This window comes from Pinus tabuliformis, chromosome 3_1 (genome assembly GCF_031772625.1).
Source record: "Pinus tabuliformis cultivar Carrire ecotype Pingquan chromosome 3_1, CPIR1, whole genome shotgun sequence".
Lineage (NCBI taxonomy): Eukaryota > Viridiplantae > Streptophyta > Pinopsida > Pinales > Pinaceae > Pinus > Pinus tabuliformis.
This window is the reverse complement of record NC_142301.1, coordinates 856,963,855-857,252,212: the sequence shown is the minus strand read 5'-3', so window position 1 is coordinate 857,252,212 and position 288,358 is coordinate 856,963,855. Positions and strand designations below refer to the sequence as shown.

General features: G+C 38.1%; 1 protein-coding gene and 1 pseudogene across 5 annotated transcripts; both read right to left on the bottom strand.

Moving 5' to 3' along the window:
* Positions 1 to 56,415: 56,415 nt before the first annotated feature.
* Positions 56,416 to 196,610, bottom strand: LOC149190273 (uncharacterized). 5 transcript variants are annotated; one of them, XM_089412087.1, is made up of 5 exons: positions 196,322 to 196,609; positions 195,054 to 195,946; positions 99,946 to 100,111; positions 99,340 to 99,549; positions 56,416 to 56,890 (listed from the first exon to the last, which is right to left on the bottom strand). In XM_089412087.1, the coding sequence occupies exons 2-5, from the start codon at positions 195,508 to 195,510 to the stop codon at positions 56,725 to 56,727; spliced, it is 999 nt and encodes a 332-aa protein (XP_089268213.1). In that variant the 5' UTR covers positions 195,511 to 195,946; positions 196,322 to 196,609; the 3' UTR covers positions 56,416 to 56,724. The 5 variants fall into 5 exon arrangements, with proteins under 5 accessions (XP_089268213.1, XP_089268214.1, XP_089268215.1 ...); XM_089412088.1 differs by having other exon boundaries at positions 195,054 to 195,928; XM_089412090.1 differs by adding an exon at positions 78,672 to 78,790 and having other exon boundaries at positions 56,697 to 56,890; positions 195,054 to 196,610.
* Positions 196,611 to 234,714: 38,104 nt separating this feature from the next.
* Positions 234,715 to 235,474, bottom strand: LOC149190272 (3'-5' exonuclease-like; annotated as a pseudogene).
* Between the last annotated feature and the right edge of the window lie 52,884 nt (positions 235,475 to 288,358).

Here is a 288,358-nt window from a genome sequence, read left to right as displayed (position 1 = left end):
TTACTCTATTCTTAATGTGTGCATAAAAGAACCTTTAATTGTTAGTAGACCTATTCTCATGAGAGGGCTCGCTATCGAGTTGTGAGGTTATTTTATTTTATTTTACATTTCCAGCTTGCTTATAGTGTAGTAGTTTCTCTTAAAATTTTCTTAATCAATTTTATCACAGAGATATTTTGATCAATTGTTGTTTTGATTTCAAAGTACTCGTAAAGGTAAAATACCAAAAAGATTCGATTTTATACGCATTCTCTTTCCAGATTCCATAACTCAAGTTAATTTCTTAGATGATAATAGAAGTGTTCTTTAAAGTTAACTACGCACACAAGTAATCATTTTAGAGTTACAAGTTTTTCTATCTAATCTTTCTTCTGCGATTAGAAATTAGGTCTTTTTGATACAATTTACTTTTATGTAATTCCTTATTGCAATTTAGTGTAAAAGTTCCTTTCTACAAAATAGTGATTCTAGTGTTTTCAATTTTGCAAGTATCACTATATTCTTTTTCTTGCAATTTAGCATTTCCTTTTATGCAAGAAGTAGATTTTGAATTTTGCAATTAGGATAGATTTTCAATTCTGCAAAAGTAATGTAAGTTTTAATGTAACTTTAATTTGAAAGAACATGTGCGTAATTATTCTCTAAATCTCATCAAAAAAATATTTGTCCATACTTAGGTTAATTTAATATTTAGAATCAATCAATCCATATAAAGAATCCTAGCATATATAGTACAGATTCATCTCACAAGTACATGAACCTTGGTTGACAATTAATGAAGTAATTTAAAAACAATTAAATTACCCAATATTTTGGCATCATTGTCGGGGCGATGCATATAAGATTATATTTTTGGTTTGCATATCATTTTAGGTACATTCAACTTTGTAGATGCATAATTAAATCATGCAAAAATCATTTATGCATAGAGAAAGGGATTCTAGGGGTAGATTTGTAAGTAGAGGTATAAGTTCAATTCCAACATCACCACTCACCCCCGCTAAACCTCATAGTGCCACACCATCCACTTATACTCGCATTCCATCATTAGCAGGTAGACATAGACTTCTTGAGGTGCATAGATGTAAAATCCAACCAAAAGATTCAGTAACTTCCTCTACTGAAGTTATAGTTGAAGAACTTACATCCCCAACAAGAGTAATTTTCCTCTCTTCAATAAGAGAGCAACTTCTAGGACAAGAACTAGAGGTTACTAGTGAATAATAAGAAGAAGAAACTTATTATAATATACCATTGGTATAGGAACCATAAGAAGAGCTAGAAAATCCTATTATATAACCCTATATTAGCTCTGAAAAATCTACAATGGCAGAGGAAGGGGAAGGGGAAGTACATAATGTAAATGGTGAACCTAGGATTGGAGTTGGAAGAGGTAGAGGTGGAAATAGAGGAGGAGGTGGAGTACGAGGTTGTAGGGGAGAGCCTGATCATTATTGATTTCTTATATTTGATGAAGATACCACAACCAGAATGAAAAACATCTCACCCTCCATCCTTCCTAATTTCCGTGGTTTGAGAAATGAGGACCTTGAAACATTTCTTTTTGAGTTTGAAGTTTTATGTAGAACTTATGACTACTTATTTGATCCTCAAAAATTGAAATTATTCCCAACAACTCTTAAAGATGGAGCACTTATATGGTTCATAGGATTGGGAACACATATTATTAGAACATGGGAAGAAATGAAAATGTGTTATTAGAAAAATACAAGTATTATTACATGCCCCATTAACCATAAGGATGAGTCTTTAAGATGATGTGGAAAAAGGATGAAATCCTTGAAGACCTATTTGAAATATTTTCTTACAACATCAAAAGTGCTAAGATGTATAATTTGGGTGATGAAACACTAAAAGCTCTTTTGTTAAAATCCATCAGAGATGAATGGATTGATATTCTTAATTTAATGGGCAAGGAAGATGTTTCACAACTTTCATTTGGAGAAATTTGTGATTTGTGTAAACATATTTCAAGGGGTAAGGATAGAACTGGAAAAAATCCAAGAGATCCTGTAATGTCCAGAATTAATAAATCTGCAACTGGAATAGTAAGTTGAGCTGAAATATGCAATTGTCTTGATAGTTTCAAAACAGATATCCCAGGGAGTCTTAACGAACAACTAGATACCCTCAAGATACAAAAAAGGTAAAAAGATGAGAATGCTGCATTACCTATTTTATGTCCCAAGTGTGGGAAGAAACATGTCTTAAGAGAATGTCCCCTTAATAGTATAAAAATTTGTGTCATATGTGCTAAAAATCATAATACAAAGGAATGCCCTTCGATACTTGGTCGTAAAGTTGCTTTTGAAGATGAAATTGGAACAAGCCAGGTTGAATCTCTTTGTTTTATTGCTAAAAGACCACGGCAAAATCAAAAATTAAATATGACTCGAGGTTTCAATACTCAATCATATGCACAACCACAAAACAATTGGACTGCACCCATTCAATGGCAACCTTGGCCCCACAATCTCAAAATCCATCTCGGGCACAAGATTGGCAAAATCCTTATGGAAAATGTCCTCAATATCCTTAATTCCAACAACCTTATCCTTCTTTTCCACCACAATATTATCCTACTTAACCAACTCAACCTTTTCAGTTTCAAAATCCAAATCAACAACTGTCATTACCATTTCCTCCAAAACCCAATCAACTACCTTCCCAACCACTTCCAAATCCAAACAATAAAAATCAACAAGTTGTTTATAATATTGAAGGACAAAATTTTCAAGCTTGTATGATTACCCCATTAGGTCTAAATGATGTTCAACTTAGATCTAGTAGGGTTTTACAAAAGAAGTCACCAACAATCACCATCCAAAAATATAAAGAGGATGAAGTTCATGAAAAAGATGCAAATCTTGATCAAGAAAATATTCCCCTAAAGGAAGATGTTGTTGAAAAGTGTAACTAGGTTCGGTCTTCATAATGACGTGTAATTGTAATGTTATGTAATTGATGAAACAAAAAAAAAAAAAAATTAAAAAAAAATAAATAAATAAATTATTATTATTCTAATGCTTGTATCATGGGTTTCATGAGCAAGGAATTTTATTTTTAGTGACGGATCCCATTGTGAGCCTTTAGGATTTCTCATCTAGTCATAAAAGTCAATTTGAGTGTATTTCATGCATGAAGGACCCTTCTTATGCATGTTACATTTTGTATGAGTCATTAGATAAGTATAAATAGCCCTCCAAGATAAGCACAAGCATCTCCCTTCAAATCAGCTTCAAAAGGAATAATAAGATCTCTTCAAAGGTCACGTCGGCTCATCTTCCTGTCAAGTCAGCTTATTATCATGGAAAACAGCTATAAATAGGCCACTCAACCTCATTTCATAACATAGATTTTCGATCAAGGTCTAAAGTGTAAGGAAGTGTGAAAATATCAAAGTAAGCAGCCTCATAGCCAGTCTGAAGACAGAAGGAAGAACGAAGTTTTTCTTAGGTCTATTTTGGGCTAAAATGCAATCCACACGTGCAAGGATCTATTGTCACCTATTGCAGACAAGAATGAAGTATTTAAGTTATCATAAGAAGGCAGATTTGGAAAGGATCAAGTGTATCCTCAAGCCAAATTCAGTAACGGAAGTCTCCACCCCAAGCGAAGAAGATTGAAGATCAAATCTGTGTTGGGAATTTTGAAATAGGGCTGAAATAAAGTGCAGGTTTGAAGTAGAAGGACGCTGAAGTTGAAGGGTAGTTGAGAAGGAGGAAGGAGCATAAGTTTGACTAGTGTTGACTTGGGCACGAAAGAAAAGTAGTGGAAGGGAACTTGTGTCTTGGTCTTGGAGAGGCAAATAGGTCAAGGGTATTGGTCTTGGTATTCATCAATTGGAGTCTCTATAAGAAGATGAATTTTTTCGGGTTTTCCTCTCAAGTGGGAGAGGTTTTGGCTCTAGCTGATAGCCTATATTCTGTGTCTCTTGTCGCTTTATGATTTATGCATTGGTAGTTGTTTGATAAAGAATAACACTATAATAATATAAGAAAAAGAAGATCCTAATCTAAATTAAAAAGCATTCACAAACAGTTACTAATAGAAGAGAAATCACCTAATATCGATGCCCTAGATTTCCAAAGGATGTTCCTATAAAATTGAAGGATGGGAAAATAAAGCAAGCTCCTTCAACTCCTCTAGTAAAACAACCTTCTATTTCTTTGCAAGATCCACCTTTTCCTGAAAGGCTTACAATTGATAAAGAAATAGAAAGGAGAATTGGTTTACCAAACTATGATATGCTAGATGAACTTCAAAATATTTGCATCAAAATTCCTTGACTCCAATCTATAAACGAAATAAAAATATTTGGAAAAACTATTAAGGATCTATGCATTAGAAAACTAGGAAGAAAGAGAAAAGATGTTAAAAAAAATCCAATTGGTAGGAAAAATTGTTGATATCGTAATGGGAAAACCTATTGTTCAAAAACATCTAGACCTTGGTAGTCCCATTGTGAAAATTCATATCAATGGTGTTGAGATTCCAAACATTTTAATTTATCTAGGAGCAGCCATCAATATCATGAGTAAACAAACAATGGAGCAACTTAAGCTTCCTAATATTCAATATACTCCTACATTATTACCATTAGCATATACATCTGTTATCAAACCAGATGGAGTATTAGAAGATGTGCATGTTTCTCTATATTCTTGGGAAAATCCTATAGACTTCATGATTTTAACTCCCAAGAATAATTTAGGAGCTCATCCATTAATACTTGGTAGACCTTGGCTAGCTATAGTTAATGCATTCATAGGTTGTAGATCTGGTGATATGTATATCTCTAATGAAAGTTCCACTAAGAAATTTACATTGTATCCTCCTGCAAAAACAATAACTGAAGTAGAAAGTGAAATTTGGATAGATAATGATAATGAAGGCGTTGATGATATGCCACCAGTTTATACTCTTTCACAATTATATGAAGAAGATCAATTCATCAATTTAATGAATATTATGATCAAAGTTTTCAAGGACAATGCAATATTGAATATTTATCATCTCACCAAATGGCTTTACATTCTATGTTTGATAATCCTCAAGTATAAATATAAAACATTAAATACTAACAATAATTTGGAAGAATTTCAAAAGAGGAAATTGATACAGATGCTACAAAAACACTCTTTTGCTTATGCATAGGAGTACACTGATATGAAATGGATAAATCATAAAACTTGTATGCATCATATTTATATTTAGGAAAATGCCAAACTAGTTAGACAACTTGAGAGAAGGATGAGTCCTAATTTGAGAAATTTGTTAAGGAGGAATTACAAAAGTTACTTAACATAAATTTCATCTATCCAATATTAGATAGTCAATGGGTGTCACCTTTAATGATTGTTCCTAAGAAAAATTAAAAATGGAGAGTGTGTATTTACTATAGGGAATTAAGCAAAGCTAATTTGAAAGATCATTTTCCACTACCTTTTATTGATCAAGTATTAGATACCTTGGTAGGAAAGAAGTATTTTTCATTTTTATATGGTTTTAGTGGATATAACCAAATCCAACTGGCACCAGAAGATCAAGATAAAACTAATTTTACATGTCCGTGGGGAACATATGCCTATAGGGTTCTTCCCTATGGATTATGTAATGTGCCTGCAACATTTCAAAGAGCAGTCTTAGGCATTTTTTCTGGTCTAATTCATGATTGTGTGGAAGTATACATGGATGACATTACTATGTATGGTGATACTTTTGAAAAAGCTATTGAAATTTTGTAAAAAATTATTATTAGATGTAAAGAGGAAGACATTTCATTAAGCCAAAGAAATGTTTTATGATGTTCAATGAAGGTATTGTTTTAGGCCACCATATTTGAAGTCATGGAATTAAAGTGGATACATCTAAAGTAGAAATAATTTATGAAATTTCAATTCCTGCTTGTCAAAGAGATTTTATAAGTTTTCTTGGATTTACTAGATATTATAGAAGAATCATAGAAAATTTCACAAAAATAGCATCTCCACCTTTCAAACTCCTTACAAAATATTGTGAATTTGTTTGGAATTCTGACTGTCAGAAAGCATTTGAGACATTGAAACAAAAGATTACTAAAGCACCAATTTTAAGAGGACCAAATTGGGCTCTTCATTTTCACATTTCTATTTATGTTTTAGATACAACTCTAAGAGTTATGTTGGGACAAAAAGATTTAACTCCTTATGTCATCTAATATACAAGCAAAAATTTGACTCTAGAAAAGTTAAATTACACTGTAACAGAAAAAGAGTTTTTAGTTGTTGTGCATGCCATTAATACATTTTGTCATTGTATTAGTGGTTATAAAACTTTCATTCATATAGATCATTATGTCATTAGATATCTAATTAACAAGCCAATTAATAATGGTAGAATTACAAGATAGTTGTTATTGTTACAAGAATTCAACATTACTATTCTTGATAGACCAGGAAAAGAAAATACAGTTGTAGATTTTCTTTCTAGAATGCAAAATAATAATGAAGATGTTCCTGTAAACGATAACTTTCCTGATGAATATATTTTTGCCCTATCTACTAAAACACCTTGGTTTGCATATATTACTAATTATTTGGCTACAGGAAAGTTACATCCACAACCATCAGTGAGAGAAAAGAAAAAAGTGATCAAAACCAGTGCACCTTATTCTTAGATAGATGAAGAACTATACAAAACTGGACCTGATCTTATTATCCAAAGATGTGTTCGAGAAGATGAAATACCTGAAATCTTAAAAGCTTTCCATGATGAGCCATGTGGAGGACATTTTTCCCACAAAATAACTGCGTACAAAAACATTCTTTTTGGATATTATTGGCCATCCATTTTCAAGGATGTCAAAAAATATGTCAAAAGATGTGATAGTTGTCAAAGAATGGGGAAGCCCATTCCATCAGATGAAATGCATCTACAACCATAGGTACTTGTAGAACCTTTTGAGAAGTGGGCTCTAGATTTTGTTGGACCAATAAATCCTCCATCTAAACAGAAAAGGTACATACTTGTTTGCACGGATTATGTTACAAAATAGGTAGAAGTTAAACCTCTTTTATTTGCAACTGAAAATGTTGTAGTTACATTTCTTTTTGAGGATATTTTTACTTGTTTTGGTGTTCCAAGAGAAATTGTAATAGATCAAGGTACTCAATTTACATCCAAGTTGGTGCAAAAGATCATGGAGCAATATAAGATCAAGCATCAGAAGTCTACTCCATATCATCCACAAGCCAATGGACAAGTGGAATCCACCAACAAAGTACTTGAAGCAATTCTTACCAAGATTGTGCATTTTCATAGGAAGGATTAGGTAGAAAAGCTTCCAGAAGCACTATGGGCATACCGAACTACATGGAGGAACACAACTGGACATACTCCTTATGAGCTTGTCTATGGAAAGCAAAACTCTGATTGAGTTCTAAGTGGAGACCTTCAAAACAATAGCTAAATTGGGCCTTGATCTATTAGAAGCTCAAAAATAGAGATTAGCACAATTAAATGAGCTATATGATATTCGACAATATGTTATTCAAAGAACCAGCATAGCTGAGCAACAAAGATCAAAGTGGCATGACAAATTCATCAAAGCTAAAAAGTTCAAGCAATGTGACTGGGCTCTTCTTTTTTATTCCAAGTTTAAAGATTTTAAAGGGAAATTTCAAACTCATTGGCTTGGGCCTTTTGAGATTGATACTATTTTTTATAATGGAGTGGTCTAAATCAAAATTATTAATGATGAACAAATTAATTTTCTTGTTAATGGTCATAGATTAAGGTTATATCATAAACCACTAACAAAGGAAGAAGTTGTCAAATATTTACAAGAGAATTTTGAATTCAAGTTGGTCAAGAAACGGGATTCTTCTCCTCACTCTCCAACTTCATTGTAATTTTTCTAATATATATTTTTATAAAGAAAATCTTAACTGAAAGCCAAAATCTCTTGGTGGTTTAGATTTTCATGATCCCCTCTTTCTTTTCCCTATTTCTTTATACCCTTCTTTTGCTAATAAATTTCAAGTGACATGCAATATTTTTGAGGATCAATATCTTCACTGACCACCAAAAGCAACAGTAGTAATAAAGAATTCTTCTCTCGATCAAACAAAGAAAATTCAAGAAATGATAAGCAGCAAACAGAATTTATATCATTATGTGGTCGATCTTGAATTCCGTAGCCAAGCCTAGATTCTACATCAATCTAAAGCAAAAGAATGTCAAGGAATTCAGAAAAGTGAAGGTATGTAGAATATTGAAATTATTTTTCATATAAGAACTTAGGTTTTAATTCATGGATGATTTTACTAAAGAAAAAGTTTGAAGGTTACACTCATGATCGCTATACCTTACTCCCTCGTCATTACTATGTTCGTCACATCAGTTCGATCCTCTGATCCTATGAAATTAGATCTGAGAATTGTTGGAAGCTATAGTTCAATCATAACACAACTCCTTCCATCAAGTGCCTTATTTCGCTATCATAATAACTCCATTTCATATTCATTCTGCTCACTTCTGAAACCCCTATCATTCACACTTCTCTCATTCCCTTTCTCAAACTTCCATTATCCCTGTCAAAAGGAAACAATCAAAGACTGAAACTTCTTCTCACCATGGGAACGATTGTTCGCTCTGAACCAAATGGAGTGAAATTTCTTCAGGCATACTCGAGGGTTAGAGACCAATTACAGCAAGTAGGATGGCTTTAGTTCTTTGAAAATTTTTACAAGCATGAGAGAGAGGTTACCAAAGCTTTTGCTCGAGCTTTTGATGAGATTTTGATGCGAGGCCAATTACAACAAGTAGGATGCTTTCAGTTCTTTGGAAATTTTGACAGGCATGAGACAGAGGTTACCAAATATTTTTCTCGAGCTTTTGATGGGATCGAAGCATAAATTGGAGACATCAAGCTTATCCTAACAGAGTATATTGTGGCAGAAGTTGTGGGATTACCCAGAAATGGAGAAAGTTGGTTCAAGAATAGAAAAATCAAAGAGAATAACTGAATACATTTCCTTAGAGAACCAGGTATGGATATATCCATTTTTAAAAAGGGAATTCCAGTCACTACATTAAAAGGGAAATGGAGAAATATATTATTGGTTATTCAAAAGTTTGTAACTTGTGAAGGTAGATTTGGAACTATGTTTTTCTACCATGCACGACTCTTGATGCATTTTATTGACGGAAATGAAATCATTTTTCCTTACTTCTTGCTCCAAAGTCTTAGAAAAATGGCATCTAGTATATAGAGAGAGTCTAGGTACATTGATAATTCCCTTTACCACCATGGACTCATCAAAATTATTATAAAGGCACATCTGAAAGCTAAGGGAGATAATTGGCAAGATTTCATAGTTAGAAATCATTTTGTAGAAGTCCAGGAGGAAGAAACAAGCAGTAGGGATAAGCAGAGTCAACAAAAGTCAATACCAAACCCTAATCCTAAAAGAAAGGAAAAAATGAGATAGAGGTACTAGAAGAACCATTTGAGGATGATACTCCACTTTCCCAGTATTTTGAGAAATGTAAACAGAAAAATGAAAAACCAAGTTTTGGAAGAAAGAAAGCTAACTCAAGCTCTAAGTTACCTAAAGAAAGTGAGAAAGTAAAGAAAACAAAAAATACATTATTAAAACAAAAAGACAAGACACTGAAGGATAAAGAGTAAAATTGAGAAGAAGCAAAACAAATTCAAAACTTTCTAGTACAGAGTCTCCAGAAATGATATATCTTGAAGAGGAAGGACACAAAACACCACCTCAAACAGTCAACCCGACAAGAAAAACTCCAGACATTGACCCAGTTCAACAGGAAATTTATGATTATTTAGAATCTCCGGAACAAAGAGAACAACAGAAGGAACTCTCTCAATATCAAAAGAATGAAATTAGTGAAACTTCCTTGACAAAACAGAGTCCATAACAAAAACGCAGAGTTGAAGATGTTTTGAAACAGGACATATATATGAGCTAGAGGTTCTAAATAAATACCTCATACAGGAAAGGGAAGCAGCAAAAGTTCAGAATGAGATACTTAGAACCCAGAATGATAACATACTTCTACATCTCTACCATTGGTATAAGAAAAATAAGAAACTTAAGGCTAATAACAAGTTTCTTAAGAATAGAATCAAGGGTTTGCAGAGTAAAATTCTGATGAAGAAACCAAGGGCCGCCTTCAACATTAAGAAGAAAAAGGAAAGCACTAGTATGGATGTGCTTGCACAGGCTTCAAAGATCATAGTATTATTATTATCCACTTTTAAGGTCACGACCAAGCCAGACACCAAATTGGTGTATGATACCCCCTTGTTTGTGGGACAAGGGGCCCACTTTCGCATTGTGAATTGACTACTAAGTCTAAAAAGGCATACATACTCTACCCCCCTTTGGTTTTGAACATGTTACCTCTTAGAAGGAAACACACGCTCTTAACCATTAGGCTCACTCAAATTTTATTTTCACATATAATGAAGGAGAAAAGAATACCAAAATTTGAATTTTTTATGCATGAGGACATGCAAGACCTTTGGTGTGGGGAATGTTGAAGTCTGAAATTGTTTTCTTTTTTACTACCCTTTTCCATCTCCCTTCACCTTTTTTGTCACCATTTTTGTAATAATCTTAGCATACTCAAGGTCAAATTCAACTTACAAAAAGGTATTTATCATCCATGTTTAGAATCTATGTCTCTTTATGAATTATAACGAAAAAATTCTTACAATAGCATAATCATCAACATTCCGCAACTAATGTTGAATTCTACAGCAATATCCATCGTTAGACAAGTTGCAGTGCTTCAACAAAAGGATGAAGAGTGTCCGGAGATGACAAATGTTTACCATATGGATGACCACCAATTGGCATGACTCAGCAGGCTATGACAATTAAGAGATCTAAGAGTCAAACTCTAAGAATGACGATGCAGTGGTTAAGTAAAGGCAACAGGAGAATAAAACGACATCAAAACGAGCATGTTGAAGATCTATTCAATTGTTATGATATGGATCGAGAAGAATCTCTTATGACTAGCTCTTTCGGTAGCAAGTCATAAGGAGATAGAGTTTTAAACTAAATCCATTTCGTCGATGTCGAATTAGCTCATTTCGTATCGCCATAGAACTCTTAAAAGTTGAATAATAAAAGTTGTATAAAAGTTGTAAGGCAAGACCCATAACATAGTTCGATTATTAAGTTTAAGGTGGTTTATTTTCAAGATGGTGATACTTTGTTCCAGATTAATACAATTACTCTATTCTCAATGCGTGCATAAAAGAAATTTTGGTTGTTAGCATACATGTGCTCACGCGAAGGCCTCATGTCAAGTTGTGAGGTTACCTTGTTTTGTTTCACATTTCTAGCTTACTTATAGTGGAGTAGTTGGCCCCATAATTTGCTTAATCAATTTTATCACAGAGATATTTTAATCAATTGTTGTTTTGATTTCAGAGTACTTGTAAAGGGAAAATACCAAAAACTATTTATTTTTATATGCGTTCTCTTTCCAGATTTCATAACTCAAGTCAATTTCTTAGATGATAACAGAAGAATTCTTTAGATTTAACTACGCACACAAGCAATCATTTTAGAGTTACAAGTTTTTCTATCTAATCTTTCTTCTGCAATTAGAAATTAGGTCATTTTTATGCAATTCACCTTTATGTAATTCCTTATTGAAATTTAGTGTAGAAGTTTCTTTCTATAAAATAGTGATTTTAGCGTTTTCAATTTTGGAAGTAGCAGTAGATTCTTTTTCTTGCAATTTAGCATTTCCTTTTATGCAAAAATTAGGTTTTGAATTTTTCAATTAAGATAGATTTTCGATTTTGCAAAAGTAATGTAGATTTTAATGTAACTTTAATTTGAAAGAACATGTGTGCAATTATTCTCTAAATCTCATCAAAAAAAAAAATCCATACTTAGTTTAATTTCATCTTTAGAATCAATCAATCAATAGCTAGCATATATAGTACACATTCATCTCACAAGTACAAGAACCTTGGTTGAAAATTAATGAATTAATTTAAGAACAATTAAATTACCCAACGCTGAATGATCATGTGTGATTTAATTTATATTTAAGGTGGAACCACAAAGCGATGGAAACGATTAGGGTTTGCTCCTGCAGAGTTATGATTGTTGCCGCTTCGGTCCTAAAGCCCGCCGCAGGGGCCAAAGGCGATTCAGGGCCTGGGATAACAGAGAACGCTGCTGGTAGACTGTTTCTAGCGCGATTGCCTACAGTGGAATGGCCTGTCATCCGCAGTCAAACGCCTCAAATCTTTCCAGATCTGCACGGCTACGTATCTGTGGAGGCTGCAGTCAAAAGGAATCAAGCGATTCCGGATCGGGGACGAGAAAAAAGCGTTCAGCGAGAATGTGAGGCGAGGAAAACAACGGAAGCCCTTTTCTCTGCGTGGATATTTGAGGAGGGTCTTCTCTCGCGAAAGAACGAGATCCTGAAATGCGCATTCGAACAAAGAAGATCTTGTGGCGTATGGTGCTTAGAGGAAAGGCCCTGTCAAAGCAAGAATACTCAGAGAAACGGCAGAGGGGGACTGCTCGATGCAGATCCGCTCTCTCTTTCATCGCATGGACCCAGCTACTGCAGTATTGGCTTAGATCTACTCGATCAAGCCTTTACCCGAGTACAGTTTGTCCCCAGGCCTCAGATGGAGGGCAAAAACCATAGATCGTGCAGAGTTTCTGCAGATCCGGGCATGCACAAGGAGGAACGAACAAAATCAGGGCCAGATCTGGGGTATAGCACGCCACCAGAGCAGGTAAAAACAAATAGTTTCCAGATTCTGATAAAACCCCCTCAGGGGAAATCTCGTCTAGTGTGGGTTCATGCAGGAACTACCGTTATGCAGCTGAAATATCAAATATGGGCAGAAATGGGATACCCTGTTCAGATCCAACATCTGGTCAGTGGTAGGCGGTCTCTCCAGGACTGCAGATCGATGGAAAGCTATGAGATCGGCCCAGGATCGATCATTATCTTAAATCTTAGACTAAGAGGAGGGGCTCTGCCTCAGGGACAGACAAGCTCCTCAGGGGGAGACAAAGGGAAAAAAGTAGCAGCCCAGCACCTACCAAAGGGATCATACAAAAACATCTTACAGGGCAGCAGGAATTCAGGTTTCTCTCCAGATCAAGGCGGACACATGCCCAGGCCATACATAGTAGATCAGTCAGAGAAAACCCCAGCATTAAACCTAGATTCTTCAGGGCTTGATGATTACGTCAAGTCCTATGAAACGAAAGCCCTAATCTGCCATTTCAACAGCTTTTGGCCAAAACCTATGGATCTGTTCCACTGGATCTTCAACAACTGGAACATGGAATGCGACATTCATTTATGTGCAAAGGGTTTCTTCATAGTAAGATTCACATCCAAGGAGGTCAGAGATACAGTCATCAGTGCCGGACCATGGTTCTGGGGAACATCGGGGCTGTTTGTGACCCCATGGTTCCCGGATTTCGACCCAAATAAAATGACTGTAACCAAAATGCCAGTATGGGTTAGACTACATAATCTTCCTTTGCACTTTTGGGATGAACGAGTGCTGGAAGGCATTGGGAACAGCATAGGGAAATACATCAAAACAGACCTGGAAAGGATCGATGAAAGGATCTACACCTTCGCACGGATCTGTGTGGAAGTAGATTTAAGTAAGGGGTTGCCTGAAAGTATAAGGTTGATCTACAAACAGCAGAACTGGATGCAGGTACTAGATTATGAAAACACGGCTTTCAGATGTAGGATCTGTAGGCAGACAGGACACTTACAAAGTTCATGCCCAGAAGCCAAGAATAAAAAGAAGCAGCAAGGGAAGCCGAGGAAAGGATGGCACTTTTCTCCTCCAGATTCAGATGACGAAGAATCAGAAGCAGCAGAGGAAGAACTCCCAGCAGAGAAAACTGAGGTAGCCCAAGAAATGGAGAATCAGAAAGAAATCTCATCAGACAACAAGGCAGTGGAGACAAGCATGCAACCTAGTACGGGTGGCATAAAACGGCACCACCTCTCAGATACTTCAGATTCAGACAAAGAACCTGGCCCACAGAATACAGAAACACAGCTAGTCATTGCTTCGATCGAGCCCTCACAAGGAGTGTGGCGTAAGGTCGAAAAGAAAAAGGGGGCGAAAAACTTGATGTGTGAGTTCTACTCACTGCCGGATTCCAGTTTTTCCCTCACATTCTCTCTCCTCTTCTCTCGTTTCTTATTCTTTGTGCACGTTAGTTTTCTAACGTTGCATGGGGTGCGAAAGCACTCGGGCCCTTGCGGCAGCGTACAGATTGCTTCAATGCTTCTGGGCACAAGCAATCTCAGCGGAATGTTTACTCATTCCTTTTGTAGCTTTTTTATTTTTTGATTAATAGAAAAGCGCGGTTTTTTTTCCTCGGAAAAAATTACCCAACGCTTGGTCTGCAAATTCATATATATATTTGATCTACAATTTCGTATGAGCCTTGGCTTGCAATTTCGTATAGGTATTTGATCTACAATTTTGTATAAGCATTGGCCTGCAATTTCATATAGTACTTCATCTGAAATTTTGTATAACACTTGGTCTACAATTTAGTATAGAATTTGGTCTACAATTTCATACGGCATATGGTCTACTATTTCATATCTTCATTGATCTGCAATTTCATATGATAAATGGTCTGCAACTTTGTAATAGTTATGGTTTGCAACTTTTGTATACCAGTACAAGATCATATGTCTCTATATAAACAAGTTGGTATACTCATGTAAGGTTCGTATGGCCTAGACAAGATTTTGATCTCTTGCCTTTGTGATCTGGACACACACTATATAACTCTTACCTACTGTGATTTGGACAAATCGATGTGGCAATCTATCACTATGGTTTGGACAAATTTATATGGCCAACAATCATTGTGGTATGAACAAGTTTTATGGTACTATGTTTTGTGGCCCTCGTACACATATATATATATATACTCGATCTCTGTGATTTACAGAAGCTTTCACTTGTATATGTTAGTGGTTTGATTTCAGTATAACCATGATGGTTGTAAGCCTCACTCTTATAATGACGAGAAATTTGTGAAAGTGGTTCCCTTTGTCACATATAGCAGTGCTCTAGTTCATATATTTCATATGACAGTGTTTCAAATTCATATCAATGACATTCAATTATTGATGTTAGTGAGACATGAGGCATAACTCTTGATGTAGAATGACAGTAATAGAGATGAGTAACATGAGATTGCAACATATATATGGGATGCATGATGGTAGTGTCTTGTCCTTACTCAGTGAACTTGCTTATATTATGCGATGACCATGATTCATAAGATTCAGTGACCTTGCTCATAAAGACAGTACCTTTTAATGATGACAAAGACATGACTCCTATGATACAGTGACTTAATGATAACAAAAATATGGCTCTTTTCATATAGTGAATTTGTTCCATGATGATAATAAACTTGCACTTGTGATATCTGACAGTATCAATGACACTTGATAGATATTATGTTCCTTGATAGTGACGACACCTATTATGACAAGAATATTGCTTCTTGGAACAACATTAAGGCAACAACTCTCTATGTCGTTTAGTTCACAAACAAAGTTGTGAACTTACTTAGATTGACCCTTAGAGGCTTGATGTAATAACGTATCTCTCTATGGATGTACTTTGTATCTCAATTGAACAATTGATGAATATCTAATAGAAGAATAATTTGGATGGGTTTTCCCCCTTGTGAGGTTTTTCCCTGGTCTCTGACCTAAATACCGTTGTCTCTGTTGTGTCTACTTTTCGTCTGTTGTTCCTTTTATGTTATGTTCTAATGTTGATGTTATTATTATTTCTACATAATTGCTAATGATGTTAAGATTTTATAGGGTGTATGGAATATAAATGATGAAAAAATTTAAAATGTAATTATCTAAAGCAAAGAACAATCTAGCTCTAAGAAAATTAACATGGTATCAAAGTTGGGCTGAAGAAAAGTCATTGAAAACCCCCCCTTGAAGACACCAACAATGGAAGCAAATAAAGATGGCAGACCTAAAAGAATTCTAGGGTTTGAAGGAAACCCTAAGAAGCTTTGTTCCCACAAGAATGGGTTAGGGTTTGGGAGAAACCCTTGAAGTGGCCTTGGATATGCCCTAGGTTCTATAGTTGAAACCCCAGTATGATTCAAAATTATTCTTGATATGATATGCCCTATAATGAATTTTCCTAATATGACATGATCGGTTCAGACAAACCCTAGAAGAAGGGTATGTTGCAATTTTAGTGGTCATCGTATATATTTATGGTTGGTCTTGGCTCCTGATGAAAGAAGATAAAGGATGCAGGTGATGCTCAAGAAGATGCATTTCTTCTACATATGGCATATGGTTGATGGGTAGTGGTCACTCACAGAGGCCAAATTAAGAGGGAGCTTACAACTTCCTACAAACCTCATTAAAGATAAGTATTTTTCAAAACTTATGTTATGACGTTGCTCTTGTTTAGGCTATCATTTATTTATTCTACACGAATATTTGAATACTTCTTTCACCAATGTCTTGGATAAGGAAAGATGATCCTTATTAAAGTTCATCATGATGTGAACAACTGTAGGAAGGGTTGGCACTCAGAGGGAGATGAGAGCTTCCTACAATCTATATTAAAGTCAAGTGCTTTCTAGACTTATGACTTGTTAATTTATTCTCTTCGATAATTAGTGATTCTTCCATCATGAGTATTTTACTTGTTTCACTAACTTCTTGGATGAGGATGTGATCCATCTTTAGGATTATCAAGTTGAAGAATAATGCGGGTAGGGTCAGCACCAAGAGGGATCTAGTACATGAAAATGAAGGAGCTACTCTCATATCTAGAAGAAAGATAAACCTACCTCACCATCATGTACACCTTCATTATGATTATTTAATTTACTATTATTCGTCATGTTTTGGTTTTGGGTTCTGCAGGTACATCTGATGCATAAGAAGATCAAGATCTCTATATTGAGGTTGTGAAGCATGTAGAGCCATGGACAAGAGCCCGGTTTTCGGAGAAAGGATTGTAGTCTCCCATGTTAACAACTATAATTGAAGAAACCTCTTATTCAGAGGGAGCACACTGTCATATAACAATGATAAATTTTGAGAGAAGGAGATGTTGAGAGCTGTATATCCCTTTTTCAAGGACAATTATTAATGACAAAGTTGCAGCGTTTGATGCTTTTGCAATACTAAACCAAAATAAGCAATATGCTCTCCACAGAAGAGGGTTATGATAAAATCTTGTCTCTCATTGCCTGATGCACTATTTGGCTTCTGTTGAAATATGTAATTAGGTTCAGTCTTCACAATCACATATGTGATCATGATTTTATGTATCTAATGTAACGAGAAAAATAAATTTATTTTTGTTGATCTTGAGGCATGGGTTTCATTCTCAAGGAAATTTATTTTTAGGTCAAGCTCCCATTGAGAGCTTCTAGGTCATTCGCGTGTATGAAAGACTCATTTAGCCATGTTACATATTGTAAAGAAAAATATGAGTCAATGTTAGAGTCTAAAGACCCTCCAAGACCTCGTCACAAATGCTAACACCAATCACCCTTCACCAAGGATCATTCGACCTATCAAAAGGACATGTCAGCCCAAAGATGATGTCAAGTCGGCCTAATTACATGGGTGAAAATCCTATATAAAGGAGGAATCAGCCTCACTTAAGGAGGCATTCATAAAGCATCATCAAGTTCAATCTAAGCAAGAAGAAGTGACCTAAATGTTGGAAATAATACTGAGGGGGGCGAATCAATGTTAACAACTTAACAATATTTCATTTCCATAAACAGATTTATATACGCACCTTCTGTTAATGCAACTTGCGTATATACGCAATTGTGTTTAGAGCAACTAGTGTATACCTTGTAAACTTATTATTAAGTCAGTTGATATTTAATCTGTGAATCAAAACCATATAAGCAGTAATAGGTATAGTAAAACAGAGCAGACAATCACACACAAGAGCACAAGATATAAGGTGGAAACCCAATGTGGGTGAAAACCACCTGCTGCAATTCGTCTCTATTTTCTTTTAATAAGAAACTTCTTTTTACAGTATTTCTATATTGGTGCAGTCTTATACCAGTACGCAGGGTTCTACCTGCAGAAGGCTACAACCTTCTCTCGTTCTCCAGCTTCTCCTAGAATGGAGCTACAACCCCCTTAGCTCTTGTACTAGCTGATGTACTAGTACGTAGGTGTTGACCTACAGAAGGCTACAACCTTCTCTTCTCTTCCAGGGACCACGTTTCATAAATTTTCAGACTGGATCCATCAATAGCATCAATCAAACATCAAAATATATCTACATCAATCAATCTCCCTTGCACTAACCAAACTGAATCAAACAATCACTTCTCTGAATGTTGTAACTAGAATACAGTAACAGTACCAGAACCCAACCAGAACCCAGAACACTGCAATAGTAAACAGAAGTAGCTAAAACATATTTTATGAGATGTACGCTACTTCAATGTGTCGAACCTGCATGCATACGTTGTTATATGAAGGCAAACCTGCGTATATGCCATTTTTAATTGTCGAACCAGCGTGTATACACACCTTTGCTATACTAAACCTGCGTACAGATTTCTAAAGATGATTTACCCTTTTCAACTATTCAGACATCAGTTTACACCCGGATCATCAGATTTACAGATCAAGACATGCGCCAATCATAAAAGATGAAAAACCACACAAAGATACTTATCTTCAAGCCTTAAGATCTTGACCCTTCAATAGAGCTTATCCTTCTTCAAGCGCTCAGGTTCCTCCTTGATTCAGATCCAACTATGTACTATAACCCAATCCCTAGTATTCTAGATCTTGCTCTTCATTAGATATGCAATATTTGAGTACCTTTGCCTAATGATCTCCTCCTCCTTTTATAGTCTTAGGCCTTACTTAATACCATGGTCCAAAACCACTTAGAAGCAATACCTTGGACCAAATACCTCGAGTCAATACTTTGGTCAAGATACCTTGGATCAATACCACGGTCAAAATACCAGGGACCAAATACCATGGACCAAAACCAAGTTTTCAATATGTACGCGCCTTTCCTTGCATGAAAGTGTGTGTATACACTTACGTGCCTTTTGGTCAGCAAACCCGCGTATATATGTGACTTGGTCAAGGGGAACCTGCATATATCTCTTTTTCCTTCATTCTGAGAGTCTGAACTGTGATATGTCATCTGAGTGAGTTGCCATCAAGGACAACACCTGTGTCATAACGCCAAACCTATGTCATAATACCAACAATCTCCCACTTTAGACTTGATGGCAACCCCAATTCACTCTCCCCCTTTGTCATCAAGGGCAAAGAGTTATGCTCCCCCTGAGTACATGCTAAATTCTCTAATATGCTAAAGTGTGTTGTTCATGATCCCCCTAACAGTAAGCAAGGTCTACAAAAAGAGTTTCTACAATAAGAACATGACTTTATACATCATAGATGACCTTCCTATCACCAAAGACTCATACATACATCCATCTCCCAACCAAGTGGGGATATACCAAGATTGACTCATCAGCCCAACCAAGTGGGGATACATGATAAGACAAGAACATTACATCATCCATCCCAGGCATAGTGGGGAAACAAAATAGGTCGTTACATGACCTTGATAATAAAAGATATTCATGACATAGAGACAAAATATCTAAAACAAGATAATTATCAGGAACTATCATCAGCAGCATCTGTCAATCACCATTAGCAACCATGATCTCCCTCTGCACCTGTTCCACCTGAAACAAAAACAGCTATGAAATTGTACCAAGATCTTCTAAGATAATGCCAACAATGCATTATTAGAAGTATATGCTCCCCCTGAACCTGTGCCAGATGATCACTATCAGACCCATATCAGACTCTTTTCATCCTGAGTCTATCCCACTGATATTCTTCAAACCAACATATACGCGACTGTATCCACAGCAACTGACATATGTACGCAGATACGCTTCATGAAACTCACGTACAACCACTTTTCTCTGAAAAAAATAAGTATCAACAGCAAGAAGATGCATCAACTACTCCCAGCTTCTTTCTGAGGTATTCAAATGTCTCTCTGGGCAGTGATTTGGTGAATATATCAGCACCCTATTCCTTGGAGGGAACATACTCCAATTTTACCTTGTGTTCAAGCACTTGTTCCCGAAGAAAGTGATATTTGATAGGTATGTGCTTGGTCTTGGGATGCATGACAGGATTCTTTGAAATACTAATTGCATTTGTATTATCACATAGAATGGAGATGGGTGGAATACATGTGATTTGAATGTCTTGCCATGTTTGCATCATCCAAAGAAGTTGTGTGCAACAGGATGCAGCAGCCACATATTTTGCTTCAGCTGTAGATAATGCACTTGAACTTTGTTTCTTGTTAAACCAATACACTAATCTGGAACCCATGAAAAATGCACCACCACTAGTGTTTTTTCTGTCATCCACGCTTCCTGCCCAATCTGCATCTGTATATGCATGAAGTGTAAGATTTGTATCTCTAAGATACCATAAACCAAAGTTTTGTGTCCCTTGAAGATATTTAAAGATCCTTTTCACTGCTTGAAGGTGTGCTTCCTTTGGATTTGCTTGGAATCTTCCAACTATTCCCACTTCATGCATGATGTCTGCGCGAGTACCTATTAGATAGAGCAGACTACCAATCATGGATCTGTAGGTTGGTTGATGTACTGTTGCTGATTCATCATTTGCGCTGAGGCTGCATCCTCTTACCATAGGAGTACACACTCGTTTAGAATCTTCCATTCCATATTTCTTCAAGGTCTGCTTGAGGTACTTGGTTTGTGATAGAAAAATACCATCTTTATTTTGTTGAACTTGTAAACCAAGAAAATATGTGAGCTCACCAAAAAGGGACATTTCAAATTCTTTTTGCATTATCAAAGCAAAGTTTTGACTCATGGCTTCTTCATTACTCCCAAAAATGATATCATCAACATACACAACAAATATAAGCAATTTATCATTGTCAATTTTTATATATAGATTGCTATTAGCTGATCCTTTTGAAAAACCTTGTTGATGAAGGTATTTGTCAAGACGATAATACCAAGCCCTTGGAGTTTGTTTTAGATCATAGAGCGCCTTTCTGAGTCTGCATACAAGTTTTGGATCATTTCCAAGGATGAATCCATCTGGTTGCTCAATATATACCTCCTCTTCTAGATCTCCATTAAGAAAGGCAGATTTCACATCCATTTGATATACTTTGAACTTCTGAAAGCTAGAAAGAGCAAGGAACATTCTTATGGCTTCAAGTCTAGCAACAAGTGCAAAATTTTCTTCAAAGTCTATACCTTCTTGTTGAGCATATCCTTTACAAACAAGTCTAGCCTTGTTTCTAACAACTTCCCCATTTTCATTCAACTTGTTTTTGAATATCCATTTGGTTCCAATGATATTCTTATCATGAGGTCTAGGAACTAATTCCCAAGTATTATTCTTTTCAATTTGCTCAAGCTCTTCATTCATGGCCTTGACCCAGCATTCATCTTTGCATGCTTCATGTACATTTTGCGGTTTGATGGAGGAAAGCAATGCTAGATAGCTTGAAGCTTCTGTAATAGTTCGTCTTGTCTGTACACTTGCCTCTTTCTGTCCAAAACTTTGAGTCTCTAGATGATTTTTCTGAATATATCTGGATGGAGTCTTTTCTTCTACCATTATCTGCTCTTCTGGTGCTTCATTGGTTTCTTCTTCTTTAGCATTAGTCTGATTTGATGTGGAAGGATAATCCTCATCTTCTTCCCACTCTTCAGTTTTTACCTGTTTTGAATTTTTGCCTTTCAACAACCACAACATCAATACTTTCAGCAATTTTCCCTAGTCTTTTATTATAACACTTGTATCCTTTACTTCGGGAAGAGTAACCAAGGAGAATGCCTTCATCTGCTCTAGGTTCAAACTTGCCAAGTTTTTCGTCAGTCCTTTTGATGTAACATTTACTTCCAAAAACTTTGAATTATTTTACAATAGGAGTCTTACCATACCAAAGTTCATGAGGAGTTTGAGTGTTGTTTACCCGAACATTTGTTTTGTTGAGAATAGTGACGGCAACAAATGCAGCTTCACCCCAAAAGGTTGCAGGAGTTCCAGACTCAACTAGCATAGCACGAGCCATTTGTTGAACAGTTCTGTTCATCCTTTCTATCACTCCATTTTGCTAAGGAGTCCTTGCGGTAGAGAATTCCCTTCTTATTCCATGTTCTTCACAGAAGTTGAAGAATTCATCCGCGGTAAATTCCCCTCCTCGATCAGATCTCAGGCATTTGATTTTGCGATTTGATTCGTTTTCAACCAAAGCTTTGAAGGCTTTGAATTTTTCAAACGCTTCGTCTTTATGCTTTAGAAGTCCTATCCAACACATTCTGGAAAAGTCATCAATGAACAATATAAAGTATTCTTCTCCACGAGGTGACTTTTTCCTTGATGGACCACATAAATCAGTATGGACAAGTTCAAGTGGCTTACTAGCTAATCCTTCTTTCTCAGGGAAATGTGTTTTGGTTTGCTTACCAAATTGACATGATTTGCATATTGTATTTTCTGGAATTCTGATGTTAGGAAGATCGCGAATAGCCTGGAATTTTCATGCTTTCCTTATCTGAGGGAAGCTTAGATGCCCCAATCTTCTGTGCCATAGCCAGTGTTCATCATTTTTGCTTAGATAGCATTGTTGTTGTCCTCCCTTGAGTATGTATAAATTATTTGGAGTTCTTATGCCTTTGATCATTGTTTCTCTTGTATCAAGCTCACGAACAACACATCCATTTGATCGAAATACTACCTCATTTCCTTGATCACACATTTGACTAACACTCAATAGATTATGCTTTAAACCATCAACATACATAACATTCCCAGCTTTGACTTTTTCTTTTAAGAGAACAGAGCCTTTACCTTTTATGACTACAGGGATGTCATTTCCAAATGAGTCCTTCCTTTCCTTTTCTAAGGCACTATATGACTAAAGTTTTTCTTTATCACCTGTCATGTGTTTCAAGCATCCACTGTCGATGTACCATTGATTTTCTTATCCTTCTGCATATAAGGCTATACCACATCTTTCGGTTTGCGGTTCTTTCTTTTTCCATGTTTTGGGAACCAGTGAGGCTTGCTCCTTCTGAGGTGTTTGCTAAAATTTACTCCTGCATTCGGAGTCTTCATGACCAAAGTTGTTATAGATAAAGCATTCTATTTCATTTTCAAGAGCAGAAAAGTTATTGTAGGTCCTTTTCATGATCCTAGTCACACTCCTTTGATTTCATGCTTCTCTAGTCATGATGGTCTTGTAAGAAACACATTGAGCAACTTTGTGTCCAAAGTTACGACATGAAGAACATTGGCCATTAAAGAAATTCCTGCGATTATCGAATCTACTGACCTAATGATTGTAGTTTCCATTGACATTCATTCTTGAAGAAAATTGAGAATGATTTACCTGAGGTTGGTTATAGCTTCTGTTCATCCTTGAAGTAGATTGAACTCGATTTACCTAGTGATCTGCTTTAAGCCTCTGTTGACGATTGTCAACCTGATCACTTCTCCTTGTTGCATCAAGATAGCTTTTGGAGGTTGATGGCTTCTGTGCTTGAGATGGTTCTTCAGTATATCCATGACCTGTCTTTATCAGAGGAGAACATTGCACTTTGATAATTTCGTCTAAAGTTTATGATCCTTTAACAAACCTAAGATTGAGAGATTTTGTTTTCTCAATTTATTTTCTTAGACCCACAATTTCACATTCTAACTTTTCATACTCTTTTCTTCTAGACAGATTTTAAGTTTAGAAATTTCTTCATAGAGACCATCTTCATCTAAAGCATCCAAGAAATCATCATCTTCAAAAGCCATCAGAAGTCTGTAATCATTATTACTTTCATCTTCATAACTATTTGATAAACCATCACTATCTTCATGTGTATAGTAGCTCTTCTTATTTATACCTTGTTTTCTATTCCATTTTGTTGATTCCTTACCTTTATCAAGCTTATCTTTGTGAGGACATTTGGCAGCATAATGACCTACTCTTCCACAAGAAAAACATTTGAAAGGTAGTTTACCTCTGAATCTTGCAGAGCCTCATTGAAGGTTCTTGACAAAGTTTGATTCTTCCTCTCCTTCTTACGTATGTCCTTACTCATTTAGTTCTCCTTTTCTTGAAGCTTTGAATGCGGCTTCTCTCATATCTGTTGGACCCCCTTTTCTCATTTCGAAAGCAATTAGGATTTCGTGTAGCTGTGACATAGTAATACTCTGAAGACCCTGCTTTTATTCTATGGCAGAAACTTTTGATTCAAACTTAGAAGGAAAGGATCATAGAACCTTTTCAACTAAAGTAACTTCTTTTATCTCTTCACCCAAGTTTTTCATGCAATTAACAATCTCATCTATACGTAAGAAATAATTAGCTACACTTTCATCATTGTGCATTCTGAGAGTTTCATATTGAATTCTAAGAGATTGTAGTTTTGCACGTTTTACCTGATCGTCTCCTTCATAGCTCAGAATGATCTTGTCCCATATTTCTTTGGCAGTTTTGAGCTGCATAACCTTGACGAATTCTGATTGTGACAGACTCCCCAATAGAGTATTAACAACCTTTGCATTTGTTTCACACTGCTTTTTACCTGCCGTATCTGTAGGAGTTGTTGATGGAAATGTGTATCCTCCTTCCATGATATCCCAAACTTTTGTTCCAAGAGATTGGACATACGTTGTGGTTCTTACCCTCCAATAGACGAAGTTGCTCCCATCAATATTGGTGGCCTAATGGATGCCTCTCTTTCGTAGTTGCTCATGATGATAAATCTTCCTTCAAGCGATCAAGCTTCTTCTAGAAGGACCTGTTGTGATACCAATTGTTGGAAATAATACTGAGGGGGGGATGAATCAGTGTTAGCAACTTAACAATATTTCATTTCCATAAACAGATTTATATACACTACTTCTGTTAATGCAACTTGCATATATACGCAACTGTGTTTAGAGCAACCAGTGTATACCTTGTAGACTTATTATTTAATCAGTTGATCTTTAATCTGTGAATCATAACCATATAAGCAGTAACAGGTACAGTAAAACAAAGCAAACAATCACACATAAGAACACAAGATATAAGGTGGAAACCCAATGTGGGTGAAAACCACCTGATGCAATTCGTCTCTATCTTCATTTAATAAGAAACTTCTTTTTACAATATTTCTGTACTAGTGTAGTCTTATACCAGTACGCAGGCTTCTACCTGCAAAAGGCTACAACCTTATCTCATTCTCCAGCTTCTCCTGGAAGGGACCTACAACCCCCTTAGCTCTTGTACTGGCTGATGTACTAGTACGTAGGTGCTGACCTACAGAAGGCTACAACCTTCTCTTTTCTTCCAGGGACCACATTTCATAAATTTTCAGCTGGATCCATCAATAGCATCAATCAAACATCAAAATATATCTGCATCAATCAATCTCCCTTGCACTAACCAAAATTGAATCAAACAATCACTTCTTTGAATGTTGTAACCAGAATACAATAACAGTACCAGAACCCAAAACACTGCAACAATAAACAAAAGTAGCTAAAACCTATTTTATGAGACGTACGCTACTTCAATGTGTCGAACCTACGTGCATACGTTGTTATATGAAGGAAAACCTGTGTATATGTTGTTTTGAATTTCCGAACCAGCACGTATACATGCCTTTGCTATACTAAACCTGCGTACAAATCTGTAAAATATGATTTACCCTTTCAACTATTCAGACATCAGTTTATACCCAGATCATCAGATTTACAGATCAAGACATGCACCAATTATAAAAGATCAAAAACCACACAAAGATACTTCTCTTCAAGCCTTAAGATCTTGACCCTTCAATAGAGCTTATCTTTCTTCAAGCACTCAGGTTCCTCCTTGATTCAGATCCAGCTATGTACCATAAACCAATCACCAGTATTCTTGATCTTGCTCTTCATTAGATATTCAATACTTGAGTACCTTTGCCTAATGATCTCCTCCTCCTTTTATAGTCTTAGGCCTTACTCAATACCATGGTCCAAAACCACTTAGAAGCAATACCTTGGACCAAATACCTAGGGTCAATACTTCGGTCAAGATACCTTGGATCAATACCACGGGTCAAAATTCCAGGGACCAAATACCACGGAGCAAAACAAATTTTTCAATATGTACGCGCCTTTCCTTGTGTGAAAGTGCGTGTATATGCCTTTTGGTCGACGAACCCTTGTATATACGCAGCTTGGTCAAGGAGAACCTGCATATATCTCTTTTTCCTTCATTCTAAGAGCCTGAACTGTGATATGTCATCTGAGTGAGTTGCCATCAAGGACAACACCTGTGTCATAGCGCCAAACCTATGTCATAATGCCAACACTAAAAAGCTAATCGAAGGAAGAGATAATCTCCAAAAGAAGAATCTGAAGTTGGAAATATGTTTTAGGGTCAAAGTCTCTCACACATGCAAAAAATACTGGGTATTATTCGTTGTTGTAGTAGCTGAGTTATAGCAGTCATCTAAGAAGATCGAAATCAATAGAAAGTCAAGCCACCTTACAAGTCAAGTTGCAAAAGAAGAAGCCTCTATCCAAGCAAAGAAGAAACAAGGGAAAAATCTTTGTCTTTCTCCCACATATGTTGCAACTAGGGTTTTTGAAGTGACCAAAAATTGTAGGCCTGTAATAAGAGGACGAAAATTGAAGAGAATCTGAAATCAGTGGTGTAGAAATCAGTTTGACTAGCATTGACTTAGAAGGAAGAAGAGATGTTCAAGGAAAAATTATGACTTGGTCTTGGAGAGGTTCTTGGTCAAGGGTCTAGGTCTTGGAATTCGTTAGTTGAAGATTCTATAAGAATAAAAATTATGTGGTTTTTCCTCTCAAGATTGGATAGGTTTTAGCCTTGGTTGATCGCTTATACCTTGTGTCCTTTGTCTCATTGTTCCTTATGTTTTTGGTCGTTGTTTGATGAAGAGAACACAATATTAATCAAGGTAAAGAAGGACCTAATTAAGAAAAGTAAAAATTCTTCACAAGCAATTATCATTATAAAAGAAATCACCTAAATTTGTTGCCCCTAGATTTCTCAACATGGTATCAGAGCTAAGGTAACAAGACAAGGAAAGGAAAGGCAGCTTAGTAAAGGACACTCAAGGATTGAAGCACTAAAAGAAGGATCAAAGAAAGTAAAAGACATAAAGGAGAACATCGAATCCTCAAGAAATAGCGAAGAATAATAAATATCGCAAGTGTTGATTTGAAGACCAGAGAAGTCTACCATCAAGATCTTTTGAAGACCGAATTCATTTCAAGGAAGAGCGAAAGTTTGAATTATTTGCACCATACCATGAATTCAAAACCACAGATCAGAGATTCTGAGGTAAATATAATTGTTTTGAAGTCTCCATTCAAGAGCTGAAGTATCCTAGCAAAACGTTTATAAGGAAAACTCCAAAAGGAAGCTACAACCAAAATTCATTGTGTCAAAAAGGATCCCAATATCTAATCCTCTTCTGGGCATTCGTAGACCTGATATTCATCTCAGTAAAATTCAGATTCGAAGACCATATCACCCTCGGACATATATATAATTTCTATTTGTTAAAAGTTGAAGCTGGTTAAAATTTTGAAGCTCGAACCTCTCTATCTTTCTTCAAGATGTGTCCTTGTGACATTACTACTCTACTCTACTTACAATTTCAAATCTTGTGGTAACCGAGTTCTTGTGGCAACAAAAGATGCAGTCACCAATACTTGTTCTCTGAAAAATATCCATTCACTATAAAGAAGTATGAAAATGACTAAGGAAGTAAACCTGAAGCAATTTAGTCATAAAGCAAATGTCGAAAACTGTATCATCACTAGAGAGAAGCATTGATATGGTTATAGCTATCAATTTTGTGTAAATACCAATGAGGCTATAAGGACATCGATCCAAGGACGGTGAACAAGGTCTCTATGGCAATCATATACTTGAAAGGATGAGCAGATGAGTACAGTGATGAATATCTCACACCTAATCAATGAAGATGGCATCCGGAATTGCAAGTTATCACAACAAAGGTAAGTAACAATAAGGTATGTATGGTGTGTATATTTTAAGGATCGATCATAGGATGTTTATGGTTGAAGATATAATTCTAGGGTTTGTTAGTTCCAGGAAAAAGATGAACTCTAGCATCACATGAAAAGGGAATAGAATCTGATCTAGGGTTTGAACTTTAGAAACCCTAGGATGACCTCATGATTGCATGAAAAACCCTAGAAATAAATCTTGGCATCATGTTTTGGTATCATATACTTTGCTTGGGGTGCTTGTCAATAAATATTGCAAGTACAAGAAGTAAAGATGGATGGGCTAAGCCTTTACTTTTAAGAAACATGATAGAGGAAGGAATTTGTATAACTATGGATGTCTGGATCACAGCAAGATGGAGAGAAGGGTGAAAAAGTCCTTCACCATGACAGTCAAACATTATGACAGGATGCATCATTTAGGAGATGGCATCATTATTGCATACCATTGAAGAAAGAGCCCATAACATCAAAAGAAACTTGAAAGATAGTTGAAGCAAAAGTCTATGAAAGTCATCATTAGATGGAAGTGGCTCTTAGTAAACTCATTAGAAGCATAAGTAGTACTTATGAGTAGAAGGAAGTCATCTAGTGTAGAGTTCATCATACATCATTAGAAAGGAGCATTTGCAGATGAGGATAATCAAGATCCTCCGTTGGAATCTTCATTAGAAGGTTCATCTCTTGCAAAAATAAAGTGGCTCACTAGAATTCCATCTTGAATCGGATTCATTATTCGGAAGAATGATGATATAATGACAAAGGAATGCAGCATGTCAAGATGATTGAGGTACTTTTAATCAAGGGAAAGAAGTTGTTGAAGGAAGTATAGATGATCAAAAGAAAAAGAGTTATGTATGAATATGTTTAATAAATTACGTCATGTCATCATATAGTTGCAGATAACATGGATGGATACTCTACCTCACGAGTATAGGAAAGGATTCTCTTCTAGAGATGCATGAAAGCATGGTTCACATATTGACTAGATGAAATCAACATAATATGTCCTCATATGGAATATGAAGTCATTAATTAAGATGGAGGAACTATGGCTAGAAGTTCCTAGGAAGCAATATGTGAAGAAAGAATGTAGAGATCATGAAAGATGTAAATATGGTCACATAGAAAAGTAAATCAACATCTGATGACCAAAAATACTGATCGTGACATCTCCATGAAAAAGGTATAAAGACTAATGAAATCTAGAAAAGAAGGAGACCCTCAACATTGTATATCTTGGAGATGTGTCTCTATGTATACAAGATGTTAATGTGGCAACAAGCAAATGTCATGATGTAAAACCATCACAAGGGTAATTTTAATTTCATGTTCATTTTTTAACAATATCTGGATGGGCTACTACAGGGCTACCGAAGGAAGAGTTGTATATTTCATCTACAACTAGCACTCATGTGCTACGATGAAAGATCATGATGCTACGATGAAAGATCGTGAAGGAAACATGATGTGGAGAAGGTACCTATATGAAGGAAAGCCATATATGGACTAATGGATCAGTTTCCAATAAAAGAAAGGATGACATCACTAACATGATTCATGAATAAAAGTGATGGATGGTTGATGCCCTACTATAAGTGTCAAAAGTTGAAGGCTCCATAACAAAGAAGATGAAATTCATGACATCGAAAGAGGGATCCCTACAATCAGTTGATTATCCCATTTTCTCCCCCTAGAATAGAGAGTTGCTAGAAGTAAGCCCATGGTTAAGAGGGAGATTTCAAAAGTCCCTGGTTAAGAGTGAGCTTGGGTACATTCCTTTTATAGGAATGGATAGATTCCTTTTATAGGAATGGATACATTCCTTCATAGGAATGTGTACATCCTCCCTGATTAAGAGGGAGTGATAGACACATCATTCTTATCTTCACTTGGGAAGAAAGAATGGAGGATTGGGTAAGCATATAGCATTCGATACTCTTTGAGGATGTGGTAGGGCATCTAAGATAATAGTAGTCATAGAGAACCAATATTCTTTGAGGACTGGGAATCCAAGCTAAGAATAGCCCTGGAAGGACATACCCTGAGAGAACCTGGGTGGGGTATGTTCCTTGAGAGACAATGGTGAAGATGCCTATAAATCATTGGTCTCACTAGCATTATGCTTTGGTCTTGTGGAGAGATAGAATTTTTAATAAAGGCCTTGCTATGTGACAATGATGGATGATATGATGCTAAACAAATGGATTACCAATCTGACTCTTCTTTTGAGAATTCTTCATACTGAGAATGTCCAAATACCTTGTATGGATTATGAATACCTCCCTAGTTAAGAGGGAGTGTTGAAATATGTAACTAGGTTCGGTCTTCATAATGACATATGTAATCATGATTTTATGTATCTAATGTAATGAGAAAAATAAAACTATTTTTGTTGTTGGTAAGGCATGGAATTCATGCTCAGGGAAATTTATTTTTAGGTCAAACTCCCATTGAGAGCTTCTAGGTCATTGTCATGTATGAATGACCCATTTGGGCATGTTACATATTGTAAAGAAAAATATTTGAGTCAATGTTAGAGTCTAAAGACCCTCCAAAACCTCGTCACAAGTGCTACAACCAATCAGCCTTCACAAAGGAGCAGTCGGCCTATCAAAAGGACATGTTGGCCTAGAGATGATGTCAAGTCGGCCTAATTGCATGGGTTAAAATCCTATATAAAGGAGGACTCAGCCTCACTTAAGGAGGAAATCATCAAGCATCATCAAGTTCAATCAAAGCAAGAAGAAGCGACCTAAAAAGCTAAGCGAAGGAAGAGATAATCTCCAAAAGAAGAATCTGAAGTTGGAAATTTGTTTTAGGGTCAAAGTCTCTCACATATGTGAAAAATATTGGGTACTCTCTGTTGTTGTAGTCGTCGAGTTATAACAATCATCTAAGAAGGTCGAAATCAAGAGGAATTCAAGCCACCTTACAAGTCGAGTTGCAAAAGAAGCCTCTATCCAAACAAAGAAGAAACAAGGGAAAAATGTGTGTCTTTCTCCCACACGTGTTGCAAGTAGGTTTTCTGAAGTGACCAAAAATTGCGGGCCTATAATAAGAGGACAAAAATTGAAGAGAAGCTGAAATCAATGGTGTAGCAGTCATTTTGACCAGCATTGACTTAGAGGAGAGAAGAGATGTTCAAGGAAAAATTGTGATTGGTCTTAGAGAGGTTCTTGGTCAAGGGTCTAGGCCTTGGAATTCATCACTTGAAGATCTTTACGAAGAATAATTTTGTGGGTTTTCCTCTCAATATTGGAGAAGTTTTGGCCCTGGTTGATCGCCTATATCTTGTGTCCTTTGTCTCATTGTTATTTATATTTTTTGTAGTTGTTTGATGAAGAGAATACAATATTAATCAAGCTAAAAAAAGAACCTAATTAAGAAAAGCAAAAAGTCTTCACAAGCAGTTATCATTATAAGAGAAATCACCTACACTTGTTGCCTCTAGATTTCTCAATAGCTTCCTCTATGATGTACTTAAGGAAGAAGCATATTTGGAGGATTTTGAGGCACATGAATAGAAGACCTATGATTGTGAAGGCTCCATATGAATTCTAAGCAAGGCCCTTGGGCTTGGCATGTATGAAATGATGGACATTTGATGTGACCTCTGATCTCTCCTCATAACTAAAGGTATGTCTTTGATAATTGTTCTTATAAGCTAACAAATTTCTAACAAGATGATTCCACTTCTTGAGGAAGATGAGCACTTCCTTGTCAAGGGAAGCTTGCTGGAAGAGACTTGGCATAATGAGAGAGCCTCCTCTTCAAAAACAGTTTTGATGGATTCCCACGATGAGCTGGTAGCTAGATGGATTCTTGATTTACAGTATGTTCATTGAGCCATACAGAGCCTGGATATGTATATTGGAATCTTGCACAGATATTATTGGGATACCTAGACAATGTAATCATTCATGAACTGAGACACGCCATTAAATATTTGAGACTTTGCCTTTGATCTTCCCTTGTTCCCTAGATGATTTCCTAACATAGAAATTTGTTACTTTGAGAGGCAGTGTGCATTGCTGCTAGCATGGTTGGCTGCTAAACAGCATGGTTGAGAAAGCTCTTTGTAGAGATCTTTGAGCATATGCTAGGCATGACTATGATATGCTACGACATATTATGGGATCTGACATACAAAGAATCTTGTGTTCCATGACCAGTTCAAGCATCACTATATCCGGGATTTGGTGCAGAAAGGAATAATGGGAGTCCTTCATATTTTGATTGATAAGTGGGTAGACAACTGGATTGTTGTGTAGCAGCATGTAAGCTTGTGGTTGACCCGATATTCTCTAGGTGTCATGCGTTATGGCCAAGACTAACAGTCGTAAGCCTAGTGAAGGCATTGATGAGAGGAAGGGGTCACGGTTGATAGAGGACACTAAGCAATGCTCTTCCCCCTTATTTGAGCTCACTGGAAGAGGAATTGACTCGAAGAGCTCCTGGGGTTGAGGGAACTATGGGCAATAGGATAGTCCTTCTATGGTAAGTCGTATCCTGCCTATTGTCTCTCTTTGGTCTTGACAAAGTATACCCCAATTGGCATCCTACCCACAAGTTAGGCTTGTTGGGATTGTTTCCCACCCATCTGGCCAATAGGTGTTGGCTACTTGAGTTAGGTGTGATCCTTACCATTAATGGAAAGTAATATCCTACTCAAGTTATGGGATGCAGGTGTTCTACCTTGACTCTTAAGGGTCAAGATGGGCAGATCAACGTACAATAGGATAGAGTGTGATCCTTACCATTTGTGGTAAGTTTATCTTGTCTATTGTCACCAGAAATTAGGATAGGCGTGATCCTTACCTTTCATTGTAGGTGGCATCCCTCTTATTGTTTATGGATATAGGGTGGTAGTTGGAGATTCATTACTCATATAATAGATAGTGCCTCGATTTGATACGTATAATAGAATAAATCCCATGGTGCTGAGTAAGGGAAGACCAAACCTATTGGTTCTTTAGGTTCAATAAGATTGGGAAATCGATCAATATATATAGTATGAGAGCACTAAAATGTTTCTGGTGTACCGCTTGTGAGTGCACAGGCAACGCGAGCAGCATTGAGATTTGTATAGACAAACAAGAGACTGAGGTCGATTTGGTCGAGGGATACCTAGAAACAAAGATTGATTGGGTTGGTCTGATTTCCCACCCTCCCCTCAGTAAACGTGATTCTTCTTCGTTAGATTGAGACATCATTGTTCAGTTGATGATCAAATGAGTCAAGTTGAGACTAGACGTGATGAGATGAATGTCTATTGATATAGCTGAGATGAAAGTCATGAGATTTGACCTAGAGACTAGTAGGATTTGGAGGATCAATCTCCCCTACCATTGATTGTGGATTATCCTCCTTCTATGAGACGAGTTAAGATTCTATGATAATGCAGCTGCCTAGCTTCTTATATTGAGACGTCATATGAGATGAGTCTAATGCAAATGGAAATCCCTCCCTAGCTGAGAGGGAGTGTTGAAATTTGGGCAGCTATGGGACAAATTTCCCATAGGATCCCAACTGCCTCAAGAAAATCCCTAAAGAAGAATTATAAATTGGTCAAAATTATTATTATTATTGGTAAATATGGTGCTTGGGTAAGTAATTGTTAAAGCATATGGAAAAATATAATAATGGCAATTCGAATTTAAGTGTATTCCCTCCAAGATTAAATTCAAAAGTTTCATGATTGCCCCAATTAAGGTCATGTCAACTCACCTTTATGGGTGTGGCCTTTAACATGTCGAAACAACTATATATACCCAATCGCGTTAGTCATTTTAGCATCAACAATTCGAATGGTTCTTAAGAGAATCTCATATTCCTTTTTGTCGCTCGTGGATTTATTTTTGGTTTGCAATTTCGCATAAGCCCTAATCTGCAAGTTTGTATGAGCTTTGGTCTGCAATTTCATATAGGTATCTGATCTACAATTTTGTATGATCCTTTGTCTACAATTTCGTATAGGTATTTGATCTAGAATTTCAAATGAGCCTTTGTCTGCAATTTCATATAGTACTTTGTCTTCAATTTCGTAAAACACTTGTCTGCAATTTCGTATAGCATTTGGTCTACAATTTCATATGGCATATGGTCTACAAATTCATATGGACATTGATCTACAATTTCATATGGTAAATTGCTCGCAACTTTGTAATAGTTATGGTCTGCATTTTTTGTATACTACTACAAGATCATGTGTCTTTGTATAAACAAGTGGGTATACTCCTGTAAGGTTTGTATGGATTGGACGAGCTTGTGATCTCTTACCTCTGTGATTTGGACACACACTATATAACTCTTACCTACTACATTTTGGAAAAATATGTGGCAATCTATCACTGTGGTTTGGACAAATTTATATGACCGACAATCATTGTTGTCTGAATAAGTTCTATGGCACTATATTGTATGGCTCTCACACATATATATACTTGATCTCTATGATTTACAGAAGCTTGTGCTTGTATATGTCAGTGGTTTGATTTCAATATAACCATGATGATTGTAAGCCTTGGTCTTATAACGACATACGAAATTTGTGATAGTGGTTCCCTTTGTCACATACAACAGTTCTTTGGTTCCCATATTTTATATGGCAATGTTTCAAATTCATATCAATGACCTTCAGCGCTTTATGGCAATGAGACATGAGGTATAACTCTTGATAGTAATAGAGATAAGTAGCATGAGACTATAACCTATATATCAGATGCATGATGGTAGTGTCGTTTCCTTACTCAGTGGTCTTTCTTATATTATGTGATGACTATAGTTCAAAAGATTCAGTGACCCTGCTCATAATGACAGTACCTTTTAATGATGACAGAGACATGTCTCCTGTGATACAATGGCTTAATGATGACAGAAATATGGCTCTTCTAATATAGTGACTTTGTTCCATGATGACACTAAACTTGCACTTGTGATATCTAATAGTATCAATGACACTTGACAAAGATTATGTTCCTTGATAGTGACGACACTTATTATGACAAGGATATTGCTTCTTGAAACAGCATTATGGAAGCACCACTCTATACCGTTTAGTTCATAAACAAGGTTGTGAATTGACTTAGATTCGTTGTTGGAGGCGTAATGTGATAATGTATCTCTCTCTGGATGTACTTTGTATCTCAGTTGAACAATTGATGAATATCTAATAGAAGAAGAATATGAATGCATTTCCCCCCTTGTGGAGTTTTTCCTTAGTCTTTGACCTAAATATTGGTGTCCCTGTCCTGTATGTTTTTCCTATGTTGTTCCTTTATGTTTTGCTGCAACATTGATGTTATTGTTCTTTCTACACAATTGTTAATGATGTTAAACTATTATAGGGTGTATGTGATATAAATGATGAAAAAGTTTAAAATGTAATTATCTAAAGCAAAGAACAATCTAACCCTAAGAAAATTAACACCTTATATAGATAGCTTATTGGCGCTCTCATGTATATGGTCAACACAAGGCCAACCATTTGCCTTGCGGTCAACACTCTTAGTCAGATCATGATGGAACCAAAGAAGGTGCATTGGATAGCAGCGAAGCATGTGTTGCGATATCTACGAGGTACAGTTGAGTCTAGTTTGAGATATACTCAAGGTGATGATTTCAGGTTGATGCGATATATTGATGTAGAATGGGCAAGTAATGCAGTGGACAAGAAAATCACTTCAGGGTGTTGCTTCAACATTGGATCAGGAGTTTCCTGTTGTTACATCAAGCAGCAGAAATCAATTTCATTAAGCTTTGCAAAAGCAGAGTACATAGCAGCAAGCATGGCTACATGTGAGGTCATATGGCTTCGGAAGTTACTCATGACCCTATTTAGTCAAAGGATGGAGTCAACCATTATACACTATGATAATCAAATTTGCGTCCAACTATCTAAGAATTTGGTATTTCATGATTTGATTGAAACATATAGACATCATATATCATTTCATCGGGGATTGTATACAACATGGATTAGTTCGCCTATAGTATGTGCCTACATATCAAGAGGAGTAAACATTCTGATGAAAGCTTTGGGTAAAGGAAAGTTTGTTTTCCTCAAGAATAAGTTCGATGTTGTGGAGAACACCTTCCTCGCTAAGAGAGAGTGTAAATTATTATAGCTCAGACAAGTGTTCTAGTCTTGAGAGGTATCATTGAGGCTAGGAACACAGAGGAAATAATTATCTCCAAGCTCATGTAATTTTTCCTAAGTTTCACTTAGGGAAAAAATCTTAATTATATCAATTAGTGATTTTTTAAATATTTCCCAAGTCTAAGCGTAGGGAAAGTGGATAATTAATTGACATTAGTTGGGATAAGATAAATTTGCATATAGAACCTTGTGGAAAGTTTCTAAGATGATCCTAACTATTGACTGGATCAAGTGAAATTATAATCGTGGCCATTCATTTGTGAATGAGAGTATAAAACAAATCGATGGGAAACTTTGGAGACATGTTGAATGGGTAATTTTTAGTGAGATGCCAAAAGGGTTTCAGCAGCAGCGGTTGAGGAAAGATTTCCCAGAGGTTTTTGCTATCAGTTATTTTTTGCAGGAGGTCGACTTTTTTTCTAGGAAAGCCATGAGCTTCAGGATAAGATTGAGTTGCTCAATGAATTCGCAAGAGGAGAGGCCAAGATTATTTCCGAGAGGCAGTGTGAGTCTTCCAAAGCTAGTGCGAGTTTGTCACAGGAAGATAGAGTTCTCCAATAAGCAATGCGAGTTATCGGGAGTACAAATCACGATTCCAGAGGGAAATCCAAATTTCTAGGAAGAGCCAATGCGAATTGCCAAAGTGCCAAGGTTAGTTGCTAGAGGCAGTAGTGGGAATTGCAGAAAGGGGAAGTTGTGGGGTTTCTTAAGGTTGATTTGATTAGCAGAAATGAAGATAAAATATCAATAACAGTTTATTACTAAATATAATAATATAAACCCTTAGAGTTGAAAACTAGTTTTCCCCATATTGAGGTTTTTCTAGGGACATTTGTCCAAAAATACTTGTGTCGATTATGTGATTGGTTTCTCATATATTTCACTTCAAATTTTTTTTTATGAATGGTGTTGTTGATGTTATTATTCATTACCTCCATCAAAATAATTAATTTGACGTGAACAAGTAATAGGAAATAATTAACTAGTTTAATAGCACCTTCTAGGTAGCCAAAAATTTCACACTATAATCCTATCTGAATCTATAAGAGTGTTGCATCTCTCTAAGAGCACCATCATCCACTGCCATCTTTGTTATGCATAAAAACCAACAGTTTTAGGTCTCTTGAAATGTGCCATGTTAATCAAGAATTCCTACTAAAGTACATAGGGAGAATTGTAGCATTGTTATCCTTAGAACCTATAACATGTTTTCTCACAATCACGAGTGTGGCATATAGACAAACTTTAGCATGAATGGGCATTAGGTAATTAGTGATAGACATGAAAGTATGCCAAAAGGCATATGCATTAAAAGAGAGCATACAAGATAGCTTAGGGCCAAGATACTCGTGGGAAACACAAGACAATCTATGATTTTGTGATAAAAACTCACATCTAAAACTATTGTTTTAATATTGATACTATGTATGTGTTAACAAAAGGATCTCTCGCCGACTTGTAAGGCGTTCAATTGTTTCAATCCATTCTATAAATCAACCAATAGTTTCTCGAGGGTGTAAAATATACTCGATATATCCACACAAGTCAAACACCTTAAGGAAACTACTAACACAAATAAAGCAAAGATTATAACACCAATTTATTACATGGTTAAAATCATTAAAAAGGAAATAGTCCAGCACCCTAGTCAACATGGCCACTTGAAGTAACATATTAATGTTACAATAGAAAAGGAAACAAAAAAAACTTAGATATGAATCTCTCACAATCAATCTTCAACAAATGAGCTCCCATGCTCTTTAAGTAGAGATCATGAACCAATCAATTGTTAAGCCATGGATCAACTATCATTAGTATCAAGGAGAAGATGAATCATCAGATCACTTCATGTCTAGAAGATATTTTTGGTTGTTTGATTAGTTAGTTACAAAAGCACACTATAGAAAACATTTGTCTTGAAACACACATTAAATCAAACTAATATTAGCTAACTCTAAGTATCTAAATATCCTAACAAAGTGTTAGCTAGACACTACATGAAAATTGAAAATTATATCCATGGCTTGCAAAACTCAACCCAAACTTGGATTACAATTTATTAAAAAAACCCTTCAACTCCAAGAACAAAGAGATATGTGTTTCAACATACCTATGGGCTATATTTACATACTTTCATACACATTATAATTATAAAAGATGAATATAAATGAAATTTAGTTAGATTTTGGAATCCTTAAGAGAATGGCAAGAGATACAAGAACCTCTAACTTGGCACTAACCATATTTTCAAAAGAAAAATGCTTACAAAATAACAAAGCAAAGAGACTTAGAAGAAGACTTTAGAAAACAACATTATATTCATTAACATATATAACAATCATAATCTCAAAATTTAAGTCATAGCCTTTGCTTCTTGGTAGACCTTCAAGATGAGCTTCCTTGCTCATTTAATGGCCACTATTATCCTTAAAAACTACAACAACATTTATGCTACAATTAGAGGCATGCTCGACATAGAATTATACCTCCTAACATGCAGGAAAACTCTCGCTTGAAAGGGTGCTCATTAATTAGTGAGAGAGACAAAGGCAAACATATCAATAAGAAGCATAAAAGAGGTGAATGTTGATTCCCTCTGCACTACAATGCCTCTCTTTCCAACTGAGCTAGACTATTAAGCCATAGTTGGAAAAATATGGTTAAAAACCATTTGGTGCCAGTTTGAGGCCTTAAATAACTTGTTCTTTTATATTGTTTATTCCAATACTTGTTGGGCAATCCTATCGAGACTTTTCTTATGCAAGGTTATTTTGTTGTGCTCATGATCCAACTCAATTAGTTATAAGGAATTGCGGTTTCAAGGATGTCATGGGAACATGAGTGATCAACATCCCACACGAGCGAGCAACAATAGTAGTTGGAATATCAAGTAGTGCCATTGGAAAAATGCCATAGTCTTGATCATGGAAAGGCTAAAACTCGCAATGTCTTGTATGTTGAAGGTCAACATAAATATAGTCCTTCAAATATCCATTTAAGAAAGCAAATTTAACATTCGAGGATTGGTTGGGATTTTTTAAATAGAGAGGTAATCTTCTCAAGTGCCCTATGCTCTTCAATGATAACATTAAATGTCTTTGTCTTGTGATGATACAGTTTATTACCATTAGAAAATTTAATATAAACCTACTAACAGAATTGTCAACACAGACACATATTACCAATCATTCAAAGTTAACATTAAACATAATAAAATTAAACAGTGTGTGTGTGTGTATGTGTTTATAATTCAAGACAACCTCAAGTAATTCACTGTCAGACCAGGCTTGGGTAACTCCACAAATTGTAATTTCATTAAGCAAGACTAGTCATTTATACAAGGAGAGGGAGACTATTGGAATTCGTATTCCAATGTCTCATCGTCTTCATTATTTTCTTATTTACATTATTTACAATAATTTCCTAATCCCAAATATTAGGTGTCAACATTGCCCCCTTGATTTGAAGGTATGTTGGTGAGTCCAAGCACCATTCTGAATCTTTCAAGCATTTCTCTTCCAAGCGCTTTGGTAAAGATGTTTGCAATGTATTCATTTGTGGAACAATGGTGTAGGTGAATAGCCTTAGTCTCAACATGATACCGAATCAAATGATATGTTGTATTGATATGCTTGGTTCGATCATGGAACATTAGGTTCTTGACCAATTTTATTGTAGAATTATTGTCAATAAAAAGAAGAGTAGAATGCACTTGTTTCTCATGCAAATCTTCAAGAATTTTCCTGAGCCACACAATTTCTCGCATTGCTTCTATAGCTACCACATATTTTGCCTCAATTGTGAAATTTGTTGGAAATGATTATTTGTGTGACCTCCAGGAGACAACTCCTAATCCAAGACTCGTAACATAACCTAAAGTAGATACTCAATTTTCTTTATATCCATCAAAGTCTGAATCAAAGTATCCAATCAAGTTGAAGTCATCCACTTGTGTATACTTGAGTCCAAAGTCTTGAGTTCCCTTCATGTACCTTGTAACTTTTTTTGCAGCAGACCAATGACCCTCACAAAACTTTTGCATAAACCTGGAGAGGATTCCAACATCAAATGAAATGTTTGGTCTGGTAGTAGTCATGTAGTTGAGACTTCCTATGAGTTGTTTGTACTTTGTTGCATCCTCAAATTCATTTCCTTCTGTCGTTGTGAGCTCTAAATTTTGTCTCATTGGAGTGGTCAAAAGATTACACTCAACCATGCCAAATTTGTTCAACAGATCCCCAATTTACTTCTTTTGAGAGAGGAATATAAACTTTAAATGTTGGGTTACTTCAATACCAAGATAGTAGTGAACATATCTCAATCATGTCATTTGAAAACCTTTCCTCAATTCTTTCTTTATTGATGCAGTGTAAATTTAATTGTTCCCTGTCATCGGAACATCATCTACATACACTACAAGATATACAACAGTTTTTCCGACTTTCTTGAAAAATAAAGTTGCATCATCAAAATCATAGTGTTTGAAATTTAGTTTCAGAAAATGCTCAATCAATTTCTCATACTAGGCTTGTGGTACTTCTCTAAGGCCATAAAAGGTGTTAGGTCCCTATAATACTAGTGTAGCCCCCTTATTGTTATTGTTGGGCCCATGTAACCCCCATATTGTTATTGTTGTGCTCTATAGAAGCCCACTATTGTTATTATTGTTATGTAGGCTCTGATTATATTGTGACCCCTTAGACACCTATATATACAAAGGAGGTCTTGTCATTTGTATGATGCAAGAATGGTTCATTTATGTAATGTAAAGGAAGTTTCCCCCTCGAGGAGAATCATTTTTAAGTCATTGATCTATCTTTTCTTTTATTTTGTGAACTAGTTGCATAACATTTGGTATTAGAGCTTTGGATTTTAGGGTGTCGCTGCTTCAAACAAGCCATCATGGCATTTTCGCTATAATTGTTTTTCTATGAAGCTCTAGAAGTTGAAATTGTGACCACGTGGAGCCGAAAACTTGGTGAACTTTGTGCCGGAATTTCAGATCTTGGTTCGCTATATTTTCTGAAATATGGTCCCAAGAAATTAGGGTTTTTTCATTCTCCAGAATTCAATCTCAAACAAGTGACCGAGGTAAAATCATCACAATTTTCTCTTCGAGCATCGAATTTGAATTTCGTAAAAAAATGTTGAAGGTGCACAGACTATAGTAATTTGTGTATCATTTTTAGGGTCAAAGGTCAAAACAGTGACACATGGACCTTCGTACAAGTTCGCTCTACTGAACCAGTCCATAATCATGTCATCGTGGGAGATTGAGCATAACTTTATCTTGAAGAATCCAAATTTGGTCTGACTTGTGGCATTGGAAAGAAGACACGGAGGGCTACCACAGGACCGAATTTCAGATCTTGGAGAACCAAAATTACAGAGATACAATAGTTCCAATATCTCGCTCCAAAAAGCAAAGAAAAAAGGTGTATATTTTTTTTTAATTTGCTTCATTTTTGCTTGAAGAATCATTTTGAAGTGATTCAAAGGGCATAAAGAAGCATAGATATCATTATTTCATTTCAATATGCCTCCAAATAAAAAAAATGGACACACCCAATAAGCAACCAAAAAGCTCTAATATGATGCATGAAGAAGAGGAAGAAATGCAACATGATATATCAAAGTTACAGGACCAGGTGCAACAAATTTCAAGAGCAACCAAAAATGAAGTGGGAGTGATGAATGTTAAGATGGACGATTTAGAGAAAAAAAATAAAAAGAGACATGGATGGTTTAAAAGGGGATATGGAAGGTTTTAAAGCAGACATGGAAGGTTTCAAGGAAGGTTTGACAAAGTTGGTGGTGCAGATGGTTTTTAGTCGCAACACCAAGCCAAGGAGCAAGACGCACGAAGCTCGGGTGGTGCAATAAAAGCTTTCTTGTGGTCACAAAGTAATCCATGAAAGTCATGATGAGGATAAAAGGAATATGAATTATGATTTTAGAGATTACAATGTTGGGTTCAAGAACCACCACATTCCAAAGATAGATATGAGGAAGTTTGATGGCAAGGATCTGATAACATGGATACTAAAGATGGAGCAATATTTTGATCTACAGGATGTGCAACCCTCACAAAAGGTATGTATTGCATCTTTATATTTAGCATAGTTTTAAAAACAGAAACCGGTGACCAGACCGGTCCACCTAATAAACCAGATTTCAAACCGGAACCAGTCAAACTGGGGCTGGTCAGGTCTAAATGAACTGGTTTTTAAAAAAACACATTAAATAATTAATTTTTAATGAAAAAATACTATTTTTAAGATTGAAAACCATGATTCCAAGCCAACAAAGACAAAATATGCAAATTTTTCTCATTTATATACCATTTAAAGATGAATATATCAAAATTGCACTGAGTGAAATACATATAATCGACAAAATACATAAGCAATGAGGCTCTAAATGACCTATAAAGTCCAAAAACAATGCTACAAGCTATGAGGCCATTGGCCTACTACAAGACTACAAGTCTAGACTCTAGAGTCTACACATGATCAATTATCAAATTCATCACCACTACTAGACACATGATCATCATCATCAGCAGGAGCTACATAGACATCATCTAGTTCAGAGTTTGAGGATGCCTCAACCTCATCTGCAACCTCAGTAGCACTACCACCAATAACAATAGAAGTGGACCTAATGGAAGCACGAGTTCGTCGAGTTGCACGACAAATGTATTCCATTGGTTGTTTTCCTTTCCTTGATGTAGCTATTGATCTTGGTTCTGATGGTGCCAACAAATCTACTTCATCCCCCGCTAATGCCACGTCAATATCAAAATCAGCATCAAACACAGGATCTTCAATCTCCTCCATCCATTCTAATGTTGGATCAATATCGTCCAACACAATGGGATCTAGATTAGGTGTTTTGTTCATCATTTGGGTTTGCCTTAGTCGAAGGTTGTATTGCACAAAGACAAGATCATTCAACTGTTTTTGTTCCAAACGGTTTCTCTTCTTCGTGTGTATGTGCTCAAAAACAAACCAATTGCGCTCACAACCTGAAGCACTACAAGTTTGATTGAGGACTCTAATTGCAAACTTTTGCAATTTAGGACATTGGCCATCAAATGACTCCCACCAATGTGCTGCAAAGAAAAAGACATTAATTAGTAACTTAGTTCATTTCATTACTTATTTACAAATTACAAGTATTTATAGATAGTTTGAATTGTAAATTTATAAACAATTTAACTTGAAAAGAAAAACAAATTGGAAATTGGAATTGCTTGCCTAGTTGATACACATCCCTTGCCATCTTTGCCAAGTTTTTGCCAAAGGTACCAGCTGCCATATTGAAAAGAGTAAGTTGTCTATGTATTTCTAATTGGTTTGCATGGCTAGGGATCTTGCGCTCCAAGCAACCAATCAATCCAGCTCCGACCTCCCCATCCTGTAGATCTCCTAACTAAGCTTTATAATGATACTTTGGGCTCAAAAAATACTGAGTTGCATGCATAGGACAATGGAGTTGATTGTTCAATCTATTATCAATGATCTCCCATATACTGCCATATTTAGCTAACTCGTCCTTGTAAGTTGCCAGTATCTGCTCCTTTCCCTGATCCATAGCCTCATAAATTTAGCCCATGGCCAATTTTTCCCCATCCAGCATCCTTAGCACCTTAACAAGGGGCTCGGTAATCTTCACAAGCTCTGCAGACCTTTTCCAACAATAATTGTCAAACACTTTCTTTTTGGTGTATTTGCCATCTTGTCAACAAGCCCACCAAGACTCAGTGTAATCATCATAAAAAAAACATTTTTTGTAGGTTTTTATGTTGAGCATTGAGACTACAATGTGAGAAAGTGAGTTGCAACTCTCGTAATTGCAGGCCTGACAAGCTCTTTGCCCCCATTGTTTTTCCTCATTAGGCTCAATACACATGAGTGGTTGTAAATGTATTTTGTAATGCACTTGGCATGCTCTACAATGTTTTTTACCCACTCCACTTTTCCTATGTCCTCAAGCATGAGGTCTATGCAATGTGCAACATATGGAGTCCAAAATATGGTCCTATATTTGGACTCAAACATCTTTCGAGCAAGAACATAGTTTGAGGCATTATTGTTGATGACATGCACAACATTCTGCTCCCCCACTTCCTGAATAATGTCATCCAAAATCTCAAATAGAAGGGTTGCATCTTTCACCTTATCAGATGCATCAACTAATCTCAAAAACATGGTTCCTTGAGGGCAAGAAATAAGGAAATTAATGATAGTGCGGTTCTTTCCATCGATCCATCCATCTGACATGATGGAACAACCTGTTTTGAGCCATGAAGCTCTATACTTAGCCAAATGATCATCAATGGAAGAAATCTCTTTTTGCAAAAGAGCTCCCCTCAAGTCATGCATACTAGGGCTTTTGAAGCCCTTTCCTACAGCTATAACAGAGACACGCATAGCTTGGTAATGAAGTGATCATGCAACATTAAATGGGATATCTGCATCATACCACCATCTAGCAATGTATTGATAAGAAGTTTCATTGCATTGTTTTTTCCAATGTTGATCCAAAGTGGGTCAACGACTTGGCTAGGAAGAAGTGGGATTAGAAGAGGCAATGTTGGAAGAGTATGTGAAATAACTCTGGATGTTTGTTCTCTTTGTTCATTTTGATTGTTGGCCAAAAGAAGGAGGAACATAGTGAAAGGAGTCATTGGTGGAAGGGATAGAAGAGGAGTCTTGAATATCATAATCATCATACTCACTCTCTTTCTTGGCTTCTAATAATTCCTTCTTCCTTGCAATGTCATCTTGGATGGCCTTCTCCCTAGCCTTATCCTCCTGAAACTTTTCAAACTTGGAAAGGTATTCTGCCCTAATAGGACCTAACACTTCATTTGGTGCTTGACATGGTTTTACTTGGCCTCTTATCCCAACCAAGTGTTGTTTCAATTTGAGAATACCCCCACCTCCAATAGGTTTATGGCATAATTTGCATATCATTTTTCCATCAATGAAATCAAAATGAGTCCATGCATTATCCTTGGCTTTTGGAGCCATGTTGGTTTGAAATAATTAAAATTTGCAAAGAAATCTACCATTTCAAAAAAAATGCAACTAAAAAACATAGAAAACCAAAGCTAAATTTAAGAAAAAAAATGCACATGTAGCCTATAAAATTTGATAGCATAGAACTAGAGATTTGATAACATAGATTTGAACACATAGAAAAATTTAATACATGGACAGCAGTCAAATGAGGAATTTTTCAAGTGAAAATCCTTACCCGAAAATGCAAACTAGCTTCCTTAACCTCGTCTTGAAGATGTCAACTCCACTGACAACTCCAAACTATCTCCAAAATAGCTGCAACTCCAAGCCTCCATGATGACTACTCCAACAAAAAGTCATTTTCAATCAAATGCACAAAAACTCCAAATGAGATGTGTGAGACAAATGAAAGGGCCAAGCTCCTTTTAAAGGTTTGGAGAGTGTGTATTTTTAGGGAAACAACCCTTATTTTCCCTCCAAAACACCCTAGAAACTTCGTAAACTGTGTTGCATGGGTACTCCGTGGCCTTGGCAGCTAACCAGTCGTTTTAGGACAGAACCGACTGGTTTGACCATAAACCAGTCGATTCCGGTTAGGACCGATTTTTCTAAATTTAGGGCGAAGGTTGGGATCCAACCAGGTTTTCTGCGATTTGACCTAGTCAGCTAGTGAACCAGCCAGTTTCAACGGTTACCGGTTCAAACCAGTCGGTTTTTAAAACGTTCATATTTAGAATCCAATTAGTTTGTATGGTATAGATGGATTTGTTCTCGTAAGCCACTTGTCACCTAGTCAACTTTTACAGATGAAATGATAACACATTATGAAGATACAAAGAGCAACATTTTCTTCAGCGAATTGATAAATCTCAAACAAAAGGGTTCAATGGCGGAGCACATTGACAACTTCCAAAACTTGAATATTAGGGTAACCAATATTCTAGAGGAGCATAGGATTGATGTCTTCATACGGACTTTAAAATATAACATCCAACATGAAGTTCGCCTTTGGGAACATGATTCATTGGAAAAGGCATTCAGGGTGGCAAGAAAAATTGAAAGCAAAATTATGGCAACAAAGAAGTCTACCACTCACAACTATGAAGATGGAAATGTTGTTGCGCCTAGTCGTAGACAACCTACAAGGTTGACACCACAACAATTGGAGGAAAAAGAGCAAAAGGGCTTTGTTACAATTGTGATAGCAAATACACTAAAGGTCAAAAGTGTGTTGCGAAGAAATTATTCTACATAGATCGTGAAGAGGAGGAAGAAAGGGAACAATAAACATCAAAAGAAGAGGATATACAACAAGAACCAACCCCAGAGAAACAAGAAATGAATCCGACCATATCTGGTAATGCATTGGCAAGAATTACCACTCTTCAAACTCTCAAGACATAAGGATATATCAAGAAGAAAAAGGTAATAGTGTTGACTGATCCAGGTAGTACCCATAATTTTATACATTGTAAGATAGTCAAGGAATTGAATTGATTCTTATATCCAGCACCAGAGTGTCAAGTGATGGTTGCAAATTGAGAAACTATAAATAGCTCGAGAAAGTGCCATAATATCAAGCTAACCATAGGGGAATATGCAATGAATAGTCCAATGATTTTCATGCCAATGGGTGGTGTTGATGTTGTACTAGGAGTTCAATGGTTACAATCTTTGGGGACAATAGCTTTCAATTTTCAAGAACTTTTCTTCAATTTTTTTGGCAAGGAAAGGAAGTTGAATTAAGGGGTAACGCATGGAAACTAAGAAAGATAATTATTTCTAATGGAATGACAAAGGTTCTGAAAAAAGAACAACCGGGCGTAATTGCACAATTACGCTCACTAGAGGTTCAAACATCGAAATCATCTATTACTCCAGATCTCCAAAGAGTCTTGTACAATCATTCCAAGGTGTTTGAGACTCCCAAAGGCCTCCCACCTATTCATGATCATGATCATGTTATTCATTTGATTCCAATAAGTGTTCCTCCAAACATCAAGCCTCACAGATGTCTTTATGCCCAAAAGAGTGAAATTGAACCTACGGTTGCACAAATGCTAGAGGCTGGTATAATTCAACCTAGTCAAAGTTCTGTCTCTGCTCCAGTAGTATTGGTGCACAAGAAGGATGGATCATGGTGTATGTGTTTGGATTATAGGGAGCTCAACAAGCTCACTATTAAAGATAAATTTCTCATTCCTGTCATCGACGAATTGTTGCATGAATTACATGGAGCAATTTACTTCAAGTTGGATCTGCGTTTAGAATATCATCAAATTGGAATGAAGACTGAAGACATTATGAAAACAACATTCAAAACTCATGAGGGTCATTATGATTTTTTCGTCATGCCTTTTGGCCATACTAATGCACATTCCACATTTCAAGTTTTGATGAATTCCATTTTCAAACCCTTCCTTAGAAAACTTGTGTTAGTATTTTTTTGATGATATACTAATCTACCGCAATTCTTGGAATGATCATGTTCAACATTTTGACAGGGTATTCTAACTATTGGAGGAGAAACAATTATATGCAAAAACCTCCAAATGTTCCTTTAGAGTACAAGAGGTGGAATATTTGGGTCATTTATATCTGATGAGGGTGTTAAGGTAGACCCTAACAAAATTAAATCCATTAAGGAATGGAAAATCCCCACAACCATAAAGCATCTTCAAGGATTTCTCAGGTTGACGGGGTATTATCGCAAGTTTGTTAAGAATTTTGGGAGAATAGTGGCACCTCTAACATCATTACTGAAGAAAGATGCATTTTCTTCGACTCCAAAAGAAATTAAGACCTTTGAACACGTTAAAGAGACAATGTGCCAAGCACAGTGTCAGCTACGCCAAACTTCAAAAAAACCTTTATTGTGGAATGTGATGCCTCATGAAATAGAATTGGTGTTGTTTTAATGCAAGAAGGAGGATTCATTGCTTTTGAAAGTCGTCCAATCAAAGGAAAGTATTTACACATACCTATTTATGAGAAGGAAATGTTGGCAATATTACATGCAATAAAGCAATGGTGAACTTACCTAATGGGTAGACACCTCAAGGTAAAAACAAATCATGATAGTCTTAAATATTTTTTGGAACAAATATTATCCTCAAAAGAGCAGCGAAAATGGGTGACAAAGATGTTGGGTTATGACTTTCAAATCATCTAAAAAAAGGGAAGCAAAATGTTGTTGTAAATGCACTCTCAACAAAGGATGAGGATGTGGAAGCATTGCTTTGTGTCATTTCTATTATCCAACAGGAGTGGACAGTCGAATCAAGGGATGAATGGAAGAATGATGAAGAGGTGCGGACACTCATTCAAAAGTTGCAACAAGATCCCAATACATCTGATACATTTAGCTGGAAAAACAATTCATTATGGTATAAAAGATCACTTATATCTTTGTAAGAATTCCCAACTCAAACAAAAGATTATTTTGGAATTACACACCTCTCCCTTAGGAGGGCACTCAAGATTTTTTAAAACTTACCATAGGATCAAAAAGGAATTTTTTTGGGATGGCCTTAAATTTGACATTCAGAAGTTTGTGGCAGAATATTTGATTTGCCAACAAAATAAAGTTGAAACAATTAAGACGTCGAGTCTGTTATAACCTTTAGCCATTCCAAGGCAGCGTTGGGAGCAGGTCTCAATGGATTTTATCACAAGTTTACCCAAGTTTGAAGGAAAGAGTGTCATCATGGTGGTAGTTGATAGACTTTCCAAGTATGCATAGTTTTGTGCATTATCTCATCCTTTTAAAGTCAGTATAGTAGATACTGCATTTATAGAAACAATTCAAAAGCTTCATGGAAACCCAAAGATTATAGTAAGTGACAAAGACCCCATTTTTACTAGAAATTTTTGGACGGAATTATTTTTTTGTCTTGGTACTCAATTAGCTCATAGCGCATCTTATCATCTGCAATCTGATGGGCAAACTGAGATAATGAACAAATGTTTGGAAGAATATCTTCGTTGTTTTGTATCTGATAAACAAACACAATGGGTCAAGTGGCTACCTCTAGCTAAATGGTGGTATAACACTTGCTTCCATACTACAGCAAAAATGACCCCATTTATGGCACTTTATGGATATCATCCACCAACCAAGGTTCAAGCAGTGGAATATCACATCGAGCATCAACAACAAGTTCTCCAACTTTTAAAGGATAACCTCACTCTGGCGCAGAATCGAATGAAACAACAAGCATATCAACATCATAGTGAAAGAAGTTTTGATGTAGGTGATTAGGTATTTTTACGGCGACAACCATACAAACAAATGTTTCTCAATCAAACTAAGAAGGATAATACATTATCACCCAAGTACTACGGTCCTTACAACGTGTTGTAAAAGATTGGTACTGTGGCATACAAATTGGAGTTGCATGCATCTTGCCGAATACACCCAATTTTCCATGTTTCATGCATAAAGAAGTTTATCAGTGCCAAGCTTCCAATTTAAATAGTGTTGCTAGAACTTGACAAAGAAGTAAAATCATATTTGAGCCTGAAGCAATCATGGAAACAAGAACCTGATAGCTACGAAATTGATCAATTTCAGGGTATCTGATTAAGTGGAAGAACTTACCCGCTAAAGATTATTCCACATGGGAGGATGAAAATTTTATACAGAAGCATCCAGAACTACTCAAGCATTGAGGACAACACTTTTTTGAAGGAGAGGGGGATGTTAGGTCCCTATTATACTAGTGTAGCCCCCTTATTGTTATTGTTAGTGTAACCCCTTTATTGTTATTGTTGTGCCCATGTAGCCCTCATATTGTTATTGTTGTGCTCCATAGAAGCCCACTATTGTTCTTGTTGTGCCCTTACATTATTATTGTTATGCATGCTCTAATTATATTGTGACCCCTTAGACTCTTATATATACAAAGGAGGTTTTGCATTAGTATGATGCAAGAATGGTTCATTTATGTAATGTCAAGGAGGTTTCCCCCTCGAAGAGGATAATTTTTAGTCGTTGATCTATCTTTTCTTCTATTTTGTTAGCTTGTTGCATAACAAAGGGATTTGAAAAGCTTACATACTTTGTGTTCTTGTCCGTTCACAACAAATCCTTCTAGTTGAGACAAAAACATTCTCTTTCAAATCTCCATTCAAGAAAGAAATTTTTACATCCATTTGATGGACTTTCCAACCGTTCTAAGCTACCAAGGCAAAGAGAGTATGGATGGTCAGCCCATTTTTTTGTGGGGGAAAAAGTCCTCTCATAATCGACCCTTTCCTTTTATGCAAAACCTTTTGCCACAAGCCTAGCTTAATGCTTGTCAAGTGAGCCATCTCCTCTATACTTGTTTTTGAAGACCCACTTGCAGCCAATCGGATTGGTTCCCAATGGAGGATCCACCAGCTTCCAGATTCCATTCTTTATCAACGTATTATGCTCTTTCTACATTGCTTATTTCCATTCATTATGAGAAGTAGCTTCTTTGAAGCAAGTTGGTTTGAAATTTGTTGACAAATTTAATTCACAATCATAAGAAACATACATATCAACAAGTGAATCAGAATCATCTATATCACCTCCATTTTGTCTAGTAGAGCATCTTGTTCTTGTCTTTCCAACCTCATCAGAGCGAACACTTTCAAATGTCTTGGAGAGCCATTTTGGAGGACCATTCTGATATGGCCCAGGTTGTTCAGTTGATTGAGATGAGGTTGAATCAAGATTTAGCCTTCCAATTCTCTCAATCACATCACTCAAAGTGTCTTCTTGATCAGTGGTTGGAGCTTCATTAGGGGGAGAGAGTGCTTCAAAAGGAGATTCTACAAATTGATCCAAGATAGGGATGCTCCCTTCAAGAAGTGATATATCCTTATCAAATTCTTGAAAAGACTTTGCATGCCCGAATATGTCCAAGCGATCAAGTTGCCACACAAAAGCATTGTCAGTCTTGGAAGATTAAAGAAATGTTATATCTCTAGACAATGTAAATTTCTTATTTACTTCATCATAAGCGATATGCTTTAGAGGTATTTGAGCACCCCAAGAAGATAGATTTCCAACTCCTTGCACCAAGTTTGTTTCTTTGTTCCTTAGGTATCAAAGCATAACAAGTGGAACCAAAAACCTTGAGATACCTCACCAAAGGAGTGTATCCATACCACATTTCATAAAGAGTATTGTTTTTTAGAGCATAAGATAAACACTTATTCTTAATATATACTGAACATAGAACTGCATTAACCCAAAACATCATCTTTAGTTTTTGAAAAACATCTTTAAACGTACCATATTTAAGATTGTCATGTTCATTCTTCCAGCTAGATTGTTCTGTTGAGGATTATAAGACATTGTTGTTTGATGTTTGATCCCATGCAGGCAAAGATAGTTTACAAATTCATTTGAAGTATATTCTTTTCCATTATCGGTACGAATAGAGCCAATATGAGATTGTGTATCGTTTTCAATCCATGCATGAAAGTTTTTGAAAGTTTCAAAGCTTCAGATTTGGTCTTCAATAGATATACCCAACACATTTTGGTGTAATCATTAGTAAAAGGCATCATGTGTTTATTACCATTAAGTCCACACAAGTCAAAATGTATCAGTTCAAGCTTTCTATGTGCTCTAGAATGAGAATCACGAAAAGATTGTTTGGTGTGCTTTCCCAAGATACAAGCATCACATTGCTTAAGTTTCTTAGGAATGTTTGGCAAACCAGTAACACCATTTCTCTTAAATAAGCAAAGGTTGTCATACTTCATATGTCCAAATCTAGCATGCCTTAAGTGAATGGATGGTATTGTACCTTCATCAGATTGAGAACCGTATGCAATTTTTTATGCACAAGCAGAGGTTCCTTGCAGCTTCAAGAGCCTTTCTTCTTCTATCCAAGTCATGACAAGTGAGTTGTCTAATGCTTTTCTGACCTCAACCTTGCCATCAAACATGTGAATGGAGTGTCCTTGTTGGTGATGTGAACCAAGGACAATAAGTTTCTCCACAAACATCACGCAAAAGAAAGTCAAGGATACCATGCAGTTTCAGAGATGGAGACAAGCCTGGATGGATTGAGTTTTGACTTGTCTATAAAGTACATTGCTCCATCAACAGTCACTGAATTCTTCAAAGAAATCTGTTCGAAAATTCATGTGGCAATTTGCTCTTAAATCAAGCAACCATGCATCTTTCCACGAAGCAAGTGAAGCATTAAACAAGTCTTCAGTTACTCCAATATCGTAATGTGTCACAATATATTGAGTGGATTCGGGTGCTTTACCTTCCCTTGATCTAATGATTTTATTTTCTCTTCACTCCTTCCAGTCTCATTATGTCCCAAGAGAGCTTGCATGTGGAAGCATCATGTCCACTTATGTCACACCATATATAATGAAGATCAAGTCTTCCTCATTAGTAATGTTTGCCCCCCTACCTATGTTATTCTTCTTTCCACGTCCTCTTCAACCACCTCTTCCTCTAGAAGAATATCGTGTCTGATTCTTCTCTTTTTGTGCAAGGCACACAACTTCTTCAAAAGACTGAGCAGTTGTCTTCTTCTTCCCAAAGGCTTTCTCTTTCAGCAAACTTCTCCACAAGAAATTCAAAGGAAATCTTCTTAAGTTTTCCATTGGCTTGTAATGACTCAAGGTAATGAGAATAAATGGGACACAATGCCTTGATGAAAGTTGTAAGGAACATTTATTTAATGCTCGCAGCTTCTATATCATGCATAATGGATCTTATTTCAAAGACTAAGGCAAGGGGATCATCATCTTTCAATTCTAGATTGAACAGTTTGATCATTAATTGGACTACTTCAAGCTCAGAGTGTGAGTCATATAAATCTTTCAGCTTCTTTAAGGCTTCAAAAGCATTTATAAATGGTGTAATATGATTATTCACCTCTTCATTGATTAATGTTGCAATCAAATCAAAGGCCTTGTTGTTCTTGTTCTCCCATATCGCGAGCTCTTTGTCTGAAGTAGCCTTTTCTGAAGGATTGCCACCTTCTCCTTCACAAACTCCTTTCCAAAGTTCATTAAAAATAAGGGTATGTTTTATCTTCCTAGACCATTCATGGTAGTTCCCTTTGCCAGAGAGTACTCCAACTATGGAGATGAGTGAATGCATTTTTACAAAACTTTTGGGTTGGACAAGGAATTCTTGCTAAAAAATCTCTTACCAAAGACTCATCATACATGCATCTCTTCAAAGATTAACCAAATGGTTTTGAATATATAACAACGAATTCAAAACTCAACACTCCATACATATAATTTAAACCAATGTTGCATCTAATAATATGAATAGTATGCCTCAAACCATAATCAAATGCAACATATAATATATCCGAATCGTATGCTTCAACATATATTGTATGTTATGAACCATAACCAATCACATACCATACGACCTTCAATGCATATACCAAGAACTCAACGCATACCATACAGCCTTCAACGCATATACCATGCATATCACATACCATGCAGAACTCAATGCATTCATCAACGCATCGTAGAACACTTGCAGAAGTAACACATTCAACATGGAGAGTGCACATTCAACGCAAGTATTCACTTGCAAGAGTTACACACAACAAAGAGCATCACCATGCACCACAGTTCACAGTATTCAACGACCATAATCAACGCAGGGTGTGAAGAGGGTTCAATGTGGATTCAACGCAGAGCTCAAGAGCAACACTCCAATGCACAAAATAGGATTTAAATAACGAATAGCATATATACCCACAAACCAGCGCAAAGAATGGATACGTAATCGAGTTCAACAACACCATTCAACACACATTCCATCTTCATAACCAGCGTAAAGACTTTCAACGAGAGTCATTCATCGCTTCAACATTGTTCAACGACCAGCCTTCAATTAGCGTAGCACACTCAGCATTCAAAACTCAATGCAAAGGGAATTAATCGCTCCAGCAATACAACGCAGAGAAAAATCTACTCTTCAAGCATTGATGCAGAGGGACAGAGGACAAAGGACAGAGCAAAATAATCAAAGACATATTTCCTATCAAGGGAGAGAGGAGTTACAGGAGCAGGGAACTAAATTGAACCTGTAGCTCTGATACCATGTCAGTGCAGGGTTGGGTAACTCCACGAATTGTAATTTCATTAAGAAATATCAGTAATTTATACAAGGAGAGGGAGACTATTGGAATTTGTATTCCAATGTCTCTCCGTCTTCTTTATTTTCTTATTTACATTATTTACAATGATTTCATAATCCCAAACATTTAGTGTCAACATTCCCAAAAAAATAATACACATAATACTCAATAATTTGAGATTTGATTGAAAAATCCTTGCCAAAGACAAGTGGATGAATTTAACTTACTTTTATAGTGTCCCAAAATATACACTTGAGTTATGACTTATTTTAAACTTCGCAAATTTAACCTAACTAGCTTTCGTAGTCACTATTTGACCAATTTGAGGCAGAATTTCAGGCCATAAAACTTACATTTATCATTTCAAATCATCGATTACTATGCTTCAAATTGTTATATGAGATTGAAACATTTCAAAATTCCACTTTATATGAATACAATGCAATCAGAAAATATAAGATTTCGATGAACACAAGTTATAACATGGATAGATGGGACCCTTAAAAACCGAGCAGGAGAATAATCATGTTTCCAGACAGAAGAAAGAGACAGAAGAGACACTTCTAGATAGAGGAGAGAGACAGAAAAGACATTTTTATAGTTGTAGCAGCAATTCCAAAACACGAACACTGGTGCTTCCATCTTTTCAATGCGCACATAGCCATATCCATGGAGTTATGCTCCACAAAGTGGACAGGAGGGAAGGCCGTGCAAGGTGAAACATAACAATTCAGGAAACTGGTCACTTTCTACGGAAGAGGAACACTGTCTCGAAATATGCAGTGTTTGTCTGGTCTGAGATGGCATAATTATGATGCCGAATAGCAAGATTTGGAAATGAAAGAATTTTCAGAAATGTAAAAATAGAAATATTTGAAGATTACAGGGGAATAAAAAGCAATCCGTTGATGACTCTTTAATTTATAAAATCAAATATATGTTCATAAAACTAATGTCACTGACGTAGTTGGCTGCAGAACATAAATAAAAAACATCTGACAGTATAACAAATTCTGGCCAGAAAGCAGCAATGTTCTCTGATCACAACATGACTAGTGGTAATTCTTCAAAATCAAATTTCTATAGCTTCAGAAGCATAATATCTCAAAATTCTAGATTGACATAAATGTTATGCCGGATATAGATTGATATAAATGTTATGCCCACAGCCATAATTTGTCCTTCCCACATGCTTCAAAACCTCCCATCTTCCAAACAACACAATTAAAAGTTCCAAAGATACAGAAAAATTTTGGCTGCAAAGTCACTCAAACCACACACCAAGTACAATATTGCCTGAAGTTTTTAAAATTGTATAAAGGTTTGAAAAGATTTTGGCATTTTAACTAATCCTAATAGCCACGTTCATTAACCAACAACTGAAAGAACTTGGCAATTGCTATCAATAATGTTTCTACTTGTTTACAAGTTAAAAAATGAGGTTTCCATGTTTTGAACTATTAACTGCGAGTGTCCTGTATTTTAGACTGTTAAACATCTAGCATCTTAGATACTAGATATTTAAGAACAGAAATGTTGTCTTTTATTTCAGTAAAATTAACGGATGGCAAAGCTAATACAAAAGGTATTTTGTGATTATTCCGCTGTAGGGTCTAGGGTCTAAACCATACAGAGATGACCCCTACTTAGGGTGCCTATGTTTGATTTTGTAAGAATTTTTTAGAATGTGACAGAAATGTCTCAGGTCGATTTGGCTATCGATTTTTATCTGGTTGTGCAGTCCAATTGGGACCATAAGATGTCTTGACAGAACTTTGGTCTTCCATATGACTGAAGTAACCCTGTCTAGTGCAGTTTCAATAGAATAGGAAACCATGTATAGTAGCAAATAAATAGCTGCTATAACATGTTCAGTGATGACTACTTTCAAGAAAATTACCAGATTAGGAAACCTAAGTAAAAACTCTCATGACTCATTAGCTGAACTAGATAAACACAGCATTTACAAAACACTTGATTTATGGGATGAAAATTTTACAAATATGCAATATATAAGTGAATATTTACTGATTAGTTAATAGATATCTAATTTCCACAGCATCTTTTAAAAAAGCCTAGCTCACAAGCCAGACAGTTTAAAAATGCAGATGCCATTTCATCAATCTAAATCAACTGAAAAAGAGAAAAAAAAATGGAGACCAATGTGATGCTTTATGCTTCATATATCAGACATGAGACTCCAGCAACAAATGGAGCAATTTGATCTTCAAGTCACTATAACCGAAGTTGTGACTTTGCTATCAAGCAATGGAATAGGAAGAGGAATGTTAACACTAAAAAGGTGGATGGTCTGCTGATTTCCAATGCCTGTTGTAAATGCAGGAAACCCTTGCCGGTGTCCAAATCTCTTCATTGACCTTCGTACTCTTTTCCTGCATCAATTATATTTTGACACTAAAGTTATGTAGCTCACAATCAAATTTGAAAGTAACAACTTTATCAGCAAATGCCAAATCTCTACATGTCCACACAAGAAAATCATATCCAAATGAAAATCTTGTTGAGAACAATAGGAAGCACAGAAGGAGGAGAATGAATATATTGAACCTTTGTCCCTACTTAATCATAATGTTGACTTGTTTGTTGATGAAGTGGATTAGGACAATAAGCAAGCATCGGCACTGTTAATCGTGTAACAACTAGGTAAGCCATTGATTTTGGCAAGGGATTTCATCCTAGAAAGTTCCTTTAACCTCACTGAATTATGTGTGTTTCTAAATACAGATAATCAGCAGATTTTTTCTTCCAGCTTAAACCCCAAAGCTATGGTGGAATTCATTGACAAGATCTTAAGTGAGTCCTAGTGTGTTAAAATTGGCAACTAGGGCCAAACTCCATGTGGGTCAGCTCATTTATGGCAGCTGATATTTTTTCTAGATTCCTCTTGTCGAGAGGTGTAGGATTGATCTAAAGATCATCTGATTCTGACAGGTATTTATGGAGATATGAATTTATTTGTAATTACTTGACAAATTGTCAAGGTCGGCCAGCGACTAAATGTGTGGCACAAATCATATAAATACTAGTGAGAATGATTCATTTCAAATAATCTCATCATCTCTCATTCTTCTCTCTCTCCTTGTATGATTGGGTATACACAAGGAAGAGGATCTCTCACACATGGAAAGCAAGAAGACACAGGCTGAAAGAGGACGCAGAAATTGTTGACTGCATTGACTGAGTTTGACTGAGGCAGTAGAGGCATCTTTGACCTGCGTTGACCAAGCGTTGACTCCTCAAGGGTGCGATTTTGGTGTGGCTGCCTCTCCTAGGCAGGCCGCAGATTTTGGCGCTGAAACAGAGGCAATCTGACCTCTAGTTTGACCAGCATTGACCGCCCTAGTTTTGGGCAGTAGGTTGACTTCAGTAAACAGTGGTTTGATTGTGTTTTTGGGGTTGTTCAAGGGCTGTTTCTTCAGGCTATTTGAGGGCTAGTTGACCAGAAATTGACCAAGCATATTGGAGGTCAATTTCAACACGTTTGACCAAGTTTGACTTTTCTGATCTAGGGTTTGCCGTTGCTGATATAAAATTACAAAATTTTGATTTTATACTATTTCTCTCTGCTGAAATATTGAAGATAAAAGAAGATTTGATCAAAGGGTTTCCCCGCATTGGGGTTTGTCTCTGGCTAGCTACCACAACTTGTGTCTCTTGTTTTGGCTTGTTTTCTGTTGATCATTTAATGTTCTATCTACACTTTACTTAATGTATATGTGATTACTAATCTGTGGCTAATAAGAAGAAAAGAAATAAACTACTCTAGGCATAGAACATACCATAATTTAACATAGTGTTATATGGAGTCTATTGTAAAAGTGTGTTTGGAAATAATTTTAGCACATTTGGCTAAATTATTTTATTACAAGCGCACTTAATTTCATACTATATCATATTGTGTTGCAGAATTGGGTAAATTATTAAGGGTCAGTTTAAATGTGTATTTCCCCGTTCAAAGGTTGATATTGTAATAATTTGATGTAAAAAAAAATTTAGTGCATGGTTATTCACAGTTATACACCATGGCTAAAATATTTGAGGGTGAAAAAAATCATTAAATCTCCAATAGTGTCAATTAATTATTTTTCTGGCTAAATTAAATAAAAATCTTAAGCCAGAAAATTAATTAATTTTGAGTCAAAGATAATTATAGAGAAATTAATTTATCTCCAAGTGGAAAATAATCAAAAATTCGTGGGTCAAAGAGAAATCAATTTTTGGAAGTCCCCCACCAAGGGAAAAATGGATATTTTAAGAAAATTTGAATCCATGGACCTTGGTGGTTAAGTCAAAGTCATGCTTTTGAGGAAATTAATCCAAAATACTATTTTTGGATTAATTAAAAGTGGGTTTTAAGAAAATTTCAATTATTCCTCAAAATTAAAAATTCAACGATGGAGAATAAAAGATGATCAAGTTATGCCCACGGGGCTTTGGATTGACGGTGAATGGGTGCGTTGTTAAGGCACTTCTTGCGATAGGTCACTGGTTCAAATCCCCGTGGGTGCGTAGGTTAGTCTTAGCAAAGAAAAAAAAAAAAAAGATGATCAAGTTATTTTCAACAGTCAAGATTATTTTGACGAGGATCAAACCAACTAATCGTTGTTTTCCACTTGGAGGGATTTTCTCGATATAAAGAAGCTATTGCGCTAATATTTGATATCTTTGGATGATGTAATTCTGTAATGCTCGTATTGAGTTACTGCTCTGCTGGGAACATTATTTTATCATAATAGAAAGACTTTGGGGTTCAGTTCATGGTGTTCTTCTTCTGTTGATTTGTGGTATGTGTTGTCCTATATTTTGTTGAATATCTTATGAATTGTTATTTCATTTGTCGATGATAAGAACATTCTATTGGTACATGTTGTCTTAGGTGATTTGATTCACCATATGATCTAACAAGTTTATTTTGAGAAAATTATTGAGTACAAATAATCTGAGTACAACTAGATGTCGAAACTAGTAATCCTACAGAGAAAAAACTGGCAAGAAAAGTCTGGTGAGGAATTTCCTCACTCCACAGGCAAATCTCCCAACACAACTTGCCTTCAAAATTTTGGCCTTCTAAGGCACCGAGTCAGCCTCTGCGTTGCTCTTCATAGCTGGCTAGACGGCTTGCTTTCTATTAGATTCTGATGAAGTCGTTATGCCTTCTGCTGACCAGAATGACCCTTATCCGGCACTCGGGGACTCCTTCCCAACCTCTGGAACTGAAAACGTCAATCTTACTCAGCAAATCAACTTTGCCTCTAGAGGCTACTGCATTGTTCTGCGTCAGCCTCACTGTGGCTCTCTTGCCTCTCTGGAGATGCACTCACCGGAACTGGAATCCTTCTCCGGCTTCACTGTCCTTGCCCCTCTCTCATTGCTTCGATTTCTCTGGCTCTCTCTCCGGCAACTGAATGTTGCTACTCAAGAAATCGATCTGCTCATGAAATTGAACTACTCAAGTGATTTCTCCCATCCCCATCAACTTCTTCTTATAATCCTCTATCGAGACTTCAAAAGCCAAGATTAGTTCTTAATCGATGGCTAGGATTAACTTGAAGTCGATCCATGTAAGTTTCTAGAACATTCACACCATAACTTAATGAATTCTGATTAATTAGTCGTATTCCCTAAGTTTAAACTTAGGAAATATTTAAAAACTGACTAATAATCTAATTAAGTCATTTCTATGCGGAATTTCCAAAAAAGATTTCTGGGTTTTGGAAATCTCATGTATTCTAGCCTCTGCAAGGCTAAAACCAATGTTGTGAAAAGCGCGAGCGGGATTAAATCGGCGCCGGGAATGAAGCGGAAAAAATCGGAAAAAGCGGGAAAAAAGCGTTTGGTACAAAAATATTCATTTTTTTTCATTTTTTTTTTCAATTTTTTTAATATCTAAACCATCTACAACATAAAATAAATACATTGACACATAAATATGATAAAAAAACTAATATATAAGATGTTTAATATCATTTCTAGCGCTAAAAACACACATAACATTGAATCATGTCCTGAATAGTAAGTCCTGACTCCTGAGTCCCAGCTCAGCCTCAAAATATCAACAAAAAATATGATAATGTATCTCATCATGTCATAATGTCATATACAATAAAATGAGGTCTAATCCTATTGATTTCCTTTGCCCCTCTTGCGAGAAAATGCCACAGCTTTCCCTTTCCCTCTAGATGTAGATGCTGGTGCTTGTGCTGGTGGAGATGGCAGTGGAGTCTGATGTGCTCTAGAAGCTGAAGAACTAGAAGTAGGAGCTATAGGAGGTAGACCACGTCCTCTACTGGTGGCAGGGGTAGCCCGAGTAGGTGGTGTCACCTGGAAACATTACAATCTCCCAATCCTGAAATCCTGAAAAACTGATAAGTCTGCTGGATTTTAAATGAAATCTAAAATTTTACTTTCTCCATATGAAATCCAATGAGGCTGGAACCACTCTCAAACATCCTGAGTCATTTCATGGTAATGTTAAAAATTTAAGTAAAAGGATGAAAATGAAGATTAAGGAGAATGTCACTTTTACTTTAAGAATTTAACATTACCATGAATAGCATATCCATACTAGGGCCTAGACTTGATCATTAAGCTGCCCCACTCAAAAATTATTTGTTTCTTTCAAAAAAAAATTACATGAAAAAACCCAAATGACCAAATGAAAAACCAAAAAAAAAAATTAGAAAATCATGCTGCCCTGACACCCCGAGCTTTTTTCCGAAAAAAGCGCGATTTTTTCGAAAAAAAAAGCGCGCTTTTTTCAAAAAAGCGCGATTTTTTCGAAAAAAACGGCAAAAAAATTTTTAGGCGCTTTTTTCCCATAAAAAGCGCGATTAAATCGGCTTAGGGAAAAAAGCGCGCTTTTTTGAAAAAATCGCAATTTAATCGCGCTTTTAACAACACTGGCTAAAACACATCCGATGCCACAAAAACTAACAAAAAGAACCTGCAATTTCAGAAGTAGTCGAACCAATCCAAGAGAGGATGTGATGTGTTGATGATGCTCTAAAGTGATGTGACATGATGTGTATTTATGTGTGTCTCAAGGGGTCGAATTAGCTAGCCCAGGCAGACTTGAACTTTTGTGCACGTGTCGATTTCACCTTAAAAATAATATTTTTCCTTGACCAAATTAAATTCTTCCAAGCGCTAGGAGGGGCTTCTCTGGATGATGAAGGCTTCCCAACGGAGGGAATTTGTCCCTGAGTTGCCAAATTAACAGTAAGTGGGAGCACCAAAATCTTCTTTCTGGTGAGTAAACCCCCTTAGAAATTTCCTGCTTATTTTTCACTAATGTATTCTCTTATTAATATAGAGCTTTCCAACATTAAAAAGGCAATTTTCTGAGTAGGTGCAATGGGATGCCATCACTGGGGAGTATAACTCGATCCTAAAGAATGATGTCTAGGAGATTGTGTCAACACCAGTGGGGAAATTTGTGACAGACTCCAAGTGATTGTTCAAGAATGATGTAGGTACAATGGGATGCCATCACTGGGGAGTATAACTACATCCTAAAGAATGATGTCTAGGAGATTGTCACAACACCAAGGGGGGGAATCTGTGATTCTTCAAGATCAGGTATGATGTTCAAGACAGCATATAGAAGGATAAGGCCAGATTTACCAAGATGATTCTCCGAGAAAGGAGTTGATCATAATGAGACTTTTGCTCTAGTTCCAAAGTCTATTTCTATCAAATTCATTATGTCTATTGCATCAATTTGGTTGCCCATTATACTAGTTGGATATAAATATTGCTTTTATGAATGCTCTAATTGATAAGGAAAGGGGTTTTGAGAGGCATGGGAAAGATATCCATCAGTTTGGTTTGAAGATGACCCGTTATGCACTGAAGCAAGGACACATGCATGGTACTCATAGATTGATTAGTGCTTATGGATTTGGGCTTCTCCAAGACTTCTATAAATCCTAGTATTTATTATTTATATTATAAATCTGATATGCATGTCTTGGTTTTGTATGATGGCACAAGCAGGACTTGGGCAGCAAATTTCACATGAAGGGCATTGGTATAATGCATTATTTCTTAGGTTTTGAGGTTTGGCAGGTTGCAAGTGAAGTCCTCCTTGGGCAAGGGAAGTACACAGTGAAGATTCGAAAGAGATTACAAATGCTTGATTACAAACCCTTCGACAATCCTATGTTGCCAAATCTGAAATTATTAGTTCATCTAGATACTAATATGGTAGATTCTTTCTTGTATAGCCAATTGATTGGTTCCTGATGTATCATGATGTATCATGTGAATGCTAGTTTTCATATATATGTTTGCATTTAATACTTTGGGCCAGATTTGTGGTTGAACCTCGACAAATTCACAGGATAGCTACCAAGCATGTGCTCAAATACATAAACAATGGATTTCAATAAGCCCTCAAGTATGTGGAAGATCGTGAGTTATAGTAACATGATTTTGTTGATTCTAATTGGGCAGGAGATGCGAGTACTAGGAAGAGCACTTCTAGTTTTCGTTTCAGCTTGGGCACATGTAGGATCAACATTATCAAATCCAAATCAGTGATTGAACCAAAATACCCTCTAAATCGGGTACCGATCGAAACCAAACCAGAACTGGTAAAAAGAAACAGAGTAAAAAACTAGTCGACCAAAAACACAAAGTATTCAAATTTTTCTTTCAACTAGTAGAGAGTAAGGTTAAAACGTGTGACCTCGCAATTCTCCTCTGGCCAAGCCCTTGTAGGAACGAAGGCACGTGGACTGCAAAGATCTTGGGAAGGGTATCGTTAACAAAGGACTACTACCTCCTCAACGCATCTTCCTTGTAACTCATCCCAATCTTTGCCTAGTGGTAAGAGTTTGAAAGGAAAATTTCTCACTTTAGAATAGGCATTTAGATTTAAAATCAACAAAGATAATTGCATCTCACGTAGTCTAGTTTTAGCATCATTTTACCTCAACTTGATTTATGAGCATTTTCCATTTCACTTGCAATACCATTTTATGTATATGTCTTGTACTTATCATCTTGAAGTTTACTTGCAAGTTATGTTATTGTTGCTCATATTTGATATCTAGAAGTAACACTTGTTTGACAGTTTTCCCATTCTAGCAATTTATTGTATCTTGAAAGACACATTTTATATACAAGCATTGTGATTTCACTTTGAGCATATTATTTCTTGCAAGTATATTGGCACTGGTCTAACTATAATTTTCTTGCAGGATTTATCTTGTTGAAATTCATTTGCTTCATCTACATTGTTAATACTTAAATGTTCATGGTTATTTGAAATTGTTTATCATTTATTTGTTTTTTAGTAAACTTTCAAGTTGTTGAATAGTGAATGTTCTAACTGTATTAACTATCTCCTAGAACTTGTTCTCCTAATAAGTCTTCCTTTAGAATCCATCCTTAGGGTCCACCCACTAAGCTTAACTAGGAGAGAGTTTTAACAGAGAGAATTGGTATTAGGCGACATCCCCTCCTCCAAGTTTTGCCACCAAGGCCACACCTTGTGGGGTTGAGGATTTTTCCCACATTAACCTAGGTGTGTAAGCAAGGCAGCAACAGGTCCACAAGGTGTTAGCCTCCCCCTCCCCTTGTCCACACCCTAGGTTGGGCATGGAGCAATGCCCCAAAGGTTGATGCAGCTAAAAAGAAAGATAAAAGCATAATAGGGCCACATACAATAGGAAATGTACCACAAAATGCAAAAGATGCCCGGGACAATAAAATTTAGCACGTGGGACAAAAGCCAAACATGAGCTCTACCCCTTAGCATTATGCCCATCACCCCGGTTCCTAGAGCCCCTATAAGTGCCCTTCTCATCATTAGAGAACCCATAGTTGTCCCAACCCTTGGTGGGCAAGGAATTGCCCCACCTTGAGTGGGTAATCACTACTACATCTTACACATTATTATCTCATCCCCTTGAGCCCCAAGCAGTAAAATCAAGAAAAACCAATAAAAGGAAAAAGGCATATGAAGAAGGGTGGAGAAAAAAAAGGTTAGGGTAGCTCATGTACCATGATTGCTCCCTCTTACATCCATACACCAAAGGTATGCACTTCCCTCATCATACCATGATTACTCCCTCTTGTACCATGGCATGTGGCTTGGAGCCTCCCCTTTTGCCCCCACTCCATTCCACCACTATCTCACATGACCCCTGCCATTTGATGGATGTACCATGGACCTGTCACTCCCTTAGAGGTTGAACCCACCTAATTGGGTCTTCCATTAACCTCTCTTTTCAAGGAAGGTAACACTCGTACATGTTCAAAGCCCATGTGGAAGGGCATGCCATTATGACAGGTCCACTTTTGCCCCTGATTAGCAAGCTTATTTAGTCAATTGCACTACTGGATTATTGTACTGGAAGGTCAGGAGACGCATTGGATCTTATACAGGATTGCAAGCGGGTTTTCATCTTGGACTCAGCCTCCCTATACGAGATCCAAGCCCTCCATGGGCTTCTTCAACACTACCATATTGCATGTTTGTGCCCAATTATACAAACATGATGATGCACTTGGACTACATTGCCCAGTGAGCTACACATTGCACCCAACACTTGGCAATTGATCCAGGGTCCATAGGAGATTTTGTCTTTCCCGAGGAGACATGGGAGGGCATGTGTCATCTTCTAGCCCTCATTGATGAAGCATCGACTTGAACTTGAGCCATTTCGACACCCATGAGACCCATTTGGAGCTCACAAAGCCCAAATTGGGGTTTCGAGATGTTTTGTAGCATTTGGAAGACCTCCCCTCTAATTCAATATTTTTGACCCCCTCACCCTCATCCTCAACACATAAGGCCTCAACGCTCGCATTGTAGAGCATTTTGCATGGGTTAATGTCAAAGCTATCTTGGTCGGCTTGTAACCAAGGGTTTGTTATCTCAGTTGAAACTTTAGGGGCTTCATCTTTAGGAATTCGAACTCATTAGTCTTGTATAAATAAGAGCATCTGTCTCATTTAACACTCATCATCACTTGGATTTTGGCAAGCTGAATTTGAGAGTTTCAACTTGCAATTTGTGGAGTGATTTGGAGAAATTAAATGTGTTTTGATGTTTGGAAAATTTTCACTATCTCTCTTGGAGCTTCTTTTGGCATTTTTGTGGATGGATATACTCTTCAGTGTCTTGTAAGTGCCTTTTTAATGCTATACTTGTGATCCAATGAATGTCTAATTCATGGAATCTTGTCTTATGGTCTTTAATGTGCCCTAATTAATGAAATTTCGGTAGAACATTGAAGCTATTTGAAATTTAGCATGTCTTATTCATGGATAATGAATGAATGAATGTACCTAGAGGTTGTTTTGCATATTGCATCCTTGAAACTCCATTAATTATTGGCAACGAAGTATAAATTTATAGAATAGTCGTGTAGTTGCCTCCCTTACAGTTAGCGAAGTTGCTTATACGTCTCCTGGAAGAGTGAAATTCCCAAATCAATATCATTTTGACTCCAATTCTCCCAAGAGCCAAGCATTGGTCCTAAATCCTTGGTGATCACCTTTGACTCAATGAATCACCTTTCTTTTCACCTTTTTCTCCCCACTTTTTCTTCGTCCCTTTGAGGATAAGGAGGCCCCTATAGGGTTTGGTGTGAATTTCAATAAGGGAGTACATTTTGAATTCTGCCTAGACCAAACTCATTCTTAGTGTCTCCTCTAGGCATCTACAGATTTTGAACAAATTCTCAATGGAATCTCAATATAATTGATGCCCCAAACGTCACACCAAGTGGAACCCTAGAAGTTAATCCTTCAACTTGGGGATTCTTCAAAGTTTTATGCTTTAGTAATTGTTGAAGTATATCATTCACAACCTTTTCTCTTGTCTACATAAACCTTGCCTGAGCTCCTATCCCATCAAATATCTCAACCCTAGGTCTCGTGTAGTCTTCCTTTCAAGGGATTTTTCTTGGAAAGTCTTCCTAGCTTCTCCCAAAGCTCGCACAATTATTGAACTTTTCCATTGAATGAGCCACCTTGCCTCACTTCAAGACTATCCTAGACATATCTATCAAAAGTGAGGAATATTAGGACTCCTCCCGTGGGTGAAAATCCGAGAAGAGAAGGGGACTTAGGTTGTGGTGACAGTGGGCCTCTGTCCCAGGTTTGTTGTGCCCCTTAGCTTTTGCCTCTCTACAAGGCCTGCTAGTTTGTACAACGACGGGACCCACATTGAAATATTTCCTCAAAGATCTGATTTAAAGATTGAGAAGGCAGCCTCTAACCAGATCACTAAGATATTTCATTTTATAAATCCAGATCTACTTATTTTATGTGCTTTATTTGTCAGATCTAGATTCTAGAGCTTATTTAAAGGTTAATCCCTTCTTGCTTGCCTAAGAGTTGAGGTGTCCTCATACTCTTGTGGCTAGCATTTGTATTTTTATGTATATATTCCCATCATTTTATGATCTATTTTCTCTTGTTTTCAAGATCTGATCTCTCTCTATGTGCATGCACAGATCTACCTTGTGGAGGTCTAAGGATGGGTTTTTTGAAAACGTTTTGAAGGGATCTATAGGTGGAAGGCCTAGAGATTAGAAGATCTACAATTTTTTAGGCTTGTGGATAAGAAACCTTCTCTCTCCATCTCATGCGCAGATCTACCTGTTGGAGGTCTGAAGAGGAATTTCAAAAACTCGATTTTAAGGAGATCTATAAAGAATCTTGAAGATCAAGCCAAATCATTTATTTTTGAGGCCCTTTTCATCTCTTGGTCGTGGATTAAAGAGGGTCTCTCTCCCTCTCATGTACACTCTTTCTTGAGGCTTGGACATCAACACTTTTGTGCAAGATCTTTTTGGAAGGAAAAGTGATTTCCTTTTGAGGGGCTTTATCATTGTAAATTTTGCAAAAGGGAACTGTAAACATTTTTCACATTTTCTTTTAATTTGTGAGGAGGATTTGATCTTGGAGAATTTATTTGTATACCCTCTTCAAAATCTAAAACCCTCTCTTCTCTACAACAAGGTTTCTCTTCAAAGAATAATAAAATATTTTTTCTTCTTGAGGGAGCTTGAGGTTTTCACCTTGGTATCCCTATCTCCTCATTTGGTTCAGATTGTTTACCGGCACAAGACGTCCCTCAATGGGCTTGTGAGATGTTCGTGATTAGACATTGCAATATTGCTAGTGTCACTCTTACTTTCCCAGATATAAAGTCTGCAAGCTTATTGAACAATGAAGGAGCCCTTTTAGATAGTTAGTGACTAACATTTTTGCACTTGATTTGCTAGATTAGTTTCTTGTTCAATTCATCATCTAGTTGCATTAGCATTGCCACATCTAATTTCTAACTTGCATTTTTCATTAGGCTAGTTAGAACATTCAAGTATATTAATTTTTGTAGCTAATTTACTAGCTTAGATACGATCTATTTACAGCTGATATAATTCATCTTATTGACGGTATATCACTAACCTCATTGTTTACTACATTGTCTAATTATTTTTCATTTCATATCTAATCATTTCAAACAAGTGTGATATTGTAATTGAGCTATAATTGACATAATAAATTCATAAACAATCGTGTCACTAAGCACTTGTTTTACTTCAGATCTCATTTGCATTTAGTGGTTTTGTCCTCAACTATCATTCAATTTCCCTAAATTTGAGTTTTGAGGAAACATAAAACGCATGACCTCACAATTCTCATGCATGGCTAGGTCCCTTGTAGGAACAAAGGCATGTGGGTTGTCTTGAAGTACTAGATAGGTATCGTTAATGAAGCCATTGCTTCCTCATCCTAGCCTTCTTGCAACCACCTCAGTCCTTACCAAGTTGAAGGAATTGAGGGGAAGCCACACCTTAGAATAGGCATTAAATAAAATTTACCAACACCACTCTTTACATCACACACTCAAATATAACTTTGTTTCACCTTGCATATAATTGGTTATTGTACAAGTTGAGTTGTGAGTATCTTATTCACGTGCAAGCATTTCATTTTGTATTCTTGTACTTGTCTATTTCACTTTCATGCTCATGTTAATTGTCATGTGATGTCATTACATTATATTTAAGCCATTTATTTTCAAGTACAAGTTTCATTTACTTGCAAGATCTATTTCCATTTAAATTGCTCATATCTCAAAGTTTGTCTTATTTCTTGCAACTTGTTGCAACTTGAAAGTAATATCTCATTGCAAGTATTGTAATTCTATTTCGAGCATATATTTCTTACAAGATTATATTTAAAGGCATTGGTCTCATGTTTTCCTTGCAGGATATACCTTATTGAATCTATTGATATATCTACATTGTTGATATTCATATGTTATTTATTATTTGAACTTCCTAATAAATTTTATTTCAAGTTATATTACAAGCCTGCCTAATTAATCGACTATCCCCTAGAACCTGTTAGATTTTAACAAGCCTTCTTTAAAAATCTTCCTTAGTGATTGTTACCCACCACCAGTGGGTGACCACTATAGGAGAAAATTTTCTCTGAGATTTGTCTTCAACCAGCAACCAGCAGCCACCAGATAACTCGATGTGCCACCATTCTCCGCCACTTGAGCCAGCTATCATGTGCCCTCGCCCATTTGTTATGATCGTATGTTTGAAAGTGAGCCTTCCAACACTGAAGGTATGGCCTTTCATTATGTAATCGGGTATTTTTGCTTACTTATCATGGACACATCTGGACATGGATTAGTCGGGGGACTCGGCGGAAAGAATGGGCATGGTTTGTACTCTTGTCCCTCTGTCCAGAGGTTAGTCTTGTATCCTAGTCCTGTGGGATCCCCTCTATTGCCTATTAGCTTTAGGAGCAACACTCCATGGGAAACCCCGATTTTGGTTCTGTTGTCCCGCTTCCCGACACCATATATATCACTCCCCTCTACTCATTATAACCCCCTTTCACGTATTTCCCATTCGGGTCCACAAGGAGTTAGCCTCCCCTTCCCCTTGTCCACACCTTGCGTCAGGCCTGGAACGATGCCCTGGTTGTTGATGCCGCTAAAATGAAAGTTAAAAGCATGATTTGGCCACTTATAATAGGAAATGTACCATAAAATGCAAAATATGGTTGGGACATAAAAATTTAGCGCGTGGGAAAAATACAAACATGAGCTCTACCTCTTATCATTATGGCCATCACCCTGGTTCCTAGGGCCCCTATGAGTGTCCTCTACATCATTTAAGAAACCACGAATGTCTACAACTGTCACTCTAGAATCTGACTGCATTACTAACACCAATCCATCCTGCTACTGAATACTGTGGGCCCCTATAGCAAGGGAATGATCGATGAGGAAGACACCTCAATGGACCTCGCCCAATCTCTGCAACTCCAGGACTATAGCTCCATATCGCCCCACCTCACTCCTGGAGGTATAGCTACAAACATGGCAAAATCTTCCTCCAACCTGGAGGATAATCTGTCTATCGCTGCAAACGTTGCCGCCTAGTCCTGCTTGTCCTTCTTCCTGAGACGACACTGAGTGTTGTAGTGGCCAAACTCGCCACACCTAAAGAACTTAACCTTAGATATAGGTCCTTCTTCTTCTTCTTCTCCCCCTGTCCCTTACTAGGACCCTTTGATGAAAAAGCCACATTCTCCTCTTCCTTCTCACCCTTCGAACCTTATTGTTGCTTTCGTTGATGGAGCTCTTTACTAGAGCTCACCTCATCTCCTCCTGCTGCAAGTATGACCATACCCTGTCCCACCCTGGTAATGTGTCTCGTCACAAAATGCCTTGAACAAAGGCTTCCCATTCATCTGAGACATTGTTTAGGACTAAACGCACAAGATTTGTAGGTTGAGGCGTCTCCACAACAACTTCAAGTTGATCTCGAATTTCCTGAATTCTAGTGAGGAAGGGATCTATGCCTTCACCCTTCTGTGTCACAATGTTTCTCAGCTTCTCTTGGAGGAACATCTTCCATTGCTCGAAGGATTCTGATATAGATGAGCGAGATCATCCCACATCTACTTGGCAGTGTCCTTGCCAAATATATGTGAGATTATATGGTCTCGGACTCCATCCAAGATCATCTTCTTCGCCTTTGCCATCTCTCTCCTATATTCTTGGAGCTTATCTGCATCGGTTGGAACTGCCACAACGTACTCTGCATAGGTCTTCAGGCCATGTTCATCTAACAAGAACGACATCCTAGCCTTCCAAATGACATAGTTGGAGGCTCCCTCCAACCTATCCTGATCTCTAAACCCAATTGTGGCCATCTTTGAAACTAAAATGGGAACTCCCTCTCTCTCTTGCACGCTACTAAATCTGGAATTCACATTCCCTTCTAGAGTGAAAATATGTCCGCAGCTACTGCCGACTCCAACTGGAAATCTGGATTTCTAAACTAGAAACCCTCTATGAGAATTTCCCTCTGTTTGTGCACTTTCTCTTCCACCCCGCGTTGATTCTGCTACTGCAAACTGCTGCAAAACCCTCCTACACCCAAACAAGGAATCTGCACAGTGAAAACTAAAGCTACAATTGCCCTTCTACCTGTTGGAATCACTTGAACTGGCAAGCAGAATTTTTCTACCAATCTGCACTGAAAAATCGAACTACCCAACAATTCGCATTATCCGGCTTAAGTCTTCACAGCCCCTAGAAATTCATCCTGTTGCTCCCTCTAAACAACGAATTTCTTCCTCCACTTTTGAGCTTCCTAGTCTAGTCAAAATCACTCTAATACCATGTGAAAAATTTAACTATTGCAGCAATTGGAATTCTAATTGTTAATTAATTTAGTAGTTTATTGCTACGACAACAAAGAATTAATCACTGCAATCTTCACAAATAAAAAATAGTGGAAGACAAACTAGAAAATGAGAAAATATTGGTGCACACACAAAAATATGGCACTTTTATTTTTGGACAAATGTCCCCAAAAAAACCCAATGTGGGAAAATCATGCAACAGCTGAGGGTTTTTACTATTAAGCAGCGGTGAGAAATTTTAAGTACAATAAATATCGCCAAATTGGCAAATCTATCTAATAGAAATTCTGGCAAAAATTCTCTGAGGGAAATTACCCTCCCTCTGAGAAATCCTGACACTTGACTGCCTCCGAAAAGCTAGTCGTCCAACCAGCGCTGCGCAGGCCCTGCATCAACCTAGCACAATCCCTCAAACCCTCTGCCTGAATCAGTTGCCAATCTAGTCGTCCTACATGCTGCTGACTGGGAAAATGCTTCTTTGGCCCTCTGGAAAACTTTCTTGGCCTCTACAACTGAAAACGTCTTCCTCTTCAACTAGATTGAATTTCCCTCTTGAGGCTTTGCGCAGCCTCCTGGAGAAAATCTCGACCTCCTCTTTCGGACTCTCCGGGACTAGAAAACTTCCCCTGGACTCATTATCTCTACCCCTCTCTGTCTTTGCTTCCCTTCTCTAGCACGAACTCTTCTAGCAACTGTTGCTTCTCTCTAGAAAATCGAACTGCCCAAGGAAATCGATCTCACCAGTATATTTCTCCATCTACCTGACCTCCTCTTATAATCTTCAGTTGGGACTCCTCTGGATCAATCCGTCTAAGTTTCTAAATAATTCCCACCTTTCTGAATTAATACTAATTAATTAACCAGATTTCTGAAGTTTAGACTTAGGAAATATTAAAAAATTGGTTAATAATCTAATTGAGACACTTCTAGGTTGAATTTCTAGAAACGATCTCTGGGTTTTGAAGAACTCTTGTGTCTCGAGATTACAACACCTCTGATGCTACAAAAACTAACAATTAAACCCATGTGAACTATTGGAGGCTCATATAAATTAGAAATGAGCCTCATTTGTTGAGCATCATCAATTAGATTTGGATCTCTCTTGTAAAAAGAATACGGATCTGCAGTAGAGGACGAAATTGGATGTCTCTTCATGAATTATAATGTTTGGAAAAATTCATTGCCTATCTTGGAGCTTCTTTTGGGCAATATTGTGGATGGATACATTCTTCATCTTGTAAGTGTTATATGATGCTATGTTTCTATTTTAATGAATGTCTAATGCATGGAAATCTTTCGTATGATGAATAAATGTGCCCTAATTAATGAGAATTGCTTGAACCAATGAAAATCATATGAATTTTTCACGTGTTACTCATTTGATGGAGAATGAATGAATGTTCCTAGAGGATTAACTAATTGCATCCTTGAAACTCCATAAACTTTTTCATTAAGTGTAAAATTCTAGAAGTGGTTTTGTTGTTCTTAGTTTGATTGGAGAGATTTATTGTCGATCTATCTGATCGGGCAGGATTTGTTACCAATTGAAATAATCAGGAAGTTGAGGCTTTAGGAGTGAGACATTGTCTAGAAGGACATCTGGTCGGCACTTTGTGTTGATGTCTAGTTCCCGAAGTAGGGAGGGTGGCATTGGTCATGGAGCTCTGACCACGGATACACACCTAGATGCTTGGATTGATGGTTAGTAAGTAAGCCTGATGGTACCTAGAGAGAGTAAAAGCTTTAGTCCATCTTAGTCTCACCTGGATAGATTTCCCTACTCAGGAATCTAGTCCATGGCATCATGGTACCTAAACTATTGGAAGACCTTGGATAGATTGCTATGGTCAAGAATCTAGTCCATGGCATTGCGGTGCCTAAAGTTCTTCATGGTTCATGTGTTCTGAGATCTTACTTGTACTTGTACTGATGAATACCTCCCTAGTTAAGAGGGAGTGTTGAAATTTGTAACTAGGTTTGGTCTTCATTAATGTATTTGAGATGTACTTATCAAAAGAATGAAAGAATCATTTTTATTATTATTCTTATGACTTATTAAAGCATGGTTTTCATGCTTGGGTCATCATGTTGTAGGTCAAAGTCCCCATTAAGGACTTCTAAGATTTATTCTGAGTCATTAGAGTCATTGTACATTTAAAGAGACCCTTCTTTGGCTTTCGGTTCCTGTAAAAAGAATGAGTTTTGAATCAAAAATGAATTTATTCTCCTCCACACCAAGTTGGCCTCAAGACAAGTAATTCGACCTCACAGAAGGGCTATAAATACAAGGAGTTCGAATTCATTTGGAGCATCTCATTCTCTTTCATATAGTTCGATATTTGAAGTTGAAAGCTGGAGTAGTGTCTAAGGGCTGGAAAAGAAGCTAGAAAGAAGTGAGAGTTTCTAGAGGAAAATAGAAGGGCTCAAAATCAAAATTTTGGGACATCTCTCACTCAATTCCGAGGTGTATTAAGGGATATCAAGGTCTTCCAAGTTTGATTGAAGTAGTTGCTACTGCTACTGCTACTGGGTCGAAGCTGTTGTTAATGCTGCCAGGTCAAAGTTGCTTGTAAAGGGTTGTCATTTGCAAGAAGGATTGAGGGCTGACTTGGTGTGGAGGGAATCTTTGTCTGGGTCTAGAGTCTTGGATTATCTCGAGAAACTATTGAAGGAAGAATTGTCGACTAGGATTTCCCCTATATAGGGGTTTTCCCTGGTTGTCTGCCTACATCTGTTGTCCTTGTGTTATTGTTTTGGTAATTGCTTAATGAACTAAGAGATAAAGAAGAACATAAAGATAAAAGAATCACAAGTAATTATCTATATAGGATAAAAAATTTGCCTTTCTGATTTTCTAACAAGTTCAACAGTGAATGCCACTAACACCCAAGGCTTGGTGCTCTTGGTTAAATGCCAATTCCATACCCTGGCACACAACAGAATCCAATGGAAACATTACAATCCCGAAATCCTAAAAACTATTAGATTTTGAATAACATCTCAAATTTGACATTCTCCTCCCACGGGGCTTTGGATTGCCGGTGAATGGGTGCGCTGTTAGGGCACTCCTTGCGATAGGTCACCGGTTCAAATCCCCGTGGGTGCGTAGGTTAGTCTTAACAAGCAAAAAAAAAAAAAAAAATTGACATTCTCCATATGAAATCCAATGAAGTCAAAACCACTCTCAAACATCCTGAGTCAATTAATGGTAATGTTAAAAATTTCACTTTTACAATCACATTGGTCACATTGTATAGAACCAGCCAATTTGGTACAAAACTGGCTAATTTGGTACTGAATCGGTCATTTCCGGTTCCAAACCTCGAACTAGACCAGTTTGACCCCCGAACAAATCAAACCAATCAGTTCCACCGATTTTGGTCCAGTTCTGTTAAAATTGGCAACCAGGGCAAAACTTCATGTGGGTCATCTTATTCATGGCTAATAATATTTTTATTAGATTCCTCTCGTCGAGAGGTGTAGGATTGATATAAAGATCATCCAATTCCGATAAGTATTCATGGAGATATGAATTTAGTTTGATTATGGAATTATTATCAAGCCGACCTACAACTCGTAGGCTCAGAAGCCCAACAGTCGCATCTATTCACCCACCAACGTTGTGTATAAATATAAGAGGACTTTTCCTCATTTGGACACACTCATCTCATCACATCTCTCTCTCTCTACTGCGCAGATATGAGTCTCTTCTCTACTGCGCTGAAATGGGTCTCTCTCTCTCACACATGTGAAGCCAGAAGCTGTTCAATTTAAAGTTGCAACTGCAGAAGTAAAGATTGACTTGCGTGGCCTAGAAGATCTCCTCTTTGGATCTGTGTTGTAGGTTCATCTGAACCTCCTTTGAAAGCCGCAACTTTTGGTGGTGGAATGAAGTCAATCCGACGAACGATTTGCAAGATATCGACTGCCCTAGTTTGAAGCCGGCAATTGCTGACACTGAAGCCGCAACTGCAGAAGTAAAGATTGACTTGCGTGGCCTAGAAGATCTCCTCTTTGGATCTGCGCTATAGGTTCATCTGAACCTCCTTTGAAAGCCGCAACTTTTGGTGGTGGAATGAAGTCAATCCGACGAACGGTTTGCAAGATATCGATTGCCCTAGTTTGAAGCCGGAAACTGTTGAAACTGAAGCTGCAACTGCAGAAGTAAAGATTGACTTGCGTGGCCTAGAAGATCTCCTCATCTAAATTGCGCTGTAGGTTCATCTGAACCTCCTCTGGAAGCCGAAAATTTTGGTGGTGGAATGAAGTCAATCCGACTGTCGGTTTGTGAGATATGGTCTGCCCTAGTTTGATAATGAAGTCGCTAATGCTGATGCTACTGATCTAGGGTTTGCTACTGCTGATATGAATCAGATTTATTGTACTATTTCTCTCTGCTGAATTATTGAAGATAAAAGAAGATTTGATCAAAGGGTTTCCCCACACATTGTGGGGTTTGTCCCTGGCTAGCCGCCACATCTTGTGTCTCTTGTCTTGGCTTGTTTTCTGTCAATCGTTTAATGTTCTATCTGCACTTTACTTTATGTACATGTGATTGCTAATCGGTGGAATATAATAAGAAAAAGAAGTAAACTGTTATAAGCATAGAACATACCATAACTTAACAAGTTCCAATAACACTGGGTAGGATTCCCTAGTTTAGCAAGATGAAGTTGGCAGTTGCACTTAGTTTTGGGTAACTTCTACATTGTGAAGCCATTTGGCTTCACAAGTTGATAACAAAGTTGACAAATCAAATGCTGGAGCCTACGGTTGTTGTCATCAACAATCAAATTTGCATTACACTCTTTAAGCATACAATATCTCAATATCATTCCAAGCATGGTGATATTCAATTCTCAAAGATAAAGTTCAAAAGGGTGTTACGGTTCCTAAGTATGTTCCATTTAATTTGTTGGTGGTAGATAATTTGACCAAGCCTATGGCCAAGAAAAAGTTTGAAATGTTGAAATAGAAACTTGGTTTTGTGGAGAACGCCCTCCTAACAAAGAGGGAGAGTTAGTTTTACCTATTGTGCCTAAGTGATTCTCCTTTTAGCAAAGCAGCACATATTAGCAAATCCATTCCAACATGTGTGGAGGTTGTTTTGTTGTAATAGAGGACACATTATGTTGGCATTGGTCTTTTCCAATGAGCCAAGTGTCGTAATCTATAAGCTCGCGTAGGGTTATCTGCCCAATTGTCATAGCTATATTTAGTAGACAATGGGCCTCCTCCATTATTATAAATGGAGGACTTCTATATGTATTTTTGCAATAGTTGTCATAGCTATATTTAGCCGACACTGGGCCTCCTACATTGTTATAAATGGAGGAATTCTCTATGTATTTTAACAGCTTGGTGAGTATTAGAAAAATCTTTCACATTAGAGAGTCTCTAATGGTGGAAAAATTGTTATGTAGACATCCAATGATGAGTAAGGTGCATGCATGCACCATCTTTAGAAGACATGGATCCCAAAGTTAAATAGGGCACATTGCATGGGCGAGTTTCCAAGATTTAGAAGGCGTAATTTCCAGGGCAAGAAGGTGCATACATGCATGCATGTGGTGATTCTCTCACAGTGTGTCCTCTATTCCAATTTCCAAATGATCTCATCCATGCATGAGGACACACTGTCCTAGGCATTTATGGTCATAGTTTGACTCCCTCAAGTGGGGCAATTAATTGCATGTGTCTCAAATTGTTGAGTATGTAGATCTAGCACCCAAATTTCCATTGTTTTGATAGGAGTTATGTTAATATCATAAGATAGTCGATCTATGGTGAACAAACTAGCAAATTGTAATCCATAAATAATGTAATAAAAAGTATAAAAATAGTAATCATGACAATAGATCATACTAGTAGGTGTGCCAGAGAGGGAGGTGTACATCACCACAACCGAACAACAAATACTCCAAGAAAAGTGTCGCAAAATAAATATCCACAAGAAGAGCAAAATAGAGAAATTCCCTTGGGCATTTCTCATGCTTGATCAATCAATAAAATGAGTTAGTTTATAAATGAGGGTACTAATTGTCAATAGAATAAATCCAATAGTGGGTCGTCACATCGCCATCATTTCAACCTAAGTTACCGGAAATGCCTAAGAATATGGTTGGAAACGTTGTTCGCCGAATCAGAAATGGATTCTGGTACGAAACGGTATGAAAACAGCATGAAAGCATATTTGTGGCATTTCAATGTTGACAAGAACAATGAATCCGTTTTCTCCCATGTTTTAATTTTTTTTGGCACTTTTGGATCTGTTTCTGGAAATCTGGATATGGATCCGATAAAATCATGATCCGTATATGGATTTCCAGAAACGAATCCTTGCAAAAAAGCTCCCTTGGGAACGGATTTTTTTAATCTCCGTGGTTAAAAATAGTCATTTAAACTTTAAGGTTTTCACTTTTTCGTTTTAACTTTTAATTGCTACCCTACATTTCACTTTTGACATTTCATTCGTTTTCCTCATTTGATATTTCATTCACATTGCTCGGTCGCAGCTTGGAGCCAAAGGAGTCAACGTCGAACAAGTCATTGTGTTGGAGGAGTCTTGAGCTTGAGCTTGGAGGAGTCGCCATCAGTTTGGTAGTACGTTACTTTGAAGTTTGAGTACATAGCTTGGCATGGGTTGGTCTCGTAATTCTGCCATTAACACCTTAATCATCTTAGGAGAAACTCAGAAAAGCTTACAAACTAGTTGTAGATGTTAATATCAATGTTATCAAAACTGAACTAGTGATCGAACTGAAAAACCTTGAGGATGGGAACCGATCGGAACCGGACAAAAATTAACAAAAAAAAATATACCAAAAACACAAAATATTCATATTTTAAATTAAAAACATATATATTCATGTGCATCAAGGGTTGGTTGAGAACCAAGGGTGGTGGTGCGGGGTACAAAGGAGTCAATCCCTTTATGGGTCGTTTTCCTCTTCAAGTTAAAAGCACTTGAACTAGGGCCAGAACTATCCTCGCCAACTCTAGTAGGAAAACTACAGGAATCTTCAAAACTAGGCATATATTCTTCAAAATCAGGGTCACTAAGCATAGCATCATCCATTTGACTTTTGCCTATATCTTTTTTAATTCTTTTGTTTTTCCTCTTTTCTTCATTGTAGGCTTCAATTAGACTTTGCATCTCTGCTTTAAGATCATCAGAAACATTTTCACAAGGTTTTACTTGCCCTCTCCAATGTGTTAGGTGTTCTTTAATTCTATGGATCCCCCACCCTTAACTTTCTTCCCACAATAGTTGCAAACTTTTATCCCTTGTTCATTTATATGGCAGTGAACCCAAGCTGGATCATTCTTGTTTTTGTGGACCATGACAACTTCTATAAGAAGAAATAAAAAAATTGCACAGAAAACCCTAAGACTTTTAGAATTCTATGGCGTTTTTTAAAGAAAATTAAAAGAGGAATAGAGGCCACGAAATACCTGGAGAAGATCTGTAAATTTTGGGAAGAGAAGAAGCTCCCACAAATCATAAAATAAAATCTTCAATCAACTCCAAAATCTCCCTCACAAATTTGTCAATGAAATCCCTCAAAATAACCCTGCAAATTTCAACATTGTTGAGAAAAAAAATACAAATTTGGATTTTGCATAAAAACACTAGGGTTTTAAAAAAATTCGGGAAAAATAGAACAATAATGGTTGAAAAAAATAGTTTGATTTGCCCTCTTAATTTTCTAAACAAAATCAGCTCAAAATCCTCCCAAATCAACTTTGTAGCAGCCCCTACAAACCTGCATAAAAATGTTGGGATTTTTAAATTTTTTAAGGAAAAAAGAACTGATTTTTTGAGAAAAAGAAACAAAAATAGATGGCAAAAATTATCTTGATTTACCCTCTAAATTTTATGGAGAAAATCAACTCCAAAATCCTCTAAAATCAACTATGTACCAGGCCCTACAAAATAAATAAAAAAAACCTTCAACCAACTCAACAAAACCCAAGGAACTCTGGAAAAAAAATTCTTTAAGTAGCTTGAAAATCTCCTTTAGTAATCAACCTGACAGCTCACCAAGACTCCAATCAGTTTTTCAAATCTGCAAAAAATCTCCCTCAGAACAACCCTACAAAAAACTCTCTGAATTCTCTTCATCGAACTCAACTCAAGAATTGCAAAAGACTCGAATGAATAATGTGAGTGAAATAGAGGGGGTGGGGGTGTTTAAACAGCTCTAGGGGGGCTAGATTAGAGTTACAAATTAAGGAAAAATAATAATAAACAAACAAATTATTATTATTATTGTCCAATTTTAAGGCCACGGCCAAGCCAAACCAATGTTTTTAAAACCGGAATCGGTGACCGGACCGGTCCACCTAATGAACCGGTTTACCGACCGAAACCGGTCTAACCGGGACTGGTTTGGTCTAAACGAACCGGTTTTAAAAAAATACATTAAATAATTCATTTTTAATGAAACAAAACTATTTTTAAGATGTAAAACCATGATTCCAAGCCAATAGAGACAAAATATGCAAAGTTTGCTCATTTATATACCATGTAAAGGTGAATATATCAAAATGGCACCGAGTACAATACATATCATCGACAAAATAGCAAAATACATAAGAAATGAGGCTCTAAATGGCCTATAATGTCCAAAAACAACGCTGCAAGCTATGAGGCCATTGGCCTACTACAAGTCTATAGTGTACACATGATCAATCATCAAGTCCATCACCACTACTAGACACAGGATCATCATTAGGAGCTACATAGACATCATCTGGTTCAGAGTCTAAGGATGCCTCAGCCTGATCTGCAACCTCAGTATCAATGCCACCAACGACAATAGAAGTGGACCTAATGGAAGCACGAGTTTGTCGACCTGCACGACTAGTGCCTTCCATTGGATCCTTGCCTTTCCTTGATGCCGCTACTGATCCTGGTTCTGATGCCGCCACATCATCTGCCTCATCCCCCGCTAAAGCCATGTCGACATCAAAATCAGCCTCAAACACAGGATCTTCAGTCTCCTCCACCCATTCTGATGTTGGATCAATATCGTCCAACACAATGGGATCTAGATCAGGTGATTTGCTCATCATTTTGTTCCTCCTCAGTCGAAGGTTGTATTGCACAAAAACAAGATCATTTAACCGTTTTTGTTCCAAACGGTTTCTCTTCTTCGTGTGTATGCGCTCAAAAACAGACCAATTGCGCTCACAACCTGAAGCACTGCAAGTTTGACTGAGGACTCTAATTGCAAACCTTTGCAATTGACACTGGCCACCAAATGACTCCCACCAATGTGCTGCAAAGAAAAAGACATGAATTAGTAACTTAGTTTATAATTTGAATTGTAAAGAACGTAAACAATTTTAACTTGAAATGAAAAACAAAATGGAAATTGGAATTGCTTACCTGGTTGGTCCACATCTCTTGCCATCTTTGCCAAGTTTTTGCCAAAAGTACCACTTGCATATTGAAAATAGTAAGTTGTCTATGTATTTCCAACTGGTCTACATGGCTAGGGACCATGCACTCCAAGCAATCAATCAATCCAGCTCTGACCTCCCCATCATGCTGATCTCCTAGCCGATTTTTATAGTGATACCTTGGGTTCAAAAAATACCCGGTTGCATGTATAGGACGATGGAGTTGATTGTTCCATCTGTTATCAATGATCTCCCATATACGGCCATATTTAGCTAACCTGTCCTTGTAAGTTGCCCGTATCTGCTCCTTTGCCTGATCCATAGCTTCATAAATGTAGCCCATGGCCAATCTTTCCCCATCCACCAACCTTAGCACCTTAACAAGGGGCTCGGTAATTTTCACAAGCTCTACAGACCTTGTTCAAAAATAAGTGCCTAACACTTTCTTTTTGGTGTCTTTTCCATCTGGTCTACGAGCCCACCGAGATTCAGACCATTCATCAGAGGAAAACGTTTTCTGCAAGTTTTTATGTTGACCATTGAGACATTGCAACGTGAGGAAGTGAGTTGCAAATCTCGTAATTGCAGGCCTAACAAGCTCTTTGCCTCCAGTGTGTTTCCTCATTAGGTTCAATACCCATGAGTGGTTGTAAATGTATTTTGTAATGCATTTGGCATGCTCTACAGTGTTTTTTACCCACTCCACTTTGCCTATATCCTCAAGCATGAGGTCTATGCAATGTGCAGCACATGGAGTCCAAAATATGGTCTTATATTTGGCCTCAACCATCTTTCCAGCAAGAACATAGTTTGAGGCATTATCAGTGACGACCTGCACAACATGTTGCTCCCCAACTTCCTGAATAACGTTATCCAAAAGCTCAAATAGAAGGATTGCATCATTTACCTTATCAGATGCATCAACTGATTTCAAAAACATGGTTCCTTGAGGGCAAGAAACAAGGAAATTAATGATAGTGCGGTTCTTTCCATCGAACCATCCATCTAACATAATGGAACAACCTGTTTTGAGCCATGAATCTTTAAAATCAACCAAATACTCATCAATGGAAGATATCTCTTTTTGCAAAAGAGCTCCCCTCAGGTCATGCATACTAGGGCCTTTGAAGCCCTCTCCTGCAGCTATAACAGAGTCCCACATAGCTTGGTAATAAGGTGAGCGAGCAGCGTTAAATGGGATATCTGAATCATACCACCATCTAGCAATGTATTGGTGAGAAGTTTCTTTGCATTGCCTTTTCCAATGTTGATCCAAAGTGGGTTGAGAACTTGGCTGGGAGGAAGTGGGATTAGAAGAGGCAATGTTGGCAGAAGATGAGAAATAACTTTGGATGTTTGTTCTCTTTGTTCCTTTTAATGGTTGGCCAATAGAAGGATGAACATAGTGAAAAGGGTCATTGGTGGAAGGGATAGATGTGGAGTCTTGAATCTCATAATCATCATACCCACTCTCTTTCATGGCTTCAAATAATTCCCTCTTCCTTGAAATGTCATCTTGGATGGCCTTCTCCCTAGCCTTATCCTCATAGTATTTTTCTTGCTTGGAAATGTATTCTGCCCTAATAGGACCTAACAGTGCATTTGGTGCATCACATGGCTTTACTTGGCCTCTTATCCCAGCCAAGTGTTGTTTCAACCTAAGAATACCCCCACCTCCAAAAGATTTATGGCATAATTTGCATATCATTTTTCCATCAATTACATCACAATGAGCCCATGCACTGTCCTTTCCTTTTGGAGCCATGTTTGCTTGAAATAATAACAATTTGCAAAGAAATCTGCCATTTAAAAAAAAAATTGCAGCTAAGCAAAATGGAAAACCAAAGATAAATGTAGGAAAACAAATGCACATGCAAGGCTCAAGCTACAAAATTTGATAGCATAGAGCTAGAGAGTTTATAGCATACATGATAGATCATAGAAGTGAGAAGTTTATAACACATAAAAAAAAAAATCATGGACAGCAGACTCAAATGAGGAATTATCAAATGCAAATCCTTACCTGGAAATGCAAACTAGCTCCCTTAGCCTCCTCTTGAAGATGGCAACTCCACTGACAGCTACACACTATCTCCAAAATATCTCCAACTCCAACTCCAAGATGACTACTTCAGCAAAAACTCCACACTCTCCAAGCTCACAAACACTCACAAACACTCCAAATCAGTTGTGTGAGACAAATGAGAGTGAGAGGGGTCTCTTATAGCTTGGAGAGGGTGTTTTTGGAGGGAAAACACCTTTACCTCCCCCCCAAAACCCCTAAACCACAAACCAAATCCGCCTTTTTGCATGGTTCGGTGGGCATGCCAAAAACCGGCCGGTTTCGTCCTAAACCGGCCGGTTTTCACCGGTTAGGGCCCAAAAAAGGCGAAATGCAAGGTATAACCGGGTTTTTTGGCCGATTCGGACCGGCCAGCTTGCTAACCGGCCAGTTTGACCGGTAACCGGTTTTTCAAAACGGTTTTTAAAACACTGAGCCAAACACCAAATTGGTGTATGAGACCCCCTCATTTGTGGGACAAGGGACCCATCTCCACGCAGCGATTTGACCTTTTCTTTGCCTAGGACGCGCAACCGCGAACCGGCAAAACCAGCTTCCGAATCGAAACAACCTGGTTCAGACCGGAAAATGCCCCAAACTTGTCGGACTAGCTGATTCTACCAATTCTAGTACATTTTGTTAACATTGGTTAATATCGCAATATTTGCCTTGAAACTTATTTAAAAATGTGATATTCTTTTCAAAACTCTAGGGCTTTATTCTACTTGAAATGTGCACACTCTCATGGCTTATTCTCTTTAACCCCTGGAAAAAATCGTTATTCTATTCATAGTCAGAAATGAATTAAATTATTGATTATTCACATGCTTTGAGCATTGTTCAAGCATATGCTTAATACATCTTAAATTTGTCATGTTTGACTTACAATATAGGATGTGTCCATGAGAGGATTCAATGAGTTGGATCATACCTATGATAGAGTAAAGCCCCTTGTACTTCCTGTTCAAAAATTAACATTGTCCTTATGCCAAAGTAGCTTCAAAAATAAGTTGTTGAGGGAACTGATGAACCCTGTCCACTGTCCTCCAACTCCATCTTGCCTTCGTGTATCTCCTGACTTGCTTTTGATAGAGATTACCCTGAATTTTGAAAACATGCATGAAGGAGATAAATTGAAAAAAAGAAGCTAAGAAATTTTAATTGGTCTACTAAAGACCTAAGCAAAACATTTCTGAGGTCTTTGATCTTCTTCCAATCTATTGTCAAAGTTGAATCATAAAAGACTTTAATCTTTCTCACCTCTTCGTCCAGATCACATTTCATCAAGAATTTTTTTAACCTCCTGGTCCAGAGTATATTTCATCAAGATAATCAAAGCCATAAATTCAGTCTAATTATTGGATCATGTACCTAATCCTGCTTTGAACTTTATAGAATGTTTGTCCAAGAGAGGTAAAAGCCTAAAACACTATATTGTACAGTCTTTTGTCGATTGTTGCAAGATGTTTTAATTAGCATGGGATCTTAATTTGTCAATTTTATTTTGCAGTTTCATTTACATCATCATCATGGCAACTTCATGTTCAGCCATTCGTGAGGCAGAGGAAGTGGAACACGAAATTGAATCTACCCCTAAAGTCGATCCAAAGTCACCACTTTGGAAATATTTAACTGTTGTTGGAAAGACCTAAGGAGGGGAATCATTGGCATGGGTTTGCAGTTTGTGTAAAAAGGACTATAAGGGATTCTACGCCCGGGTTAAAGCACATTTACTTGGGTTAAAGAGAAATGGGATTCGAATATCCACTGGCCCACCCAAAGAGAATGGGACAGATGGAAATGGTTTAAGCAAGGCAAAACTTGCAAAATATCAAAGACGAGGCGATGCTAAAGCAAATGAGGCAAATCCTACCTCTCAATTCAAACAACCAACAAGGTTGGGAGTATCTTCATCAAAGCCTCCACTTGCCTCATGGAATTGCCAACCCTGGTTCAAAGCAGTCTAATTTGGAACCGCTTGAAAGGAGTTTTAATAATGATGCTCAAGAGATAGCAGATGCAGCCATAGGTCAATGCATTTACACAAATGGTCTTACCTTTAACCTTGTGTGATTCCCTTACTTGGCAAAGATGATAAAAGCAATGAATGAAGCCCCAAAAGGGTAGAAGAGCCCTAGACAAGAGAAGATCCACACTACAATGTTGAGTGTTGAGAAGCTAAAATTGGAGGCTAAATTAAGCCCCATTCATAATTCAGGGCGCATTTCAGGGATGTCCATCATTTCTGATGGATGGAAAGATCAAAGGAAGAGGCCTTTGATCAATGTGATTGCTCAGAGCCCAAAGGGAGCAATGTTTTTGAAGGCAGCGGATTGTGAAGGGCAGATGAAAGATTCCTAATTCATTGTTGACATCTTGATTGAAGCAATTGAATTGGTGGCGCCAGAAAATGTTGTTCAGGTAATAACTAGCAATGCAACGGTGTGTAGAGAAACAGGGCTAATTATTGAAAGCAAATATCAACACATCTTTTGGACCCCTTATGTTGTACATTCATTGAACCTCATATTGAGCAAGATGGGGAAGCAAATTGAGTGGATTCGAGTTATTTTTGAATAGGCAAAAAAAATCCAAGCCTTCATTACAAACCACCACATATCCCAAGGCATCTACAGGGCATTTGCAAAGTTGGAGCTCCTTAACGCACATAAACTTTAAAGTTTATTTCATAAATTCTAATTTCTATGACTCTGAATTTAAATATGTAAATTGGATTCTCAAATGCCATGACTCGTGATGTTGAGAAATCAATGCTAGTAGGATTAAGTTTTGATTTATCCTTCTTGATAATTACTTATGAGTTATGTTGGCTTCTTTTACTTCTTTATTATCTTCTCTTTCATCAAGCAATTACCAAATTATGTTTGTATGAAGATCACAAAAACACAAGACACAAGATGTAGGCACTATGCTAAGGCAAAACCCTTCTCTAAGGGAAAACCCAGCCAAAAATTCTCTTCCTTCAATAGTTTTCTTTGAGACTCTTCAACGTAGACCAAACCTATCCTCCACACCAAGTCAGCCCTTCCAAATCTTTGACCCTATTACAGTAGCAGCTTCACCCCAGCAACTTCGACTATGCAGCAGCATGCAACAACAACATGCAACAACAAAAAGACTTCGATCTCCCAAACTAGGGCACGAAAGAGAGAGAGAGTACCACTAAAACTTCGATTTTCCTTTTTTTGTTTGACCTTGACCCGACTCGCACTTCTTTTCACTTCCTTGACCCACTTCGCACTTTTTCCAGCTTCACTAGAGATATCGAACTTGTTTGAGATGGGATGCTCCAAAAGAATTTGATCTCCTTCTATTCATAGGCTCCAAGTGAGGTCAAATTGGTGTCCCTTAGGCCGACTTGATCTCCTTTGGGCCGACATGGTGTGGAAGTTACATAAATCATATTTGACTTAATAATAAACCTTTTTACATCGTTCGAAAGCCCAAGAAGGGTCTCATTAATATACAATAACTTTATTGACTCTCTATTGATCCTAGGAGTCCACAGTGGGGACTTTGACTAATAAAATGATGACCCAAGCATGAAATCGATGCTTTAATAAGTCATTGTAACCAGTTGAAAAATTCTTTTAACAAATGCATTTTATGAAGACCTAACCTAGTTACATTTTTCAACACTAACTCTTAACTATGGAGGTATTCATACAGAAGATCTCAAACTATATGAACTATGAAGAGTTTAGGCACCACAATGCCATGGACTAGATTCCTGACCAAGGAACTTTATCCAATAGTCTTTCAGTAATTTAGGCACCGCAATGCCATGGACTAGATTCCTAACCAAAGCAATCTATCTAAGTGGGACTAAGATGGACTAAAGCTTTCAGCCTTTCTAGGTCCCATCAAGCTTACTTGCTAATCATCAACCCAAGGATCTAGGTGTGTATCCGAGGTCAGAGCTCCAAGACCAACGCCACCCTCCCTACTTTGGGATCTAGACAACAACTCATAGTGTCAGCCAGATGTCCTCCCAAGCAATGTGTCTCACACACAAGGCCTCAACAAATCTCTTCCAAACTTTTATCATCATCAGCCAAATCAGAAATATCAACTAAACCAAGCATGCTTCTAAGATACTCAAATTTCTTATTAGGAAGAGACTTTGTTAGTATATCAACTACCTAATCATCGATCGAGACATATTGTAGCTTCACAATCCCATCCTGCACCAAGTTCCTAATATAGTGAACTTATTGTTGATATGCTTCATCCTAGCATGAAACACAAGATCTCCAGACATCTTAATACAACTTTGATTATCACAATTAATCACAGTAGGATCTAGAGGCTTCTCGAACAAATATGTCAGAAGCTTCCTCAACCATACAGCCTCGTTTCCTACTTCAAATGTTGCCACGTACTTTGCTTCAGCACTACTCAAAGCAACAAGATCTTGCTTTCTACTCATCCAAGAGATTATGGTAGATCCCAAACTAAATCATCCTCCGGTAGTGCTTCTTCCATCAGTCTCACTGCCACCCCAATCAAAATATGTGAAGCCAATCAACTTGACTTCCTTGCTATAGTACTTTAGGCAGTGATGTATCTTACCACGAAGATATCTTAATATATGCTTGGCAGTTATCCAGTGATCATGACAAGGCTCCAACTGAAACTCACTGAGGATGTTCACAGCAAAGCATATATTTGGCCTAGTATTTACTAGATACATTAGAGAACCTACCAACTGACAATAGGAGGTAGGATCCTTGTACTTTAGGCAGTGATGTATCGTACCACAAAGATATCTTAATATATGCTTGGCAGTTATCTAGTGATCATGACAAGGCTCCAACTGAAACCGACTAAGGATGTTCATAGCAAAGCATATATCTAGCCTAGTATTTACCAAATACATTAGAGAACCTACCAACTGACGATAGGAGGTAGGATCCATGAGACTTGAGTTGAAGCTCCTCAACTTCTTGAGATTGGTGATCATAGGAGTAGTCATGGGCTTGGAATCCATCATCCCAATTTTTTGCAACAACTTGATGATGTACTTTCCTTGCCCCAAATATATCTCCCCGGGATTTTGCTATACTTCCAGACCTAGGTAATAGTGCATCAGTCCTAGATCCTTCATCTCAAATTCAACTGCCAGCATCTTCTTGCATTCTTGTATACTTCTCTCCACACCTGTGTTGAAGAGATCATCCATATACAATAGAATAATGACTGGCTCAATATTCACAACCTTGATGTAGAGATTTGGATTAGTGGAACTCTTCACGAACCCAATTCTAAGAAGGTATGCATCCATTCTTGCATACCATGCCCTAGGAGCTTGCTTCAAACCATACAGGGCCTTCTTGAGTCTACAAACATGAGTGTCCCTGCTATTTTCTTCAAAGCCTTCGGGTTGCTCAATGTATACTTCCTCATCGATGGTCCCATTCAAAAATGTTGTCTTCACATCCATTTGATGGATGTTCCATCCCATTGTAGCAGCCAACGAAACCAAAGATCTAATGGTAGTATACCTTGCAGTGGGTGCAAAGGTTTCTTCATAATCTATGCCTTCCTTTTGAGAGAAACCCCTTGCAACAAATCTGGCCTTGTATTTATCTATGCTTCCATCAACAGCATGTTTGATCTTGTCAATCCATTTAAGGGTGAAAATTGATTTGTCACTAGGTCTAGGAACAATTTCCCAAACCCCATTCTTCATGATGGATTGATATTCTTCCTGCATAGCTTTCTTCCATACTTCTTGATGAGAAGCTTCTTCAAATGTAGATGGTTCTGCTTCAATTAGTCTTGTCATATATGCAGCATATCCAGAATATCTCTTTGGCCTTTTGCTTTCCCTGAAGGTTCCTTTCGCAGCTCCATGCCCTTTAGCATCTTCAAGAGTGGCTTTTAACCAATTTGGCCTCTTCCTTGTGCTCGGTATGACCACAGCTTGAATAGGCTCACTTGGTCCTTCTTCTTCCTCTTGAATTGTAGAAGGGTTGTCGGGTTGTACTTCTTCTTCAAATATGGGTAGATCTTCGTCATCAGAATCAATAGGAATATCCTTCGACTTTTTGTAGGCTTGATTCTCATCAAATATAACGTCCTTGCTTACTTCAATGTGTCTCCCTTCCTTGATGTAGATTCTATATGCCTTTGAGGAGAGACTATAGCCAACGAAGATCCCTTTGATGCTTGTAGAATCCAACTTCTTTCGCTTGTCCTTTGGAACATGGATATATGCAAGACTCCCAAAGATTCGGAGATGGTCCACACTTGGCTTCTTTCTTTTGAATGCTTCCTTGGGTGTCATATTATCTAAAATTCTATGAGGATTTCTATTTTGAATATATACGATTGTCATTGTTGCTTCTCCCCATACAAACTTTAGCAAATCTTGATCAAGTAGCATTGTTCGTACACCTTCTTCAATTGTCCTATTCTTTCTTTCGGCCACTCCATTTTGTTCGAGATAGTAGGGAACAATAAGCTCCCTCTTAATTCCTTCTTCTTTACAATATGCAATTAATTCTTTAGAAGTGTATTCCCCACCATTGTCAGATCTCAAAGTTTTTATCTTTCTTTCGGTTAGGGTTTCCACTTCACATCTAGACTCCTTGAATTTCTCAAATACTTCATTATTTTTCTTGCGAAGATAGAGCCATGTTTCTAGAGTGATCATCAAGAAATGTTACATAGTAAAGATGGCCTCCAAGTGATTTGTCATACATGGGACCACACACATCAAAATGTATGAGGTCTGATATTTTTGTAGACCTTGTTTCACTATTTAAAAATGGTTTTCTTGTATGTTTTCCCAAAGAGCATCCCTTGCAAACTCCTTCACAATCTTCTTTGATATTAGGGATTCCATGAACTAGATGTTTAAGAGTAGGAATGACTTTGTAGTGAAGATGACCATATCTTCTATGCCATAGCTTAATAGGAGATATTTCCATATTAACTAGGGCGTGGCGTAATGACTCTATAAAAACTTCATTCATGAATTCCAATGACCCTAGCTTTATCAATGTTAAAATCCTTTACCCAGACCAAGACCTTTCCATCAACAAAGGCAACTCTATCCCCTTTATCTTCTAAGTAAGAAATTAAAGGCGAACTCTTTTTCAAACTTGGAACATATAGTATGTTGTTGAGATGTAGTATTGCTCCATTCTCCAGCTTCAAAGATGTAGATCCCTAACGACATAGCTTTTGTTGTCTCCCAATTCCACTGCATGAGAGGATGGTTCCTTTAATAGAGTTTGTAGTTGCTTACTTTCCCCTGTCATATGCCTTGATGCTCCACTGTCAATGATCAATGCATTATCATCATTGAGGGATCCTGTAAGTGCAGCTTGTTGTAAAAAGTAACTAGGTTCGGTCTTCATAATAACATGTAATTGTGATTTTTGTAAATGATGTAATGAAGAAAATAATTTATTATTGGCTTGCTTCATGGTTTCATGAGCAAGGGATTTTTGTTTTTAAGGTCAATGTCATGTATGACCCTTTTTGGGCATATAAAGAATGTATCTAGGTCTACAAGTTGACTAGAAACCCTCCAATAGACAAGAATAGTCATCCTCTTCTTCATGTCGGCCTCAGAATGTAAACAAATGATCAGTTGACTCACATATGGAGAAACACCCTTTCAAATGATCATGTCGGCTCAAATGTAGGGGCAAACAACTATATATAGGAACCTATAACCCTCGCATTTCCACAGTGACTCTTCGATATATCTCTGAGATTTCGGATGGGTATAACTGAGATAAGATGTGGATCATTAACAACAATCTTCTCGACATATTTTTTGAGGTTCTTGATAGTCAAGACAGCAAGGAGTTCGATTACCACAGTGATCACAGTGCAGATTAGTTTGGGGTGACATTACAGCAATATCTTCCTCACTGTCTCGACATATATTTACAGTAATGAGGATGGACATATAACAGTGGTACAATTTGGATAAGGTCTCGTAGTTGTGCTAATAAGATGATACTCAGTGATGCTCGGTGCTAGATCTCAGTGATACCAGGTGTTGTGCTCAGTAGTGATATGATGATCAGTGATACATGATGCAGCTAGGTGTTACATGGTGCAACTCGGTGCTAGTGACAGTATGAAGGTATGATGCACAATTATGTGAGGCCAAAGTTCAGGGATATATCACAATGTTTGGATGTTGTAGTAATCATGTTTTGAAGAAATCGAAGAATCAAGGAAGAAGGATGATTGTGTCTTGGTCTGGGAATGGCAACATAGGTCAAGGGTCTTGGTTTTGGTATTCGTCAATCAGAATCTCTATAAGAAGAATTTGTGTGTGTTTTCCTCTCAAAGGGAGAGGTTTTGGCCCCAACAAAAAGCCAACATCTTGTGTTCTTGTCTCTTTTGTTTTGGTAACTATTTGATGAAGTAAGAAAACACACTCTAATAATAACAAGAGAAGATTGTGCTAATAAGAAAAAGTAAAAAAGTACTTCACAAATAGTTATCATCATGAGAAGAATCTTGTTAACCTAATTGCCCTAGATTCTTCAACATGGTATCAGAGCTAAGGTGTTGAAGTCAAAGGCAGGGCATAAAAGAGATTTTCAAGGATCAAGTTTTAAGAGGGGCATCAAAGCAAGTTGAAGGTTTACAAAAGAAAAGGATCAAGATCTACATCAAAGATTGAAGAATCAGTCTACAACAACAGTCTACAACTACCCATAGTCTCAGTGCTATTGGAATATCGGTGTCACAATAGAAGATCACAAGATGATCTTAGTGAAAAGATGAGGTCTCGATGTTAGATCACAATGCTCAGAACTCAGATACATGGCAGTGGTTTTGGTGCCTCTCACAATCTCGATCTATGTCATACCACAGTTATCTCAATCATCTCACAATGGCATGATCTCAACATATCAGTGATAGTCACAACCTCGGATTGAATCCTTTCTATAAAGAGAACAGTCTTGACAACTCGAATTCCCAGATCTTGATGATACATATTCGATGGCATATAAAAGCAGATCATCTACGACATAGTGCTCAGAAATAGGTCTCACTATAACTCAATCATAGTTTGTATGGACAATACTCGATGTAGAATGAAGGTGTTCGTTGATACATCCATAGTAATACTAAGTGATGGGTCTCAGTACTATAAGATGATAATCATGGCAAGTGACCTCAATGCTCTATGGTTCTACACAATGCTGCAACTTCAATAGAATGCTACAAGGTTCCATAGTCCACTTGTGTGATAGCAATACAGTGCCATCTCAAGTATATCAACAATTTGTTAATCATAAGGATCAGATGTATAAGTCGAAGTATCTTGAAGGCAAGAAGGCAAGCTTCCTATCATTACAACAAGGATCTCATCCGGAGGAAGCATCAATGCATCTACTTCAACCACTTTCAACATGATCAAGGTGAAGATTTCATCTTCACATGACAAGTAAGTATTTTTCATTCTTTAATCAATTTTGGTTAAATGACTTCATTTTGCAAGGAAATTGATAAGCTAGTTGGGTGACCGAAGGTCCTTGCATGAAATAAGGACTGTCATAGTCCTCGTAGATAAGTGAAGTCATGAAACATATCAATGAAAAAGGTCTCCTTTGAATTCATGGGAAGGAACTCTTAAAGTCCTCTCACATAAACAATATTGGAGACATCAAAGAAGCTAGAAGAAGAATTATGAACATTACAAGAAAAGAAAGTTCATATCACTGAAAGGATAGGAGGAGCTGAGGAAAAGAATTCCATGGTAAGAGGGAGTAAGAAATCATTAAGATAGTCTCTCTCACTGGCTCCTAGATCCTGCATAGGTTATGTCTACAATAAGATGTGGTATGACATCTTAGAAGCATTAGAAATAAAGACTCATGACATCATCACGAGGGTAACAAAATTCATGGGATAAGTTCAACTTGTGATTTCTATGCAAGATAGAAAAGGACAAGTTGAGGGAAAAAGTGTTGAGGACTCAAACATTTGCTGGAAGGAAAGGAAGTTTGGAAAATTCTAGTACTCAGAAAAGGGAAAAAGAGCATAGCTAAAATTCAATGCTATGGAAGGTTATGTACTTTACAAGAAAGATTGTCCTTAGCTTAAGAAGGACAATAACAAGAAGAATAGAGAAGAAGCCCATTTCACCAAAGAAATGGAGGAAACTGAAAGAAGAAAGAACAAGGAAGGAGAGCATTGGAAGCAAGAGCTTGTGACATCACCATAGGGAAATATGAGGGACCACCGGAACAAAATCTATGGTAGTCAATATAGCTCCAGGTGACCTCTTTGAAAGATCAAAGGAAAAAGTCACCTAGGATAAGTCTCATCATACATCAGTGAAAAGGGAAACATCTGTTCAATAAGAATATATGAGATCCTCAAGATTCTCTGATGGAATCCTCATCAGAGGATTCACAGATCTAGAGTGGAAGCAAGTGATTCGTTAGGAACTCCAACTTATGGAATTCATGGGATGATGGTATGATGACATGAGAAATGAAGCAAATCAAGGGGTTGAAAATCTTTTCAATCAAGGAAGTTGTTGGAAGAAGCATAGATGACCTAAAGGTAAAATGAGGTATTTAATATTATAAAGTAATGTCATATGGTTGCAGGTAACATGGATCACTACTTCTATCTTGAGAAGCATGATCAAGGGTAAAGGATCTCCTCCTCTAAAAGGATGCAAGAAGGCATAAGTCACACTAGATGAAATCAACATAATATGTCCTCATATGAAGAATGAGGTGGTTGACTATAATTAAGGAACTATGATTAGAAGCTCATGGGAATGGAATGTCTAAGAGGAAGAGATCGTGAAACATGCAACCATGATAAAGGCAATCAACATCCAAAAGACCAAGAAGATTTGACTAGGAAATCTCCCGGAAAGATAAGAAGACTCTGATGAGAGACTGAAAAGGATGGAGACCCTTGACAATGGATATCTTTGGGTGATGTGTCAACATGTATGCAGTGTTGATACCTACAAGAAGATGCCATGATGAAGAGCCATCTCATAAGGTACTATTTGATTTAATGTTATTCTTTGATTTCTTGAATAATATATGGATGAGTTCATGCATGGCTACTGGAACAAGAGTTGTAAGCACAAGTACAACTAGCATTCATGTGGTGAATGGAAATTCTTTAAAGAAGCATGATGAGAAAGAAGTAGCCATATGAAGAAGGTTCCAGATATGTACCAAGAAGGCCACTTTCTATGAAGAAAGGAATGATATGACGAACTAAGGAGAAAAGTAATCGATGGCTAATGACCTACAAGGAAGAAGCTCGACCTAATTTCATGACATCAAGGAAAGAAATTGATCAAGCAGCTGAAGGGCCCACAAAGAAGAATTGTTGATGAAAAGGAGAGTCCCTAGTTAAGAGGGAGCTCTAACAAGTCCCTAATTAAGAGGAGGCTTGGGCAAGTTCCCTGTCAGAAGGAGCTTGGGTACATTCCTTTACAAGAATAGGCATATCTTCCCTAGTTGAGAGGGAGAGATAGACACAACATTCTTATCTTCACTTGGGAAGAAAGAATGGAGGATTGGGTAATCATCTGGCATTCGATGCTCTTTGAGGATGTGTAGGGCATCCAAGATAAGAGTAGGCAAGAGGATCGATATTCTTTGAGGGTTGGGAACCCAAGATAAGAATAGTCCTAGAAGGTCATACTCAGTGAACACCCAGGTGGGTATGTACCTTGAGAGACAATGATGAAGGTGTCTATAGTCATTGGTCTCGCCAACATTGTGCTCTGATCTGATGAGAGATAGAGTTGTCAGTCAAGGCCTTGTTGTGGAAATAATGTTGGTTACTATGATGCTATACAGATGGATTACCAATCTGATTCTTCTTATGAGAAATTCTTCAGATTGAGAATGACCAAGTACCATTATGAATACCTCCCTAGTTAAGAGGGAGTGTTGTAAAATGTAACTAGGTTCGGTCTTCATAATGACATGTAATTGTGATTTTTGTAAATGATGTAATGAAGAAAATAATTTATTATTGGCTTGCTTCATGGGTTTCATGAGCAAGGGATTTTTGTTTTTAAAGTCAATGTCATGTATGACCCTTCTTGGGCATATAAAGAATGTATCTAGGTCTACAAGTTGACTAGAAGCCCTCCAATAGACAAGAACAGTCATACTCTTCTTGATGTCGGCCTCATAATGTATACAAATGACAAGTCGACTCACATATGGAGACACACCCTTTCAAATGATCATGTCGACTCAAATTTAGGGGCAAACAATTATATATAGGAGCCTATACCCCTCGCATTTCCACAGTGACAATTCGATATATCTCTAAGATTTCGAATGGATGCAACAAAGATAAGGTGCGGATCATCCACAACAATCTTCTCGACATATATTTTGAGGTTCTCGGTGGTCAAGACAACAAGGAGTTTGGTTACCACATTGATCACAATGCGGATTAGTTTGGGGTGACATTACAGCGATATCTTCCTCACTGTCTCGGCATATATTCACTATAATGCGGATGGGCATATCACAGTGGTACAGTTTGGTTAAGGTCTCGGTGTTGTGATAATAAGATGATACTTAGTGATGCTTAGTGCTAGATCTCAGTGATACCAAGTGTTGTGCTCAATAGTAATATGATGATCAGTGATACATGATGCAATTAGGTGTTACATGGTGCAACTCGGTGCTAGTGATAGCATGAAGGTATGATGCACAATTATGTGAGGCCAAAGTTCAGGGATATATCACAACATTTGGATGTTGTAGTGATCATGTTTTGAAGAAATCGAAGAATCAAGGAAGAAGGATGATTGTGTCTTGGTCTGGGAATGGCAACATAGGTCAAGGGTCTTGGTTTTGGTATTCATCAATTGGAATCTCTATAAGAAGAATTTGTGCGGGTTTTCCTCTCAAAGAGTGAGAGGTTTTGGCCCTGGCAGAAAGCCAACATCTTGTGTTCTTGTCTCTTTTGTTTTGGTAACTATTTGATGAAGTAAGAAAACACACTCTAATAATAACAAGAGAAGATTGTGCTAATAAAAAAAAGTAAAAAGTACCTCACAAATAGTTATCATCGTGAGAAGAATCTTATTAACCTAATTGCCCTAGATTCTTCAACACAGTTAAGAACCCTTGACTTATGAACTTGTTGAATAAGTAGTAAACAATCTTTTTGATCCGTCTTCCTGTAGAAGTGAATCACATTCTTTTCATAGAGGGAGAAACCATTTCCTTTAAGCGAACGAGGTGATTTTCAATCTTCTTTGACCTTAGCTCTGAAACCATGTTGAGAAATCAATGCTAGTAGGATTAGGGTTTGATTTCTCTTTGTTGATAATTACTTGTGAGTTATGTTGGCTTCTTTTACTTCTTTAGTATCTTATCTTTCATCAAGCAATTACCAAATAATGTGTGTATGAAGATCACAAAACACAATACATAAGATGTAGGCATTATGCCAAGGCAAAACCACTCTCTAGGGGAAAACCCAGTGAAAAATTCTCTTCCTTCAATAGTTTTCTTTGAGACTCTTCAACATAGACCAAACCTATCCTCCACACCAAGTCAGCCCCTCTAGATCTTCAGCCCTCTTGCAGCAGCAGCTTCACCCCTGCAACTTCGACTACATAGCGACTGGCAGCAGCAACAAAAAGACTTCGATCTCCCAAACTAGGGCACGAAAGAGAGAGAGAGTACCACCAAAACTTCGATTTTCCTTTTCTCTTTCACCTTGACCCAACTCACACTTCTTTTGACTTCCTTGACCCGCTTCGCACTTTTTCTAACTTCACTAGAGATATCAAACTTGCTTTAGATGAGATGCTCCAAATGAATTCAATCTCCCTCTATTTATAGGCTCCAGGAGAGTTGAATTGGTGTCTCTTATGCCGACTTGATCTCCTTTGGGCCGACTTGGTATGGAGGTTACATAAATCGTATTTGACTCAATAATAAACCTTTTTACATTGTTCGAAAGCCCAAGAAGGGTCTCATAAAATATACAATAACTCTATTGACTCTTTATTAATCCTAGGAGTCCACAATGGGGACTTTGAATAATAAAATGATGACCCAAAAGCATGAAACCCATGTTTTAAAAAGTCATTGTAACCATAATTAAAATTCTTTTGACAAATACATTTTATGAAGACCTAACCTAGTTACATTTTTCAACACGTGAATCATAATAGTTATTCAATCAAATTATGATTTTTAATTTATTGAAATATTGGCAATTTGGCACTTGCAGGTTACCGAGACTTGTTTTGCTTCTCACATCATAGTCTAAACAAGGCTTATGCAAGTGAAAGAAGCATTACAATCAATGACATGCAATTCCCTTTGGAATCAATGGAGGCAACCCCAATCTGATAGAGCACGAGCAGTGAAAAGATTGGTTGTTGATGATGAATGGTGGGATAGGGTGGAGTACCTCTTGGCATTTACTAAGCCAGTTGTGGATTTGCTCCGCCTATTTGACAGAGATATGTCTAATTTTGGAGAGGTGTATAAGGGCATTGATTCCATGATAGAGAAGATAAGGGTGGTTATAAATCCCAAGGAGAAGGACCCAGGTGAATTCTTTTACAGAGAAGTAAAAGACATATTGACAAAAAGGTGGAACAAGATGACCAACCCATTGCACCTTTTGGCCTATGCAGTGAATCCAAAATTTTATGCTGCAAAGTTGTTAAATGATCCAGAAAGAACAGTGCCAAACAAAGACCCGGAAGTCTGACAAGGATTTAAAAAATCTTTTTAAAAGCTTTTTGTAGATCTGAAATTGGGATTCAGATTCATTCAAAGTTCACTCATTTTGTGGGATCAGAGGGTTGGGCTATTGATATTGATTGTATGCAGGACAAGACTAGATTAAGTCCATTTGATTTGTGGAACTACTATGGTGGGAACTTCCACATATCCAAAAATTGGCCATCAGGACCCTGTCACGAGTTGTTAGTTCCTCTTTAGCAGAAAGGAACTGGAGTACATATGGTTTCATCCATTCAATGAAACGAAACAGATTGGGCTCTAAGAAAGTTGAGGAACTAGTGTATGTTCATTCAAACCTTTGCCTTCTCTCACACAAGAGAGATGAATACAAATTTGGATCCGCCAAACTATGGTATGTGGAACAAGAGTTGCCTGACTTGGATATGACGTTAAATACTAGGTCTCATATGACTTTGTTTGATGAGGAGGCACCAATAGTTGGATCTTCAAGTGGACATGGCAGCAATGCTCCCACTTCTGGAGAGGATGTGGTTCTTAGTGACATGAATGAAGACATATTTGATGATATGTAAATGTAATTTATGATGGTGTTTTAAACTTTTGAACAATGAATATTGAATACCATAATATGCCATATGAATTATGAATAATACTAGTAGACTGCCAGTCATAGTTCATTTTGTACTTTGTACTATGTAGTGTGCATTATTAATTTTGGTGATGATGTTGTAACTTGTCATGTTGATGATTGAAATTTGAAACAGAAACTTGATGATATGTTGAATCATGAATGTTATTGTTATAATAATCATTATTAATTAATGATGATGACAATGTTTATGCTGAATTGATGTTGATGATAAATAATAAATAGATAATTGATTATGTATTTTTAGATATAGAATCTAGATTCTAAAAGATGAATGGTAATATGAAATTCTTATTTTGTTATATATATATGTGTGTGTGTGTATGTGTGTTGTTTCCTTGCCGTATCGTATCCAGATTTTTTGAAAATTTTCCGTATCCATTTCAAACCCCATATCCGTATCCATTCCCGTATCCGTTTCAGTGCAACTAAGATTTCAACGAGTTAATCAGCTTTCAGATTTATAGCCTTAGACTTTTGTTTTTGGGTGCAGATCTGCCTAACCAGTCCTGAGAATTTAACAAAACAAGCAATAGAGCAGGGGGGGGGGGGGGGGGGGGGGGGGGGGGGGGGTTCTCCAACATAGAAAGGTCTTGCATCAATGACTAGTAGTAATTTACATCTGTTGTCACCATTGGCACCTCTGAATTTGTTAACTTATAACATGGTTCCATTGCCATATGAGAAATTCTAAAGTACCTCTTATTTAAAATTTTATTCCTACCTTGTAAGACGTATTTGCGATCCATATTTCATAGTCGAAACATGAAAAAACATTCTCCCATCCTGTTCTAGAGAATTATACATTCGAAATATTTGACTCTTACAACATAATATTATGTGTGATGCATCTATGGTCAAATTATTCAGTTTGTACAACATGAGCTGTTTCCTTAAAACCTGTTCAAAAATATCCACTTCAAATTTTAGTTATATTGTCAAAGTATAATTAGGCAATAACTCAAGCAAAATAAGATAGTTTACTTTTATTGGAGATAAAAATATCAACTTCTCCAACAGCCATAATCACAGAAACATGAGAAAATTATAAGACGTCTACCAGTTAACTGTATAGGCAAAAAAGACTTGCACAATATTTTACAAGCATATTGTTAAGCTGTACAGAAAAAATGACTGTGAAAGGCATTAAAAGAATATACAGAAAAAATGACTGTGAAAGACAAGGAAACAAGGATGTAAATTGCATCGTAGATGCTTTTGGTGTGATTAGCAGTGTATACTTAGCAATGTTATATGAGACCATACCAGTAGCGGGTTGTTGATAGAAATTGCCAAAATTGGGGACCTCCATTATGAGTCCTTGCTAATGTTTCGAAATCGTTAAATTCAAGTGCCCAGGGACAATAGCGAAGCCAATATTTGATAACTGTCCTTTCTGAGTAATCCACATCATTACAGGATTCATAGTTCACCCCATGAGCTGTCAACCAAGAGGCATCTGTATGATAGTCATGGCTGCAATTGAGAAACAATCAGTTGGTCAACTTCACAATCAAATACGGGTTTTAACATGTGCATGTGATTTCCATATTTCCGTCAATATTTGAAGTGTTTCTCCTCAAACTTGAAAATATCCCTTTGAAAATCCCTGAAGGCAGATACTACTGTGAGGCACAAACATGAAATACATCCACTTCACAACAGACATCAGCCTCAAAAGCATAAACCAAGGAATGCAAGTCAGCAACTAGATGAGTTAATTACAAACTATCAAACCTCTTGTGTATATGGGGAAGGCAAGATCCAAAATACAGGTACACAGAATCTAAACTTTGACCTGACTACAAACACCAGTTCAACTGAAATGTGGTGAATATAATTCCGGACCAAAATTCTCACCATATCACTTACCTTATTTGTAAGGGGCCAATGCTTAGACCACCATCTCCAGTAGGAGCAGGCATAATAAAGCTTGATTCCACATCCCTTAAAGCATTCAGCAGGATCCTATGTTTTTTCCTATACTCGTCAATATCTGGCCAAAGACCATTCAAAATAACCCACCCTTCAGCATATGCTGGAAATGCAGAAAAAAATTAAAATAAGTTACAAACATGTTTGATAATTGCACAAATTGAATATCATTGACCTATGTGGTGGCTATTGTATGTAATAATATAACATACAACAGAGGCATAATTTCCACATTCCCTCTATTCTTTGTCCAATGATAACTCTATAGTGAATACGTTCTTAGTTGCAAAGGAAATCACTATCTTCTTGTAAAATAAGAATTAATAGGACAGAAAAAAGAACATTTTATGCCTAGTTGTCTCCAAAGCAATCTAAACTCTCATATAGCAGGATTCGACTGAATCAAACATCTGTGTTTTCCAAAACTTCTATTATAATTTACATTAAATTATACTTCCTGTTCAACTAAAAGCAGCAAATATTGTTGATTTTTGGGTAGCTGCAAAAGTTAAAAGAAAGAAAAATTAATTTAATTTTAAATTTAATTTGCAAAGAGTTGTGCCTCTTTGGGCACCCTAATATCACTATAAAAAGACACTTGGCCTTCTCATTTACCCACTCATCACTCACATTTTTCTCCCTCACACAAATATGGGAAGCAAATCTGAGGAAGAGGCTGAAGTTTCTAAGGCGTTAAATTTCTTAGACAGTCAATGTTTGACCAGTTGAATTTTCTTAGTGTAATTACTTAATTATGTTCTAGAGTGTGTTAAAGTTCTGTTGTATATCATTGCAAGTAATTATCAGTTGCAGAAAATTGTGCTTGTTTCATTAGCACTAGAAAATCAACATGTTATCAGAGCATAAATTATGGAGTGTTAAATTTTTGGGGTTGTTATGATCTTTATGTACAACATTATTACTTTTACTCCTACCTAAATTTATGCAAAGAATTGTTTAAAATATGGTTGGCAGTAATTCCTGGTAAATATATTTAATTACCAAAATATAAAGAATGTACTGCATATTTATTTTTTTCTTCTACCTAAATTTATGCAAAAAATCACATAAATTATGGAGGAACAATTTAACAAAGTCAAACACTATGTGGGTGTATTATAGCCTAATTGCAATGGAGTAAAGTACAAATTTTAATATGAGGAGAGATTTAGCCTCATAGCACCAATGAGTAAATAGATCCACTAGTGTTCATAAAAAATTTACCTAGGAGATTTAAAGGGCATTTCAAAGGATTCTCCCAGGATCAAAAATAAACTCAGCAAGAGTGATTTGTGATTGAGAGGGAGAAATTGTACACATCTAGAACCATGTTAGATGACCGGAAGAGCATCTAGATAAGAGGGAGCAGACACTCAGGTTGAACGGAAGGATGCAGCCTACTTGAGATCCAAAGGGTCTCTCATGAAGATGAGTAAGAGGCTCCCAAGGATGTGGTTTCAGGTCCTTCTGTACCTGTAGAAAATCGTTTTAGATCATCAGGAAGACCCAGACAAACACATTGAGCCAGTGGACCCACTTAGGGCCGTTGTTCCAGAATCCAAGAAGAGGTCAGCTTGACTTCAAAGTACATTGAAGAATGCAAAGGGACATGCAACTCCCGGTGGGAAAGCAAATGTCCTAAGAAGTACTCAAGATATGCAGCACTAATGAGTCACATCATTGATTCTGAGCCATCCAACTATAAGGAGGCAGCAGGCCAGCAAGTTTGGAAGGATGCCATGATGGAGGAATATTAGTCCATCATGAAGAATGATGTGTGGGAAATTGTGCCGAGACTTGAGGGGAAGTCAGTGGTGACTTCCAAGTGGATCTACAAGATCAAGCATGCAGTAGATGGCAGCATAGAGAAGTACAAAGCGAGATTCGTGGCAAGAGGGTTCTCCTAGAAAGAGGGAGAGGACTATGAAGAGACATTTGCTCTAGTTGCCAAGTACACTTCTATTAGAACTATTATTTCTATTGCTTCTATTATGGGTTGGAAATTGCATCAAATGGATGTGAAAATCACTTTCCTCAATGGAGTGATTGAGGAAGAAGTGTACATAGAGCAACCTCAAGAGTCAAGGCTGAGGTACATGAGAATGAGCCTCATGTCATTTGACTGAAGAAGGCTTTATACGGACTCAAGCAGGCACCTCGGGCTTGGTATTCTCGGATTGATGGATACCTGATGAGTCTTGGTTTCACCAAGAGTGATGTCGATCCCAATCTTTACTACAAGGTTGTTAAAGGTGAGCCTGTGATCTTGTTGTTATATGTTGATGACTTGTTTTTTGTAGGAGCAGAAAATCTCATTGATCAATGTAAGAGGGAGTTGACCTCTAAGTTCAGGATGAAGGATCTAGGTTTGATGCATTACTTCTTGGGATTAAAAGTGTGGCAGAAGCCAGGTAGTTGCAGGAGGTATTCCCCAGCTACACAAGTTAAAAGAAAGAAAAAATAAATTGTAAATTAAAAGAAAGAAAGATTAATTTAATTTTAAATTTAATTTGCAAAGAGACGTGCCTCTTTGGGCACCCTAATATCACTATAAAAAGACACTTGAACTTCTCATTTACTCATCACTCACATTTTTCTCTCTCTCTCACACATGGAAAGCAAATCTGAGGAAGAGGCTGAGTTTTTAAGGAGACAAAATATTGTGACAGTCAATGTTTGACCAGTTGAATTTTTTGAGTGTAATTACTTAATGATGTTCTGGAGAGTGCTAAAGTAATATCATATATCATAGGAAGCAATTATCAGTTGCGAAAAATTGTGCTTGTCTAATTAGCACTGGAAAATCAACAAATATTCTAACATTACTTAAACTAATCATTAGTCTTAATAAATTTTATACCACTTAATTTCCACATGTTGGTAATAAAGATATAGTGAACTTGTATACAAACTAGCCCACTGCTACTACAAATATAGATATGAATTGAAAATAAATCAGATATGTGATAAATGCAAGCTCAGAATAATAAAAGAGTCAAAAACACGAGCACTGGAAGCACCTTCACACCTAAGAGGATGCAATTGCAAATCGTAATGTTGTGGAGTAAGACCTTTACAAAAGGAATTTTAAAGTATATCGAATTGACATGAGACACAAAAGATGGGGACCCTTATCTATGCAAAATAGAAAAAAACCCCAACTTAAGGGCCAAGTTACTAACAAGAGCACTTACACCCTTATTACATGAAAGCGGCCTATTACAATCATTGAAATATAACAGCCAAGAATAAAACATTATTACAAATTCAAAAGCATGAGCTTACATACCAAATAATTCACGTATATAACGCATTATAAAGATTTACATTTTCACATTTATAAATTCATATTTCAGCTTTCTATTTAAATTTTATATTGAACAACTTTTAGGATGGACTTATGGCCCAAGTTACCAACAAGTGTATTTAATCCTTGTTACATGAAAGTAGCCTATTACAATCATTAAAATACAATACCCATGAATAAAACAGTATTACAAAAACATGCACTTACAAAATAATTCATGTATATAGAGTCTAATGCATAACAAAGATGTTGGGGATGGCAGGTGCAAGCAGGTTATTTTAATCCCGAAGTACAAAAAGAAAATGAGTTTACATGGGGATTAGGGGCAGCATCTAACAATGAAGCAGAGACTCTAGCAATGTATCAAAGCCTCATAATACTAAAGGAAAAAGGCATGTCCCAGATACAGTGATTGGTGAATCTTCTGCCATTATTCAGTCCCTCTCCCAAAAATGTCCACAAAACACCAAGCTTTCTCACATTATGCAAAGGAACACTAGTTTGGACCAATGCTTTCAGAGAATCTCATTCTTCCAAGTCCTAACAACTCAAAATGAGCTGGTTGCTGCCCATGCCAATAAAGGAGTACTATTAGGAGTGTTGAAAAGTGTAACTAGGTTCAGTCTTCATAATGAGATGTAATTGTGATTTTTGTAAATGATGTAAAGAAGAAAAATAAAAATTATTATTGTAATGTTTGCTTTATGGGTTTCATAAGCAAGAGATTTTATTTTTAGATGGCTCCCATTGTGAGCCTTTAGGATTTGTCAAAAGGAGTCAACGCCATACCCTTCTTGGGCATATTTCAAATGTATATGAGTCTATAGAATCGTCAAGAAGCCCTCCAAAGACAAGCACAAAGTTCTCATCTTCAAGTCGGCCTCAAAATAAAGTGAAGTACTCATGTCGGCTTCACGTAATGGAGACACACTTGTTTGAACACTCATGTCGGCTTATTTGTATGGGACAGCCACTATATATATGTGGATGGGGTCTTTGCATTTCCACAGAAAACAAGTTCGGATCTCTCTGAAATTCAGATCACAGTTACAGTGACAAGTAAAGAGACAAGTTTGGATATCAATTACATGACAAGCATTTAGGAGAAGGAACTCGGATAGGTGATCAAAGGAACAGCAAGGATCTCAGAGTGAAAGTCTCGGTGCTACAGCAGAGGCACACAGTTCGGCCAAGGGTATATAAACTACAATTCAGTGCTATGAAGAAGCCACAGTTCGGTCCTATAATGGAGATTACAGTTCGGTGCTATAGACTACAGTTCTGTGCTATGATTCGGTGTAGATCTCTCACAGTTTCAGTGCTATCTCCTACAGTCAAAGTTTTGGTGCAATCTTTGGTTTTGATGTCACCAAAGTTAGAAGGATCCAGTGCCACCTCATTAAGAAGGTTTTGTTGTCATCACAATAGAAGGATCTCGCTACTACCACAGAAAGAAGATCTTAGAAAGAAGGTCTCCATCTAGGTGATGATACAGTAAGGTGATCTCAGTGACAATGACTAGATCTCAAGTGGTCCTAATGTCTCAGCACTAAGAAGGTCGAAATGGAAGATGAGTCGAGAAGGGGAAAAGAGCATAAGACAATCAAGAGAACTTGTGTCTTGGTATTGGAGTGGCAACTAGATCAAGGGTCTTGGGCTTGGTATTCGTCAATTGGAATCTCTATAAGAAGAATTTGTGTGGGTTTTCCTCTCAAAGAGTGATAGGTTTTGGCCCTGGCTCATAGCCTACATTCTGTCTCTCTTGTCTATTTATGTTCATGCATTGATAGTTGTTTGATGAAGAAGAACACTAATAACTTAAGTAATGAAGATCCTAATATAAAGAAGTAAAAAGCACTCACAAGTAATTACTAATAGAAGAGAAATCACCTAATAATTGATGCCCTAGATTTATCAACATGGTATCAGATCTAAGTTGACAGTTAAGGAAGGGCATCATATGAAGGGACACTCAAGGATCAAATTTCAAGAAAGGCATCAAAGCAAGTCGAAGGATATCAAAGCGAAAGTTCAAGATCTACATTGAAGAATCAAACCCTAGATCAAAGAAGAAAGTCTACTTCAAAAGAAGTCTTGGGATCATCAATCAAATAATCAAGGCCAAAGCCTTATTTCTACTCAAGACGAATAGATCTACAAATCAAGGCAACTAGAAGTCTATTCATCCAAGAGAAGCATTTCTAGGTCAAAGATCATATCATCTTGGAGAAATTCAAAACCCTAGAAGTATTTCTAAGATCCGCACTCTATCATCACCAAAGGAAACCTCAAAGAGTTTGTAGACTATTCAATCAAGAGAAGCAAGATCAAGGGCCTGATCATTATCTTCAAAAGGTTCCAAGGCAATCTCCCCCTCATTGAAGCAAGGACCTCCTTATCCTTAAAAAATATCATCTGAGGAGCATCAAGACATCTTCATCGATCATCATCAACAAAGGGATCAAGTTGAAGATTTTATCTTCACTCGACATGTGCCTTTTTCTTCTATAATCTAATCTAGTAAAATGACTTTGTTTTGTGAGGAGATCATAAGTCGATTGGGTCATGAAACTTCCTTGCATGGAAAAGACAGATAAAAATAGTCCTTGAAGAAAATGAAGTCATTGATCATATCAATGGAAAAGTCTCCAAACCATCCAATGGTCAACTACTATCTGAATACATGGAAAAGGATCATAGGGCTCAAGAGATTCTTATGGAGTCCGTCAAAAGATTCTCTCATATAATAAGATTGGAGACATCAAAAGAGATATATGATAAGCCAGTAAAACTATTCTCTGAAGATACAATAAAGAAGGTCATATCACTTAGATCTTATCTATGCAAATTGAAGGTGTCAAAGGATAAAGGGTTATTCTCATAAGATCTCAACTACAAGATCTAGGAGAGATGATTTCGGATAAGGAAATGATCTCTTTTGTTCTAAATGCGTTAACTGATGAACAAGGATAGGAAAGCTATTTCATTCAACAACTTGTGGTTTCTATGCAAGATAGAAGAAGACAAGTGCTCAAACATTTGTCAGAAAGAAAGAAGAACATAGCTAAGATTCAATGCTATGAGCATTGCAGGAAAGATTGTCCTAAGCTCAAGAAGGGTAATATCAAGAAAGATAGAGAAGAAGCCCATTTCACTGAACAAATGGCAAAAGCTGAAAAGACAAAATCAAAGGTAAAGCATTAGAAATAAGAGCTCGTGACATCACCATAGGAAACATGAAGGATGTCTAGAACAAAATCTATGACAGTCAACTATGAAGGACATAGCTCTTGGTGACCTCATTAAAAGCTCAAGTGACACTTATGGGAAAAAGGAAGAAATCATCCAAGACAAGTTTCATCATACATCAGTCAAAAGGAAACATTTGTTGGATGGGGATATGCAAGATCCTCAAGATTCTCTGATGGAATCCTCATCGAAAGGTTCACTGATCTAGAGAGGAAGCAAGTGTTTCATCAGGAACTCCAACTTGTGGAATTCATGGGATGATGTTATGATGACATAAGAAATGAAGCAGATCCAGGGGTTGAAGCTCTTTTTAATAAAGGAAGTTGTTGAAAGAAGCCTAGATGACCTAAAGGTAAATGAGGTATGTATGATTGTATTCAATACTATAAAGTCATTGCAGGTAACATGGATCGTTGTTCTATCTTGAGAAGCATGATCAAAGGAAAAGAATCTCCTCCTATGCAAGCATGTAGGAAGGCGTGGGTCACACTAGATGAAATCAACATAATATGTCCTCGTATGGAATATGAGGTGATTGACAGTAATTGGAAAAACTCTGATTGAACGTTCTTGGGAATGTCATGTGTGAAGAAAGAAAGGAAGAGATTGTAGACTATGCAACCACGGAAGAAGACATTCCACATCTGAGAATTGAAAGATTTGACTATGACATCTCCTAGAAAGATATGAAGACTCTAATAAAAGTCTGGAAAAGATGGAGACCCTTGACAATATATATATATATATATATATATATATATATATATATATATATATATATCTTTGGGAGATGTGTCAATATGTATGTAGGATGTTGATGCCTACAAGAATATTACATGATGAAAAGACCATCACAAACTTAATTTTGATTTAAGTGTTCATTTCTTATTTTTGAACAATATCTAGATTTTTGAACAATATCTAGATGGGCTTATGCAGGACTACCAAGGGAAGAACTGTGGATGTCTTCCAAAAGGACCATATAGAAGGATGGAAGATCATTTCGAAGAAGATAGCATGAAGAAGGCAGCATGACATGAAGCAAGGTCAGATGTAGACTAATGGATCGCTTTATGATGAAAGGAATGATGACATGACTGACTCATGGATGAAAGTGATGGATGGTATGTGCCCTATGAAGAAGTCCCAAAAGATGAAGACTCTGTGACAAAGAAGAAATTCATGACATCGAAGGAAGGAGTTCTTCAAGCAACTGATTGTCCCATCATCTCCACCTGAGGAGTTGTTATAGGTCCCTAATTAAGAGGGAGCCTAGAAACAAGTTTCCTTACTTGGAAGAAACTTGGAAGCAAAAAGTCCTAAGCCAAGAGGGAGCTTAGGTATATTCCTCTCGTAGGAATGAGTACATTCCTTTATTGGAATAGATATGTCCTCCCTAATTAAGAGGGAGATATAGACACATCATTCTGGTCTTCACTTGGGAAGACAAAATGGAGGATTGGGTAATCATCTAGCATCCAATGCTCCTTGAGGATGAGATAGGGCATCCAAGATAAGAGTAGTCGTAGAGGACCGATATTCTTTGAGGATTGGGAATCCAAGATAAGAATAGTCCTGGTGGAACACACCCTGAGAACCCGGGTGGGGTATGTTCCAGGAGAGACAATGATAAGGGTGTCTATAAATCATTGGTCTCACTAGCATTGAGCTTATATCTTGTGGAGAGATAGAGTTGTTAGTCAAGGCCTTGCTATGTGACAATGCTGGTTGATATGATGTTATACAAATGGGTTATCAATCTAATTCTTCTTATGACAAATTCTTCAGATTGAAAATGACCAAGAGCCATTATGAATACCTCCCTAGTTAAGAGGGAGTGTTGAAAAGTGTAACTAGGTTCGGTCTTCATAATGACATGTAATTGTAATTTTTGTAAATGATGTGAAGAAGAAAAATAAAAATTATCATTGTAATGCTTGCTTTATGGGTTTCATGAGCAAGAGATTTTATTTTTAGATGGCTCCCATTGTGAGCCTTTAGGATTTGTCAAAAGGAGTCAATCTCATACCCTTCTTGGGCATATTTCAAATGTATATGAGTCTATAGAATTGTCAAGAAGCCCTCCAAAGACAAGCACAAAAGTTATCCTCTTCAAGTCGGCCTCAAAATAAAGTGAAGTACTCATGTCAAACACTCATGTCAACGTATTTATATGGGACAACCACTATATATATGTGGATGGGGTCTTCGCATTTCGACATAAAACAAGTTCGGATCTCTCTGAAATTTGGATCACAATTACAGTGACAAGTAAAGAGACAATTTCGAATATCAATTATAGTGACAAGCATTTCGGAGAATGAACTCAGATAGGTGATCAAAGGAACAACAAGGATCTCAGACTGAAAATCTCAGTGCTACTAGAAGAGGCACACAATTCAGTCAAGGGTATATAAACCACAGTTCGGTGCTATGAAGAAGCCACAGTTCAGTGTTATAATGGAGACTACAATTCGATGCTATAGACTACAGTTTTGTGCTATGATTTGGTTTAGATCTCTCACAGTTTCGGTGCTATCTCCTACAGTCAAAGTTTCGGTGCAATCTCTGGTTTTGGTGTCACCACAATTAGAAGGATTCGGTGCCACCTCATTAAGAAGGTTTTGTTGTCATCACAATAGAAGGATCTCGCTACTACCACAGAAAGAAGATCTCAAAAAGAAGGTCTCCATCTAGGTGATGATACAGTAAGGTGATCTCGATGACAATGATTAGATCTCAAGTGGTGATAATGTCTCAGTGCTAAGAAGGTCGAAGTGGAAGATGAGTCGAGAAGAGGAAAAGAGCAGAAGACAGTCAAGAGAACTTGTGTCTTGGTCTTGGAGTGGCAACTAGGTCAAGGGTCTTGGTCTTGGTATTTGTCAATTGGAATCTCTATAAGAAGAATTTGTGCGGGTTTTCCTCTCAAAGAGTGAGAGGTTTTGGCCCTGGCTCATAGCCTACATTATGTGTCTCTTGTCTATTTATGTTCATGCATTAGTAGTTGTTTGATGAAGAAGAACACTAATAACTTAAGTAAAGAAGATCCTAATCTAAAGAAGTAAAAAGCACTCACAAGCAGTTACTAATAAAAGAGAAATCACCTAATACTTGATGCCCTAGATCTCTCAACAAGGAGAGGATGTAAACAAGGTAAATGGGGGGTGTTGAAATTCTCACCCCTACCATGACTTGAATAGAATTTAAGGAGGGAGCACCAATTTGAGAGATTTCACAACATATTTCCTAAAATCAACAGTGAATTAAGGTTAAAACCCATGTCATCTTTTATTATTGCTTCACAGGCTTGCACCTTAATGGCTAGACCAATCGATGGGATAGAGAGATCCTGGGGGTTACATATGTTAAAGTCTGGGGGTTTAATTAGATTTCAACTCAGGCCTTGCATCTGGTTTCCTCTGGTAGAAGGGATACAAAACTAAGGTCGCTTGGATTGTGTGGTCTAGACTAGTATTTCATGTTCTATTGTTGGAATTCCTTTGGCATGGTCCCTCCATTTCACAAATAATATCGGGCATTTGCACAATCATCTATGATTTTGTTATTTGCAAGCACCGATGTTGTGTTTTGTGAGACCTCTGGAAGGCCCAGCATGGTATGCAAAGGTATGAGGAGGTGTTTGAGGTGCATTGCAATGTGCCAAATACCAATATTGGGTCAAGCCATTAGAAAATAGAAAGTGACAAGAAAAATAGACATATCATAGAATTATGGATGATTGTGCAATGGAAACACCAGCTTAGTTGCAAGGGACCAAGAACGGATTCTATACATTCATGGTTATCTCACACTGGCAGTATTTGGATTTGGACTCCAAATTGTGGGCATTGATTCCTCTAGTCAGCAAAATTATATCGTATTCATAAACACCACAAGAGGTGGTCTTCTTGCACTCGCCTATGACATCTGCGTCAACCAGGGGCCCTTCAACGAATAACTACTCAAGGGTTTTCACTAAAGAAGCACATGTTGAGCATTCTACTCAAGCAAGGGAGGGTTTAGTGGAAGTTGGTTTCCATATGGAGTAAGCTGAAGATAAAGTGCATTTTATGGAATCGTAACATGGATTTTCGTGGGCTCAAATGGGAAAAATTGTTTTCTTTACCCAGTTAGAACTTAGAAGTGATGTTTTGTCAGGGGTGGTAGGAGGGGGCTTATTCTTTGCCCTAATGGTGAAATGGTGTTTCAATATGTAACAATGGAGACGAAAGGCTCCTTAAATAACAAATTATAAACAATGTTTCTATAAGAGAAATAGAAACAATCGTGAACTGAACTAAACTAAGAAACAGGGAAAGTTTCTACATAATAATGTTTCTATAAGAGAAACAATTGTTAATTGAACTAAACTAAGAAACAGGGAAAGTTTCTAAAATACATAAATGACCATTAAATATGACAATAATTACATTAATACCCTCCCTTAATGGTCATTCTACTAACTACACCAAGTTGCCCCCTAAATTTTACAAACTTGTCCGGGCTCAGAGACTTGGTTAGAATATCTGCAGTCTGGTCCTCAGTTGGAACATACTGCAAGATCACAGTGCCATCTTCAACAAGCTGTCGGATGAAATGACAATGCAACTCTACATGTTTGGTGCGCTCGTGGAAGACTGGATTCTTGGCCAGTTTTAGCACCCCTTGATTGTCACAAAACAAGGGTGAAGGCCCTGCTTGAGACATTTTCATGTCAGAAAGCATCCTCCATAGCCATACTGCCTCACATGTTGCTTTAACAGTTCCCCAATACTCTGCTTCTGTCGAGGAAAGAGCTACCACCTGCTGCTTCTTACTGGTCCATGTGACTGCACCCGTACCAAGACTGAAGACATACCCAGAAGTAGACTTCCTGTCATCAACAAAACCTGCCCAATCTGAGTCTGTAAAACCAATCATCAGAGGATCTTTGCTTCTGCTGTACAGAATGCCAAAGTCAGGTGTCCCTTTCACATATCTCAGTACATGTTTTGCTGCAACCCAATGTTCTGCTTTAGGGTTGTCATGAAACGAGATATGTAGCTCACAGCATAACTAAGATCAGGTCTAGTGGCTGTAAGATAGATGAGACTGCCAACTAGTTGCCTGAAAGTGGATTCAGGCACCACTGTTGAATCTGATTTGGTTAATAGTGTCAGACCTTTCTTTATAGGTGTAGATGAAGATTTGCAATCTGTCATCTTGAACTTATCTAGCAAACTCTTGGAATGCTTTGGACCTCTTCCTCCAAGTCGCCATTGAGGAAGGCACTCTTCACGTCCATTTGATGGACATTCCAATGAGACTGTGCTATAATGGCTAGAACCAGTTGAATGGTGCTCGTTTTTGTTGTAGGAGCAAAGGTTTCCTCATAGTCGACGCGTTATTTATACAAGAAGCCTTTAGCCAACAATCGAGCTTTATATTTATCAAGAGTTCCATCAGCTTGGGATTTCACTTTATAGATCCATTTGCAACCAATGGGTTTCTAACAGAACCCAAGTGTTGTTCTTCAAAAGACTATGATGCTCAGCTTCCATAGCTTTTTCCCATTCAGGTTTACCTTTCGCCTCTGAATAATTTTGGGGCTCATAAACACTAAATGCTAGCCATAAGGGCAAAGTTCATTGTGTTCTTGCTCTTGCCTCAAGATGATCTACCCTCAACGAGCACATTATCTTGAACATCACTGATGAGCATTTCCCACCACTTAAGCCGGAGAGTAGATCCATCTTCTTCCAAATGAGGAGGATCAACATGACTTGTGCTGACTGGTACGAAATCATCTGGATGTTTATACAGGTTGTCCTGAGGGAAATTTGGCGGTACAATGTTATGCCTAGGAGATTCCACAAGTTCAGGTTCAGAATCATCAAAATCCCTCTTGTCAAGTGGAGCAAATGGAAGCTTAACACCCAAATCTTTTGTCTGCAAAGGTTGATCTTCTGGATGCCAAATGGGAGAAGAGAGCAAAAAGGGCCCACCTTCTTCATCAAAAACCACATCTCTACTGAATGTGAGACAATCAATGTCCACATCAATCAATCGATAGGCCTTATGATTGTCATTATATCCTGTAAGCATCAACTTCTGATTTCTGGAATCCAGTTTGGTCGCCTTTGCTTCTGGATTCCAAGCATATGCAGTCAAACCAAAAACCTTAAGATGGTTGATTTTTTATTTCCTCCCAGACCATGCTTCCTTGAAAGTCATCTTCTTGACGGCCTGTGTGGGAGACAGATTCAAAAGGTACACTATAGTATACACTGCCTCAGCCCAAAACATCTTAGGAACAGTTTTGTTTTCCAACATACAATGGGCCATTTCCGTAATGGTACAATTCCTCCACTCAACAACACCATTCTATTGAGGGGTATAGGATGTGGTAAGCTAACACTTGATATCATGTTTAGCACAGAAGTTTGTGAATTCATTGGAACATAATTCACCCCCATTATCTGACCTAAGAGTTATGATTTGATATCCTGACTCTCTTTCAACTAATGCTTTAAACTTCTGGAATTCATTAAACATATATGATTTTTACTTTAGGGAAAAACACCCGCCTTTTTCTACTAAAATCATCAACAAATAGAACTCGATGCAATATTCATTGGTCCACAAACATCTACATGAACCAGCTGCAAGACCTTGGATGCTCTCCAAGTTTGTCCATCTGAGAAAAGAGTTCGATGATGCTTCCCTGCTTGGGAAGCTCCGCACACATCGTGTGTCTAGTGTCGAATCTCAAGTAAGCCTCCTACCAAATTCTCCTAAGCCAACTGAGAGAAATATGACAGATTGAGATGCCAAAGGGTGTTGATTGATGAACTCTTTGCAGCCATTGCAAGCTCCTGAAACTCTCCAGTATCAACCAGCCTATACAATCCATGATCTTCGAGGCCAACTGCAATTGTTTTCTTGGACTCCTTGTCAACAATGTGGCATTTGTATGCGCTGAAGACAACATCCAACTTCGGACAGTGTCGCATAATCTGACTCACAGAGAGCAGATTGAGCTCCATGCCCGGAACATAGTATATATTGAGAAATATGAGATTGCTCCCACTAGATGTAATCTGAATGTTGCTCTTGCTGACAGGCTTTCCCAAGTTTTGCACTCAAAAAAGAAGTTTGCACCTTGAGAGATTTGATTGCTCTTGATGCTTGATAGATCTGGAGTTAAGATGGATCTAGGCTGGTTTTATATATTTATGTTATTGCATTGTCTTCCTCTTTGGAAATGTTCTTTCCTCAAAGCATATTTTTGGAAAGGTTTTACATCTTGCTCTAGCTTCTAATGTCTTTTCGTGGTTCTTGATTCTTCACACTGTAATGGTTGATGATACAAGATGGTACAAACTTCTAACTGCTAAACAAAATTATCAAACTATTAAACAGAATCTAACTATCCTAACCCGATTCCTTGTAGGACATATGCTTATAGGATTCCCAATACAAATTGTTATTATGAGACTCAATTGTAGTGGCATCAAGATTCTTTGGATGATAGTTCAATTGTTCTCGTCTTGAGTGATGTTGATACACGAATTCGTTAAAATCGGTGTTGATAATATCGGCGAGGGTCCTGAAAACATATTTTCAGCAATATTAGCGAAAATATCGGCAACATATTGGAAAATATCGGCAAATATTAAAAAATGCATACCATATTCATTTTTTTCAGATTTGTAAACATATAAAGCAACAACAACATGAAATAAACACAATGGCCTAAGTTACTGAAAACGTCCCTCCCAACACCCAGAAACATCGTTCTGCGTTTCGGAAATGGAAACTCATAAAAATGGCACTGATATGTTTCCAAGCCATTTCAGGTTTTTGGAAACAGCGGATCCTATTTCTGAAACATTTCAGCTAAGTTGCACGAAACTCCGAAACATTTCGGAGTTTCCAAAATGGGTACGTTTAGAAACGTCACCTCCCAAAAATGGAAACGTCGGCCGAAACATCATAAATGTATATATATATAAGTGAAAAACACATTATCTTGCAATAAAAAAGGGAATAAGGCCCATGTGAAAATTCCTATCCTCAAGGAACCCCTACTGCAGCAAAACTGAATTTACTTCTCCTACTTTATTTTAATATTATCTAGTTATTTTCTGAATACTAAAGTAAATTACTTATGCAACCTACACTATTTAAATTCGATTACATGAAACAGAAAATTGAGCAAAGAACAAGATACATAGGACACAATTATTTTTGGACAAAATAGTCCACGGAAAAACCCAATGCGGAAAAATCAGTGCAGCAGCTCTGAGGGTTTTCTATTATTAAGCAATAATTCTGAATACAATGTTGATGCCCTCCCGGCAATCCAGTGACAGAGAAAATATAATGGCAGAAAACTGAGTGAGTTTTACCTCACTTCACTCGACAGATTTAGGCTGATCCGGCAGCAAAACTGGCAAACCCCGGCTATCTCTTCATTCGCCCCGCATAGGCCCTATGTCAGCCTTACAAGCTCTGCGTCAGCCTCTGCGTTGTCTCTTCTGGCTTCTACATCAACCTTTCCAACTGTTCCGGCATTTCCCCCACAGTTCTGGCTTTCTATGTGAGGGCAGCTTCTGCTTCTGTGTTGGCCCTTCTGGCTCTGCATCAGGCCTGCGTGGGCCCAGATTGGTCCAACGTCAATCCTTCTAATTACTGCACTACCTCCACTAGTGTCTCTCCACCTCTTCGTCCAGTGTTCCCAAACTATCCATGCCCCTCTGCTGCAAAATGATCACTCAATTTGAATTCTCAGCTTCCTAGCCCCAGAAATCAAACACCAGATCAATTCGCTCTCTCCGTGTGTTTTTCTAAATGAACCGCAAGCCTCTTTATACTTTTCTCGTTGGGACTTCAACAGCCAAGATTAAGTCTCTAATCAATGGCTAAGATTAAAACTTGACTTGATCTGCTCTCTAGAACATTATCACCCATATTTTGATTAATACCCATTAATACTTTAATTTTTCAAAGTTCAGACTTAGGAACCCCATTAAAAATATTAATTATTTTAATAAAATACAATCCGTGTGGAATTTCACCAAACGATTTATGGGTTCTTTAGAACTCATGTGCCTTCTGATGCTACCAAAAAATAATACTACCCCTTAGCGAGGAATGTGCTCTAGCAACAAAGTCCAACTACATGTTGCTCTATCTCTAAAGCATCTACTTTCCGCACTGTTGTTGCCATCAACATTGTGCTACTGCTGCTATTGTACTATTGCCCATGACACTGCCACTACCACTACTACATTTGTACTACAGCTCCCTTTGCATCTGCTGCTAACACTGCCACTGTTAGCTCTGCACTGCGTCATTTTCCAATTGTTGTTGTTGAGCAATGGAAAAGCATCTGAAATTTCTAAACTTACTGTGCTCAGCATAATACCATGTGAATGTCGGAATCTGACTGCAACTAGTCTCTGATCCTCTGAATCTTCTGCATTGTTGTTGACTTCTGCACTATGCCATCTGCACTGCTGCCAAACTTGCTATGTGTTGATCAGTCTCAAGCTACTGCATCTGTCTCTCCAAACAATCCACTGCATCATCTAACACTAAGTCCATCTCGCTACTGCTGATTCTCGGGATCCCGTAGCAAGGAATTGACCCAAGAGGTGGACTCCTCAAGGATCGTGCCCGCATGTAGTCCTCCCGACTACAGCTCAATATCACCCCATTTCACTCCTAGAGATGCATGGGCACTCATGGAAAACTCATCTTCGTCAATTTTTGCTAGAGCAGCCTTAGGATCATGTTTCTCATCCTTATCCTTTTGCTTCAAAGGACACTGGGATGCAAAGTGGCCCATCTCGCCACATTTGAAACATTTCACCTTCGAAATTATTTTCTTCCACTTTTGCTTCTGTTGTCCCTTTGGTGCTAGAGTTGCTTCTCCTCCTCCTCCTTGGTCTTCATGCCACTCCCTCTGCTTACATTGAGGTTGAACTTAACTAGGACCCTCCTTAATTCTTCATGTTGAAGAGCTACCCGCATCTCCTCCCATGAAGGTAGTCTTTCCCTACCCAATATACTTTGGACGAAGACTTGCCATTCATTCGAGACTCCATTCAAGGTCGTCCTTACCATCGCAGTCGACTGAGGAGTAGACCCCACTATAGCAAGTTGGTCTTTGGTGTCCTGAAGACGTTGAAGATAGGAGTTAACCCCTTCTCCCTTCTGCATCAATATCCGCTACAACTTTTGTTCTAGGTACATCTTCTGCTTTTCGGAAGAACCTTCATACAGTGAAGACAAAGCTTTCCACATTTCTCAGGTTGTATCTTTGCCTTGCAAGTGTAAGACCATATGATCTCGAACTCCATCGAGTATGAACCTCTTCGCCTTCCCCTACTCAACCTTGTACTTCTTCTTTTGATCATTGTCAATGGGAACAACCACAACACTCCTGACGTAGGCTTCGAGATCATACTCCTCCATAATAGCTAAGATTCTGGTCTTCCATATGACATAGTTGGAAGCTCCTTCCAATCTGTCCTGATCTCTGAGCCCATGTCATGCCATCTCCTTCCAACCTGTCCTGATCTCTGAGCCCATGTCATGCCATCTCACCCAAACTATCAAATTGACTCCTCTAGTCACTGCTCAGAATTGATTTGTTGTCCAACAAGTGAAGAATACGGACTTTTGGCGAGAAAAGTCCTCTAAGGTGAAAATTCCCTTTCTATGTGTCTTCGCTCTTTTCCGACGAATTTCTTCCCTGGCATAAACTGCGTCCTTCAAGCACTGCGTTGAGGCGCGGCATCACTCCCTCTGCCTCTGCAAACTCACGAACTGGAAATCGTACCTCTCTGTCGACTCTCTCAAAGAGAGATTTCCTCGAAATCTCTGCTTCCTAGCGTTATCCTCCACAATGTCCCAGGCTGAGACGAATCGACGAGGTAACCACAGACCAAGCTTTCAATTTAGTAGCTAGCCCTACCAAACCAGAGAGGGCTCTCTCTATGAGATCACAGCCAAAGAACTGACTGGAATATAAAAGGATTTTAGGCTAGATATGCTAGGATCAAATAGGTTTTGAAAATTTAGGGTTTTGATGTTGGACAAGGGATGAAAACCAAGTAACTAGGTCAAAGGATCAAAAGGGTAACAGCAGCAAAGATATAAAGGAGCAAGGTAGCAATAGTTTTGTGATGGCTTAGGGTTTGTCAATGTAGTGTAGTGTTTAGAAGAAACAAGAGGTCTTAATGAGCATATACATCATGAATTCATTAAGCAAGAAAGAAAATAACACATAATGATATTCCCATCAAAACAAAGCTTTATGAAAAGAATTTTGCTTATAAACTTTAAGGAAAACCACTGAAGAACTGATGAATGGAAAGAGAAGATGAATATCTTTCATATAAAACTATAACAGAGAAAATACAACATCACAAACTCATTGCACATGAATTCCTAGATAATAGCTGCAACTATTCCTTTGATTTCCTGAAAATGCTCAAGCACAAAGCTATAAGAGTTTTCTCCTCAGATGTCCAACCCTTCTCTCTAACTGAGAAAATGATACATATAGACCAAAATAAACAGTTTCCCCACTCTCAGGGGTCGAATCCATGAGTGGTGGAACAATTTCCAAGAATATCTCAACTAACAACTGAGACTGAGAAGGTTGAATACAAACTCTTCATTTAGACTTTGATTTGAGTTTTTCCTCATTAATGAGGCCTGGGTTAACATAAAAAACAACCTACTAAGCTAATTTACGCATAATTACATCATTAAGACATCGAAATAGTAAAATTACATCATTAAGTAGAAATTTGCTGAAGAAAAGCTTAGACAGACATATGCGCAACGCCATCAGGGATATGCACGGCACCTTTAGACATATCCATAGCAGTGTGGAAAAAGTCGGCAAAAAGTCGGGATTAAATCCCAAAAACCCGATTTTTTCAGCAAAATGATTAAATCGGCCGACTTTTTGCAGACTTTTTCACTGCCGAAAAAATCGCGATTTAATCAAATTAATCCCGATTTTATAAGGAGTCTACCAAAAAAGTCGACCATCTTGAGAGTTGAGACTCAGACAAGACTCAAGATTCAGGAGTTGATTCACTATTTTGATATGTGATGTAGCACTAGACTTCATATACATATTATATATTAGCTTTCTTTACATGTTTATGTGGAAATGCATTTATTTGATGTTGTGGATACTCCAGATGCTAAAAAAAATAAAATAAAATGAATACTTTTGTGTTTTTTTAACTTTGCTGACTTTTTCAAAAAACTCTCGACTTTAACGAGTTTTTCAACTTTTGGACCCTTACCGATTTAATCCTGATTTCGACTTTTTCCACATTGATCTGTAGTGCCTGGCTTGCAGGAGGATTTTGGAGGCCTTCCCATGCTCCAAATTCAGAGCTTGATAGCTCATTGGAAAGCTATGGATCTCTAGTTGTCATTTGACTCTTCAAGAAAGTGATTTGGACACTCCAGTAGGGAGAAAATTTGATTTTCCCAGGACTACTCTGATATGCGCAGCGCCTGCTTCAAAACAGTGGCAGAAAGTGACTTTTTGACCCCTTTTTTGACATTTTCTCTCAATTTGTTTGCTGAAAAGTTTGCAAAAGTGGATAGCTGAGATGCTTAGGCCATTATCTATCCAATGATGGTGAGTTTTTGGCAAAAGGAGCCCTGAGGAAAAAGCGTAGCGCCTAGGCGTTGTGCATATAGTTGTTTTTGAGTTTCAAAATAGGCTAAAAACCACCAAAAATTCCAAAATGGCAAAAAATCTCAAAATTTCTTCAAAATTGTCAAGTGAAGTCATCATATGATATGTCATGCCATGAGAGAGGCCTCAGCAAGTAGATCAAGCTTCTCTTTGTTCTTTTGGCTTGTTAGGGTTTCCTTCAGCTTTGCCTTCAATTGCTTGATTCTGACTTGGGATACCTTGTTTTTTGTATAGTAATGCATGGCCATATGTCTTTGCAAGTTATTGTCCCTACTTGCCTTCTTGAGGAGATTCTCTAAGTGGCCATTGACCTTGTCAAGCCAATATACTCTGTCTGCATTGATCTCTTCAGTAATTAAGTCATTCACAGTGATCTTACCTCTAGGTGGAGAAACTTCTTTTTGTAGCTCAAGGGCTCTCTTGAGGCCTCTTGTTCTTGGTTTCCTTGATGTGCTTTGCTCTTATTTATCTTCTAAACCATCCAACTGAACCACTGTTTTGCCTTTTACATCCTCTTTCTTCAAGTTTGCTATGCATTTGTTTTGGATCATTTGGTTTACTTTAATTTGCATGTTTTCTTGTTGTAAGCATGCTATCAAAGCATTTGCCTCTATCAACTTGTCTTCCAGCTTTTTGATCTTAGCTTCCTTATCCATTATGATTTTCTTTGCAACTTTGTCCTCATGACCTTTCTCCACATCTGTCACATTGGTACCTGGATAAGTGAATTCCTCATGCTATGGGGATGCTCTTTGTTCACCTATTGTAGGCTTGGCCCTTTCAACAATCTTTGGAGCAAACACAAGCCTTTTGCCTCTGGAATAAGTCTTAGTCACTTTTTCCCTAAAAGTCCTCTTGGTAGGTATGCTTGAAGAAGCAACCTCTTGCTGTGCTGGTGAGTTTAGAGGTGTTGATTCACCACTAGATATAGCTAGAGAAGCTGGGGAAAACTTAAATTTGCAAAGTCATCCCAAAACAAATTTACTTGTGCCAACTGATGACAAACTAGAATTTTCACCAAGCCATGATGGAATAGACTAGTACGATGATTTTCTCCCATCTTTTGTACCTTCTCTGTCATTTTTGTTAGGCTTCTGTAAAGATAATAAGGCAAGTTGAGTTGCTTCACACCGGTGAAATGCATCAAAAGCCTCATGTGGTATTGATACAGCCTTGAATACCTGCCCTCACATGTAAAATATTTCATGATTAATTTCATGAGAGGGGCATATCTGTCCAACAAATGTCTGAATGGAAAAACATGTTTTGGAGTTGTCTTATATGGTGTTTTCAAGTACATCTTGTAACTTTGAAGGTCAATGTCTCTTTTCTTAAACCAAGTTTCTCCAGTGTTTGGAATCCTTGTAGTTGTGGAGATGATTTCCCTTGAAAGAGTGAACTCAACTCCTGCTATAATCACTTTATCCCTCCTTAACTTGGTGGCAAAAGCATTGGTCAGTTGGTCATGAAACCTAAGTTGCTCAATTCTCTGGCAAAAGGCAAGACAACCTGCATCTTCAAATGATTTTCTAATGAAAGGAGATGACATGATTTCTTGAGTTGAGGTAGGCTCATATCTGATGATCTGCCCTCCTTTATGCCTCTTTTGTTTAGATGTTTCAGACTCCATGGTAACACCTAGCTCTATGGGAGAGAAATTAGGGTTTTACTTGTAGGAAAACAGGGGATTTAGATATCTTGAGGAAATTAAGGGAAATGAAAGGGACAGGGAACTGGTAAATTCTTGGGAAAATTTGGGAGGATAGTGAGGGATGTTAGGGAGCTAAGGAAGGTGGAATTTCAAAATTTGGGTGAGGGGAAGGGTTTCAAAGAAGGGAAACACAGTCCTAGCCTAGGAAAGTGTACTCTGGCTAGGGTTTGTGTAAAAATGGTGGAATTTAAGGATGGGTTTGATAGAGGGTGTTTGGGAATGTGTGATTAGGATAGGAGAAGGTGTATAAGCATCAGGATACAAGTTTTGATAACAATTCTACCATGGAAATCATGAAATCATGAAAACTATTTTCAAAACCCTAGGAGAGGGAAATGAAACTTAGCAACACAACTTAAGAGATTAATTGAGCAAATAAGAGGCCACCAACCTGGATTAAATATGACAGAACCAGAATATGATGAAAGAAACCACTGCAAGGAAGTTCACAGCTCTTTGATGAAAAACGCAGCAGTCCAAGGAAATGCACAGCATAGCATGAGGATTTGCGCAGCGCTAAAGAGAAACTGAACTTGGGCATGCAAAAACTGATCTTTAGCTGACAAATTCAATTTGTTTTGGTGGAGTAATGTCTTGGAAAATGGAATGAGCAAATGGAGAGTGAGTGGGACTCCTTTATAGCTTGTGGAAATCGATTTTTCACTTACATGTGGTAGTGGACCCACCATCACTTTTCATAACTTGACTTTGATGTATCTTTACAATGCAGCTTCATAACTTTATGAAATTATTTCATTATAAGGTAAAAAGCATGCTTTAAACCCTTTATTGACAACTTGACTTTCACTACTCCTTTATAAAATGATTTTAATGGTGACATGACCAATTTTCAGGAAATTAACCCTATGACCTAGTGGTGACCCAGCATGGACTTATGAGATGAATTATGACCATAATGACTATGGGACTCTTCTAACAGTAATTTGACTTGACCATGATGGTGTTGATTGACCATGGAACTGAAAGAAATAGTAAATACTGAACCTCCCTAACCAGTGACCAAATTTTTATTGAAAAGCTATTTGAAACCATAAAAATTTGACCTAAGACCCTAGTAAAACACTTTGTAAGAGCACATTTGATCAACAGTGACTAACATCACTGATAGGCACTAACACTCGACAAGGATTGTGCAATCCCTTCAAGGGGATTCGAATTGCTGCCAAATGCAGCTATTGGCCTCTTTGCTCAACATTGGATCTGCTCTTCCTATTTCAAAATCAATGCTTTGATACCATGTGAAAATTCCTATCCTCACGGAACTCCCACTGCAGCAAAACTGAATTTACTTCTCCTACTTGATAATAATATTATCAAGTTATTTTTTTTATACTGAAGTAAATTACTTCTACAACCTACACTACTTAAAATTTGATTACATGAAACAAAAAACTGATCAAAGAACAAGATACATAGGACAGTAATTTTCGGACAAAACAGTCACTGGAAAAACCCAATATGGGAAAACCAATGCAGCAACACTGAGGGTTTTCTATTATTAAGCAATAATTCTGAATACAATGTTGGATGCCCTCCCAGCAATCGACAGAGAAAATATAATGGCGAAAAACTAAGTGAATTTTATTTCACTTCACCCAGCAGATTCCAGTTGATCCGACAGCAAAACTAGCTAACCCCGATTGTCTCTGTGTTGGCCCTGCGTCAGCCTCTGAGTTGTCTCTTCTGCCTTCTGCGTCAACCTTCCCGGTTGTTCCAGCAGTTCCAGCTTTCTGTGTGAGGGTAGCTTCTGCGTCTGCACTGGCCCTTCTGGCTCTGCATGGGCCCTAATTGGCCCAGCATCAGTCCTTCTCGCTGCCACCATTAGTGTCTCTCCGCCTCTTCGTCCAGTATTCCTGAACTATCCCTGCCCCTCTACTGCAGAATGATCACTCAGTGTGAATTCTCAAATTCCTAGCCCCAGAAATCGAACTCCAGATCAATTTGTTCTCTCCGTGTGTGTTTCTAAATGAACCCCAAGCCTCCTTCTTATACTTTTCTTGTTGAGACTTCAACAGCCGAGATTAAGTCTCTAATCAATGGTTAAGATTAAAACTTGACTTGATCCACTTTCTAGAACATTCTCACCCATATTTTGATTAATACCCATTAATACTTTAATTTTCTTAAGTTTAGACTTAGGAACCCCATTAAAAATATTAATTATTTTAATAAAATACAATCCGAGTGGAATTTCACCAAATGATTTCTGAGTTCTTCAGAATGCCTTAGCCTCTCCACCAATTTTCATGGCTAGAGCACATTCGATGCTACCAAAAACTAACAAACCATAGATGACAATTTAAAAGGAAAAGCAAGTCTATATAAACTGTAATAGATGATTGCATGATGGTCGAGTTTTGGCCAAGTTTCGGAGTTTCAGGTACAGGTATGGCTTGACACCCCGAGTTCTTTGAATTTTCATACAACATAGCGTTTCAGGGAATTTTTTAAGGGTTTTGGATCGGTTTCCGGAAAATTGTGTTACTTATCCGAATTTTTTGAAACGGATCCATGCGTATAATTCTTTACTAGGAACAGAAATTCATTTTAGTGGGTTTTTTGCTTGGGGAAAAGTTCGCCTTCCGCCCTCTTAACCTATTCATGCCATTTGCGCGTTGGAGGAGGCCGTCATAATTCATTTCGCGGCAGTTGCTTGGAGTTGGAGGAGCCCGGAGGCTATCGTTGCTTGGAGGAGGCCGTCTCAAGACCCCTGCATACAGCCTATCTACCATAACCAATGAATCTATCATCTGGTACAGGTTGGATATGTTGAGATTCGAGAAAGATTGTGTATTTACATACGTCAAACTTCAAAGCTATGCATTTTTAAGGGGATATCCATGAAATGTATATGGAAACATTGATGCTCAAGCACAAAAAGAGGTTTAACCCTTACAAAGCATGATTGAGAAGCTACCTTCAAGTTGAGAGTAGCCCGCAAACTAAACCCCCAAATAGGTTTAAGTAGTTGTAATCTCAACAAGCTCCCCTCTCAAGAAGAAATGGAAACTCAAGAGAATAATTTCTACTACTTGGTTTCCATTTAATTTAATTGTAGTTTGTATGCATCAAAATTTAGTCACAAAAAGAGTTGAATCCAATAGATTTGATTATGCCGTTTTACAGCCCTATATAGGAAGATTGCTACAAAAACAAAAAAATTATTAATGTTTAGTTAACGAGTTTAATGGTTGTTGTTTAGGCCCACCTCAACTTTTTAAAAGATTTGAGTAGATCAGTGCCCAATGCGATCCTGTCAAAGACGAAGGATTTATCCTCTGGCTGTGAGATCTAGACAACACTAAACCAGCTACCAAATTTTGCCAGATAGTCGAAGCACTAAACTTTCTGAAAAGCTATTGATACCTAAAAATTGAAAAGCTATTGATATTGTTAGTGTCGGTATCTTCATCCCTCTGTCAGAGATCAAATTCTCTTGTTGCATTGCATATTAGGTGTCTCGCTCAGTCAGCTACATTCCATTAGGAGCATGGATCATCTCATGGTGGTGGCTTGTTGTACATTTTCCCTCATGTCCTTTACCTGTTGGCCCATTTCCATTCATCAAGATCATCTGCAGTCATTTTTTGTCTTTAAATTTGCAAGAGTCATTTCTAGGATTTCAATTTCATTAGGTCTAGGGTTTCATCAAAAAGGTCTTCAAAATGTCCAAAAATAGTCAGCAGGTGCATGAGGAGGTTGAATAAAGTTCTAGTACCAATAAATTTCATAATCACTTGCTCAAAAATGTATTTTTCCTCAAAACCCTTTTTTGAGGAAAAACAAAGTATTTTAGGTTTTTATTGTATAAATTCATGTAATTTCAGTTCTTTCATATGTAAATAACTTCAGTGGCAACCCTGGTCACCTTGCCAAGCTTCAGCTGCTCCATCCCCTGCAAGGCAAACACAAAATCAAGTCATTCAATTCATCAAAGGCACAAATAAAGTAAACTGCCCAAAAAAACAGAGTTGAAAAAGTAAGTCACAATGCAACATTATAAAAGTGGGTTTTATGAATGAAAAATCAAAAGCTCTTGTATATAAATCATTTTTCACAATTCAAAAAGCTCATTGGCATTCAAAGAAGAAAGATTGAGCAAGAGAAGGCCGTGTTGAGCAAAGGAAGCAAGCTTGGAGTAAAACTGTGCAAGTTTGTGGGTGCGGTGCATTGGGTGAGAGGCGCGACACATTGGGCCGACCTCCACAGTGTAAAAAATACACTGGCGCGGCGCATACAGGAGGCACGGCGCGTTGGGTTTGTGGCGTGGCGCATAGAGCTACCAAGCCCGATTTCATCATAAACTCCCTCAAATTTCCAAAGTTGCTCAATCTTATGGTGTGCAAGTAAGTCAAGCCCTTTTCCTTGCTAGTGAAAGAGTTTTTCTTAAAAATTTACGGTGGTTTAATGTGAAAAAACTCAAACCCTACCTCTTTGCAATTTCTCAAAAAACAATTGCTTAGGGTTTGCATTTGTGACTATGTTGCAGGAAACGTGGGCGGGGGGCGTTTCTGGCTGGAAACTGGGACGAAACGCAGAAACGCGTTTGGTACGACCAGGAAACGCGTTTCCGGCCGTACAGCCCGCATTTCCCAATTGAATTGTGTTTTTTTTATTTTTTATTTTTTTCAAATTTGTTTTTTAATTTTCTAGATGCGTGTCTAAAGTTATAAAAGTGAATTTTTGCCCTAGTGTTTATATGCAGTTCATGGTAATGTTCAATTCTTAAAGTAAAAGTGATATTCTCCTTTATTTTTCATTTTCATCCTTTTACTTAAATTTTTAACGTTACCATGAAATGACTCAGGATGTTTGAGAGTGGTTTCGCCCTCATTGGATTTCATATGGAGAAAGTAGAATTTTAGATCTCACTCAAAATCCAGCAGACTTATTTGTTTTTCAGGATTTCAGGATTGCAATGTTTCCATTGGATTTTATCATGTGCTAGGGTATGGAACTTGTATTTAATCAAGAGAACCAAGCCCTCTATGCAGGGGAAACTCCCAATAATCAAGATCATGTAGGGTACTAGGGTATGAAACGTGTATTTAATCAAGAGCACTAAGGTCGTTCGACTATGTAGGATGAGACTCCCAATACAACAGTGGTCCTTCTAAAGAATGGGATGTGGATGCAAAAAATCCTGATTTGGATCTCTCTCTTGCAGCCTTATAGTCTTTATTGTACTTGCAGCCTCATATATTAATATAAATGAAGGCTGATTTTGAGATTTGGATATCTATTAAAGGTTGCTTTTGGATATTCCGATATTTTTATTTTCATTATGTGATCATTCATGAGTAAATGTGATGTAAATTAAATCTTAATGTTTAAGTGTAATAAATTATAATGTATCATTTATGCTTTATGATTGCACACACACAAACACATATATATATATTTAAATATTTTCTATATATATATATATATATATTCGCGTTTCCCCGTTTCCAAAATTTGGGGAGGTCGCGTTTTGTATCGCTTCTCGTTTCGGAAACTCGTACCCGTTTCCCCGTTTCGTGCAACTTAGATTTGTGATTTTGCTGCCAAGTCCACTCCACCACTCCCTTACTCTTTGACTCCTCCATTTATTTTCCAGTTCATCCACTCATTCCCTAACTCCCATATTCCTAAAAAATCATTCACCCCTATCCCCAATTCCCATTTTCCCAAATCCTAACTACAAAATCCCCAAACCCTAATTGTTGTCCCTAAGCTTACATACTATTCCCTAACCCCCTATTTCCCAAAAAACTTGTCATAACATTCCCAAAACCCCTCATACCCTCTCCCTCCACAGTCCCTCATACATTCTTACCCTTGGTGGCTGAAAACTAAAAACACCATAAAAATCTTCATACTCATCAAGAAAACTCACACACTAGCAAACATGGAGTCTGATCCTTCCTATGACCGAGATGAAGAGACACACAGTGACTCTCCTACAGAAATGCATGCACCAAGGAGACCTCACAAGGGTGGCAAACATATACGAGAGGAGCCTACTTCACTTGCCGAGTTGCAGGCCTGCCCTCTTGCTATCACATGCTTCCAACACCAATCTTGTTATCAGTTCTGTGAGATAGTTGCTAGAGTCCAGTATCATCATGAGTTGGCCAGGTTGTTTGTGCTTCATCTACATAATGGCCAAGCCACTCTAGCTGGTGTGACATTCACCTTGACACCGGAGTCTATTTCTCTAGCAACCGACATTCCTAATGTCGGAGAGCAGTGGAATAAAAGGCAGCAAATTGACAGGGAACATTATGAGCCATACATCAAGCCCGGTTATTTGAGACAACTCAGCAGAGTTTTTCCCTTTCGGTACCTGAAAGACTCATATGCTCCCTTGATGAAACTCATAATGAAGTATTTCAGCTGTGAGGGCCGGTTTTCTTGCCTATATGCCTATCATATCAGATTGTTGATGCACTTTACTAGGGTGAGAATGATGAATCTCCCCTACTTCATGTGCCGAAATATTGAGAAGATGACCACCCTAGTACAACAAAAGACTCCTCAGCAGCAGTTTAACAGTATATATCATTTTGCACTCATCAAAATTGTGGTCATGCATCAGCTTGGTTTGCAGGGCATCTCATGGGAGGATTTCATTTCTCATGAGTTCTTCACAGCTCCTCAAGTACCTCCAGAGGCTTTTCATGAGACAGGTGGACCTTCACATCAGCAGAAGGGTCATGAGACACAGACCGCTAGTATGCCGATGTTTGTCACCTATCAAAAGGGCACTAGACGGTTGTTTGCAGCTGCAAAGCGAGTATTATCTCCACTCGGGGTGGAAGGGGTCTTGCTTCCTTCATCAGCACAGCAGGTTCAGAACAAGGGCAAGAGGCAATTACATGATGAGGGGCTTTCAGGTGAGCAGGAGACTGATTTCATTCTCATTCAAGATGATGACACTGATTTGGGCCCACAAAGCTCAAAGCTCAAGGAGGTCATCCAAGAGCAACAGGCGGACATCAATGCTTTGTCCCTCAACCTAGAAAGAGCTAAGTGGATAATAAAGTACCTTGAGCAAAGAAATAAGCAGCTAGAGGACCAACAAACCATTATGGAGTTGCAAAACATACGAGAAAACCACCAAACTGCCAAGAAGAGGAAAGTGAAGCTCACATCACTTGAGCAAGAAATCAATGCTGATCGAGAATCATGGCTTGAGAGAGTGAACATCCACTTAGAAAGGTTGCTAGAGAAGGCTAACAGGGAGAAAACAATGTTGAGGCATATGGCCTACCATTACATGGCGAGAAATAAAAGTTGCAAGGCAAGAATCAGAAGCTTGAAAGCAAAGTTGAAGAGGGCATCGAGGAGGCGAAAGGAGCAAGATAGACTTCAGATATTGGCTGAGGCTTCCTTGGCCCAACACAACACTTGATGGAGAACACTCAGCCCAAATTTCAAAAAATTTGGGACACTTTTTGCATTTTTGGAATTTTTGGGCCAAAACACAGGTTTTTCTGCCCAATGCGCCGCGCCACCTGGCGCTCGCTTTTGATGGAGGCCTCCAAATGAGGAAAACTCAGCATTTTTGGATTTGTCATGAAGAAATATGCATGCTCACCAATGGCCAAGAAATTTTGACAAGTTTTGAGCCCCCAAAAGGGTCAAAAACACCCTAAAAATGACCTTTCTGCCTCTATTTGGACACACAGGAAGTAGTGTTGGGAAAACTCAGTTTTGGAGGGGCAAATGGAGGCCAAATTCAAAAATTCCACTTGTTCTGGAAAGTAGACAGGCAGACCTTTCCAACAAGCACACTTGGAGCAAATTTGGACACTGGGAAGGCCTCCAAAAGTGGCTGCAAACAGGTGCTACGCATAGGGAAATCAGCGCGGCACATTGGGGAAATTTTGCTCAGTTTGACCAAAAATACTCTATTTTTCGCCTAGTTTCTTGACAGTTTGACTTTTCTTCTTCTCAATGTCAAACTCTTGATGTAATTTAATGTAAATTGATGGATCTTGATGTAATTATGTCAAATTTTCACTCATGGAAGTAGATTCATCTATCAAAAAGTAATTTGCAACTCAATGAATCAGTTCCCTAGTTTCTAGAAGCAAGCTGTTCCACTGCCTAATTTTTAGTTCTCAGTTTAGAATTGGTTGGAACAACTCCTAAACTTATGAGCTCGACCACTAGAGGCTAGGATGAGTTATTGTTTGTCTATATCTTGTGATTTTTTAGTCATTAGCATGGTTGGACTTTGGAGAAAGCTTGGACCTTCATTGTATACTCATATCAACGGTTTTGGCTAAGGAATAGACCAGGGTTTGCAGCACTCTTTGGGATTCATGTGGCATCTTGCTTTGGTATTGTGCTTTCTTCTGTAATTGTGAATTCACTTATGTTTTATGTATGCCATTATCTATCTTGCTTCTTCTTAACTAAAACAAACAAGGATATAGGTAGAATCCATTGAAATTGTAGTGCTCTACCTAGGGTTTGCTTAATTATTTGATGTTTTTAGCTGTTTGAAGAGGATCCCTAAGGTTTTCTTGCCCTCTTCAACCCCTCACCTGTCAAAATCTCTCCATTTCATTCAATTTGAAGTGTCAAATCAGTTGCCTGCCTTGCCCCATAGAGATCTCTGCAAAACTGAGCCTCATTCCCCAAACCCAAATCTGACTTTCCATCTGAGCCAACAAAACATCATTAAATTCAATCAAACTCTTTTGCACACATACCTAGCCTAAAATCAGTCTTCACTAAGTCATCTCAAGCCTCATTGATCACCTTTGCTGAGATTGTCAAGAGAGAGCCCTCTCCCGACCTGGTAGGGCTAGCTACCAGGTTAAGCGTGGTTTGATGTTATCCTAGGTTCTACCTTTCTCAGCCTTAGGTAGATTTAGGCACTAACAGATACCTTAAAAAAAAGCATGATTGTAATTGTAACATAACACGAATTCAAAACAGAAAATGGTCAAATCTTAATCTTTCTCAAGGTCTTGATATATTTGTCAAACCCTTTCAAGATTTAAGCAATAAAGTTCCTTTGGTTAAATTTGTTTTACTTTTAAAGTTGTATTTCTGACACTCAAACACAGGCTCATTACCTCTTGTTGTCTTTTAGTCAACATGGGATTCAATGCACACTGCACAGTGATTGTCTAAGTTCGATTATGTATTTTTAAATATAGAATCTTGATTCTAAAAGATAATGGTAATATGAAAAAATTATTTTGTCACACAAATATATATATGTCGTATCGTATCTAGATTTTTTGAGCATTTGCCATATCCGTTTCAAACCTCGTATCTATATTTGTTCTTGTATCCCTTTCAGTGCAACTAAGACATTCGCACATAAATATGAAGAAAGAACTAATATATTTGATGTTGTGGATGTCAAATAAAAATCATACATCAGAGGTGATACCAAATCTTGTTGATCCATGATAATTGTCCATTCAAGGACTCAAATGTGCAGAACCAATTCAAAATAACATCACATATATAAAAGTATCTCATCATCATGAGTTATATGTAACAAAACAACAAAACTAGCAACTAGCTAATCTGAGATTAGTTCCCTCTCCCCCTTTTACGAGAAAAGATTATGGGTTGTTTGCCAAGCCTGCCCCTAGCAGTAGAATGTTTGGCCCTGCACCTAATGTCAAATGATGACTACTGGGTATGGAGTTGTGCTCTCCTATATCGGTAGCAGATGGTGTTGTCGTTGGCACTCCCGCGATCTCCTCCTCCTGTCCGCCCCCCCCCCCCCCCCCCCCCCCCCCGTCCCCCCAAGTCCTCCTCTTACTACTCTTGTACTAATGGTTCATCCTCTAACCATGTAGGTGACTCCATGATGGGAACCTCAAACTCCACCCTCCACTTAGGCAATACATCAATATTGTCTAAGGAAATGACATCCACATCCAATGGTTTCTCTATTTGCTTCACTCATAGTCAAAGATTGTAATGCACATACACCAAGTCATTGAGGCGTGAGAACTCCAACCTGTAAGAGTGTCAAAAAAATTAATGAGTCTTGACACTTGAGGGTCATAAATTACAATAAATGTAATTGCTCAGTTGAAGGTTGAAGCTCAAAGTTATAACCTGTTGCACTTCATTGAGTGTATTTTCTCAAATACACTCCAATTGCGCTCACACCTTGAAGAGCTACAGATTTGACTCAAGATTCTGATGGCCAATTTTTGCAAATTTGGTGCCCTTGCATCATAGCTTCGCCACCAAACATCTCCAACAAACAAAGAAAACTTAAAACATAATTAAACTTTCAAAAAAAACATCATTGAATTTAAAAAACCTAGAATTATAAATTAATAAATTGAAAACTCTAATGAGTCATCACTTGTCACTTACGTGGCATGAAGAGGGTCCTTTCATGAATAGCATCATCAAAGCCAAATAGGCTAACACCATCCTAATACATATTTATCTTGCAATTGATTTGTTGTGAAGCTCGAGATCAGGTACCATCCTATGAATACATGTATGGAGCCCTTCCATCACCTCGCCATCAAAATCAAACCCACATTTGTATGAAAATGCGAGGTTGAGGAAAAGTGTTGCTGCATGAATGGGTCGATGATGTTGATTTCTGGTAGCATCGGATTTGCTCTTAGCCTCAAAATTTGCAGGGACGCTAGGACACATGTATTCCACAAAACCCATAAATCGTTTTGGGAAATTCCACCCGGAGACAGTTTTATTAAAATAGTTAATTGTTTTTAATGGGTGCCTAAGTCTAAACTTAGGAAATTAAAATAATTAAAGGGTATTAATCTAATTGTGGGTGTAACTTCAAGAAAAAGACAAAGGATCAAACCAAAATGATCTGAGCCATTGATTAGGATCTAATATGGGTCGTTGGTTCTCAACAGAAGGATTATAAAAGGAGGCTTGATGGGCATTTGGAAAACACATCAAGTGGGAGGTCAGAGATCGAATTTCTTAAGTGAGCAACACAACAGTTCCCAAAGAGATTCGAAGTGATTTCTTGCAAAGAGGGGCAGGGATAGTTCTGGTTGGAGATTTCTCTTGATCCGGGAATACTCAACAGAGGAGGCAGAGAGAGATCCGAGAGAGGCAGCATAGAGGCTACACTGGCCATTGTAGGTTGACGCAGAGGCAGCGCAAAGCCTTGAGGAGATCCGTATTTTTGCTGGAGAGATCGATTTCTGAAGCCGGAAGTCAGGGTGTGAGACCAGGAGGACAGAATCGAAGTCTCAGAGAGGCAAATCGATCAACAGAGGGAGTGATGTAGTCCCTAGGAGCTATGACGTTGGGCCTACACAGTGACTACGCAGAGGCAACAAGGAAATAGCCATTCTATGGCTGGATCAGTCAGGATCGCCAGTGATAGTGTGAGGTATTTCTCACTAATCTTCTGTCAGTGATATTCTTTGTACTGGATAGCCAGCAAGGCATCCAGAGATTGTATTCAGAAAAACTACTACTTAATAATACAAACCCTCAGTTGTTGCACCAGTTTTCCTGCACTGGATTTTTCTGGAACTTTTGTCCAAAAACAACAGTATAATGTGTTGTGTATTTCTTTCTTGCTCAGTTTCTTGTTTTCGCTTATAATTTAATTGGTGAAGACTGTAGTGTATTAGTTTCAGTGTTTACTGTAGGAAATAGTAAATAATTTGTTCAGTAATTAACAAATAGAAGGAACTTAATTAGTTGTTCCAGTGGTGATTTGGGTAATCGAATTTTCACACGGTATCATAGCATAGATAGTGAGCAGAAGAGCTCAGAAGCAGAAAGGAAGAGGAGTTCGAAATTACTACAGAGGCAGCAATTCGAAACCCCAGAGGCAACACAATTCGTGGGCCAAGGAGGTCGAAGTTTTGAGGAGAATTCGATTTCTCTGAGTGAGTCAACAGAGAAATTCGATCTCTAGATCGAAGCTTTCCAAAGGCAGACGTGAGCAGTGTATTTTCCTTGCAGAGTGGATCTTCAACTGGGACAAAGATATTTTGCAGTGGTTGATGGAAAAATAGCATCAGAAGGAGAGGAGATTGAGGGAATTTTTTCCTCAGAGGACTTCCAGCCAAGAAGTTTGATTTCTCTATTGCTGAGCAGCAGGTGAGAAGAGCAGATCTACTAACTCAAGCAGGCACTGCGTAGGCCAGCCCAGTGCTACAGAGAGGACAGAGGAAGCAGTTCGACACTTTCGTTGGCAGAGATGGCAGCCAGTGGGTTACAAGATCAAGATCGGTTGGATGGTGCGTCCAACTATGTGATCTAAAAGGCGAGGATGCCATGTCTTTTGGATGAACATTTTCTCAAGATCTACATCGACAGTGTGGTAGTTGAGCCCGCAGATCCAAATCCGCTCAAAAAGTACAAGGGAGAGATGGCAAAGGCCAAGCAATTGATCCTCGACGGAGAGAAGGATCATGTAGTATGTCACATCTTAGGCAAAGGGACGGCCAAGGAGATGTGGGATGCCTTATCCATGCTATATCATGGATCTTCCAAGCAGCGGAAGATGTACTTGGAGCAGAAGATGAGATCCACGCAAATGCATAAGGGGGGATGCATTGATGCATTGATCAGGAAACCCGAGACGAGTTGGCATCTGTGAGGTCAACACCTCAGCCTACCAAGATGGTGAGGTTGGCCCTAAACTTAGTTTTAAAAGAGTGGCAAGTATTTGTCCAGAGCATCCTGGGCAGGGAGAAATTACCAGACTAGGAAGGAATGTGGGCCGCTCTTCAACAAGAAGAGATGAGGAGGGACTTGGTCAAGTGTAAACTTGATGGCACCAGCAACAATGGGTCGAAACCCAAGGAAGAGGATGAGAATGCAGTCCTCGCATCTAAGGGGTAACAGGAACAGCGGAAGAAGAAGAAAGATGTTCAAAGATCAAGTGCTTCCGGTGTGGTGAACTTGGTCACTACGCTACGTAGTGTCCTCTAAGAAATACAAGGACGAGAAGCATGATTTGAAGGCTGCATCTGCACAGATCGAGGAGGAAGAGTTTGCCATGATTGCCGAGAGGTGGGGCGATATAGGACTATAGTTCGAAAGAACTACAATTGGGTAGGATCCTTGAGGAGTCCACCTCTTGGATCAATTGCTTACTACGGGAGCCCATATGAGAAGTAGCAAGATGGACCAGTGTCAGTTGGTGCAGAGGAGTGTCGGGGTGACAGTTGCAGTGGCTAGAAGCACCAGAGACTGAGCAACGCAGAGAAGAGTTGGCAGCAGTGCAGTTGGCACAGTGCAAAGTCAGCAACAACGCAGGGGCTTCAAAGGGCCAACGCAAAGACTAGCAACAGTCAAAACTCCAGCAACAAGATGCATCATACTAAACACATGTTCAATGATTTTGGATGTTTTTCCGTTGCTGATGTAGTAGCAGCAGAAGTTGGAGAAGGTTGCAATGCAGATGCAATATTGGCAGTGGCAGTGCCAGCAGCAGCAAAGATGTAAAATTTGAGAGGGAGTTGCAGTACAGATGCAATGTTGGCAGTGGCAGTGTCAGCAACAGTACAGATGCAGCATTTGCGCAGTAGTTGATGGGTAGAGATGTAAGACGTCAGCAACACAAAGGGAGATGTTACAAAGTCAGGGTGATGCTTCAGAAGGTTGCATTACTAGAGCACATTCCTCGCTAAGAGGGAGTGTTGATTTTTGGTAGCATCGGATATGCTCTTGGCCTCAAAATTTGTAGGGAAGTTAGGACACATGTATTCCACAATACCCATAAATCGTTTTGGGAAATTCCACTCGGAGACAGTTTTATTAAAATAATTAATTGTTTTTAATGGGTGCCTAAGTCTAAACTTAGGAAATTAAAATAATTAAAGGGTATTACTCTAATTGTGGGTGAAACTTCTAGAAAAAGACAAGGGTCAAACCAAAATAATCTGAGCCATTAATTAATTAGGATCTAGTCTAAGATGTTCGTTCTCAACAGAAGGATTATAAGGAAGAGGCTTGATGGGAATTTGGAAAACACATCGAGTGGGAGGTCAGGATTGAATTTCTAAAGTGAGCAGCGTTGCAGTTGCCAAAGAGATTCGAAGTGATTTCTTGCAGAGAGGGGCAGGGATAGTTCCAGTTGGAGATTTCTCCTGATCCGGGAATACTCAGCCAAGGAGGCAGAGAGAGATTCGAGAGAGGCTGTAACGACCCATCTATAAATATAAAGAACACAAGAATAATAGCAGGCATACGGTACATGCATATGATAGCTACATATGCATGTGTCGCATACACCGCACTAGTATTTTATACTAAATTAATTATAAGTGCTAAATACCATGACACTTCTTTGAATAGAGGTTCTACTCTTTCATCAATATTGCTTAATGTATGGGTAAATCTTAAAAGAGGACTATATAAATTATATATTCCAGATTATTGATAAAAATTATATTAATAGATTAATAAAATAAATTTTTAAAATATATATAAGTAATTAATTAAAAAGGGCTCTAAGTATAAAGTTATAATGTTATTATAAAAATATATATATATAATAATAAATATATAATAAAACAATGTGATATATTAAATATAATGTTTATAATGTTTAAATGATATATTAAATCATAATGTGGTATATACGATATAAAGGTTATATTAAAAGAATATTTAATAAAAATATCATATGATTTCAAAACATAAACATATTCACGACCTTAAATGAGATAAGGGAGGAATGTGTAAGGGAGGAGCGTGTCACCAGCAGGCTGAGCAGTGGGCTGCAGATGGAAGAGCGGCCACCGCCAAACAACAAGATAAAACCACAGGACAATGATTTGGGAAAGTGGGGGAGGTGGGGGGGAATAGAGGGATGAAATCTGCAGGAGGAGGAACATCATGTACGGAAATCAGCCACAGGAAGCGCTTGAGTTGATCTGAGGTTCTGGGCACGGGGAAACAGCCGGCTTCTGTTAAGAAGCGTACTGGATTGAGCAGCCAGGTTCTGCCCAGTTTGGCTGGGTGGATTCGGTCTTTTGGTAACTGTAGCAGCACAGCCAGAGGCATATTCAACCGCAGAGGCGCAGGTAGGTACCTCAGTAATTCTGTTAATTGACTTTGTCAGATTCCAGGAAACTATTTACAGGTTCATGATATAAATCCCTTACTATTTTTTTTGCATCTGTTTACGGTCTTTACAGAGGCTACGCTGGCCAGCATAGGCTGACGCAAAGGCAGCGTAGAGCCTTGAGGAGATCTGTATTATTGTTGGAGAGATCGATTTTTGAAGCGAGAAGCCGAGATGAGAGACCGGAAGGACAGAATCAAAGACTCAGAGAGGCAAATCGATCAACAGAGGGAGTGACATAGTCCCTAGGAGCTGTGAGGTTGCGGCTATGCAGTGACTGCGCAAAGGCAGCAAGGGACTAGCCATTCTGTGGCTGGATCAGTCAGGATCACCGGTGATAATGTGAGGTATTTCTCACTAATCTTCTGTCAGTGATATTCTCTATACTGGATAGCCAACAAGGCATCCAGAGATTGTATTCAAAAAAACTACTACTTAATAATACAATCCCTCAGTTGTTGCACCGGTTTCCCCGCATTGGGTTTTTCCAAGGACTTTTGTCAAAAAACAACGGTGTGATGTGTTGTGTATTTCTTTCTTGCTCAGTTTCTTGTTTCTTCTTATAATTTAATTGGTGAAGATTGCAGTGTATTAGTTTTGGTGCTTACTGTAGGAAACAATAAATAATTTGTTCAATAATTAACAAATAGAAGGAACTTAATCAGTTGCTGCAGTGCAGATCCGGGTAATCGAATTTTCACAAATGAAGCATCCATGTCCACAAATTATGAATCGCATCCCATAACATCACCTATCTATTAAATCTAGTGGCACCCTTGTCTGCATAATAAGCACGAATGGTCTCCTTGGCCCTATCCATGGCCTCGTACAAATAATCCATTTCAAGCTTATTCCCATCTCTACCAATCTCAGAACCTTTACTATAGATTCACTAATAGAGCACACTTCTTCTACTCCTTGCCAAAATGTGTCAATGTACACCATTTTTGCAATGGCTCTCCCATCCTATCTCTTGTTGTATCTACAATTCCACCACTCATCAGAAACGAGCATTTACTTCAACTCAAATTAACATCGAAGCAAAGACTGAATAGTAATAAAGTTGGTGGAAAAACGTGTAATTGTAGGACGCCACAACTCCTTGTTTCCAGTGTATCTCCTCATGACACTGAGAATAAAAGCATGGTTATATATAAACTTGGAGATGCTCCTAGCCATATCAATCACCTCCTTAACGAAGGAGATCTTCCCCCATATCCTCAAGCAGCAAATCGATACAATGTGTTGCACATGCAGCCCAAACAATGTGTGGTGCCTGTCCATAAGCATCTTGCCAGCAACCACATAATTAGCTACATTATCTGTTATGACTTGAACCACATTTTGCACACCAATCTCCCGAATGAACCCATCTAACAACTCACATATCAATGTTGCATCTTTTATATGTGTTGATGCATTCACTGATTTAATAAGCATGGTACCTTAGGAGAATGTACCAAGAAATTCAGAAGGGTAGAAGGGTCCTACCCTTCCTATCTGCCCAGCCATTAGACATCATTGTGCATCCAACACCTCCCATGTTTGCTTCAACTCCACCAACCTAAAGTTGATGTCCTACTTTTTTGCTTGAAGGATTGGCCCCCACAACTCCTCATATGTGGGACTTTTGTACCCTAGGCCCACAATAGCAATAGCATCACACATTGGCTGCCAAAATGGAATGTTTTTGGTGATGCTGAGAGGTAAGTCACTTCAAAAAAGACACATGCCCATAACTTTGTCTGCTTCTTGGTTCTCCTTGTTTTTAACGACCGATTCGTGGAACAAAAAATGACAACCTCCCACTCCCAGTAATATCAGCAAGTGATGTTGTGGAGCCCCTCTCACTACCCTCATGCTCAATATCATAAGCAAATACCGGATCCCTGAAGACTTGCCTACATGTTCCGCCTTGTTCATAGTTGCCTCTTCCTTCTTTCCAATTACTTCAAGTGTAGCTCTTATCAAGTTCACGCTAGACTCCTTACAAAGCCCAACATAATGTCTAGGGAGTCTAGCCAAATGGTATTTCAATCACGTAAACCCTCCTATCATTCTGTCCCCACACAATTTGCATTTAAGATATGTCTGATTTGTCCCACAATCAGGTTCCCCATACTGCCAAAATGGGTCCAAGGGCTTTGGCATATTTGTAGTGGATTAATGGACAGCGTCAAGACTCAAAATTCAAACCTAGGGCACCAAAAAGACAAAAAAATGGCATTAAACCCCATACACAAAAAATGATAGCCACCTCATTTTAAAAAATCAAATTTTTACTACATTATTTGCAATGACAAATCGCAATAAGAGGGTGCATAAGAAAGTTTAAAAAAAAGAAGCTTTTTGTCCAAATATGGAGAAAATCCTTGCATTGGTTCATGGACATGAAAATCATAGCAATGACAAAAAAAATGTTGGTAGGCGAAGAGGCAACCAAGCATAAGCCTAAATCTATGAAAAAATCATTGACATAGGGGCTTTTAAGAACATGCCTGTTAATTGAAGAAATGAAATTCTTCTCACTGATCTTGAATCCTTGATCCACAAAAAAAATTGGTTGGTGATGATAATTGTTGTTTGCGTTGAAAAATCATATAGCTATGGTCGGCATTTTTCACCATTTGAATGAGAAAATTATTTGTTTTGGTCATCTACAAGTCAGCTCCAAGAGATCTACAAGTCGGCCCCATTAGGGCTAATTAGCCCTCTCATGGACGGATATATATATATATATATATATATATATATATATATATATATATATATATATGTCTGTGTCTGTGTGTGTGTGTGTGATCGTTGGCATTCATTTGGCAATCAATTTTTTCCGTCACTCAATTCTGATCTAGCGAAATTACAAGAGGGTTGAAATTTTAGGAAGCCAAAATTCCAAGAGTCTGAAATTCTAGGGAGGGTCAAAATTTCAGGAACTTGGATTTGGACATGACACTTGATCATGGTTTTGGTTACAGGTTTGGTTATTATTGTGTTATTTGTTATTACTGATGTATTGATGAATCTGGAAACTCTCTCTCACAAGGAAGAACTTTTTCTGAGTTTTTCCCCTTGTGGGTTTTGCCCTAGATGTGTGCCTAATTTCTTTGTCTCTTGTCTCTTTTTTTCATGGTTACTTTACTTATCTTTCATGTTAATTAGTTGATGTTTTTTCTTCTATATAACTACCTAAATGATATAGAATTTAATGCTAATGTTTAATTGATCATTGAAGTAGTTATTAGGTGAAGAAAAACCTAATTCTAGTAGTTAACCTAGAAAATCAACATGGTATCAGAGATGCGGGGCATTGAAGGAGCAATTTTGTGGAAGACAAGCATTCAAATCAAGCTATAGAAGGTTGAAATATAGTTATAGGCGAAAAAAGAGGTATAAAACCTGAATTCAATCTGGGGCACATCACAATAATTTCTTTGTGGATGTGTGCAAGTTTATGCTATATGAATTCTTTGGGCATCTATCTCTATGGATTGAACTTGCACTGTTGTAGCCCTGACTAATTGTTATGAGCCTCTTATCTCTGGGCCTCGAACCTATTTATGTAGCTCAAATTTGTGGTTGGAACTACCTCTTCTTTAGTCTGTATTTGTCAACTGTATCTCACATGTATTTGTTTCTACTATCCGTGTGGTGTGGTTCACTTATCTTTATATTGACTAGTATATTTTATGAGCCTTGCATCCCATTACAGTGGTTGTAAGAGGCTCGCATTACAATCACTGATTAATATATCTTCGTTGAAGACCCTAACATGACCCCTTCATATGAAAAAGATTATATTTTTATGAGGCATCTCTATTTATGCGTAGAAGCTAGAATAAGTTTATAATCTCTGCAATAATATGACTACAATCGATGTGATGCTAAATGACTCTATTCTACATAATGCAAAGAAAATGACTATGGTGCAAATTATCTTTGTTGATACAAGAATCCTATATGAGAGAGGTCAGTAATTTTTGTGATTGATTAAGGTACCCTCATTTTTTTGATGAGTGGACTTAATCTTTGTAAGGCAGGAAAAGAAGTCTAGTCTCCATGATGCGAGATCTTAAATCTCTATGATTCAAAGTGACAATAACTAATGTGATGCGAAGTCCTGATTTTCTTTTTAGATGTGAAAGGTCCATAATATGTTGACAATGACTATGCTCTTATGATACTGTGACCTTGCTATTATGGTACATGAAGACAGTGACTTGACTTGTTTATGTTATAGAATGATAGTACCCTTTGGTGTATGGGAGTATATCTTTGAGATCTTAAGTGATAACAATATGATAATGACAGTGATTTTATAGATGATTGTGACTCTTACATTTTCAATGACCTTGATGGCAGAAAGATATCTCTATCCATAAGAAATGAGTCGATGTCTCTTTATAATAAAGTTATGCTTTATATAAGTAGACAATGTAGAAGAAGCCGACATTATAATGCTTCAATGATTTATTACCAAAATGAAAAGGTGTCATAATCCTGATGATCAAATGTTTTTGCTATATCTCATCTCTTGACAAGAAGGGTCTATTGATTTTTAAAAGATTGTAAACCCTATCATAACAAAAGGACTGGAGAAGCCTAGATAGAATTGATAGCATGATGCAAGAAGGCTATGACATATACATATGTTGAAACATCCGAGGGTTTGTAAACCTAAAAAGATATTAGGGCTTGATGTCATAACCCTAGCTTATAGTCGCTAACCCTTCCTTGATATAAAAGGTTGTGTAAATGTTGGACTTATGAATTGATTGCTAAAAGATCTGACATCTTAATGTTGAGCCAAATTTGCAGGTTGGATTCTAAAGGACTCAAGACCAAGAGAGTTGTCATAAGATCAAGAGATAAGTATCTTATATTTTTTTAATCATTACTGACATTGGATTGATAATGGTTGGTAAACCCTAGGTAGGGCTTGGAGATGAAAATGGACCAAATCCTAGAACTAATTATGTTCGTTTGAAAGAGGAAACACTGACTTCTTGATGTTGATATGAATTTCTTATGGATGTTGATATGAACTTCTTGATGTTGATAATATGGACTCATTAATGATTATATTGATGATATGGATCTCTTAATGCCGATGTGAACCCTTTGAAGATGTGGATGGACTCCTCAATGGTGTGAACCCTTTGAAGATGATGATGATGGAATCCTTGATGATGTGACCCCTTTCAAGATGTGGATGATGGACTCCTTGATGATGTGAACTCTTTGAAGATGTGGATGATGGACTCATCAACCTTTGAATATGTGGAAGATGGACTCCTTGATGATGTGAACTCTTTGAAGATGTGGATGGACTCCTTGATGATGTAAACTTTGTGATAATTTGGATGATGGACTCTTTGATGATGTCAACCTCTTGATGATGACATGAACTCTATGATGATATGATGATGATGATGATGATGAGGAGGATTCCTTAGCAATGTGGACTCATTGATGATATTAATGATGATGCTGATGGAGACTGGACTCCTCAGATGAATTTCTCAATGACGATATGTACTACAATTTGATGATGATGAACATATGGACTCTGTTACAGCTCAAACTAGCAGGGGTCCTAGGAAGGGATCCTATAGAGCAACTACTTCGTCAAGGGAAAAAATGGAGTAATAGCCCACTGTCACCTCAGCTAAGGTTCCCTACTCTTTACGAACTTTCATCGATGGGAGGAGACTCGGAATTAAAGGAATCACAATTATGGATGTATCAATGAGAGGATAAAGGGTGATTCCAAAGGCCTATTCCTAAGAGAGACTCAATTGTATGGCTTACTTGCTTTGAAAGCAAGGTGATAGGCACTCTAGGAAGGACTAAGGGGATTCTCAAGGCTAGGGTTTAGGAATGTATCTTGTAAAGATGATTCTTAGGCCTAGAAATAATTATGGAGACTTGGTCTTTATGTGATTTTTGTGGAGTTATCAATAAAGTGAGTCGTTGGCCCTTTGAGGAGGCCTAATGAAGTCCAGAATGTGTCATGATGTGAGAATGGACTTCAAACATAGTGGACAAGGGGTTGGCCTCTTGTTTCCAAATAAATCCTTGTGGTGCCGCCAAGTGGCTGTGAGGGGCACAAGGACATCCTCACGAGCCTCCAAGTGGATCGAAAATGCCTGCCAACCATCTATAAGGGCTAGGATGATGTCATAAGCCCGTTATGGTGCTCATAGGGACCCTGGATCATCTGCGAAGTGTATGAAGGTGTGGAGCCAGTTGGGCACGGTGAACTAGGTGCATCGTCCTTGTCCAAAAGGTGGAATACGAGCAATAAATGAGTGGCGTTGGGGATCCATGAAGTACTCTCTACTAAGGCAGAGTCCCATAGCTCTCAATGCTCACCCTACAAGTGCCAATGTGGCCCTCTGTAGGGATAAATCCCAGTATAGGGAGACCAAGCCCCAAGTGGAGACCCACCTACAATCCTACATAAGATGCAATGCATACCCTTGCCCTCCAATACAACAAATCAATAGAATAATCAAGTAAAAGAGCTTACAACTCATGGAATCAATGGAGCACTTCATGGTGGCATGCCCTTCCATAGTGGGCTTTGACATGTACAAGGGTCTCCACCTCAATAGGCGGTTAATCAAGGACCCTATTAGGTGTTTTCAACCTTTAAAGGGGGTGACATGTCCATAGTACACCCCTCAAGTGGTAGGTGGCAAATGATATAGTAACGGAACGAAGTGGGAATTTGGGGAATCATCCAGACCATATGTCATGTTACAAGAGTAGTTATAATAAGGGAAGCCCACACCTGGCTATATGAGTGTAGGAGGGAGCAAATTGTGGTACATGAATTAACCCGGCCTTTGCCTTTCAACCCTTCTTCATATGCCTTTTGCCTTTGATTGATTTTTCTTGATAACTGCTTAGGGATCCAAGCGACGAGAGCATGTTGTGCAATATATAGCAATGGATACCCCCTTAAGGTCGGGCAATTTATCACCCAGCAGGGGTTGGAACAATCTTGGGTTCCTTAATGATCGACAGGGCTCATCTAGGGGCCATAGGAACTAGAGTGATGGCCATGGATAAGGGGTAGAGCTCATGTTTGGCTTTTGCCCACGTGCTAATTTTGTATGTCCCTGCCATCTTTTGTATTTTGCGGTACATTTCCTGTTGAGAGTGGCCAAATTATGCTTTTTCTTTTCTTTTTAGTTGCATTAACCTTCAGGCATTGTTCCAGGCCCAACCTAAGGCGTTGACAAGGGGAGGGGGATGTTGAAATTTCTAACCCGTTAGAAATTTTCCTACACTATCTGGTTTATTTCACCTACTTGATTAATTACTGAACAATTTATTTAACCATATAAATACTGAAATAATCACAAATGCAATCTCAACCATCTTCAGATCATCAATTGAAATAAATAGACACACACAAGGGACACCGTTATTTTTGGACAATCATCCCCGGAAAACCCCAACTTGGGAAAATCGATGCAACAGTTCTGAGGGTTTTATTATTAAGCAGTTTTTCTCGAGTACAACTGGGTGCCAAACTGGCTCAAACAACAGAGAAATCAATCTGCCAGTAACACCTCTCTTCGGAAGCAGATATTTGGCAAGTCTGCTCCACAAAAATCTCTCCAACACCTCTATGAGGCTCTATGTCATCGCTCCTGGCCTCAAAGTCAGCCTAGAACCCTCTGTGTCAACCTACAGATCCTTTGCGCTGGCTCTCTGGCCCTCTACGTCACTCACGTAGGCCCTCTGGACCTTTGCACAGTCACTATGGCCCTCTGTGTGACTCTTGTTGGCTCTGCTTAGCCTTCTCTGCCTCTATGCTAGTCTTCTGGCACTATCTCTGCCTCTCTGTTATGCACTCATTGCCCCTCACTACAACTTTGATCACTGGTTTGATTTCTCTCAGCAAACCCCACTCCAAAAAATCGAACTGACTAATCAACTTGGTGTATCTCCAACTGACCCTCAAGCCTCCTCTTATACTTTTCATGTTGAGTCTTCAACGGCCAAGATTAAATTTTTAATCAACGGCTAAGATTAGATTTGGGTTGATCCATGTCATTTAGAACCTTCTCACCCAATTTTATATTAATACCCATTAATATTTTAATTTTCCTAAGTTTAGACTTAGGAACTCCATTAAAAATATTAATTATTTTAATATCTCTCTAACCAGGTCAGATTTCCCCAAACCATTTCTGGGTCTTGGAGATTCATGTGCTTTAACATCTTCACCAATTTTCATGGCTAGAGCACATTCGATGCTACCCCAAATCAACAAGCGAGGCTAACCCTATGTGGACCCAGTGGATACGTGGACCCGGATGAGATGAATGGGGCTAAAATAAGTGGAAGGAAGTGATGTATATGGTGTCAGGAAGCGAGACCACGCAACCAAAATCAGAATTTCTCACGTAGTGTCAACCCTAAAGCTAATGGCCAATAAACAAGATCCCACAAGACTAGGATACAAGGCTACCCACGAAATCGGGCAATGGAGACAAGACTACAAACCTATCCCACTCTTTCCACCAGATCCCCCCACCAATCCTTGCCCAAAATTGTGCATGACAAGTAAGGAAAATTACTCAAATACACCAATGAAAAGCCATACCTTCAAGGTCGGGAGGCCCACCTTCAAACATACAATCATAACAAGTGGGCGAGGGACCACATGGCTGGCTCAGGTGGCGAAGATAATCGCACATTGAGCTATCTAGTGGCTGCAAGAGATTGTTGGTTGTCGGTTGAGTACCATCTAGGAGAAAAAAAATCTCCTATATACACTACCCACGGGTGGTGGTTAACATCTAGCTCCAACAAGGACATGAACTCACAAAGAGGTGCATAAAGCTACTCGAACGGGAGATCATGAGAACACCAACAATCTCTTGGTACAACAAACCTGCTACCTACACATATCAAAGACCAAGCACACAAGGCAGCATGTTTTTGCAGTGTCTTATGATCATCCATGCTTAGTATTTGGCCATAAAAAACAACAAGAAAGTAAAATGCAAATTTAATCTAAATGCAACTAATCTATCATGAAAATATCATATGATGTTAGTTCTAATGAGAAAAAATGAGTATGCAATGCATCCTACCCTAACATGCATGTTACATCACCCAAATACTAAGTGTAATCATAGACCCAATGTAACCAACATATCATCCAGTCAATATGAATGCAACTGGCCTTTTTCTCACTCATGCAATGGATCCAAAGGCATGGGTAGGAATGACAATATGGAATGTCACAAGGGCGGGAGGCGGGAAAATGAAGCGACCACGAATGGAGTATCACGAGGAAAGAGAGCCAAGGGATGCAATCTTTTCCACAAGACCCTTTCTTCTAACCAAAACATAGGGATATTAATAATTAACCTCGTGAATCTCTGATGAATAGCAACCTAAGGCATATCATCCCCATTATGGTCCCCATCATTAATGTCATTCTTTATGACCACCATAGGGTCATGACTGGGAGGAAAGGGAGATCGATGACAAGGGGGGACACAACAAGCAAGTTGCTCATGATAATCGTATTTACAATCCTGAGGGTATGAGGGGGAAGGAGGGATAAATCTGACGAATAGTTCTTCCTTAACATCATACCTAGGAGAGGAAAAGGGATCATCGACAATTGTGATAATGTGAGAATGGTCAAGTCGAGGGCTCCTGGATAATGTAGCTATGCTATTGGGATCACGGGGAAGGTCGAGAAAAACAATGCCTTTGTCAATGTCATCATCAATGCCATAAATGGCACCCGCAATTTCCAGTGAACCTTTTTCATGCGTGGGAAAACTGTGATCCTCCGTTTCGATGGTGTGAGTAAGAATATCATCATGAATAATGCCATGGGAAAAAGAGAATCAATTCCAACCTCATTTTCAATGTTAGTATCATAAATAGAGTCGTAGTCAAAATGATGGTTGCCCACATCCCACTTTCCCTCATTAATGCATAAGAAATCGGAAATTTCATCATCACAGGGAGCTACAATATTCATGCCTTCAAATGCCCTTTCCTGAATGAAAGTCCCCTCTTCATCGTGTTGATCCTTATGGGCTTTTGATGGGGCTTTCATGTCATGCATATTCTCAATCTTTAAATTTGGATCTTGAAGCCCCTCTATAGTCTTACAATCTTCCTTATATAGGTTCCATTCTTTCATATATTCTTCATATTCTTCAAGGTCACCTTGATCATCTAATTGATTACATTGTGTGGGGCTTTGCGACTGATTATAATATTTTTCATTGATTAAGTCAGTCAGAATATTAAAAGCATAGGTTAGGCCAGCAAAGTCAAAGAGACAACTAGGATCCTTCTCATAGGCACACATCATTATGTAGAGTTGTTTTTGTGTTGACCCATGAAACCTAAGCATGAATTCCTTATCCATGTTCTCCAATAAATCTTCATAAAACTCAGCATATTTGTCCACATTCTTTTGTAGTTCTTGAAGATCTTGATCACTGAATTGTGCAAATGGAGAGCCAAGGGTAATTTCTATTTGACCACAATCTATTTTTCATGATTTTGCATATTAGGACCAAAATGGAGTTGTCGAGGTGAATTAAAATGCCTTGATGGATGCTTGCTTCACCCTACAAGCATTAATTTTGAAGTTCAATGAAGAACTAGGGCTTTGTTCTTCCAATGGTCGCCAAAATGATTGTCAATGATGTCATAAGGGAATTAAGACACACAATTCGTGTCCCCGGCAAACTGGCAGGGGTCCTAGGAGGGGATCCTATAGAGCAACTACTAGGTCAACAACGACAATGGAGTGATAGCCCAGTGTTACCTCAGCTAAGGCTCCCTGCTCTTTACGAACTTTCACTGATGGGAGGGGACCCAATATTAAAGGAATCACAATAATGGATGTGTCAATGAGAGGATAAAGGGTGATTCCAAAGGCCTATTCCTAAGAGAGACTCAATTGTATGGCTTTCTTGCTTTGAAAGCAAGGTGATAGACACTCTAGGGAGGGCTAAGGGGATTCTCAAGGCTAGGGTTTGGAAATGTATCTTGTAAAGATGATTCCTAGGCCTATAAATCCTTATGGAGACTTGGCCTTTATCTGATCTTTGTGGAGTTGGAGTTGTAAAGTTGCGGGACCACAAGAGACCAAGTGGACCCAAAATTAGGTCAAGGGTGTGGAATTGATCAACCAAGGAAGGGCTTGACCTAATTATGGAGGAGAAAAGGATCAAAGGAAAAATTTCTTTTGAGATTTGGATGCAATGATCCTAATGAGGTCACTAACACAAAAGCAACCTAAGGCATGGTCTTGTGGCTAAGGCTTGCTATATCTCGAGATTCCACCATCGGAATTGCTTGATACTTGGAGGACCTCTTGAGCAAACTACAGTGCAGTAGTGGACCATTTTTTAAGGGTTTTGGATGGCTACAAATGATTTCGTAAGATGCCCTACAAGACAGTATGAGGTTAGGCCTAGAATTGGAAGAAATGAAGAAAATAAATGTTATTTTGACCATCAAAGGGATACAAGGATTAGTGCCTTATTGCTTGGGCTTAATGGAGTCAAGATACACATAGATCATGAAATTTCATGATCTAAGGAGCCCTAATTGATCTTTGTTAGTCTTTCCAAGGGCAGCAACTAGATTAATAGAAAATTATACTTCAAATTTATGAAGGAGACAGTTTCAAGGTCTTTAATCTAAGAGGTGCCTCTAGGAACATTCGCCCAGTCCCCCAAAGGTCAACACATACATCTAATCACTTATTCAAGGTCTAGAAGAGTTTTGCATTACATTTAATGCATACAAGAATAAAGATAACAACATACATGCAGTTAACCAGTAAGATAACAAAAATAGCATCAAAATTTCAACTTACATGAGAGAGAGAGTATATCCATTTATCAACTTTGCATTAGAGAAGCTCCAAAGACAATAGCGAAATCCAAACATCATAGTGCATCAAGAAAAGCTCCAAAAATTCATCCCAGCAAAAAGTGTGAAAATCTCATAAGAGATACTAATCCAATCCAAGTGATGATGATTAGAATGAATCACCTCACTTCTATTTATACAATCACTAATGAGATCGATTTGCCTAATTAGGCCTATTTGAGCCCCAAATAATAAAATAATGTGCAATAATAACATTCCTTGGTGACAAGCCCACCAAGATAGCTCAATAACATAATAATAAGCCTCTCAAGAGGGTCGAATGATCAATAAAGTGATTCATTGGGCCTTTGAGGAGGCCTAATGAAGTCCAGAATGTGCCATGATGTAAGAATGGACCTCAAACATAGTGGACAAGGGGTGCACAAGGGGTTGGCCCCTTGTTTCCCAGCAAATCCTTGTCATGCCACCAAGTGGCTGTAAGGGGCACAAGAACATCCTCATGGGTCTATAAGTGGATCGAAAATGCTTATAAGCCATCTCTAAGGGCTAGGATGATGTCATAAGCCCTTTGTGGTGCTCATTTGGACCATGGATCATCTGCCAAGTGTATGATGGTGCTAAGCCAGCTAGGCATGGTGAATCAAGTGCATCATCCTCCTCCAAAAGGTGGAATACGAGAGCAATCAATGAATGGTGTTGGGGATCCATGAAGTACTCTCTACTAAGGCGGAGGCCCATGGCTCTCAACACTCACCCTACAAGTGCCAATGTGGCCCTCTGGAAAGATAAGACCCCGTATAGGGAGACCAAGCCCCAAACGGAGACCCACCTACAATCCTGCATAAGATCCAATGTGTCTTGTTGCCCTCCAATACAAAAAATCATTAGAATAATCAAGTAAAAGAGCTTACAAGACATGGAATCAATGGGGCACTTCATGGTGGCATGCCCTTCCATAGTGGGCTTTGGCATGTACAAGTGTCTCCAAGCTCAATAGGGGGTTAATCAATTACCCTATTAGGTGTTTACAACCTTTAAAGGGGGTGACATGTCCATGGTACACCCCTCAAGAGGTAGGTTGCACATGATATAGAAATGGAACGAAGTGGTGATTAGAGGAATCATCCAGACCACATGTCATGGTGCAAGAGTAGCTATAATAAGGGAAGCCCACACTTGGCTATATGAGTGTAGGAGGGAGCAAATTGTGATACAAGAGTTACCACGGCCTTTGTCTTTCCACCCTTCTTCATATGCCTTTTGCCTTGGATTGATTTTTCTTCATAACTGCTCTGGGCTCCAGGGGATGAGAGCATCTTGTGTAATATATAGCAATGGATAGCCCCTTAAGGTCGGGCAATTCATTGCCCACCAGGGGTTGGGACAATCATGGATTCCTTTAGGATGGAGGTGTTGAAGAAAGTGTAACTAGGTTCGATCTTTATAAATGTAATTTTGATCTTTGTACTTGTAAAAGAAAAGAATTATTATTTTTGTCATGATCAAAAATGAGTTTCTTTCTCATTGCATAGGTCTAGCACAAGTTGAAGTGTTATAGGAAAGTCAAAGAGTCAATCTAATTATGAAAGACCGATTTAAGGGCAAGTTACACTATGTAAGTATGTCAAAGAAATATGTCAAAGATGATCCTCCAAAGCAAAGACAAGTCTCCTCTTCATGTCGGCTCAAAAATGAATTTTTATGCACTTAAGGACAAGTCGGCCTCACTAGCTCAAGTTAACTCAAATAGGAGGGACAGACTCCTATATATAGGGCAACTCAACCTCATCAAATCAACATCAAGCAATCTCTGAAATCAACAAAGAAGAGAGTCAAAAGGAAGGTGTGAAAAGGAGCAGAAAGGTGCCTATAGGCCAACGAAGAAGAAAGAAAAGTAAACCGAGTTTAGGAGGACTGTTTTGGAGTAAATTTCAGTGACATGTGCAAAGGAAAAGAGGGTAACTCTGTTGTCATAATAAGAGAATTCGATTGGGTGAAAAAGAGGCTTCAAATAGGCCTCCATCTCAAGCGAAGTGGGTCCCACATCAAGCGAAGGAAGGGATCAAGCAAGAAGGTCATATTCAAGACTAGATCAGCCACACATGCGAGAAAATTCAGACTTGCAGTAGGGTTAAGAGGATCAACCTCTAACTTAGAAATATACCTTAAGGAAAGTCTCACCTTCTAGCCTAAGTATCAAAGAGAAGGAAGATTGCCTAGCGAGGTAGAGAAGGAAAGGAAGACACCAAAGAAGAGGTCTCTAAGGAGACCTAGGGTTTTTGCAGTTGCTGGAAAAAGAGCGAAGAAAAGTGTTATTAGTTGTCAGAAGAAGTGCGAAGAAAGAGATCAAGGTGCAAAGCAGAAGAAGGCATTGATTGAAGAACAAAAGGAAGAAAGATTGTGTCTTGTGCTTCAAGGATCTACTGGTCAAGGGTCTAGGGTTTAGCATTTGTCAATTGAAGCTTCAATAAGAGAAATTTGCAGAAGGGTTTTCCTCTCTAGGAGAGAAAGTTTTTGCCCTGGCTGAGAGCCAACATCTTGTGTTCTTGTCTCTTATGTTTTGTTAACTGTTTGATGAAGTAAGAGAACGCACTCTAATAATAGTAAGAGAAGATTATGCTAATAAGAAAAAGTAAAAGGTACCTCACAAATAGTCATCATCATTAGAAGAATCTCATCCTACCTAGATGCCCTAGATTCTTCAACAAGAGGGGGCTCATCTAGGGCCCATAGGAACCATGGTGATGGCCATGGATAAGTGGTAGAGCTCATGTTTGTCTTTTGCCCATGTGCTAAATTTGTATGTCCCAGCGATCTTTTGCATTTTGAGGTACACTTCCTGTTGAAAGTGACCAAATTATGCTTTTTCTTTTTTTTTTAGCAGCATCAACCTCTAGGCATCGTTCCAGGCCCGACCCAAGGTGTCGACAAGAGGAGGGGGAGGCCAAACCTATGTGGACCCAAATGGGAAAAGACGTGAATGGAGCTAAAATAAGTGGAAGGGAGTGATGTATATGGTGTCGGGAAGCGAGACCACACAACCAAAATCATGGTTTCTCATGTAGTGCCAACCCTAAAGCTAATGGTCAATAAAGGATATCCCACACGACTAGGATACAAGGCTAAACATGAAATTGAGCAATGGAGAAAAGAGTCAAGACCTAGCCCACTCTTTCCGCCAAATCGCCCCACCAATCCATGCCCAAAAGTTCCCATGACAAGTAAGGAAAATTAGTCAACTATACCAATGAAAAGCCATACCTTCGAGGTCAGGAGACCCACCTTCACACATACAATCATAACAAGTGGGCGATGGACCACATGACTAGCTCAGGTGGCAGAGATAATGGCACATCGAGCTATCTAGTGGCTGGAAGGGGTTGTTAGCTTCTAGCTTAGGACCATCTAGGAGGAAAAAATTCTCCTATATATACTACCCACAAGTGGTGGGTAACAAGCTCAATGATAATGTAGACTCCTAGATGATGATGATGATGATTCGATAATGATGACTCCTTGATAATGATGATGATATGGACTTGTTAATGATGTAGAGTCCTTGATGATATGGCCTCGGTGATAATGTAGACTCCTTATTGATGATGATGATGTGGACTTGTGGATGATATAGACTTCTTGATGATGATGAAGATATGATTTCCTGATATTAATGATGATGTGGAAGGCTAAGATCGAGAGGGGGCTCACACACTCTCAAAAAATAAGTATTATCTTCATTATTCCTATTGATTCTTTCATTATGAGTCTCTTAGCTTGCTAGGTTGTTCTTGTTTATCCACAGCCTCCTAATGAGGTTTGCAAGTACATTATGAAGAATCAAGATTGCCAAGGTGTGCCATATCGTTGGAAATAACAAAAGATGTGACAAGAAGACTCGTGATAGGCTCTGTACTCAGAGGGAGCAAACAAGATCAGCCTGATTGAAGCTCATTCTCATAAAGGTGGCTAGAGGCTTTGAAGACCGATGTTGATCTAGATATGCTAAAAATGGGCCCGTGATTTTTGTGTAAGAGGAAGCTGCTTTTCAGGCATGAACTTGGTGATATCCTTGGCACACTGAACTACAGCTCCATTAATATCTTCCTGATGATTGATTTGAATAAGCTACAAGACTCTGATATTTGTTGGATTCGATTATGGTCTGTTGAATTCTCTTGTGATTGTTAATGCTTTCTTTTGTGAGAAGCCACTAATTATTTGATAGATTTAATTATGGTCTACTACTACTAATGTTTGCTTCTTAAAGAAGCCCATACTAAAGTTGGATGAACAGTTGAATGTTGTTTGCTAAAATATTTGAAATCCACCATGGCTACATTTCTAATGATGAACAGGTAGTTGATGTTTATGTGAAGAAACTGGAATGAATGAGAATCCCTTGAAGAGGGAGCACTGATTGCATGGCATCATGATTAGACCATCTCATATGGGTTGTGTGCCAAGAGACATTGTTGTCCAAGAAATGTATTGATGAATTCCTCCCGTAGGTTGTGTGCCTAGAGACATTGTTGTCCAGGAGTATTGAAATTTGTAACTAGGTTCGGTCTTCATAATATTCCAAGTACCATTGAATTTATGTATTTGATGTAAAGAGAAAAGAAAAATTTATTATTGTTATTTTATAGCATGGGTTTAATTTATTTCTAAGGTTTGTCATAGAGTCAAGAAGTCAAAAGAGTCATTGTCATATGTAAAAGACCCTATTGGCATTTTGTATCAAGTCAAAAGAATTTATTTGAGTCAAAATTGTGTCAAAACACCCTCCAAGACCAAGTCGGCCTCATGAAGGCAATTCGTACCCTTTAGCAATCTATATATAAGTGCAATCGACTTCATTTGAAGAACACATCCAAGACATTCGATCAAGCAAGGAAAAGAAGTTCGGTCATAAGGAGAAGAAGTTTAAAGGGCAAGCAAAGTTTAAGAAAGAAGTTGGAATCGAAGTTTTTTGGCCTCTCTCTCTCTCTCTCATGCAAATAAGATTTAGAATTTCTAAATTTGCTAGGTTGAAGTGAAGTTACTAGGTCGAAGTGAAGTTGCTAGGTCAAAGTTACAAGAAAAGCTACTAGGTCAAAATTGCAAGAGAAGTTGCTAGGTCAAAGTTGCAAAATGTTGAACAGATTATCATTGATGTCAAAGCGGGAACAGTTGTAGGTATGCAGTAGGGCATTGATGTCATAGCAAGAGCAGGTATGTAGGGGATGATGTAGTTAGCTGAAACCCTAGCCCTAGGGTTTGGGTGCCTTGGACAATGGTCATGTCTTGCATTTTGTTGGTGTTGTTGGAGCAGCAAATCAGCGTGCTTGCCTCAGAGTCCCTCACCATCAGAATCTATTTACCTTGCTGATTTTGGTGGTATGTGGAGCATTTTGTGGGTCCTCATGTTTTGTGAGATATGTCCAATAGAAGTTAAGAACCCATCCTATGGTCTAGAAACCCCACAAGGTTATTGTTGTGGCAAGATTAGATTGTCTTGTCAAAGATCCGTGATGATATGGCATTATGAGGTGGCATGGTGTCATTATTGATGTGGAAACAATAGATGAAATGGTACATTCTCCTTGATTCCCAAGTTGAATGGTGTAGGGTTTTGAATAAGATGAAAAGGCTCATTTCAATTTCGCATGGCAATTAGGGCATGGGACAATTGCTTCAAGGTCTTTATACTTCGATATGTAATATACGAAGACATATCAAGATAAAATTTCAACAAAATAACTCTAGGAACATTCACTTATTCAAACATGGCCCATGACATGGCGCAACGCTATAAAAAGACAAATTTCCACCATTTCACACAAGAAAAGCAACAAATTTCAGCCTACTATAGAGAAATTCTCTAGCAACCTGCATGTGACATAAGAAAATCATAAAATAACATTAAAAAATCACTTCCAAGTGATGATAAGAGAAATGAATCACCTCTCATCTATTTATACACTTCCTAATGAATTTGATTTAGCTAATCAGGCCTAATTTAGCCCCTAAAATAAAACAATGTGCATAATAACAAAACTTTTCGTGACAAGCCCACCAAATAGCTCAATAATGTAAAGATAAGCCTCTCAAGAGGGTCGAATGATCAACAAAGTGATGTTGTTGGGCCTTTGAGGAGGCCTAATGAATTCCAAGGTGTGCCATGATGAAGAAAAGGACTCCAAACATAGTGGACAAGGGGTTGGTCCCTTGTTATCCAATCAAGAACATGTGGTGCTTCCAAGTGGGTGTGGGGGCACAAGGACAACCTCGTGGGGTTCCAAATGAATCAAATATTCATGTAAACCATCTGTAAGGGCTAGAACGATGACATAAAACCTCAATTTGCAGTAGAAGGCATCCTGGAACATCTACCAAGTGTATGGTGCAATTGTGGAGTCAGTTGGGCATGGTGGACCAGGTGCATCATCCTCATCCAAAAGCTAGAACACAACCAACCAATGAACATTTTTGGGGATCCATGAAGTAATATTTGCTATGATCAAAACCCATGGCTCTCAACACTCCCCCTACAAGTGCCAATGTGGCCTTTTGGGGAGCTAGGACCCTATTTAGGGGGACCAAACCCTAAATGAAGACCCACCTGCAATCTTGCATAAGATCCAATGCGTCCCCTTTCCCTCCAATAAAACAAATCATTAGAATAATCAAGTAATAATTCTTACAAGTTATGGGATCAATGGGGCACTTCATCGTGGCATGCCCTTCTATAGTGGGCTTTGGCAAGTACAAGTGTCTCCAAGCTCAAAAGGGGGTTAACCAAGGACACTATTAGGTGGTTTCAACCTCTAAAAGGGTTGGCACATCCATAGTACAGCCTTTAAGAGGTAGGTGGCAAATTATATAATGATGGAATGGAGAGGGGATCAAGGACAACATCCAGACCGCATGTCAAGGTACATTGGGTAGCTATAACAAGAGAAGCCCAAACCTAGGTATATGAGTGTAGGAGGGAGAAAATCATGGTACATGAGTTACCTCGACCTTTGTTTTTCCACCTTTCTTCATATGCATTTTTCCCTTGAATGATTTTTTCTTCATAACTACTCGAGGCTCCAGAGGATGTAAAGCATGATTTGTAATATGTAGCAGTGGATACCCCCTTTGAAGTGGGGCAGTTCATCGCCCACCAGGGGTTGGGACAATCATGGGTTCCTTAATGATCCAGGGGGCTCATCTAGGGCCCATAGGAATCACAATGATGGACATGAATAAGTGGTAGAGCTCATGTTTGACTTTTGCCCACGTGCTAAATTTGAATGTCCCGACCATCTTTTGCATTTTGTGATACATTTCGTGTTGAAAGTGGCCAAATTATGCTTTTCACTTTCTTTTTAGCTGCATCAACCTTCGAGGCATCATTTCAGGTCCGACCCAATGTCTAGACAAGGGGATGGGGAGGCTAACCTTATGTGGACCCAGGGGACACATGTGGACCGAGACGGGAAAAAAGATGAATGGGGCTCAAATGAGTGGAAAGCGAGTAATGTAGGTGGTGTTGAGATGCGAGACCACGCAACCAAAATCGGGATTTTCCATGTAGTGCCAAGCCTAGAGCTAATGGCCAATAAAGGAGATCCCACGATACTAGAATACAAGGGTAACCACGAAATCGAGCAATGGAGACAAGAATGCAAACCTAACCCACTCTTTTCGGCAAATCTCCCCAAAAGTGCCCATGACAAGTCAGGAAAACTAATCAACTATACCAATGAAAAGCCATACCTTTGGGGTTGGGAGGCCCACCTTCAAACATACATTCATAACAAATGGGTGAGGGACCACATGGTTGGCTCAGGTGGCAGAGAAAATGCAACATCGAGCTATCTGGGGGCTGCAAGGGGTTGTTGGTTGCCTGTTGAGGACCATCTAGGAGAAAGAAAAAAAAAAATCTCCCATATACACTACTAACGGGTGGTGGGCAACAGGGCCCATAGGAACCAGGGTGATGGCCATGGACAAGGGGTAGAGCTCATGTTTAGCTTTGTCCACGTGCTAAATTTGTATGTCTCCGCCATCTTTTGCATTTATGTAATGTCCTCTAATAATAATAAAAATAATAAATAATATAATATAATAATAAAATATAAGAAAATAAATGATAAATAATAAAGAAAAGATAATAATAGTAAATAAATAATAAATAATGAAGAAAATATAATAATAATAAATAAATAACAATATTAGAGTTCTAAATAAATATAAATAAAAATACACTGTAAAATAGTAAAACTAAGTAAAGTTAACAAAAAGTAAAATAAAATAAGAAAGTTAAATTAAGAGAACTATAAAAAAAGTAAAAATAAGTAAAGTTATCAAAAAGTAAAAAAGAATAAAATAAGAAAGAATTATATTAAGAGAATTACTGAATTAAGTTAAAATAAAAAAAATAAAAATTGCATGTTGACACATTGAGTGTGTGCATGCGGTTCCCCTTCCAATATTTGCTCTATTTAACAGACGGTGAGGAAGATGAGAGATCATTCCATGATTCCATCATCCATTCTCTTGGGAGAAAAATGTTGTGAGACAAAGGATTCCCTGGTAGTAGTACATTGATTGAGGGCTCGGGGTGGCCAGTTGTAGAAAGATTTTGTGCAACTGAGCCTACGGTTGGGTGGAGAGTCGTCCCCAAAACTTTGTTGCGGTTAGTAGGATTCAAATAACGTTCAACTCCGAAATCACAAGTAAGGAATATCATCGCCACAGGTAAGTTGTCTCTGTTCATATTTCCAAAATTCGATGTTTAGTAGTTGATAAATTGCGTGATGATTATAAATCGCATGATTAATCTAATTAGTTGCATGTTTTTAATTTCGAGGTTGTTACAATTTTGTGGTACATTTCCTGTTGAGAGGCCAAATTATGCTTTTTCTTTTCTTTTTAGCTGCATCAACCTCTGGGCATCGTTCCAGGCCTGACCCAAGGTGTGGACAAGGGGAGGGGAAGGTTAAACCTATGTGGACCCAATGGGCACACGTGGAACCAGATGGGAAAAGAGATGAATGGGGTTAAAATGAGTGGAAAGGAATGATGTACATGGTGTCACGAAGCGAGACCACGCAATCAAAATCAAGATTTCCCATGTAGTGTCGACCCTAAAGCTAATGGTCAGTAAAGGAGATCCCACGGGACTAGGGCACAAGGTTAAACACAAGATTGGGTAATGGAGGCAAGAGTACATACCTAGCCCACTCTTTTTGCCAAATACCCCCACCAATCCATGCGCAAAAGTGTGCATGACAAGCAAGGAAAATTACTCAACTATACCAATGAAAAGCCATACCTTCGAGGTCGAGATGCCCACTTTCAAATAGACAATCATAACAAGTGGGCGAGGAACCACATGGATAGCTCAAGAGGCGGAGATGATCACACATCAAGCTATCTGGTGGCTACAAGGGGTTGTTGGCTACCAGCGGAGAACCATCTAGGAGAAAAAATTTCTCCTATATACACTACCCACAGGTAGTGGGTAACAGTACCAACATGGCTTCTTTCTTTCTCTAAATGTTCCTCGGGCAACGACATTTCTTTTAGCATCCTGTAATGTATCATGAAGCCAAAGTGGTCTCTTCCTGACAGGGGGATCACATAAGTGGGATCCAAGGGGTTCATAGGCTCCATGGGATCATCAACAATGTCCCTCTTATATTCCGGCACAGAAGGACCTTCTAGTAGGTCCATGTCATCATCCTTCTTCTCAACAAGAGGAGGCGAAGGAAGGTCCCTTACTTTTCCAAGGGCAACATCTTCATCAAAGGTTACATCCTTGCTAAACTCGATTTTCCTTTGACCAGATATATATATTCTAAAGGCTTTAGAATTTTCACAATATCCAACAAATGTACCTTTCTTTCTGGTGGCTTCTAGCTTGTTCCTCTTATCTTTCGTTACATGAAAGTCCACGAGGCAGCCAAATATCCTGAGATGTCCAACATCAGGATTCACACCTGCAAACACTTCTTCGAGAGTCTTGTTACCGAAGGCTTGATGAGGAACCCTATTTTGAACAAAAACCACTGTATTTGTGGCTTCTTTGGCAACTTTTGAGCATGCAACATGGCTCGGGCAGCTTCCATAATAGACATGTTCTTCCTTTCAGCCACACCATTATGCTTGGTATTATATGGTACAATAGTCTCTTTCATGATTCCAGCCTCCTTGCAAAAGTCAACGAACTCAGTTGAGGTATATTCTCCACCATTGTCGAATATGAAAACTTTGATTCTCTTCCCTATTTGATTCTGTATCACCACCTTGAAGACCTTGAACATGTCAAATGCTTCATCCTTGTGCTTCAAATAGAGTATCTATGTTTTCCTGGAGGGGTCATCAATAAAGATTATGTAGTAGAGATAGCCACCAAGGGAGTGCACAGGGATGGGTCCACATAAGTCAAAATGAATGAGTTGTAAAATATCAATAGTCCTGCTTTTGGTGCAAGGGAATGGTCCCCTTGTCTTCTTTCCACTAGCACAACTCAGACATACGCCATCATTGTTAGGATATTCCGACACATAGGATATAGTTAAGTTCAACTTGGTCTAGTATAGAGTTAGGTTAGAGTTAGGTAAAGTGTGTTTCTTTACCGTTGTACATTTTGTAACTTACAATCCGACGGTCACGATATGTAGTGATCCAACGGTTCACTCTCACCTCGGTATTACCGACACTTGATCCGTGGCTTGACACCCGATTGGTCCATGAGTTTTATTTAAAGCGCATGGAGGGTCATTGTTCGGGTAATCCGTGCATGAGAGAAGCTTATGTAAATTTTCATTCTTTGATTAATAAATTGCCTGTAGTACCCACGTTGGGACAGGCCGTGGACTGTTTCCCTCCTTGCACTCTGAGGGTTTTAACCACGTCAAAAATACTGGTGTATTGATTTGAGATCTGGTTGTGAGCGGTGTCCTTTTGGTATTCTTTCTGTGGAACTTACCCTGTAAATTCCTACATGGTATCAGAGCTATTTGAGGGCCGCGTCCGTTGGTGATCCAAATCTGAAGCCGGTAGAACTGCATGCGGCTGTCGTTTCCTAGATCTGTTGTTTCTGACTGCTTTCGGGCCGAGATGACTGCTCTGTTGCATTCGGAGCATCTGTTCCAGTGAGGAACCCCTTTCGTTTCACGCGAAAAGGTTTCCGGTAGCCTAGTTGCGTCATTTTTCAGATCGGGAGGTATACAGTGTTTTTTTTGCAGTTTACTGTTATTTTCTCTCTGCTTATTTCGGTCTCAGTTTATTTAGCCTTTTTTTTAACCGGATCTATACCTTTCATTTCTGCGTATGCTCTTTGCCCTGCGACTCTGTGCGATCTGGGCAAATCAGAAACAGAAAGGAAGGATTTTTCTCATGCGTATGCTCTTTTCCCTGCAGCTTAGTGTGATCTCGGAAAATCAGAAACATTGAGAAAAATATTTAGTTTTTCGGCTAAAGCTAACTTTGAGATTTTTTTTAAAATTTCTAGTTTTTTGGCTAAAGCTAACTTCGAGCCGCAAGGTTCGTTTTTCTTTGCATGTTCGTGTTGGGTTTTGTGTTTTGTGTTTTGTAGGAAAAAAGAGCTTTCTCAAGGCAAGCACGCAAACCAAGGCCCCCCCCTCTCTCTCTCTCTCTCTCTCAAATTTTTTGTATAGATCAATTGGTTCAAAGCTATTTTAAGAGAGTAGAGGTCTTGGGTTCAAGTCTCCATTTTGTGGGGGCGGATTTTTTCATTCCCGCACATTCGCGCACTTTGCCGGCAACGTCAACAATTTTTTTTTTCAAAAAGCCATAATTTCTTCATCCGGAAGCCTTTTTCAGAGCCGTTTTTTTTTAAATCGCCTATTTTTTCGAGATCTATCCGTTGGAACACTTACTTTCAGCATCTTCAGCTTCAGTTTTTTTAAAAAAAATGGAAAGTCCATGCCAAGTCATTCTTGACAGCACTAACTACTTCCAATGGGTAGACTACATGGAAGATTTACTTAGAAGTAAAGGTCTCTTCAGAATAGCCACAGACCAAGAGAAGAAACCAAAAGATGAAGACAAGGCGGCAAAATGGGAAAATAGACAAGATCAAGCACGTGGTTTGATAGGGATGTCTATTTCTCCTGATCTTAGATTCCACATTGCAGGACTTGAGACTCCTCATGAAGCATTAGAAAAACTTGCTAAAGTTTTTGGGATTAAAAATGAAATTAGAGCCCATCAACTTGAAAATGAGCTGCTTACTTTGGATCCTAATAATTTTTCTTGCATTGAAGATTTCTTGTCCAAATTCAAGACCCTTAGATATCTCTTGGAAGGTGTTAAAGTTAAGAAAGAAGATGGTAACCTTATTTATTCCATCCTTACTAAGTTGGGACCAGCCTACTTTGTATTTGTTTCCACTTTCCATTCTACAAAGGAAGCTTTCATTTGTCAAGGACAAGACTACAAGGCCCCTTCCTTTGACTCCTTTTGTGATTCCTTAATAAGAGAACAAGAAAAACTCTTACACCTTGGTCTTCTTAATCTTGGAAACTCTTCCACGAAAGCGTTAGCCGCCCAACAGCAACCAAATTCAAAGAATCCTAAGAAGTCATATCCTCAAAAGAATGGTCCTAAACCATCTCAGCCTCAAAATGAAAGATCATTTCAGCAAAATGATAAGACCAATAAAAACAAATGGAAGAAGACTGATAGACATTGTAACTTTTGTAATCGAGATGGCCACTTAGAATCTAAATGCTTTAAGAAGATGGAAGCCTTGGAAGCCGCAATGAAGAAACATAACATCCATGTGGAGCCTACTTCAACTTCAACTTCCGGAATGGCACTTTCTGCATGTCATTGTCAATCATCTCAGTCTGTTTATGCATTAAATGTATCTTCTTCTTCTTCTCATTCTCATGAGTGGCTCATTGATTCTGGAGCCTCTTGTCACATGGCCAAAAACCAAGCCATGTTTTCTTCTTTAAATGATTGTAACACCAAAAATATATATATTGGTGATGATAGATCTCTTAATGTTGTAGGGACTGGAACTGTTCATCTAGACAATGGTCAGTTTAATGATGTATTATGTGTTCCAACCTTATCCTGCAACCTTCTATCTGTCTATCAGATAACTCATTCAGGTGAAGGTAAAATTGTTGAATTTTCACCTCATGATGTTGTAATCAAGGATCTAAAAGATCCTAAACAGATTCTAGCTACTGGTCTTGCTGATGATTCCAAAAGGTTGTATAAGTTTCACAACTTTGGGTCATCCACTCTTCCCTCAGTATTTGTTGCTCATAATGATGAAGTGAGCAAACTTTGGCATGAGCGATTTGGTCACTTAAACTATCGCTCCCTTCAGCATCTATGTAAAGAAAATATGGTGACAGGTCTTCCTATGGTATCTTGCAGAGATGGTGTTTGTTCCGGATGTGTACTCGGAAAACATCATCGGGACAGTTTTGACAAACGTGCCTCTTGGCACGCCTCAGCCCCTTTACAGCTTGTGCACAGTGATTTATGTGGTCCTCTTCCTGTTGCTTCATTCTCTGGCTGCAAGTACTTCTTAACTTTCATTGATGATTTCTCCAGACGCACTTGGGTATACTTCTTAAAACTCAAGAGCGAAGTATTTAACACTTTTTTGGCCTTCAAAGCCTTTGTTGAAAAACAATCTGGACATCAAATTCTTAAGCTAAGAACTGATAATGGTGGAGAATATGTTAAAAACACATTCATCAACTTTTGCACCGAAAATGGAATTCAAATGCAACATACTGTTCCATACACTCCACAACAAAATGGTGTAGCTGAAAGGAAAAATCGCACCTTAAAGGAAATGGCTAATTGTATGCTGCAATCTAAAGGACTCAGTCTTAGTTTTTGGGCCGAAGCAATTAATTGTGCAAATTATATAATCAATCGCACTCCTACTAAGGTTCTAGAGAATATCACTCCAGAAGAAGCTTGGAGTTCCATTAAACCAGATGTAAGTCACTTTCGTGTGTTTGGAAGTGAAGCATGGGCCCATATTCCAGATGAAAAGCATAAAGCTTTAGAACCTAAGAGTGAGAAATGTACTTTTGTTGGATATTCTGAAGATGTAAAAGGTTATAGACTTATTCCATTTAAGTCCAAAAATGTTATCATTAGAAGAGATGTAAAATTTGATGAAAATAAATCGGCCTGCGAGCCTAGTCCGGCGGATGTGCCACCTCTTCCTATCTCTTCTATTTTTGAAAACATTTCTTCTTCAGATGATGAAAGCGAGGATGATAATCCTCCCCCACCTTCTCAGGATCCTCAACTTCCAAGATGGGTTCGTGCTACTCGGGATGCAGCAGGTGATCTTGCCGGTGATCCTACAGATCAGCGACGTACACGTTCTCAGTTTGAAAGAGCCTCTTCTTTACTGGCTCAAGCTCCAGTAAATCATGATCCTGACACTTTTGCAGAAGCTTCAGGCCATCCACATTGGGAAGCAGCTATGAATGAAGAATATCATTCATTAATGACAAATGATACATGGGATCTTGTTCCTCTACCAAAGGGACGCAAACTTGTTAGATGTAAATGGGTTTACAGAACCAAGTATGGACCAGATGGGAAAGTTGATAAACATAAAGCTTGTCTCGTTGCTAAGGGCTTTTCACAGGTTGAAGGCATTGACTACACTGAAACCTTCTCCCCCGTTGCCAAAATGAACTCTATCCGCCTTGTTCTTTCCCTTGCTGCCTCTTTAAAATGGGAAGTCCATCAGATGGATGTTAAATCTGCCTTCTTGCATGGGGACTTGCAGGAAGAAATCTATATGGAACAACCCATTGGCTTCATACAAACAGACTCCAGCCTTGTTTGTCGACTTAAGAAATCCCTTTATGGCCTCAAGCAAGCTCCTCGGGCTTGGTATGCCAAAATGGATAGCTTTCTTTTAGAATCTGGCTTTTCTAGGTGTCATTCTGACAATACTGTCTACACCAAGAAAGTGGGCAACTCTCTTATCATCCTTGTTCTTTATGTTGATGATCTTATTCTTACTGGTAGTGATCCCAACCTTATAAACCATGTGAAGTCCAGCCTTAAAAGAAATTTGAAATGACAGACTTAGGACACTTACACTATTTTCTCGGTCTTCAAGTCTTGCAATCCCAAGAGGGTATTTTCCTTTCCCAGTCCAAGTATGCTTGTGATATTCTTCGTCATTTTCACATGGAAGACTGTAAGCCAGCCCCTTCTCCCTTTCAGTCTGGAGTCAAACTTTCAGTCTCTTGTACTTCTCCTGAAGTTGATGCTACCTTATACCGTCAACTTGTCGGAAAACTCTTGTATTTAACCCATACTCGTCCTGATCTTTCCTTTGCTGTTGGCCTTGTTGCTCGTTTTATGCAAAACCCCCGTGAAAGTCATTGGAAAGCAGCTAAAAGAATACTTCGTTATGTTCGAGGTACAGTACAGTTTGGGATTCATTACAGTGCCAAAGCAGCTCCTCTGTTAGTTGGTTTCACTGATTCTGATTGGGCTGGTGACCCTGATGATCGGAAGTCTACTGCCGGTTATGTCTTCACTCTTGGTTCAGGACCTATTACATGGGCTTGTAAGAAACAGGCTGCCATTTCTCTTTCGTCAGCAGAAGCAGAGTATCGTGGTGCCGTGGAAGCTAGTAAGGAAGCCTTGTGGCTTCGTCAGATCCTATCAGAGTTTGGCTTTGAGCAGCAGCATCCAACCACACTTTGGTGTGATAATCAAAGTGCCATTCAGCTATGCAAAGATCCAGTCCAGCATCAGCGCAGCAAACACATTGAACTACACATGCACTTCATCAGAAAGCTCATTCATGACCATGTTCTTGAAGTGCAATATTGTCCAACAGATGATCAGGTTGCAGACATCTTCACAAAGGCTCTCACAGAGGCGAAGTTCACTAAACTTCGATATATGCTTGGAGTTCAGGAAGTTGTCACTAAGGGGGGATAGGCTCTAGTGCCTCCTTCCTTCTCCTATTGTGTCATATTTGTAAATCCTTCAATCCTATCCCAAGTTGTTCTTAAGGGGGGATGTTAGGATATTCCGACACATAGGATATAGTTAAGTTCAACTTGGTCTAGTATAGAGTTAGGTTAGAGTTAGGTAAAGTGTGTTTCTTTACCGTTGTACATTTTGTAACTTACAATCCGACGGTCACGATATGTAGTGATCCGACGGTTCACTCTCACCTCGGTATTACCGACACTTGATCCGTGGCTTGACACCCGATTGGTCCATGAGTTCTATTTAAAGCGCATGGAGGGTCATTGTTCGGGTAATCCGTGCATGAGAGAAGCTTATGTAAATTTTCATTCTTTGATTAATAAATTGCCTGTAGTACCCACGTTGGGACAGGCCGTGGACTGTTTCCCTCTTTGCACTCTGAGGGTTTTAACCACGTCAAAAATACTGGTGTATTGATTTGAGATCTGGTTGTGAGCGGTGTCCTTTTGGTATTCTTTCTGTGGAACTTACCCTGTAAATTCCTACAATCATGACTAGATTGAACAACACGCATCCAAGAAACCAATCTTCTAACTTTAGGCAGGGCTTCATAGTGTAGATGTGTCAATCTTCGGTGCCATAGCTCGCTTTGATGATTGATATCGTGGACCATAGCTAGTAGTGGTCTTCCATTGACTCTATAGAATATTTCAATTCTAGATTCCAAGGTGAAAGCATCCTTCATGCGAGATTCCATAAGCCAAGTGAGGAACTTTGCTCTTGTGAAGGCTCATCTCATCCCTTTGTCTTCTAAGGCAAATATAGATACTAGGTTCTTCTTTAGTCCCAAAACATACATAACATCATGAAGAAGAACAAATTCCCCAGAATCCAAAAGAAATTTTACAGAACCAAAACCCCTTACAAGATGAGTAGAGTTGTCCCCAAGGATGATCTTTAGATTGGTCTCCCTCTCAACCAAATTTGAGAGGACTTCCTTGTACCCAGATAAATGCCTAGAAGCCCCACTATCTACCAACTAGCTATCACATGAATCTGGAGGAGATGAACTCGAAAAAGCATAAATAAGTATATGTGCAAATTGAGTGGCAGCAGCATTATTTTCATACCTTGAGTTACTTGATTTCTTTTGTGGACGATAGCCTTCTTCACAATCATCAAGAGCATCTCTTCTTCTTCTTGTTGAGAAATCCAAAGATTGGCAAGTTAATCGATTTCTCTTATTATGACATTATCTTGTGATGTTTCATTATTATTATTCTTTTGTTCAATTTAGCTTTTCCTTATCATCAAGACTAATTTCAAGTAACAAATAGAAGAGGACACAAGATGTAGGCACGCAGCCAAGGCAAAACCCCACTCTAGGGGAAAACTCGATCAAAATTCTTCCTTCAGTAGATTCAAAAACAAGATGAGACGACCAAGACCCTCATAACCTAGACCAAAGACTACCTCCATCCATTAAGTCAACCTTGTCATGTCACATGGTAGTCTAATCATTCTCCATTCCTGTAGCAATCAGCGTTCTTCACACTTAGTTCCCACTTCAGACGAATCTTGGTCCTTTAGTCTTGCGGTGACAACATGAGCTTGGATCTCCGCAATTGCACCAGACTTGCATCACTAGCACTGAACTTATATCACTGCAATAGCACCAAGCACTGAACTTCTTCATTGCAATAGCACCGAACTTCTTTACTGTGATAGCACCAAACTTCTTTACTGTGATATCACTAAACTTCTTTACTTTGATATCACCAAATTTCTTCACTGTGATATTACAGAACTTCCTCACTGTGATATCACCAATATTAATTTTTGAAGATAATCTGAATTTACTTACTGTGATTTGCACCGAAATAATTCCTGTATTATCTGCATTTACTTCAGAGGTCTCATGCAATCTCCTTTCTGAAATTAACCCAAGCTACTTCATTGTAATAACACCCAAAAAATTCTCTCTGAAATTCTTATCTGAACTTATCTTCTTGTATTCTAAGCGAAGTATTTATGCTTGTATATATAGTTGTTTGTCCATCATAAACGAGCCGACATGAGTTCTTGAATAGAAGTGTCTCTATATTTCGCTGACATGAGTCAGGAAGCCAACTTGATGATGACGCCAACAACAAGGAGACTTTGATGGAGGAGTCTTCAACCAAACAAACTTTGACTTTTGACTCAAGTAAACAATCCTAAAGCCTAAAATGGGAGCTTGACCTATAACAATTGACCCAAGCATGAAACCCATGCATGAACAAGTCAATTAAATTAACAATAAAATTTCTTTTGCTTTCTTTTGACAAATATTACATTTTGACTCAAGTACACAATTTATGAAGACCAATCCTAGTTACATTCTTCAACACTTCTTATCATCTCTCCTCATTTTGTCATCACCTCTTCTTCCATCATTGCCTATTCTTCTATTCATTAAACTTGTTGTTGAAGCCACGGTGTGACCTTGGAGCATCTCTCTTTTTCGAGCATTCTTGGGCATAGTGACCATGCTTGTGGCAATTGTAGCATTCAACTTTTGATAATTCCCTTTTGAATCTTCTATAGGAATCCTTGGAATCTGGAGCGGCCATTTTTTATGGTCTCCCTCTTCCTTTTCTCTTCTTGTCTTGGGAAGAAAATGCAAAGGGCTCTCCTCCTTCATGCTTTTGAATCCTCTCTCTAGAGATCATCCTAGTTTCTTCTTCAATACATTTGCCAATGAGCTCATCAAATGACCAGAATTTGTCATTGTTGCTTATAGTAGTGATGAAGGTTCCCAAAATAGGAGGAAGACCTTGAAGGAAGCCGACTTGATGATGAGGCCGACAGCAAGAAGACTTTGATGGAGGAGTCTTTGACCAAACAAACTTTGACTTTTGACTCAAGTAAACAACCCTAAAGCCTACAATGGAGGCTTGACCTATAATAATTGACCCAAGCATGAAACCCATGCTTTAACAAGTCAATTAAATTAACATTAATATTTCTTTTGCTTTCTTTTGACATATATTACATTTTGACTCAAGTACAATTTATGAAGACCAATCCTACTTTCATTCTTCAACACTCCCTCTTAACTAGGGAGGTATTCATATTTACATATAACCATAGAGGTACATGGAAGATCTCAAAACACATAATCTGCGAAGAAGTTTAGGCACTGCAATGCCATGGACTATATTCTTGACCAGGGAAATCTATCCAAGGTCTCTCAACAGTCTAGGCATCACAATGCCACGAACTAGATTCCTGACCAAGGTAATCTATCCGAGTGGGACTAAAATTGACTAAAGCTTTCAAGTTTCAACCCCTCTAGGTACCATCAGGCTTACTTGCTAACCATCAACCCAAGGATCTAGGTGTGTATCTGAGGCCAAAGCTAAATGACCAACACCACCCTCCCTACTTTGGGAACTAGACATCAACACAAAGCACCGACCAGATGTCCTCCAAGGCAATGTTTCACTCACAAAGCTTCAACATACTGATTATTCCAATCAATAACAAATCCTTCCAAATCTCTCCCAATCAAATAGATCGACAACTCTAAGCATGTCAAAATATGTTATCAAACTTCCGAGAGATTTACCTGTATAAACACAACCCCAATCAGTAACAAACTTTCAAATGTACATAAACATATACAACCCTCTGGGGTCTTCCAAACAACTAGATGTTACTTTTCAATTTTTCATAGTAGGACTTAGAGCTTTCCCAATGAATCTTAATGGAAGATTCCTCAACCATGCAGCTTCCTTTCCTACTTCTCATGCAGCAATATATTTCATAAATCGATCTGGCTTTTCTTAACTCAACATCCCTTCAAACATTCTCCAATTTCCTTCTCTCACTCATAGCCTTCACTAAAACTTACAGTTGTTAGTCCTGGTCTAGTGCATGACACATGAAGTAGAGAACCATATCTGTCACTCCCTCTTAATCAGAGAGGATCTAATCATTCCTGTACAAGGAATATTCTCAACCATCCTCTTATCCTAAGGAGATTTCTTTCATCCATGCTCCTTCTCAATCTAGGGAGATTTCTTTCATTCAAGCTCCCTCTTAATCTAGGGAGATTTCTTTCAATCAAGCTCCCTCTTATCCTAGGGAGATTTCATCCAGGTTCCCTCTTAACTTAGGGAGTTCTACTTCTTCTTTACGACATCGAAGAATCTTTCGTGGCTTCCATCCTTCTCATCAGAGTTATCATTACCATCACCATTCACATCATGCTTATCACATCAACTTTTCTTTACGAACATCTTCATTATCTTGAAGATCACGTACTTGCACAACTTAGATAGCAAGTACAACCAAATCTATAGAAGCATGAAGTTAACCATATCAAAATCACGTAAGCATTCAACTTTATATATCAAATGCCCAAACTTAATTACAAACAAGAGACACGTACTCTTCAACATCTTGCTAAGGACTTTGTCATAAACCCTAGACTACAACTTTCATTACATCTAGGGTTTCAACGTTTCTTCCAAAGGTATAACATACCCTAGCACAACATATAGAAAACCCTAGAAACAATTCAAACGCACATAGATCTACAAAGTATCTAACAACTTTTAGAATTCATAAGTTAGATTTCCCACTAGGGTTTCATACAAACCCTAGATTTCATACATGAGATTTAACAATTAAAACCAGTCACAGCTCAATCTACAACATGACTGGCTTCCACTAAGTTTTGTTGCAAACCCTATATTTTCTTATGAATCATTACACAAATCTCAAATTATCACATTGTCATCATAAATCGGAGACTTTTCACTTCTACTAAAGTTTAACTCTCAAAACCCTAGAATTCACAAATATTATTATCCTAGAGAAACAAACTTCGACTAGGACTTAATTCTGAACTCTAAGACTCATGACCATCAACAAACAGGCAACTCATACATCATCATCATGCATAGGCATTTCATATCTTTACAAATATCAATAAGAGTTAGACATATAACAAACTTGATTAGACTAGGGTTTGATCGGACAAATACACACATGCCAAGGATTTCATTTCTAAGAAATTATAAGGTTCTTGCTTATACACTACCAAACCCTAATGATCTAGGGTTTCAACACAAAACAAACCCTAAATTACCAATACTTCAAAGGTTCTGGATTTTAGACATTATCATTCAACCCTAACACGTTAGGGTTTCCATAACCATACCAAAACCCCAAACAAGACATCATCAAGCATCAGTTAGTTACTTTAGACTTCATCAAAACATTAGATTTTTTTTCAATAATAACCTTAAGCATATTAGGGTTTCACACATAATCATCGAGTTAGGGTTTTTACAATGAACCTTTCTAGGGTTCCATAAGAGCAATCAAAGATATGAGGGTAGATTTATCTAATGATGAATCACCCAATCAAGAATCTTTAAGATTCAAGGAAGCCAGACAAAGAGATGTTAGTAATACAAATTTCAAAATAAGATGAACGAACTTTTTATATTAAGAAAAAATTATAAGGTTTATAGTCTAAGACATACCTGGAGATGTTTCTTGACAAACCTTGTAAGGATTCCTTGAAGTGTTCTCTTTGTATTAAGCCATGATCTTTTATACCTGTAATTCATACTTTCAAGCAAAACATGTGATACCAAGAACATGATTTAATTTCTCAAGTTAGATCTTCTACGTAACCATGGAGGATGGAATCCTATGATATCGAAGATCAAGTTAATCATTCTTTCAATCAACATTAGGACTTTTACTTGACATCCTAGATTACTTGTAAACCCTAGAAGATAAGGATTAGGGTTCTAATATGTATGTTATCTAAGGATTACAATTTTTACCCTAGACTAGCTATAAACAAGGATTATATGAATCATTTAAGATTAGAGATATTAAAAATCTAAAAGCTTATGAATATACATACCTTGTGTTTACATACCTCTGATTAGATAACTCATTAGACTAGTTGCAATGACAATACTTACTTGATTTCTTTAAGTTGGTTCCTTGTGCTCGTACTATCATCTCAGATCCTCAAAGAGTGCTTTCTTTAAGCTGGTTCCTTTCATAGTCTTCAAATGAATGCTTTTAGATCTCGGATAATAGTGCTCAAAATTTTAGACCAGACTTGGATCACTTCATAGAAGTCATTTGAACTTCAAACTGTTCTTCAAGTGTAGGAGGATTGTTGTTGTTCTAGTAGTATGATGGTGATAATGATGAACTCCTGCTCAATCCTTAAATGATGAACTTCTATCTATAGTGAAGGTTCCCTCAAATTATTTAACTAAGGAGGCCTTAGACCTTTGTTTGTCTTGGATGCTTCAATCTACTCTTGACAATGAATTCGATCTCAGACAGTGACTTTTCTTCAATTCCAAAACCTTCTTGCCAATAAGGTGATTTTCAACCTTCTTTCACCATAGCTCTGATACCATGTTGAGAAATCCAAAGAGTGGCAAGTTAATCGATTTCTCTTATTATGACATTATCTTGTGATGTTTCATTATTATTATTCTTTCGTTCGATTTATCTTTTCCTTATCATCAAGACTAATGCCAAGCAACAAATAGAAGAGGACACAAGATGTAGGCATGCAACTAGAGCAAAACCCCACTCTACAGGAAAACCTAGTCAAAATTCTTCCTTCAATAGATTCAAAAACAAGATGAGACGACCAAGACCCTCATAACCTAGACCAAAGACTACCTCCATCCATCAAGTCAACCTTGCCATGTCATATGGTAGTCTAATCATTCTTCGTTCCTATAGCAATCAACCTTCTTCACACTTTGTTCCCACTTCAGTCGAATCTCGGTCCTTTAGTCTTGTGGTGACAGCATGAACTTGGATCTTTGCAATTGCACCAGAGTTGCATCACTAGCACTGAACTTGTATCACTGCAATAGCACCGAGCACCAAACTTCTTCATTGCAATAGCACCAAACATGTTTATTGTGATAGCACCAAACTTCTTTATTGTGATATCATTGAACTTCTTTACTGAGACATCACCAAATTTCTTCATTGTGATATCACCGAACTTCCTCACTGTGATATCACCGAAATTAATTTCTGAAGATGATCCGAAATTACTTACTGTGATTTGCACCGAAATAATTCTTGTGATATCCACACTTACTTCAAAGGTCTCACGAAATCTCCAAACTTATCTTCTTGCATTCTGAGCGAAGTCTTTATGCTTGTATATATGGTGGTTTGTCCATCATAAATGAGCCGACATGAGTTCTTGAATAGAAGTGTCTCTATATTAGGCTGACATGAGTTCATTGAGGGAAGTCGACTTGATGATGAGGCCAACAGCAAGGAGACTTTGATGGAGGAGTCTTTGACCAAACAAACTTTGACTTTTGACTCAAGTAAACAATCCTAAAGCCTACAATGGAGGCTTGACCTATAACAATTGACCCAAGCATGAAACCCATGCTTTAACAAGTCAATTAAATTAATAATAAAAATTATTTTTCTTCCTTTTCACAAATATTACATTTTGACTCGAGTACAATTTATGAACACCGATCCTAGTTACATTCTTCAACACTTCTTATCGTCTCTCCTTTTATCATCGCCTCTTCTTCTATCATTGCCTATTTTTCTATTCATTAAACTTGTTGTTGAAGCCACGGTTGGACCTTGGAGCATCTCTCTTTTTCAGGCATTCTCGAGCATAGTGACCATGCTTGTGGCAGTTGTAGCATTCAACTTTTGATAATTCCCTTTTGAATCTTCTATAGGAATCCCTGGAATCTGGAACAGGCCTTTTTTATGGTCTCCCTCTTCCTTTTCTCTTCTTGTCTTGGGCAGCAAATACAAAGGACTCTCCTCTTTCATGCTTTTAAATCCTTCCTCTAGAGATCATCCTAGTTTCTTATTGAGTACATTTGCCAACGAGCTCGTCAAATGACGGGAACTTGTCATTGTTGCTTATAGTAGTGATGAAGGTTTCCCAAAATAGGAGGAAGACCTTGAAGGGTGACCAACACCAGCTCTCTATTAGATATAGGCTCACCAACAGTCTACAATTGATCCCTTAATTGGGATATCCTCATGACATGGGATTTCACAGATTCCCCCTTGTTCATCTTAATGTTCTTGAGTTGATTGTTCAAGGAGAGGATATGATTTACATTGTTGACCTCATACATCCCAACTAGCTTATCAAGATATCCTTACTTCTTCAATTTTCCAAAATAAGTAAGCAAATGATCTTTCAAAGAATCAATAGAATTTTCTTGGCTTTGAGCTCACCTTTCTTGTATTTGAACTTAGCAATAGTAGGAGCATTTTCTGGTGGCTCGGGTACTTTTCCTTGCACATATTCCAAGACATCATTATCAACCAATATCACTTCCATCCTAATCTTCCAAGAAACAAAATTTGATGGGTCACCCAGCTTCTTTGTATCCTTGTAGTAAGAGATAGACATATTGACCAAGTCAAATAGGCTCCTTTAGCTTCTTCCAAAGATGATTGCTTTAGTCTCTTGTCTCCATGGGCTTGTCTTCACCTTAGCTCTAATTCCATGTTAATTTTCCATTGTTCTATGTTATCACAATCACTTAGCCCAATCTTTTCTTCAATTAGTAATCAAATTCAATATTACAATGATAAAGAGCAATTCTAGATAGAACAATAAATGCAATGTATAATAGAAGACAATCAAGAGCAATAACAAGAGACACAAGATTTGGTCAAAGACCAAGGAAAAACCCCACAAGGGGGAAAACCCTTTCAAATTCTTCTTCTATTAGATTGTCATCAAATGTTCAGCAGAGAGATACAATGATTCAATTCATCAACGAAAGAGTCAAAGTCAATTCGTTGACTATCCAAGAGATCAAGCAACCAATATCCAATAGATGAGCCTCAAACTCAAATCTAGTTAACAAGTCAAAGTCTGCAATTTTGCCACAGTCAAATATGCCCTAACCAATACACAAGTCAACGCTCAAATTGCCTCAAAGGAGCTTGGTCAACAGTCAAAATACTTGGCCTTCCTTGCTGATCAAAACAGTCCCAAACAACTCAGTCAAAGGAGAGAGAAGAATGGTGCGGTCAACTTCAGATTTCATAAGTCAAAGTCAACAATCAGCAACAGTCAAAGTAGCCCAAAAAATCTTGGTTCCTCCACAAAAAAACTCGGCCTCCAAAGATCAAACTTTTGCAAGTCAAAGGGAGTCAAAATACCAAGTCAAACTTGGTAAACGGTTGCCCAAACAAAAGTCAACGCAGAAATTTCAAAATCACCCCTTGAACCTTTGCATGTGTGAACTCGGTTGCCTTGCTTCAGACCTATACGAACCAATCACAAGAGGAGAGAGAAGAAGATGTGTGTTGATGTGATGTCCAAATGAGGTTGCCTTGATGTGTATTTATATGTGACTTTGGAGACCCAATTTTCCCTTTAGGCCGACCAATACTTTTGTGCACATGTGGGTTTCATATTAAAAATATGTTTTTCCTTGACCAAATTAAATTCTTCCATGGACAAAGAGGGTCTTCTCTGGATGAGGAAGGTTGTCCAAAGGAGGGAATTTGTCCTTGAGTTGCCAAATCAACATTTTTTGGGTGTATTTTACGTAACCCTGAATTTTGAAAATTGATTTCCAACCACCTGGAAATCAAGTTTTCAGTCACAATAATTGAAGGGAGGCCCCAAAAGCCTCGAGAATTACCCTCTCGCCTTCTTATACTTTTGGATAACTGCCAAGAGGTGTTTAAACAAATAAGAGGCCTTTAACACAGAAAATAGTTTGTCGCCCCTACATTTTAACGCATATTTTGTAGTCTGTCCAACATGAAAGCAAGTTGTTCTCACTTATAACTCTAAAACCCTGCACTCAATCAGAAAACTAATAGCATATTCAGTTAGAGTATTCTTAGTAGACCAAAATCCATAGTTTACACGCTATATATCAAGTGATTTGGCTACTCATAATTTGTTGTTAGAAATTTGCTTTGTTTTTAGTGTTTGTTATAGCAGAACAACAAGCAAGCAAACAACTCCTCCACCCATTTGACCCCATTAAAGGCATTGGTCATATATCCAGAGTTGTGGGAATACATTCAGGGACGCCTCCCTTAGCCATTTAGGAGTTGTTAGGCTTAAAGAGTGGGGGCAAGGCCCAAGGTGATAGTGGGTCATCACCCTGCGTGTGCCAATCCAGTGAGGCTATTGAGAGCTTAACAACCCTACTAATCAGATCGATAACAAGACCATGTCCAAAGGTGTGTTGTATTTGATGCATTTCGACATTTGTGGTCCTATGTCAGTGAAGTCTATCTCAAAGAGCAATTATTTTGTGACATTCATAGATGACTATTCCGGGAGGAAATGGATTTACTCCCTGAAGACCAAGGATGAGGTCTTCAATTAGTTTCGAGAGTTCAAAGCTCTTGTTGATAACTAGACTAAGAAGAAGACCAAGGTCCTATGATCATACAATGGGGGCAATTATACCTCTAACAAGTTTAAGGATTTCTACAAGGAAGCACAAGTCAAGTAAGAGTTGGCAGTGCCCTACAATCTGCAACATAATGGATTGGCAAAGAAGAAGAACAGGAGCATAATCAAAATAGCCAAGGCCATGATCCATGATCAGGAATTGCCTATGCTCTTGTGGGCGAAGGCTTGTCACACAGCAGTGTACCTACAAAACAAGAGTCATCAAAGGGCTGTGGAGGACATGACTCTTGAGGAGGCTTTTACAGGAGTGAAACCAGAGGTGAGTCATCTACGCATCTTTTGTAGTCCAATATATGTCCACATTCCTTCATAGAAGCAACAAAACTAGAGCCCTCATTAGAGAGGGGCATTTTTGTTGGATACAATGAGACTTCAAAGGCCTACAAGGTCTACATTCCAAGATAGAGGAAGATAGTTGTCAGAAAGGATGTCAGATTTGACGAGGCCAGGACCTTTAGGAGGTTGCATGGGATAAATCCACCAGTGGCAAAGGGTCAAGAGCGAGAGGTTTCAAAGGTTGAGCAGGGACCAGCAACACCAGCAAAAGGGACACAACCTTCAAATCAAGAGGAGGAGCGAGATGTTCCTTCGAGCTCTGTTAGGAGGAGGCCAAGATGGGTCGAGCGGACATTGAGAGATGTTGAGGTGCATGCGGAGGCTCCTAGCAACACTTTCTGAGAGAGTAGACCACTAGCCAAATTTTCTAGTTATTTAGCCTTGATGAGCAACGTCAATGAGTCTGAGCCTTCTATTTTGAGGAGGCAGCAGTCGATAGGTTTGAAGGGATGCCATGGTGGAAGAATATAGTATCGTCATGAGGAACGATGTGTGGAGCATAGTGTCGAGGCCTAAAAGGAAATCAGTGGGCACTTATCAATCTATCTATCAAATCAAGCCAGTCTTCAACAAGGAGAAGCCAACCAATCAACAGCAAGGAAAAGAGCAACCACCTAGCATAACAGGTTGTACAATTGTTCGTATATATTATGTACAACCATAATTGCAAAGTAGGTTGCCTACAACCATACGGATTGCAAAGCAGGCTGCCTCGATTTCCATGCAGACTTAAATTTTCAAGTTTGTTGTTCGTTTGATTAATTTCTCAAAGTCATTTTTCTTGTAAGGGAGCTCCTTTAAGTTGTGAAGATAATTTTAAATGAGAAACTAATCTAGAAGAGAAAAAATAATTGTGCACTGTGTGATTGCTTTTCTCATTTTCTGATGCATGCAAGACTTAATAATTCTAGCAACTAGATCTGATCTATTTGCTTATATATATAGCTGATTTTAGGATAATTTAACATTCTTTGAGGCCAATTTTCCCAGTGGGGCCAAATTTCCAAGTGCCCGACAACTATATTTTTTCTACGTATTCTTTGTGTATCTATCCCATAATTTTCCCGAGAAATTTAATGAAGGAAGATTGTGTTGTGTGTAAATTTGTTGTTGTGGTGTGATCGCTCTCTTCATTTTATTTCTGCTACATTTTTCAATTAATATACCAGTGTGTTTATTTTTCGACAAATTCAAAAATACTTGAGATAAATATTTTCTGGGATTTTAATATATGTTGAAGTAAAATAAATCAAATTTGGTATCAGAAAAATTAACAAGAAAGAACAAGTCAATCATAGGCGTTGCAAAAGCCATGACCCATGATCAAGATTTACCTATGTTGCATGAGTTTCTGGAACGTGGGAACGTTGGGAACTTGGGTACGGGTGTTGGGAACGGTTAGAGGTTTCCCCAAAATTTACAGGAAACGGCTAATCGGGAGCGATAATATTATATAATAAAAAAATTAAAAATAATTTTTTTAATTATATAATTTACATAATAATCAAAATTAATATCGAATCAAATATTCAAATATTAAAATCAATTTAAATGTATAAATAATAAATATATAATCTCTCTTATATATAAATATATTCTTTGGGTGTCTCTCTCCCTGAGTCTCTCCCTTTTATATATAAAAATATTAAAATGTCAAGTTCATTACGACACATGGCGAGTCTTTGAAACAATCTAGCTTAAAAATACAAAGGAACAATTTTACATATGTTTCTCTTGTTATTCTTAAGAGAAAAAGTAAAGCAACTCTAATGTTTAAGCATTGACTGTCACATTCAATATGCACACACAATCTTTTGCGATATATATACATAAACAATAAAAGAAATACTCATCAACATGACATCCCAGTTATCGCCCTTACAGCGACGTGCCACACACTTCCTTAAACCATCAAGAGATTGCTCCAGTTTCTCAATTAAGGATATCGGTGTAAAGGATGTCTTTGGCCTTTTTTCTTGCGGAGGTTTCAACTTAGGCTCATGTTTTGTGGGCAGTTCAACATATTTCTCTGTAGAAATTTCTGTTTTCCCACCCCGGTTTTCAGTTTCTCCTTATTTCTCCCATATAGTTAAATGCCCTTTCCCATAACCATACATTTAACAAGCTGAAAAAAAATAAATTTGCTGAAAACACAAATTCTGGAAATTTTATAGAATGCTGGGAATTGCAGAAATAAAAATCAGCAGTAATAAACAGCCATTAAAACACATTTAAACATTGAGATTTTTGGTCAATGTGACCCTGGAAAAACCCCCTACAACTCTTGGGGAAAACCAGTTTGAGAGCTCTTCTTTATTTTTGAAAATTGCTTTTTACAGTGAGAAATTTTCAACAAAAAAATCAGCAAGCAAATTTACAACTTATCTCTTTTCCCATGCTTCACAGCAAACTGGAAATTACAGCAAACAGGACAGCAATAAATGCTGTACGGTCTCCTCGATTTTCGTGCCCACTTTCAGCATTAAATGCTGCTGTATGGCCCTCGTTTTGCGTGCAGAAAAACCAGCAAACTGCTCCTCGATTTTTGTGCAAACCTCTCTTCGAAAATCGTGCCAAAATCTGCCTTTCACTGTGTGCTGAATCAACTGTACAAATCTGCTCAACTGCTGCCTTGGAATGTGTGCCACGCTGATGTCTCCTTCTCCTCCCTGCTCAGAAATCTCTCTTGCTCTCTTGCTCTCCTTCTCCCAATCTGCTCATGAAAGAATTGAATCGAATGTGATCTTTTCCTCCTTTTCCTCCCTTAATATAACTCCAAATGACTTTTGGGTGACCCAAGTGACTTTTGGGTGATCTCTAAATCCAATGGTTGAAATAGATTTAGATCAATGGCTGAAATTAAATGCTCATTTAAATCTCACTTTTTATTTTTTAATTCACCCCACTTTAATAAAGACCCACTTAGTCATTTATTTCCAAAGTCACTTTTCCTTTCTAATTTTTCATTGACTTTATAAAAGTCACTTTAAAATTAGACTTAGTAACTTTATCACTTAAAGTCACTTTTAAATTAGATTTAACTTTATAAAAATTATAAAGTTACTTTAGGAGAAAAATTAATTTTTTTTTTTTGACACTTTTCCCTAGGCCAAAGATCAAAGCCTTAAGGAACCACCTGTCCTCCGGTACCAAATTTCAACATTCTCTACAGGCTTTGTATCCCCCAACCCCAGGGAACGCCAAAATTCCAATAAAAACATTCTTCAAAGCTCCTAGAACTTTCCCAAGCTCCCATTGGAGCTCCCACTGAAAAGGGAACGTTCCCATACAATTCCAAAGCTCCCAGGAGCGCGAGAACCATTGGAACTGGTTTCCCAACCCTTGGGAGCAGTTCCTGTGTAACAAAGAGATTTACCTATGTTCCTTTGTGAAAACGCATGCAATACGACAGTCTACACCCAGAACAAGAGTCCTCACAGGATCTTGGAGGACAAGACACCAATGGAAGCATTCACTAGTGTGAAGCCAGAGGTGAGACACTTATGTATCTGTGGTTGCTCAATGTATATACCTGTACCAAAAGCAAGGAGGACCAAGATGGAGCCCTCCAACATGAAGGGCATGTTTGGGGGATACAATGAGACTTCAAAGGCTTAAAGGATTTTCATTCTAGCACAACAAAGGACAACGATGAGCCAAGATGTGAAGTTCAAGGAGGACCTTGCATCCAAGAAGTCACATGAGACCCTATCAGTGACGAAGGACGAGGAGCAAGAAGCTCTGAAGGTTGAGTCTAAATCAACAGTTTCCAGTTCAAGAAGTCAACCTTCAAATAAGGAGGAGAGATCAACTCCTAATTCTATCAAGAGACCTCGATGATTCATGCAAACATTGTGAGATGCTCAAGAGCATGTGGAGGGTCCTAGGAGTGCAATCAAGAAGTGCAAGCCTCCAAAGATGTTTTCAAACTATATGGCACTAATAAGTATCATCGTTAAAGAAACAACGGACCAACAGGTTTGGAGGAATGCCATGGTAGAGGATGCACTGTGGAACATTGTGCCAAGACCATAAGGAAAGTAGGTCCTAGGGGGCTCTTCAAGAAGTTCCTTCCTCCCTAACAAGGAGCATTGATGTTTGTAGCATTGGATAAGAACTTTCACATAGGTCTAGCATCAAATGTGTGAAATTCATCCAGAAAAAGTCTCTTTTTTTTTGTAATTCACTTTAATTAAAGTTAATTATTGAAGCGAGGACTCTTTTATTAGTGAGTTGATTAAAGTATAATAACATGTAAAGTATCTACATTTGTTGAAAAGTGTAGTGAAGGTCTTCTTCTTGACTTATGCCTTAGTCAAGAAAGACCACAAACAGTGTTCCTTTTAGCATGCACGAGTTCCTAGAAAATAGGACGAGTCATGGAGCAGTTAACTCATGCACAGGAGCCGGAGGCTCAGTTTAGTTTGTCTCCAAGTGCAAGTTTATTTTTGGAAAAGGACGGGTTAGTGGTCTTCCCAAGTTTCAAAAATGCACTTGCTAGATTTAGCATGAGCAAAAAGCTTATAAGGAGGACAAAGGCACAGAATTGATTCATTGTTTTGTGAGCACGAGTTGGTTAGACAAGACAATAGAGAGCACGAGTTTTGTGTGTGAGCTAGCAAAGCTAGGAAGAGCGTGAAGGAGAGGCCTATACACAATGTTTGGCAAAGAAAATTCTTGCTGGTATGCACTAGGAAATAGAAGGAATTTCCAGGGCTAGCGCAAGCTTTTAGGAGCTAAGGACAGGGTTGTTGCAAGCAGGTTTCAGCTATGTGTCGGCAGAGAGAACAGCCTTGTTCTCTGGTGAAATAATTTCCCTTGTAATTAAGTCTATTTGCTCAACTTTGTTAATAAAATTTCTACAGCTAACAGAGGGCTTTCCCTGTTAGGTTCCCTAGAAAAATCTTCTGTACTTGTGTCTATATTTTTGTGTGTAATTCCACAGATATTGTTGAATTTTGTATCCTGGTGATAAGTTAACGAGTTCAGTTTTTAGAAATCGTCTAAGTGGTTGCAGAATTCCAAGGAAATTCAACAACATTAGTGATTTAGATGTAATCTCCACTATCAATTGGGATTAATCCTCAAACATCAACCTCAATGAGAGATTAGAGTTATGGAGACTTGGCCATCAACTCAGTGTTATAAAAGAAAGACAAAGTGAAAGGAAAAGACACAGAAGTGTGATACACAGAGGAGTGTTAGAAAAACGCAATTGAGAGAATGATAAAGGATTTTCACTTAGTGTGCAAGTTTAAAGGAGAAAAGAGGAAACAACGTGAGCAACAAAAGGAAATTAACACAAATTTTAGAAATTGATGGGGCCATACACAGCAGGCACAGAGGAAGCTTCAATAGACAATACAACCCAGCAAAAGAGAAGAGTAGTCGTACAAATGTCTAGGACAAGTTTCAATAACAACAAGAGGATTTTTACAATAGGTTTTGGCAAGGTCGTACAAGTTGTGCAGTGTACCAAAATAGCTAGATTTTGTTGTGATTTTTTCTTGTTTCTCTCAACGGGCTATTTTCCCTCTTTGGCAGCCCTTGTAAGCTTGAAGTAATTTTAATGAAAAACTGATATTTGAAAGATGGAAATTTCTATGTATTTGGGAGAATGGTTTCTTGTAGCTTTCATTAGTTTTTTATTTCCAACTAAATTTCTAGCAAGTATAGTTTATTCCATGAGCTAAAAACTTTAATCTAAATTAATTTTTCAAAAGAAAATCATAAGGAATTAATTTACCTAGGTTGTTGAAATAGAGATTTTAACAAGGTTACATAAAGGGCTTGGTGCTCTTAATTAAATTCCAATCACATACCATCACACATGATAGAATCCAATGAAAATGATGAGATTCCATCAATCATGAAATCATGAAAATTGTTAAGTCTGCTGAATTTTGAACGGGATGTGAAATTCTACTTTCTTTCTAAGAAGTTTAGTGAGGTTGTAACCACTCAAAAACATACTGAAACAATTAATGGTGAAGTTAAAAATTTATGTAAATTGATATAAAGGAAATACAAATTAGAAATATCAACTTAAGGAAAGATAAAGGAAATACAAATTAGAAATATCAACTTAAGGAAAGATAAAAAGAAATGTCAAATTTCTAAGAGTTTAAAATTACTATTTACTGCCAACATTTGTTATCAACACTACTCAAAAACCATAATCATGTGTATAGGAAGTTCTTAATGAGCATCAAGGAGTGGCTAGGAAGTTCTTAATGAGCATCAAGGAGTGCCACACTCCCCACATTCGCAGCAAATGTCCCAGAGAGCTCCAGAGTGCACTCCCGAACTTCGGGAGCATGCTCCTGAGGGCACTCCATGGATGTACCCACTCCAAGCACAGTTCCTAACAGGAACAGCTCCTAAGAAGGCACATCCAACAACATTTTATGTATTTACTATTTGCAAAGGCTTGCATTAGGGTACCTATTTGTGACATAGTTTTTAAAACCGTCACTGGTCACTGAACCGACTACCTACCAAACCAGGTTTTGAACCGAAACTGGATTGAACTGGATGCAATGAACTTGTTTTTAGAAAAATGCATAAAATAATTAAGTTTTAATGAAAAAAATTATTTCTAAGATTATAAACCATGATTCCAAACCATAAGAGATGAAATATGCAAAGTTTTCTCAACTATATAACGTGTAAGAGTGAATATATCAAAATGGCACCAAATGCACTACATATCAACAATAACATTGAACGTACATAATCAATGAGGGAGTCAAAACTACCTCTAGAGTACAAAAACCATGCTACAAGGTACTCGGCCACTAGCTTACTACATGTTGAAATAGGTAACTAGGTTCGGACTGCATAAATCTGAAATATACTCTTGATTCTTGTATATTGTAAAAAGAAAGAAAAATTATTATTATTATTATTTTTGTAGCATGAGTTTCATACTCAAGAACAATTTATTTATAGGTCAAGCACCTATTAAGTGCTTCTAGGGTTTGTCACAAAGTCAAGGAGTCAATTGAGTCATTGTCATATATGAAAGACCCACTTGGGCATATTGTATCATGTCAAGAAAATAATTGTAAGTCAAAAGGTGTCATAAGACTCCCTCCAAGACAAGTCAGCCTGGTAGTCAGCAAGTTGGCCTTCAAGCATAAACCAGTCGGCTCCATAACAGCTACTCAACCTCCACAAGAAGCATATTCACTTGTCAAGTAAGTATTCTATATTTTATGTCTCAGTCTACAATGATTTCTTTCTACAAGGAGAACAACAAACTTGTTGGGAAATCGAATTACCTTGCATAGAAGATGAGAATAGAAAAAGTTAGTGACATGGATCAATCACCAAAGCTTCTCCAAGAGAAATCTCAAGCACTAACAAAGTATATGAAAGGAGAAATAAGGGCTCAAAGAATCCTCATAGAGTCAATTAAAATTGGCAACTATGGACAAATTACACTTTAGGACAGCTCATATGATGGAGATGATTATTGCATTGGATTCCTCTTTTCGAGAGGTCCAATTTTGATATAAATATCATCTCATTTTGACAAGCAGAAGTGGAATTTTGAATTTATTCTCTCTCATGCACAAATTGTCAAGGTCGGCCTCAATCAAATAAAGCCTAATAGATGTGTCTCCACACCCTCAACGAATTGTATAAATAGGAGTGACCTCTCTCCTCATTTGGACATCACTCACCTCATCACACATCTCTCTCTCCTCTCTTGATTGGTTCGTACAGCTTGAGGACAACCTCTCTCTTCTTCGCACGTGTGGTAGGAAGCCGAATTTTTCTAGGACAAAATAGGCCGAATTTCAGAGAAACAGACCAGCGTTGACCAGGGCTCATTTGACCTACGTTGACTTCAATTTTCAAGGAAGAATTTCGATATTTGGAGGCCGCATTTATTGGCACATAAATCGAGGTGTTTGGGATAGTTTGACCAGGTTGACTTCAAAATTTGACCGCAGAAAATTACAGCAGTGTTTCTCTCTCTTTTGACAGTTTGACCGAACTATTTTGCGCTGACTTTGACTCTCCTGGAAGGCTGAATTGGACTGTTGTTGACCAAGCTGCTTGGAGGATATTTTGATATTGATTTGACCAGCATTGACTTTCTAGTTAAGACTGCAGTTGAGTGTTGCTGACTGTTGATTTTGTCAAGGTTTTTTTGACTATGTATTGGGCAAGTGAATTTGATCTATGTACTCTCTCTCTCTCTCTGTTGAACTATTGAATAATAAGAAGAAGATTTGATCAAAGGGTTTTCCTCACATTGGGGTTTTTTCCCTGGCACCCGCCAAATCTTGTGTCCTCTTGTCTTGGCTTGTCTTCTATACATGTTTTATGTTCTATCTGCATTTGTTGTCAATGTGTTTAAGTTAATGTGATTGCTATTGGAAATTGGAAATTGTCATTGGGTTGATAAGGAACATTGAAGTAAATTATGCTAAAGCATAAAATATACCATTGTTATCTAAAATTAACATGGTATCAGAGCTCAGGTGAAGACAAAGCCCAAGCAAGAGTGAAGAAAAGCAATCACTAAAGGAAGTTGTTGGACAAGAACTTGGAACTAGTCCCAATGCCGACTACATCCTACTTCAAATCTGAGGACAAGCTTAAGGACAACTCTGATTATCATGCATGGAAGATGTCTCTAGGTTTGACTTTGAAAGAAAATGATGCCATGGACTATGTCAAAGGAAGAGGAAGAGTAGTAGAGCCTCCTTCAAATGCATCTGCAGTTGCACAAACAAAGTACAAGAAAGGTGAGGTTAAAGATAAGAAAATTATTGTTGATTCTATTCACAAGCCTTTGGTTGCCTATATTTCTGATTTGGAAACATCTAAGGAGATGTATGACAAGTTGGTTGGGATGTTCAAAGTAAATAATCCAAATCAAGTCCTCTTTCACAAGAACAAGTTAAAAGACATCAAGATGAATAGAGGAGAATCCATCAATCCTACTTCATGAGGATTACCGAAATCAAGAACGATCTCCTATCTACTGGAGAGGTCATTGGTGACAGGGAGCTCACTCTTATTGCTCTTGGAGGCCTTACACGAGAATGGGATGTGTTCAACACAACCATCCTCAACAATGACAGGATTCTGGGATTTGATGAATTATTGGCTAGATGCACTCAAGAATAAATAAGGATGATGGAAAGAGACAAGCCCTCAAATGGAAACAATCTTACAACCTTCTCTGCTCATACTAAGAGGAAAAACAATGTTGGTCCAAGAAGACAAGGTCAAGGGTTCAAGCCGAGATTTAAAGAAGGAAGAAAAGGAAGATGCTTCAATTGTAACAGGTTTGGCCACTTTGCTAGAGAGTGTCCTCATAAGAAGGATACTCCAAGATATGATGACAACCATAACAACAACTACAAGGGAAATGGCAGTCAAAGGAAGAACGGATTCAACAACAAAGGAAAGAGGAATGCTCCCGTAGCTCGAAATGGAAATGGTCGTCCTCCCAAGAAGTCAAGAAACTCCAGGTATGAAGAAGTTAATGTTGGTGAAAAGCAAAAAGAATTTTATCTTATTTCTGCCCTCACCACTGCCTCTCCTCCAGATACATTAGATCATTGGTTGATTGATAATGGTGCCTCAAGGCACTTCACTAGGTACAAAGAGGCCCTCTCAAACTTGATTGAAAAGAAGACAAATATGGAGATTATACTTGGGGATAATGCCATTTATCTCGTCAAAGGAATTGGAATTGTTACTCTTCACTTAAATCAAGGTCAAACCCTTCATTTACAAAACGTGTTGTATGTACCTGATCTGAAAAAGAACCTGGTCTCTATTTCCGTTATGGGAGATAAAGCTTTCAAGGTGGCATTCATCGATGGGAAGGTTCGTTTTTGGCAAAGGAACCCAAGAGATGCATTAACTCTTGGATTCAGGGTTGAAGGTCTCTATCAGGTTGGAGGAAGTCTGTTAGGATCAATGACTGTGATACTTCTCTTCAATCTGAATTATGGCACCGCAGATTTGCTCACCTTCATTTCAAAGCCCTACCTATTGTAAGGAAGATGGTCATAGGTATGCCCCAATTCAACTTAGATCATGAAGGTGTTTGTCAGGGTTGTGAAGCTGGAAAACATACAAGGGGACAATTCCCCTCAAGTGGAACTCAAACTACCGATATTCTTCAATTAGTCCATTATGATCTATCAGGTATGTTACCCATGACATCTTTGGGTGGATATTTGTACTATGTGATTTTTGTGGATGACTTCTCTTGCAAAACATGGATCTATTTCTTAAAGAAGAAGGACAAAGTCTTCAAATGGTTCCTCTCTTTCAAAGTTTTGGTTGAGAATCAAATATGGAAGAAGATCAAAATATTGAGGGCCAATAATGGGACCGAATATGAGTCAAATGAATTCAATGACTATTGTAGAGAAGTTGGCATTAAGAGGGAGACCTCTACTTCATATACTCATGAACAAAATGGTGTTGCCGAAAGGAAGAATTGAACCATCACAGAAGCCACCTGTGCCATGATTCATGACCAAGGTCTACCAAAGTTCTTATGGGGAGAAGCTGCCAACACCGTTGTATATGTTCAAAATAGATGCCCACATCAAGCATTAGACCTCAAGACACCCAAAGAAGTATTCACCGGTAAGAAACCTAATGTTTCTCATTTTAGAATTTTTGGTTGTCCCGTATATTTTCATGTGCCGAAAGAGAAAAGAAACAAACTAAATGCATCTGGGAAGAAAGGAACGTTTGCGGGTTACAGTGAAACTTCGAAGGCATATAGAATCTATGTGCCTGGTCAAAGGGAAGTGGAAATAAGTCATGATGTCACTTTCGATGAAGATTATGCCCTTAGGAAAGTCCGAGATCTTCCTATCCCAAGGAAGGTCTATGATGATGGTGACGCGGGAAAGCAAGTTGAGCCTCCGCCTAATGTGGAAGGTCTGATGGATCCCATTGATCCACCTCCTAGTGAGCCCTCTTCTTCAAAAAAAAGACCTTTATAGCTCAAAGATACTCTTGAAGATGTTGAGAAACATATTGCACCAAGGGGGACATTTCGTGAAAGCAAGAAGTTGAACAGGTATCAAGGGTACTTAGCTGCCATGAGTACTTTATACAATTTGAGCCTTGTACATTCGAAGAAGCCGTGAAACACCAAGTTTGGAATGATGCAATGAACGAGGAGTATGAGTCGATCATGAAGAATGATGTCTGGGATGTGGTTCTTAGACCCAAGGTCAAGTCAGTGGTCACTTCAAAATGGCTCTACAAGATCAAACATAAAGCTGATGGGAGTGCTAAAAAGTTCAAGGCCAGATTTGTTGCTCGAGGCTTCTCTCAAAAAGGAAGGAGTAGACTATGATGAGATATTTGCACCGATTGCCCAATATACCACCATCTATTCGATCATAACCCTTGTTGCCTCGCCAGGATGGAGCCTACACCAAATGGATGTCAAAACTACCTTCTTGCATGGCTCGCTTAAAGAGGAAGTCTATGTAGAACAACCCAAGGGGTTCAAAGTTCAAGATCGTAAGACACATGTATGCAGGTTGAAGAAATCCCTTTATGGGTTGAAGCAAGCCCCTAGGGCTTGGTATGAGAGGATTGATAGTTATCTTATGAAGCTGGGATTTACAAGGAGTGATGCTAAACCAAACCTATACTTCAAGGTTGAAAAGGACAGGCCTCTCATTCTGGTCCTTTATGTGGATGATCTCTTTTTGACAGGTGATGACCCTCTCATTCATCAATGCAAGAGGGAGTTGGCTTCTGAATTCGAGATGAAGGACCTAGGACTGATGCACTACTTCCTAGGACTGGAGGTCTAGCAAAAGCCAGGTGAGATTTTCCTTTCTCAAGGAAAATACATTGTGAAGCTACTTGAGAGATGTGGGATGGTGGACTGCAAGTCCGTATCTACTCCGATGGAACTCAACTTCAAGAAGCTATGTGGAAGTGTTGTTGGGCCCAAATTAGCAAACCCTTCCGAGTATCATCAACTTGTGGGGGCCCTGATGTTCTTGGTAAACTCTCGTCCTAACATATGCTTCGTTGTGAACACGTTGAGTCAATTTATGGTCGAGCCTCATCACATTCATTGGATTGCTACTAAGAATCTCTTGAGATATCTCCGGGGCACAATCCACTATGGACTGAGATACACTGTCGGGAACTTGAGGCTACATGGATATTCAGATGTTGACAGGGCTGTCAGTGTTGTAGATCATAAGAGCACTTTTGGGTGTTGCTTCTCTTTGGGGTCTACTTCAATATCTTGGATGAGCAGGAAGCAGAAATCAATTGCTTTAAGCACCGTCGAGGCCGAATACATTGTTGCGAGTATGGCCTGTTGTGAAGTTGTTTGGTTGAGGAAGCTCTTCAGTGAGCTATTTGAGCACGTGCTGGATACCATCGTGATCTTCTGCGACAACCAGAGTGGGATTCGCCTATCAGAGAATCTCGTGTTCCACAATTGCTCCAAGCACATTGATATCAGGTACCACTTTATCCGGGATATGTTACAACGGGGAGCAATAAGGCTCCAACACATTAGAATAGATGAGCAGGTCACAGAAATTCTCACGAAGCCTTTGGAGAAGGTCAAATTCTTAACCTTCCAAGAGAGGCTTGGAGTCGTGGAACGACCTTCCTATGAGGGTCCCGTATGAGTTGGACACTGAGTACTGGGAGCCCCTGGGGTCTTGGGGTACTTCTTGGAGCTATGAGCGACCATAGGGTGAGTGGTTCACCTTCCCTTAGTGGTGCGCTAGATACAGGGTGAGTGGTTCACCTTCCCCTGTGATACCCCATGATGGTTGACATGTGCATAGGGTGAGTGGTTCAACTTCCCCTACGATTGTGGACACATGTATGTAGGGTTAGTGGTTCACCTTCCCCTATCACTGTCATATGCATAGGATGAGTGGTTCACCTTCTCCTATGGCATATGAGTAGGATGAGTGGTTCACCTTCTCCTGTCAATGCCCCAGCACACATCCCACCCATGGAGTCCGAGACACATGGAAAGTACCTCTCATCTGGCCAATGAGTTAGAAAAGATGGTTATGGAACATAGCACTATCAATGGACGATCGTGTACTGTCGTACTTCCTATGACTAGGATGCATAGTGTTCAACAACTTGATCTGGGATCAAGGACTGACTTTTGTCAGTGGAGTGTGGTAAGGTCTTGTGGCTCACTCTCGATCACTTCTTTTTCATTATTACTTCATGGTTCAGCAGAGCAGAACAATGCAGAGCATAGCAGTGATGACAGGGATGGTATATGATGACAGGATGGCATGATGATGACAGATGGATTGGCAGGTGGAATTCTCCCTAGTTGAGAGGGAGTGTTAAAATTGGCAACTAGGATCAAATTCCACCTTAGGACAGCTCATATGATGGAGATGATTATTGCATTGGATTCCTCTTTTCGAAAGGTCCAATTTTGATATAAAGATCATCTCATTCTAACAAGCAAAAGTGGAATTTTGAATTTATTCTCTCTCATGCACAAATTGTCAAGGTCGGCCTCAGTCAAATAATGCCCAGTAGATGTGTCTCCACACCCTCAACGAATTGTATAAATAGGAGTGACCTCTCTCCTCATTTGGACATCACTCATCTCATCAAACATCTTTCTCTCTCTCCTCTCTTGATTGGATCGTACACCTTGAGTATAGCCTCTCTCTTCTTCGCACGTGGTAGGAGGCCAAATTTTTCTAACACAGAATAGGTCGAATTTCAAAGGAACGGACCAGCGTTGACCAAGGCTCATTTAAACTCCGTTAACTTTGGTTTTCAGGGCAGAATTTCGATCTTTAGAGACCACATTTATTGGCACAAAAATCGAGGTGTTTGGGACAGTTTGACCGTGTTGACATCAGGTTGACTTCAGATTTGACCGCAGAAAATTACAACAATGTTTCTCTCTCTTTTGACAATTTGACCGAACTGTTTTGGGCTGACTTTGACTCTCTTGGAAGGCCGAATTGGATTGTTGTTGACCAAGTTGCTTGGAGGACACTTTGATGCTAATTTGACCAACGTTGACTTTCTAGTTAGGACTACAGTTGAGTATTGTTGACTATTGATTTTGTCAGGGTTGTTTTGACTATTTATTGGGCAAGTGAATTTGATCTATGTACTCTCTCTGTCTGCTAAACTATTGAATAATAAGAAGAATATTTGATCAAAGGGTTTTCCCCACATTAGGGTTTTTTCCCTAGCATTCGCCAAATCTTGTGTCCTCTTGTCTTGGCTTGTCTTCTATACATATTTTATGTTCTATTTGCATTTACTATCAATGTGTTTAAGTTAATGTGATTGCTACTGGAAATTGGAAATTGTCATTGGGTTAATAAGGGGCATTGAAGTAAATTGTGCTAAAGCATAGAACATACCATTGTTATCTAAGATTAACAATGGAGGATTCTCTCATCCCTTATGTAGAAAAGTTGAACACATCTAAAGAGATCTATAACAAATTGGTGGAGTTGTTTTCTGTAAGCACTGCAAAAGAAATCATATCTTTAAGAACCGAACTATATAAGATGAAAGTCTCAAGGGAAGAAGGGGTAGCTTCATATTTCATGAAGGTATCTCAAATTAAAGACCAACTACAAGAACTTGGAGAAAAAATGTTTGATCCAGAGATGACCACCCTAGTACTCAATGCATTACCAAATGAATGGGGGAACTTTGTATCAAGCATCTATGAGAAGAAGGAAGCCACTCAATTTAGCAATTTGTGGTCATTATGCAAGATTGAAGAAACCAGATTAAAGGCGAAGAACGACATTGGAGCAAGTAAACAAACTCAAGCACGTGCAGCTATGGCAAGGAAGAAGGGAAATTTGGAAAGTTTGGGCCTCGAAAGAAGTTTCAAAAGAAAATTGATATGTCTAAAATTCAATGCTATGAGTGTAATGAATATGGACATTTTAAAAGGAATCGTCCTAAACTCAAAAAGGACAACAAGAAGAGAAAGGAAAGGACCGAAGCCCATGTCACCAAAGAAGTAGAAGAACTTGAAAAGAAGAAGTCAAAATAGGAAGTAAAAGACCTCTACTACTACTGAGATATCATCATATACTTAGTTCCTTTCAGTTATAAGATAGCAGTTATGATAGGATGCATTATAACAAATATTGAGACGACATCATCATAGAGGCATGGAAGGATAGCCAAAGCAGAAGTCTATATAGTTGAAGCAGTCATAGTACATGATAAAAAGGAAGTACCTCATGGCATCTTCATTGGAAGCATAGAAGAATAACCAAGTAAGCAATTTATATGGTTGGAGAAAGTCATCTAGCAAAATAGGAAGATAACAGTTTGTCACACCTCATCATAAGGAAAGAAGCATTTCCAGAATGAGGATCATTAAGATCCTCCATTAGAATCTTTGTTAAAAGGTTCACCTCTAATTGAAAGAAGCAAGTGTCTCGCAGATAGTCTACATTCCACCTTGTGTGGGATCCACAATTTAGAAGGATGATGGTATGATGACAAAGATGTGCAGCATGTCAAGTTGGTTGAAGTATTTTTCATCTTCAAGCAAGGAAAGGAAGTTGCCCGAAGGAAGTCTAGATGACCACATGAAGGAAGAGGTATGTATATATTTGGTAATAGATAGATAAAGTCATGTCATCATATGGTTGCAGATAGAATGGGTAGAATGCTCTATCTCATAAGCATGATGAAAGAAGAAGAAACTCTTCCATTAAAATGATGCATGAAGGCATATAGACAATGTGCTTTGAACCCTTCTACACATTAACAAAGATGAAATCAACATAATATGACCTCATGAAGAATATGAGGTCGTTGGCAACTAAGGTTTCCTATGATGAAGGAACTATGTATGAAAGGTCATGGGGAAGCAATATGTGAAGAAAGATGAAAGAAGAGTTTGTGAAAGATGTATCTATAGTCACGTAAGATAAGATAAGTGATTAACATCTGATAACAAGAAGGATTAGCTACGACATCTCCATGGAGAAGGTATGAAGACCCTGTTATGTATGTCTGAGAAGGAGAACCTTGGTAATGTATGTCTTGGAGATGGATTCATATAGTATGCGAAAGGATGTTGATGTTGCAAGAAGTTGATGTCGCGACAAAAGGCCATCATAAAAAGGTAGCTTTGATTTAAAGTTCATTTCAATTTTTGAAAGCATCTAGTTGGGTTATAACAGGTCTACCGAAAGAAGGTTGTGGAAGTTCATCTACAACTAAGAATGGATGGAAGATCTTGAAAGAAACATGACTTGGAAGAGGCAGTTGTATGAAGGATAGCCAAATGTGGACTAGAAGATCACTTCCCGATGAAAAAAAAGATGACATGACTATTTCATTGAAGGGAAGCGATGGAGAATATGGTTGATGCCCTATGAAGATGTTTTGAAAAACGAAGGCTCCATGGTGAAGAAGTTGAAGTTCATCCATAACATGATGCAGAAAAGAAGGAGCCCTACAAGCAACTAATAGTATCAAGATTGTGAAAATTCCAAACTAGAATCCTATTGCAGCAACTGGAAGCCTATATATAAGAGCTCGACCTCATTTGAATAGATAATCATCAAGTTCGATTGAGGACAAGAAAAAGAGACCTAGAAGGAGCAAAGGAGAAGAAGATCTAAAAGAACAAAACCAAAATTTTTAAGGATTGTTTTTGGGCTAACTCTTCCACACATGCGAAAGGAATTAGGGCATCACTAAGTTGCAACAAGACCGAATTGCAATCACATCATGGAGTCGAATATAGTGTCAAGAAGCATCAAGATTGAAGGCTGAATCATCAAGGAAAGGGAAGCTCACCAAGCGAAGGAGAAAGGAGACCTATTCCACCATATTCCTATCACACATGCGAGCTAGGGTTTCCGCATGAAGGTCGAGAATTATATTCAAGAATTGCAGGTCCGAAATTGTGGTCAAAGGAGAAGTTGTAGTCGTTGTAAAGTAGTATTGGCTTGGCTTGACTTTGTGAAGGACAAGCTCATCAAAAGGAGAAGCAAACTTGGCCTTGGAGGGGTCTTGGACAAGAGTCTTGGGTGTCTTGGAATTCAGTTTGAAGATTCTATAAGAAGAGAAGAATTCTCGTGGGTTTTCCTCTCAAGAGGAGAGGTTTTGGCCCTGGCTAGCAGCCTACATTTTGTGTCCTCTTGTCTCATTGATCTCCATGGTTTGGTAGTTGTTTGATGATAAGAACACAATAATAATCAAGAGAAAGAAGAAATTAAATACAAGAACATCAAGTTAAGTAAATGAATGTCACAAGCAGTTATCAAAGTAAGAGAAATCACCCTAACCTAGCTGCCATAGATTTCTCAACACTACAAACCGATGATCAACATGATCACTCAAGAAAATCATTACTGTATCACCACTACTAGAAATGGGATCATCAACAAGAGCTACATAGACATTGTCTAGCTCCAACTCTTCAAACTCAAATTCCTCAACCTTATAGTATGATAGAAATTGAAAAATCTTAACATGCCTATTGCCTAACCAATGATTTTGGTTTGAGTGAAGGGTTCATCTCCTCAACCTTATAATATGGTAGAAAAAGCTTAACATGCCTATGCAATTATTTGGGTTTGAGAGAAGAGTGCATTTTTGTTAAGACCATGGCAGAGGAGTTCAATAAACAATACCACCAACATCAAAGTATATAAAGGGCTTCATGCTTTTGATTAGATGCCAATCCCATGCCCTCATACATGATAGAATTCAATGAAAATGTTGCAATCTTACGAATCCTAAAATCCTGAAATTTGTTAAGTCTACTAAATTTTGAGTGGGATGTGAAATTCTACTTTATCCATATGAAATTTGATAAGGCTGGAACAACTCCCAAACATCCTGAAACAATTAATGGTAACGTTAAAAATTTAAATAAAAGGATAAAAGCAAAACATAAAGGAAATGTCAACTTTTACTTTAAGAATTTAACATTACCATTTATTGCCAGCATTGCTAGGGTTGAGTTAGGCTTTTTGTTTAGGTTTAGGATTTAGGAGGGGGAGGGTTGGTTTTATAGCCAAGGGAGCTTTGTTTTGGGAGGGAAACAACCCATGGTTTCCTCCAAAACCACCTGAAAAACCACCACCATGGGTCCCAAACTCCCGCTACACATGTGAAATCTTAGTAGTCGATGAGGGTCGAAACCAATCAGTTAGGATCAGTTTGTACCAATTAGGTACCAAACCAACCTACACATGTGAGATCTGATTGGTTGGTTAGGGCTGAAACCAGTTGGTTAGGGCCAGTTTGTACCAATTAGGTACCAAATCAGCCTACACATCTGAGATCTAATCAGTCGGTTGGGGTAGAAACCTATCAGTTAGGACCAGTTTGTACCAGCCGGTTTTGGTACCTAGCCGATACAAACTGGCCCCTCGGTCCAGTTACTTGATTGGTTTGATACCCAAGCTTGTACGATTTGACTGATAACAGTTCAGACCAGCCAATTTTTAAAACCATGATTTGTGGTAACCTTTGTGCTTTGATAGATCTTTGGTGGGGAATTTGTTTGGGGGGGGAAGGAAACCTTGTAGGATCCGCCCTCTTCCCCATAATATCCAAACGCGGGGCAGCTCAACTACTAGCCACAATAGCAACTAGTAATCCCGAAGGACTTGATCAGATTTAAACTGATTACTTAAGGCCTCCCTATCAACAACATGCCTTGGATAGATGCTTCAACTAATTGAGCTAACCCTTGGAACACAATATTTGGTAGGAATTTTGTAAGGGGCTGGCCAATTTCTCTAGTGCCAATGCAAGACATTCCACATTCCTTCTCCTCTTCTACTGGAGACAATAGTAGCACCAAGACATGTTGAGGCCCCCTCCCAGGTTTCCTAATGCGTGACATTTCTCTTCTTGGCCCTAGGGTTGTTTATTCTGAACAATAAAGTGATTGCTACATTGGTATTACAGTTTAATAGGCTAAGGGTTTATACCTTAGTTCTTAGACCAAATCTTGCTTTCGTCTTGCATTTATAGGAGTTTCCATTGTACTCCCACTTTGTATTGACATTGATGTACTTAGCAGTCCCACTGACCATTTTATGGTCATTTGTTGAACATTAACAAACTTATCTTATCTTATCTAAGAAGATTCAATGTGCTAGATGCTTAACAATTCTAGCACATTTTAAATTGAAAAATGGAGTAATCAATGTGACTGTGATCTGGTTGTGTTATAAGAATCCACCACATCACCAACTAAAGTGTGTTCATGTAAGAAAAATGAAAAGCACTGGAAAAGACTTCCGTGAACCTGAAAGTAACAAAAATCAGAACATATATTGCAATACATCTGTCTAACAGTAAATAAGACAAACAGAGACTTTCCTAAGAATATGTGGACACTGGATACCACTTTTAGGCCTGAAAGTCTCCAAGAACAGTATGGATGTGGCTCTTGACACAGTCAGTCTCATAAGACTGCCTGTGACAAAATAGTCCAAAAAACATGCCCTCCCTTAAGGTTAAAGATCTTATCCATACCTTCAATTCCATCTATGAATTATCTACTGACGTCCTACCAACCAAGATTTGACAGATCCTCCTTACAATCAAGTTCTAAGAAAAAAAATATGATGAGTAACCAACGTCATCACAACAAACTGAACAACTCATCCTACCCAACAACCTGTTCAACACTAAATCCCCCGTCAATAGCAATATATAGAGAATTGGATTCCAAAACATAATTTATATCTTTAAAAGGGATCATTACAATTCAAACTATATAGGGTGAATGTGAATGTGAATAAACAGAGATCATTACAGTTCAAAACTATATAAGGTGAATAAAAGAATGTGAAACCATGCTCTAACTAGTAAAATATAGCTTACCTGAACCCCTATTTAGAACAAGATTACTGTAATCGATGAGTAACTCGACAAGATCTAACAAAGCATGGAGATCATTATTGTAAACGAAAGATAAAGTAAAGTACACAAGGTCATAGAAAGCATTTGATATTTTACCTGAATAGATGTATGATTTAGAAACATAAAGACAACAATTAAACTCAAAAATGGTAAATACAACTAAAATAAAGATGTGGTCTATGTGGAGTCTGGACGCAAACGCAAACTCAAAACCTAAATTCATGACCATGGTTCTTCACAAAATACGAGCTACTACAAATTAGATTTGCTACAGTGCTAGTGTAAAACCAAATAAGCTGACTGCATAAACAACTCTCTCAATGTACCCAAATGGGAAACAAATGCAGCTTACATGACACCAAGACATTTTGGTTGAACTGCAAGAGTTCATGCACTAACCTTTCGGAGGCGGAAATACATCGAAAAAATTGGGCTTGATCCTCGAATCCCCTGAAGCTTTTGACCTAGCCATTACTTCTTTCAGTGTTGAATCCTTTTCGGGCACCTGCATGATATCCCCGGGATAAAGTAGATCAAGCAAGCAAGAATTGGCCCGCTCAAGATCCTCCAAACTGATCCTGAACCTCTCTGAGATGTCCCACGCAGTGTCTCCAGACTGCACCACCCAAGGCCAATAGTGTCGCCTTCTCCACCTGCACGCTGTCATCGAAACAGTGCTGGGGAGAGGCACTTTGAGCACTTCCCCGGCAAATATAAGGTCATCCTTCAGCCCGTTTGCAAGTTGAATTCCATGCCAGTGGTCCAAACCCAATCTCCTGGAGAGATCCCATAGAGTGTCCCCCCATTCTACTCTCACTAGTATTATTCCGGGGGATCTCTCTGCTCCCGTTTCCATCAAAACGGCCTCAAACTTACAGCATTAGAAAAAGAATAGGCATGCCCAATAACTGCAAGATCTTGACAATAAATTATCTTGCATATGTTTCTGCCTTGCAATGAGGCTACGTTTGGCAACTTGAGAGGCATCTACTCCATCTAAGTCATCCAAGTTATTTCACATGCAACTTTTCTTGAAAATTCTTAACACTCGCGAGGAATCAATAGTTTTTAGCCCGTCAAAACTGCAAAACCCATTCGTTGAATTCCCAGACGTTGGGAGTCCAATAGGTGTCATTTCATTTTTAATCTGGGTTCTCCTGCTTGATATCCTTGCAAATCCTAAAATCCCAGTTTTGAAGTAATAAAAATAAGGCAGAGCAGGGCTCTGAGATCATCAGAACAATTATTGGGAAATCTTACATCCGCTCTTGGTTCTATTGGTTGTTGACATCCTTACAAATTCAGAGGACCCAATTAGAAAGTAAAAGCATAATTGCAAAACCTGAGAAACCTGAGAAACCCAATTACAAAGCCAAAAGGTAAAGAATACACAATAGGGTTTTGGACTTTGACAAGCAAATATTTGATTCTTTCAAGTCCAATATGTGTTCTACTGATTGATATCCTCGCGAATCGAGTGTATTCAGTTGAGTTTTCAGTATTTTAATGTAATGCACACCGGTATTTTTATGTAATGCATACCAGTAATAAAAGAAGGGTTAACATTAGTAGAAACACGGTACCCAACAGGACCTGCGATTAAACGAGACATGAAAAGAACCGCGTCTCGAAACTAACCACTAAAAAAATGCAGGCGGGCTCTTTACCAGTTTAGATGTAGGAATCTGCTGGTCTGTACCATTTCATGAGCTTTAGAAAGGCGAATAATAAAGAACGACAATACGGGAACGGGACCCATTGTGCGCAGGCCTTCCATGTCTCGGAAGGAGCAAAAGACACTTTGATAAAAACGGCATCTTCTAAGAAATTATCCCGCGAAAGAGGATTAACCATGCGACTCTCGTCTGAATTTCGCCTAACAATTCTTCGGCTTTCCATGGGGTCGACGTGTTTTCCAAATTTTTGTTCGTATCGGTCGGTTCGGAAACCCCGGCCCTCAAAAGTACTATTTGTAATCAAAATGACCTCCCAAATTTAAATGAAAATGACACGAAAGAGAAGATTAATTTGTGGCCATATTCAAGTTCAAAATAAAAAGTTGAGATAATATTGTTTCATTTGTGGCCATATTCAAGTTCAAAATAAAAAGTTGAGATAATATTGAGTAAAACATGAGCGATTCTCATTGAAACAATTTTTATGAGGCAGTTTATAAGATATCTAAAAAAATGAGCAAACTAGAGTAAGTAGATGGGAGCTAGCATTTAGTGGAAGACAAATGTTCTTATTGCTCAATTAAGGACCAATTCACATCAACTTTGATGTAAAACGGGATTGTGGAAAAGGTCTAAAGAAGCTCGGAAAGAACCAGTGTGTACATTTTGCAGGTATAGAGCTATGGAATCAGAAAAACATTTCATTTTGAAAACATATTAGAGAAAGTTATGAAAACATATTAGCATCAATGTCTCGGCATTGTCTTTTTAGTGAGGGGATTGTTGGAAGATTGGGTCAGCTCATCATCAATTTGAATCTGTAAATGATTAGTCTCGTGGACCTTAAAATATCATTTCATTTCATATTAATAGTTAATAAGTGAAAAGTAAAAATTTAATTTTCATATCATATTTTAAAATATTAAAAAAATGATAAATTAAGATTTATTTTGAAAATAATTTTATTTTTTAAAATAAATATCAGATAAACAAATACAATATAAAGTAATGATTTATCCAGCATGTAATATTAATAAATAATAATATTATAACAAAATCCAAATATAAATTAAAAATCTCGGTAATAAAATTGAAATAAATTTCCGTATTTAAAAATCTTGTTTGTTATATATTTTTAATTTATATACTAATTATTTTTATAATCATTAATAATAATTTAAAACAAAATTATAATTCAGTTAATTTTTATGATTTTTCAATTTTAAAAAATTAAAATATCTTTTAATATTTATTAGGAAGGAATGTTTATTAACTTTCATCAATTATTTAATTATTTAATTAACATTAAAAAATTGGACAGTTATAATTTGTTTACCTATATTAAAAAACAAAAACCAATGCCAACTTATAAAATTTATATAAAAAATTTGCATAATAAAATATTTAAATCTATTTTATAATTAACATTAAAAATTCTTTAAAATATTCCAGCAATATTTTAGAAAGTAATTTGTCAGACACTTAACTAGCTCAAACTAGCAACGGATTCTGACTGAGAGGTCATGTATGATTTAAAGATAAGTGTGATTTTTCGGAATGTATAAAATCCAACTCAATTTCTATAATTTATATCAAAATTTTCATAAAAACTAAATTTATAAGTTAAAATTTTCTGGAAAAATCACATAAGGTCCAAGCGTTACAGATCTTTATCTAAATTCATAATCAGAACAAAAATGAACCAACTTATATCAAAATTTTCAAATAAACCAAATTCCTTTTTACTGTAAAACAAATTCTCTATGTCAAATCGAGTTCTCTTTCTGGTAAGAAAAAAATGTGATAATTATTGATTAAATTTGCATGGACTCTCTGTTCCAGCGTTAGTTTCATAATCTCAACTACATGACTTATTATTTAGGCCCAATAATTTATAAGCAGGTGCGTGAATAAGTCGATAAAGATAATTCAGAAGCATAAATGTTTGACACAGGAATTGAAAAAATAGCTTCAATGAACATTATCAATTTTAAAATTTAATAATAAGATCATAAGCAAATTCTGACAGATTTTATAAGTGTAGAATTTCAAAATCAATTTATCAATTCAATATATCAGATTGAGGTTAAACTATCGAAATCAATTTTATCACCAAACTAGAAAGGTGCCAGGGCTTCTTTCTATGGCTATGAAATGTTTATGGATAGAATAAATAGTGCAGGCCTGTAAACTTAAAATGAGAAATTTCATTAAAAAAATTAATTCTATTGTAGAGATGAAGTTTTTGTGATCCATAACAAGTTTGTGAGAGATTTTTTTGGGCGAAAATCACTTGAGAAACCATTTATCAAAGATAGAGAAAAGAAATTGGGTTTTCTTTATGGTAACAGAAAAACTTCCCTGAATTATGTTCTTGTTCTGATATGAATTTTCATTTGTTATCCTTAGTATTTAGGATTAATTTAAGAAACTCACCTCCATAAGATACCGATGTGGCGACGAGCTCGTAAATCCAGGTAAGCGTAAATGCTGGCATATGGACTAGAAAAGCATCCCCAATCCTCATAACTCTTCTGAAACTTTTCTCATGGAATCCTGCACAGCATTACGCATCACTTAATTCTCAAACAAAACATATAATTCCAATGACTTTGTAAGAATCGTGATTTCCATCACTGCAAAATATACAGTTCGTTTTTCACCAACATGCATTAATCAGCTCGTTCTCCTACGCCGACATCACAATCTATGCAATAAATCATCTGAAACTACCATGGAAAGGGAATGATTTATCTTACCATACCATAACATCGATTTAGTTCACTCCCATTGATTTTTTCTCGTCATGCCATGATCATGCATTTGAAACTCATCAATATACCCAAAAAAATTGAAAAGCAAAATTCGGTGCACCGAAAAAACACAGAAATAGACCCATCAACGATAGTTCTACAAACCAAAAATTACATGGAAGAAAAATTACTAAGCGATCACATCTTGCAAGAAAAATTACATGAAAGAAGCATGAAAAATGAAGAAAGTATGAAAATAACAGCATTTTGATGGAAGCAAATACAATAAAATTGCTGCACATAAAAATGAAAATGCATGGAAATCAATGAGAGATCGGTGTGAATGATAGAAGCGATAAAGATCGATCAAAGCCTGCTTTAAAATTCACCAAGCTGAATGACCGTTGGAGCTGCCTTTTTGCTTTTTGTAAATTGAAATGGAGGGTTGCTTTTTTGCTTTCTATGAATTAAAATGGAGCAATGCGTTTTAAGAAGGGTCTCCTGTTGGTAGGTGGGCGGACTTGAATCGAACATTGTGCTGGTTTTTAAGTTTTTATTCACAGTGGGTGATCGTGATGGAGAACTGACTTCCTCCACCACATGGCATCATCATCGTCAATCTAAGTGAATTATCAGCGTCATTGTTGATACATGCTTACCAGATTTTAATTCAATTATAATGACGATTAGTAGGAATCAAAATTAATTCCATCCATATTTAGATTTTCCAGAGGTTTAAATTTTTCATAACTTTTTAGTTTATAGTTATTTTTTTGCATTAGTAATGCTATGTGTCATTTTGTCACTTATGTAATATGGTTAAATGAGATGTCTCTTTTTTTTATAATTTTTTAAGTCAATTCATCTATCTTTTACACATTTGTAATCTAATTGTAAAGATAATGTATGGTTCTTCATTTCAAAAGTAAGTGTGTCAATGATTTGTTTGATATAAAAATACTTTGTTAAGCTTGCTGAAATTTTCCAATTTGTATGTTCTTGATTAAGTTTGAATATGAACCTACACAAAATTAACCTTTTCAACATCACAAAACTTAAATGTGAGATTACAACAGTGAGAACTATGATTCTATTCATTGAATTTCTAAATCATCAAACCCTCAATCCTTCATTATGTATTCTTTGCTTATTACCATTATCTTGACTTAAGGCATCTTTACCTATCACACTCTTTTAGTCTACTCTTGTTGCTTCTAGAAGATATCGATTTTGAACATATTTTACCCATTAAATATTTTGGGAGGGTCTCATATGTTTATTGCATTATGCCTCAAGCCTTATGAGATGTATCATCTCCAAAATCAATGCATGTAGCCGTTTTTTACCCTTGGGTTAGATTATCAAGCAAGTTGTGTAAAATGAGGATCATACTTTAAAGTTATTATCAAATCTATATTTTAAGGATCATACTCTAACTTCTACTTTGGCATTCATTTTTGTATTTCATAGAGGTTCTTAAAGATATTAGGTTCTCTTAATGCTTTTTATAATGTTTTTTTTTTTATAGAATCACTACCTTTCAACAAAGCCCTCGAGGTTTATTACTGGAACAAACGATTATTTAGCATTCGACATTCAAACAGCAACAGTAACAATAGTTACACACTAACCATACATTACATAACGGAAACCCAAGCCCGCACTGTTTACAAGGTCTAGAGACAATTATGAAATTGGATAGCTAGAGCCATGACGGAAGATGCCAGTTGAAATGGTTGATGGATAGGCAGAAAGCTAAGAAATTTGTTAAACATCCCTTAATTTTTTGTGTTCCCCACAGCACATGGAATGGGGAGAAATGTAAGCCCCTAAAATCAAGAAATTTACCCTATATAAATAATGCTAATTCGGAAACAGATTCGTGAGATTATGATTAACATACTAACTGAGATAGTATTGCATGGCTACATAATTTTTTTTGTAATTTTTGAACTTGTATGCTTGGCCATTGGGTAAAAACAGTGTCCTCTACAAGGGACTTTCTTGAGCTTCCTCGTTAGATGGTGTAATTTTAAAAAAGTCTCTATTTTCTGCTGATCAAGACACATTGTATTGATAAAACAGTTCCATCTATGGTTTGATTTCAAATGCTACAACCCTTTCAGATGCTACAGATTTCTCCAAAGGGGAGACAATCTTTTTCAATATGGATACAAGACAATAATACAGCTACAACTGATGATTGTCTATACCACAGATATTTGCTGCTGAAATATGCATTGTCTGTCATTATCATCACAGGAACTGTATCAAGCATATTATGCCTATTTATCTTGATGTATATGTCTTTCGACTTTCTTTTTATCGACTCTTTTCATGGTCACAGTAGACTCTAAAAAAAAATCATCGACTCTGTATTTTGTTTTTGCCCAAAATAGCATCTGATGAATTATGCAATATGTATATCTTTTTCTTAATATAATATGTATCAAGCTTTTTCCTAATGAAAAAAAAGTCCTCCTTCTTGGTTTCAGCTTCTTATTCTCATCCTTGTCCAAGGCTAGATGTATTTGGTACATACAGTTGGGGGAAACATTACGCTCTCAGCACACTTCATGAGTGGATAGTAGGAAGAATCTGAGGGTTCAGGTCTTCAGCTTTAGCTCTCACAATAAAAATTACTGGGAGGAATTAAGGTAGCACTGGGCAGGCCTTCCAAGTGGATTCAATTGTCGGGTTCCTCCACTATGCCGAGGCTTTTGGGAAATAAGTTGTTTGGGCTAGGGACGGTTGAACCTCTCCGACAAATCCGACTACGTCCGGTGAGCTTTTGGCACCTCCTATTGTGCAACATCAAGCCTTCTTGAACAGTGACGCAAGCTAGTGCAGCATTGAAAATGGATGCCACAGGGGTATATTTGCGTCGGCCAATGCCACAGGGGTATAATTGCGTCAGCTAGGGACAACATGTAAGGCCTTCGGAGATGTGCGACGGTTGGGCGCCGAGCGGCCGGGCACGCTCACACGGGCGCGTGTGGATGTGCGACGGACGATGGAGTGACCGACCAGTTATGTGATGCGACGGAGGACCTTGCGACATAACTTGCGATGAAAAATGTGCGATATGGTAGAGTTGCGATGGAGTTTATACACCCTTGAGCATGGAGCGATGCACTTGGAGGCCGACTTACGATGGAGGGGAGGCCGACACAAGTATTGGGCGTTTGGCAGGGTGTGCGCATGAACGATGGGTGGTCGGCTGGGCAAGCCCCACCCCCGTTTGCGATGGATATATATTGCGATACATTTGGAGCATTTCAAACATCACATTCGATCGTACATCTTCGCTACATGGAGTAGAGGCGCAGTCTTGTGCGCAGATTCAAGAAGGTGAAGGCGCAGATATACATGCGCCCGTTCTTGGGCGGTCGTGCACGAAGAAGCATTGAACTTAGTGTTGGGCGAAGGTGTGGGCGAAGGTGCGCCCGGTGGTCGGGTGAGGCATGCACGGTGAACGTGTGGCGCCCGAATTGTGCGACGACTTGGCGTGGGTGTCTTGGCGACTCGGGTGAGCGCCCGCCCATCGTGCAAGTGTGCACGAAGGTGAACGAAGGTTGGAACCGGAGGTCGTAGAGTTGGGCAGGCGGTACTACGTGTTGTTCACACGATTTGGGCATTTGTCAAGGTTGGCAAGTGGGACTGCATGTGGGCAGGTATACACGGTTTGGGCGTTTGCGACCAAACGAAGAGTGAACCGGTGAAGACGTGCGACGAGGTGAACAACGGGTTGGTGAGTCGTGCGGCGACCGTGCAGAGGTGCCGACGAGCTGGGCAACCAAGTTTGCCGAAGTTGTGAAAATTGACTAAGTGTAAATTTGGGGTTTCCCAAGATTTAGCTTGTACATTGTAAAAGTGAAGATTATATAATATATTGATTCGGGCAGACTCATATTGCAGGGAGTTGCCCCTCCCTTTATAATGTGCAATTGTCTTCTTTTATAATTGTTGTTGATAATGAATGAGTATGGGTGTTCATTGGTATAAAGGATAAACATAATAATACTTGGTTGCGAAACACAAACTAAGTAGGAGAAAGTGAATTAGGCGTAGTCCACGAACATAAGTATTGGTGAAAAGAAAGTGTTCGGTGGTGTCGCACCTCGCTATAAGCGGTTGGAAGACTACCGCAGGTGTAGGGGCGTGACAGTTGGTATCAGAGCTGGCCGATGACTGGGTTGACGATGAAGTGCTGATCCCACTGCACTATCGTGACAGTTGGTATCAGAGCTGGCTGATGACCGGGTTGACGATGAAGTGATGATCCCACTGCACTATCGTGACAGGTGGTATCAGAGCTCGGTTGGACCTGGTGTTAGAGCAAGGTTGCTCGTGACGAAGTGACAGTGGAAGCAGGTACTTGCAAGTGAAGGAAGTTAGTTTCACATACAAGTGGAACAAGGGCCAATTCATGGTTGCAGAGAACTTGGTGAAGTTAGTGAATGGTGAAATAGGTTTAGTAGGGGTGAAGCTTAGTGCTTGGGCCAAGTTGAACGACAAGGCATGGCAAGTTTAGAAGAATGCGAAGAGAAGCTCTTGCTTACCTTATACGGGTTGAAGAGGTTGAAAGAAGAGAATCTCCGGATTCGAGAGAAGCTTGAAGTCTTGGAAAAGAATGTTGAAGACGAACTTCAACTTGGTGGGACAATGGAGCAAGATGAAGTTGTAGATTGTGCTATCAAGGAAGAGGAAGCCGTGATGATTGAAGATGTTGCAGATGTGACCATGATGGAGGATGAACTTGAGATTGATCAAGTTGAACCAAGATCGTGCAGTTTGCAGACATGGATGAATGAGGATACTCATTTGGAGGAACCTCATGATGATGATGAAGAGCAAGGATTGTTGATTGTTGCAGGACTTGTTGGGGTTGTTTGTGACCTTATGATAGAAGGTACAAAGGCCCGTGACAAGGGAGGAACACGATGATTGTTATGGAGGAGTGGGTCATGTTTTAGTCACTTTGGCTAAGTGCCCGGCATGACTCATGGACAGATTGAAGGGCACACACTTGGGTTGCTTGGGTGGATTTCTCATGGCCGAGACCAAGAGCAAGTCTTAGTGGAACCTTTGGTGGAGGAGCTATGATGGAGAGACTCATGTGATGATGATATGGTTGGGTGACCGAGTTCACTAGACCGAAGATAGTAGACTTGGATGAGATGACCAATTGTTGTGATGGGTCTACTTGGTTGGACTACATGGGCAACCTAGTCATGGACATCAGGTTGGAGACATGGAGCACGACAGTCTTATACAGGGACATTATGTGGGAGCACTTGTAGAGGTGTCATGTATGGACATCCAATGAGGAGTGCCAAGGCAGGGATGTTGTGCAGGTAGATTTGCTGCTGTGACATGGAGGCTTATTACTTATGAGCCGATGGAGAGGTTGTGCACTCTTGTACAACAAGACCATGGACTTGGATGGAGTTGTGAGCAAACTATGGAGCATTCCTACTACATGGGGAGCTGAGGCATCTTGCAGAGACCTTTGGGCCGAGACTTGTATGCTTGCTAGGATGTTGGTTGGGGATGACATGAGGTTGTGACTTTTAGGGACTTCATACATGGTGGACTTAGAGGATTTGATGCATTGAGGAGCTGAGATCAGAGACTTTGATGCAGGATGGGGTGCATACTTTCAAGTACATGTATGGGAATGGCTTGGAAGAGTGACTTGATGTGGAGGATCGATATGGGACACTTTGAAGTGATGGAGTTACGATGATGATGATGCCTTGGTGGCAACACTTGGGCATGGGTTGAGCTGAGACTCAACTACCTTTTGACATGAGAGCTGATTGATCTATGATCATGGGTAGCACATGGATAGATGAGACAGGCGTATACTTGTTTTTATGGTAGACTTTGGGGATGACACATTGTAGATATGATGGAGGTTGCTTCATGGACCTAGATGTGGCACACCGAGAGTTGGAGGTTGATGAGATGATCTCTTCACTTTGAGGAGGTACACATATGGATGATGATGTTGGGATAGATGTGGCTGATTTCATGTAGCACATTGACACCAAACATCATGGACATCATGTTGCAGATGAGATGAGGACTACTTCATGGACCTGAGCATGGCTTACTTGTATGGAGATGGATTCTTGATCGAGTTGAGGATGTGACAGGATGTTTTGAGAAACAACTGATGGTGGCATGAGGATGTTCACTCTCATGGTTTGAGCGTGATAGTTGGATTAGCTACCCAACTAGTTCAGACATGGGGACGCGTAGTGTACAGAGATGTGTTAGCATTATGTTGGAGTATCATGGCAGCAGTTCACATGACGACACGTGATGAGGTCGACACGAGATGTTGCAGTGGGCATGTAGCTTGAGATGGAGGGGCCAGCCTTCCATGGTGGGGAGCAGCATGTGGAGATTGTGACAGGGTGATCGATGATCATGGATTGAGATGATCTCTGATGGATGACATACCGATGAGGTGTATACCTTGGTATGGTGATCTTGGTGACAGACGGTTGCCGGGGCGAGACATGGTGGGGAAGGTGGTTCTACATATGTTGCAAGTGATGTTTGCAGCATGTGGAGGAGTTAACATCATGGATATTGATGATCTTGGTGGATGGCTACCAGGATGATATGTTGTCGAGGACGACAACGATTTCAGGTGGAGGAGGATGTAAGGCCTTTGGAGATGTGCGACGGTTGGGCGCTGAGCGGCCGGGCACGCTCACATGGGCACGTGTGGATGTGCGACGGACGATGGAGTGACTGACCGGTTATGCGATGCGACGGAGGACCTTGCGACAAAAAATATGCGATATGGTAGAGTTGCGATGGAGTTTATACACCCTTGAGCGTGGAGCGATGCACTTGAAGGCCGACTTACGATGGAGGGGAGGCCGACTTACGATGGAGGGGAGGCCGACACATGTATTGGGCGTTTGACAGGGTGTGCGCATGAACGATGGGTGGTCGGTTGGGCAAGCCCCACCCCCATTTGCGATGGATATATATTGCGATATGTTTGGAGCATTTCAAACATCACATTCGATCGTACATCTTCGCTACATGGAGTAGAGGCGCAGTCTTATGCGCAGATTCAAGAAGGTGAAGGCGCAGATATACATACACCCGTTCTTTGGTGGTCGTGCACGAAGAAGTGTTGAACTTAGTGTTGGGCGAAGGTGTGGGCGAAGGTGCGCCTGGTGGTCGGGTGAGGCGTGCACAGTGAACGTGTGGCGCCCGAATTGTGCGACGACTTGGCATGGGTGTCTTGGCGACTCTGGTGAGCGCCCGCCCATCATGCAAGTGTGCACGAAGGTGAACGAAGGTTGGAACCAGAGGTCGTAGAGTTGGGCAGGCGGTACTACGTGTTGTTCACACGATTTGGGCATTTGTCAAGGTTGGCAAGTGGGACTACGTGTGGGCAGGTATACACGGTTTGGGCGTTTGTGACCAAATGAAGAGCGAACCGACGAAGACGTGCGACAAGGTGAATGACGGGTTGGTGAGTCGTGCGACGACCGTGCAGAGGTGCCGACGAGCTAGGCAACCAAGTTTGTCGAAGTTGTGAAAATTGACTAAGTGTAAATTTGGGGTTTCCCAAGATTTAGCTTGTACATTGTAAAAGTGAAGATTATACAATATATTGATTCGGGCAAACTCATATTGAAGGGAGTTTCCCCTCCCTTTATACTATGCAATTGTCTTCTTTTATAATTGTTGTTGATAATGAATGAGTATGGGTGTTCATTGGTATAAAGGATAAACATAATAATACTTGGTTGCGAAACACAAACTAAGTAGGAGAAAGTGAATTAGGCATAGTCCACGAACATAAGTATTGGTGAAAAGAAAGTGTTCGGTGGTGCCGCACCTCGCTATAAGCGGTTGGAAGACTACCGCAGGTGTAGGGGCGTGACACAACAGGTGCCTGGTGGAAAAGTATTGATCTCTTGGAAATTTTGAACGACTTGATAGAGGATACCAAGGCTTGCACTAGTTGAACGGAACCTTCAAGGGAGGAGTGTTGAAGGAACCTGGGAGAAAGGCTGCGAACAAAGGATTATGGGAAATTGTCTGGTGCTTGGAAGCAGGTGGTGGGATTACTTGGACTAGTCAAGGGAAAATGAGGAGACATAAATAAATAGGCGGGAGTATCAGTGGAAGAGAAAGGCTTCTGTAGGGAGCAAGTTAGTTAATTGGTAGAACAAATTGGAACTCTGCAAATTGATATGATGGCAATGAAAATGAGGAAACATAAACAAACCGAGACCGAAATGACAGTGCTAGAAGAACTCCAAAGGCTACAAGGCATGGCAGCAACGAGACAAATGGACGAGTTGGATGCAACAACTAGACAAATGGACGAGTTGGATGCAAGAGAAACTCCAAATTCTAAACACCAACGGAAATGATCCAAGCTCGGGGAGTGGGCAATTTGTAAACTAGTGTCGATTAATGTACATATGTATTTTTTGTTGTGGGTTTTTTTGTCTAATTTCTCTAAAATCTTGCAAGAATTTATTGAAATTACAAGTTTGATGATAATTCCTGCACAATCTAAGTACCTTAGGGGTTTTTCAGGTTGTTGAATCTATATATATAGTCAAAAAACAATTTAAATAACAGAAATCAAGATTTCGCCTCAATTTTTTCCATTAGATTTCCGCACGAAAAAATCTAAAAAACCACACTAAAGACAACTCCTTTTTGTTGATTATATAGGGATCAAAATGTAATCAATTTTGTGAAATTTTATAGCACGTCAAACGGTTTACAAATCAATAATATGCATGATGATAATAAGAGACAGTCACTTCACAGAAGATGTAACCGTCGAGTAACATTTGTGATCCTGTTCTCGATCCTAGCCTCTCTTTCTTTCCCTGGTTTTTGTTTCAAGTAAGATGAAGGTTCTTTGTCTTGCTAATATGCTTTTCTAGTGATCACAGGTGATGCCTCCATTTCCCTGGCGATGGTCGCTGTTTTTTGTCAGATTTGGATTTCTTTTTTGGATTTTGGTGCTCGTTGTGGGCTGCGTTGCCCGCCATAGTCTTTCCTGGTGTGGCTTGGAGATTTGTCAACGAAGCTGCTTCTTTGGCTTGTTTTGGCTGATTTTGTCCTGGCATATGTTGTTTCTATGCCAAAATTTTCCTAGGTTTGATATGGAGATTGTCATGATGCTGTTTATTCTGGCCTATGCTGCTTCGATGGGCGGTTTTGGACTTTATATGTGGATCCTTTTTGTTTTTACTCCTGGCGCGTGCCTGGGGTAAAGTTTTTTATGTGTTTCTGGTCTAGAGGAGTTGTTCTTTGTGTAATATTTATATTTCTGATATAAATGAAATTTTGCTTTTTTCTGCCTGAAAAAATAAATACTCACTCTCGTTTAAAATATATATATATAAAGTATGTTATAATTAGTTTCTTTGAAATTAAGGTGTATTTATTTCGTGATTTGTTATCTTTTAATGTGGTAATATATTGGAAGTGAGATTTTTTTTGAGTAAATAGTTTATGAAGTTTATGTTTAGTTTAATGTTTTTAATTGAAGTACTCGTAATTCTTTTACAATGTATTGGTTAGATATAGATATATCTTTTAACTTAAAATTAAGAGTAGTCCTTCAAATTTTATAATTGAGTATGTGTATTGCGATGTATATAGTGTGATGAGGAAAAATCATAGCCAATCATACATTTTCATTTATTCCCATATGATGAGAAGAGAAAGCATTATTGAAAACATAGATGGCCTAGATATTGAGTTGAGAGAAAATAATTATGTTGGCTACTTTAGTATTAAAAAATTAGCATTTACATACTTTAGTATTTTGATATATGTAATTGATATGTAAATGGATGGGATTGTTATGTAAAAAGATGCATTGTTATGTAAAAAGATGCAGTCTAAATTGAGAGAAAATAATCAGGTTGGTAACTTTAGTATAAAAAAATTAGTATTTACATATAGTTAATTTGATATATGTAATTCATATATTTGGATGAGATTGTTATGTAAATGGATGGGATTGTTATGTAAAAAGATGTAGTCTAAACATTTTATGAACTTGACTTTTTCTATATGCTTAAAATAATAGGAAGGGAAGCATCATATTTTGTTTGAAATCTATCAAAAGCCATTTTAGATTGATGGAATTGCATATATCAATCATTCATTGTAAAATTATGTTGCAATAGGGATATTCAAGGGAGTTGAATATATTTGTACGTTAAAAATAATAATTTCAACAAATCCAAAATTACAAAAGACTTTATGGTCATTTTCGAGTGATGACAACACGCAAAAGTCAACATCAAAGAACATTTAATCGTCTTTTATAAAAAGTAGAGTAGATTTAAAATTAAGTAGATATATAATCCTTATATATGTGGTGTTTGGTTTGAGTTGGGTTCCCTCTATTATTAAAAGGGCTTAACATATCTTGAACAAAGGGAGGTGCTTTCCCTCCAAAATTCAATTTCCTTTTATAAGGTATTTATATTTTAACACTTGATGGTATTCCTTCATCATCAAAGGGGTTAAACACATGTTTGACAAGCTAAATTGTTTCAACTCTCAGTGTTGGCTTCCCTCTATCTTCAAATTAGCTTAATATGTGTCCTACAAGTTGAATTGGTTTCAATGGACCTTAATAGGATACTTTATCAACTATAAAATGATGGTCTTCCCTCCATCATAAAATTGCTTAACATTGGTTTCCCTCAGTCACCAAAGAAGCTTAACATATTTCCTCCAAGTCAAATTGATTTGGGTGGACTTTAACAGAACACTTATGTTCGAAAATGTAACTAGGTTCGGCCTTCATAATTTGTATCATTATGTGTTTCATGTAAAATGCAAAAGGAGAAAAAGAAATATTATTTTTCAAGCATGAGTTCCATGCTCAAGTCAAAATATTATTTACGTCAAGCATGTTCTTCATGCTTATAGGTTTCTTTGAGTCAAAAGAATATTTGTCAGGAGTCAATTTAATGTACTACAATCAAATCCCATTTGGAATTTTGAAAAGACTCGTTGAAAAATAAAAAATAAAAATAAAAATTGAGTCAAAATTGTGAATTTTGTCCTCGCAAGACCAAGTTGGGCCTGCCTAGACAAGTCAACCCCAGAAGAGGCCCATTTGACCTCCTGGATGTGTATAAATAGAGGACAGTTCAACCTCATTTGAAGATAAGCAAGCAAGTATGATTTTTGTGCCAAGAAGTGAAAGAAAACAAGTGAAGAAGCCTAAAAGAAGAGCCGAAGTCGAAGAAGAGAGAGAAAGGGTCAAAAGAAAGAGAATTTTCCCTTCAATCTGCCACACATGCAAAATTTTCAAGAATTGTAGGGGGCGAAAACTGTAAACCTAGTTGCAAGGGCTGAAATTCTATTGTAGGGGTTGAAAATATGAAGTTTGAGCAAGTTTTGAGAGCTTTGACCATTGTTGACTTGAGTTGACTTTGTCTTGCTGGAAGAGCTTGGAAGAAGGGTGGACTTGGGCCTTATGGGAAGTCTTGGTCTTGGATTTTGGTCTTGAATTTCTCATTTTGACATGATTCTATAAGAAGAAAATATTTTGACTACGTTTTCCCCTTAGAGGGGTTTTTCCCTGACTTGGATCCGACATCTTGTGTTCATTGTTTTTTTGTGATCTTCATGGTTTATGGTTTTGGTAATTGTTTGATGAAAAGACCATAATAAAAATATTAAGAAGCCAACATAAGTTCACAAGCAATTATCAAGTAAAGAGAAATCACCCTAATTGTTTCCCAATTGATTTCTCAATATGGTATTAGAGCTAAGGTGAATAGAAGGCAACTTGAAGATCACTCTTGTTTGCATAAGTGGAAGACATTCATCATAAATAATTCGGAGGACATTATTTGTAGAGGTTATAAGGAAGGACACAAGGAAGGGCACAAGGAAGAAGACTCAAAGTTCATCATTCATCTTGAAGGAAGGCTACTACATCAAGTTATCATCTCTCTCTCCATCCTTAAAGGCTATTGATTACACATTATCATCTTGAAGAAGAACATCTCTCTCTCTTGGAAGCTCTTTGATCATCACTTATTTTGGAAGGCATCTCCATAGAAGTCATTACTAAAGAAGCATCAAGAATCTTGGGAGTATCATCTACACTCTTGGAAGGCATCATCATTCATCTTTGAAGTAGCTTGAAGATACCATTGTGCCATCCATCCTAGGAGTCATCATTCGAGGACATCTTTGAAGAACTCTTGGGAACATCAAAATCTTTGGAAGCATCAAGAAGACATCATCATAAAGCAAGTCAATCTTTTGACTAGTAACTACTATATAATTTTCTATGTCTCAATCTTCAAATCAAATGAATTCATCTTATGAGGAAGGAAACAAGCTCGATGGATCAACAAAATTCCAAGCATGGAAGAAGAAAATAGATTTGGTGCTCATAGAAAATGAAGTCATGGACTATGTTCTAGGCAAAGTTGCAGAACCAGAAAATGATAAAACTTAGGAATGGACTAAGTACACTAAAGGAGAAGTTAGGGATCAAAGGATTGTCATTGAATCCATCAAATATAATCTTATTACATTTATTGTAGATTTGTGTACATCTAAAACAATCTATGACAAGTTGGTAAAACTATATTTTGTGAGTACGACAGGTCAGAAAATATCTTTGAGGAATAGACTTTACAAGACAAGGTTATCAAGGGATGAATATTTGGCATCAAATCTTATAAAGGTCTCACAATTGAAGGATAAATTACAAGGGCTTGGAGAAGTGGTTTACGATTCTGAATTAATTAATTGTATACTCAATGCTTTACCTTCAAAATGGAGTAGTTTTGTGACAATCATATATTCTAGAAAGGACACTCCAAACTTCGATGAGTTGTGGTCTTTGTGTATTTTAGAAGAGACAAGATTGAAGGCAAAATATGACACCGAACCAAATGAAAAGTCTCAAGCTTTTGTTGTTAGATTGAAGAAGAAGAAAGGAAATTTTGGAAGGTTTGAACCTCGTTAAAGGAACAATAATAATCAGTCATGTGGAAGACAAGATATGTCCAAAGTACAATGCTTTGGATGCAATGAATATACACACTTTAAAAGAGATTGTCCCAAGGATCCTGAAAATAGAAAGAACAATAAGAGGAAGGAGAGGAGTGGAGCTCACATTGCTGAAGAACTTGAAAAGAAGTTGACGAATGAAGATCCTAAGGATCTCTATTATTGAAGATCTCTTCTACCAGGTTCACTTACAGTATGTTTCCTCCTTTATTTGAATATGGCGGTTAGAGTAGCATATGTAGTTACATTTGTTGACGAGTTTTGGATTTTGCAGGATATGGCATCATGGAAAGAAACACATAGCATTGGAAGGATTAGAGTCTACACCATCAGTTACATCTCATTGGTAGAACTCATCTAGCAAAGATAGAAGGATTTGAACCATCTAGAACTCCACAATTCATGCAACTACCTTTTGGCATCATGTTATTATAGAAACAATCTTCTAGCAGGAAAGGATCACAAGGATCTGTGAAAGTAACAAAACCATCCTTATGAGAAGGTTCTTTAGTATATAGCAGAATCATTGTGTCATGGCAAGAGTATATTTCACTAGAAGAACATGGAAGCAATCCAAAAGTTTTAAAGTTATGATTTAGTTGAGTTGCAACAAGAAGGCATAATTGGAGTATTTCTCTTGTAAGAGAAGGAGTCTCGTCGTAGACATTATCTTTAAGGAAAGAAGCAGCTCGGTCAAAAGGAAGTGTGAAGGAAGAGGTAGGCATGTCTTTAGAGCTCTTCATTAGAAAGTAGAACTCATGTCCCTAGAAATATTATAGGAAGAGTTGGTTGCAGAAATGTGCTTAGTAAACATGAGCATGATATGTCTTTAATAAGATTAGATAAGACAAAACTCTTTCGATCGGTTACTTGATGCATGATAGATAGGTAGGACAAATGGTATTGATCAAAATCTGATATGTTCTCTTGAAGAAAGGAAGATAGTATTGATAACTTTAGAGGGAATTGTAAAAACTTTGATGGATATGATATTGAATCTTGTTGATTAGTTCATTCCATGAACACATTGATTGATGATTGAAAAGAAAATAGCATGGAGAAGGATTCTAGTATGAAGACAGACCATGCAAAGGGATGTTGACCTTAGGAAGAGAAAGTAGTAGAACATAGCATTTTGAGAAGAGGCTATCGTGATTGGGTAACTTTGATATCGATGATTTTATATTAATGATTTGTTTGAGATATGATTTGGCTATTGCAGAAATATAGGCTGAAAAGATAGTTGAATATATAATTGTTTGGTTTAAACTCAATTGAAAGAGCAAATGGATTGAGTGGACAACACTGGTATTGGCTTAGAATATTATATGGCAAAGGCATAAAAGGTAGCAAGTCATGAGATAGGATGTTGGTCATGTTGGATTTGATGATAAAGAAGTTCACTTTCTAGATGTATGGAGGGAGCTATGATTGGCTCTATTTTGATTGGTTTGACTATATATATTTTTATGACAAAGATACTATAAATGATGGTTGACGGAAAGTGATATAGAAAAATGATGGTAAGAACCTTGTCACGGAGATAGATTGAGAAAGAGTTTCGCTCCATGACATCCATGAAGGTCGAAGCTCACGTATGATATGATGTGTTGCGAGATAATCTCCCTAGCAACTACTACTAAAATATCTACGCGGAAGAACAAAGAGTTGATGAATGAAACTCGATGAACCTTATGGTTATGTATCCCTGGTTGAGAGGAAACATGGATCTACTCCCTATTTGAGAGGGAGTGAGCATTACCTCCCTGATTGAGAGGGAGTGATGTGGGACACTATATTCTCCATGTGTCATGCACTAGACTAGGAATAACAACCATAAGTATAATGAAGGCACTGGTAGGGAGAATGAAGGATTGGATAAGCATTTTAGACTGGTACTCATTAGGGATTGGGAATCCAAGATAGGAAGTAGTCTTGTGGATTGATGCTCTTTAAGGATTTGACAGGGTATCTAAGATAAGAGTAGTTGAAGAGGATCGATATTCTTTGAGGATTGGGAATCCAAGACAAGTGTAGTCCTGGAAGGACATACCTGGTGAAAATACAGATGGGGTATGTGCCTTGAAGAGGTTGTGGTGTTGGTGTCCATGTGTATGTCTCCCAACATTGTGCTCTAATATTGTGGAGAGTTAGAGCTTGTTAGTCAAGGCCTTATTATATTGCAATTGTATAATGTTGTTCATGATGTTGATGCTTGAAGTTAGCTTATCATTCTGACTTTTCTTATTAGAATATTTAAATTTGAGAGTATCCTTGTACAAATTGTATAATTATGAATACCTCCCTAATTAAGAGGAAGTGTTGGAAAATGTAACTAGGTTCGGTCTTCATAATTTGTATCATTATGTATTTCATGTAAAATGCAAAAGAAGAAAAAGAAATATTATTTAGGTCAAGCATGTTCTTCATGCTTCTAGGGTTTTTTGAGTCAAAAGAATAATTTTCATGTGTCAATTTAATGTACTAAAGTCAAGTCCCATTTGGACTTTTGAAAAGAGTTGGAGAGTTAGAACTTGTTAATCAAGGCCTTGCTATATTGCAATTTGATAATGTTGGTCATGATGTTGATGCTTGAAGTGGGCTTATCAATTTGACTCTTCTCATGAGAATATTCCAATTTGAGAGTATCCTTGTACCAACTATGTAATTATGAATACCTCACTAGTTAAGAGGGAGTGTTGGAAAATGTAACTAGGTTCAGTCTTCATAATTTGTATCATTATGCATTTCATGTAAAATGCAAAAGAAGAAAAATAAATATTATTTTTCAATCATGAGTTTCATGCTTAAGTCAAAATATTATTTAGATCATGCATGGTATTCATGCTTCTAGGGTTCTTTGAGTCAAAATAATATTTGTCATGAGTCAATTTAATGTACTAAAGTCAAGTCCCATTTGGAATTTTGAAAAGAGTTGGAAAAAAGAATTTTATTTCGGTCAAAATTGTGAATATTGTCCCCACAAGACCAATTCAGCCTTGCCTGGAAAAGTCAACAATGGAAGTGACTCATTCGACCTCTTGGATGTGTATAAATAGACGATAGTTCGGCCTCATTTGAATACAAGCAAGCAAGTTCGATTTATGTGCCAGGAAGTGAAAGAATACAATCAAAGAAGCCTAGAAGAAGAGTCAAAGTCAAAGGAGAGAGAGTGGGGGTTAAAAAGGAGAATATGCCCTAGAATCTACCACATGTGTGAAAATTTCAGGAATTGCAGGGACCGAAATTCTGTTGCAGGGGTCGAAAATCTAAAGTTTGAGCAAGTTTGAGAGCTTTGACCATTGTTGACTTGAGTTGAGTTTGACTTGTTGGAAGAGCTTAGAAGGAGGGTTGACTTGGGTCTTGTTGGAGATCTCAGTCTTGGATTTTGGTCTTAAATTTCTCACTTTGATCTGATTCTATAAGAAGAGAATATTTTGACTGGGTTTTCTCCTTGGAGGGTTTTTTCCCTAGCTTGGAGCCTACATCTTGTGTTCATTGTCTTTTTGTGATCTTCATGGTTTATGGTTTTAGTAGTTTTTTGATGAAAAGATCATAATAAAAGTTATCAGAAGCCAACATAACTTCACTAACAATTATCAAGTAAAGAGAAATCACCATAATTGTCGCCCAACCGATTTTTCAACAACTTTATCATTTAAATGATAGTTTTCCATCATTATCAAAAGGGATTAATGCATTACAAACAAATCAAATTGGTTTAAGTGGACCTTAATATTATAGTTTGTTCATTATTAAATGTGGTCTTCCCCCACATTGTCAAAGGGATTTAACACATATTCAACAAGTGAAGGTGTTTCACCTATTATAGTTGGGTTCCCTTCATCACCAAAAGGGTTTAGCACATTTCAAATTAACCAACTAGTTTACGTATCCCCCAAAAAGACGTTTTATTCCTCATCAAATGATGATCTACATAAAACATACACCCAATGTTGTAATTCATCATTTTGAATACTTTCTTTGAAAGTTTTTCAAGTGGCATCTAACTTGAGCATTGCTAATATTAAGTTGTTTGGCCTTCCATCATCTAAAAATATACTTTGTCCCACATTAATCATGATCCCCATAACCATTCAATCTACATTTTGAAATCCCACATTGAATGTTCCAACAAATTCAAATACTTTATCTTGTTGACCATGTCTACATATTTGGTTGAAACAATATAATCTTATCTATATTTTGTAGTCCCTTTTTGTCACACGCTATAGAGTTTACAAGTGTATGTGCAACATGTAGAATTATGCATGGTTAATCAAAATCTTGAAAAAGGAGTTTTGGAGGGAATATGAACTAATATATATATATATAGAGAGAGAGAGAGAGATATAGATATATGAGTTACAATGATTAAGTGACCAACATATACAAGAAAACAATAAAGAGAGATAATTTTTCACTAGTTGACATATAACACTTCCCATTTAATTCCTAAGATACCTTCAAGTTCAAGTACTATCTTCCCTTCTTCAAAGAGAAGGGGTATTTCTATTTGTATATGAGTTGTTGAGCCCAATATTTTATTCAAAACATGGAAAGCATCAATGTAACTTCCCATGTTTGGTTTACCTAAAGCATATGCTACTTGGTTTACTCTCTTCTAGATTTGATAAGGCCCAAAACTTGGGTGCAAGTATATGATTTTAGTAACTTTTGAGAATTTTTTTGTTTGTAGCATTAGAGGTAGGTGAATATCTAGTATACTACTTGAAATTGATGATTAGTCCTCTTCAATTCAACTTATTGCTAGATTTAGTTCCTTGTTTCCGCAATATGATATTTTAAGGATACAAAGGAATTCATCAGAAGTAGTTAGGTAGATTTTCACAATAGGTGCCTTGAATTTGTTCACAACATACTCTTTTATTAATGGTGATTGATATCTATTTAAAATCTCAAAGAGGATCACATTTGTTGACATGTGATAAGTAGTGGTGTACTACCATTCTACAAGATGTAGCCAATTGTACCAATAATTCATGAAATTCCTTAGGTATCCATTTGAGGCATTTATTTACTAATTCAACTTGTCCATGTGTCTAGGGATGGTATGAAGTGCTTATGGTTAGTGTGGTCCCTACCTAATGCAACAATTCCTTCCAAAAATTACTAGTAAATTTGGGGTCCCTATCATTAATAATAACTTTGGAAAACCCATGGAGTCTATAGATATTTTTCACATTACTATTGGAAATTCAACTAGCATTACCTTTTGATTATATTCTAATGAAGTGAGCATATTTCCTTAATCGATATACGATACAAATATTTTGTCCTTCCCATACAAGGTGCATAAACCATGATAAATCCATAGATATTTTTGTCCACTTTTAATCTAAGGTATGAAGGAATTAAAGGAGGCATAGAGGTTCAACATATTTGAACTTTTGGTGTTGAGAAGTGTCGCGACATATTTTTGAATATCATTCCTCATTTGTTCTCAAAAGAAGGATTGTTGAATATTGTAGTGAATTTTGAAAAATCCAACATGACCTACTATGAAGTTCTTTTAATACTTGTATTTTGAATTTGGAGGTGTTGGGTAAAAATATTACTCCCCTAACACTAGAGTATATTATTATTCTGAGTGATTTTTGCACTTGATATGTCATTGTTTTTAAATTCCTAATTTTTTGACCTTTCACATACTCAGCTTGAATATTTGAGATCCATTCAAGAATGACTATTGAAATTGAGCATAATGTGACATCTCATTTTTCTTTTCTTAGTAAGTTATCAATAACTTGATTTCATTTCCCCATTATAGAGGACTTCAAAAATAAAAATAAAAACTTGGCTTTTGGTTGCCCATTTTTGTTTTTTTATTATTAAACTCTTATGGCTTATTAAATATTTCAAGTTGTGGTTTATTTTATCCAAGGATTGGCTCCTAGAAAATGTTTTTTTCATTTTACCAACACGTGAATGAATGCTAACATTTCCTTATCGTAAGTTGATTTTGTTTTCTCTATGGGATTTGACTTTTTAATTTTAAAGGCCATAGAGTGGTTTTCTTGCATAATCATGGGTCCTAATCTCGTTTCCAATGCTTAAAATTCAAGCACAAAAGTTTTGTGAAGTCTAGGGTAGTTAAAACATGAGTGGTCATCATTATGGTCTTCGCCCTCTTATAACAAGCTTCAAGTACATCATCCCATCTAAATGCATCCTTCTACAACAATGTTGTTACCAAAACAACAATATTTATATAATGTTTTTCAACTATTATTTAATATCCTATAAGCCCTTGGAATCCTTGTAGTGATGTGATTGTTTTTGGACTAGGCCAATTAGTAATTGCTATAATTGTCTTTCTATCTACCTTTATTCCTTCTATTGATATGCCATGGCCAAAAAATTATATCACTTCCCTTCCAAAATTGCATTTTGAACTATTTGTATCTAGAATCTTGTGACAGCCCCTTTGGGTAAATTCCCCCTCTTACAAATATTGTACATGGTTCACATATTTTGATTATAAATTAAAAGGCCTAAGAATTGAGGAAGATTCCAAAGTTTGAGGAAGGAGAATTATTTGAGGAAGGAGAATTGTTTGAGGAAATAAGTCGATATAAGTGTCAGATGTTGTGTCTTTAAATGAACTAATTGCAAATAAACTCGGTTGAAAAAGGAGTGGTTGGGAACCATATGTAACCCTCTGAAAATATTTACACAGAGAGAGTTGAATTTAATGAAGTCTAGCCATGCTGGTAGACAAAGGCGATGGAACGTAGCTTTTAGTGGTTGGAGTAAATAAAGAGAATCCACTTTACGCAACCTAAGGAGGCAAGTATATTCACGCACAAAAGAGTCACAATTGTACATAACCTAAAGGGACAAGCAGTGGAACTTAGAGAAGCCTAAAGGATAATTATTTAAGGGGGAGATGTGTAGGGAGAGAGTTCAGTTTTTGGTTTTGTTCTAGGTTGTGCTACTTGGTTCAATTATGTTTTTTGTCTATTCTTCATAGACTTGGAACAAAGTTCATTCTGATAAAGAGAGTTCATTGTGGAAGCGTAATTGATGAAACCATTGTGTGTTGCTTGTTGGCTCAGATAAAAGAATTTACATAGTAATGGCTTGACTTGAGGCTGATGAAACCATTGTGAGTGGCTTGCCCAAGTTCTGAAGAACCCGTTGGGAAATTTTTACATTGATGAACCTATTGGCCCGGAGGTGGAGACACTTAGGTACTTATGAGGTTGATGAACCACCAGGTGTTTCCTTAGGGTTGAAGCACTAGTGTTTTCCTTCACTAGAGAACTACTTGAAATAGTAATTTCTACACTCCCATGGGAGATTGCCCGTTGATGAACTTCCCAAAATTTGAAATAACTCTCCTCTTGGTATTGAACTATAAGTCGTTATGTTAGAAAGAACCTCAAAGTTGAGGTTGACTAAGTCAGCATTCTTTGTTTTGTAATAGTGGGGAGATATTGATAAAACACAAGGGAAGTGAATTCTTGCTCCTTGTGTTAACTTCTGACTCGTTGGTGGGTAAAGGTGGGTTGCCTTTGGAGGTCTTGTTTCAGTTGGAAGTACTAGTTTTACAATTTAAGCACTCCTCCTTAACCTCTAGAGTCTAGCTCAAGTTTAGTTGTAGCATTTCTAAGGTTGGGTGGAGAGTTCAAGTCCCAATCTGAATTGCCAGGAATTGGATATAAGATAAGTTTTTATTACATTTATATGTGCAAGTGAATTTCCCATGAATACTTGTTGTGTTGATTTAAATGTTACTTGAATGTATGAAACTTGGTTTCGTGAATGAATTAGAGTGTTGATATCTTGAGTATTGGTTATTTTGAGTAAATTGCTTGAATGCTAATCATATATGTGGGATTTGGTTCTTGTATGTTGATGCCTTGGTTAATATTCTAAGTAATGATGTATTAAGTGCATGGACTAGTGTTGAAGAATGGTACATTCTAATTTGTCTCTGCAATAATGGTCAATATGATTTATGTGCTAGTGATTTTATATGCATATTGGTTACGAGGTTTAATGATCATGGCAGGCGTGAGGGATATGTATCCCTTGTATGAAAAGGAATGTGATTCTTGTACTTGTGATCCAGGTGGATATTGGTGGCCACTCGCCTATTCCACCTAGACCTTGATTCGGTTTCATCGGTTTCCTTGTTTATAGTAGCATTTACTATTTTTAGCATTTTTTTAGGTCCTGAACTTTCGGAGTAGTTTTGACCTGCTAAACAATCTTTTTTTAGGCCTACAACAAGCAAGGTTGTGTGGAAAATCTTGTAGTATGCTGAGAGATCTTTCCAACAAGGTATTGTACGCGCCAAACAGAGATAATATGACCAAGTTACGACCCTAGAAAGTTGGCTGCCCAATGGGGCCCACAAACTCTTGGCGTTCCATCTACCAGTTAGGGTTTTGGTTGTTTTGGGTTTTCCCTTGTTGTTCAATAATAAAAATTCCCTTGAGCCTCATTGTAACATAGTTCAGATGCATGTAGCCAACACATCTCTTCTCAGAGATAATTTACCATCGCCCGAGCTAGTTTATTTCCATATCTGTATGTAGGCATATTTTAGTTCTTTGATATTAATGAAATGAAGTTTTATTTATGTTGCATCTCTGTGTTTATGTGTATATCTATATTTTGTTGTGTTCTTTCATAAGTCCATATCAGTGATATCAAAGCAATCTGCTCTTTCTTTGTTTTTATTTGCATGTCCCCAATGAGGTCAGGGTATAAGGAGTTATGACTCGAACTGGTTGAACCTTTGCAAGACCAGCCTCGCAAACCCCGACGACCTCTCATGGTGGAAGAAAAGAAATACAAGGGGGTAGGAGATCCTTTCAAAATATTGCTCGAGGAATCCCTCAAGCGACAAAGGAATGTGTTGGGCAATTTATTGGGCTTAAATTGCTGCATTAAATTATCAACCAGGGAAACTCGTAAGCTTGTGATGATGCCAGCAAAATATATGCAGGAGTAGGCAACTAACTCTATGTCTAGCTAAATTATTTACGATTCAATATAATATGCAAGGGAAGAGGCTCCTAACTAAGGAGGTCATGGTTGTCCTTCCCTACAGTATCATAGAGAAATCATTGATTACATGAAACTAAAAACTTGAAATGAAGACAAGAGAATGAACTTAGTTATTGTTCAGATTCAAGTAGAGAGAGAGACTAACTTAGTCTCTTGATTTTCCTCTCATGTACTAATCCAAACTAAACTAAGAGTCATTCATAAGCATAAGAAATGAAATGACTTGAAACATAAAAGCACAAAAGAATGAATTTCAATTACCATATAAATCAATGGAGAGAGAGCCTAACTTAGACTCTTGGTTATCTCCTCATATGATACTTGAAACATAAAAGCAAAAGAATGAATTTCAATTATCATGCAAATCAAATGGAGAGAGAGAGCCTAACTTAGACCCTTGGTTGTTCTCTCATATGTTGATAAGATTCTAATTTAAAACTCATTCATCAATCATAAACAAATCCTCAAACATCAAACATCTAAGCAATTAAATGAAATAAGATCTAATATGAAATAACATGTTCCTTTGATCCTTCTAGAGTGAGCTCAATTCTCCTAAGAACAAAGTGACAAATTATTCCATTTACTACACTAAGACAACTTACATCTAAAACTACTTAATGGAAATATATGTACAACTTATATCTAAAACTACATAGTGGAAATATATGAAAAATGAAGCTTTATTCTATGCCATCATAAGTTGGATACAATGCTCCAAGAGTCCTCCCTTTGGAATGGAGGAGGTACTCCTATTTATACAATGAGATAAGATAACAAACTCATAATGATGATCCACTAATCTCTCTTTAGTTCCATACATTTCTCAACCATCTAGACACATAACCCTATCCTCCATGATCTCCTCCATGAGGTCCATGATTTTCTCCACGATCTTTTCCATGAGGCTTATCTTATCAAATTCGAATTTGATCATTCAAGGCCACATAAAGATGCCCTGGAAGCTTCCTTTGTGCCTACACATGTCAACAAACTCATTCTAATTGTTAGGTATAAGTATAAGCATCTTATTTTCTAAAGTTTAGCCATAAATTCACTTAAAAATGTTAAGATTTAATAAACTTTGGAAAAGCATTGTTAGAACCCAATAATGAGGTAAATGTAATGATATGGAGGTGGAATGGAGGTGACATGAAGGTAAAATGTGAAAATATTGGTGAATAATGGAGTGAAAATAGGGACTATTTTGAGGCCCAACAGAATGCATGATGGATAACTTTTCCTAGATCCTTTGGTGACTACCCACAGGTGACGCATCTTCTTCTAGTAGCCACTCTGGAGGCGCCAGTCCTTTTAAGGTACAAGTTAACTGACATTCCCATATTTGAAAGGCAGATAGATGCAAACGCCATAGATATATGGTTAATTATGTTGGAAGGATATTTTTCAGTTCATGACTTTTCCAATGGGGAAAATATTACTTTTGCACTCCTCAAAGTCGCCCCAATGTCAAGGATTGGTGGGAAACCTACTATGAACAAAAGGACGAGAGGCAATCCTCATTGTTTTCAACTGCACCCACTTGGAATTATTTTCGAGATGTCATTAAGGAATAATATTACCCTATCGGGAGCTATGAAGATAAATACATAAATTGGACCATGATGCGTCAGGGAAGGGACCAAGATGTATTGAAGTTCACAAATGTTTTCCATACCCTTCATACGAAGTTGGGTATCAAGGATTCTGAGTGGAATTTGGTACTTGAGTATCGTGGTTGTCTACATCTAGGACGAGATGGAGTTCCTATACATATCCTCGCTTGGCGCCGCCTATTGATACATTATCAAGATCGAGCAGAAATTTAAACAAAAGAAGCGAGACTTTGGATCTGTGAATCCGAAGCAAGGGAAAGTCACCCCCAAATAGTAGAACAAAGTACATAGCGAAGGCAAGGTGACCCAGTGTGGTGAAGTAAAATTCTAAGTGCGGACACAAACAATTCCTCTAGCCTAATAGCAGGTCTAGCCACAAACAAGACATTCTATGGAAGATTTCCTTAGGTTAGAACCAATTAATAGGGCCTACCTCTTAGTACGCTTATCCTGTTTGGTGATGACCTTGCTTGCTCGCTCCAGCTATCTCCTGTTTCCTTCTTCGAACACTTGAAACAAGTAAACAACAACAAAAAACAACCGTGATAATAGAAAAATTGTAATTCAACCTACTTAAAAAGTCAAGAAGTATTAAGCCATAAACATGTGAGATGACATATTATGTAGGAAATCAATTGATAGTTGCATATATATTAAATCAAGAAGAGATTACAACCATTGTCTTGACGTTGTTGTTCTCCTCCGACAAATCTGGGTTCCCACACACTTCTGTTAGCATTCCATGATGGCCTCAACAATGATAGCTTTAAGGCTCTTCCCTTTAGTCTTCACACTAAACCAAATTCATACTTCTCCCTCACACACAACTAGAGAGCTACAACTATGAATAACTTGTTGATTACTCCAAACTTAATTAGCACTATCACACCAACACTAACACTAACACTAGCTTGTGATTGGGAAAAAGGGAGGTTTATATAGCATGAATGGATGGGAGATGGTTCCTCTTCTAATGGGAGAAGGTATTATCTCTTGAGGTAGTTCCATCCTAATAGGGGAAAGGAGCCCAAACTGACATCCTTGACTCCATCCAGCCCAACCATTTACCAGACTTCCGTTACGAAGCTTCTAGAGCTGGAAGCTTCGGCTCCTTATTTAAAAAACTTTCCAAAAGAGGATCAACGTGACTAGAACAAGGCTCAGTCACTCTAGTCGGCGCTAGGGACAGTTATAATCCCTACATATTGGTGCGAGGAGAACAAGGGCCATTAGCGTCGGTCTTGTAAATTGGGAAAAACAAAAGATTTTTGGGAAATGATGCAAAAGGGAATTGTTCTACTCATGAATAGGGACACAATGGGAGTTTCTTCATGAAGGGGAAGAATGTAGGGTTCACTGTAGAGGTCCTCCAAGATCATGGAACAGGGAGTGCAGGGACAATGAGAAAATGTAGTGTAACAGGCTATGCACCAACTATGACTAAGTTTCTCCCAATGGGAGGCCTGACTTAAATTCTTAATTGTGTCCACTACCAATCGAGAATCCCCTTCTATCACCAATCTTTTGTAGCCTACTTTTTGGGCTAAGAGCAGGCCCTGTTTAACTACAGTGAACTTTGCCTCATTGTTTTTGGCATACCCACAGTCTCCAATGAAGATTAATTTGGTTTTCATTTTATGATATGTGAATAATCCCCTAAAACTCGCATTTCCAGGATTTCCTTTCGAGACCCCGTAAAAGCTTAATTTCATAAAACCTTGCGAAGGCCTTGTAAAATTTATTGATGATGATGTAGGGGCATGAAAAATTTTCCAAGAATTGGGAGCTATCATGATTGTTGATAAATTCAACAGTTTCGAGATTGTAGCTTCTGCTGTGGCGACTTGCCAGTCATCCGGGTGCCATTTCTCTGATAAAATAGTCTCTCTTATGTTTTGTGTGATCCCTTCCCATATTATCTCCTGAGCATTCTGTCTATCTTTGAAAATTCTACTATTTCTTTCTTTCCATATGGCCCAAACTATAAATCCCAAGGCTAAGTTCCAAGCTCTGTTGACAACGGGGCTCGAGAAAATCCCTTTATGCCATTGGATTATGGTTTCTTTGATACTCAGGGGATCTCTATCTAGATGACCAAAAACATTCCTGAGTTGGTTCCATTTTTGGTTTGCAAAAGGGCAAGTGTTCAATAGATGTTCTAGAGTTTCGATGTGTTGTCCACAAAGAACGCACCAGGAGGGGCCTTGTTGGCCTTATTTAGTCAATTTAGTTTCCTAAATTGCTCTACATAAATTATCAATCCAGGAATCATAAATTGATGAAGTGTGGTGCACCATATGTGCTTAGTTAACCCTTTTTATTACTTCGTTGTTTTATATTTTATATTGTTTTTAGGGGTTTTGTTTCTTATGTTAGAATCTAATTTCTAAAGAAAAGAGAAAATGAAACAAATCAAAACTTTGAACAGTTAGATTAATCTAAGCCGACAAAATATCTATGAAAAGAAAGAAAAAATAAAACTGTTGCAATTTAAACTAAAGGCAAAAGTAAAACTGGAAGGAAGGTAAACAAATCCCATTCATAACTTCATATATTGCCAATTTTGCTCTTAAGGAACTAAAAAGGCTCAGGAAACATAAACTTATGTAATGAGTATCCTACTAAGCAAAGAGCATAATCCCATCCATAATAATAATATTTCGCCAATTTTGCCAACAACTACTTGCAAATTAGTTATCAACTAAAAAGGCTCTAGAAACATCATCACATAGCATGAGAGAATGACACTAAACTATCTAATTTTCCCATCCATAATCATAATATTTTGCCAATTTCGCCAACAACTACTTGCAAATTAGCTATCAACTAAAGTGGCTCTAGAAACATTATCATATAGCATGAGAAAATGATCTAATAAGCAAATACAAGAACGTAAAGAAAACCTAATCTACTATGTGCTCTAATGCTCCAATCACTAATCGGAAAATAGGAAGACTACTTTCTTGGAATATTTTGTTAAGCATAGATTACACAGTTAGATAAATCTACAATCAACCGGTTGAACACACTTGCATGAATTAAAATTGCATGAATGGAAAATCTAAACTATCAAACTTGAAAGCAATAAAATGACATACTTGAATGAAATCAAAGCAAAACTTCAAAACAAAATCTACTCTACCTTACATTCTAATGTGCTCCATGACATCTACTTCACATCTCCTTCCATGTTGAGAACATCAAAGCTTTATTCAAATTCTTCAAAATTACAAAGTACAACAAAGCTCTCCAAAGCTTTCCAAAGCCATCAAGGAAGAACTACAAGCTCCAAGCTAAAGAGCTACCAAAAAGCTACAAGCTTAAGAACTAAAAATCTAAGCTAACAAATGAAGGAGAGAGATCTCCTATTTATACAAAAAGATGAGAAGCCATCTCATTAATGAGAGTCCATGAATCTCTCCCTCTACCTCTAGAGTCCTAATCAAAATAGGAACTGATAAGACACATGTCTTCTTAGAGTTTCAATACAATTAGGAGATGTGACACATATCCTCATGATCCCATGATTCTCTCCACTCAAATTCGAATTTGGCCTTAGGGTGCCACATAAAGGTCTTTTAGAAGCCTCCTTTTGACCTACACATGTCAACAATCTCAACCCACTTGTTACGTATAAGCATATGCACATTATTTTTTAATTTTTAACCACAAATTCACTTAAAAAGGCTAAGAAGTGATAAAGTTTGGAAAAACATAAATGTGGCCCAATGATAATGAAAGTGGGATGAATGTAGTGACATAGTAGTGAAATGGAGGTGATATAATGGACATAATAGTGAAAGTGTAATGGAAATGAATGACAATTTCAAGACCCAACGGGCCTCTTTTCTTAAGTTGGTCCCATGTGAGGATTCTCCCATGACCAACCAACCATAGGAACTGAACAATTTTCGACCATAATTTGCTCGTCCAGATCTTCTTCCATAGAGGGCATGTGGATGATAACTTTTAATTTACAATAACTTTATTGAATTTTTTCCAGGAAGGAAGGGAAATTGAATTAAGGGGTATTGTATGGAAACCTAAGAAGATAATCAACTCTAATTGCATGGCAAAGGTTTTGAAGAAGTAACAATGAGGGGTAATTGCACAATTGTGTTCACTAGATGTTTAAACATCTAATCCATCCATTTATCAAGATCTCCAAGGAGTCCTTGACAATCATTCCAAGGTATTGGAGACTCCCAAAGGTCTCCCACCAATTCATGATCATTGTCATGATATTCACTTGATTCCAATAAGTGTTCCTCCAAATATCAGACCTTACAGATATCCCTATGCCCATGAGAAGAGTGAAAATTGAACGTATGGTAGCAAAAATGCTAGAGGAGGTATAATTCAACCTAGCCAAAGTTCTTTCTCTTCTTTAGTAGTATTGGTGCACAAGAAAGATGGATTGTGGTGTATGTGTCCAAATTATAAATAGATCAACAATCTCACTATTAAAGGTAAATTTCCCATTAATGTCATTGATGAAGTGTGGGATGAACCACATGGAGTAATTTCCTTCATCAAATTGGATGTTAATTTAGGATATCATCAAATTAGAATGATGACAAAATACATTCTAAAAACAACATTCAAAAATCATGAAGGCCATTGTAAATTTTTGGTCATGCCTTTTGGCCTTACTAATGCACCTTCCACATTTTAAGGTTTGATTAGTATTTTTTGATGATATACTAATCTACAACATGTCTTGGAAATATCATGTTCATCATGTTGATAGGGTGCTCAAATTATTGGAGGAGAAACAATTGTATGCAAAACCCTTCAAATGTTTCTTTGGGGTATAGGAAGCATAATATTTGGGTCATATTATATCTCATGAGGGTGTTAAGCTAAACCCTACCAAAATTAAATCCATAAAGGAATGGGAAATCTCAACAACCTTAAGGCATCTTTGATAATTTCTCAGGTTGACAAGTTATTATCGCAACTTTGTTAAGAATTATGGGAAAATAGCAACACCTCTAACAACATTACTGAATAAAGATGCATTTTTTGGGAATCTAGAAGCAACTAAGGCATGTTAACATATTAAAGAGGCAGTGTGTTGAGTTCTAGTCTTAGGTACACTAAACTTCACAAAAACCTTTTATTTTGGAATGTGACGCCTTAGGAAATGTCAATGGTGATGTTTTAATGCAAGAAGGAAGACCCATTTCTTTCGAAATTCATCTAATCAAGGGAAAGAATTTAAACAAACCTATTTACGCGAAGGAAATGTTGGCAATAGTGCATGCCCTAAAGTAATGACGCTCTTACCTAATGGGAGGACATTTCAATGTAAAAATAGATCATGATAGTTTTAAATACTTCATGGAACAAAAGTTATCTTAAGAGGAGCAGAAAAATGGGTCACAAAGATTTTGGGTTATGACCTTGAAATCATTTCGAAAAAGGGAAGCAAAAAGTTGTTGCAGATGCACTCTCGAGAAGGGATGAGCATGTGGAGGCATTGCTTTGTGCCACTTCTATTATCTAACCTAATTGGATAATCGAAGAAAGGGAGGAATGGGAGAATGAAAAAGAATTTTGGACACTCATTCAAAAGCTGCGGCAATATCCAAGTGCATCTGATACATTTATCTGGAAAGATGGTTCATTATGGTACAAAGATCGCTCATACCTAAATAAGAACTCCCAACTCAGAAAAAGGTTCTTTTGGAATTGCACACCTCTCCTATAGGAAGTGATCCAAGTGGATGTTGGTGGCCACCCTCCTATTCCACTTGGACCCCCACCACTATATCTTTCAGTTTTTTAGTTTCCTTAATTGTAGCACAATTTACTATTTTTGGCAGTTTTTTGGGTCGTGAACTTCTGGAGCCTTATTGAGGCCCTAAACAACGTTTTCTTGGGAATATAAAGGCCAACATGGGTCACTAATTAATGTTGGCCACTTGAAATTTGTAGTCCTCGGATAGATCTTTCTAACGAGGTATTGTGTGCGTCAAACGGAAATCGTATGCCAAAGTTACGACCTCGGGAAGTTGATGTACCAATTTACCCAAATGGGGCCAATAGCTTGGCACTTCATCTCCTAGGGTTAGGTTTTTGGATGTTTAGGGTTTCCCATTGTTTTTCAATAATAAATAGGCCTTTGAGCCTCATTGTAAATAGTTCAAAGGCATGTGGCCACCGCATATCTTCTCAGAGATAAGCTACCATCGTCTGAGCTAGTCTTTCCATTTTGTTTGTAAGCATATTTTAGTGTTTGATATTAATGAAATGAAGAATTATTTTTGCTACATCTTTGTATTTATTATTATATCTGTAATTTGTTTTGTTCCTGTTTAAATTCGAATCAGTGGTATCAGAGTGGTCTTATCTTTCTCTGTTTTTCTTTGCATGTCCCCAGCGAGCTCGTGATATATGGAGTTAGGGCTTGAACTGGTCGAACCTTTGAGGGACCAACCTCGCAAATCTTGGTGGCCTTCCATGGGGGAAGAAAAGAAAGACGAGGGGGAGAGGAAATCCTTTCAAAATATTGCTCGAATAAGCCCTCAAGTGACAGAGGAATGCGATGATGGACAACTTTTCCCAAATTCTTCAGCGGCTACCCAAGGGCAACACATCTATTTCCAACAACTACTCTGGAAGAACCACACCCTTTAAGGTACAAGTTAACTTTGACATTACCATATTTGAGGGTCAAATGGCTATGGACGTTGTAGATAAATGGTTAAATTTGCTAGAAGGATATTTTTATGTTCATGATTTTTCCAGCCAGGAAAAGATTACTTTTTCTCTTCTCAAAGCCCCCCCCACATTTAGGACTAGTGGGAAACCTAGTGTGAGGAGAAGGATGAAAGTACGCCCTCACCATATTCGACCACACCCACTTGGGATTCGTTCCGGGACGCCATCAAGGAGAAGTACTACCCTATCGAGAGCTATGAGGATAAATACATAAAGTGGACCACAACGCGACAGGGAAGGGACCAAGATGTGTCAGAGTTTACCAATTTTTTTCATACTCTTCGCACAAAGTTGGGTATCAAGGATTCTGAGAAACATTTGGTACTCAAGTACCGTGGCTGCCTACAGAGGTACATCTAGGATGAGATGGAGTTCCTAGAAAACTCCCCACTCAACACAACGTGTCAATACGCTATCAAGATCGAGTAGAAGCTTAAACAGAGAAAGTGAAACTTTGGATCTACGAATCTGAAGCAAGGGAAAGGCTCCCCCAAACCACAGAGGAAAGGGCAAGGCTAAGGTGGGGCGACCGTGGATAACCCGCCAAAACTGCAAGAAAGAACAACATGATGAAGATAGAGAAGGACATGGGAAAGTGGTGTGAGTTCCATAAGAGCTCCACTCATAACACAAGTGAGTGTCAAACCAAGCAGTCACTGGTGGCTGAACTCAAGGATTCCAAGTCTGATGCATGTTCCAACTCTAATTAAAAACCTGACAAGGGGGATGAAAAAGGGAAGTAGATCATTGATGCAGAGCCGAGTGCCACTATGGCCACAACCAATATCCAGAAGATTGAGCCTGAAGATCCAGAAGAGGGGGAGTGCCTATTCCACTCACAGATGTGGGTGAAGGGTTCTTCATTGTAGTTCATTGTCGACAACGGGAGCCAAAAGAACCTCATTTCAACAAAAATCATGAAGCGTTTGGGCATACCAACTACATAACATCCACAGTCGTATACCATCGGGTGGCTTCACCAAAGACGAGATCTTTGCGTCAGCCAACAGTGTCGCCTTTCCTATAGCATCAAGCCCGTGACGGATGAGGTACTGTGTGATGTTGCTCCTCTTGAAGTTTTTGCTGTATTATTAGGACAACCATACGTATGGAAGCAGCATGTTGTATGTGATTCTAGACCTCGCTCTGTTATTATTTCTTTGGGTACTAAGTTATACAGGATACCATAGGTAGCCCCATCTATTGCCATCTCTTTGATATCTACTAAGCAATGTAGTAAGGTCATCTCCCATAATGGAAAATTTGTTTTCTTTTTTACTCACTCTCAAAGTAAAGGGAAGGTCATAGCCATAGTCATGGCTCTCGGAAAGGGTTCCTCCAAGTAGCAGATTCATGTCAATACGGTCGTGGAAGAATACAGGGACATCTTTTCCTCACCCACAGGGGTACCCTTGCATTGTCAGGTCAAGCATTCAATCGATCTAGCTCCCGGAGCACATCTATCCAACAGGCCGATATATTGCCGCTCCATTCCGGAAAATGAAGAGATTAAGCGGAAAATACAATAGTTTATGCAGAAAGGGCACATACGACCAAGTTCCTCACCTTGTGGGAGCCCAATTGTACTTGTACAAAAGAAGGATGGGACTTGGAGGCTCTACATTGATTATCGGGCACTAAACAAAATCATTGTTAGGAACAAGTATCCAATCCCATGAATTGATGACTTGTTAGACCAACTCAAGGGGGGCAAGTATTTCAGCAAGATCAATCTGAAGTCTGGTTATCACCAGGTTCCAATAGAACCCACAGATGTATGGAAGACCGCCTTTAAATCCAAGGAAGGAATTTTTGAATGGTTGGTTATGCCCTTTGGGTTAAGAAATTCCCGTGATACTTTTATGAGGCTAATGGATGACATATTGTGGCTCTTCACCAACTCACTTGTGGTGGTTTATTTGGGCTTCATCCTCATCTTTAGCAAGAGTTGGGAAGAACACTTGCAACACATTCGATAGGTCCTTCAAACCCTTCGGTAGCACAAAATGTGTGCCAACTTGGAGAAATGCACCTTTGGCATGAGTTGGGTCCAATACTTGGGTTACATTATAAATGAGCGTGGCATGCATGTGGACCTGGCCAAGATCCAAGTCATATGAGACTAACCAGCCCTGACCACACTAACGGAGCTTCATAGCTTTTTGGGCTTTGCAGATTTCTATCAGAGGTTCGTGTTGGGATTCTCACATATCACTTGGCCTTTGAGTCAAATTACTAAGGGCAAGGCAAAAGCAAAGTTTTCCTAGTCCAAGTCCCAGCAGAAGGCATTCAATGAGTTGAAGCAGCGCCTCTGCTCTGCACCTGTACTCACACTGCCAAACCTGCAGCAACCATTTGAAATCGAGACAAATGCCTCGAACTATGCTATTGGTGCAGTCCTCACCTAGCATGGGCATCTAGTGGTCTATCACAGTGAGACACTTTCTGATACAATTCAGAAGTACCCCACCTATGATAAAGAAATATATTCTATTGTGCGAGCTTGCCGACAATGAAAGCACTACATTCTAGCAAAGGAGACGGTCATCCACACCGATCACCGACCTCTTCAGTTTATACAGACACAAGGGAAGTTGTAGAACGATCGCCATCAGAAGTAGTCTACATCTCTGCAACAATTCCACTTGAACATTAAATACAAAAAGGGCAGCACCAATCATGTTGCACACTATCTCAGCGGGCCCCTAGTCGCAAAACTGACTATTGTTCTCAAGTCTTTGGTCACGAGACCTCTGGATGGCTGTAGTTATACCAAAATGATCCAGAGTTTTCCTCCACATACCACATGCTAGTAGATGGGAAGGAAGTTCCTGATTTCCACCTCTAGGATGCATTATTAAGCGAGCATGCCAAGCTTATTTGGGAGGTGCAGTACAGTCGAATCGTAGGACACTTTGGTGTTGAGAAAACTGTGGTTGTATTACAAAATCACTTTTATTGGCCCAAACTCCATTTAGATGTTGGGAAATATATCATATCTTGCAATGACTGCGCCATCGCCAAGCCAACCATCAGGAAGCAAGGCATGTACACTCCTCTGCCTACTCCTAGCCAACTGTGGGAATCCATATCCATGGACTATATGTTTGGCCTCCCTTCTACCAAGCATGGTAATGACTGTGTATTTGTGGTCGTGGATATATTTTCTAAGATGGTTATATTGGCGGCCTGCAAGAAGAGTATCACAGTAGAGGACACTACCAAACTCTTCTTTGAACGAGTATGGGTACATTTTGGGATCTCGCAGACCATTATATCAGATCGGGATAGCAGGTTCCTGAGCACATTTTGGTCAAGCCTCTAGACACTATTGGACACCAAGCTCACCAAGTTGACTACCTTCCATCCCCAGACTGATGGTCAGACAGAGGTCGTCAATAGGATGATATTGCACATACTTTGCATGTACAAATCCAAGCATCCTCGAACCTGGGATGAGAGTCTTCCATATGTGCAACACAGTTATAATAGAGCTCTCCATAGCTCGACTAGTCACAATCCCTTTCAAGTGGGTCTAGGATTTCAACCATTGTGTCTAATTGATGTTGTCATGCCTCATGTGACTACACAGACAGAATCCACACATGTATTGTTTGAGGTTGATAAAGCAACCAGATTTGTTGAACGCATCCAACACATCCACTAGTAGGTTCACGACATCTTGGAGAAGTCATATGCCAAGTACAAGTAACGACATGATCAACATCGGGTGCCACACAAGTTTCAGGTGGGCAATAAATTTTGGTTGCATTTGCAAAAAGAACGCCTTACCGGAGCCCATCGGAAGCTCAGACCACTCTAATATGGTCCTTACACCATTACCAAGGCTGTGGGAGACAATGATTTTGAGATTAGAATTCCCCCATTCCTTGGCCTGTACCCGATGTTCAAAGTGGACTGCCTTCGACCATACTTCCCACCATTACTGGACACATCAGACATTGCAAAACAACTCACACCAACAGAGTGTAATGCCCTACTTAATTTTATCATGCAAATTTTATTAGTGTTTAAATCACCTGAAAATATTGACTTATGATTATCAATAAATATTGGTACATACCTACATTTGTGAAAATGTAAACTTTTCCACTGATATAAATTTTATTATTGTTATTATTCAATTCCCAACTTGTCTTTTCAAATTTGATTTTGGAAAGGAAATGGTCTCCTTCCATTATTCCAATTCCATATCCCCAAAATGTCCTCTCAAATCTACTTGGGAGAAGATATGGTCTTCCCCAATTAATTTCCAAATTAAATATCCATATCTTATCCCCAAAATGTCCTCTCAAATCTACTTAGGAGAAGATATGGTCTTCCCCAATTAATTTCCAAATTAAATATCCATATCTTATCCCCAAAATGTCCTCTCAAATTTACTTGGGAGAAGATATGGTAAGAAAAGTCAAATGAAAGGATGAGGGGGTAGTCATGACATTAATGATAGGTGGTTGAGGTGGATGGGAGGAAGATGCATAAAAGGGGAAGGATGATGAGAGGAGAGGGGGTATCCTTGGTCTTGGTTTTGGTTTTGGAGGATTTTGTTTTGGAGGAGGGCTGTGGAGAAAGAGGAGGGAGATCAAAATTGGATCTGGGGAGTGTTGGTAAACTTGGACACACTACATCTGGTTGGACTTGGGCTCGGAGGGCTAGGGAACTTGTGGAGGTTCCCTGGGCTAGGAAATACTTCCTAGTTGGCTGGGAGGTAAATTCAGTCAGGTAGTCAAGAGGAGCATCCCAACAGAGTCAGGAGCTCAGGAGCATCTCAACTAAGCTATTGGAACAGGTATTCCTTCGTTTATTGATTACTTATGTACATGGTTGCAATGAAATTCTTACTTATTTACTTTGTGGTAAATAAATTTTAATGATATATTATCATCAAATTAATGTTTATATATAATTAAGTTATTTCCCATCTTATTGTGTTTAAAATTAGAGAAATTTAGTTTAGATAGAGGACCCTAGGAGGGAGCCTCAAACGTGGTATTGGAGCCAGTTTCAAAATCTGAGGGCTAACAGTTGCTCTCCTTCATCTAAACAGCCGTGAGTAGGGGTATCTATTTTGCCAAATGCTTAGGACCCGCACCTTACCACAACCACTTAATTGGGGGAAAACAAGTCTGGTTTCTTTATGAATAAACCCTAAAAGACAACATCAGTTTTCAGACTTCAAGAGTTTCTTACCAATCACAAGAGAAACGAAGGCATCGATGCAAGCATACTGAATCTGCATATACTGTAGAATTTCCCATGCCCAATTGCTCATAGAAAGGCGTAAGCCCAGAACCTACATAGCCAAACCCTTAAGCTCAGCCTGCTTGAGTTCCCGCCTCTCCAGCGTTTCGGCTGCCAAGGCACCAAGATCAATCTGACCTCCACATTCCAAACCGTGATCACTCATCAGCTTCTCCACGTCACGCCCAATACCCACACCTACTAGTTTAACTCCTGGATCTTTCAAAAACCTAACCAGGGCTTCCGGAATAAAATTCAGAAACAACATCTGAATAATCAAGCAGCCATTGTCAGTACAGAGCTGGAGCAAGGTAGTGTCGTTCTCCCATCCCTTTTGAAAATTGGGATGCCATTCCAGATCAAACCCTACAATTTCCTGCCCTGTTTGTTGATTAACCCAATTCTCTACAACGCTACCGTCACTTGTAACTGTCGTTTGTATGGATTTTTCCTTGAAGCAAACCATAGTTGTAGGTCGGATTTGTATCTATTACTATTCCTGCTTCCTGGCATGTTTGCTGACTAACCGAGTTGTCTATTGCGGGATCTTGCTGACCAACCCAATTGTCTACAGCGGGACCATCATCCGTGACAGTCGTTTGTATATATTTTTCCTTGAACTGGACCTCAGTGCAGGTGGTATTTGTATTTGGAATCATTCCTGCCTCTGCTTCTGCCATTCGAGTATAGTTCAAGCTGTCTTCCCGCGCAGGCCGAATTAAGTTGGTATTGATGTATCAGATGGTTGACAGAGGATACCCCTCTTTCTTCAGACATTATAGGTATTTATAGGCAAATATTCATTCCCTATGAGCTGTCCAGAATCATGGACGAATAGGGAGGAGCCAGTGTCCCCATTCATGGTTAAGCGGATTGATAACTTTACACTAGGTGAAGGTGTTATGCCTGCCAACTTTAAAGGTTCTTCATGATCCTGAGCTCATTGATGAAGCCAACTCCATCATCCATTTCTCATCCAAAGATCCAAGAGAAGAAAATTGGTAGACAAGCGGAGAACCTTGGAATTTGTTTCCAAAGCATTGCTCTTGCAAAATTGTTCGAAGCTTCATATGCCCCCACTTTTTCATCTCGACACCTTTATGATAGCTAGGCACAGATGCCACCAAACGAACCGATGCACTGCTATAGTCAAACCTCCTAAAGTATGCTACATTGATCTTGACATCACCGATTTTTGGCAATGTGACATGGCATCCAGACCACTCCAAAGCCTCGAGATATTCAACTAGATTTAACAAGAATACTAATTTAATAATATTGGAATTATAAATTATATAGATGATTTAATTATTATTTTTATTTCCGAATGGGCCATTTTGATATAATTAATTAAAATAATATATTAGAGTTTACCTTTTGATTATTAAATTAATACACAATGTAACAAAATTTCTTAGAATAATAATAATTTAATACTAAATAACATTGGAATGATATTATTTAATTAAATATGAACGATTATACATGACCATTATATTTAAGAATGGATTATATAAATATTATATTATTCATACTCAAAATTAACAAAGGAACTCTCTTAGTATATAAGCTAATAATAATAAATTATATGCAGTTTCTAAGAATATTAATAATATAATTAGTGGTTTGACTAAGACCTTTGGTCAAAATTAGCCGTTGGCATTATAGCCGTTGGAATCTCTGCACACTCTATTTAAGCAAGCTTAGCCAGATTGGTTCTTCAACTTGTCCTGACGATGAACCACACTGGTTGGTTCGAAACGCGTCGACAAAAGATTGATTATGTGATTTTGCCGAAGATTATCTAAACAAATAACACATTACTGGCCCTCCATGTCTAACCCTTGTTAAAATCACATCTTATTTGGATGCAATCATAATTAGTGGCAATGGTTTTTCTATTTCCATAATTACTTGTCAATTTTATAACTACTATCTCACCCCTTGATATTTTTTTCTTTATTTGTCCAATAGACATTGCTCCCTTGCTCCTTGCTGACTAGTGCATACTTTCAATCTAAACCCCTTGTTGTGTAACTTATTCACTAGTTTACTGTAATTTCTTCTTACATGCTTTGAGAAATCCAATGTTGAATCTCTAATCTTGGCCAAAAGATGTTGAAGCTCCTAATGTCAATATGCTTATTCATCAGCCATGAAGTTAACTATTGAGTTGCCCATGATCACTAATCTGTCAAATATGGAATTTACCATTTTTGTCGGACCTTGAAAATTAAATTGATTAGACGAGTGTTGTTAGTTGTTTCAGGGCCAATTCTTAGCACGGACATTGGAATGCTTTCATGGTCTTTCGACACCATTCTTTTCGTCTACCAGAAACCAATCCGGTAGCAGAACATGTATCCCCTAGCAAAGGTTGCTAGATCCTACAGAATCCAATGCAGATCAAGGGATCCAATCTGTACCATAACCTAGATCTTCATGATAGGGTGACAAATCTAATAACTCAGTTTTCAGCTTTAGTATGGGTTTCGTTATCTTTTTATAAAAATAGGAAATCTTAAATATGTAAAGAAATTTTGTATGGATCATGGTTCTAGAAGTTTGTCATTTATAAGGAACAGGACACCATCTGCTTGGAATTGTTTTTGTCTTACAGTGACGAATTTTAAAGCATTAATTTTGAATCTGTTATACTTGTCACTCAACATAGCAAAATTAGATAGCAGGAAGCTTGAATATCTTGCGACATGTAGCCCTACAGGTATAGCTAGAGCCATCATACTACTATTGTAATATAATAAAATTTCATTTTGAAAAAAAAGGGTTCATTTAGCGTGACCCCAGTCACGGCACAAGGATTGGACACAGGTATTGCCAATCAGGTGATTAAAAATGCAAAGGAATTCATGAGAATTTGTACCTTTAAATGAAAGATATGGGCAGTTGAAAAGTTTCGCTAGGAAATACTTCCTAGTTGGCTGGGAAGCAAATACTTCCTAGTTGGCTGGGAAGCAAATCCAGTCGGGTAGTCAAGATGAGCATCCCAACAGAGTCAGGAGCTCAGGAGCATCTCAACTAAGCTATTGGAACATGTATTCCTCTATTTATTGATTACTTATGTACATGGTTGTAATGAATTTCTTACTTATTTACTTTGTGGTAAATAAATTTTAATGGCATATTATCAGATCAATGTTTAGATATAATTAAGTTATTTCCCATATTATTGTGATTAAAATTAGGGAAATTTAGTTTTAGGTAGAGGAACCTAGGAGGGAGCTTCACACAGAGTTAGACCCAGATTGCATGGAAAAGGCCACAATTAATCAGATTATGGACACACAGGTCAAGAACACTCACCAGCATAAGATCCAACTATATCGGGTTGTCAAAGCTGGCCAACTTGTGCACTAATACAAGTGGCTCACTAGGGACCAAGTTCAACAGAAGTTTCCCCATCTCATGGAGGTACTCAACGCAATGGGGACCATTGCTTCCTAAAGGGGGAGGACTGATCCAGGTGGATGTTGGTGGCCACTCGCCTATTACACTTGGACACCCACCACTATCTCTTTCAGTTTTTCAGTTTCCTTAATTGTAGAACAATTTACTATTTTTGGAAGTTTTTCAAGTTCTCAACTTCTAGAGTTGTCTTGAGGCCTTGTACGATGGTTTTTTGGGAAAATTGGGGCCAACATAGGTTTTTTATTGATGTTAGCTACTCAAAAGTTGTATTCCTCGGATAGATATTTCTAATGATGTATTGTGCACATCAAATGAAGATCGTATGCCAAAGTTAAGACTAGGAAGTTGATGTACCAATTTACCTAAACGGGGCCCATAGATTGGCGCTTCATCTCCTAGGGTTAGGTTTTTGGATGTTTAGGGTGTCCTATTATTTCTCAATAATAAATAGGCCTTTCAGCCTCATTGTATCATAGTTCAGAGGCATGTAGCCGCCACATCTCTTTTGAGAGATAAGCTACCATTGCCTGAGCTAGTCTTATTTCCATTATGTTTGTATGCATATTTCAGTATTTGATATTAATGAAATGAAGTGTTATTTCTGTTGCATCTTTGTATATATGGTTATATATCTAAGTTTTTGCATTCTTGTTTAAATTCGAATCAATGGTATCAGAGCGATCTGCTCTTTCTCTGTTTTTCTTTTCATGTCTCCAATGAGGTCAGGATATAAGGAGTTAGGGATTGAACTGGTCGAACCTTTGCAAGACCAGCCTCACAAATCTCGACGGCCTCCCATGGGGGAAGAAAAGAAAGATGAGGGGGTAGGATATCCTTTCAAAATATTGCTTGAAGAAGCCCTCAAGTGACATAGGAATGCAATGATGGACAACTCTGTCCAGATCCTTTAGCGGCTACCCAAGGGCGACGTATCTACTTCCAATAAATACTCTGGAAGCGCCACACCCTAACAGGTACAAGTTAGCTTTGACATTCCCATATTTGAGGGTCAGATAGATGCGGAAGATGTAGATAAATGGATAAATCTACTAGAAGGATATTTTTCTGTTCAAGATTTTTCCAGCCGGGAAAATATTAGTTTTTCTCTTCTCAAAGTCGCCCCCCACGTCAAGGATTGGTGGGAAACCTACCATGAGCAAAAGGATGAAAGTAAGCCCTCACTATTTTCTGTCGCACCCACTTGGGATTCATTCCGGGATGCCATCAAGGAGCAGTACTACCCTCTCGGGAGCTATGAGGATAAATACATAAAGTGGACCACACTGCAACAACGAAGGGACCAAGACATGCCAGAGTTTACCAATGTTTTCATACCGTTCACACGAAGTTGGGTATCAAGGATTCCGAGAAACATTTGATACTCAAGTACCGCGATTGCCTACACAGGTACATCCTGGATGAGATGGAGTTCTTGGACATATCCTCGCTCGACACAACGTACTGATACGTTATCAAGATTGAGCAAAAGCTTAAAAAGAAAAAGTGTTACTTTGGATCTGTGAATCTGAAGCAAGGGAAAGGCGCCCCTAAAACACAGAGAAAAGGGCAAAGCCAAGGTGGGGTGACCCAAGATAACTCCTCGAAGCCGCAAGTAAAGAACAACACCACAAAGACAGAGAAGGACACGGGAAAGAGGTGTGAGTTCCATAAGAGCTCCACTCACAACACAAGTGAGCGTCGAGCCAAGCAATCACTGGTGGCCGAACTGAACGCTTCTAAGTTTGACGCATGTTCCGACTTTGAGTTAGAGCCTGACAAGGGGAATGACAAAGGGAAGCAGATCATTGATGCAGAGCTTAGTGCCACTGTGGCCACCACCAAGATCCATAAGATTGAGCCTGAAGATCCATAGGGGGATGACTGTTCCACTCACAAATGTGGGTGAAGGGTTCTTCGCTGCAGTTCATTGTCAACAACCGGAGCCAAAAGAACCTCATTTCAGTGGAGGTCGTGAATCGTTTCGACTTACTAACTATAGTACATCTGCAACCCTATACCATCGGGCGGCTTCACCAAGGACGAGCTCTCTATGTCAGCCAGTAGTGTTGCCTTCCCTACAACATCAAGCCCTTTACAGATGAGGTACTGTGTGATGTTTCTCCTCTTGAAGTTTGTGATGTATTATTAGGAAAACCATACTTATGGAAGCAACTTGTTGTATATGAGTCTAGACCTCACTCTATTATTATTTCTTTGGGTACTAAGTTATACAGGATACCGAAGGTAGCCTCGCCTACCGCCATCTCTTTGATCTCTGCTAAGCAATGCAGTAAGGTCATCTCTCAAACTGAGAAATTTGTTGTCTTTCTAATTCACTCTCAAAGTAAGGGGAAGGTCGTAGCCATAGCCATGTTCCTCGGGAAGGGTTCCTCCAAGAAGCAGAAGCAAGTGGATACGGTTGTGCAATAATATAGGGATGTCTTCTCCTCACCCACAAGGGTACCCTTGCATTGTTAGGTCAAGCATTCAATCGATCTGACTCTCAGAGCACCTCTACCCAACGGGCCGATATATCACCGCTCCATTCTGGAAAATGAAGAGATCAAGTGGAAAATATAGGAGTTGTTGCAGAAAGGGCACATCCAACCAAGTTCCTTGCCTTGTGGGAGCCCAATTGTACTTGTACAGAAGAAGGATGGGACCTGGAGGCTCTGCATTGATTATCGGGCACTAAACAAAATCACTGTCAGGAACAGGTATCCAATCCCATGGATTGATGACCTGCTAGACCAACTCAAGGGGGCCAAGTATTTTAGCAAGATCGATCTGAAGTCTGGTTATCACCAGGTTCCAATAGAGCCCACAGATGTATGGAAGACCGCCTTTAAATCCAAGGAAGGCATTTTTGAATGGTTGGTTATGCCCTTCAAGTTGACAAATGCCCCTGCTACTTTTATGAGGCTAATGGATGACATCTTGCGACCCTTCACCAACTCGTTCGTGGTGGTTTATCTAGACGACATCCTCATCTTCAACAAGAGTTGGGAAGAACACTTGCAACACATTCAATAGGTCCTTCAAACCCTTCGACAACACAAACTATGTGCCAACTTGGAGAAATTCACATTTGGCATGAGCCAGGTCCAACTCTTGGGTTATATCATAGATGAGCATGGCATGAATGTGAGCCAGACCAAGATCCAAGTCATTCGAGATTGGCCAGCCCCGACGACTCTAATGGAGCTTCGCAACTTTTTGGGCATTGCAAATTTCTATCGGAGGTTCGTGTTGGGATTCTCCCATATCACTTGGCCTTTGAGTTAGATTACTAAGGGCGGGGCGAAAGCAAAGTTTTCTTGGTCCGAGTCCCAACAGAAGTTGTTCGCAGCTTTTTGGGTGTTTCAAATTTCTATCAAAGGTTCGTGTTGGGATTCTCCTATATCACTTAGCCTTTGAGTTAGATTACTAAGGGCGGGGTGAAAGTAAAGTTTTCCTGGTTCGAGTCCCAACAGAAGGTGTTCATTAAGTTGAAGCATCGCCCCTACTCTACACGTATACTCACACTGCCAGACCTGCAACAACCATTTGAAATCGAGACAGACACCTCAGCCTATGCTATTGGTGCAGTCCTCACCCAACATGGGCATCTAATGGCCTATCATAGTGAGACACTTTTCCAATACAATTCGGAAGTACCCCACCTATGATAAAGAGATGTATTCCATCGTGTAGGCTTGCCAACAATGGAAGCAGAACATTCTGGGGAACGAGACGATCATCCACACTGATCACTGACCTCTTTAGTTTATACAGACACAAGGGAAGTTACAGAACAATCACCATCAGAAGTGATCTACATATTTGCAACAACTCCACTTGAACATTAAATACAAAGGGGCAACACCAATCATGTTGCAGACTACCTTAGTCGGCCCCCAGTTGCAGGACTGATTACTATTCTCAACTCTTGTGGTCACGAGACCTCTCGATGGTCGCAACTATACAAAAATGATCGAAAGTTCACCTCCACATACTAGATGCTAGCAGATGGAAAGAAAGTTCCTAATTTCCACCTCCAGGACGCATTATTATGCTACCTAGGATACCTTTTTGTTCCTTCAAGCGAGCATGCCAAGCTGATTTGGGAGGCGCACTACAGTCAGGTCGCAGGACACTTTTGTGTGGAGAAAATTGTGGTTTTATTACAAAAGTACTTTTATTGGCCCAAACTTCGACTGGATGTTGGGAAATATATCAGATCTTGCATTGCCTACACCATCACCAAGTCAACCATCAAGAAGCAAGGCGTGTACACTCCTCCGCATACTCCTAGCTAGTTGTGGGAATCCATATCCATGGACTATATGTCTGGCCTCCCTTCTACCAAGCATGGTAATGATTGTGTATTTGTAGTCGTGGATAGATTTTCTAAGATGGCTATATTGGCAACCGAAAAAAAGAGTATCACAACAAAGGACACTTCCAAACTCTTCTTTGAACGAGTATGGGTACATTTTGGGATCCCGCAAACCATTATATCAGATCAGGATAGCAGGTTCTTAAGCACATTCTGGTCAAGCCTCTAGGCACTATTAGACACCAATCTCACCAAGTTGATTGCTTTCCATCCCCATACTGATGGCCAGACGAAGGTCGTCAATAGGATGATAGTGCACATACTCCGCATGTACAACTCCAAGCATCCTCGAACCTGAGATGAGAGTCTTCCATATGTGCAACACTGTTATAACAAATCTCTCCATAGCTTGACTGGTTGCAATCCCTTTCAAGTGGGTCTAAGATTTCAACCATTGTGTTTGATTGATGTTGTCATGCCTCATGCGACTACACAGACATACTCCTCACATGTATTGTCTAAGGCTGATAAAGAAACCATATTTATTGAACGCATCCACCAACAAGTTCACGACATCTTAGAGAAGTCAAATGCCAAGTAAAAGCAACGACATGATCAACATTGGGTGCCACACAAGTTTTAGGTGGGCGACAAACTTTGGTTGCATTTGCAAAAATAACGTTTTACGGGAGCCCATCGGAAGCTTAGACCACTCCGATATAGTCCTTACACCATTACCAAGGTTGTGGGAGAGAATGCTTTTGAGTTCAGCATTCCCCCATTCCTTGGCCTGCACCCGGTGTTCAATGTGGACCGTCTTCGACCATACTTCCCACCATTACTAGACACATCATACATTGCAGAACAACTCACACCAACAGAGTTAAACATAAACTACATGGAATAGGTCACAACTGATCGGATTATGGACACACAAGTCAAGAACACTCACCAACAGAAGATCCAACTATATCGGGTTGTTAAATTTGGCCAACTCCTACACTAAGGCAAGTGGCTCACTAGGGACCAAGTTCAATAGAAGTTTCCCCATCTCATGGAGGCACTCAACGCAATGTGGACCATTACATCCTGAGGGGGGAGGACTAATCCAGGTGGATGTTTGTGGCCACCCTCCTATTCCACTTGGACCCTCACCACTGTCTCCTTCATTTTTTATTTTTTATTTTCAGTTTCCTTAATTGTAGAACAATTTACTATTTTTGGTAGTTTTTCGGCACCTGAACTTCTAGATCCGTTTTGAGGCCCTAAACGACATTTTTTTGGAAAACCGGGGCCAACATGGAATGCTAACCGATGTTGGCCACTCAAAAGTTGCATTCCTCGAACAAATATTTCTAACAAGGTATTGTGCATGTCAAACGAAGATCGTATGCCAAAGTTACGACCTCGGGAAGTTGATGTACCAATTTACCCAAACGAGGCCCATAGTTTGGCTCTTCATCTCCTAGGGTTAGGTATTTGGATGTTTAGGGTTTCCCATTGTTTCTCAATAATAAATAGGCCTTTGAGCCTCATTGTAACATAGTTCAGGGGCATGTAGCCACCACATCTCTTCTCAGAGATAAGCTACCATCGCTCGAGCTAGTCTTATTTCCATTCTATTTGTAAGCATATTTAAGTGTTTGATATTAATGAAATGAAGTGTTATTTATGTTGCATCTTTGTGTTTATGGTTATATATGTAATTTGTTGCATTCCTGTTTAAATTCGGATCCGGAAGGCACTTAGGATTTTTAAAAACTTATCACGGTGTTAATAAGGATTTTTTCTTGAATGATATTAAATAGAATGTTTGGTTTGCCAACAAAATAAAGTTGAGACAATTAAGACCGCAAATATTTTACAACCATTAACCATTCCATGTCAGCGTTGGGAGGAGGTATTGATGGATTTTATCACAAGTCTACCCAAGTCTGAAGGAAAGAGTGTCATTATGTTGGTAGTTGATAGACTTACTAAGTATGCACACTTTTGTGCACTATCTCATCCTTCCAAAGCTAGTATAGTCACTACTGCACTTCTGGAAATAGTTTAAAATCTACATGGAAACCCAAAGATTATTATAAGTGACATAGATCCCATTTTCACTAGAAATTTTTGGACATAATTATTTTCTTGTATTGGTACTCAAATAGCTCATAGTCCATCTTATCAACCTCAATCTGATGGGCAAACTGAGATAGTGAAAAATGTTAGGAAGGATATCCTTGTAGCTTCGTATCTAATAAATAAACATAATGGGTCAAGTGGTTACATCTAACAGAATGGTGGTATAATACACGTATAACGCTTCCTTCCATACGGTAGCAAAAATGACCCCATTTATGGATATCATATGCCATCCATTACACAATTTCTAAGAGAGAATTCTAAGGTTCAATAAGTGGAAGATCACATCGAGCATCAACAACAAGTTTTCCAACTCTTAAAGGATAATGATGCAAGAGCATTCAACTTAGAAATATCATTGTATTTTAGTAGACATAGGGGGTCTCGTGTTTTCAAGGAAGTTGGATTCTTATGTATGTAATCATTAATGTTTTGAGTGATTAGAATATTAATTAATTAGATATTGTGAGGATATTTGTAAATGCTCTCGAATATAGGAAGACATGAGTGATTAGTGGGGATTGAGAGAGTTGGAAATCATTTGTAACTCTTATTGGTCTCATGATTCGAGGAACTAGAGAGGATTCTTAGGGATAAGTAGGAATTAAAAGTGGACTTAGAAGATATTCAAGAATTAGTTCAACAGATTAAGGATCTGGACCAAATTTAGTTCAACAGAGCCTTTTTGTATAAATTTGAGCATAAAAGGCATAGAGTGGGTTAGTCAGGAGTCAAACAGTAAGTTAGTTCGGGGGTTAGATAGGTCTGACTGTAATCCTACGGGCAGGAAGAAAAAGCCACTGATATAGAAGATCAGGCCAAGGAAGAGATTCCTGTGTAATTATTTGTTTAGTAATACAGATAACCCAATTATGAGTTTATATGGTGTGTACTGTGTAATTGAGATATAGATTGTGTATGATCTTGAGTAATTCTGCATAACATAGGTTGCAGGTGCAGAATCAGAGGAGAAGTGCAGAGAAGAGTGTTATGGCTTTACACACAGGTAGTATTGGAGAAAACCTTAAAGCCTAAGGTTTATGAAGGAAGTGTAATGACACGAGAAGTGAAGTAACAGAGTGGAGATCGAGATCAGATCAAGTGGAAACCATAAGGCGGGAGCGAATACACAGGGAGAAGGCCGAATGGGCTGTTACACGATAAGAAACAAAAGAAGGTAGTAATGCATAGGAGTCATTGGATCAATCAGATCAACGAATGAGAGCGAAGGAGATATACGACCAAGATTAAGTCGTGTAGAACAAAGTCATGAAGTTGAGTGGTGGAGATTAAGCCATGTGTTAGCAGAAGGACGAAGCGGTTTTCATGAGCGGAAAATTGTTTCTCGTGCGGCCTCAAAGCTGTAAGAAGTATTTCAATTACGGACCCGAGAAAGTTAAGAACTGTGAATTAATCCAGTTGAAGTCCGGATAGATCACAGTCGTTCGTTGGGTGATTGATCGGACAGATATACGTGCAAACAAGCGCAAACCTTAATTCAGAAAACAGATGTGATGAGGGTTATACAACAAGGTTAAAACCTCGTTGAGTTCCGATAATCAGGACCATTCATTCGGTGACTAATCAGACGGTAATCGCGTGGAAAAGTCTAAGCATGTTAACATTTCGGGCGGACCCAATGAGTTATTCAAAGAAATTTAACTTCTTTGAGTTCCGACGAGTGAATGGGTTAAGGTTGGAGATCATGCGATAGTCGCTGATCTAAAGGAGTGAAATCGACAATGGAGGTTGAACGCAATAAAGGGAGCATCGATAAATGTGCAAAATTCTGTGGAATGCGGAAAGGTAAGATTTAAGTGGTTTATGTAATATTTCTATTATACGAGAGTTATAATAGAAATAAGAGGGATTGGTGAATTCGGGTTAAGTTAAGAATAAACCAAAGTCTAAGACGAGGTTATGGTTAATAATCGTGGAGATGAAATTAATCAAAGAGTTATTAAAGTTTAGACTTTGGGTTAGTCATACGAAACGTTTTTGCATGAAGTTAATTAAGAAGCCTAAAACCTTAATGTAAGAGAAATTTTCCTAAGTAAGGAATACTGTGGAATTCCTGGGTCACACATAATGTGACATGAAATGATGTATTTGCATACTATGGGTATATGCGGCTTAGGATACGTCATTATGGTATTTGTGGCTTAGGTTGGAACCATTTGGTATCGGAGCTGGTTAAAGCTCTTTTTAATTAAAACATAATTGTGCCAAAAGCAAGTGTGATTGCGAAAGGAAGAGGAGATCAGGTTATTTGAATATGATAAGTAGAAGGTATGACATAAGATGAGAGTAAGTGATACTCTTAAGAAGAGATTGCAAAAGCATAAAGAAAGCACAGTGATGTTTGTTTTCTTGAGGAAAATGGATGTTCACTCAAATTTGAAGAGTGGATGGATACTGCTTGTGAAATCATATAGGTATTGTTTTATTTAACTCTAGTTTGAGTTTTGTAGGCTAAAGACAAAGTAAAGATTGATAGAAGCAGACACACAAGGAAAGTTGTATGTGTTCTAAAGAACAAAGTGAATGAAAGACTGGAAAAACAAGTGGCAGTGAACCTGAAGAATTCGACTGAAGGTTGGACATAGAGGACAAGAGTGTTCTCAGAAGGAAGCTGAGCAGAAGCATTTTAAAGTGGCCATAGAAATTTGGCAGCAGCAAGCTTTTGAAAGATTGGAATGATCTTTGTTTAAATATCATTACTATGCATGTAACAGTAATTAGTGAAGCATCTCAGCAAGAAGATCACAACTTGAAGAGCAGTGATGAAGGAAGCTAGTAAGGGTTTCTGAGAGAGAGTGGCAGAACCTAGTATTTCATTTGTGTTTGAAATACAAGAGGACAGTTGTGTTCTCAAAAGTGCAGATGAGTTGAAGTCTAGAGCATGGAGTGCTCATATGGTTCCAGAAGAGAGAACCAAAAAGATGCCAAAATATTGAGCTCAGAGGAGAGAAGCTTAGTGAGGTATCATGCAGCAGGGAGGACTTGCTGTTGCAGAGACTTGTGCAGCTCATAGTGAGTGAGTGAAAAACTCATAGAGATGGAGAAGAAGATGACTACTGATAGTCATAGTAGAGGTTCTGAGGAAGACCACAACAGAAGAAAAGTGAAGAAGGAGGATGCCAAGGCAAATGGCAAGAGGATGAGTCAAGAGGATATTGACAAGGAGATTGTTGAGTTAAAAGAACAACTCAATGTATTAAGGATGATACTAGAGGAAAACCAAAGACAAGGTTGGGTCTTGAGGAAAAAGGCAGTGAAATGGTCTAAGTTACAGAGAAGGCTACAACATAGGCAAGTGAAGTGGTTGGTGGAAGAACTCAGAGAAGTTGAGTTGGAAATGGAAGTTTCCATTTGTGAAGCAGAACAGGGTGAAGTTCTGGGTGGATATGAAGACTTGAATACTGAAACTTCAAGTGAGACCAAAAGGACACATGATTTTAAATCTGATAATTTGTGTATGTTTGCAGGTGAAACACGTGAAAAAGGACAATTTGTTGAGATTGTCATAAAGGAGGAAGAAGACAGGCATAATCTAAATTATGTTCTGAAAGAGGATGAGATACATAGGTCTCATGTAAATGCCCATACATGGTTGGGGAAAAGTTTTACGTTTTAGCATATTGCAAAGATTGAAAGCAGAGGAAGTTTGACTCATGATGATCGCCAAAAGCAAGAAGAAGTAGGGAAGGATATCAAGCAACCAAGTGAAGGACTTAATGAGATTGAAGAGAAGACCATTGAAATATTTCTGAGTCATGTAAAGGACTTGGAACAGTAGGAGGACTTGGTTATTGAATCATCAAGAGAGATCACGAGGTCTGGTGGTTTTAAAACTGACAAGTTGTGTGTGAATGCAGGTATTGCAAAAGAAAAACCATCCTATGGAACTGGCTTGAGTGAAGCTGAAAGTTGCCAAGCAAAGTATGATGATGACTATGTTTCAAATGAAGATCAAGTTGAGTTATTACAACATAAGGAGTTCATAAGTTCCTTGCTTAGTGAAGGAAATATCTTCAGTAGGGATGAGATAGTTATATCTGATGATAAGGAATTTGTTATTGGTGAGGACAAAGAGAAATTGATTTCATTAAATGACCAAAGGAAAAGTGATGGACAAACATCTAAAACTATCATAGAGATGGAGGGCTGGAATTTTATTCTAATCGAGAATGAAGAAGTAGTGTCACCAAGAAATTATACTTGTGACAAAGAAGAAGATAATGAGGATTGTATAGAGCTTTTAGGAGGAATCCCAAGTGAGATGGAAAATTTATGGCATGAATTAAGTCTTTTGGAGAAAAGGCTAGAAAACCAAAGAGTAAGTGTTCAGGTTGTACAATCAAAACTAAATGAGAATGAAGAAGTTCACTATAGTGGACAAGAGCAGGAAGACATCATTGAAGCAAATGATGTTGAGAAGAGATCTATTGAGGATCTTATAAGTTGTTTGGAGAATGAGGAGGAAGAGAGACTTGCAGGAAGTCTCATGAGCTCTTTGAAGAGTTCAGATCAACAAATGGATATGATGATAAGTAAGGCTGACATGCCTAATGTTTTTATTTCTGACATTTTCTGTGTGGTTGTAGATTTAGCAAATGAAGAATAGTTATTGCAAACCATTGATCCGGATTTAAACAGGAACACAACAAATTACAGAGATAACCATATACACAAAGATGCAGCGGAAATAATACTTCATTTCATTAATGGAAAATACTGAAATATGCTTACAACCAGAAATGGAAATAAACCAGCTAGGGCGATGGTAGCTTATCTCTGAGAAGAGATGTGATGGCTACATGCCTCTGAACTGTCTTACAATGAGGCTCGAAGGCCTATTTATTGTTGAGAAACAGTGGAAAAACCCTTAACATTCCAAAACCTAACCCTAGAAGATGAAACGCCAAACTATGGGCCCCGTTTGGGGTAAGTTGCTACATCAACTTCCCGGGGTCGTAACTTTGGCATACGATCTCCGTTTGACGCATACAATAGCTCGTTAGAAAAATCTATCCGAGCACTATCATTGTTGGAACGAGCAACATCGGTCCATTCCATTCCATGGACCCATGTTGCCCCCGGATTCCCCAAAAAATGTCGTTTAGGGCCTCAAAACGGCTCCGGAAGTTCAGGACCCGAAAAACTGCTAAAAATAGTAAGTTGTGCTACAATTAAGGAAACTGAAAATGCTGAGAAGAACAATGGTGGGGGTCCAGGTGGACTTGGCAGGTGGCCACCAATGTCCACCTGGATCAACTATTATACATGTTAAGGAAGATGAGAAGCCTAATAAATGTCTCATGTGTAATGATAAATTAGAAATGACGTTAGTAAAAGGATATCATGTTTCTCATGATTGGTGTAAGCAGGCAGGTTTTGAAGTAGATAAAGATGGAAAATATTCTACAGGTATCATAGAAATTGAAGAAGATTGTAAGCCCATATATGACAATGAATACTTCTCAAAAGAAGACAATTTTGAACTGGTACAGAAGACGTATATAGATGCACTGCTTAATAGAGGACAAGTTCAACATGGAGACCAAAGAGATGAAGTTAAACACAAAGATTGTGATATGGATAAAGGAGAATCAGGTGATAGGCAGTCACTTGAAGTTAACATGAAGATGAAGGAAATGTACGAAGAATTTCAAATAGGCAAGATCAAAATTGCATCCTAATGGAGAATGAGACTATGTTGTCTCATGAGGACAAACAAGGGGGAGCACATGCACATTTGGTTAACGAGGAGACTGGCAGACAGTCAGAAGAATTTGTTGTTGAGGACATGAAGGAGGAAAAGGAAGATTCCATGATAGTACTAAGCCCATGGAATGAAAACATTAAATAATTGGAAAGTGAATCTGCAGACAAGGAGCAAAAAAAAGATGTTGCAGAGGGAGATATCTTCAAGGATATTCAGGAAGTTTCGGTGGAAGTAATATCTACAGCAGTACCTGGAGAAATCTCAAGAGTAATAACAGAAGCTGAAGTAGAAAAATTTGAAGAAAGTAAACAACAGGTTGAAGATGAGTGGACAGAGTACATCAACAAATGGCAGAGTAAAATAGCAAGATTTGTTACTAGCTCAAGGATGTGCTAGAGATGGAGATTGAAGAATTATGGCAGTTGATGATGAAACACTCCAGGTTGAGGAAAATGACAGCAGGAGGAGTGATCAATCAAAATTTGAAACTGATTGAAGAGAGGAGGATGAACTAGAACACAACAAATATACAGCAGCAGCAAAGGTGCAAGGCATTTGGGCAGTTACAAACTAAAGTTTGGGACCCTGGAGGTTTTTTTTTATTAACACATGATCAAGAGATCATGAATGTTTTCTACCTTGAGAGTCTGATGCATGAGCATTCAACTCAGAAATATCATTGTATTTTAGTAGACATAGGGGGGTCTTGTGTTTTCAAGGAAGTTGGATTCCTATGTATGTAATCATTAATGTTTTGAGTGATTAGAATATGAATTAATTAGATATTGTGAGGATATTTGTAAATGCTCTCGAATGTAGGAAGACATGAGTGATTAGTGGGGATTGAGAGAGTTGGAAATCATTTGTAACTCTTATTGATCTCATGATTCGAGGAACTAGAGAGGATTCTTAGGGATAAGTAGGAGTTAAAAGTGGACTTAGAAGATATTCAGGAGTTAGTTCAACAGATTAAGGATCTTAACCAGCATTAGTTCAACAGAACCTTTTTGTATAAATGTAAGCCTAAAAGGCATAGAGCGGGTTAGTCAGGAGTCAGTCAGTCAGTTAGTTCGGGGGTTAGATAGGTCTGATTGTAAACCTATGGGCAAGAAGAAAAAGCCACTGATATAGAAGATCAGGCCAAGGAAGAGGTTCCTGTGTAATTATTTGTTTATTAATACAGATAACTCGATTATGAGTTTATATGGTGTGTACTGTGTAATTGAGTTATAGATTGTGTATGATCTTGAGTAATTTTGCGTGACATATGTTGCAGGTGCACAATCAGAGGAGAAGTGCAGAGAAGAGTCTTACGGCTTTACACATAGGTAGTATTGAGTATTGGAGAAAACCTTAAAGCCTAAGGTTTATGAAGGAAGTGTAACGACACGAGAAGTAAAGTAACAGAGCAGATCAAGATCAGATCAAGTGGAAACCATAAGGCGAGAGCGAATACACAGGGAGAAGGTTGAATGGGCAGTTACACAATAAGAAACAAAAGAAGGTAGTAATTCACAGGATTCGTTGGATCAATCAGATCAACGAATGAGAGCGAAGGAGATAGACGACCAAGATTAAGTCGCGTAGAACAAAGTCACGAAGTTGAGCGGCAGAGATTAAGCCACGTGTTAGCAGAAGGACAGAACGGTTTACGTGAGCGGAAAGTTGTTTCTTGCACAGCCTCAAAGTCGTAAGCAACATTTCAATTACGGACCCGAGAAAGTAGAGAATTGTGACTTAATCCAGTTGAAGTCCAGATAGATCACAATCGTTCACTGGTTGATTGATCGGATGGATATCGCGTGCAAACAAGCGCGGACCTTAATTCAGAAAATGGATGCGATGAGGGTTATACAACAAGGTTAAAACCTCATTGAGTTCCGATAATCGTGACCATTCATTCGGTGGCTAATCGGACGGTAATCGCGCGGAAAAAGTGCGCATGTTAACATTTCTGGCGGACCCGATGAGTTATTCAAAGAAATTTAACTTCTTTGAGTTCCGGCGGGTGAATGGGTTAAGGTTGGAGATCACGCGATAGCCGTTGATCTGAAGGAGTGAAATCAACGGTGGAGGTTGAACGTGATAAAGGGAGCATCGATAAATGTGCAAAAGTCTGTGGAATGGCGGAAAGGTAAGGTTTAAGTGGTTTATGTAATATTTCTATTATACGAGAGTTATAATAGAAATAAGCAGGATTGGTGAATTCGGGTTAAGTTAAGAATTAACCAAAGTCTAAGACCAGGGTATGGTTAATAAGCGCGGAGGTGAAATTAATCAAAGAGTTATTAAAGTTTAGACTTTGGGTTAGTCATATGAAACGTTTCCGCATGAAGTTTAATTAAGAAGCCTAAAACCTTAATGTAAGAGAAATTTTCCTAAGTAAGGAATACTTTGGAATTCCTGGGACACACATAGTGTGACATGAAATGATGTATTTGCATATTGTGGGTATATGCAGCTTATGATGCATCATTATGGTATTTGTGGCTTTGGCTAGCACCAGATAACCTAACTCTAGCACGAAATCAATTGCAGCAACAGGCATATCAATATCGCAATGAAAGAAGTTTTGATGTGGGTAATTGAGTATTTGTATAGCTACAACCATACAAACAAATGTCCCTCAAGCAAGCTAAGAAGGATAAATTATCACCCACGTACTATGAACTTTATAAGGTGCTGCAAAATATTGATACTGTGGCATACAAATTGGAGTTGCCTGCATCTTCACGTGTACACCCAATTTTCCATGTTTCATGCATAAAGAAGGTTATTGGTGACAAGATCCCAGTTCAAAATATATTGCCAAAACTTGACAAGGAAGGAAAAATCAAGTTAGAGCCTAAACCAATCACAGAAACAAGAATCTAATAGCTACGAAATTGATCAATTTCAGAATATCTCATTGAGTGGAAGAACTTACCTGCTAAAGATTCCACATGGGAGGATGAGTATTTTATATAAAAGCATCCAAAACTACTCAAGCATTGAGGACAACACTTTTTTGAAGGACACAGACATGTTAGGTCCTTATAATACTATTTTATCCTCATATTGTTATTGTTGTACTGTTAGGCCCCTATACTACTAGTGTAACCCCTTATTGTTATTAGTACAACCCACTTATTATATTGATGTACCCATGTAGTGCCCATATTGTTACTATTGTGTCACATAGAAGCCCACTATTGTTATTGTTGTGCCCTACAATATTATTGTTATGTAGGCTTTGATTGTATTGGGACCACTTAGACTCTTATATATAGAAAGGAGGTATTTTCATTTGTATCATCCAAGAATTGTTCATTTATGTAATGTAAAGGAGGTTGCCCCCTCGAAGAGGGTGAATTCTAAGGCGTGGATCTCTCTTTTCTATCTTTTTGTGAGATGGTTTCATAACATTTGGTATCGGAGCTTTGGATTCTAGGGTTTCGCTGCTCCAAACAGGTCATCGTGGCATTTTCGCTATAACTTTTTTTCTATGACGTTTCAGAAGTCGCAAAAAAAACCCATTTGAGACGAAATCGCGCTGAACCTTGGGTCCGAATTTCAGAGATTTTCGCGTGATATTTTCGGAGATATGATCTGAGGAAGTTGGTCTTTGTGCAGACTCCTGAATTACACTCAAAACAGGTGACCTGGGGAAAATTGTCATAACTTTCGTTCTGAGCATCGGATTGAAATTTTGTAAGAAGGTACAGAAATAGGACAGACTGTAGTTTTTGTTTATGTATTTTTCATAGTCAAAGGTTGAAGCAGTGATTCGTGGCACATCGTACAAGTTCGCTCTACTGAACTAGTCTAAAGGCAAGTCACTGTGGGAGATTTCACATAACTTTTTCTTGGAGAATCCAATTTGGATCAGACTGGTGGCATTGGAAAGAGGACACAGAGCGCTACTACAGGTCACAATTCCAAAACTTAAAGATCCAACAGTACAGAGTTACAGTCATTTCAAGGTCGAGCTCCTAAAGTCAAGAAAAAGCAAGATGAGGAAGTTTGATGGCAAGGATCCGGTAAATTGGATACTTCAGGTGGAGCAATATTTTGATCTACATGGTGTACAACTGTTACAAAAGGTATGTATTGCATCTTCATATTTAGAACCAGATCAATTTTTATGGTACAAAGGGCTTTGTTCTCGTAAACAACTTGTTACATGGTCAATTTTCACGGAGGAAATGATAGCACATTATGAGGATACAAAGAGCAACACCTTCTTTAGAGCAACACCACAACAATTGGAAAGAGTAAAAGGGCTTTGTGACATAGTGGAAAGCAAAATTATGGAAACCAGGAAGTGTACCCCTCACAACTATAAAGATGGAAGTGTTGTTTCTCCTAGCCTTCCACAACCTACAAGGGTTACACCACAACAATTGGAAGAAAAAAGAGAAAAGGGGCTTTGTTACAATTGTGATAGAAAATGCACTAAAGGTCATAAGTGTGCTGAGAAGAAATTATTTTACATAGAATATGAAGAGGAGGAAGAAAAGGATCAAGAAACAACAAAAGAAGAAGATATACGCCTGGACCCCACCCCAAAGAAAGAAGAAATGAATCAGACGATATCTTGTAAAGCATTGGCAAGAATTACCACTCCTCAAACTCTCAAGATAGAAGGACATATCAAGAAGAAAAAGGTGCAAGAAGTGAAAGATCACATCGAGAAAGAAGAAATGAATCCAACCATATCTTGTAATTCATTGTTCGAAATTACCACTCCTCAAACTATCAAGATAGAAGGACATATAAAGAAGAAAAATGTTCAAGTAGTGAAAGATCACATCGAGCATCAAGAAATGAATCCGACCACATCTTGTAAAGGATTGGAAGAAATTACCACTCCTCAAACTCTAGAGATAGAAGGACATATCAAGAAGAAAAAGGTTCAAGCAGTGAAGGATCACATCGAGCATCAACAACAAGTTCTCCAACTTTTAAAGGATAACGCCACTTCAGTGCAAAATCAAACGAAACAACAGGTAGATCAACATCGTAGTGAAAAATGTTTTGATGTAGGTGATTGGGTATTTTTACTGCTACATCTCAAGCAAGCTATTTATGAGAAGGAAATGTTGGCAATACTACATGCACTTAAAAAATGGCGACCTTACCGAATGGGAAGACTCTTCAAGGATGAGGATGTGGAAGCATTGTTTTGTGCTATTTATATTATCCAACCAGATTGGATAAACGAAGCAAGGGATGAATGGAAGAAGGACGAAGAAGTATGGCCACTTATTCAAAAGTTGCAAAAGATCCCAATTCAAACAATATTGCTAGAAATTGAAGAGGAAAGAAAAATCATATTGGAACCAGGAGCAGTCACAGAAACAAGAACCCGACAGCTACGAAATCGATCAATTTCAGAGTATCTCATCAAGTGGAAGAACTTACCCGCTGAATATTCCACATGGGAGGACAAGAATTTTATACAGAAGCATCAAGAACTACTCAAGCGTTGAGGACAACGCTTTTTGAAGGAGAGGGGCATGTTAGGCCCCTATACTACTAGTGTAACCCCTTATTGTTATTAGTACAACCCACTTATTATATTGATGTACCCATGTAGTGCCCATATTGTTACTATTGTGTCACATAGAAGCCCACTATTGTTATTGTTGTGCCCTACAATATTATTGTTATGTAGGCTTTGATTGTATTGGGACCACTTAGACTCTATATATAGAAAGGAGGTATTTTCATTTATATCATCCAAGAATTGTTCATTTATGTAATGTAAAGGAGGTTGCCCCCTCGAAGAGGCTGAATTCTAAGGCGTTGATCTTTCTTTTCTATCTTTTCTTGAGCTGGTTTCATAGCATGTACCCCATAGAATCCCACTATTTTTATTTTTGTGCCTTTACATTATTATTGTTATGCAGGCCCTAATTATATTTTGACCCTATAGACTCCTATAGATACCAAGGATATTTTTTCATTTGAATCACCCTAGAATTGTTCATTTATGTGACGTAAAGGAAGGTTGCCCCCTCGAAGTGACTTATTATATAGTCGTTGATCTATCTTTTCTTATGTTTCTGTGTTATTTTGATCTAGATACATAACAAAATTATAACTTTGGTTAAGGCTTGGAGTTAAACTTAACCACTAGTAGGTTATGGGATAGAAAGAGAGTAAACATAGAGGGTTTGTATATTGTACCAACCCATGGACCACGGGTCTCACTCCTTTATACTTGCATCCCTTTCCATTCAGAGAAAGAGAAAGCATTGCAACTTCACCTTTTAGCTAGGTTTTCTCCCAAAAGGGTTTCCTAGGTCATATTTTGTGTTATTGTTCTTTATGAGTGGATGTTGTATTTGTTCTCTATTTTTTGCATATTATATTTTTTATTCATATGCAGTGAACAATAATTAAAAAATATAAAAATCTACAAAGATACTAACCCTCATAGTGTAGATTTTAAAATTTTTAATATATTTTAGTAGACATGTTATGACGAACTATCCAATGGAATATCCACGGTAGTTTGTGCATCATTTATTTGTATTTTTTTTATTTCAATGGTATGTTATATTTGATCAAACATATCAAGTAATAATGTGGATGACTGCACAAGTTGATGCGAGTCTACAAATTTGAACATAACAAGCAAAATCTTCCCTTTTTTAAGTTGAAAAAATAAGAAAATTAAAGCCAATTTTTATTTTTAAGATGTTAATATAAATGAGGAGGTAACAATCAATTTATTTGGTATATTCCTTGTCAAAGAAGCATAATTGTCATGTAAATAAAAAAATGGGAATTTGGTGTTTTTTGAAAAATTTCAAGGTTAACCAAATCCACCAAGGAAGAGAAGGAATTAAGAAATTTGACAGTATGATAGCACCAACAACAAAGTTGTTGTATAGGGGTGGTGAGTATCAATGCTTATACGGTTTGAAACATTAATGAAAGTGAAAATGGAATTATGGTTTGCTAAAAAAAATTACCTTTCTTTGATGCTCTCAACATTGAGACACAACAGTTCATTCTTAGGATTAGAGCTAAGGTTTAAAAAAAAATATGTGCCATTTGTTGGTATGCGTTGGGACATGGACAACTTATGAAGCACACCAATAAGTTTTGCAATTTATTTACATAAACCAATATTTCAGGTCTAAATCTTATTCAATGCTTCTTACATCAATACACACGAGTACACTTGTGATTTAATGATCCATTGGTTAGAGTATGTTTAGAAATTATTTAAATTATATTTTATAACAAAATGGTAGTAATTACGAATAACATAAATGCAAGAATGCATACTATATGGGAACACACACTAATAAGTTTTCATAATTTTCAAAATTAAATTAAAATTATACATCAACTATAATTTTATCTCAATATAATAATAATGACGACGTTTGGCGTTCCCATAGTAACAATTCATTGGTGCACCCTATATGGAGTGCATTAATATGCTTTTATAATTTTTTTAATTAAAATGTAAATTTTACAACAAAATGGTTAAACCTTATTCAATGTGCTTTATATAACACCAATGTACTTACAATTCAGAGATGCACGTATTAAAGTAGGTTTATAATTTATTTAAACCAATACTTTATTATAGAATAGTAACTAGCACCCCCGAAGTAGGGGAAGGGAACGTCGAATAGAGTGTAAATATTATATGTTATTTTCTCTGTCTTTTTAAAAGTCTTTTGTGATTAGATATTTAAGAAAAGCTTACTTCAACGTGCCTACACAATATTCACAACAATTTATTTGGGTAATCAAGGATTAGGTAAACATGTCAATGGTGAAGAATATTACATTCATTTATATGACAAGATAAATTCAACATGTCAATGAAAAAGACAAGGTAGCATAATTAAGGCCAAGAATGTGTCAACTGCAATTTGTCACCGTCATAATATTCAGTAGAGACATGCATGAAAGGAATATGGAAAACAAGGTTGCGAGAAAAGTAGAATTAACTTAAAAAACAATGAAATGAAAATAAATTGAGTGTAGTACAAACTCCATTTATCTCATAATTATGGTATATTGTGATTATATAAAAACAACTTGGTATAACTGAAATAAAAACAAATTTGTATAATTGAAATTGCATTTCAAATTGAGTACATAATAGTATTTATTAGTTACTCATTTTGTTGAATCTAAAAACATGTTATGCCAGTACAACCTTCTCGTTTTTAATTGCCCTCGTTATTGTTTTCCTCAATATTGTTTCATGTGCAAATTTGAACAATGTACATAGAACAAGCCATTTATACTCACGAAAATACTTCTTGGAGGGTTTGAGCCTTACAACTCTCCATAACAATTGATCTTGCCATAACACTCTACAATATTCCTTCTCATACCATCTCATTTCAGTCCAGATCTTGAGTAAGTATAGGGATCCAACCATGCCATAAAAGTTATAGTTTTCTATCCATGGAGAAATTGCATGGTATTTCATTGTTGGAGCACAAAATGAAAAACATAAGAAAACCTCATAGAAAGGGCAGACCAAGATTACACCAACATGAGTAGACTTGTAAAGAATGGAAACTTGACAGTTGAAGCATACTTTAAAGTAAAACCATGGTATCTAGAAAGGCATGTAAAACGACAAACCACATAACTTAATAAAAATGAAAGATGAGTCTTAATAGTTTAATGAGAATGAGTATTGTTAATAAATAAGATTTAAAAATTGTTTGTGTTTTGGGAATAAAAAATGTCTTAAAAGAAGGGGGTCAACACTTCTTCATAATTTAGACAATGTGAAGATAAGGGTTTTTTTAGTTGGTCAAATGGCATGACTAGTGATACTATTGGTCATACAAATGCTTAATATTACCAACTTCTGAACAATTATAAGGGCCCTCCTAGCCCCAAGGTCTATATGAGTTGGTCGAGTCTTCATCGTTAAAGCACCTCTACTATTGAGAGGTCATCGATTCAATTCTTTAGACACTCTCAGGGTCAGGCTTCATGGTTGAGCTGCCATGAAGTGATCCTTTCAGGTAGATAACCTACTACAATTATTCCATGGACGTACTAGTCATCGATCTCCAGGGACTATGAACCACATAGAAAAATAAGTAAATATAAGGGCCCTCCTAAATAGGCCATGGCTATGGGTGTATTATCTCCAACCAATTCCACCAATTTAAGAGTTTGTTTTTAGAAAAAAGAAACACCCTCCTGCTTGCTTGAACCTTCTATACCCAATGGCAGAAGGTGATTTTGAAGAAGTGTGGAAGCAACATGTCATTTTCTTGGCCTCTAAGGAAGGTTTTGGGTTCATTGGAAGAAGAAATTATGCAAGGTCATTGGATGTCGAGGAATGATGCATTCTTGGTTGTGGGGGAACATATTACAATCAACCAAATCCTTGACATTTTGGGATGCACTTTGACATGGAATTTTATTGGCGAGAGGGTAGGCATGGAATACCTTATGAGATAGATAAAGTAGAGTTGGGGTTCAACTTTAGGTTAGTAGCTCACATAGTAGCAACATGGATGCATTGGTTTTTTCTATTGTAAGGAAGAAGATGCAATTTCTATATCAAGCAAAGTTTAGTTTATGGATTGGTCTTATTTGTATATAAAGATGGTTTCTCGCTTTATTTTTTGAATAACAGTTCAGGTTCAAAGCTTTCATTTCTAAATTTCATTTATGACAAATGGGTTTACCTTTCCATTATACATCGATTTCATTTTTCCATGTCACATGTGTTTATGTTATGAGATTTCCACTAATATGTTTCAACTTTCCATTGCAGTGTGTGTATTTGTACATTTTATGTGATTGTTTTGGTATATAATAGATGTTAAAATGTATGAAATCTCAAGTGTTTCAATTTGATCATAGAGTCCCATATTTGATCATTATGCATTTTTCCACCTTTTTCTCACCTCGAGCTCCTTACCAGAACTGAAAAACATATATTACAACGGATTTGGTAGTCTTTCTCGAATTAAAATCCTTTGGAAAATATAGAATATAGTGAAAATGGCATATCTAAGAAGAATTATGATAGAAGTTGAGCAAAAGTGAGATGAAATTAAAATACCTCTAGCAAATAATCACTTGAATTGGACCTTCTTTGTAATGAATTCAATTTGGGAGGGTTCATGATGGGGATCACTCAAATATACTTTCAAGACACACTTCAACCAGACTATAAATTCTTGCTACATGGTAGAGTCATTAATGCTAGTGTGTAAGGATGATGAACCATACTCCCCATCTCTTGTTGTTTGTTGTTCTCAAATTGTTTGATTTCTCCATACATTGTCACTACTCTTGCGGGTTTGTAGATCCATTCAAAATGTAGATATGTGGAATTGGAAGTAGAATTGGGTGCCTATGTATTATTTCAGAATGGGTGCACAGATTGATTTCTTAAAGAATAGTGAACTATTACATATAGCTAAAACAGGTATACGGATACGGTATAATCCAAAAAGCGATAGAGATCCAAAATACTAATTGAGATCAAGTTTCATTTATTAATGAATATAGTAAATAGTAAAAGATACAGTAGCTCGTAATTCTATTATTGAATAAAATGTCTTTCTCAATTTTTTTTATCCTAAGTTGGCACTATTGTGAAGTTTCCACCATTGCAATGCCCGAGCCACAAATCTATTAATGTTCAAAGTCCAACAATGTATTGCACAAGGAAGGGAAGGATGTGGTTGAACTCAAGGATTGAATCCACAAAGGGGAAGATTGGATTTGATATATGGAATCGAAAGGTGGAATTAGCTTAATAGTCAACATGAAATAACTCTTCAAATTAGCTCAAACACCATGATAGATCATAGATACAAGTGCATTGTGTATGCATGGTAAATGAAAAATACACATGCAGAGTGTGTGCAACATATAATAATCATGCACATATGGCAATGTTTAGATCTTACAAGCAATACTATAATATACCCACCAAGTATACTAAACTCCTTGAACTTTTGCAACGCCTTGCCACATATGCTTCGGTCGGCCAAACTCACATCCACATTAATAACAGAGACTCTGTTGAAACTTTTCATATATCTGTCTACCTTAACAAGACTACCATATGGATAATTGTGTATCCAATTTAACGTTGGAACCTTTAGTAAGATTGTAATATTTTTTGTTGCAATGGTATGGGACTATACTAATGCCCTTGTAATGACTCTCATTTTGACTCCTTGAATGTATTGAATCAAATTGTGTACAAAATGCAAAAGCGTGGTTCTATGACTAGTGTTTAGCCATGTGAGTTGAGACATAATTATCCTATGTTGTAATATTGTAAATGCATAATAAACATGCTAGTATGAATCCTAGTGTGAAGCTTGAGGCCAAGCCATGACTAGTGATTGGTTAGGCATATATGTAAATATATTTATATGCACTATGTGGTAGGTTTAAGATATGGTAATGTATATGTCAAAACATAATATTAAATGGTCCAAATCAATTGTGAACATGCGAATGAGAAAGGCTATGATTCCCCGAAGGGGGAGAGGAAAGGGGCCTAAGGGAAAGTGAATCCTCTATTGCCAAGTTCTAGCCATAAAGCTCATTACTTTTGCGCCAAGTGACTTGAATGAAGCCTTGTATCTATTGACTTATTAAACCAATCATTTAATGCAAGAAAGAGGTTCATGGGGAAGTCTCTATGTAGACATGAATCCACAGAACTAAGTACAAGTGTGAGAATCATGAGTTTCCTTTTATCAAAATAAGTGTCAGTCCTAGCTCCTTGAACCTTCTCATTGTCATATTTGAATTCATGCACGAGGGGCATTCTTTCCATTAGATTGTCATGAAAAGAGACATGTTGAGGTCATTAGGTTGTTGATTGGGCTTGCTTATGCATGAGCTTTCCATGTACTATGATAATGTAAGAAACATAATTATGGTCTACAATTTAGTAATCCCGTGGAATATAAAATTGACAAAGAGAGTGCATTCTGGAGAGAAAATCAGAGAAACAATAAATTCATACAAAGAGTTGTATGTGGGCAGAGAAGCTAAGTGAGCTGGGAACACTAAAGCCTTATGTAGTTATTACCTCCTATATGCTTGGGAAGGTAAATATCACTCATGTAAGAAAACTTAGAGGCTAGGAAATATATCAATTCTTTTGTACCCACTTGGCAAACAAGAAAGTCATAGATCTCATTACCTTCACTCCATGTGCCTTAAATGAATCCATCGTATTTATTGACTCATTAAAATAATCATTGAATGCAAGAAAGAGGTTCATGGGGAATCCCCTTATGTAGATATGAATGCATGGGAATAAGTACATGAGTAAGAGTCGTGTGTTTCCTTTTGTCAAAATGTTAGTCCCAACTCCTCAAACCTTCTCATTGCCATTTTTGAATTCATGCACAAGGGGCATTATTGCCATTAGTTAGTCATGAAAAGAGACACATTGAATTTATTAGGTTGTCGATCATGCCTGCTTATGTAGGAGGTTTACATGCACTATGCTCATGTAAGAAGCATAATTATGGTCTACAAATTAGTAATCCCATGGAATAGAAAATTGATAAAGAGATTGCATTGTGAAGAGAAAGTGTAGAGAGAAATTAAATTCATATATAGGGCTATAAGTGAGCAGAGAGGTTAAGTGAGTTGGGAACCTTGGAACCCTATGTAGTTGCTACTTCTTATATGCACAAAAAGGTAAACATCACTCCTATTGGAAAAACCTAGAGGCTAGGCAATATATAGATTCTTTTGTACCCACTTAGCGAACAATGATTGTTTTCTAGAAAATTTTGTAATCAAGGGGGTGGGGGGGCTTCCTTCCTTCAATAAACCCCCCCCCCCCCCCCCCCCCCCCTTTCATTTCACCTCTTTGTTGGGGGAAGAACGAATTCATTTAACTAAGAAGGAGAGGATTGCTAGTGGCTTGATTAATGAGAGAGGAAAGGAGCTTTGTTGGCTATTTGGATGTATGCTCATTATGAATTATCATTTGTTCAAGCATTTTATCACGCATGTTGGAGGTGTATAGGTTAATTAATGTCATTTTGGAAGTTAAGGAGGGTTAATTTAACATTTTTGTGTGTAGATGTTTCCCTTGGTTAAACTCAAGTGGGAGGGAGTACAAATAAATGCGTTTGATCAACTATACCTCTTAATTAGTGAAGGTTGATCTCCTTCAACTAATCCATCACCTATTGGGAATGAAAGGAGAGGCTATCTTCAATGACTAAATTAAGACAAGTTATCCAACATGTAAAAATATAGTTTTTGGTTATGTTTATTGTGGAAATGGATAACTTGTTGGAGATCTCATTGATGATGAAATTTTAAGGGTGACACAAGATTATATAAATATCTAAAGCAATATGTTGACAAGATGGGAGCCATGTCACTTATATATGCAATTAGATTTGGAACCATGAAATGGGAAGTTGGGACAGGAACAATGCTACTTCAACTAGCTTCAATGGGGAGGACTATTGAGGAATTATACAACAAAGAAAGCAAGGCCTCTGCATATCTCCAAGGGATTGTTGAGTAGAGGAGGAGACACATTTTCCTTGGTAATGTGTGGGGAAATAGAAGTGAGTGCCTCCAATGGTCTAGTGGATAGGAATAATTTCCTATAGTGTTATGGTATAATTATTCATTAAGCACGGCCATGGATGGGTTAGGTTGGGAGAGGGAGAATATTGTGGCTTGTTCCTTCAACTTGGTGGCCTCATAGCCTACTACAATGGTGGTATTCTCATTGAATACTTATAGTTGGGTGGAACATTATTTGCATGTAACTTGTTTCATGGACTATTTCCATTAAAAGATAAATAGTTATATGATTATTCATGAGTATGTGATATCCATGGTTATTCTTTATTATAAAAACTTATGCAAATGTACGTTGTGTGCGGGAATGACTAATCGTGCATATGGGCACTTGGTGCCATTAAAGCATTATTTCTTGCATGTTTATTCACAATACTTAATGATTACATTATTTATGCATCTATATATCCTGGAACAATGGATAACAACTTTATGGAATGACACAATTATAGTGCTAGTACCAAGAATTAAGGCCCTATATCATGTGCACCATCCATGGTTAAGTGCAGCATAGAGTGAGGGCACCATGGAATGGAATATTGGAACTCCCAATTTATAGAGTTGTGCAAAAGTCAAGAATAATGGAAATTTTGGTTGTCATGTGATTATGGTCAAAAATTGATGGTTTTTGCATGTTACTAGTTTATTTGCACTCAAGGAATGTGGTAGTGTTCTATTGGTGCAAGTTGTAAAGGTGCACTATATGGGGGAGTATCTCTATACTTGACAATGAACTTCATAGAAATAATTCATAGATCAATGGTTGAAGTTAAACTAATGGAACATTTGCATGTTAATTCATAAAGGTAGAGACTATGTGAGAAGGACATGTGGCATTCCCTATTTGTGTGGGTTTAAAATAACTTCATGGGGAGGGAAAACTCTTATGATCTATAGAGATTTTAACTATTACATTGAATCTTAGATCAATGATCAAAGTTTAATCTCGTTTGGAGTAGTGGTTCGGTTAACAAGACAAAATGCCATTCAACATAAATACTTGGCAAGTTATATTTGGTGCAAGCCATAACCTTGTGGATACATAATGAAATTTAGATTGTTGATTGTGTCAAGGTTAATGGTAATTCTATGAGATTAAGCTCTTTGGTGGACTAGCAAAGGAACATGTGGCATGACCTTATTAGTGTCGGTATTATAGTTGGGCATAAATACTTGTAAAGTTTTGGAACATCAATGTGAAATGAAATTTGAAGTAAACGTTTAACCCACCACATAGGATTAGGTTTTAATGCCTTTGAGGCCAACACAAATGGGACAGTTCACAAAAATTAATGGGTGGGGTTTTTTGATGCAAGAGCATAGTCTCTCAAAATAATCCTTCTTGACTAGACCTAAGGGGTCTTTGAATTTACCAAAGAGAGTTGGTTCCCTTAATCAAAATCAGGATAATTTAGGAGATTTATAATTCTCATGTAATTATAATTAGTTCTAGGAGAGAATTTTGGTTTGTTATGGAGGTTTCGATGAGTTAGCATTTGTTTGCAAATTTTTGTGGTAGTCAAAATTTGAAGAATTTGTTTCCGGAGTTTTATCCATAGTGATCATTTTTAATCGATGTTTTGAGTCGAGAATAAGACCCATCATCAAGGTATAATCGTTGAAAGAAGAAGGAGAGGGGAAGAGGTGTAAATAAATAAAAAGGAAAAATGGGAAGGATATAAGCCAACTGGAGATAAACTTAAATAAACTAAAACCTAAAAATGAAAGGGGAAATATAATTAATCTGTGGAAAAAAATTAATTAATAATATAGTATTAGTGACTTGATAATATATTAAAATCAATGATAAAAGAATTACTAATATTAGTATATTAATCATATTAAAATTAATAATATATTAGAATAAATGTATAAATAGTAATACATAAATTAAGGAATAATTAATATATTAATGATATATTAATACAATGATAATGTAGGTATAATAAAATAGTATATCAACATATTATAGATAACATATAAATTTTAATGAAATAGATTAATGTACTTATGTTATTAATGAATTAGTTCAAAAGTATTAATGCATTACGAATAATACAACTTTGATCCATCCATAAATATATTAATAGATTATTGTATTATATATTATATATTATATACTAATTAATTCATTTTTCATGTTAATAAATTAATATATTAGTATTAATGTATTGGGTCCATAAATTAGTTATATATTAATGTAATATGGATAAAGATATAAAGCTAGAGAATTATATTAAATAATAAAAGAAGAAAAGAAAACAAGAAAAAAAAAAGATGAAATAATAATACTAATACGAATACTAATAGGAGTGATAATATTAATATTAAAACTTTGTTGAGAGTGATAATGTTAATAATAAAGGCATATACCTATAATGGTGGTGTTGTATGTTTTTTCTTTATTCATTTACACCATTTAACAATTTAATCATGTCACATTCTCCGGTTAACAATCCATTGGCCTCATGATCTTGATCCTGCGCGCGCTCACTCGGCTCTGCAACCTGCGAGATTCGCATCCCGCGGACTTTGAAGACTGCGCGTGCGCCCGCTCTCTGCATACTCCGATCCCTGCGGGTAGGTCCGCCGAGGGCTCTAGCTTCTAGCTATAGTCAGCTAGGGTTTGATCTGCTGGCTCTCCATTGAGGGCCGGCTCCCCCCAGGGGTCTTCCTCCCCTTCTCTACCTTCCGCTGCTGAGGCCTTCAGATCCTTGCTGGCCTCTCTGCCCAAGGAGAAAGTTGCGGAAGCTACCAAGTTCGTGAAAAGGCTAGAAGATATCCCCGAGATCGCCCTTCCTCCTGAAGGTCCGATTCAAGTAGCATTATCTCTGGCGGATCGTGCTCTGGTTGGTCAGTTTATAGGTCTCTGGCCCTCCCCGAAATCAACAGAGAACTGGGTTGCTAGGAATTGGCTCCGCTGATCAAGAACAAGGTAACATCTTACTTCCTCGAAAGAGGATACTTCTTATTCGAATTCTCAGAAAAAGAGGACAAGGATCTCATTTTTAGAAATGGCCCCTACTTCATGGGCCCTCAAGGGTTGTATCTAAATAAATGGACACTAGACTTCGATCTGGTGGTGGATGTGCCTTCTGCGGTCCCGGTGTGTGTAAGACTCCCCAATCTCTTGGTCCACTATTGGAACTGGGACTCTTTGAAACATATCGGAAACACTCTTGGGAAATTCATAGACAAGGCCAACAGCAAAGATCAGTACGACTGCGCCAGAATTTGTGTGGAGGTAGATCTGGAGGTCGGATTACCAGAAGCCATCAAAATAAGGGTAGGTCCTTGGATGCATGTTCAGAAGTTGGACTATGAACAGCTGCCGTTCAAATGCCGGAAGTGTCAAGTCTACGGACATTTCGCCAGAGATTGCCCGTCCAAAGGGGTAGAGGAAAAAGGGAAGGAAGAAGGATGGAATCAGGCAAAAAGACCCAAAACTTCATCCAGGAAGAATGCAAATGTTAATGCTAGAGCCCCCCAAACGGGCCCTGCTCAGCATCCACCCATGGAAAGCCAAGGGAACAAATTTGAGATCCTTGGATCTGAAATCATGAATACGCAGGAGACAGAAATTCCGAAAGAAGTCTCTCCGCCTAAATCCAAAAGCGTACCAGAGAGATCCAAAGGGAAGATGTCAGAAGAAGAGGAGGAAACCCAAGAGTCCGAGGAATCGGAGGAAGAAGGGGAAATAGGGGATTCACAGTCTGCCCCTAGAATATCTACAAGAGGACGAATGTCAATAAAGGAAAAAAGAGATCAAGAAACATACAAAGACAAGCTTCAGGGCAGCCAACCAACGCTAGAGAAACTCCTAGCAAAAACCCCGAAGATGAAGAGGATCCAAACCCAGAGCTCCAAAGGAGCTCATCACAGCAAAAGTAAATGATGAATATAGTCTCTTGGAACTGTAGGGGAATGGGCTCCAAAGCCAAGGAAGAAGCAATGAATAGTCTAATAAGACTGGAAGCCCCAGACATTCTTCTCATCCAGGAGACTAAACTGGAGGATTCAACCTTCCTCCAAGCAAGCAGAAAATTTTGGAAGAAAGACGGAGCGCATGCAACCTCTGCCCGTGGAGCATCGGGAGGACTTGGGTCGCTCTAGAATCCAAATAAGTTCTCTCTAATCTCTGAGTCCCTGAACACTCATTAGATTTTGTTAAAATTGCAGCACTTAGAATCTAAGGAAATTATTAGTCTGGTCAATGTATATGCTCCTAACATTGCAGGTGAAAAAAAACTATGTTGGGACTCCATCAAAATTTTGGCAGGTCTAAAAAATTTGGAGAACATAATCATAGCCAGAGACCTCAACCTCACCCTCCTCTTGTCTGAAAAAAGAGGAGGCAGTATTGCCAGAGATTCTGCAAGAGAATTAGTGGAAGATTTCATGCAAGATTGGGATCTGATAGACATTAAGTCGACTATTGGCAAGTACACGTGGTCAAACAAGAGGGTTGGCCCGGGTCATATAGCTGCAAGATTGAACAGATTTTTGGTGCAAAGTTCCTTCCTGCTTCTTGGATTAGAAGCTAGATCGCGCATCCTTCACAGCAGCATGTCAGATCATAAGCCTATTAGCTTGGAACTGCTGACCCCCAAGGACCTGGGGCCTATTCCATTCAGGTTTAGCTCTCTCTAGATCAAAGAGGCAGACTTTATAGACAAGGTGAGAGACTACTGGAAAGACCCAGTCAAGGGATCCGCCTTCTTTGTGTGGGAGGAAAAACTCAGAAGAGTTAAAGTCATGCTAAAAAATTTGGGCTAAGACCCTGCCCAACCCTACTACGGAAAGGAAAAAAATTCAAATCGAACTAGAAATCCAGCATCTCCTTCTTGAAACGACTAAAATCACTAAAGAAGAATTGGAAAAGGAGGCCAAGCTTCAGCAAAATTTCCATAAGGCATGCCTGGCAGAAGAGGAGTACTGGAGGCTCAAGTCTAGAAGTCTTTGGCTCAAATCTGGCGACAGAAACTCCTCTTTCTTTCATAAACAAGCTCAAGCTAGGAAAGGACGTAACTCCATCACCGAAATAAAAGAAGAAAATTGCGTTTTGAAGGACTTTGCAAGCATAAAAAAGGCAGCTTCAGATCATTTTGAGAAGTTGTACAGGGAAGAAATAGGAGCTGAGCAAAACGACAGCCTGCTGGACGTTGTCCCTAGCCTCATCACCTCCAAGATGAACCAGGCTCTTGAATGCAAAATCACGCATAAGGAAGCCAAGGAGGCCCTTTTCGCAATGGATCCCGATAAAGCTCCGGGACCAGACGGTTTCACGCCTAGATTTTTACAAACCTGTTGGCAGATAGTTGAGAAGGAGTTCCTCAAAATGATTCAGAAATCCCAGGACTGTCAGAAGATTGGGGGCTGCACAAATTCGGCATTTCTCGCCCTCATCCCCAAGGAAAAAGGTGCAAATTCTTTCAACAGATTTCGCCCAATTTCCTTATGTAATATTGGGTACAAAGTGATCACCAAAGTGATAGCAAACAGGTTGAAAAGAATCCTCCCTAAAATCATTCCGGACAATCAAGGTGGGTTCATTCAGGGCAGGCAGCTGGTGGACAACTTCGTGCTGGTGCAAGAGGCGATCCATTCCAGCCAACACCGAAAGGAAAAAGGTATGGTTATTAAATTAGATCTAGCAAATGCCTTTGATCGTGTTAGACATAGGTTTTTGTTTGATGTAATGCATAAATTGGGGTTCGGGCAAAACCTCATAAAGTGGATAAAAGCTTGCATTTCGGAGCCTTGGATTGCCCCTCTGGTGAATGGAAGGGCCGCTGAATTCTTCAAAGCCTCTAGAGGACTGAGGCAGGGGTGTCCCCTTTCACCCCTCTTATTTGTCATTCAGGCTTCTGTCCTCAGTTTCTATCTGAATAAAAAGCAGCAAGAACAAGACATTGCTGGCCTGTGCATTGCAAGAGGGGTTAAATGCATCAATCATGCCCTCTTTGCCGATGATACATTATTGTTGGGAGCTGCTTCCCCGCATTCTGCTATGAAATTCAAAGCAGTTCTGGACGACTACTGTAAGGTCTCAGGCAGCGTGTTAAACAAGGGCAAATGTCAGATATATTGTTGGAACATCCCTGCTTCAACTGCAAACTCCATAGCCAGATGCCTCGGATTTGCAGCCTCCACTACTTGGTCCTCATTCAAATATCTTGGTCTGCCAATCTTCAACAAGAGGGCATTAAGCAAAGACTGGTCATCTCAGCTAGACAAATTCAAAGCAAAAATGCAAGCCTGGGGATCCTCCTGGCTCAACATTGCCGGCAAAGCAGTGCTCATCAAGGCAGTTCTCAGCAGTCTTCCGATTTTCAAATTCTCTGTCCTCCTGGCACCTGTGGGAATCATAAAAAAGATGGAGGAATTAATCAAGCAATTCTTTTGGAAAGGAGGCAAACAAAATGATAAGAGATTCTCCCTAGTCAATTGGGAAATAGTCACCAAACCAATTTTTGAGGGGGGATTGAACTTCAAAGATCTCAGAGCTCAAAATCTAGCCATGGGAGCCAAATTAATTTGGAAAATCATTGCTCCTAATCCAAATTGGGCTCAGGTTGCATTGTGGAGGAAATACTTCAGAGGAACAAGACTCAAATGTTTGGATCAGCCCAAAAACCAACTCCGAACTCCTTTCAGCATGTTCATTAACAGAATTGGTCCGATGATAAAAAATTACTCTTACTGGATTCCTGGAAATGGCAAACGAATTCAGCTGTGGAGTGACAGAATTCTGGATCGACCTTCGCTGGCAGAATTGAGAGACTTTACTCAGTTAAAAAACTGGTTGTCTGAAGCAAACGTCCACACCCTGTGGGACCTATCGACGTGTACGAAGGATGTCTGGGCAGGTTGGAAACACCTCCCTGTGCCCACCGCCTTGTAGCTGGAGTTGACATCGCTCAGCAATTTCTTGCGCGGGCTGGCCCCTATCCACGCGCGCAGGCAGGACGTGAGAGGCTGGGGCAAAAACCAAGCAGGATACACAGTCTCTCAGGGATACTCTAAGTGCCTTGAACATCCCCACGTGCCTCCCAATCCTGCCCCTTGGGTAGGCATATGGAAATTCCCCTCAATTCCTAAAGTAGACCATTTCTGTTGGCTTCTCTGTCATCAAAAAATCCTCACTGATGATAGACTTCAGAAAAGAGGAATCAATGGGCCTTCTAGATGCATGCTTTGCAAGGAAAACTCAGAAACTGCCCTCCACCTCATGATTGAGTGCAAATTCACAATCTCTATTTGGCAGGAGCTGCTGGATTCTTGGAATTATAAGTTCATCTTTCCTACTTCTGTTCAGGATTTGTTCGCGGGCTGGATGGCCAGATATCCAGGCACACACCCAAAAAACAAAACAATCAGGACAGCGTGGAGTGCACTGCCAAAATTCATCAGTTGGCAAGTTTGGTTGGAAAGGAACAGGAGGATATTCCGGAGCAAGAATCAGGACTATAGAATAGTTTCCAACTCAGTGAAAAGCCAGCTAACCGAGTGGCTAGAAGACAAAGGAGACGACTCAAATCTAAGCTAGCAAGACAGAGATTTGGGATCTGTCCTCAAGTTTAATTTTCAAAAACCAAGAAGTTCTCCTCCAATTCTCGAAGACTGGCAAATTAGGAAAAATGAAGAAGATTTTCAGGAATGGCTGTCCAATCAACCACTTCCCTCTCTCTTCTTTGATGGGGCAGCAAAAGGGAATCCCGAAAAGGTCGGAGCTGGAGGACACATCATCAATCCAGACAACACATCTCCGCACAATTTCACCTGGGGATTAGGCCATTCCTCTAGCATACAGGCCGAGGCATTGGCCCTCTTTCAAGGGTTAAACTTCCTCAAAGAGCTGGGAATTCAGGTGGCAAATGTCTTTGAAGACTCCCAAGTAATCATAAGAGCAGTGGCAACCAACTCCAACCCAGCGAATCTGCAGCTAGCAAGGTTAATTACAAGGATCAAAAGCATGTCAAAGTCCCTACATCTGAATTATTTTCATGTATTGAGAACAAATAATAAAGCAGTAGACATTGAGGCAAACAAGGTAGTACATTTAGAGGCTGGAACTATTCTCAAAGATAAGAAAATTATGTGGGCACCAATCCCTTAAAGAGTCATGTTTTACTGCTTTCTTCTACATCAATTTGTTTGTATCTTTCAGTTTGGACAATTAGCAAAAGTGCACTTTAACAATTGTAAAAAGAGGAAGCTGATAAGAGCAGGTGCCATTTCCCTCTTGGTAGAAAGGCATGTTGAAACTTGCTCCTCCCTTTGTAACCGAATGTGTGGCCTTTAGCCAAGCAGTTAATGAAATCCTATAACCATTCTTGTTAAAAAAAAGAGAAGATAATGTTAATAATAACTTTGTTAATTTTAATATTGAACTCCAAGGGAGGAAACAAATCTTAGAGTTGAGAGAGCACGAGGAGCCAATTCCTAATAACTTCGAGTCCACCATTCTAATTGAGGTTATTTGGATTCTTAATATCTCTAGAGCCTTTCTAAATCTTATTTAAAGTATTAATCTTCCTTTGTAATCATAGTAGTGTCTTCTAGGAAAATGTGATGCTTAGTGTGGAGGGAATGCTCTGTAAGAGTAGAGGTGCAAGAGCATTGATTTTTTATGTCAGCAAAATGCTCCTTATTCTTGTTCTGAATGATCTCCCAGTTTCACCAACGTAGATTTTTCCACAGGAGCAATGATTTTATAGACTTCTTTTAGTTGATGTTGAAGAATGTTGTCCTTAACTAATTTCATTTTATGTTTTACTATTTCTAATGGTTTGAATACAAAACCAATATTCATTTTTCTGAGTATTTTATCTATTCTGTCAGTCACACCATGTATGTACATAAGGTGTGCTCTCTTGTTGGAAGGTTGCAAATCAGCTAATTTTTGTGAGGGGTTCATATTTTATTTTTCTATCTCGATGGCTTTAAAAATGTTTGTAACCTTGTACCCAATCCCTCTGAAGACCTTAATAAGGTGGTCCAACTCTTGATCCAAGTGATCTTTATTAGATATGCTAAAATTTCTTAAGGCCAATGTATTGAGGATCCCAGGTTTATGAGCTGGGTAATGGTGATAGTCCTCATGTAGGTAATTGTTAATATGTGTCTTTTTTCTAAATACTTGATTCCCCAAGGCCCCAACCTCATTTCTAGTAATCAATATGTCTAGGAAGGGAATACAATTATTCTCTTCCAATTCCATTGTGAATTTTAGGTCATCTGATATTCCATTTAGATGCTTCAGGACTTTATTGAGTGTTGGCATTATGACTCAGATTTGACACAGGTGTTGTCCTTAATGGCAACTCAATCAGATGTCAGAGTACAATTCAGCAGGTTAACAGCTTAGAGTTATAGATCAGACTTCACAGAATGAGGAAAGAGAAGTATACACAGGTTCACCTTGACAAAGTAGCATATACACGCAGGTTAACAGATCAAAAAGTGCGTATAACATACACACATAGTTTCATAGAAGGAAAGGCGCGTACATGTTGGAAATCCAAGTTTTGGTCTGTGGTATTTGGCCCATGGTATTTTGATCCATGGTATTGGTCCAAAGTATTGATCCCAGGTATTTGGTCCAAGGTATTGGTCCTAAGTGGTTTTGGACCATGGTATTGAGAAAGGCCTAACACTATATAAGGAGAAGAAGATCATTAGGCCAAGGCACTCAAGCATTGAATATCTGATGATGAGCAAGATCTAGTGCACGGGTTATTGGGTTATGGTGCATAGCTGGATCTAAACCAAGGATGAACCTTAGCACTTGATGAAGGATAAGATCTAATGAGGGGTCAAGACCTTAAGGCTTGAAGTGAAGTATCTTTATGTGGTTTGATCGTTTATCTAATAACTGGTGCATGTTGTAGTATGTAAATATGACGATCTGGGTATAACTGAAGTCTGGAATTGTTGAAATGTTTAAATCATCATTTACGGATTTGTACACAGGTTCACTTTAGAAAAGGCGCGTATACACACTAGTTCTGCATATCAAAACAACGTATACATCTTAAGTTTGATTTGCAGATCTGTACGCAGGTTCATCTTGAGAAAGGTGCGTATGCATGCAGGTTCGACACAGGGAAGTAGCGTATAACTTGTAAAATATGTTTTAGCTGCTTCTGTTTGCTGTTGCAGTGTTCTGGGTTCTGGCTTGGGTTCTGGTTACTGTGTTTTGGTTACAGTATTCTAAAAGATCTGATTGAAGGGTTGTCAAAGTGGTTGATTGGTTCAGTTGTGAAAAGGAGATTGGTTGATGCAGATATATTTTGATTGAATGATGTTATTGATGGATCCAGTCTGAAAATTTATGAAACGTGGTCCCTAGAAGAAAAGAGAAGGTTGTAGCTTTCTACAGGCCGACACCTACGTACTAGTAAACATATTAGCTAGTACAAGAGCTAGGGGGTTGTATCTCCCTTCCAGGAGAACCTGGAGAATGAGAGAAGGTTGTAGCCTTCTGCAGGTAGAAGCCTGCATACTGGTATAAGTCTGCACCAGTACAAATTTGTAAGAAGAAGTTTCTTATCATTAAAAAGATAGAGACGATTGCAGCAGGTGGTTTTCACCCACATTGGGTTTCCACCTTATATCTTGTGTTCATATGTGGGATTGTCTGTTCTATTTTTACTGTACCTGGTTACTGTTTATATGGCTCCGATGCACTTATTAAAGATCAACATTTGATGAATTAAATGAATCATAAGTTTGCAGGATATACGCTAGTTGCCTTAAACACAGTTGTGTATACACGCACATTCCATTAACTGAAGTAGCGTATATAAATCTGATTTTGGAAATGAAAAATAATTGACTTGCTAATACTGATTCACCCCCCCTCTCAGTATTATTTCCAAAAATTAGTATCAGAGTAGGTCCTTCAGAAGAAGCTTGATCGCTTGAAGGAAGATCCATCATCATGAGTAATCAAGAAAGAGAGGGATCCATTAGACCACCAATCTTTGACGGAAGCAACTTCGTTTATTGGAAGGTAAGAACCACAACCTATCTTCAGTCTCTTGGAATAGATGTCTGGGAAATCGTGGAAGGAGGATATACATTTCCATTAGCAATTCCTACAGATGCGGCAGGTAAAAAGCAATATGAAACCAATGCCAAAGTTGTTACTACATTATTGGGAAGTCTGTCACAATCAGAATTTGTCAAAGTTATGCAGCTCAAATCCGCCAAAGAAATATGGGACAAAATCGTTCTAAGCTATGAAGGAGACTCTCAGGTAAAACATGCAAAACTACAAACTCTCAGAATTCAATATGAAACTCTCAAAATGCACAATGATGAAAGTATAGCTAGTTACTTCTTATGTATAGATGAGATTGTTAATTGCATGAAGAATTTGGGTGAAGAGATAAGATGAGTTACTTTAGTTGAAAAGGTTTTAAGATCCTTGTCTGCTAAGTTTGAATCAAAAGTATCTGCCATAGAAGAAAAGCAGGATCTTCAGACTATTACTATGGCACAGATGCACGAAATCTTAACTGCTTTCGAGATGAGAAAAGGAGGTGCATCAGATATGAGAGAATTCGCATTCAAAGCTTCAAGAAAAGAAGAAATCAATCAATCAGAAGGAGAAGAAGAAGCAAACTTTGTCAAGAACCTTCAACGGGTTCCGAAAGATTCAGAGGTAAACTACCTTTCAAATTTTTTGATTGTGGAAGAGTCAGTCATTATGCTGCCAAATGTCCTCATAAAGATAAGGTTGATAAAGGTAAGGGATCTGAAAAATGGAATAGAAAACAAAGTGTAAGTAAGAAGAGCTACTATATGCATGAAGATAGTGATGGTTTATCAAATAGTGATGAAGATGAAAATAGTAATGACTATAGACTTCTGATGGCTTTTGAAGATGATGATTTCTTGGATGCTTTAGATGAAGATGACCTTTATGAAGAAATCTCTAAACTCAAAATCTGTTTAGAAGAAAAGAATATGATTATAGATACTTTGACAGTCCAACTTGCTGAAAGAGAAAAACACAATGAAAAACTAGAATGTGAAATTGTGGGTCTAAGAAAGGATATTGAGAAAACAAAAGCTCTCAATCTTAGATTTACTAAAGGATCAGAAACCTTAAATGAAATCATCAAAGTGCAACATTCTCCTCTGATAAAGACAGGTCTTGGATATACTGAAGAAGCATCTCAAGCACAAAAGCCGTCAACCTCCACTAAAAGCTATCTTGATGCAGCAAAGAGCAGTGAACAGTTTGACAAGCAAAGGCATAAAGCAGATCACCAGGTAAATCGGGTTCAATCTACTTCAAGGATGAACAGAAGCTACAACCAACCTCAGGTAAATCATACTCAATCTGCTTCAAGAATGAATATCAATAGAAACTACAATCACCAGGTCAGTAGATTCGATAATCACAGGAACTTCTTTAATGGCCAATGTTTTTCATGTCATAACTTTGGACACAAAGTTGCTCAATGTGTTGCTTACAAAACCATCATGACTAGAGAAGCATGAAATCAAAGGAATGTGACAGGGATCATGAAAAGGACCTACAATAACTTTTCTCTTCTTGAAAATGAAATAGAATGCTCTATCTATAACAACTTCGGTCATGAAGAATCTGAATGCAGGAGTAAATTTCGGCAAACATCTTAGAAGGAGAAAACTTCATTAAGTCCCAAAATATGGAGAAAGAAAGAACCGCAAACAGAAAGATGTGGTATAGCATTATATGCATAAGGACAAGAAAATCAGTGGTACATCGACAGTGGATGCTCAAAACACATGACAGGTGACAAAGAAAAACTTCATTCATATAATGCCTTAGAAAAGGAAAAGAAGGTCTCATTTGGAAACGAAACTCCTGCTATCATAAAAGGTAAAGGCTCTGTTCTCTTAAAAGAAAAAGCTAAAGTTGGGAAAGTTATGTATGTTGATGGTCTAAAGCATAACCTATTGAGTGTCAGTCAAATGTGTGATCAAGGAAATGAGGTAGTATTTCGATCAAATGGATGTGTTGTCTGTGAGCTTGATATATGAGAAACGGTGATCAAAGGTATAAGAACTCCAAACAACTTATAAATACTCAAGGGAGAACAACAACAGTGCTATCTAAGCAAAAATTATGAACACTAGCTATGGCACAAAAGATTGGGGCATCTAAGCTTCCCTCAAATAAGAAAAGCATGCAGATTCCAGGCTGTTCGTGATCTTCCTGATATCAGCATTCCAGAAAATACAATATGCAAATCATGCCAATTTGGTAAGCAAACCAGAGCACATTTCCCTAAAAAGGAAGGATCAGCTAGTAAGCCTCTTGAACTTGTTCATACTGATTTATGTGGACCATCAAGGAAAAAGTCACCTCATGGAGAAGAATACTTTATATTGTTCATTGATGATTTTCTAAGAATGTGTTGGATAGGACTTTTAAAGCATAAAGATGAAGCATTTGAAAATTTCAAAGCCTTTAAAGCTTTGGTTGAAAATGAATCAGATCAAAAAATCAAATGCCTCAGGTCTGATCGAGGAGGGGAATTTACCTCGGATGAATTCTTCGACTTTTGTGAAGAACATGGAATAAAAAGGGAATTCTCCACCGCAAGGACTCCTCAGCAAAATGGAGTGGTAGAAAGGATGAACAGAACTGTTCAAAAAACGGCTCGTGCTATGTTAGATGAGCCTGGAACTCCTGCAACCTTTTGGGGTGAAGCTGCATTCTCTGCCGTCACTAAAGAAAATGTTTGGGTAAAAAACACTCAAACTCCACATGAACTTTGGTATGGTAAGACTCCTACTGTAAAATACCTCAAAGTTTTTGGAAGCAAATGCTACATCAAAAGGACTAATGAAAAACTTGGTAAGTTTGAGCCCAAAGCAGATGAAGGTATTCTCCTTGGTTACTCTTCCCGAAGTAAAGGATATAAATGTTATAATAAAAGACTTGGGAAAATCATTGAAAGTATTGATGTTGTGGTTGATGAAGCATGCAAAAATCCAAAACAAATAAAAACCGAAGATTATGAAGAAGATGAGGATTATCCTCCCACATCAAATCAGACTAATTTTGAAGAAGAAACCAATGAAGCACCAAAAGAAGAGATAACGGTAGAAGAAAAGACTCTATCCAGGTATGTTCAGAAAAATCATCCAGAAGCTCAAATCTTAGGAGAAAAAGGGGCAGGTGTGCAGACTAGAAGAACCATTGTCGAAGCTTCAAGCTACCTAGCACTACTATCTTCCACTGAACCTCAAAATGTAAATGAAGCATGCAGAGATGAATGTTGGGTCAAGGCGATGAATGAAGAACTTGAGCAAATTGAAAAGAATAATACTTGGGAATTAGTTCCTAGACCTCATGATAAGAATATCATAGGAACTAAATGGATATTCAAAAACAAGCTGAATGAAAATGGAGAAGTTATTAGAAACAATGCCAGACTTGTTTGTAAAGGATATGCTCAACAAGAAGGTATAGACTTTGAAGAAACTTTTGCACCTGTTGCTAGACTTGAAGCTATCATAATGTTCCTTGCTCTTTCTAGTTTTCAGAAATTCAAAGTATACCAAATGGATGTAAAATCTGCCTTTCTTAATGAAGACTTAGAAGAAGAAGTCTATCTTGAGCAACGAGACGGATTCATTCTTGGAAATGATGCAAAACTTGTATGAAGACTCAGAAAGGCTCTCTATGGTCTAAAATAAGTTCCAAGGGCCTGGTATTACCGTCTTGAAAAATATCTCCATCAATAAGGTTTTTCAAAGGGATCAGCTGATAGCAATTTATACACAAAGATTGACAATAATAAATTGCTAATACTTGTTGTGTATGTTGATGATATCATTTTTGGTAGCAATGAAGAAGCCATGAGTCGAAATTTTGCTTCAATAATGCAGCAAGAATTTGAAATGTCCCTACTTGGTGAGCTTACATATTTTCTTGGTCTACAAGTTCAACAAAACAAAGATGGTATTTTTCTGTCACAAACCAAATATCTCAAATAGATCCTGAAAAAGTACGGCATGGAAGATTCTAAACCAGTATGTACTCCAATGGTAACAGGATGCAGTCTCAGCTCAAATGATGAATCAGCAATGGTGCATCAACCAACTTACAGATCCATGATTGGCAGCTTGCTTTATCTAACAGGTACCCGACCGGACATCATGCATGCAGTGGGAATAGTTGGAAGATTCCAAGCAAATCCAAAGGAATCACATCTTCAGGCAGTCAAAAGGATATTCAAATATCTTCAAGGAACACAGAATTTTGGTTTATGGTATCCTAGAGATACATATCTTACACTTCATGCATATACAAATGCAGATTGGGCAGGAAGCGTTGATGATAGAAAAAGCACTAGTGGTGGTGCATTCTATATGGGTTCTAGATTAGTGTCTTGGTTCAGCAAGAAACAAAGCTCAATTGCATTATCTATAGTTGAAGCAGAATATGTGGTTGTTGCGTCTTGCTGCACACAACTCCTTTGGATGATGCAAACATTGCAAGACATGTAGATCACATGTACTCCACCCATTCCCATTCTATGTGATAATACAAGAACATTAGTATTTCAAAGAATCCAGTCATGCATTCCAAGACCAAGCACATACCCATAAAATATCATTTTCTACGTGAACAAGTGCTTGAACAAAAGTTCAAATTTGAGTATGTTCCCTCCAAAGAACAGGTTGCTGATATATTCACCAAACCACTGCCCAGAGAGACATTTGAATATCTTAGACAAAAGTTGGGAGTAGTTGATGCATCATCCTGCTATTAAAACTTATCTATTTCAGAGAAAAGTGGTTATACGTGAGTTTCATGAAGCGTAGTCATGTACATACGCGGGTTTCTGTGGAGACAGTCGCGTATCTGTTGGTTTGAAGAAATGGGCCAGACTCAGGTTGAAAGGAGTCTGATATGGGTCTGACAGTGATCATCTGGCACAAGTTCAGGGGGAGCATATACTTCTAATAATGCATTGTTGGCATTATCTTAGAATATCTTGGTACAAATTCACAGTTGTCTTTGATTCAGGTGGAACAGGTTCAGGGGGAGAACATGGTTGCTGGTCTCGATGCTGATTGACAGATGCTGCTGATGATAGTTGTTGATGACTATCATGGTCTTGTTTCAGATTTTTGGTCTCTATTATATATGTCATGTATATCTTTTAATGTAAAGGTCATGAAATGACCTATTTTGTTACCCCACTATGCATGGGATGGATGATGTAATGTTCTTGTTTTGACATGTATAAACAATTGGTATATCCCCACTTGATTGGGTGGATGAGTCAAACCTGGTATATCCCCACTTGGTTGGGAGATGGATGTATGTATGAGTCATTGGTGATAGGAAGGTCATTTATGATGTACGTATAGAGTCATGTTCTTCTTTTAGAACATCTTTTTGCAGACCTTGCTTATATTCAGGGGGAGCATGGAGCTCATTCAGCACACTCCAGCATATCAGAGAATTCAACATGTACTCAGGGGGAGCATGACCCTTTGCCCTTGATGACAAAGGGGGAGAGTGACTTGGGGTTGCCATCAAGTCCAAAGGGGGAGATTGTTGGCATTATGACTCAGATTTGACACAGGTGTTGTCCTTGATGGCAACTCACTCAGATGTCAGAGTACAGTTCAGCAGGTTAACAACTCAGAGTTACAGATCAGACTTCACAGAATGAGGAAAGAGAAGTATACACAGGTTCACCTTGACAAAGTAGCGTATACACGCGGGTTAACATATCAAAAAGTGTGTATAACGTACACACGCAGTTTCACAGAAGGAAAGGCGCGTACATGTTGGAAATCCAAGTTTTGGTTTGTGGTATTTGGCCCATGGTATTTTGATCCATGGTATTGGTCCAAAGTATCTGGTCCGAAGTATTGATCCCAGGTATTTGGTCCAAGGTATTGGTCCTAAGTGGTTTTGGACCATGGTATTGAGAAAGGCCTAACACTATATAAAGAGAAGAAGATCATTAGGCCAAGGCACTCAAGCATTGAATATATGATGATGAGCAAGATTTAGTGCACGGGTTAATGGGTTATGGTGCATAGCTAGATCTGAACCAAGGATGAACCTTAGCACTTGATGAAGGATAAGATCTAATGAGGGGTCAAGACCTTAAGGCTTGAAGTGAAGTATCTTTATGTGGTTTGATCATTTATCTAATAACTGGCGCATGTTGTAGTCTGTAAATATGATGATCTGGGTATAACTGAAGTCTGGAATTGTTGTAATGTATAAATCATCATTTACAGATCTGTACGCAGGTTCACTTTAGAAAAGGCGCGTATACACGCTGGTTCTGCATATCAAAACAACGTATACATCTTAAGTTTGATTTGCAGATCTGTACGCAGGTTCATCTTGAGAAAGGTGCATATGCACGCAGGTTTGACACAGGGAAGTAGCGTATAACTTGTAAAATATGTTTTAGCTACTTCTGTTTGCTGTTGCAGTGTTCTGGGTTCTAGCTTGGGTTTTGGTTACTGTGTTCTGGTTACAGTATTCTGAAAGATCTGATTGAAGGGTTTTCAAAGTGGTTGATTGGTTTAGTTGTGAAAAGGAGATTGGTTGATGCAGATATATTTTGATTGAAAGATGTTATTGATGGATCCAGTCTAAAAATTTATGAAACGTGGTCCCTGGAAGAAAAGAGAAGGTTGTAGCTTTCTGTAGGCTGACACCTACGTACTAGTAAACATATCAGCTAGTACAAGAGCTAGGGGTTGTATCTCCCTTCCAGGAGAAGCTGGAGAACGAGAGAAGGTTGTAGCCTTCTGCAGGTAGAAGCCTGCGTACTGGTATAAGTCTGCACCAATACAAAAATTGTAAAAAGAAGTTTCTTATTATTAAAAAGATAGAGACGATTGCAGCAAGTGGTTTTCACCCACATTGGGTTTCCACCTTATATCTTGTGTTCATATGTGTGATTGTCTGTTATGTTTTTACTGCACCTGGTTACTGTTTATATGGCTCTGATGCACTAATTAAAGATCAACATTTGATGAATTAAATGAATCATAAGTTTGTAGGATATACGCTAGTTTCCTTGAACACAGTTGTGTATACATGTGTGTTCCATTAACTGAAGTAGTGTATATAAATCTGATTTTGGAAATGAAAAATAATTAACTTGATAATACTGATTCACCCCCCCTCTCAGTATTATTTCCAACATTGAGTTCTTTTCTAACATGTTTCCATTTAACATTAGTATCATCAACATACCTTTTCCATCTTCCATGTTCCTACAGGTAGGAGTTTATTGCTTTCTACTCAAATTTTCCATGTAGAGGTTAGTTACAATATGAGAAATGGGGAGCCCATTGCAACACTTGTGACTTGCTCATAATATTCTCCTTTGAAGCTAAATAATTTCAAGCATAGGCAAAATTTTGCGAGCTTGGTTGTTTCAACATCGGTTACATTGTAGAGAACTTCAATAACATATTTTAAGAGAAGCTTTGTGAATAATGAAACCACATCAAAAATATTGTGATTAAGTCATCCTTGTCCACTTTTTCATCTGCTGTGAGTTTAACAAAGTCATATGAATCTTTGATGAAGGAGTCAGTGTGGCCAACAAGGGGGCTTAATTTCCCAACCACATACTTGGCTAATCTATATGTGGGGGAACCAATGGTAATAACAATAGGTCTCAAAGGGTTGGCGACAATACTGTAGAATACATAGAAAGACCATGAATTGAAGCTTCTGCAAAGCTGGCGCACGCCTCTGAATTCAACCACTAGGGTTTCACATTCTCTGCACTCTATAGCTAATGGTAGAGGAAGGGGGGAACCCTGAGACCCCCTCCTTTTAGAGACATTGTAACTAGTAATTTTAAAGTACCGGAAACCTCCTTCTTCACAAAGTTAATGAATTGCAATGCTTTCCATTCATCGAGAACAAGCAAAGCAGAGAGAGAAAAAGGGTAAGGAACAAGAACGGAAACAGAAATCCAAGCCACAAAAAAAGAAGTTCTCCAAGCTAAAGCTTTGGCCTCAACGGAAGGAACAAAATCAAAGGCAGAACAGTCTCACTCGGGCCAACAATAATGGGCAAAAGAAAAACCAAAAATAGCTGTAATCTGAAAGCAAAGAAAATTTTGATCCTAGCAACACAAGACCCTGATGTAGCAACATATAAAGACTACATGCAGGAGTATGCAGTCATATAGAAGTTCATGGGAATATGGCCCACAAAAAAGGCCTTAAATGGATGGATACAAGAAAAATGGGAACCGAAAGGAGAAGTCAGGCTACAACTACGCTCAAAAGGATTCTTCATGGTCTTCTTCGACCTTTTGGAAGACAGAGATAGAATTTTTTAAGGAGGTCCTTTTTTCTTCAACTCTGCAAGGCTCTACATGAGATTCTGGAAGGAAAATTTTACCACAAAAAAGAAGACTTCACAAGGGTTCCGGTATGGGTTTGGTTATACTCTTTGCCTACGGATTATTGGGCACCATCAGTCCTCAAAGGCATTGGAGATGAATTAGGAGAGTACATAAGAATGTCAGAAGGCACTAAAAATGGCCACTATGTTTCCTATGCAAGGATATGCATTTACATAGATGTCTCAGGAGCCCTACCTGAGGCAATAAAGCTGGTATTTAGAGACGAGGTCTGGCTCCAAAGCATCGACTACGAGCATATACCATTTAGGTGTAGGAAATGCCACGAACGTGGACATCTATTTTGAGATTATCCCCAAAACAAAGTACCTCAAGGCAATGAGCAAGCCCACAAGAAAAAAGATGAGCAAGGCTTCACAAATGTCAATCCAAGAAACAAGAATAATAAGATGGCACAGACAAAACAATCCCAATATCAAGCAACACGCCCAAACAAATATGAAGCACTGCAAACACAGAAGAAGACCCTCTCTCAAACAACAAGAATGAGGAAGAACTGAATGGAAGCTTCCAAAACATGGAAAACCAAGAACAAGGGGAGTTTCACTCAGAGCACATTCAAATAGAAGAAAACTACACATAAGAATATACTAAAATGGAACCCGTAGTGATGGAAACCACCCCGGAAAATAATGCGATAGAGGAGACCCTAGAGGGAATAGACCTCATATCCATAGCTAAAGAATGGCAGAAAAACGGACTAGCAGCAATACTAGAGGAGCAAATTTAGAAAATAGAAGGAGCCTATCTACTACAAGAAGAACTAAAACATAGTATACTCCAAAAACCACCTGAGGAAAAAGCAAACAAGGGCATATTGGTGAATATGACAGCAAAAAGATACAACCCAAAAAGGCCAAGTAGGAAAAGAGGAAGAAGACAATGGGGCAACTCCTCCAAGAAATTGGTCCAAGACTCCTAAATGAAGGAAAGGTAAAATCTCTAACCCTTACCCCTCTTCGTTATCAATGAATTGCATATCCTAGAACATAAGAGGACTCAATGGTCCTGGGAAGAAGAGATTCTTGAAAAATAGAATCATCACAAACAAACCCGATATGATACTCATACAAGAAACTAAACTTGACATGGAGAATCTCAGCCTCCTCCAAAAAAATTTCTTAAAAAATTACAGTTACATAGCAAACTATGAAATTGGTTTTGCTGGAGGACTAATGACCCTCTGGAAAAGCTCCCAGTACGAGCTATCATCCTCAGTAGCCACTAGACACTCCATCACAATAGTTCTAAAAATCATTGGAACCAATGAAAGTATATGTGTTATGAACATCTACGCTCCCCACAGGGTTGTAGAAAGAATTAGCATGCTTCAAAATATCAACAAACTCTTGGATTCCATTCCCCTTTCTTTCAAAATAATAGCAGGTGACTTCAATATGGTTTTAAACTTAGGGGAAACAAAAGTGGGATCTGTAAACTGGAAAAATACTTTATAGCCTTTCAATCAACTATAGATGGGCTAAGTCTAATATAAATCCCCACTAAAAATGGTATCTTTACTTGGAACAATAGAAAAGGAGGAGACCGCTAGATAGCCTCTAGGCTCAACCGCTTCCTTCTATCTAAAGCCATCTACATGACATCTTGGGAAACAGAGGCCCGAATTCTCCCCCAATTAGGTTCCGACCACTAGCCCATCTCCTTGAAAATTCAAATATCCTCAGGTCCAAAGAATATGCCTTTCAAATTTGAATATTTTTGGCTTGAGCACCCATAATTCATGGACAATATGAAAGAATGGTGTAGAACCCCAATGTCTCAATCAGGAAACAAAATGTTTCAGTTCCAGCAAAGACTGAAAATAATCAAAGAAAAAATCAAAATCTAGAACAAAGACACCTTTGGCAACATTTTCTCTAACAAAAAAAACTTGGAACAAAGGATGGAAACACTTCAACAAAAAATCATCAGCAGTGGCATCACCGAACAAATGAAGCAATAAGAGCTTAGTCTCCAAAATAACTAAGAGGAAAGAGTTTCTCAAGAGGAAAAAATATGACAACAGAAATCATGTATCAATTGGCTAAAATGTGGAGAAAGAAATTCAACATCTTTCACCGCTCAATGATACAACACAGAAGACATAATAGAATCATGGGCCTAAAAACCACAGTTGGGAACATGATCCATAATCATGAAGATATTACTAATGAATTAAATCTCTACTTCAACAATATTCTTGAAGAACCTAGGATGGACATGACCAGAGCCATAAGAGAAATCACGAACAACATTCTGGTCATCCTAACCCAGGACCACAATAAAATGATCCTGAGGAAAGTAACTATGCAAGAGGTCGAAGAAGTCGTTAAGTCTATGCCAAATGGAAAAGCTCCAGGACCTTATGGCTTTACATCTGACTTATTCAAAGCCTGTTGGAACATTATCAAGGAATAGGTTCACTCTTTGGTGGAGGAATCTAGAATCCAAAAATCAGTCCTAAAAGCCTTAAACGCAACTTTCCTCACTCTAATTCCCAAAGAGGAAGGAGTTGACTCCCTAAAAAGGTTCAAACCAATTGCACTTTGTAATGTTATCTATAAAATCCTTTCAAAGGTCCTAGCCAATAGGATCAAAACTGTCCTGCCTCTCCTAATCTCCCCAAATCAATCGGGTTATGTGGAAGGCAGACAAATCTTGGACATCATCATCCTCTCCCATGAACTGCTCCACTCCCTAAAAGTTAAAAAAAAAATTGGGTATGTTTATGCAGCTGGACATGTCAAAAGCCTTTGACAAAATAAGTTGGGATTATATGAAAGGTGTCTTAGAAGCATTTGGTTTCAACAAGGACTGTATAAAGTGGATCATGACAATGGTTTCAGGGGCTTTCTTTTATATTCTCCTAAATGGATCCCCTTCTACGCCTTTCTACCCCTCCAGAGGAATTAGATAGGGTGATCCACTATCGCCTTTCCTTTTCATCATCATGGTAGAAGGTCTAAGCATATCTATCATGGCAACCTCCTCTTGCAACTCTCTATCTGGCCTCAAGCTCCATGTCAATGCCCCTCCCTCCACTCATCAACAATTTGTTGATGACACTTTGTTAATGGGCCTTCCCACTGTAAAAGAAGCCATATCCTTCCAAAAAATCCTATCAGAATTTTCAGAAGCTTCAGTCACTTCCATTAACCTAGAGAAATCCAAATTGTTCTTTTTTAATACACCCTTAGCCATTCAAAGGAACATTTCCAGAACAATGGGATTCCAAAGATGTTGTCTCCCCTCCAAATACCTAGGGGTCCCTCTAACTAATAAATCCCTTGTCTGTTCCATTTGGGAAGACCTCATAACCAAGCTGGAAAAAAGATTGGCTAACTGGACTTTGTGTGCCGTCAACCTGGCTAGTCGATTGGTCCTGGTAAAATCTGTTTTACAATCTATACCCCAGTACATGTTCTCAGCCCTTGCAACTCCTAAATCAATCACCAATGTCATAAGGAACATCCAACAAAACTTCCTCTAGAAGGGTACTGAAAACAAAAATAAATGGGTGCTAGTTGCTTGGGATAAACTGTGCAAACCAAAGCATGTTGGAGGCCTTGGCTTAAGGGACCCATGAATCCAGGGGAAAAACCTCGGGGCCAAGACTTGGTGGCTTTGATTGGAAAATCCAAACTCTCCCTGGGGCAAAATCTCAAAAGCCAAATATGTCCCAAACCATTCAATTAAGAACCTCATCAGGCTTAATGGGAACATCAAATGCTTGACCATATGGAATCAAGCATGGGAAAACAAGGCCATCATCTAAAATCATAGCTTTTGGGAAATAGAAATGGAGAAAATGCTCTCTTTTGGTAGGACACTTGGCAGCAAATGCCGGATCTAAACTGGGATCAATTCAACCATCTACGCAACACAATGAAAGACAAAGGGAAAAACATAGTAGCTCATTATTGGAAGCCTCAAAATGGCAAGGATAAATGGAGGGAATGGCTGGACAAAAAATATTGGGAACATCTACCCAATGATCTCGACTGGAGAGCATTTGCCAAAGCAATCCATGAAAGATAAATACAATTTGACACAGTGGAAGACAAGATACGATGGGGAAGAACGCAGTTGGACATTTCAAGCTCAAGGAGGCTCACAACTACATGGAAAACCATGACCAAATTCAACCAGACCAAAGTGGAAAAATCTATGGGGAAGGAAACAGTGGCCTAAAATCACCCTCTTCATGTGGCTCACTATGCAAAAGAAAATCTTAAGTTGGGACAATATAAGAAATAAGGCTTCATCAGACCCTCAAGATGAAATCTTTGCAAAAAAAGTGAAGAGACAACCAACCACCTTTTGAATGGATGCGATTACTCTAACAATCTATGGAATTGGGTGAAAATGGTTTTCAAGGAATCAGACAGGGACATTTCCTCTATCCTCAACAAAATTGAGAATTGGAGAGTCTCTTTCTCCTCCAATTCAACGGTGAAAAAAGCTTGGAATTTACTCCCAAGCATAATTTGTTGGGCTTTGTGGAAAGAAAGGAACGCCAGAATTTTCAGAGGAAAATACAGGTCGGAAGAAAATACACTAACCTTCATCAAGCAAATGATCAGAGAAACGGTCTCTACTTCTAATCTCCAAATTTCCAATGATACTCCCAGTCAAGCAGATCAATGCATCCTCACCTTCCTCAATTTGATCTCAGTGCGGACAAAGATAATCCCTCTAGCCTAAGAGAGGTCTAGCCACAAACAAGACAATCTAATGAAAACTTCCTTAGATTATAATCGAATAAGAGGGCCCACCTCTTATAATGCTAATCTGCTTGATGGTGATCTTGCTTCCTTGCTCTAACTTCCTTTCGTTTCTTTCGTTCAAATACCTGAAACAAACATGCAAGAAACAACAGAAAACATGATAACATAAAATCGAATTCAATCTACTTAAAAGGTCAAGGAGTCTTAAGCCA

Bases quoted from the DNA above. Each gene is read 5' to 3' on its own strand.
- LOC149190273 (XM_089412087.1), bottom strand. From the start codon at position 195,510: ATGGAAACGGGAGCAGAGAGATCCCCCGGAATAATACTAGTGAGAGTA. The intron at 100,112-195,053 runs GTTAGTGCATGA...CTGCATTTCCAG, and splicing joins TGTATTTCCGCCTCCGAAAG to CATATGCTGAAGGGTGGGTT. The intron at 99,550-99,945 runs GTAAGTGATATG...TCTCAATTGCAG, and splicing joins ATTGGCCCCTTACAAATAAG to CCATGACTATCATACAGATG.